Raw genomic sequence first — 261,008 nt, forward strand, 5'->3', positions numbered from 1 at the left:
TCTCTATGGAGTAGTAGGTCAGTGAGTGACTGGGGGGTATTCTAGTTTATTATTTCTATGTGAGGTTCTAGTTTATTATTTCTATGTTGGTTATTTTTTTGATTCCCAATTAGAGGCAGCAGGTAATCATTGTCTCTGGGGTGGCAGGGTAGCCTAGGGGTTAGAGTGTTGGGCTTGTAACCGAAAGGTTGCAAGTTTAAATCCCCGAGCTGACAAAGTACAAATCTGTCATTCTGCCCCTGAACAAGGCCGTTAATCCACTGTTCCTAGGCCGTCAGTGAAAATAAGAATTTGTTCTTAACTGACTTGCCTAAAATAAAGGTAAAAAATTAGGTTGTATTTTTGCCACCTGAGTTTGCGGGATATTATTTTGTGTTTTGTGCATGTGCACCATGTAGTCACGTTTTGTTGTTAGTTTATTGATTTATTGTTTTTGCTAAATTTCACTTTATTAATAAATTACGTGGAACTCAACATCCGCTGCGCCTCCACACATACGTGACAGAATATCCCACCAACAAAGGACCAAGCAGCTTGAAAATGAGGGTAAGGAAGTTTTGGACATGGGAGGACATTCCTTTGCAGGAGTCGCCAATGAGCATGGAAGGACAGCGACGACGCCAGGGACCAAGACCACAGAAACCCCAATACATTTTTTGGGGGGGAGCACATGGAGCTGTATGCGGAGCCGAGGAGTGAACCAGAGCCAGTCTGGGAGAAGAGGGAGAAACTGGAGGAAAGTGAACGGAGAGAGTCAGAGACCGTCAGTGAATGGATGGAGATATTGGAGGAGAAAGAATGGAGAGAGTTGTTGATTTGGTGGAGGATGCAGGACATTTTCTCTAAGGAGCATGTTATCAGTTTAATGCCACCTGAGTCAGCTCTCCGTACTCGTCCTGAGGAGAGTGTTATCAGTCTGGTAAAATCTGTGCCGGCTCCACGCACCAGGTCTCCAGTGCGCCTTCCCAGCCCTGTAGGTCCTGTGCCAGCTCCTTGCACTTCCCGTGCGAAGTGTGTCATCGAACCGGTACAATTGATGCTGGCTATACACACCAGGTCACCAAAACACCTCCACAGTCCAGAACGTCCTGTGCCAGCTCCTCGCACCCGCCTTGAAGTGCGTGTCACCAGTCCGGTGCCACCTCTGCCGGCTCCACGCACTAGGCCTCCAGTGCGTATTCACAGTTCAGAGCCGCCAGCGAGGGTTCCCAGTCCAGAGCTTCCGGCGGCGGTTCACAGTCCAGAGCTTCCGGCAACAGTTCACAGTCCAGAACCTCCTGCGACGGCCCACAGTCCGGAACCTCCTGCGACGGTCCACAGTCCGGAACCTCCTGCAACGGTCCACAGTCCGGAACCTCCTGCGAAGGTCCACAGTCCGGAACCTCCTGCGACGGTCCATAGTCCGGAACATCCTACGACAGTCCACAGTCCGGAACCTCCTACGACGGTCCACAGTCCGGAACCTCCAACAACGGTGCCCAGTCCGGAACCTCCTACGACGGTCCACAGTCCGGAACCTTCTGCACCGGTGCCCAGTCCGGGACCTCCTACGACGGTCCACAGTCCGGAACCTTCTGCACCGGTGCCCAGTCCAGGCACGGTGTCCAGTCCCGCTCCATGCAGGAGTCTTCCTCTGCAAAGATGCCAAGTCCAGACACAGCGTCTAGTCCCGCTCCTAGGCCGGAGCCTTCCACAGCGCCGGTGACCAGTCCAGGCACGGCGACCAGCCCAGCTCCAAGGCCGGAGCCTCCCTCTGACAGCTCCAAGGCCAGTGCCCAATCCGGGCTCAGCGTTCAACCCAGTTCCAGGGCCGGAGCCCTTCTCTGCGCTGATGCCCAGTACGGGCATGTCGTTCAGCCCAGCGCCATGGTCAGATCCGGGGTCTGCACCGGAGCCGCCACCGACACTAATCATCCTCCCCATTTGGTCTCAGGTCTTGCGGCCGGAGTCTGCACCTTTCGGGGGGGTACTGTCACGCCCTGACCATAGAGAGCCTTTGTTTCTCTATGGTATAGTAGGTCAGGGCGTGACTGGAGGGTATTCTAGTTTATTATTTCTATGTGGGGTTCTAGTTTATTATTTCTACCTTGGTGATTTGTATGATTCCCAATTAGAGGCAGCTGGTAATCGTTGTCTCTAATTGGGGATCATATTTAGGTAGCATTTTTCCCACCTGACTTTGTGGGATATTATTTTGTGTTTTGTGCATGTGCACCACGTAGTCATGTTTCATTGTTAATTTATTGATTTATTGTTTTTGCTAAGTTTCACTTTATTAATAAGTTATGTGGAACTCAACATCCGCTGCGCCTTGGTCCGTCTCTCCACACGAACGTGACAGGCAGATTTGTTTTGTTTTGTGAGTGGAATTATACTTTTTAAAACTATGGATTCCTAATCCAACTGACAACTCTTTAACAAACAGGACATGGACAGGTACACACTAAGCATTAAATAATGGATATTTATGAAAGTATCAAGCGGTAGTGGATGCTTGAAGTCATAACTTCCTACTCAGTGGATGACAGTGGACAGTAGATTTTGGGGGTCAGTTTGACAGACTTCACATGAAATGAAATTCCACAAATACAGAATGATGCTGAGACTCAGATTGTTCACTTTAAAATGTACACTACTCGTCAAAAGTTTTAGAACACCTACTGAGTCAAAGGTTTTTCTTTAATTTTTACTATTTTCTACATTGTAGAATAATAGTGAAGACATCAAATCTATGAAATAACACATGGAATCATGTAGAAACCAAAAAAGTGTTAAACAAATCAAAATATATTTTATATGAGATTCTTCAAATTGTCACCCTTTGCCTTGATGACAGCTTTGCACACATTACTCACCCACATGGGATGAGTCATGTGTATAACCTTGGAGGCCCGTTGTCACTCTCATATGTGATACTATGGGAGAGACGGAATGAATCCCCACAGACACATGCGTGCACGGTACACTATAACATAAAACCGATGAGCTTGTTTGGAAACCATATTATGGGGTTGGGTAGCGGTAGAGATTGAACAACAACTCCCCCTTGGATTCCGTCTCTAACCTCTACCCACGTCTGATTGCATCACTTTGTGGGAACACTGTGGCCTATTTTGGCCCCTTTGTTTACTTCACGAATCCCATAGAGAGGCTTCCCCCAGAGTAGCACACACACACATACACACCACACTGCTAACCCAATAATATGATAACTATAGCTGCATTCCAGGATGTGGAGAGAGAGTACTCACTGCGGACAAACCAGGAGAAATATACTGTAAATATGAAAATACTACAAGAATGTGGCTCTTAGTGTGATACTGCTTAATTTAAAGGCAGAGCAAAACAACACGTATGCCAGACTCCAGATAGAGATGAGTTTTTTTTCTGTCACTGTGGTTTGAGAGCAGAATATGAATGTGAGAGACTAGGAGGCAGGCCACACGGGTTTAGGGTTTGGTCTTAGAGAGGGGATACAGTAGGGTTTCCACACACAGTACGTCGAAAACAAAGCTCTGTCTGTAACCATCAAGTTATTCTCCACTACCCTGGTTTATGGTCCTGTCTCCCCAAGGCAGTGCTGTAAGAGTTGGCTTGTGGTGTTACTATTCAATTCAATTCAAGGGGCTTTATTGGCATGGGAAACATGTGTTAACATTGCCAAAGCAAGTGAGGTAAATATACAAAAGTGAAATAAACAATCAAATTTACAGTAAACATTACACATACAGAAGTTTCCAAACAATAAATGTTACTATCCCCAGATTCAAGGTAATATGAAACAGTTTGGGGCTGGTATTCTCCTGACATGGACAGAGATTCCAGGAGATTTGTGGTCCAGTGTGGATTGTGGTCTGCCCTGTGTGGACCATTATAACCATAAACCAAACCAAACGAGCCACACACATCCAAGAGAACCATCTCCTCAGGATCTGGTGAAACAAAAACATTGGGGTGTGTCAGTGAATACAGAGCATGTTGTGTCTCACAAAATGCTATTATTAAGCTGTGTTTTAGTCCATTGTACAAACTATGGCAGAAGAGCACCATGGACAAACTGAGGGTTTCGGCTGTTCCATTGTCTTGCTCTACATATAGAATGACGACAAGCTTTTATTTTACAGAGACCAGAAGGCTCATCTGTTGTTGATCTGTGTTAAACAACATTTTTGTATGATTGTTGGATCTCCACCTACCTCCTGCTGTGCAGCCTCTGTGGTTGGAACTCCACCCTGTCCTGATGTTGTCCAGCCCTGTGCTGTAGTCTTTGGTGGAACACTCCCACCCTGTCCTGATGTTGTCCAGCCCTGTGCTGTCCTCTGTGGTGGAACTCCCACCCTGTCCTGATGTTGTCCAGCCCTGTGCTGTCCTCTGTGGTGGAACTCCACCCTGTCCTGATGTTGTCCAGCCCTGTGCTGTCCTCTGTGGTGGAACTCCACCCTGTCCTGATGTTGTCCAGCCCTGTGCTGTCCTCTGTGGTGGAACTTCACCCTGTCCTGATGTTGTCCAGCCCTGTGCTGTCCTCTGTGGTGGAACTCCACCCTGTCCTGATGTTGTCCAGCACTTTGCTGTCCTCTGTGGTGGAACTCCACCCTGTCCTGATGTTGTCCAGCCCTGTGCTGTCCTCTGTGGTGGAACTCCACCCTGTCCTGATGTTGTCCAGCCCTGTGCTGTCCTCTGTGGTGGAACTCCACCCTGTCCTGATGTTGTCCAGCCCTGTGCTGTCCTCTGTGGTGGAACTCCCACCCTGTCCTGATGTTGTCCAGCCCTGTGCTGTCCTCTGTGGTGGAACTCCCACCCTGTCCGGATGTTGTCCAGCCCTGTGCTGTCCTCTGTGGTGGAACTCCACCCTGTCCTGATGTTGTCCAGCCCTGTGCTGTAGTAAGCTCTCCTCCCCACTGTTAATTTGTTATTTTACAGCCTCACAAGCATCTGTGTCCACTACCCACCACTGTGGTTAGAGTCTGCTAACACGCAGACGTCAACACAATCCATACGTGTTTAGTCTGTGCATTTGTTATACCACACATTATCAGATTCAGACATAACCGATCTGTCTCCAAATTGTAAAAATCAATGGCCCTGAAACTGACACCAGAACCAGCTAGCATCAGGCAGCCAAATGGCCAGTCAGTCATATGCTTTGTTTTTCTACAATGTGGTTACATTTCTCTCTTTAACCTCTAAAAGTCTAGCGGGGGAGGGATTGTTTTAAGATGGTCATACTATGGATCACAAAAGTATCTAATTGTATGATTATAACTAGAGTAGAGCCAATGGACCTGAAGGCTATGGCACAGAGCATATTCAGCAGTTTCAACCCTCTGGAAAGAGAGTTGATAAATGGTTGTCATATAATGTGAAGTGCTAATAGGTTTGCTGGGAAGTAGCGAGGAGGGAGGACCGGGCTGGTTGGGGGGTATTGATTAGAACATGTACACCAGGCTCTCTGAAAGAGAACCCAATTGGAATAGTGGTTATAGAGAAACACAGCTAGGCCTATACAATAACAGTACATCAAGGATAACGGGCAGTTAGCACTAAACCCAATGCCACAATAAATGAAATAAGGACACATCTCAAGGTGGAACGATGGCTCCTTGTGGGTTACAAGAGAATAACACAACTGCTAATGAAGACAGGCTGGGGAGGATCTCTATCTCTCCTGAGTACATTGTTTGCTTTCTTTGTAGAGAAATATTTGAAATACGGCCAAAGACAGCCCTTTAGGGAACAGGGAGGTGAAACCGCTGATACTTCTGGGTTTCATTTGCTTTCATACATAACATTCTGTGACTTTTATTTCAGCTAAATGTTGTGTTAGAGATAACAAAGACGTTAGTGTAACATTGAAAATATATTTAATAAATCACTTCCGTAAGCTACACATTTGCATATTGCATATAATTCTCAACATCAATGCACATGTCAATCATTAGATGTACATCTCAATAATATACACACAAAATAAATAGCTTCCTCCTGTAAAACATTGCATCACAATTAAAAACCTGTACCACACAAAGCAAAATGTGTCAATTTGCAAGATCCAGTGCTTTTAGTCAGTCTCAATGACTTGACTCCCTCCCCGCATAGTAAATGTCCGTTTTCAGTTCTGGAGTAAATGTAATACACTATAATTTGATCACAGTGGCCTTATTTCACTTCCAATTCTCAGTGTTCAAGATATGAACACAACACACATAGCGGACTGGCAACAAAGCAAGAAAGAGAAAAGAAAAACCTGTTCTTAACGGAAGCTTTCTTTGAAAACCCTGTCATGTGCTTAGAAACCCATGTCAATGCTGAGGGTAATGCATTCTGGGAACAGAACAGCAGGAAATATTGGAAGCGGAAGCTTCTTTCAACTCCCTGCCTCCACACCGCTCTGTACTCCCCCTCCCCCCCCCCCCCCCCCCCCCCCCCCAATTCCTGGCCCTCAAATCCATGGAAACATAATAAGCCAACTTTCCTCAAGCCACTCCAACAGGGGCCCCAGCATTAGCCACCATTTGGCTATCAATGAGCTGCCAATAGCCTCTTTAGTGTGTCTCAGCTTGCTATACAGCGTGTGCCTGGCTTTCTAATTCAGAATGGGGAAAATATGCAGCCTGATGCTGCAAGGCTACTGTTTGAAAGATTCCCTTATGACATACATTAGGTCTGGTAATTTCATAACTACATTACTGTTCTACTCTTTCCCTAGGTGGGATAGGGAATACTTCTGTAATATATTGTGCATTTTGGAATGACAGCATTGCCTTGTTTAGTAGTACAAAGTCAATATGCAAAGTCTTTACAGCCACTGACATTCTAATGTCAATATGTAAAACCTGGTTTGGATCATTGCCATGGTTACTGAGTGGATATCCATTACTCCGTAAAATCATGCTCTGTTTGTCTGCGGTTCAAATCAGATGATGAGTGTTTGGCACCTGTCTTCAAAACAAACATCACACTGGACATCTGATGAGCAAACATCATATACTGGGCATCTGATAATGAAATACAAACACGCTTCAGTTATAGATTACCATCAGTGACCAAGTTCATATTATGACAGTGACCAAGCTCATATTATGACAGTGACCAAGCTCATATCATGACAGTGACCAAGTTCATATTATGACAGTGACCAAGTTCATATTATGACAGTGACCAAGTTCATATTATGACAGTGACCAAGTTCATATTATGACAGTGACCAAGCTCCTATTATGACAGTGACCAAGCTCCTATTATGACAGTGACCAAGTTCATATTATGACAGTGACCAAGTTAATATTATGACAGTGACCAAGTTCATATTATGACAGTGACCAAGCTCATATTATGAAAGTGACCAAGTTCATATTATGACAGTGACCAAGTTCATATTATGACAGTGACCAAGTTCATATTATGACAGTGACCAAGTTCATATTATGACAGTGACCAAGTTCATATTATGACAGTGACCAAGCTCCTATTATGACAGTGACCAAGTTCATATTATGACAGTGACCAAGTTCATATTATGACAGTGACCAAGCTCATATTATGAAAGTGACCAAGTTCATATTATGACAGTGACCAAGTTCATATTATGACAGTGACCAAGTTCATATTATGACAGTGACCAAGTTCATATTATGACAGTGACCAAGTTCATATTATGACAGTGACCAAGTTCATATTATGACAGTGACCAAGTTCATATTATGACAGTGACCAAATTCATATTATGACAGTGACCAAATTCATATTATGACAGTGACCAAGTTAATATTATACAGTGACCAAATTCATATTATGACAGTGACCAAGTTCATATTATGACAGTGACCAAATTCATATTATGACAGTGACCAAGTTCATATTATGACAGTGACCAAATTCATATTATGACAGTGACCAAATTCATATTATGACAGTGACCAAATTCATATTATGACAGTGACCAAGTTCATATTATGACAGTGACCAAGTTCATATTATGACAGTGACCAAATTCATATTATGACAGTGACCAAGTTCATATTATGACAGTGACCAAGTTCATATTATGACAGTGACCAAATTCATATTATGACAGTGACCAAGTTCATATTATGACAGTGACCAAATTCATATTATGACAGTGACCAAGTTCATATTATGACAGTGACCAAATTCATATTATGACAGTGACCAAATTCATATTATGACAGTGACCAAGTTCATATTATGACAGTGACCAAGTTCATATTATGACAGTGACCAAGTTCATATTATGACAGTGACCAAATTCATATTATGACAGTGACCAAGTTCATATTATGACAGTGACCAAGTTCATATTATGACAGTGACCAAGTTCATATTATGACAGTGACCAAGTTCATATTATGACAGTGACCAAGTTCATATTATGACAGTGACCAAATTCATATTATGACAGTGACCAAATTCATATTATGACAGTGACCAAGTTCATATGACAGTGACCAAGTTCATATTATGCCAAATCAATATTTGTGTGTTCTACTGATTCTTCTTGAGAACTATTTTTCTCATTCCAGATTCTTCCAGGCCTACATATAGATTATTACAGTGGATCTTCTCTTCACTAAAATACATCACGAAATGTATAGCTCAGTCTGTGATGTGAGTTAAACCATTAGGAAAATATAAAGTATGTATATATGATCGGACATGTTTGATGATCATGGTCTCCTGCATTAAGAATGTGTCTCCTCTGTTTGTGCTGGCTAAGGGAAACACTGGCATGCCATGACTTACTACTAGCCAACCCATCTGTTAAATGAAAGCATTAGGAGTCTTAACAGAAGAGCTTTAGAATACTAAAGGCTACATCACGGAACACCCATCATCTAACTACGGACGGTCTTCTACTTTACCTACTGGCATGCACATTCTATTTTTACCATAGAGAGAGAGAGACAGAGAGAGAGAGAGAGACATGTTGGTCCTGGGACTCTGTTCACAAACACAAACAGAGCCCCAAGACAGCAACACAATTAGACATGAGAAAACAAAAAGATAATTACTTGACACAGTGGAAAGAATTGATAAAAAAACAGAGCAAACTAGAATGCTATTTGGCTCTAAACAGCGAGTACACAGTGGCAGAATCCCTGACCACTATGACTGACCCAAACTTAAGGAAAGCTTTTACTATGTACAGACTCAGTGAGCATAGCCTTGCTATTGAGAAAGGCCGCAGAAGGCAGACCTGGCTCTCAAGAGAAGACAGGCTATGTGCACACTGCCCACAAAATGAGGTGGAAACTGAGCTGCACTTCCTAACATCCTGCCAAATGTATGACCATATTAGAGACACATATTTTCCCTAAGATTACACAGATGGGTGAAATACCACAGCGTACCATCACAGCAGCAGGATTTGTGACCTGTTGCCACAAGGGCAACTAGTGAAGAACGAAGAACATATACCATTGTAAATACAACCCATATTTATGTTTATTTATTTTCCCTTTGGTACTTGAACTATTTGCTTATAATATGACATTTGTAATGTCATTATTCTTTTATTATTTGGATACCATATCCAATTGGTAGTTACAGTCTTGTCTCATCGCTGCAACTCCCGTACGGACTCGAGAGAGACAAAGGTCGAGAGCCGTGCCACACTGCTTCTTGACACAATGCCTGCTTAACCCGGAAGCCAGCCACACCAACGTGTCGGAGGAAACAACGTACACCTGGCGACCGTGTCAGCGTGCATGTACCCAGCCCGCCACAGGAGTCGCTAGAGCGCGATGGGACAAGGACATCCCTGCCGGCCAAACCCTCCCCTAACCCGGACGACGCTAGGTAAATTGTGAGCAACCCCATGGGCCTCCCAGTCGCAGCCGGCTGAGACAGAGTCTGGACTCAAACCAGGATTTCTAGTGTCACGGCTAGCAACTGTGGTGCAGTGTCTAAGACCACTGCGCTACTCGGGAGACCATGTATTTATGATTTTGAAACTTTTGTGAGTGTAATGTTTACTGTACATGTTTATTGTTTATTTAAATTTAGTTGATTATCTACTTCACTTGCTTTGGCAATGTTAACATATGTTTCCCTTGCCAATAAATCCCTTAAATTGAATTGAAATGAGAGAGTGAGAGTGAGAGAGAAAGAGAGAGAAAAGGGGATAGGGACATATTTAAGTGATGCAGTGTGGATGAGACTGTAAGTGGGCAAGCATCCAGCTGGACACCAGTTCTGGCACAGATCCCCCTCTCCATCCCCAGGAACTGGGTTACGGTCATTGTTTCCCCATTGCCATCCTTATTGTACCATGGCCCGTGAGTAGACGTGCACTAAACGTACACGTTGGCACTGAATGTATGTTTCCAGCAAGTCATTGTGCTGGTGGAAAACAGGATGACAAGAGGCGGTGGAGAAGAAAGAAAAAAAGCCACAGTGCAGTTTGAAAGAGGAGGAGGAGAGGGTGTGCGGAGACAGGGAGGGGTGGGTGGAGGGTTGTAATGTAGCTTCGGTCTGGAAGTGAGAACTCATCTCAAACAGATTAAAAATGCTGCTCTGATAGGAGTGCTGAGTGGTACAGAACTGAAGACATGCAGGCAAAGACATCACACAGAGACAGACACCCTAAAACAACAGAACTAAGACAGTCAGCTTGTAACAAGGTAAGGCGTGAGTATACATAATCCAAAACATCACTAAGGGAAATCCTAACGTAATTCAACTGAAAACAGTCCATCATCATCTGATGTGTTACACTAACGTGGTTGAATGCGGCGGCAGGTATCCTAGTGGTTAAGGGCCAACTAGGTGAAAAATCTGTTAATGTGCCCTTAAGCAAGGCACTCAACCCTAATTGCTCCTGTAAGTTGTAAGTTGGGTAATGTAATGAACGCTATGCATATCACATCTGATAACATTCGCAATACATATGCCTTATATAATGGCATGCAGTGCATTGTTCTCCCAGAGTTAATATGACAAATGGTGGAGGTTATAGTGAAGAATAGCCCCTTGGGACTTAGTATCTGACAAAGTACCTGTGCACAGCAAGCCACTCACACACACATGTACTTACACATGTGCTCTCTCTCCCTCTCTCTCACCCTCTCTGTCATCCTGGCAACCCCTGCCTTGGAATGTCCAGGCATTATTAGTTTTCAGTGGTGACAATTCTGTGTGAGAGTGGGTTGTTTATAACTGAATACAAAGGCTCAGAGGGAATATTGCTTTTCTTCTCCCATGATTGTATCAAGTTTTTCACACATTTTTCATGATAATTTTCACCAATAAAGCATTCAGCACATGACATGCAATTTTCACCCACCCAAATAACTAACAAGTTCACACCACTCAACACTGAGTGAAAGATCAGAGATGGTTGGACTCATTAAGACACGGACAGCAGAGGACAGAATCAGTCATTTAAACGATCAGGATTATCAGAACAACAGTGCAGTCATCTTGGGACTGGAGACACAGGCATAATAGTTTAGGATGACACCAATCACATCAACTTCTGTCCAAATGAAACAAAAATAGTGTACAGTTAAAAAAGAGACAACAATAACACTCAGCCAGAGACATTTTTCTACGACAACCACCCACAGAAGTACCCGATGCACAGATTAATTGTATTGCGATTCACTGATTATACAAATTGCATTGAGTGGTTAAGTACTGTAGGTAGTAGGACATCGACAATAGCACACGTGTGCAAACAGTAGGAACATTCTATATGCTCTTAGCATACTATGATGGTACACACACCTACAGTATGTATGAGAACGATTCAGCTATCTATAGTGTGTTACAATCATTTGGGGTTGTGAGGGCAAACTAAGTTCTACAGATGCGAGTGATTGTAACAAATATATTTTTTTCTGTTGGAAAATGTTTCATGTTCTCTGGTACTGTATGTTACAATGCATAGAGGAAAGGAGGATAAACATGTCAAAAACAAACTTGATTCAGAAAAATATCAACACTGTGCTTCATCCCCAATATAATACTGACATCAATGTTTTAGAAAGTTAGTGCAGTCACATTTAGAGTGAATAAAACATAATGTCATGATGCTGTTCACACCTGATATCTTGCACCATGGAAATGGTAGACGTTTGTATAATATGTGCAATCAACCTCTCTCTTAATATTTGACCGGTAGGGTCGTTACATGGGAGGGGGAAAAGTGTCTTTACTCAAACAAATGCTGGGTTGTTTGGATGACCCAACTGCTAGGTTGCAGGCATTGGTTCACTTAGTTGGGTTGTTTTCTTTAAAAAGAGCAAGGTTGAGTTGTTGTTGTTGCTGGGTTATTGATGCTGGGTTATTGAGACCCAGCAGTCAGGTCAGAAGACTGGAAGTGTGACTACAGTAGGTAGGGCCGTGGTTTCATATAGTTATTTTTGGCCACCCGTGAGAGTAAACATCATTCCGGTTTATCTGTTCTGATATCAGAAGGTTACGGTTGTACACTGACACTTTAGTAGATTTAATGAAGCTTACAAAAGTCTAAGAGTTCCTTAAAAGCCTATGCAAAACCCAATGTTGGTATACTTACCACTATGTAACAATACGTACAAAATTATGTTATTAATAATACATTAGAATATGAAATGTGTATTTTCTTTAATGAAAATTGAAATTAGCTCTGTATTTAAGATTATGAACAATAATGACATTTATTTTCACTGGTGGCGAAAAATAACTATCTGAAACCCACACACCTAATAAGCCACGCCTCCTGAAAATAACCTATGGATTACATAATAAAAGAGCTGTTCAACCCAGCATGAAAATGAATATAACCTAATTGATGGTTAAATGAACCCATGTTTGGGTAAGCACAACAACCCAACATGCTAGGTTATTCACACAACCTAACTGGCTGGGTCAAAATAACCCAGCGTGTGTCCTGTCCAACATTTACCCAGCACTTCGTAACCAAATAACCCAAATTGGGTTGATTTTAACCCAGCATTTTTTAGAGGGAAGTGGTGTAATATATGCACCTCATAGAAATGTCACATCGTCCTGCGACTGCACCCATCGCCAGTGGGCATCATACCCCAGGTGCATCTTGCCGTTCATCTGGCAGGCATCTACGTCTATCTTGCCATTCTTATAGGGTTTGAGTTTGGGGCTCTGGCTTTTCCCCAGCTTTTCAGCCAGGCAGACCCGGGCTGAATCAGTAGGTCCTCGTCCTTGCCTGACTGCTTTATCCAGGGCGCCGTTGCTCTTACTGGGCTGCTGGGTTTGGCCGGGGTCCTTGGTATCCTTGGTGATGGTGGTTCCTTTCACTGCCTCTGTGGCCTTAGTCCAAATGGAAGACTCCTTATTTGGGACATCTGGCTTGACTTGGGGAGAGCCAGGATCAACAACTACCTTGCCCCCTGTGCCTTGTCCTACCCCAGCTCCAGGCCCAACCCCTGCCATAGCCACTGACCCTTCTCCAGCTCCAGCAACTCTCCCAGCCCCTGCCCCAGTCCCTCTCCCAGCCCCTGCCCCAGGCACTGCCCCAGCCCCTGTCCCGGTCCGAGTGGGCGTCACAGTCCCCAGTGGAGTAGAACACAGCACAGACTCAGAACTAGAAGGGCCGTACTCGTCCATGTCATCAGCAAGGGTGTCCAGATAACTGCCTATAGAGATGTTATCCAGCTTGTCGTTTAGGGGGTCCTGCAGGCTGCTCCAGCTGCCCCTCCAGGTGTCTCCTCCAGGGCCCTCTCCCAGGCTGTACTGGCTGCTGGTCAGACTGCTGCAGCGGCTGGTCAGGGTGCCGCGCTCCTCCAGGAGCCACTTACATGCCTCGATCCCCTCGTGCACCGCCAGCAGCTGCTGCAGGATCTTCACGTCCATCGAGCGCAGGTGGGCCTATGGAGAAGAATAATACTTTATTGATACAGGAGAGGGGAGAGAAGAGATGGTGGGAGGAAAGAAACTGACTCAGGAGAGAAGAGATGGTGGGAGGAAAGCATCTGAGTCAGGAGAGAAGAGATGGTGGGAGGAAAGAAACTGACTCAGGAGAGAAGAGATGGTGGGTGGAAAGCATCTGAGTCAGGAGAGAAGAGATGGTGGGAGGAAAGAAACTGACTCAGGAGAGAAGAGATGGTGGGAGGAAAGCATCTGAGTCAGGAGAGAAGAGATGGTGGGAGGAAAGCATCTGAGTCAGGAGATAAGAGATGGTGGGAGGAAAGCATCTGAGTCAGGAGAGAAGAGATGGTGGGAGGAAAGCATCTGAGTCAGGAGAGAAGAGATTGTGGGAGGAAAGCATCTGAGTCAGGAGAGAAGAGATTGTGGGAGGAAAGAAACTGACTCAGGAGAGAAGAGATGGTGGGAGGAAAGCATCTGACTCAGGAGAGAAGAGATGGTGGGAGGAAAGCATCTGAGTCAGGAGAGAAGAGATGGTGGGAGGAAAGCATCTGAGTCAGGAGAGAAGAGATGGTGGGAGGAAAGCATCTGAGTCAGGAGAGAAGAGATGGTGGGAGGAAAGCATCTGAGTCAGGAGAGAAGAGATGGTGGGAGGAAAGCATCTGAGTCAGGAGAGAAGAGATGGTGGGAGGAAAGCATCTGAGTCAGGAGAGAAGAGATGGTGGGAGGAAAGCATCTGAGTCAGGAGAGAAGAGATGGTGGGAGGAAAGCATCTGAGTCAGGAGAGAAGAGATGGTGGGAGGAAAGCATCTGAGTCAGGAGAGAAGAGGGAGCTGTGAGAGCGGTGGGAAAGAGAAAGAAGATAGGGAGATGGAGGATGGAGGATGGAGGGGTAAGAGGAAGATAGGAGAGGAGCAAGGTGAGAGAATGAGGTGAGAGAATAGAGGAGGAATAAGAGGAAGGAGAAGTAAGGTAATGGTAAGGGAAGATATGTGGGAACAGATTATTTTTTCAAAGGTGAGGGAAGATGGGAGGTGGAACAGATGAAGCCAGGAGAGTAGATATACGTTTTAAAATAATAATGAATGTGCAACACAGTACGTGGGAAAAAATAAGAAAATATAGGCTGGGAGATGAATGTAGTAGCAGGGTGGTGGGAGATGAATGTTGTAGCAGGGTGGTGGGAGATGAATGTTGTAGCAGGGTGGTGGGAGATGAATGTTGTAGCAGGGTGGTGGGAGATGTATGTTGTAGCAGGGTGGAGGGAGATGAATGTTGTAGCAGGGTGGTGGGAGATGAATGTTGTAGCAGGGTGGTGGGAGATGAATGTTGTAGCAGGGTGGTGGGAGATGAATGTTGTAGCAGGGTGGAGGGAGATGAATGTTGTAGCAGGGTGGTGTGAGATGAATGTTGTAGCAGGGTGGTGGGAGATGAATGTTGTAGCAGGGTGGTGGGAGATGAATGTTGTAGCAGGGTGGTGTGAGATGAATGTAGTAGCAGGGTGGTGGGAGATGAATGTTGTAGCAGGGTGGTGGGAGATGAATGTTGTAGCAGGGTGGTGGGAGATGAATGTTGTAGCAGGGTGGTGGGAGATGAATGTTGTAGCAGGGTGGTGGGAGATGAAAGTTGTAATTAATCTGAAATAATTTGGCACCACTGCTTTTAATGCGTGTAGGAGGGATGTTGAATAAGCCAGGGATAAAGAAGAGGAAAACAACAGTGTTGCGGTGATGGAAAATCCAACAGAATACATTAGCAGAGATGTGCTACAGTCCAGTCAGGAACTAGGGCCAAGAGGTAATATATGGTAATGAGATTTATGGCTTGGCCCAACTGACTGACTGACTGACTCACTCACTCTCTCTCGCTCTCAGTCCCAGGGTTAGCAGAGATAACTGCCAACTGGATACACCACACTGCTAGAATGCAACTCAGTCACTGTGATATGCCTATCGCACTTCCAATTGCCTAGAGTTCCAGGACAGTGGATAAAGCAGAGTCACCTAAATCTTACAGATCTTTGACCTCTGACCTTTTTCAGTCTTTGTGTACCTCTCTCGTTGCCCCCACTGCACCACCCCTCATGACCCTGCAGGTCAAGTCATTAAAAAAGCATCCAAGTGGAACCTATTGATTGATTTCTCTGGCCTACAACCACTTTTCTTTAAAATGTGGTTACTGCAGAATGTACATGCCTGGACCTTTCTGTCTCTGTATCTCCCAGCTGGAGCAATACATAAATCATATGTATATAGATTAGTCATATATCTCTGTCAGGCTGCATCATTATAGCTCATAACTATAATCGCAAAAAGCTCATTTGGTAATACACTGCAGAAGGGGCCAACATGATACATGTGATGGATAGGTATAATATAGGAAACATAGACATACTAGAGATGATCTTCCAATAATACAAATCACACTGGATATTGTTTCATCAATGTGAATGCCCTTTCAGTGAACTACTGTCAATCCAGCGAAACAAAGGAAATGGTGATGGGATAACACTGCGTTAGAGTACCCTTCTTTGGCCCTATACTATCCAGTCCAAAGTGTTTGTGTCCTTGCCAACTCAGCTCCACTCCTCCCAGCCTGGGGCAGAGACCAGGAGACACAGGCCATCCGGAACAGAACAAGAGATGAGGCAGAAAGTAACAGCATTCTCAGTCAGCAGAGCTTGTGTATAGGAGGGGGAGGAGGAAAAAGAGAAAGCGGAGGAGGAGGGAGACGGCACCCATCTCTCTCGTTCTTCCTATCTCTCCCTCTCTCAGTAAATGAGCTGAATGAGCTATAGTTGTTCTGCTGATGCCAAAGCCACGCTGACTGACTGGCTGTATGCTCTGCTGTAGTAATGAGTTAGTCTGACGCTGTGAGCACAAATCACCAGACAAAAGACCAAAACACAGGAAGCGAGAGAGGGAATGCAAAGCTAAAGCCAGGCTGCAAGATGGGAAATAACAACATATACTACATGCCTCTCTCTTTTTAAAGATCTGCATCTATGAATGTATAAGATTAATTATATTGCAATTATTGCACACACCAAAATAACAAAGGGGAGAGGGATAAACAGCAACAGAGATTGGGAAGAGGCAGAAAAATCAATGAGAAAGATCTACAATATAACCACTGTTTGCATGTATTATGCTGAGGTAAAGTATATGTCTAGCATCCTGGGAATTAGACATCAGGGCTGGGGTTTGGGCTGGGTTGGGGTTGTTGAGATTAGGGGGTATAGCTGGCAGAGTCTGAGTGAGAGACTAATGAGCGTAGCTGTAAATATTATTCCCATAGGTCACCACCCTGCTGATGAGGTTCAGGGCTGGCTGTGTACTAAACCTACCAGGGTGTCTGTGTACTGCTCTGCATACTGCATGTCTCTGTACAGTATGTATGTACATGCCTATTGGTGTACCGGGCATCTCATAAAATGCCATGTCTACAGGTATGTGTAACAAACGGTGTATTTATAGTATGCATTGGTCGAAGCTCAATGTTAAATCAAATATCGATGAAAATGCATAAATCAACTTGACTGGAGGTACACAACACACTCCCTGCCTCTTGTCATGAGCCGTCCGACCGTTACCAAGAACCGCATACTGGATTTTTCAGCAAGGTCTTTAGCAATTTAGTTTTCAGAGTATTTTCTATGTCTACCTAGCTCAAATTCTAGACATCACATTAAAACGAGACTATAGCGTCCATAAAGTGAGTGAGTGAGAAAAATGGTTGCAAATACCAGAGCCCATGTGTGTCTGCGAGCAGGAGTGACATAGCGATAGTCTTTAATTTTGCGCAGATGTAGGATATACACTTAAAATGAAAATATCTAGGTATTTTTTCCAATCATGGAACGGTGCTAACCCTATATCAAACACAACGATCTGAGATCGATCTATGTGTGGAAGGGTAGAGATGGGCAGAGGTGTTTGTTTGGAAGGGGTAGGGTGAGTGAGAGTACGTATCTGTTGACAAAAATGTAGAATTCCTACTACCGCCCGTTGTTGTGGGTCACAATCCTTCGTAGAGGTCTTTATATTATTCTGCGTATGAATAGTCAATTGTGGTAACACACACACACCAAACCTTTGACAGGTACTATTTTTTACATTGTAGAATAATAGTGAAGACATCAAAACTATGAAATTACACATATGAATCATGTAGTAACTAAAAATGTTAAACAAATCAAAACATAATTACATTTTTGAGATTCTAGAAATTAGCCACCCTTTGCCTTGATGACATCTTTGCACACTTTTGGCATTCTATCAACCAGCTTCATGAGGTAGTCACCTGGAATGCATTTCATTTAACAGGTTAAAAGTAAAATTTAGGTTAAAAGTACATTTGATGGCCTCCCGGGTGGCGCAGTGGTTAAGGGCGCTGTACTGCAGCGCCAGCTGTGCCATCAGAGTCCCTGGGTTCGCGCCCAGGCTCTGTCGTAACCGGCCGCGACCGGGAGGTCCGTGGGGCGACGCACAATTGGCCTAGCATCGCCCGGGTTAGGGAGGGCTTGGTCGGTAGGGGTGTCCTTGTCTCATCGCGCACCAGCGACTCCTGTGGCGGGCTGGGCGCAGTGTGCGCTAACCAAGGTGGCCAGGTGCATGGTGTTTCCTCCGGCGCATTGGTGCGGCTGGCTTCCGGGTTGGATGCGTGCTGTGTTAAGAAGCAGTGCGGCTTGGTTGGGTTGTGTATTGGAGGACGCATGACTTTCAACCTTCGTCTCTCCCGAGCCCGTACGGGAGTTGTAGCGATGAGACAAGATAGTAGCTACTACAACAATTGGATTGGATACCACGAAATTGGGGAAAAGCCTTGGTTTCATGCATGTTAACATTAGAAGCCTCCCTAAGTTTGTTTTAGTTTGTTTTATTCACTGCTTTAGCACACTCTGCCAACCTGGATGTCCTAGCTGTGTCTGAATCCTGGCTGATGAAGGCCACCAAAAACCCTGAAATTTCCATCCCTAACTATAACATTTTCCGATGCCAAAGGGGGCGGTGTTGCAATCTACTGCAGAGATAGCCTGCAAAGTTCTGTCTTACTATCCAGGTCGGTACCCAAACAATTCGAGCTAGGTGCATGGTGTTTCCTCCGGCGCATTGGTGCGGCTGGCTTCCGGGTTGGATGCGTGCTGTGTTAAGAAGCAGTGCGGCTTGGTTGGGTTGTGTATTGGAGGACGCATGACTTTCAACCTTCGTCTCTCCCGAGCCCGTACGGGAGTTGTAGCGATGAGACAAGATAGTAGCTACTACAACAATTGGATTGGATACCACGAAATTGGGGAGAAAAAGGGGTAAAATTCAAAAAAAAAAACAAGTAAAAGTACATTTGATGAATTTCTTTCCTTCATAATGTATTTGAGCCAATCAATTGTGATGTGACAAGGGTTGATGGCGTCTAGAGCATATTGGCCTGTTAGCCGAATAGATCCATCGGCCAATTTCTTGGGCAACTATACCTATTTTGCCAATTGAACTTGGACCCCTCTGCTACTCGGAACCCTACTAATCCATCACAACTGGTCTGTCAACGTCACCCCACGCGGAGGCTAAAATAGACTTTCCTCCGTCGAGACGTCCTTCTAAGCCCCTTCTGCTAGCCCCGGCCTGCTAGATGTCTGAATCGCCGTGTCTCTAGCCAGCCCAACCACTCACTGGACCCCTATGATCACCCGGCTACGCCTCTCCCGAATATCAATATGCCTTGTCCATTACGCATTACTGTCCTGGCTTGTGATTATTGTCTTATTTCACTGTAGAGCCTCTAGCCCTGCTCAATATACCTTAACCAACCATTTAGTTCCACCTCCCACATATGAGGTGACATCACCTGGTTTAAACATCGCTAGAGACAATTTATCTCTCATCATCACTCAATGCCTAGGTTTACTTCCAATGTACTCACATCCTACCATAACTTTGTCTGAACAATATGCCTTGAACCTATCCTTTCGCGCCTAGAAACCTGCTCCTTTTACTCTCTGTTCCGAACGTACTAGACAACCATTTCTGATAGGCTTTAGCCGTACCCTTATCCTACTCCTCCTCTGTTCCTCTGGTGATGTAGAGGTTAATCCTGGCCCTGCAGTGCCTAGCTCCACTCCTACTCCCCAGGTGCTCTCATTTGTTGACTTCTGTAACTGTAAAAGCCTTGGTTTCATGCATGTTAACATTAGAAGCCTCCTCCCTAAGTTTGTTTTATTCACTGCTTTAGCACACTCTGCCAACCTGGATGTCCTAGCTGTGTCTGAATCCTGGCTGATGAAGGCCACCAAAAACCCTGAAATTTCCATCCCTAACTATAACATTTTCCGATAAGATAGAACTGCCAAAGGGGGCGGTGTTGCAATCTACTGCAGAGATAGCCTGCAAAGTTCTGTCTTACTATCCAGGTCGGTACCCAAACAATTCGAGCTACTTCTTTTAAAAATCCACCTTTTCTCAGAAACAAGTCTCTCACCGTTGCCGCGTGCTATAGACCACCCTCTGCCCCCAGCTGTGCCCTGGACACCATATGAGAATTGATTGCCCTCCATCTATCTTCAGAGCTCGTGCTGCTAGGTGACCTAAACTGGGAAATGCTTAACACCCCGGCCATCCTACAATCTAAGCTTGATGCCCTCAATCTCACTCAAATGATCAATGAACCCACCAGGTACAACCCCAAATCCGTAAACACGGGCACCCTCATAGATAGCATCCTAACCAACTTGCCCTCCAAATACACCTCTGCTGTTTTCAACCAAGATCTCAGCGATCAATGCCTCATTGCCTGGATCCGTAATGGGTCTGCGGTCAAACGACCAGCCCTCATCACTGTCAAACACTCCCTAAAACACTTCAGCGAGCAGGCCTTTCTAATCGACCTGGCCCGGGTATCCTGGAAGGATATTGACCTCATCCAGTCAGTAGAGGATGCCTGGTTATTCTTCAAAAGTAATTTCCTCACTATCTTCAATGAGCATGCCCCATTCAAAAAATGTAGAACCAGGAACAGATATAGCCCTTGATTTTCTCCAGACCTGATTGCCCTTGACCAGAACAAAAACATCCTGTGGCGTTCTGCATTAGCATCGAATAGCCCCCGTGATATGCAACTTTTCAGGGAAGTCAGGAACCAATGTACATAGGCAATTAGGAAAGCTAAGGCAAACTTTTTCAAGCAGAAATGTCCATCCTGTAGCACAAATTCAAAAAAGTTCTGGGACACTGTAAAGTCCATGGAGAATAAGAGCACCTCCACCCAGGTGCCCACTGCATTGAGGCTAGGAAACACTGTCACCACCAATAAATCCACTATAATTGAGAAATTCAATAAGTATTTTTCTACGGCTGGCCATGCTTTTCACCTGGCTACCCCTACCCCGATCAACAACCCTCCAACCCCCACAGCAACTTGCTCAAGCCTCCCAATTTCTCCTTCACCCAAATCCAGATAGCCGATGTTCTGAAAGTGTTGCAAAATCTGGACCCCTACAAATCAGCCGGGCTTTACAATCTGGACCCTCTCTTTCTAAAATGATCTGCCGAAATTGTTGCAACCCTGTTAAGGGAATTTTTATCAATGATGACTAATTATGTATACATTTCAAATCAGGACTGACTAATCAGAATACTATTATGTTACTGTATATGTACTAATCCGAATACTATTATGTTACTGTATATGTACTAATCCGAATACTATTATGTTACTGTATATGTACTAATCAGAATACTATTATGTTACTGTATATGTATGAATTTTCTTTCTTAATCTTAGTACTGAATATAATGTGTGTGAATGAATCAAGGATTAGAACAATGACGGTCTGTTCCTTGGTAGGAATGAATGAACTAAATCTTCAGACTGGCTAGAATGCTTATCTACACCGGAAAACCTTGGCTCAGCCGTAAATTATATTAAATTGGTAGGGAGACGGATGTGGGAAGGCTTGAGATACAGCCTTTGTACTGGAACGGAGATGGCACGGGTTGGTGCTGAAACTAATGACGTCATTTTCAGTTTATAACCTGTGGTAAACTGTATCGTATTCAGTACTCTCGTGAATAAAGGCTGCTATTTGACTTTAAGACCGGGCTCTGTCGATCTCTATAAAATAAGGGTCATACAAATTCTTATGAATTGACAGAGTGTTTAATTTTAATTGGGAATTAAAACAGAGTAATTAAATTCCTGTAACAAACCCCTATTACTAGCCTGTTCAACCTCTCGTTTGTATCGTCTGAGATTCCCAAAGATTGGAAAGCTGCTGCGGTCATCCCCCTCTTCAAAGGGGGAGACACTCTAGACCCAAACTGCTACAGACCTACAGTGGGGCAAAAAAAGTAATTAGTAAGCCACCAATTGTGCAAGTTCTCCCACTTAAAAAGATGAGAGAGGCCTATAATTTTCATCATAGGTACACTTCACCTATGACAGACAAAATTTAAAAAAAAATCCAGAAAATCACATTTTAGGATTTTTAATGAATTTATTTGCAAATTATGGTGGAAAATAAGTATGCTTGTGTTTCTTGGCCCATGCTTTACTGGTGACACTGTCTGTGATTTATTTAGAATTCAAGGCACACTTAATCAGCATGGCTACCACAGCATTCTGCAGCGATATGCCATCCCATTTTGTCCAACAAGACAATGAAGCAACACACCTCCAGGCTGTGTAAGAGCTATTTGACCAAGAAGGAGAGTGATGGGATGAGTTGGACCGCAGAGTTAAGGAAAAGCAGCCAACAAGCACTCAGCATATGTGGGAACTCCTTCAAGACTGTTGGAAAAACATTACAGGTGAAGCTGATTGAGAGAATGCAAACCTGTCATCAAGGTGTCTACTTTGAAGAATCTAGAATATAAAATATAAACTTTATTGGTTACTACATGATTCCATATATGTTATTTCATAGTTTTGATGTCTTCACTATTATTCTACAATGTAGAAAATAAAACAATTAAGAAAAACCCTTGAATGAGTAGGTGTGTCTAAACGTTTGACTGGTACTGTATATATTTACAAATAATATATATATGGGGGGATTGGAAATAATGCAGACAATTGCATTGATAGAAGCAAATCTATCTCCAATACTAAAGCTGATCTAGTTTGTAGGTGCAACAGTTTCTATTGAATTTATAATTTAATCGCTCCCACATTATCATTTCTGGGGGCGAAGGACAGTGTCTGTCTACCCCCCCCCCCCCCCCCTTCATCTAAACCATCACCAGTTGGCATCCAACGTTATTGTGCATTAAAGCCACCTACTGTAATGGAGCGCCCCTGCTTCTCCTAAATTATAAAGAGGCGTTCCTGCAGGTGCAGGAATACCCACATACAGGAACGCCCAGAATTGCGGACTGCAATTGCACCCTTCTCAATGCACATGTAAGTAGCACATCGGCTGTGCATTGCAGTGAGCGTACACATGCTAGCTAGCCAATTAGCTAGATCAACATATGAGACAGACACATCACTGTTCGAGCATCCAGAACAAATTCCAGCCCTAACCTTATGAATAATTAATTAATTACTCCCTCCTCTGTCAATGCGATTTCCTTCATACAATTTTAATCCAAATTTGCACTGACTGTGTCAAGTTACTTTTCAGTTTGTTCCCAGAAACCCAGTATGCAAAATTACATTTAAAATATGTATTTTCCAGACTTTGAAGTTAGGTTAATTTTAGGTTCTGAATTAAAGTTTTCAGGAGGTTTAAAATATATATTTTACGGACGTTGAAATTAAAACCATTCGTAACGTTGAAAATACGCATTTTCCGGGTTCTGAATGAATGTAGGAAAGACTTGCTTCACTTTTTTTTACTGCAATGTACTGCACTTTGCTGTGCTGTACTACAGTAGTTCTCAAACATCTCCCCGGGGACCCCCAGACATTTCACAATTTTGCTGTAGCTCTGAACTAGCTATTCAAGAGCTTGAGGATTAGTTGACAAGTTGAATCAGGTGTGCTAGCTCTGGAATAGATAAATTACATGGAATGGCCTGGGGTCCCCATGGAGAGGTTTGAGAACCATTCCTCTATTGCACAAAACGTTGCTGTCCAAACTTGTGAAGCATAGATGTCGGGACAGGACCAAAAGTCTACCTCCATGGACGAGATCCCCTAAATAAAAACACTTCGATAAAGCTACAACTTTTGTAACAGATTAGGAGAATTAGGTTAAGGATAGGAAAATGATGAAATGCGGACCAGACCGGATACGTCGCGTGTGCGAGTGTCGCAAAATCAATTTTGAAATCCATGTCATTCAATTATTGCACCCACACTGCTCGTGTCTGCGAGGCCATTCCACAAGGGCTAAAATAGAAGTCGTTCCTATTTCTGACGCAGATCGCGCTGAAAGTCATCTCGTCATTGGTTTATAGAAGCAGGTACCCATGTGCCATCTCCTCATTGGTTATACCCACGTGGGTGATTGAAAGACAAACTTTGTTGCCGGTTGTCGTGGTAATACAATGAAAGTTTAGATGCGATCACCATATAAGTTCAAAGATGAAAAAGCCTGGAAGGAGGAGAGATGAAGAGAATCGATTAATTGTCGAAGTAGAGGTCCTTGTGCATTTCAGGTAAAATAACAACTAAATGTTTATATCCCAGGACAAATTAGCTAGTAACAGCAAGCTAGTAAATAGGACAAATTAACGTTAGCTAGCAAGTGCAAGCTAGCTTGCTAAATTGCCATACATGTTTAATGCTTTTCAACCTGTCCCCAAATTAATGTCATTGGTTCAGAGTTTGTTTTGATATTTTAACATGCGTGCCGTGATCGCGTTTGGTGTGGAGGGGCAAAATACATTTATGCACGATAGCGCTCGATGGCGCACGCGCGCAGCCGGTTTGGGTTCCGTGTAAGGGTTTGAAAAAATGCTCTCCTAACCTCCCACGAAAAGTAACTTGTATCAAAGTGGTGTGTTTTTTGTTTTTTCAAAGTGGAGTGCCATCCGTGGAAAGTTGAAATCAAGTCTGGACCTAGACCCGGCGCCAGGATAAAGTGACTTAGGGGCTAGTAACATTTTTGGGGTTTTGCATTGGAATTATATTGAATTCTGCTTACAGTATATAATCACCCTATACTACAATAAAGATAAAGTTAAAATGTCGAGACTCCAAAATCACTGAGTGCTTTTGAAGTCTGTAGCCCATGGGGCGGCAGGGTAGCCTAGTGGTTAGAGCGTTGGACTAGTAACCGAAAGGTGGCAAGTTCAAATCCCCGAGCTGACGAGGTACAAATCTGTCGTTCTGCCCCTGAACAGGCAGTTAACCCACTATTCCTAGGCCGTCATTGAAAATAAGAAGAGTTCTTAACTGACTTGCCTAGTTAAATAAAGGTAAAATAAAATAAAAACCTCTGCTGTGCTGTATCAGCACAATAGAGGGCACACTACAGCTAGTCCATTTTGGTAATAGGCTACAAACAACCATTGTGAATATAGCCATACACAGCTGTCATAACAAAATAATACAAGCCTAGTTATAGTTATTCATGCATGCAAAAAAAATACTGAATAGCAGTTTTGCTTAGAATACTGACAACTGGGAATGCGAACGAACGCAAACAGAAGAAAACAGCAGTACCAAGAGGTAGGCCTAGTAAACAAAATATCAGATCGATTAAGGCATGACACAATCTATATTTAGGATAGTTACATTAACAGTAAACAAACACAGCAAGCAAAAGGCGAATGGAGATCCAAATAACCAAAACATAAGCTACAGCCTACTACAGTGAGATGCAGCCATGTACAGCTGTCTTGCCAAATAAATAGGCCTATAAAGGCATGCTTCTAACATGGAAAATCATGCCGCTGGCTCATGAGTTAAGCAACATGTTGTGATATGGCACAATACAATTATGTGTGTCAAATTCGACCCACGTAATCAATTAAGCAATGCCAACATGTTTCCAATACATACAGTTCCATTTACAGCAACAAAAACCTATAGGCTACCAAGAAAACCATTTTAATATGTAGCCTATCTATTTCTATGATGAAACATCCCGATATGTACTTACAGTGCATTCTGAAAGTATTCAGACTCATTGACTTTTTCCACATTTTGTTACGTTACAGACTTATTTTAAAATGGATTTTATCAATCTACACACAATACCCCGAAATGACAAAGTGAAAACAGGTTTTTAGAAATGTTTGCAAATGTATTACAAATAAAAAACAGAAATACCTTATTTACATAGGTATTCAGACCCTTTGCTATGAGACTCAAAATTGAGCTCAGGTGCATCCCGTTTCCATTGATCATCTTTGAGATGTTTCTACAACTTCATTGCGGTCCACCAGTGGTAAATTCAATTGATTGGACATGATTTGGAAAGGCACACACCTGAAGATATAATGTCCCACAGTTGACAGTGCATGTCAGAGAAAAAACCAAGCCATGAGGTCTTTGGAATTGTCCGTAGAGCTCCGAGGCAGGATTGTGTCCAGGCACAGATCTGGGGATGGACACCAAAACATTTCTGCAGCATTGAAAGTCCCCAAGAACACAGTGGGCTCCATCATTTTTAAATGGAAGAAGTTTGGTACCACAAAGAGTCTTCATAAAGCTGGCCAAACTGAGCAATCGGGGTGTAAGAGCCTTGGTCAGGGAGGTGACCAAGAACCTGATGGTCACCCTGAAGCAGCACCAGAGTTCCTCTGTGCATGTTGGAGAAACTTCCAGAAGAACAACCATCTCTGCAGCACTCCACCAATCAGGCCTTTATGGTAGAGTGGCCAGAAGGAAGCCACTCCTCAGTAGAAGGCACATGATAGCCTACTTGGAGTTTGCCAAAAGGCACCTAAAGGACTCTTAGATCATGAGAAACAAGATTCTCTGGTCTGATGAAACCAAGATTGGACTCTTTGGCCTGAATGTCTGTTGGAAACCTGGCACCATCCCTATGGTGAAGCAAGGTGGTGGCAGCATCATGCTGTGGGGATGTTTTCAGCGGCAGGGACTGAAAGACTAGTCAGGATCAAGGGAAAGATGAGCAAAGCAAAGTACAGAGAGATCCTTGATGAAAACCTGATCCAGAGCGCTCAGGACCTTAGACTAAGCACTTAACCAAGACAATGCAGGAGTGGCTTCAGGACAAGTCTGTGAATGTCCTTAAGTGGCCCAGCCAGAGCCCGGAATTAAACCTGATCGAACATCTGTGCAGCCTACCACAGAGATGAGAAGCGTTTTTCCCGCCTTCTTATGGAAACCCAAAAGGAGTCATTCCTAACAGCCCCAGAGGCTTTCCATAGTCCCCTACATACACCGTGGAGTACCTTGCCCATTGTGCTAACACAGAGCAGCGGAGATATCATTTGTTTTGCCGCCAACCTGTCACTCAATCATTTTAACTTTTTTGCTTTTTGCTATTTTAAATAGGGATATAAAACTAATACTGAGGGGGCTAAACATTTTTTACTTTAGCCCCCTCATGGAGCTGGGGCCGTCTGGACCGCACAAAAAAAAGACAGCCGGTCTGGACTTAGTGGGAAGTAGCCATCAAGTTTCTTTTCTTTTTTCAAATGCTCACTCAGCCAATTTATTCAGTACTTTGAGAGTCACAGGAACCGGTATGTGCTTAATGTAAAGCAGATGTTGATATCCCCCCTCCCCTCTTTAAAGGGAGAATCCATATGGTTTGCATAAATACAAATAGCCATGTCTATGAAGTAATAGCTTGGGCCCGTTTTCTTGCGATGGAACATAAGCTTACAAGTGTTTTATTTTACCCGGTAAGTTGACTGAGAACACACTCTCATTTACAGAAACAACATGGGGAATTTACAGGGGAGAGGAGATGAAAGAGACAATTTGAAGCTGGGGATGATTAGACGGCCATGATGGTATGAGGGCCAGATTGGGAATTTAACCAGAATAGCGGGGTTAACACTCCTACTCTTACTATAAGTGCCATGGGATCTTTAGTGACCACAGTGAGTCAGGACTCCCGTTTAATGTCCCATCCGAAAGACAGCACCCTACACAGGGTAATGTCCCCAATCACTGCCCTGGGGCATTGGGAGATTTTTTTTGACCACAGGAAAGATTTCCTCCTTCTTGCCCTCCAACAGGGGCGGCAGGGTAGCCTAGTGGTTAGAGTGTTCGACTAGTAACCAGAAGGTTGCAAACCCCCGAGCTGACAAGGTACAAATCTGTCGTTCTGCCCCTGAACAGGCAGTTAACCCACTGTTCCTAGGCCGTCATTGGACTTGCCTAGTTAAATAAAGGTTAAAAAAATTTATAATAATAAAAAACACCACTTCCAGCAGCATCTGGTTTCCCATTCAGGGACTGACCAGGACAAACCCAGCTTAGCTTCAGAGGCAAGCCAGCAGTGTGATGAAGGGTGGTATATTGCTGGCACAAAATGATGCAATGTTTCTATAATGGCCAAAGAACTCACATGCATTTACAAAAAAACACCACATAGGGAGAATGTTCAATAGGAGCGATCGAAAGAAAGGCAGCGCTGCTCTCAGATCAGCATTCTCCATTCAAATCTTACCTTAACATTAGATACTGACAACAGATCAGCTCCTAAAAATAAATGATCACCTATGGCTGCAAATAATGAGGCAGCACATCATTGTGCACATGTTAGGCCTACACATCAGACAGTAGTCTACAATTAGCTAAATAGAACTCAATTGATTGAACATTAATTTGCTTTAAATACGTATATAGGCCTTTGTAGCCTACAATATTTATATTTTAATGCTGCCATCCCGCTTTTCATTTGAAGCATATTTTTACATTTTGACTGTTTATAACAATTGCAAAGACATTGGCAACTTTGTATTAGAGTAAACCTTGTTCTGAAGTTATCGGTGGTCACAGAGAGACCGATAAATATCTTGATTCTATGTTTAGCGGAGATCTTTTGTGTATAAAGTGGAAGGGCAAAAAAGCATCTAACGACCCAGTTAGCGGGTCTATGAGGCAGTCGGTAAATAACAAGTGCTTTCTAGTGCAACTTTAGTAATAATGGTTTTGGGAAACAGCTCTGAGATTTAATGATGCACCTGCAAAGTTTATATCGATTAACTTAGCCTTAAGCTGCTTTTGGGAAACCTGGCCCTGGACAATAAATTACGTGAGACAAAACACTTTTATTTTTTTATTTTTTATACATAATTTGAAGTCCAAATTACATTTTCGAAAGACACCCTTTGCATGTGGAAATGTATAATTTAGTCAAATCCCTTTTTGGTGTAAAAACCATAGAAACAAAACAAACAATGTTTTAAGTGAAAAGAAGGCATTGGTCTGAACCAAAAAATAAAGAAAATTCACGAGAACCACATTGCCTACTCCACCCATGCTGTACCAAGGTTTTCCGGCACACAGCTTTGACCTACTACAGTTGGTCTATTGTACTTCAAACAATGTGTATGCAGGTTGCGAAGGATTCAGACAACCTAATTCATACTTTTGAGGAAAAATTGTCTTTACAGTGTCCTGCTATTCAAATGATGTATACTGAACACAAATATAAATGCAACATGTGCAGTTTTGTCACACAACAGATATCACAGATATCTCAAGTTGAAGGAGCGTGCAATTGGCATGCTGACTGCAGGAATGTTGAGGAAATACTGTATTTAAGGAAATACAGGCAGCACCATATTACTACAAGAAAAAAACAGCTCACTCAATCAAGCATTATGGTCTTGTAAGTATAAAAGCAAAGCATGCTCTCATACAATTAAAACAAGCTTTAAAAAGGTAATGGAATGGAATTAGTGTGTGAAGAATACAATACTTTAACTTGTATTTGGTACAAATCACAATATTGTGAGAGCACCTGCTCTACGAGTATGAATTAGGCTGTTTGAGAAAGTTTGAATCCTAAGCAACCTGCATACACATCGTTTGAAGTACAACAGACCAGCGTAGCTACTATAGTAGGTCCAAGCTGTGTGCTGGAAGATCTTGGTAGAGCATGGGGCTTTGTGGTGCCCATTTGAATTTCCTTTATTTTTTGGCTTCAGACCAATGCCTACTTCTCACTTAAAACAGTTTTTTTGTTGTTTTTAATTACATATTGGTACAGACCGTACAGTCGAGAGAAAAAAAGATACACGCCCATCTTTCTGCAAATCTCTGGCTGGTGGCTACATTTCTGCTTGTGTGTCTATCTTTAAAAAAACTTTTTTTTTTAACCTTTATTTATTTAACTATTTAACTAACAAATTCTTATTTTCAATGATGGCCTAGGAACAGTGCCTGTTCAGGGGCAGATCAACAGATTTGTACCATGTCAGCTCAGGGATTTGAACTTGCAACCTTCTGGTTACTAGTCCAACGCTCTAACCACTAGGCTACCCTGCCGCTACATGTTGTCTGCATGCCATTTATTTTATGTGCGAGTCCCAATGCCAGTCTGCCTGTAGGCATTCCCTAAAGTGTGTGTGTGTGTGTGTGGGGGGGAGCCTTGAAGGTGGTAGAGCCATTTTCACAGTCAAAAAAGATTCCAGTTTTCCGGTGGAGGCGCCGGGCCAGACAGCTCCCGGCTAATCCACAGGATTCTGGAGAGCTACATTTCCTTTCTCCGTGTGTGTGTGTGTGTGTGTGTGTGTGTGTGTGTGTGTGTGTGTGTGTGTGTGTGTGTGTGTGTTTGTGTGTGTGCATGTGCGTGTGTGCGCGTGTGTGCGCGTGTAGCATCTTAAGCACTAGTCTCCTCAGCCTTCATCACAAAATGAACAGGCTAGCACTTGATACTACTCATGGGGAAAATATGATTTTCAGGCTTGATGTGCCATTTCACCATGCAGAAACCTATACGCATGCACAGATCCACGCATACACGTGCACACACACAAAGTGTTATGATTAGTGTGAATGTACACATAGCTGATCCTACACACCAGTGAACAAAAGACAGAATCCCACGCTGAGACCAGTCCGACAATATCACACTGGAAACAGGGACAAAACAGACCCCCCCCCCACACACACACACACAGTTGTCTCTCTTGTCTGTTATCTTTCACCTTCCCCATCTATTCTCTGCCTTCTGCAAACAGAGTTAAGTGAACACATCCCTGAGCATCCTCCATCTCCCCATCTCTCTCCCCATCTCTTTCTCCCCATCTAATAAGATCACTTTCAGAGACAGCAGAAGGGTGACCTCTCGCCACAGCCCTCCCACTGTTCCATCTGTTTGCATACTCCCTTCCACTCTTTCTCTCTTTCTCTCCCTCTCTCTTTGTACCAAAGATTCATGGAAAAGTACTAGTCAGTCTCCACAGACTTGCACCCACTCAATATACAGTATACTGACTCTCTTACTTATGACATCTAAACACTCCATACTCTGGCTTCTTCTGTTTGTCTGTCTTCCTGCCATCTCTCTATCTCATTATTTTCATTCTCATTCATTCTTTCACACAACCCTCCTGTCCTGTTCTATCTGCCTGCACATGTCTCTCCCCTGTGAGTTCCATCTGTACAGCACAGCAGCATTCAGGGAGAGGTAGGGGGTGAGTCATGAACTGGGCTCCAACAACACAGTGCGGCATTCACATTCTTAGGACTTTTCCTTTTTATAGGACACACACATAGATACAGGTGGCAGACTGTAGCCTATATGTGGACATAACAGTCTAAAGAAGTGGTTTTATTTTATTACAGTTGAGCTCCAGACTGATAATAGAAGCCAAACAGGCAGCTACAGTGAGGGGGGAAAAGTATTTCATCCCCTGCTGATTTTGTACGTTTGCCCACTGACAAAGAAATTATCAGTCTATAATTGTAATGGCAGGTTTATTTGAACAGTGAGAGACAGAATACCAACAACAAAATCCAGAAAAAAACGCATGTCAAAAATGTTATACATTTATTTGCATTTTAAATGAGGGAAATAAGTATTTGACCCCTCTGCAAAACATGACTTAGTACTTGGTGGCAAAACCCTGGTTGGCAATCACAGAGGTCAGACGTTTCTTGTAGTTGGCCACCAGGTTTGCACACATCTCAGGAGGGATTTTGTCCCACTCCTATTTGCAGATTTTCTCCAAGTCATTAAGATTTCGAGGCTGACGTTTGGCAACTCGAACCTTCAGTTCCCTCTACAGATTTTCTATGGGATTAAGGTCTGGAGACTGGCTAGGCCACTCCAGGACCTTAATGTGCTTCTTCTTGAGCCACTCCTTTGTTGCCTTGGCCGTGTGTTTTGGGTCATTGTCATGCTGGAATACCCATTCACTAACCATTTTCAATGCCCTGGCTGAGGGAAGGAGGTTCTCACCCAAGATTTGACGGTACATGGCCCCGTCCATCATCCCTTTGATGCAATGAAGTTGTCCTGTCCCCTTAGCAGAAAAACACCCCCAAAGCATGTTTCCACCTCCATGTTTGACGGTGGGGATGGGGTTCTTGGTGTCATAGGCAGCATTCCTCCTCCTACAAACACGGCGAGTTGAGTTGATGCCAAAGAGCTCCATTTTGGTCTCATCTGACCACAACACTTTCACCCAGTTTTCCTCTGAATCATTCAGATGTTCATTAGCAAACTTCAGACAAGCATGTACTTCTTGAGCAGGGGGACCTTGCGGGCGCTGCAGGATTTCAGTCCTTCACGGCGTAGTGTGTTACCAATTGTTTTCTTGGTGACTATGGTCCCAGCTGCCTTGAGATCATTGACAAGATCCTCCCGTGTAGTTCTGGGCTGATTCCTCACCATTCTCATGATCATTGCAACTCCACGAGGTGAGATCTTGCATGGAGCCCCAGGCCGAGGAAGATTGACAGTTATTTTATGTTTCTTCCATTTGCAAATAATCGCACCAACTGTTGTCGCCTTCTCACCAAGCTGCTTGGCGATGGTCTTGTAGCCCATTCCAGCCTTGTGTAGATCTACAATATTGTCCCTGACATCCTTGGAGAGCTCTTTGGTCTTAACATTTTTGACATGTGTTTTTATGAATGTTTTTGTTGTTATTCTGTCTCACTGTTCAAATGAACCTACCATTAAAATGATAGACTGATCATTTCTTTGTCAAATGTACAAAATCAGCAGGGGATCAAATACTTTTTTCCCTCACTGTATGTAGATGTCTGAGAAAACAACGAGGCTCGTCTGTTTGTCTTACTCCATGACAGGAAGGTGACAGCCTGTCTTTGCGTCCCTAATTTTTTTTTTTACACCTTTATTTAACTAGGCAAGTCAGTTAAGAACAAATTCTTATTTTCAATGACGGTCTAGGAACAGTGGGTTAACTGCCTGTTCAGGGGCAGAACAACAGATTTTTACCTTGTCAGCTTGGGGATTCGATCTTGCAACCTTAACGATACATGAAATTTGAAACTGGCCAGATGCATGAAGCTTGAAACAGGCCAGATGCATGAAGCTTGAAACAGGCCAGATGCATGAAGCTTGAAACAGGCCAGATGAGAAAAAGCAACAAAGGAGCCCTATGAGTGAGTGAGTGAGTGAGTGAGTGAGTGAGTGAGTGAGTGAAAAGACAATCAGAGGGCAGGAGCAAAGGTGAGAAGTGGCAACAAAGGACACCTCTGCTAGTTAGAAGGTGCCTCAATGCGGTGGGGGCCGTAGAGCTCTGGGGGCCCATGCGCCTGTCATTGATTTTTACATTGACACCCCTCCCCCTTTTGTTTTTACACAGCTGCTACTTGCTGTTTATTATTTATGCATAGTCACTTTACCCCTACCTACATGTACAAATTACCTTGACTAACTTGTACCCCCGCACATTGACTCGGTACTGGTACACCCTGTATATAGCCTCATTATTGTTATTTTATTGTGTTACTTTTTATTTTATTTAGTAAATATTTTCTTAACTCTATTTCTTGAACTGCATTGTTGGTTAAGGGCTTGTCATCAAGCATTTCACGGTAATATAACACCTGTTGTATTTGGCGCATGTGACAGGAATGTGACTGAAAATGCATCTCTGGCCATAAAAAACTCAAAGCAAACTGATTTAAAGAAAGGGGATATCGGTGAATAAATTCCGTGGTCAAGGCTATGACGGAGCCAGTGCAATGAGTGGAATTTACTCAGGTGTTGAAAAGCACATAGACCGAGAGCCTAAAGCTTCTATTCTTCTTTATGAGACATACTTTGGAAACTATCTCTCCCCATAAGCGACAGCTACAGGGATGGTCAAAACAGCCAGACAGCTAGGTCCGGCCAGGGAAAGTGAGGAGAAGGGAGTGTAGCTTCAAATACAGCAGTTCTGTAACTTTAATTAAGCCTCTCATTCTCCTTAGTTGCCGGCCTCAACCCATTACGGAAAGAGATTAACTGTTTAGGAAGCTCAGGGGACAGCCAATATATTGGCAGATGAAAACAGATGCATGTTTGTACCACCACAGTCAGAGACTGGCACTAAGACAGCATTGAACAAACAAGAAACAAACAAGAAAACACTCACCCAGAGGTGGCGCTCCTAGTAGCCGGGGACTTTAATGCAGGGAAACTTAAATCTGTACTACCAAATTTCTATCAGCATGTTAAAAGTGCAACCAGAGGGGGGAAAAAACTCTGAACCACCTTTACTCCACAAACAGAGACTCATACAAAGCTCTCCCTCGCCCTCCATTTGGCAAATCTGACCATAATTCTATCCTCCTAATTCCTGTTTACAAGCAAAAATTAAAGCTGGAAGCACCAGTGACTAGATCTGTAAAAAAAAAGTGGTCAGATGAAGCAGATGCTAAGCTACAGGACTGTTTTGCTAGCACAGACTGGAATATGTTCCGGGATTCCTCCCATGGCATTGAGGAGTACACCACATCAGTCATTGGCTTCATCAATGAGTGCATCGATGACGTCATCCCCGCAGTAACCATACGTACATACCCCAACCAGAAGCCATGGATTACAGGCAACATCCGCATTGAGCTAAAGGCTAGAGCTGCACCTTTCAAGGAACAGGACTCTAACCCAGAAGCTTATAAGAAATCTCGCTATTTCCTCTGAACAATCAAACAGGCAAAGCATCAATATAGGACTAAGATCGAATCGTACTACACCGGCTCTGACGCTCATCGGATGTGGCAGGGCTTGCAAACCATTACAAACTACAAAGGGAAGCACAGCCGAGAGCTGCCCAGTGATACAAGCCTACCAGACAAACTAAACTACTGCTATGCTCGTTTCGATGCAAATAACACTGAAACATGCATTTGAGCACCAGCTGTTCTGGAAGACCATGTGATCACACTCTCCGCAGCCGATGTACGTAAGACCTTCAAACAGGTCAACATTCACAAGGCCGCAGGGCGAGGACGTGTACTGCGAGCATGCGCTGACCAACTGGCAAGTGTCTTCACTGACATTTTCAACCTCTCCCTGTCCGTGTCTAATACCAACACGTTTCAAGCAGACCACCATAGTGCCTGTGCCCAAGAACACTAAGGTAACCTGCCTAAACGACTACCGTCTGTAGCCATGAAGTGCTTCGAAAGGCTGGTCATGGCTCACATCAACACCATTATCCCAGAAACCCTAGACCCACTCAAATTTGCATACCGCCCCAACAGAGCCACAGATGATGCAATCTCTATTGCACTCCACACTGCCCTTTCCCACCTGGACAAAAGAAACACCTATGTGAGAATGCTATTAATTGACTACAGCTCAGCGTTCAACACCATAGTGTCCTCAAAGCTCATCGATAAGCTAAGGACCCTGGGACTAAACACCTCCCTCTGCAAATGGATCCTGGACTTCCTGACGGACCGCCCCCAGGTGGTAAGGGTAGGTAACAACACATCCGCCACTCTGATCCTCAACACAGGGGCCCCTCAGGGGTGCGTGCTCAGTCCCCTCCTGTACTCCCTGTTCAATTATGACTGCACGGCCAGGCACAACTCCAACACCATCATTAAGTTTGCAGACGACACAACAGTGGTAGGCCTGATCACCAACAACGACGAGACAGCCTATAGGGAGGAGGTCAGAGACCTGGCCGTGTGGTGCCAGGACAAAAACCTCTCCCTCAACGTGATCAAGACAAAGGAGATGATTGAGGACTACAGGAAAAAGAGGACAGAGCACTCCCCATTCTCATCGACGGGGCTGCAGTGGAGCAAGTTGAAAGCTTCAAGTTCCTTGGTGTCCACATCACCAACAAACTAACATGGTCCAAGCACACCATGACAGTTGTGAAGAGGCCACGACAAAACCTATTCCCCCTCAGGAGACTGAAAAGATTTGGCATGTATCCTCAGATCCTCAAAAGGTTCTACAGCTGCAACATCGAGAGCATCCTGACTTTCCTCACTGCCTGGTATGGCAACTGCACGGCCTCCGACCGCAAGGCACTACAGAGGATAGTGCGAACGGCCCAGTACATCACTGGGGCCAAGTTTCCTGCCATCCAGGACCTCTATACCAGGCGGTGTCAGAGGAAGGCCCTAAAAATTGTCAAAGACTCCAGCCACCCTAGTCATAGACTGTTCTCTCCACTACCGCATGACAAGCGGTACCGGAGCGCCAAGTCTAGGTTCAAGAGGCTTCAAAACAGCTTCTACCCCCAAGCCATAGGACTTCTGAACACCTAATCAAATGGCTACCCAGACTTTTTTCATTGCACCCCCCTCTTCTTTTACACCGCTGCTACTCTCTGTTGTTATCATCTACGCATAGTCACTTTAATAACTTTACCTACATGTACATATTACCTCAACTAACCGGTGCCCCCGCACATTGATTCTGTACCAGTACCCCCCTGTATATAGTCTCGCTATTGTTATTTTACTGCTGCTCTTTAATTACTTGTTACTCTTGTTTATTATTCTTATCCATATTTTTTTTAACAAAATTGTTGGTTTGGGGCTCAAAAGTAAGCATTTCCCTGTAAGGTCTACACCTACATGCATGTGACTAAAACAATTTGATTTGATCTTTAGTGGACAACAGTTCTTGGAGGGTCTTTCTATGACATAGACTGACCAGGTGAATCCAAGTGAAAGCGATGATCCCTTATTGATGTAGAATACAATCAGTGTAGATGAATGGGAAGAGACAGGTTACAGAATGATTTTTAAGCCATGAGACAATTGAGACATGAATTGTGTATGTGTGTGCCATTCAGAGGGTGAATGGGCAAGACAAACAATTTAAGTGCCCATCGAACGGGGTATGGTGCCAGGCGCATCGGTTTGTGTCAAGATGTACTATGCTGCTGAGTTCACGCTCAACAGTTTCCCATGTGAATCAAGAATGGTCCATCACCGACAATTGTGAGACGCATTGGTCAACATGGGCCAGCATCCCTGTGGATAGCTTTCAACACCGTGTAAAGTCCATGGCCTGACGAATTTAGTCTGTTCTGATGGTAAAGGAGAGGGGGGGATATACTCAGTGCAGATTGCGAGGATTTCTCATGTCATGCAGGTTCAGGTAGGTTATACAGGACAGTTGTATAGTCTAAAAAAATCTATTAGTAGCTGATTAGTATGCGGTTGCATCTACATTTTTTTTAAAACTATCTGCAATGTTTGAATATCCAACTTTAATTACTGAACAAGAGGGTCGACCTTGCGGGGGCCCAGAGAAACTGAGTTACGCCAGTGGTGTGTGTACACGCATGTTTCCTTGTGAGAATGAGTGTGCGTGCTCATGCATATGTGCATGTGTGTAGCCTATTTTGTGAAAGCAGAATTGTGATGAGAGCGCAAAGTTCAGTACCCCTCTGTTCTCCTGCTACCCAGCACCACTCAGAGAGATGAGATATTGGCCCAACACACAGCAGCACTATGTATGCTGTCTGACAGTGGGAAGATCACTCTGACTAAGAGGTAGCTCCTAATCACTGAAGCCTCTGTATGCGTCCCAAATGGTACCCTACTCCCTACATAGTGCACTACTTTTGACAAGGGAGAGAGCCCTGCATCCTCTGGCTCAGCAGTGCTGATGAATGGGGATGGCTGCAAGCAAATCATGGGGTCGTTATGTGACGCTGGCCAGACAAAGATTTATGACCCTCTTGATGTCCCCTAACCTTAAAACATTTGCTGTTTAGTTTGTTCAAACCACTCACTAGTGGTCCACAATATCAGCACTGTAAAACATGGCACTGTAAAACACATCACCCAAATGGCTGGTAGTGGTATTCCCTCTGGGTATAGGCTATCGACTAAATTCTACTGGCAAAGCAAGAAAGTTTGGATTAACATAATATATTGAGTTGTTATGGGCAACATGGACTACATACTGTATCCTACAACACTATATGTAATTTTATGCAGGTTTCTTTGCCAGAGTCTTTGGGGTAGTCTGTGGTTATTGTCTGGCGAGTCAGAGTGCAGATGACAGAACGTCACAGCAGGGAAGTGCAGCAGTGGTAGGCCTACAAACAAAACCTGTGGATCGCTATTTTCAAACCAAACCAATGCGACAAATGAGACTTGTTTCCGTTTCTAGAAGAACACAGGCATCCACCATGTGCTGTTTGTGTACAATCATTCCAATACGACATACATTGCGCCGTCACCAACACTGCCGCCGCGAGCCTGTCTTTGCCATAGGAATGCAAGACATCTGTGCACGAGGGAAAAACAACACACCCGGAGCTTCTCTGCTGAAGTCCTGTTTTTGCACCAAGGGGAGAGAAGTATGATGACGTCTGTTATGATAAACTCGGAATGTCGCCTGAAAGATGGAAAGATGAATGAAAGATGGCTGGCCTGCAGAAGATGGCTGGCCTGCAATAAACTTGGTTTAATAGGATAAATGAACAGTTAGATTGTAAATGAAATAGCCTATCAGTTCTTTCAAATTATATAATACAATAGTAATCCATCCCTAGGCCAATTATTAGTCTCTGAAAACACCAATTATGACCTGTTGACAATAATGAATCTATAGCAACCTCAGCCACCTGCCGCTGTTATCATGGTGAAGATCAGCAGAATTATTGATTGGGTGGATGCCTTATATTCAGGGAGAGGATGTAGGACTAGGATCAATATTAAATACATATCTTGTTCACTGTAGGGCTACTGACCACCAACAACATCATTCTGAGTTGTTAGGGAATCTTTATAACATTAAATGTCAAAAGCAGAGCAAATGTTGTACGACTGCACATAATCTTTCTAACAACAAAATAAAATAAAATGTGGATAACTAATGGCAAGGCCAACAAAAGTCACTGCCCCAAATAAGAGCTTACCATATCAACTTTTAATTTTCGAATCTTCTCATCCAGACCCCTGCCCGTGATGTCTCGGTCTTTGGTCTCCAGTGAATTCAACTTGACATCTCCGCGGTGGCTGGACGCCTCTTCCCGCATGCACTTGAGCAAACCCTCAGGTGTCTTCCATCCGATTTTCACCTCTAAATCTTTTAAATCTGGAATAGACTCGTTGGCAGCTGTGCCCTCATCCATACTGTTCCGTTCTTTGTCAAGTCAAAAGCACACTATGTCCTCTGTGATTCTTGGATATCCTTGTCTGTCAAACTGCAATAACAGCAACCTCTAATTGCAACGTCTGGCATCCTACGCAACTCCTCTCCAATCGATGCGCCAGAGATAATAGGCTAAATAATGCACTAGGTCCTTTTAGTTTTATCAACAGACAGAACATTGAGAAACACTATTATACTATGGTCCTGTTGAGGTCATGTATGTAGAAAATAGCCCAATACCATTGCAAACACCGCCGATGCTGTGAAGTTAGTGCGCTGTTACAATCTATTGAGATGATGCGCTCATCAGCTGAAATAAATACACATTCACTGGTCTGTATTATGTTAAATTCGCACTGAAAGGTTATCGCGATTAAGTCCAATGGCTCGCTGTGAAGGTGCATTCATATAATGTGAATCTTCCTCAGAAAAAAACAGTCACAGAAGCCTATGGAAGAATAGTCTACATTTCCCTCGAGTCCAAACGAGTGGTTTTGCTTCTCAATACGGAATAGTCCTTTCTAGATTAGGCTAGGTTAGGCCTATGCATGAAATACACAACAGGGACCTGGACGTAAACCCTACAAGCCACGCGTCGAAACGCAGATTCCACCTGCACGATGACAGCCGCAGAGGGGAAAACTGAACCGTAGCGCACAACTTGCCTTCCGTAAGTACTGTAATATCCCTTATACGCCTACCGTAATAGTGCTGATGTGAAACGCACCACCCCATTCCAACTGGACACGAATAATAGAACACTTGAACACCGACGTAATAGCCCATTTCGAAGCCTTCTGCTTACTTGGCTGATGTTGATTCATGCTTTCTCACAGAGGAGTCATGTTCCGTAACAGCACCATCAGTGAAAAGCTCTCGCCACAGTCAGTGCTGCCAAGCCGGAGGTGGTAGAAAGGGCGATCGGGGGTCTAATCACAGTAATCTAGTGGGACAGATGTCTATGTCATTTAATACTGGATGAGACAGTCATTCATTTGATTGATCTTTTTCTGCACACCATCTGATATACTATACTGCTGTATCAGACCATCAAAGCACACCTACAACATAATAACAAGAATGCGCCCCCCCCCCACCCTCCCACACACACACACACACACACACACACACACCTGCTGACCAGATTACTTGAAACCACTTGAGCTACATAGCGTCCTACATTACCCTCACCCAACATAGCTCGCCTCACTCTACACATTTTATGGGTGAGCAGTTTGGGCAGGTTAGTGCCTATTCCTCAACAGGGTCGTATGCTTTATGATCTGGACGGGTTCTGAAATTAAATTACAATCATTTATTACTTCCATTAACTCTAGAGTTGAATCAATTCCCTTCACTATGTAAAATAACATTAACTCTATACATTTCTTAGATGTACTTGTAACAAAGAAGGGACCATCTCTGAGTACTACAGTTTACAGAAAACGTACAGATAAAAATACAATATTGACAGTTTATAGTTATCGCCCTCTTCCTGAAAAGAGGTTTACCAATCAAATTCATAGACTGCGTCGCATCTGTGACACAGAGGAAGAATATGACAGACAATCAAATTCTCTCCGTGAGCGTTTTTGCTCGAGAGCATACCCCGATACCTGGCTTGATAAAGTTCAAAACCAACTTAAAAGCTTGAACAGAAGCCAGTTACTTAATACATCCCAACAAAAACAGAAGAAACTGTTTTCTGTAAACGATATACAGTGCCTTGCGAAAGTATTCGGCCCCCTTGAACTTTGCGACCTTTTGCCACATTTCAGGCTTCAAACATAAAGATATAAAACTGTATTTTTTTGTGAAGAATCAACAACAAGTGGGACATAATCATGAAGTGGAACGACATTTATTGGATATTTCAAACTTTTTTAACAAATCAAAAACTGAAAAATTGGGCGTGCAAAATTATTCAGCCCCCTTAAGTTAATACTTTGTAGCGCCACCTTTTGCTGCAATTACAGCTGTAAGTCGCTTGGGGTATGTCTCTATCAGTTTTGCACATCGAGAGACTGAAATTTTTTCCCATTCCTCCTTGCAAAACAGCTCGAGCTCAGTGAGGTTGGATGGAGAGCATTTGTGAACAGCAGTTTTCGGTTCTTTCCACAGATTCTCGATTGGATTCAGGTCTGGACTTTGACTTGGCCATTCTAACACCTGGATATGTTTATTTTTTAACCATTCCATTGTAGATTTTGCTTTATATTTTGGATCATTGTCTTGTTGGAAGACAAATCTCCGTCCCAGTCTCAGGTCTTTTGCAGACTCCATCAGGTTTTCTTCCAGAATGGTCCTGTATTTGGCTCCATCCATCTTCCCATCAATTTTAACCATCTTCCCTGTCCCTGCTGAAGAAAAGCAGGCCCAAACCATGATGCTGCCACCACCATGTTTGACAGTGGGGATGGTGTGTTGAGCTGTGTTGCTTTTACGCCAAACATAACGTTTTGCATTGTTGCCAAAACGTTCAATTTTGGTTTCATCTGACCAGAGCACCTTCTTCCACATGTTTGGTGTGTCTCCCAGGTGGCTTGTGGCAAACTTTAAACAACACTTTTTATGGATATCTTTAAGAAATGGCTTTCTTCTTGCCACTCTTCCATAAAGGCCAGATTTGTGCAATATACGACTGATTGTTGTCCTACGGACAGAGTCTCCCACCTCAGCTGTAGATCTCTGCAGTTCATCCAGAGTGATCATGGGCCTCTTGGCTGCATCTCTGATCAGTCTTCTCCTTGTATGAGCTGAAAGTTTAGAGGGACGGCCAGGTCTTGGTAGATTTGCAGTGGTCTGATACTCCTTCCATTTCAATATTATCGCTTGCACGGTGCTCCTTGGGATGTTTAAAGCTTGGGAAATCTTTTTGTATCCAAATCTGGCTTTAAACTTCTTCACAACAGTATCTCGGACCTGCCTGGTGTGTTCCTTGTTCTTCATGATGCTCTCTGCGCTTTTAACGGACCTCTGAGACTATCACAGTGCAGGTGCATTTATACGGAGACTTGATTACACACAGGTGGATTGTATTTATCATCATTAGTCATTTAGGTCAACATTGGATCATTCAGAGATCCTCACAGAACTTCTGGAGAGAGTTTGCTCTCAGTAGGTATGGTGTTCTTTGGATGCAACTCAGCATTCTTTGTCCTTCAAACACGACGAGTTTAGTTTTTACCAAAAAGTAATATTTTGGTTTCATCTGACCATATGACATTCTCCCAATCTTCTTCTGGATCATCCAAATGCTCTCTAGCAAACTTCAGATGGGCCTGGACATGTACTGGCTTAAGCAGGGGGACACGTCTGGCACTGAAGGATTTGAGTCCCTGGCGACGTAGTGTGTTACTGATGGTAGGCTTTGTTACTTTGGTCCCCGCTCTCTGCAGGTCATTCACTAGGCCCCCCCGTGTGGTTCTGGAATTTTTGCTCACCGTTCTTGTGATCATTTTGACCCCACGGAGTGAGATCTTGCGTGGAGCCCCAGATCGAGGGAGATTATCAGTGGTCTTGTATGTCTTCCATTTCCTAATAATTGCTCCCACAGTTGATTTCTTCAAACCAAGCTGCTTACCTATTGCAGATTCAGTCTTCCCAGCCGGTGCAGGTCTACAATTTTGTTTCTGGTGTCATTTGACAGCTCTTTGGTCTTGGCCATAGTGGAGTTTGGAGTGTGACTGTTTGAGGTTGTGGACAGGTGTCTTTTATACTGATAACAAGTTCAAACAGGTGCCATTAATACAGGTAACGAGTGGAGGACAGAGGAGCCTCTTAAAGAAGAAGTTACAGGTCTATGAGAGCCAGAAATCTTGCTTGTTTGTAGGTGACCAAATACTTATTTTCCACCATAATTTGCAAATAAATTCATTAAAAATCCTACAATGTGATTTTCTGGATTTTTTTTTTCTCATTTTGTCTGTCATAGTTAAAGCGTACCTATGATGAAAATTACAGGCCTCTCACATCTTTGGGAGAACTTGCACAATTGGTGGCTGACTAAATACATTTTTGCCCCACTGTACATTTAATTCTGTATCTCCACACGGTTTAAACAAATAATTACCTTTCACCTCTTTCCTATAAACCACATTTAGACTGTATATCAGATTTGCATTTTGTTTATGAGTTGGACCAAGTGGCGACCCATCATTTAGTCTAGGTAGAGCAAATGTTAAAAGAAATATGTGTCACATATCAGTTTGCAAACAATATAAAAAAATATGTATATCTGTTACGGTGCGTGAATGAGGACCCAAAAGCGAATTAACTTAAACAGAGCTTCTTTAATTACCAAACATAGGTAGGCTCAGACGGACCGGCAGATTCCGACAGGACAAGACAAGGTTACAGCAAACATGACGACAGTCTGGTTCAGGCATGAAACACAACAAACAAGAATCCGACAAGGACAGGAGCAGAAACAGAGAGAGATATAGGGACCTAATCAGAGGGAAAAAGGGAACAGGTGGGAAAAGGGGTGACGAGGTGGTTAGGAGGAGACAAGGCACAGCTGGGGGAAAGAGGGGGAGAAAAGGTAACCTAACAACGACCAGCAGAGGGAGACAGGGTGAAGGGAAAGGACAGAGACAAGACACAACATGACAGTACATGACAGTACCCCCCCACTCACCGAGCGCCTCCTGGCGCACTCGAGGAGGAAACCTGGCGGCAACGGAGGAAATCCTCGATCAGCGCACGGTCCAGCACGTCCCGAGAGGGAACCCAACTCCTCTCCTCAGGACCGTACCCCTCCCAATCTACGAGGTACTGGTGACCACGGCCCCGAGGACGCATGTCCAAAATTCTACGGACCCTGTAGATGGGTGCGCCCTCGACAAGGATGGGGGGGGGGGGGGGGAAGACGAGCGGGGGCGCGAAGGACGGGCTTGATGCAGGAGACATGGAAGACCGGGTGGACGCGACGAAGGTATCGCGGAAGAAGAAGTCGAACTGCGACAGGATTAATGACCCGAGAAATACGGAACGGACCAATGAACCGCGGGGTCAACTTGCGAGAAGCCGTCTTAAGGGGAAGGTTCTGAGTGGAGAGCCAAACTCTCTGACCGCGACAATATCTAGGACTCTTAGTTCTACGCTTATTAGCAGCCCTCACAGTCTGCGTCCTATAACGGCAAAGTGCAGACCTGACCCTCTTCCAGGTGCGCTCGCAACGTTGGACAAAAGCCTGAGCGGAGGGGACGCTGGACTCGGCGAACTGAGATGAGAACAGCGGAGGCTGGTACCCGAGGCTACTCTGAAAAGGAGATAGCCCGGTCGCAGACGAAGGAAGCGAGTTGTGGGCGTATTCTGCCCAGGGGAGCTGTTCTGACCAAGACGCAGGGTTGCGAAAAGAAAGACTGCGTAAGATGCGACCAATAGTCTGATTGGCCCGTTCTGCTTGACCGTTAGACTGGGGGTGAAAGCCGGAAGAGAGACTGACGGAAGCCCCAATCAAACGGCAAAACTCCCTCCAAAATTGAGACGTGAATTGCGGACCTCTGTCCGAAACGACGTCTGACGGAAGGCCATGAATTCTGAAAACATTCTCGATGATGATTTGTGCCGTCTCTTTAGCAGAAGGAAGCTTAGCAAGGGGAATGAAATGAGCCGCCTTAGAGAACCTATCGACAACCGTAAGAATAACAGTCTTCCCCGCTGACGAAGGCAGTCCGGTGACAAAATCTAAGGCGATGTGAGACCACGGTCGAGAGGGAATAGGAAGCGGCCTGAGACGGCCGGCAGGAGGAGAGTTACCGGACTTAGTCTGCGCGCAGACCGAACAAGCAGCCACGAAACGACGCGTGTCATGCTCCCGGGTGGGCCACCAAAAACGCTGGCGAATGGAAGCAAGCGTACCCCGAACGCCAGGGTGGCCGGCTAACTTGGCAGAGTGAGCCCACTGAAGAACGGCCAGACGAGTAGGAACGGGAACGAAAAGAAGGTTCCTAGGACAAGCGCGCGGCGACGGAGTGTGAGTGAGCGCTTGCTTTACCTGCCTCTCAATTCCCCAGACAGTCAACCCGACAACACGCCCCTCAGGGAGAATCCCCTCGGGATCAGTGGAGGCTACTGAAGAACTGAAGAGACGAGACAAAGCATCAGGCTTGGTGTTCTTAGAGCCCGGACGATAAGAAATCACGAACTCGAAACGAGCGAAAAACAGCGCCCAACGCGCCTGACGCGCATTAAGTCGTTTGGCAGAACGGATGTACTCAAGGTTCCTATGGTCAGTCCAAACGACAAAAGGAACGGTCGCCCCCTCCAACCACTGTCGCCATTCGCCTAGGGCTAACCGGATGGCGAGCAGTTCGCGGTTACCCACATCATAGTTACGTTCCGACGGCGACAGGCGATGAGAAAAATACGCGCATGGGTGGACCTTGTCGTCAGAGAGGGAGCGCTGAGAAAGAATGGCTCCCACGCCCACCTCTGACGCGTCAACCTCGACAACGAACTGTCTAGAGACGTCAGGTGTAACAAGGATAGGAGCGGATGTAAAACGATTCTTGAGGAGATCAAAAGCTCCCTGGGCGGAAACGGACCACTTAAAGCACGTCTTGACAGAAGTAAGGGCTGTGAGAGGAGCTGCCACCTGACCGAAATTACGGATGAAACGACGATAGAAGTTCGCGAAGCCGAGAAAGCGCTGCAGCTCGACGCGTGACTTAGGGACGGGCCAATCAATGACAGCTTGGACCTTAGCGGGATCCATCTTAATGCCTTCAGCGGAAATAACAGAACCGAGAAATGTGACGGAGGAGGCATGAAAAGTGCACTTCTCAGCCTTCACAAAAAGACAATTCTCTAAAAGGCGCTGGAGGACACGTCGAACGTGCTGAACATGAATCTGGAGTGACGGTGAAAAAAATCAGGATATCGTCAAGGTAAACGAAAACAAAGATGTTCAGCATGTCTCTCAGGACATCATTGACTAATGCCTGAAAGACAGCTGGAGCGTTAGCGAGGCCGAAAGGAAGAACCCGGTATTCAAAGTGCCCTAACGGAGTGTTAAACGCCGTCTTCCACTCGTCCCCCTCCCTGATGCGCACGAGATGGTAAGCGTTACGAAGGTCCAACTTAGTGAAAAACCTGGCTCCCTGCAGGATCTCGAAGGCTGAAGACATAAGAGGAAGCGGATAACGATTCTTCACTGTTATGTCATTCAGCCCTCGATAATCTATGCAGGGGCGCAGAGACCCGTCCTTCTTCTTGACAAAAAAAAAACCCCGCTCCGGCGGGAGAGGAGGAGGGGACTATGGTACCGGCGTCAAGAGCTACAGACAAATAATCTTCGAGAGCCTTACGTTCGGGAGCCGACAGAGAGTATAGTCTACCCCGGGGGGGGGGTGGTTCCCGGAAGGAGATCAATACTACAATCATACGACCGGTGTGGAGGAAGAGAGGTGGCCCTGGACCGACTGAACACCGTGCGCAGATCGTGATATTCCTCCGGCACCCCTGTCAAATCACCAGGCTCCTCCTGTGAAGAAGAGACAGAGGAAACAGGAGGGATAGCAGACATTAAACATTTCACATGACAAGAGACGTTCCAGGAGAGGATAGAATTACTAGACCAATTAATGGAAGGATTATGACAAACTAGCCAGGGATGGCCCAAAACAACAGGTGTAAAAGGTGAACGAAAAATTAAAAAAGAAATGGTTTCACCATGATTACCAGAAACAGTGAGGGTTAAAGGTAGCGTCTCACGCTGAATCCTGGGGAGAGGACTACCATCCAGGGCGAACAAGGCCGTGGGCTCCTTTAACTGTCTGAGAGGAATGTCATGTTCCCGAGCCCAGGTCTCGTCCATAAAACAGCCCTCCGCCCCAGAGTCTATTAAGGCACTGCAGGAAGCTGACGAACCGGTCCAGCGTAGATGGACCGACAAGGTAGTGCAGGATCTTGAAGGAGAGACAGGAGTAGTAGCGCTCACCAGTAGCCCTCCGCTTACTGATGAGCTCTGGCCTTTTACTGGACATGAAGTGACAAAATGACCAGCGGAACCGCAATAGAGACAGAGGCGGTTGGTGATTCTCCGTTCCCTCTCCTTAGTCGAGATGCGGATACCTCCCAGCTGCATGGGCTCAGCACCCGAGCCGGCAGAGGAAGATGGTAGTGATGCGGAGAGGGGGGCAACGGAGAACGCGAGCTCCTTTCCACGAGCTCGGTGACGAAGATCAACCCGTCGCTCAATGCGAATAGCGAGTTCAATCAAGGAATCCACGCTGGAAGGAACCTCCCGGGAGAGAATCTCATCCTTTACCTCTGCGCGGAGACCCTCCAGAAAACGAGCGAGCAAAGCCGGCTCGTTCCAGCCACTGGAGGCGGCAAGAGTGCGAAACTCAATAGAGTAGTCTGTTATGGATCGATTACCTTGACATAGGGAAGACAGGGCCCTGGAAGCCTCCTCCCCAAAAACAGATCGATCAAAAACCCGTATCATCTCCTCCTTAAAGTCCTGATACTGGTTAGTACACTCAGCCCTTGCCTCCCAGATTGCCGTGCCCCACTCACGAGCCCGTCCAATAAGGAGAGATATGACGTAGGCGACACGAGCAGTGCTCCTGGAGAAAGTGTAGGGCTGGAGAGAAAACACAATATCACACTGGGTGAGGAACGAGCGGCATTCAGTGGGCTCCCCAGAGTAACACGGCGGGTTATTGATTCTGGGCTCCGGAGATTCGAAAGCCCTGGAAGTGGCCGGTGGATCGAGGCGGAGATGGTGAACCTGTTCTGTGAGGTTGGAGACTTGGGTGGCCAGGGTCTCAACGGCATGTCGAGCAGCAGACAATTCCTGCTCGTGTCTGCCTAGCATCGCTCCCTGGATCCCGACGGCTGAGTGGAGAGGATCCGAAGTCGCTGGGTCCATTCTTGGTCGGATTCTTCTGTTACGGTGCGTGAATGAGGACCCAAAAGCGAATTAACTTAAACAGAGCTTCTTTAATTACCAAACATAGGTAGGCTCAGACGGACCGGCAGATTCCGACAGGACAAGACAAGGTTACAGCAAACATGACGACAGTCTGGTTCAGGCATGAAACACAACAAACAAGAATCCGACAAGGACAGGAGCAGAAACAGAGAGAGATATAGGGACCTAATCAGAGGGAAAAAGGGAACAGGTGGGAAAAGGGGTGACGAGGTGGTTAGGAGGAGACAAGGCACAGCTGGGGGAAAGAGGGGGAGAAAAGGTAACCTAACAACGACCAGCAGAGGGAGACAGGGTGAAGGGAAAGGACAGAGACAAGACACAACATGACAGTACATGACAATATCATTGAGTTAATAAAGCCACGTCTCTTTTTTGTTTTCTTGAGTAAAGCAGCTCCAAAATGCAGGTGTTTCAGCCTAGCTCAGTGCTTTATGTGGTGGTGAGGCAAGCCAGCAGAAAATACAGAAGCTTTGCACCATGATTGGCTCAGTGTTCTGTCACTCATGGGGACACTACGTCAACACCAAGTCTAATAAGGGTAGAGCTAGAAAATTCTAGCCCATTGGGTGCTGCAATAGAGTTACATTAGAAGTGCCCATCCAAGAAGGCTCAAGGTCATTGGCCACAGATAAAATGACGTCAAATCACGTCATATGTACAGTAGCTTTGATTGGACTGATCATGTCAACATCATACTTTCAAAATCTTACCAAGCAGGAATCGTCATGAATTAAGTCGACAATCTACTGGCAAATCTTTTTTAATCCTTGTCACATGAAGAGAAGTAATGAAGAGAAATTATAGATAAAATGTATTGGTGCTCATCGACCATTGGACAAACATTACACAACAAGTTGGAAATCGCAAAAATTCAACAATGGGGGGTTTGGAAGTAATCAGTGACAGTGGCTAACTGCAAACATTGCAAAGCAATCACTTGCCTGCTATTCAGTGTAGTGGCTGTGTGGTCCCAAATCTGGGATTAAGGGGCTCTTTTCCAAGTTTAAAATGAAAAACATTCAACATGGGTCTTTCTGTCAATGAAGCATGATTTGTGCCGTGCCTAAAACAACTGTTAACTCAGAACTGTGAAAACTTGGCTTCAGTGAGTTCAAGACAACTGGGAAGTTGGAAATAAACAAGCTTCGACTGGGAAAATATGTTTTGAACGGTCATCCAACTCAGAAGTGTAAATCCTGCATCTTTCTAGAGCTATGACCTGAAAATCAATGAGGTCATCATGACTCAACCCTGTTTTTTTTCCTAGTTCCCAGTCATTTTGAAGCACCATAAATCCAGAGAATGCCAGACTTTGATGACCAAATTTGCCCACGAAGGGCCGCCGCGCCACCTTCCTGTTCAAGTGAGCACAGCACAATATAATATTAAGTGTATGTTGTGTAGTAAGATGTGAGTAGCCCATGTGCCTCACCCTAATAATTGGGCCTATTTACCCCTTTTAATATTGCCTACTGTTCTGACTTGGTGGTGCACATGTAGCCTATAAGCTGTTTTAGAGAAATGTAATCATTGAATATTGTAAGAGCTTTCATTGTCTGCTTATATGCCCCCTTTATTTATCCTACGGTTCTGACTTGGTGTACAGGGAGAACACTGTAAGAACGGCCAATGTTCTGAATTCTGTCGCTGTACAAAAGTGCTAAACAAATAGTTATATTGACTACGTCCGTCCTAGCTTGCTCATTAATGTCTTAATCTAAATTACAGATTGCCTCTTATCCGCTTGTCGTCCCCTTATACCATAGTTTGTACATCTCAATTGTCATTAGAAACCACATTTGGTTGCAAGTCAGCCATATCAGCTGTTTTTTTAAAAGGCAGTAAATTAGTCTAAATGAACTGTTTTGCTGCCAGACAAGGCTCCGCTTGAACCCAATGGTCACTCTGACAGAGCTCTAGAGTTCCTCTGTGGAGATGGGAGAAACTTCCAGAAGGACAACCATCTCTGCAGCACTCCAACAATCAGGCCTTTATAGTAGAGTGGCCAAACGGAAGCCACTCCTCAGTAAAAGGCCCGCTTGGAGCTGTCAAGGCACCTAAAGACTCTCAGACCATGAGAAAGAGGATTCTCTGGTCTGATGAAACAAAGATTGAACTCTTTTTAAAATTTTATTTTGTATCTTATTTCACCTTTATTTAACTAGGTAGGCTAGTTGAGAACAAGTTCTCATTTGCAACTGCGACCTGGCCAAGATAAAGCAAAGCAGTGTGACACAGACAAAAACACAGTTACACATGGAGTCAACAATAAACAAGCCAATAACACAATAAACAAGTCAATGACACAGTAGGAAAAAAAAGTCTATATGCAGTGTGTGCAAAAGGAATGAGGTAGGCAATAAATAGGACATAGGAGCGAATAATTACAATTTAGCAGTTTAACACTGGAGTGATAAATGAGCAGATGATGATGTGCAAGTAGAGATACTGGTGTGCAAAAGAGCAGAAAAGTAAATAAAATAAAAACAGTATGGGGATGAGGTAGGTTGATTGGTTAGGCTATTTACAGATGAACTATGCACAGCTGCAGCGATCGGTTAGCTGCTCAGATAGTTGATGTTTAAAGTTGGTGAGGAAAATAAAAGTCTCCAACTTCAGCGATTTTTGCAATTCGTTCCAGTCACTGGCAGCTGAGAACTGGAAGGAAAGGCCGCCAAATGAGGTGTTGGCTTTGGGGATGACCAGTGAGATATACCTGATGGAACGTGTGCTACGGGTGGGTGTTGTTATCGTGACCAGTGAACTGAGATAAGGCGGAGCATTACCTAGCATAGACTTATAGATGACCTGGAGCCAGTGGGTCTGGCGATGAATATGTAGCGAGGGCCAGCCGACTAGAGCATTCAGGTCGCAGTGGTGGGTGGTATAAGGTGATTTGGTAACAAAATGGATGGCACTGTGATAAGACTGCATCCAGTTTGCTGAGTAGAGTATTGGAAGCTATTTTGTAAGTGGCATCGCAGAAGTCGAGGATCAGTAGGATAGTCAGTTTTACGTATGTTTGGCGGCGTGAGTTAAGGAGGCTTTATTGCGAAATAGAAAGCCGATTCTAGATTTGATTTTCGATTGGAGATGTTTAATATGAGTTTGGAAGGAGAGCTTACAGTCTAGCCAGACACCTAGATATTTATAGTTGTCCTCATATTCTAGGTCGGAACCATCCAGGGTGGTGATGCTAGTCGGGCGGGCGGGTGCGGGCAGCGAACGGTTGAAAAGCCTGCATTTGGTTTTACTAGCATTTAAGAGCAGTTGGAGGCAACGGAAGGAGTGTTGTATGGCATTGAAGCTCGTTTGGAGGTTAGTTAGCACAGTGTCCAAGGAAGGGCCAGAAGTATACAGAATGGTGTAGTCTGCGTAGAGGTGGATCAGGGAATCACCCACAGCAAGAGCGACATCATTGATATATACAGAGAAAAGAGTCGGCCTGAGAATTTAACCCTGTGGTACCTCCATAGAGACTGACAGAGGTCCGGACAACATGCCCTCCGATTTGACACACTGAACTCTGTCTGCAAAGTAGTTGGTGAACCAGCAGAGGCAGTCATTAGAAAAACCAATTGAGTCTGTCGATAAGAATGCTGTGATTGACAGAGTCGAAAAGCCTCGGCCAGGTGGATGAAGACGGCTGCACAGTACTGTCATTTATAGATGGCGGTTATGATATCGTTTAGTATCTTGAGCGTGGCTAAGGTGCACCAGTGACCGGCTCGGAAACCGGATTGCACAGCGGAGAAGGTACGGTGGGATTCGAAATGGTCGGTGATCTGTTTATTAACTTGGCTTTCAAAGACTTTAGGATGGAAATAGGTCTGTAACAGTTTGGGCCTAGTGTGTCACCCCCTTTGAAGAGGGGGATGACCGCAGCAGCTTACCAATCTTTAGGGATCTCGGACGATACGAAAGAGAGGTTGAACAGGCTGGTAATAGGGGTTGCAACAATGGCGGCGGATAGTTTTAGAAAGAGATGGTCCAGATTCTCTAGCCCGGCTGATATGTACGGGTCCGAGTTTTGCAGCTCTTTCAGAACATCTGCTGTCTGGATTTGGGTGAAGGAGAAGCTGGGGAGGCTTGGGCGAGTAGCTGCGGGGGGGAGAGGGAGCTGTTGGCCGGTGTTGGAGTAGCCAGGAGGAAGGCATGGCCAGCCGTTGAGAAATGCTTATTGAAATTTTTGATTATCATGGATTTATGAATCCATGAAACATAATGTTAACTTTCACTGCTATGCGGATGACACACAGCTGTACATTTCAATTAAACATGGTGAAGCCCCAAAATTGCCCTTGCTAGAAGCATGTGTTTCAGACATAAGGAAGTGGATGGCTGCAAACTTTCTACTTTTAAACTCGGACAAAACAGAGATGCTTGTTCTAGGTCCCAAGAAACAAAGAGATCTTCTGTTGAATCTGACAATTAATCTTAATGGTTGTACAGTCGTCTCAAATTAAACTGTGAAGGACCTCGATGTTACTCTGGACCCTGATCTCTCTTTTGAAGAACATATCAAGACCATTTCAAGGACAGCTTTTTTCCATCTACGTAACATTGCAAAAATCAGAAACTTTCTGTCCAAAAATTATGCAGAAAAATGAATCCATGCTTTTGTCACTTCTAGGTTAGACTACTGCAATGCTCTACTTTCCGGCTACCCGGATAAAGCACTAAATAAACTTCAGTTAGTGCTAAATACGGCTGCTAGAATCCTGACTAGAACCCAAAAAATGTATCATATTACTCCAGTGCTAGCCTCTCTACACTGGCTTCCTGTCAAAGCAAGGGCTGATTTCAAGGTTTTACTGCTAACCTTCAAAGCATTACATGGGCTTGCTCCTACCTATCTCTCTGATTTGGTCCTGCCGTACATACCTACACGTACGCTACGGTCACAAGACGCAGGCCTCCTAATTGTCCCTAGAATTTCTAAGCAAACAGCTGGAGGCAGGGCTTTCTCCTATAGAGCTCCATTTTTATGGAACGGTCTGCCTACCCATGTCAGAGACGCAAACTCGGTCTCAACCTTTAAGTCTTTACTGAAGACTCATCTCTTCAGTGGGTCATACGATTGAGTGTAGTCTGGCCCAGGAGTGGGAAGGTGAACGGAAAGGCTCTGGAGCAACGAACCGCCCTTGCTGTCTCTGCCTGGCCGGTTCCCCTCTTTCCACTGGGATTCTCTGCCTCTAGCCCTATTACAGGGGCTGAGTCACTGGCTTACTGGGGCTCTCTCATGTCGTCCCTGGAAGGGGTGCGTCACCTGAGTGGGTTGATTCACTGATGTGGTCGTCCTGTCTGGGTTGTGGCCCCCCCTTGGGTTGTGCCATGGCGGAGATCTTTGTGGGCTATACTCAGCCTTGTCTCAGGATGGTAAGTTGGTGGTTGAAGATATCCCTCTAGTGGTGTGGGGGCTGTGCTTTGGCAAAGTGGGTGGGGTTATATCCTTCCTGTTTGGCCCTGTCCGGGGGTGTCCTCGGATGGGGCCACAGTGTCTCCTGACCCCTCCTGTCTCAGCCTCCAGTATTTATGCTGCAGTAGTTTATGTGTCGGGGGGCTAGGGTCAGTTTGTTATATCTGGAGTACTTCTCCTGTCCTATTCGGTGTCCTGTGTGAATCTAAGTGTGCGTTCTCTAATTCTCTCCTTCTCTATTTCTTTCTCTCTCTCAGAGGACCTGAGCCCTAGGACCATGCCCCAGGACTACCTGACATGATGACTCCTTGCTGTCCCCAGTCCACCTGGCCGTGCTGCTGCTCCAGTTTCAACTGTTCTGCCTTATTATTATTCGACCATGCTGGTCATTTATGAACATTTGAACACCTTGGCCATGTTCTGTTGTAATCTCTACCCGGCACAGCCAGAAGAGGACTGGCCACCCCACATAGCCTGGTTCCTCTCTAGGTTTCTTCCTAGGTTTTGTCCTTTCTAGGGAGTTTTTCCTAGCCACCGTGCTTCTACACCTGCATTGCTTGCTGTTTGGGGTTTTAGGCTGAGTTTCTGTACAGCACTTTGAGATATCAGCTGATGTACGAAGGGCTATATAAATACATTTGATTTGATTTATCAGCGGTGACCGTGTTACCTAGCCTCAGTGCAGTAAGCAGCTGGGAGGAGGTACTCTTGTTCTCCATGGACTTTACAGTGTTCAAAACTTTTTGGAGTTAGTGCTACAGGATGCGAATTTCTGCTTGAAAAGCTAGCCTGCTTGAGAAGCTAGCCTTTGCTTTCCTGACTGACTGCCTGTATTGGTTCCTGACTTCCCTGAACAGTTGCATATCGCGGGGACTATTCGATGCTATTGCAGTCCGCCACAGGATGTTTTTTGCTGGTCAAGGGCAGTCAGGTCTGGAGTGAACCAAGGGCTATATCTGTTCTTAGTTCTGCATTTTTTGAACGGGGCATACTGAGGAAGATGGTGAGGAAATTACTTTTAAAGAATGACCAGGCATCCTCGACTGATGGGATGAGGTCAATATTCTTCCAGGATACCCGGGCCAGGTCGATTAGAAAGGCCTGCTCGCGGAAGTGGTTTAGGGAGCGTTTGACAGTGATGAGGGGTGGTTGTTTGACCACGGACCCATAGCGGATACAGGCAATGAGGCAGTGATCGCTGAGATCCGGATTGAAAACAGCGGAGGTGTATTTGGAGGGCAAGTTGATCAGGATAATGTCTATGATGGTGCCCATGTTTACGGATTTAGGGTTGTACCTGGTGGGTTCCTTGATGATTTGTGTGAGATTGAGGGCATCTAGCTTAGATTGTAGGACTGCCGGGGTGTTAAGCATATCCCAGTTTAGGTCACCTAACAGAACGAACTCTGAAGCTAGATGGGGGCGATCAATTCACAAATGGTGTCCATTTGACCTGAATGCCAAGCTTTATGTCTGGAGGAAACCTGGTACCATCCCTACGGTGAAGCATTATGGTGGCAGCACCATGCTGTGGGGATGTTTTTCAGCAGCAGGGACTGGGAGACTAGTCAGGATCGAAAACCTGCTCCAGAGTGCTCAGGACCTCAGACTGGGGCAAAGGTTCACCTTCCAACAGGACAACGACCCTATTCGGGGCGGTAGTTATTTAGGCAGGTTACCTTCGCTTACCTCTGCCTCAATCTACATGTAGCAGTGTGATGTTGTTCCCCTAGATTATGCACCAAATTGCACCCAAGGACCAATTCAAATAGGCCAGGTCAAGAGGGGATGTTAATAATAATAATAATTCAGTGTATTTTTTAAATTTAATTACATGTTTTTCTTTGGTATACAAACACATTTTCATATCAATATTGTACATACATGTGATTGTAAAAGTTGTGTATATTTTGGTTTGGCCCATCGCGGGTTATCTGTATTTCCGTACCCCGTTATTGTTCTCTTTTGCCTGACCTTCAGCTAGCAAGGTATTGTCCTTGGCTCCGAAATGGTTTAAAATAAGACCGTCATAATGTTACAGAATGTACTGTTATGGTACCATAAGTTGGTTACAATGTGGATAATATAAAGATTTATGTTAACAAGTTTCACAAAGCTCGCTAACTAGGGTATCTATTGTAACTTGTGAGTACTTGGGACAGTGTTTGAGTGAGTGTCCATGTGCTTGCGCAGGTGCCTGAGAGCTAGGACTGCGCCAAGGGTTAACATAATGTGTGTTGTCTCTTCGTGTGCAGGTATGTCTTTTATTTTGTCCGAATTGTGCTCTGTATCATTTTACTTGTATTGTATTGTATGGTGTGATGTTGTGCATTGAATGTGTGCACGCAACACATGTTATTTCCTTTTGACGTTCTCTTTTGCCTGACCTTTGGCTAGCAAGGTGCCTGAGAGCTAGGACTGCGCCAAGGGTTAACGTAATGTGTGTCTCTTTGTGTGCAGGGCAAATAAAAATAATTCAACTAGCAGACCTTTCGTTGTGGCAGCGTCCGAATTAAAAGTACAAAACGCAGAATGAACCATGCTACATACACACAATACCTCATAGTGACAAAGCAAAAACAGGTTTTTAGACATATAAAAATAAAATCCTGAAATATGTCATTTATATAAGTATTCAAATCAAATCACATTTTATTTGTCACGTGCGCCGAATACAACAGGTGTAGACCTTACCGTGAAATGCTTACTGACAAGCCCTTAACCAACAATGCAGTACCAGAAATAGAGTTAAGAAAATATTTACCAAATAAACTAACATAAAAAATAAAATAAAAAGCATACAAACTGAGTCTGTTAGTAGATTGGACCTTTACATATGGGACCTGAACTGCTGAGGGGAGGACAGCTCATAATAATGGCTGGAACGGATCAAAAGGAATGGCAAAAAACACATGTATTTGCATTTGATACCATTCCACCTATTCAGCTCTAGCCATTGGCACAAGTCCGTCCTCCCAATTAAGGTGCCACCAACCTCCTTTGTAACAGACAAACAGCCAGGTGGCACTAGAGAGACCTTTAGAACTCTAATCTAAAGTCAGCCAGTGCCTCAGAGAGACTGGAGAGTTGAGTGGAGCTTTGGCAGTGCACTGACTGTAAGTAGCACTCTTACAAGATGCTAAGCAGGGTCTGATGGCCCACTTTGAGGTACCGTGATTCAAATAAAATATAGTATCATAAAAGTGATGGAGAGGAAGATGGGTAAATCACTCATGTAATCTGGTAAAATCCAGGTTACCGTTCGGCTTCACCACAGCCAGAGATAGATTTTCAGTTCACAGTCACTGTCTGATTGAAACAGTGCTCAGATTGCCTATAAGGATACAAGATCTGTTGGGGAGCAGATAGATGAAAAATGCATTGATCCCACAAAAAAGGTACCATAACTTGAACCAAAACCAACTACTGAAATTCATAAAAGCGAATTGAGGGATCAAACGGTTTGGCTACACAAACATGAAAGCAGCTTGTGGTACAGCACCAGTGAACCCTTCTGTATCAGGATGACTTTGAAGATAAGGAGATACAATAGAAAAGTTAGAATGAGGTGAATGCACTCTATACAGTGCATTTGGAAAGTATTCAGACCACTTAACTTTGTCCACATTTTGTTACATTACAGCCCTATTCTAAAATGGATTTTTTTAAATCCCTCATCAATCTACACACAATACCCGATAATGACGAAGCGGGTTTCTTGAAAATGTTGCACATTTATTAAACATAAAACACGTAACTATTACATTTACATAAGTATTCAGACTCTTTACTCAGTACTTTGTTAAAGCACCTTTGGCAGCGATTACAGCCGAGTCTTCTTGGATATGATGCTACAAGCTTGGCACACCTGTATTTGGGGAGTTTCTCCCATTCTTCCAAGCAGATCCTCTCAAGCTGTCATATTGGAGGGGGTGCGTCGCTGCACAGCTATTTTCAGGTCTCCAGAGATGTTCGATCAGGTTCAAGTCCAGGCTCTGGCTGGGCCACTCAAGGACATTCAGAGACTTGTCCCGAAGCCACTCCTGCGTTCTCTTGGCTGTGTGCTTATGGTTGTTGTCCTGTTGGAAGGTGAACCTTCGCCCCCAGTCTGAGGTCCTGAGCCCTCTGGAGCAGGTTTTCATCAATGATCTCTCTGTACATTGCTTCGTTCATCTTTCCCTCTATCCTGACTAGTCTCCCAGTCCTTGCCACTGAAAAACATCCCCACAGCATGATAATGCCACCACCATGCTTCACCATAGGGTTGGTGCCAGGTTTCCTCCAGACGTGATGCTTGGCATTCAGGCCAAATAATTAAATCTTGGTTTCATCAGACCAGAGAATCTTGTTTCTCATGGTCTAAGTCCTTTAGGTGCCTTTTGGCAAACTCCAAAGGGGCTGTTATGTGCCTTTTACTGAGGAGTGGCTTCTGTCTGACCACTCTATCATAAAGGCCTGGTTAGTGGAGTGCTGCAGAGATGGTTGTTCTTCTGGAAGGTTATCCCACCTCCACAGAGGAACTCTGGAGCTCTTTCAGAGTGACCATTTGGTTTTTGATCACATTGCTAACCAAGGCCCTTCTCCCCCGATTGCTCAGTTTGGCCGGGCGGACAACTCTAGGAAGAGTCTTGGTGGTTCCCAACTTCTTCCATTTAAGAATGATGAAGGCCAGTGTTCTTTGGGACCTTCAATGCTGCAGAATGTTTTCGCATGGAGCAAACATGCCATTATATCTCCTCATCAGGAGGTGTGTGTGTGTGTGTGTGTCAGGACAGACCTCGTTAAGATGATAAATAACTGGGCTAACTGGGGCTTAGTTTCCCAACACCAAAACTTTAACATTTTCAGTATATTGGACACGCATCATAATCCTCTAATACTGGGAACGTCTCTCCAGTTCTCTGCCATTCTGAGTCTTTAGGAGGCTTCTATGGGGCTGATAAAGTAAAGTGGAATGTTAAAAAGAAAAATGTACTTACCACTCAGAAAATATGACGTGCAATTTTCATATTATGTAACTATGCGCGAGGAAGGGTGAATACCGTGGCAACAGTTGTGCGGAGAAATTTGAAAAAATTCACAATTCAACACCACCCCCGCACAAAATCATGTATACAGTACCAGTCAAAAGTTTGGACACACCTACTCATTCCAGGGTTTTTCTTTATTTTGACGATTTTCTACATTGTGGAATAATAGTGAAGACATCAAAACTACGAAATAACACATATGGAATCATGTAGTAACCAAAGAAGTGTTAAACAAATCAAACTATATTTCAGTATTCTTCGAAGTAGCCGCCCTTTGCCTTGATGACAGCTTTGCACACTCTTGGCATTCTCTCAACCAACTTCATGAGGTAATCACCTGGAATGTATTTCAATTAACAGGTGTGCCTTGTTAAACGTTAATTTGTGGATTTTTTTATTTTTTTGCCAATCAGTTGTGTTGTGACACGGTAGGGATGGTATACAGAAGGTAGCCCTAGCCCTATTTGGTAAAATACCCAAGTTCATATTATGGCAAGAACAGCTCAAATAAGCAAAGAGAAATGATAGTCCATCATTACTTGTTTACTTTAATAAACAACAAATATGTTCAACAGACAACATATCAACTACAGAAGATAACTACTGTACCATACACAAATGAAACCCCATGAAACTCTTACTGGAAACAAACGGTATCGTTTCAGTTGAGTGTACTAGAACTTGGCCTGGAAGTTGATGCTGTTGTTATGCAACCTCTTGCTAGCTTGACAGTCAAGCACCCAACTAAACATTTTACGATTTCGGGTGTGTTTGTAAATTCAATCTGGAGTGCCAGAGTGCGCTCTGGGTGTTTGTAAATCCAGAGCATTGTCAGATTGTCCGTTCATAAATTCAGAGTGTTTGGCTCTCGGAGCGCACACTGGATGCTCTGGCCAAGGAGTAGGGTTGAGCGTAGGAGTAGGGTTGAGCGTTCAACGGCAGTCAAGCACCCAAGCTAACTGGCTAATGTTGGCTATCTACTTCCACAAAAACAAATGAGAGAACAACTCACTCTGACCATTTTACTTGCCCTAGAAGAGCTGGTTAGGCTGTTTTCATGTTATCCAGAGCGTTGGTGACTATAACTGTGCTGCTGGCAACATTTAAATTCCGTATTTTTTTGTCCAACGTTTACTGACACTGGCCACATTCAACGGGTGTTGAGCATTCATAAACTCTGCAGTTATGCTGCGCGAGAGTGCTCTGAAATCAGAGTAGATAGCCATTGAATCGCCAGACTGTCACGGATCCCTCTGGAACTTTCATTGCGTACATCTGGCCCCTATTCCCACGGATTGTATTTCTATATATGTGCCCTTTGTTCACCATGGTGCTCGTTGGTGCGTGTGAGTACCTGTGGTGTGTGTTTTGGGCTGTCCTGCCCTTGCGCAGATGACTTCAGCAGCGACAACTGGCCCGTCCGACAACGATGACCAACTTAGGCAGCTGCACCGGGTCCGGCACTTTCATTGCGTAAACCTGGCCCCTATTCCCACTGATTGTAAACTCAGCAACAAAAGAAACGTCCTCTCAAAGTCAACTGTTTATTTTCAGCAAACTTAACATGTGTTTGTATTTGTATGAACACAAGATTCAAGAACTGAGACATAAACTGAACAAGTTCCACAGACATGTGACTAACAGAAATAGAATAATGTGTCCCTGAACAAAGGGGGGGCTCAAAATCAAAAGTAACAGTCAGTATCTGGTGTGGACACCAGCTGCATTAAGTACTGCAGTGCATCTCCTCCTCATGGACTGCACCAGATTTGCCCGTTCTTGCTATGAGATGTTACCCCACTCTTCCACCAAGGCACCTGCAAGTTCCTGGACATTTCTGGGGGGAATGGCCCTAGCTCTCACCCTCCGATCCAACAGGTCCCACACATGCTCAATGGGATTGAAATCCGGGGACTTCGCTGGCCATGGCAGAACACTGACATTTCTGTCTTGCAGAAAATCACACATGGAACAAGCAGTATGGCATTGTCATGCTGGAGGGTCATGTCAGGATGAGCCTGCAGGAAGGGTACCACATAAGGGAGGAGGATGTCTTCCCTGTAATGCACAGCGTTGAGATTGCCTGTTGTGACAACAAGTTCAGTCCGATGATGCTGTGACACACCGCCCCAGACCATGATGGACCCTCCACCTCCAAATCGATCCCACTCCACAGTACAGGCCTCGGTGTAAGGCTCATTCCTTCGATGATAAACACAAATCCCCTGGTGAGACAAAACCGCGACTTGTCAGTGAAGAGCACTTTTTGCCAGTCCTGTCTGATCCAGCGACGGTGGGTTTGTGCCCATAGGCAACGTTGTTGCCGGTGATGTCTGGTGAGGACCTGCCTTACAACAGGCCCTCGGTCCAGCCTCTCTCAGCCTATTACAGACAGTTTGAGCACTGATGGAGGGATTGTGCGTTTCTGGTGTAACTCGGGCAGTTGTTGTTGCCATCCTGTACCTGTCCCACAGGTGTGATGTACGGATCTACCGATCCTGTGCAGGTGTTGTTACACGTGGTCTGCCACTGCGAGGACGATCAGCTGTCCGTCCTGTCTCCCTGTAACACTGTCTTAAGCGTCTCACAGTACGGACATTGCAATTTATTGCCCTGGCCACATCTGCAGTCCTCATGCCTCCTTGCAGCATGCCTCCTTGCAGCATGCCTAAAGCACGTTCACGCAGATGAGCATGGACCCAGTGCATCTTTCTTTTAGTGTTTTTCAGATTCAGTAGAAAGGCCTCTTTAGTGTCCTAAATGTTCATAACTGTATCACTTAATTGCCTACCATCTGTAAGCTGTTAGTGTCTTAACGACCGTTCCACAGGTGCATGTTCATCAATTGTTTATGGTACATTGAACAAGCAATGGAAACAGTGTTTAAACCCTTTACAATGAAGATCTGTGAAGTTATTTGGATTTTTACGAATTATCTTTGAAAGACAGGGTCCTGAAAAAGGGACGTTTGTTTTTTTGCTGACTTTATTTGTATATATGTGCCGTTTGTTCACCATGGTGCTGTCGATTATTGTTACAATGTCTGTTGGTGCGTGTGTGTACCTGTGCTCTGTGTTTTGGGCTTTCGTGCCCTTATGGATTGTGCAGATGATTACGGGTGTCGTCCCGGGTGTTATTTTTTCGAGGTACTCCTCGCTCTTTTGTTTGGGTGTTTTGTTATGTGTTTGTTTGATCTTCGTCCCGTGCCTTTACATTGCATGCCGTAATTTGGGGCTTGTTACGGATACAGTTATCCTGTGTGTGTGTGTGTATCCTGTTAACTGGTAAAGCCCAAGAGGTTTTGTCAGCGCTACCTCTAGAGGACAGTTTGAATTATGAAGTGGTCAAAGCTACTGTTCTTCGTGCCTATGAGCTTGTGCCTGAGGCATACCGACAGAGATTTAGGTCTCATAGAAAGTCTTCTAGTAAGACTTATGTGGAATTTGCTAGAGACAAGGGAAATCTGTTTGATAAATGGCATGCTGCTAGTAAGGTAACTGATTTCAACTCTCTCCGGGAGTTAATCGTGTTGGAAGAGTTTAAAAATTGCTTACCCGAACGCATTGTAGTTTACCTAAACGAACAGAAAGTATCCTCCCTGGCAGAAGCGTCTGTGTTGGCAGACGAGTTTGTGTTGACGCACAAGAGTGTGTTTTCGGCTCAAACTGAGAGTAGAACCACTGAGTTTCCTACCTTTAGCCCTAGTCGGCCAGCAGTAGTATATCAAGCACGCCAGAAGAATGAGCGTTCCTGTTTCTATTGTCATAAAGTGGGACATATGATTAATGATTGCTTCATGCTTAAACGCAAACAAGGGATGCCTCTTCGTGCCAAGCCACCAACAGGTGTTGGTCTAATTCGTACGGTTGTGAGGTCTGCAACAAAACAGGTGCCTCAGGGTAACTGCAGTTTGAAAGTCTAGTCCCCGACCGCAGTTATGAACCATTCATTTCCGAGGGGTTTGTGTCCCTAACGAATGACGGAGCGTCTCAGCGTCCGGTTAAAATCCTTAGAGATACTGGTGCGGCGCAGTCGTTTATATTGTCTGATGTGTTGCCCTTATCTGACGATACATACTGTGGTTCCAGTGTGTTAGTGCAGGGTATTGAAATGGGTTTTGTCCCCGTGCCATTGCACTTTGTGAAAGTACACTCTGAGTTAATCAGTGGAATATTCAGAGTGGGGGTACGTCCTATGTTGCCAGTGAAAGGTGTGACCTTTATAATGGGTAACGATATTGCCGGAGGAAAGGACCATAACCCCTTAGTTTTTCTCCACCGAATGTACAACCAGAACCAGCGCCTTATGCGTTGGGCGCTGATTGTACAAAATTATAATTTGGAGATCCGCCACAAAAAGGGTTCAGATAATGTGTTGGCAGATGCTTTGTCTCGTGTGTAATGATTTTTGTATGTTTTGGTTGACTTTGTTATTGTTATGAGTATTCATGGTAATACTGTGGTCGCAACCACTAGGGTTGCTCTTTTAAGGGTGGGAGTGTTACGGATACAGTTATCCTGTGTGTGTGTGTGTATCCTGTGTGTTTCTTTTCTCTCCTTCTCCCCTCACAGGTGAAAATCATCACTCCCCAATCAGTCAACAATCAATCATCAATCAGAAGACACACCTCCTCCTGTTTCCTACCCTATCACAGTTCCTTCCCCATGGTTTAAAAACCCCATCATTTGTTTGCTCAAGAGCTCAATCTCTTTGTAAATGCCATGTTGGTAGATCTCTGTTCTTCATAGATTTCAGTAGCTCAATCTCTCTCTGTAAATGCCATGTATGTAGACCTCTGTGTTTGACTCGCTCTCTGTGTATTAATTAACCTCTTCTTTTGTTTGAGCACCTCCAAATCACTTTGTCATCTCCTGTGAGTATTGTTTTGGTTATGGTGTTTGTTGCTGGTGGGAAAAGGGGGAAACCAAGACAAGTCGCCCATGGGCATACACTACCCGTAGCTGAACTTTGTTAAAAACACTAGTTAGAACTGGGCGGACCACCCACTGTATTTTTGGTTAGTTAGCTGTTATTAAAGTAGGCTAGTCTAGCTTAGGGGTGTTTTTGCATATTTATTGTTTCTTTCCTTGGGTCCAGCTCAGCCCCTTTGCCTGCTCCCCCCATTACCGTGTGTTTATAAATAAACCCTGAGTTTGACGGTATTATTTCGGTTGTCGTGGTTATTTCGTTCACACTCACTTTGTCACAATTATAATTTACATGAGTTATGTTACGGGTCTCATTACCATCCCCCCTAGACTGTCGGGCCAAAAGGGATTCGTAACAGGGCTTAATAAAAAAAACTATTACGCATTCCTGCGTCTGTTTCCTAAATCTCTTCATACCAACGTGACAACGACTATACCACTTAGCTAAGAATGCTGTAAATAATCAAGTCAATAAATGTTGGGTAGTTAAGTTAGATAGCAGATAGTTAATAATACTGCCTGGCATGTTCAATGTATTAGTAGCCAACTAACGTTAGGTAACTAGCTAACATGCAGGTACATACTGCTGTAATACTATGCGGTTCGTAAGGATAGCATAGCTAACAAATTGTCAGCCAACATAACGATAACGATATTACATTTTATAAAATGTTCTTAACATTTGTCACAACTAGCAATGAATTTGTATGCACTCTCGTCGGACTTCGGTTGCATATTTTCCGCCATTTTCTTCAAATCTGAAAAGTTATGAAGCCACAGCCGTTTTCTGAAGAATTGCATTATGGGCCCTAAAAGCACGGAAATAGTGTCCACTGCATGTGTACTTCGTATTTAGTATGTCATCCGGGAACTTTTGGCATACTAATTATATCCATACTATGACCAATAAGCATACTATATACTCAATTCACATCACAAATTGTACGGTTGGTATGAGTATTCGAACACAGCTCCTGACTCTGTCTGGTTACATGACAGACTGAGTAAGGAACAGACTCCTTCCCCCATACCTTCTTCCCCTTTTCCCTCCTTCCCCAACATCCTCTCTTTCGACACTCACCTTGGTGTTCTCCCTGACTCTTGTCCCGGGTTGATGACATCACCAAGCACCTACAGACAGCACAATGGTGGTTTCCTCCTGTTAAAATCATTTAGGAGGAAAATAGTACAGAAAAGAAGGAACGAAAATAAATACGGAAGTCAAGAGATAGGAAAAAACACATTGGACTAAAATGTTTTTAAGAGCACTGGGTCTATTACCCCAATATTACCCCAATATCCAAAGGAAGTCAAATATGTCTGATCAAGTACTCCACAAGTATGTTTTTCAGTTTAGAGATTGAAGGATAGACATTACCATGCTGACAGATTAGTAGTCTGGCCCAGGAATCAGACGTCATTCTAGACGGATGTTTGATGTCTAGACTGTTGACGACATCCTTAGCCAACTAAAACACAAGCTGTCAAAATGATCAGACACGTAACAAACTTAGGTGAAACTCTATGCTATAGGCTATTCAAGTTAAGGGTAATTGGTTCACTAAACTCACAGCTCATAAAGCAGGTAAAGCACACACAGCCCAAATATATTTTGAACTATTTTGGGATCATTTGTGAAGATGAGATATTACTTTATCCATTATCCATCACCATAGGAATTGCTTGAGCTTTTTTCAAAAAAATCTGTCAACTTTTATTCACTATAATAAATGAAATGTTCGCTCTCCGTCAACAGTGTGGTGTTAGTACACAACACTTTCAATCTCAGTTTGTCATACAATACAATCAATGGATGTCCACCCTCTGGTGATAAGAGGCCAAACACTTCAAGGGCAAAAAAAAAAAATACTGGTGGTACCATAAATAAATACTCCTAGTTTTCACTGGACAGATCATAATGCAACAAATACTTTTTGAAATATTAGTATGAGTTTTGAAAGAGTGATCACCTTTGTTTACAATTAGAGTTTATTTTAGTTCACTGAGATTGAGGATATCTGCATACTTCATCTAAGCACATGAGCCAAGTCAAAGGGCTCTTTGTCCAACTGCATCACACTCTCTCTCTCAAACTGTTCATGCTGAGCCTAATGGATCACGTTCTGTCATTACCATGGAGACAGCAGGCAAGAGAAAAGCTGATGTAAGCACCTTCTAAAATAGTTTTAAAAGGTTGAGTGAAAGTCAACCTACCTACTGTTGTTGTGACACCCGTCTAAAGCAATAACCCACTCTCCTAGTCTGTAAAAAGCCCAAGCTGACATGTGAGCCATAAAAGAAGATCATAGCCCTACTGATTATCAGTCAGATATTCAAATCATAAAGAGAAACACAAAAAAGGGGGTCATAAATGTTCAATCACATTCAAATGTACTATTCAAATGAGAAGAATAGAGAGGGAGGTAGCCAACTAAGCCAGCTAGGCCAGAATGGGAGTACAATACACCACTGCATGAGGTTACTTACTCCTTCCCCTCCCTAGTCCCTAACCTAACCTGTATTACCAGTCTGCCTCTGGAGGAAGAAGAAAACAGACAGTTGACTCTGACAGTCAGCAGTAGTGTATGTGGACATTTGAGTCTCAGGTAGTAATTGTAAAAGATAATGAATTACCTGGATAAACGTGATTAATAAACAGGAGAAAGCCATGAAGGAAGGCAACACAGAGGAGGACATTGAGTCCCTCATTGATGGCATGGCGTACATCCCAGGTCACTTCCACCTGGACCTCAACCTGAACCATGAGCCCAGCGGGCCGGGGGAGCTGCGGAGGAGGGACACCCAGCTGAAAGTGGACTCTCTGGGGGCTGAGCTGGAGGCAGAAGTTGGGTATTGTAACATATTATCTTATGGTTATAAGGATGGAGTTTTGGATGTCTGATATTGTTAATTGAACAACATGGGTGTACATACAGGTAACTGTTAAAATAAAGGCAACACCAAAGTGTTACATGTCTTAATAGGACAAGCGTCTGGAACTGTATTGAAGGGATGCGACACCATTCTTCTATAAGAAATTCCAGAATTTGGTGTTTTGTTGATGGTGGTGGAAAACGCTGTCTCAGGCTCCGCTCCAGAATCTCCCATAAGTTTTCAATTGGATTGAGATCTGGTGACAGATGGCCATGGCATGTGGTTACATCGTTTTCATACTCATTAAACTATTAATTGACCATTGTGCCCTGCAGATTTGTATTCATGACCCTAAGCATTATGGAATGTCAATCGTTTATTTAACTCAGGAACCACACCTGTGTGGAAGCACCTGCTTTCAATATACGTTGTATCCCTAATTTAACTCAAGCGTTTGCATTATTTTGGCAGTTACATTGTTGATCACTAGCTAGGTACCTCAAAGAGTGCTGGAGTAAAGCATGGAACTGGAATCCTAATTTCCCTTTAGCTGGTACAATTAATAATATATGGACTGGACTATTGTTTTCAAAACATTACAGGTACCTCCAGTATGGTGTCCGTAACCTCCTGGGTCTCCTGGCTTTCCATCTGGACCAGCTGGAGCAGGCCGAGGAGACCTTCATGAGCATCTGTAAAGAAGACCCGGGGAACCTGAACGCTTGGGCCAACCTTGGCTACGTGTACGACCGCCTCCAAAGGGAGCTGGACGCAGGGGAGTGTGTGGAGAAGTTGTCCCAGCTCATGGGTCTGGAGGCTGGGCAGGCAGGTCAGGCGGAGTCCAGGCTTTCTGCAGCCCGGTGCCTGGCAGAGCAGGCCTATGCTCATCCTTATGATATAGAGCTTGACAGAGAGGAAGACCGGAGGGAAAGACTGACCGCTTCTCTGACCCTGTACAACAGAGCTCTGGACTATGGGGGAGAGCTGGTGAGATCTCATGTTAGATTACTTAAGAAGAAAATAATTTCACATCTACAGTAATATATTGATGTTGCTTATTTTTTTTAGATACCAACAGAAGAAAAGAGAAGCTGGTATTTCAAAATGGCAACAATCTATATTAGGTAAATTGTGTCTTGAATGTTTCAAATCTTTTCATAGAAAATAAATTAGAAAATAATATCACCAAGCTCATGTGTAAGAACAATGTAAAGCAAATGGATCTATTTTTGTAGACTAGATGATATTGTAAAGAACAAGGAGGACTCGGACTACTCCAGACTGTTTCACTACAACAAGGGACTGAAGCTGCTCACAGAGACCCTGAGGTCAGAGAAAACACATCACCAAGGTATACAAGGAAGAAAGATAGGGGGAAGAATTAATCAATTATTGCTCTCTCTCCATCTGAACCCACAAGATGAGTGCTGTGTCTTACTGTCCTAAATGTATTGATTAATCATTCAGTATGTTTCTCCCTAACCCCCTCACCCACACAGCACTATCCTGGTGCTACATAGGCATCATGTTAGAGAGGAAAGAAGAATTCTCCACTGTGCCCATGTCTGTACATGACTGTGGCTACTCTGATTCTGACCCCCTGTCCTGCTTCGGAACTGTACGTACCTCACTCACAGAAAAGTGGGACTATAAACTAGAATAAGCCGTAAAGCCAAAGCAAAGCCCTAGGGACTTGACTCTTGCTTTTTAATGCTTCTAATGACTGCTTAGTGGCATCATAATCCTCACAGCTGCCAGAGGCATTCAGATGACGTTGTTTCATGAACATTTGCATAATGATTAGCGGATGTCTGCTTCCTCATCACCTACTGTATAAAGGGCTATAAACTTGGCGCCAGCTCAAGAAGTCTACTACCGTGTCTGCCCTCAGTTATTCTGTGGGGTTGAAAACTTCTCATAAGCCCTTATGCAGGGTTATAGGTTGTTATGCACCTGCCAGGTTTTAAAAAGAGAGCATAGCCCTGTCATTCTTCAGGTTATTGTAAAACCAAATGTAATATTGATTGTCCCCTGCAGGCCATAAAACTAGCTGCAGACGATGTGTTAATCCTGAACCAGCTGGCCAAGGTGTTCTATTTGCTGGGAAAACATGAGATGTCCACAGGGATCTGTAACATGGCCCTCAATGTGCTGCCTGACCCTGAACTCAACTGGCAGGCCTACTGCACCCGTGCCAAGGTACACTACAGTAACCCTAACATGTCTAAACACAATGTTCAAATCAGTTTAACACTTGTAATATGAAATGTCACTTCAATAATGTTAATACTTAACCAAATAGTAAATCTAAACTCTACATGACACTCGCAGGGATGGACTTACATGACAATCACAGAATACACACAACATTTACATAAACAGACATGCTTTTATTCTCAGATCAATGTGATGGCATATGTGAGGGATCTTGAGAGGGCTAAACAGGGACAGGGTGGGCTCCCCGACAGACATAGCCTGACTGAGGCCAAGGCAGACCTGGAGAAGGTGCTGAGTGTTCGCCCCTGTCTACGCACACACCTGGAGATGGGACAGGTGAGTGGGGATGTGTGCTGCTTTCTGCTGTTTGACAAGACACTGCAAGCACTTTGACAGCAGTCACATCGGGCACGTAGAAATAAGCCGTGTGAGTGAAAGATCAACAGTAACTTGTCAAGAAAAACAGAATATCTAGTGAGACGTGTCATTTTCTTGCTGTGATAGTAACACCTGCAAAAATGTTTGCCTACGGGTGTATCACCACACAGTATCTTACCAGGTGTATTACTACACAGTATAATACATCTGTGTGTCTTACCAGGTGTATTACTACACAGTATAATACATCTGTGTGTCTCTTACCAGGTGTATTACTACACAGTATAATACATATGTGTGTCTCTTACCAGGTGTATTACTACACAGTATAATACATCTGTGTGTCTTACCAGGTGTATTACTACACAGTATAATACATCTGTGTGTCTTACCAGGTGCATTACTACACAGTATAATACATCTGTGTGTCTCTTATCAGGTGTATTACTACATGGGTGTGGATGCCCTTCAGGAGAGCCTGCTTGTGGATGAGGGGGCATTAAACAGAGCCCTGGTGTCCCTCTCTCAAGCCCTGCAGTGTGACCCGGGGGACAGCCTCCCAGATCTCCACCTCCTCCGGGGGCGCTGTCTGCTGCTGAAGGGCGAGGAACAGAACGCAGCCGACTGCTTCAAGAGGGCCCTGGATCTGGAGCGGCCTGGCAGCAGGGACACCATGGCTCTACGCTGCCTCCTGGAGGCCCTGCTGGGACTATTCACTCAGAGTGGCTCCGACCCCGGCCCTGCCCTCACCCAGCTGGAGGTGTGGGTACGGAGAGCCCAGGAGAGGTACCCAGAGGACGTGGTGCAGGCTGAGCTGAGAAGCCTGTGCAGGGCACACACCGGGGAGGTGACCGAGCTCTCCAGGGCTCTGATCAGCAGGGGCAGGCTAGAGCTGGTTGGGAGGCTTCTGAAGACTGTGCAACCCAACCAGCCAGCCAGGAAGAGACCACTGGCCAAGTCTATGTCCATGTGAGCGGTGTCTAATGTTAGAGAACTAGCCAAGATCAAGCACTGATTGAACAGCCGGGTTCCTTTTCTTTAGTGTTCCCAATATGACAGGAAGTGTTATTTTACTGTTTCTTCATTCCAATAAGGAGTTTGCCTTGTGCCAAAATACTTTGTACTAATCATGCAATGTTCTAAAGTGAAATGGTAAAATACATCTGTGCTTTTTTGGAATCCCTGTTTCTGCCTATTTTGTCTTGCTTGAATCAACTCAAACTGAATGTGCATCAGTCATCCAAGGAGTTTATATAAGACAAATAAACTGCTGATCTGAGACATTCAGGAAGCAATGAGGACACACCTAACATTATAATGATGAACCATACCTTCCCAATAATGGTGATAATTCTAAAGTTAGGTTTCCCAACCTCTGTGCACATTTCATTTTTTGCCCTCGCACTACACAGCGGATACAAATGTAAGTTTGATGATTAGTTGAATACGCTGAGTAGTGCTTGTGCAAAAAAACAACAAAAAAAAACGTGCACCCTTTGGGGTCCCGAGGACCGAGTTTGGGAAACACTGTTCTAAAGCTTATTGGTTTAACCTGTCCCAGGTATTTTCTACAGACCCGAAAATGAAGAGTATTTTCATAAAGCCAGCCAGCTTACTGCGTAATGCTGCTTGGTACTGCGGTGCACTGTAACACACAAGCAGCTGGAAAATGTTCTTACATGACAAGAAAAGCTGGTTTAGTCAGATTGAGTCTTGTCAACTACATGTGTAACATATGGGTTGGCTTGGCTTTCACAATCATAGTATGTTATGTTGTTGACAGTGAAAAGGAAATGACACAAACAAATTCCAATACTTTGTTTTAAGGCCTTTTAGTAAGTGACATGGTGACTTAATTATAACAGATTTTATGACGGGTTCCCGGATTGACACTGATATAGAATTTGATCTATACATACAGTAATGAACACTGCAATCTTGCCAATCACATAGTATGTTGGAGATATCTGGAACAATGTAAAGGCTCCCAAACATAACAATCTCTGCTCTTAAATAGCAAAATCTACACTTTTACATGTACTTTGGGCAGGGAGTGGAGAGGAGTGCAGTCCTTTCCGATTGGTGGGAAAGAGTTCATACCAGTAGTCTGAGATTGACAGGTCTAGGCTGATTAATGAGGAGTGTCATTACAGTCGAATGGTTTTCCTTTCTGATAAGAACTTCTCGCAAAACGGCGACCCATTTACCAGAATGACAAAGCTGGGAGTTCCTGCTTTTACAAAACACCTGTCAAAGAAAGCAGGAATGATCAGCCATGAGAAAGCATTTAGCAAGTCACAGTACACAAGTGAGTTCAAACAAGTGAGAAAAAAATACATTCCGTACCTTTTATGCTGAAGGATTTTAATGAGAGGCGTCTCTGGATTGACTTGATATAAGGACTCTTTTTCGTGGTCTTCAAAGAACAGCTAAGGAGTCAGAATGGCAAAATAGTCAGAACCAACTAAGGAAAACAATTTCAGAGAGAGGATATAACCCCAAAACTGTTCAATGAAACCAATAAAGCAAAGTAAAAACTACTGACCTGGAGGTTTTGGGGAGAGTACTTCCGGTTAGTGTCCCAAGGTGGGAGTTCCTCTCCAAACATGAGAGTCAGGTGATCAAGAAAGCTAAAAAAGCCAATGTTTTGTTTAAGCAATAAGGCACGAGGGGGTGTGGTATATGCCCAATATACCACAGCTAAGGGCTGTTCTTAGGCAAGATTCATCACAGAGTGCCTGGACACAGTTCTTAGTCGTGGTATTTTGGCCATACACCAAAAACACCCGAGGAGCCTTATTGCTATTATAAAAGGGGTTACCAATGTAATTAGAGCAGTAAAAATGTATGTTTTAACATTCCCGTGGTATACGGTCTGATATACCACGGCTGTCAGCCAATCAGCATTCAGGGCTCGAACCACCCAGTTTATAAAATCTGTATTATTTTGAGTGTTATTGGTCATCAGCAATGTAATGATGGTTCTACTTTAGACATCTTGTAGAGTATTGGATTGGATGATTTCTCAGATCTACAAACCAAACTGTCATTTTATGTAGAACCTTCCAACCCCACATTCTGTTGAGAGAGAGAGAGAGGAGAGATAATCATACCTGGAGGATTCGCTGAAGGCTGAGATGAAGTCTGTTTGTTGGTGTTCGGGGTAGAGGAAGAGGACTGGCCAATGCATGACACCCTGTTCATCCAGGAACACCTTGGCCCCTGTGGCCTCCACAGAACACAGACCGTCCAGGTCCAAGCCTGTCATGGCTCTAGAGGGGCCTCTATTATCATCGTCACTGTCAGAGCTGCGCTTAGGACGCTGCTTAGGCTTCAGTAACTTGATGCCACGCCCCTGTAAAGCATGTGTGTCATAAAAACTATGTATTGCCATGCAGCAGTTCCTTTGTCAACCCTCCTTATGAAGGAATCATGTGGTCGGATGCGCGTCTTGTGTGACTATGATCTTGTTCACCTTTATAGCAGCCAGCAGAGCCTCTCTCTCACTGAGCTCCTTCTTTTCTTTAACCTTTGCCTTCCTGGCATCTCTTTCTGCTGCTCTCTAAACCACAAATACAACCATTTCAGCATAGGATCATCTAAAATATGGACTGGACTACACAACAGAAAGGAGTCAAGGCCATATTAAGGCCTGTAATATACCTTGTGTTTATCTGCTGTAGCTCTCAGCTCCAGTAGCTTCTTGTCTGTGGGCTGCAGCTTGAGCCCCTCCTCACACCACAGCAGGGCATCTGTATATTTTTTCAGCTCCATACAACACGAGGCACCTGCACACAGTCATACAGCAGGAGAATGAGAGAGAAGAGTCATGCATACAGCATTTGTCTCATAGCAAATGTTCAGTGTCTAGATGTGTCTTCCAGTAGAATAGTCAAATGTGATGTTTATTCTATGGACAAACCTCTAATTAATGCTTTGAGGTGGTCTGGTTTAAACTTCTTTGCAGCGACAGAATCATTCAGTGCAGAGCGCATGTTACCTGCAAGGCAAGAAGAGAGAGTGGCTGCAACAAACATCCCAGACCAATATGAGATCTACAGATGGGTAGGTTCTAAGAACAGGTCTGTACCCAGGTGGAAGTGTGCTGCCGCTCGGTTAGTGAGCAGGATGGCATTGACATTAGAGTCACTGCAGTTCTTCTTCAGTCCAGCTGTGTAGGACACTATAGCTTTCTTGTAGTTCTTCTCTTTGAAGTAGTCGTTCCCCTCATCTTTCAGGCTCTCTGCTTGCTCTGAGTAGAAATAAGGAAATAACCATTGACTCTGGGTTTGGTTGGGACAGCCAATTCATTCCTCAGGAGTGGAAAAAAAGTACAGCAATGGCTACCATACCCTCTAGTGGTCTGTCATCGTCGTGGATGATGGACTGAATAGCAGCCAGCTCCGGGTGTTTCATGGGGTCAATCTCATCAGGCGCCGTCTTCATGAACATAGGCACCTTATCGAACTCCTGCAGGGCAGTGCAATGAATGAGAGCGGTAGTAAAGCCTGTGGCCTCTGGAAACCATGGGGACAGTTCTGGGCATAGCTGTGTGCACGACTCTTCGCCAGTAACTACCATAACTTCCTAGCTAGCCAATCAATGAGACTGGCAGTATGACAAAATGTAAAGAAAACTGTTTTATATCAAAATGATTTAGCCATTTAAACAAATCTAACAGTATTCTAGCTAGCTAGCTAATATTTTGTCGTTAGCGCCCATCCACAGATGGCTAGATATGATTGGTTAGCTAGCCAACGTTAGCTAGCCAACGTTAGCTAGCCATCACTCCAATGAGAGTAAGGACTGAAAACTGTCAGTGCTATATAAGTCGTGTTTGTAGAGATGTAGCTAGTTACATGTCTTTACTACCTCTTCCCAGTTCTTCTCGGAAAAGGCGTTGCTATATTTCTCTTTCTTGAATTTCTCCATAAAGTCGTCCATGCCATCGTCGCTATCATCGCCCTGTTGTGATAGTGAAGCCATATTAACTTCAAATAATGTGGATGTATTTGAAGATTAAACTAGTTGCTGAATTACGGTTTCTTAGTATTAACTACTGAAGCGACACGTACGAAAATAAATAATGTCTACATAAAGTATGTAGAACAAAATCATACAAGTTGTTTACACGTGAACGTTGCGGTGCAATATCAAAACGCTTCCGTAGGGGGAACAGTTAGAGCTTTGATTCAAGAAGTTCCGCTGCAATGTGTGTCTATGACTCGTCTTTCTGCATCTGACCGAGTCCGGATGAAAAAATATTTTTAATGACAAACATCACAAATGACCAATGAACCAACGTAATTTGAGAATAATTATTGATCCTCTTCCACCGGCCCAATATTGGACTAAAGGAGCCTAATACTTCTTAGTCCAAGGATTTAAAATGTTCTATTTAAAGGGTGAATTGGCTCTGGAAGCCTAAACAGCCAAATACTCCATCTAAAATGTGAATCGATTCTCAATTGCGGTACGGTTCTAGAAACCTAAATCCCTCTACTTTCATATCGCATCAAAAATAATTTAACAAATGCAAAATACACACTTACTGTCTTAACCGGTTAACAGTTGCAGATGACAGTATTTTTAAGTGACAACACGTTTGTGGCGTCCATCTTCCATTTACACACAGGTGTTCGGAGACTCAAGATAGCTAATTAGCACAGGTAGTCCACTCTGTCTTCCATCTGTTTTCTGCAACATGGAAATATGACCATGCGGGAACCCTAACCCTATAAAAAGGTGTGCATCAATTGAACCTTTATTAATGTATTTATTTTTTCCTTGCTGATATGAAAGCGAAGGTCCGTATGCTTCCAAAACCGTACCGCATGCGATCCGTGTTTAATGTTCAGACCGAGCGTCGCGGCTCATAACAAAACTTCCTCGTACAGAAGACGCCTTCGTCCAATTGACTTACAGTTGAAGTCGGAAGTTTACATAGGTTGGAGTTATTAAATCTAGTTTTTCAACCACTCAACAAATGTCTTGTTAACAAATTATAGTTTTGGCAAGTCGGTTAGGACATCTACTTTGTGCATGACAAGTAATTTTTCCAACAATTTTTTACTGACAGATTATTTCACTGTATCACAATTCCAGTGGGTGAGAAGTTTACATACAAGTTGACTGTGCCTTTCAACAGCTTGGAAAATTCCAGAAAATTATGTCATGGCTTTAGAAGCTTCTGATAGGCTAATTGACATAATTTGAGTCAATTGGAAGTGTACCTGTGGATGTAGTTCAAGGTCTACCTTCACTCAGTGCCTCTGCTTGACATCATGGGGAAATCAGCCAAGACCTTAGAAAAAAAATTGTAGACCTCCAAAAGTCTGGTTCATCCTTGGGAACAATTTCCAAACGCCTGAAGGTATCACGTTCATCTGTGCAAGTATAAACACTATGGGACCACACAGCCGGCATACCTCTCAGGAAGGAGATGCGTTCTGTCTCCTAGAGATGAACGTATTTTGATGTGAAAAAAACAAACACCATCCCAACGTGAAGCACAGGGGTGGCAGCATCATGTTGTGGGGGTGCTTTGCTGCAGGAGGGACTGGTGCACTTCACAAAATAGATATCCACATAATTTTCCTACCTCATGATGCTATATTGAAGCAACATCTCAAGACATCAGTCAGGAAGTTAACGCTTGGTCGCAAATGGGTCTTCCAAATGGACAATGACCCCAAGCATACTTCCAAAGTTGTGGCAAAATGGCTTAAGGACAACAAAGTCAAGGTTTTGGAGTGGCCATCGCAAAGCCCTGACCTAAATCCTATAGAAAATTTGTGGTCAGAACTGAAAAAGCATGTGCGAGCAAGAAGGCCTACAAACCTGACTTAGTTACACCAGCTCTGTCAGGAGGAATGGGCCAAAAATTCAACCAACTTATTGTGGGAAGCTTGTGGAAGGCCACCCAAAACATTTGCAAGTTAAACAATTTAAAAAGGCAATGATACCAAATACTAATTGACTGAACTTCTGACCCACTGGGAATGTGATGAAAGAAAAAAGTTGAAATATATCACTCTACTATTATTCTGACATTTCACATTCTTAAAATAAAGTGGTGATCCTAACTGTTCTAAGACAGGGAATTTTCACTAGGATTAAATGTCAGGAATGGTGAAAAACTGAGTTTAAATGTATTTGGCTAAGGTATATGTAAACTTCCAATAACTGTATGTGTAATGTAATGGAACTGAGAGTCATGATCAAGGGCTACTTCCACCCTACCCCACACATACATGTCCATAACAGTGTAAAAATAGCTTTCAGTCCAGCTCAGTTTGCATCAGACTTAGATTGGTCTTAGTAGGTATAGGGCTGTTGAGCAGCAGCCTCTTTACCATGTATCATCCCACCCAACCACAAGCATGCCATTTCAGAGGAGCAATAGAGTTCCACAGAGTTCAATAGTTTAGTCCAGTTCCAGGTCAAGATCAGTCCAACTCAGACTGTCTCCACTCGTTTGAGTAGGTCTACCAGTCCATCCCTACTGAGGAACATAGTCTCACCAGTCTGCTGACAGATCACCTCAAACCTGGGTATCTCCTCTGTAGCCTTCTGCCCCAATGCCACCACGTAGGGATATCCAAGCTGACTGGCATCCTTCAGCCTCTTACCAATGGTCATCTGTGTACGGTCATCCAGAACCACCTCACCTCTTAGGCTGGGCAGAGCCTCCCCCAGAGAAAGAGCCACCTCCTCAGCTAAACCAGCCACCTCATCCACCTTACTGCCCCTTTTAGGGGGCAGAACACAGACCTGGTAAGGGGCAAGTAGCCCAGGCCAGCGGATAGCCTCCTCTGTGGACATCACCTCTATGGCGGCAGCAAGGATCCGGGTCACCCCCAGCCCGAAGCAGCCCATTTCAGTGACAGCAGGCTTGTTCTGGGTGTTATTGAAGGTGGCATTGAATATGTGGGAGTATTTGGTGCCAAGGTAGAATGTATGACCCACCTCTATGCCCTTGGACTCCACCAGTGTGCCTGCCTGGCACTGTGGGCAGTCAGTCCGGCCTGGTTCCATGGTCTCCACATTAGCAGAGAAGGAGCAGCTCCCACAGACAAGTAGTCTGTCCTCTCCGATGTCTGCTGGGAGCTGGAACTCGTGGGAGAGTTTACCTCCGATTTTCCCTGTGTCTGCCTGGACCTGAACAATGCGTAGGCCCAGCCGGGAGAAGAGACGGTTGTAAGCCTGACATACAGACTCATACGTGTGGTAGGCAGCCGCTTCATTCACATCAAATGTGTACATGTCCTTCATGTAGAACTCCCGCCCCCGTAGCAGCCCGAACCGAGGCTTTGGCTCGTCACGGAACTTGCGGGTCATCTGCATAGACAAATGAAACATACATCAGTTTAATACCATTATAATATAAACCCAAGTGTACGATAAGAAGAAAGAAGCCCCACTCTGAATAAACTAATGAATAAGGTTTAATCTGGTGCAATACTGTAGCCTTTACCTGGTAAAGCATTAGAGGCAGCTGTCTGTAAGACAGGGTTCCCTGGGAGGCCAGCAGCTCTGTCACTGCCTCCTCATGGGTGGGGCCCAGGCAGTACTCAGCTCCGTGGCGGTCCCTCAGGCGGAACAGCTCTTTTCCCATCAGGTCCCAGCGCTCGCTGCGTCTCCACAGCTCAGCAGAGCACAGGCTGGGCATGTCCAGCTTCTGCCCACCAATCCTCTGCATCTCCTGGTCGATCAGCCTCACCAGCTTCTCCATGGAGCGCACTGTGGCTGGGAGGTAGTAGTAGCAGCCAGGGTTGGAAGGGTGGATGAGACCTGCCTGCTGCATCAGTCTCTGGCTCTTGCAGGTCATCTCCCCCTGAGCACGACTCTCCTGCCCCACATCACGCAGGTTGGAGGGCTGGAAGAGGCGGGACACTAGGGGAAGGTGTGTGCTAGGTCGGGAGATGGAGCCAATGGGGGTTGGCTTTGGGGAATGTCCAGCAGCACAGCTTGAATGGCTCTTACAAGGAGTGGTGAAGGCTCTTGGCAGGTGGGGTAAGATTCTCTGCTGAAGGTGATGCATTAGGACTTCCATTGTAGTAGACTGGTGTCAATATCCTAGAAATATGAGAAAAATCAAGGACTTGTTTTATATATACTGAACAAAAATATAAAACGCAACTTGTAAAGTGTTGGTTCCATGTTTCATGAGCTGAAATAAAAGATCCCAGAAATGTTCCATATGCACAGAAAGCTTATTTCTCCAATATTGTGCACAAATTTGTTTACATCCCTGTTAGTGAGAATTTCTCTTTTGCCAAGATAATCCATCCACCTGACAGGTGTGGCATATCAAGAACCTGATTAAACAGCATTATCATTACACCGCACCTTGTACTGGAGACAATAAAAGGCCACAAATGTGTAGTTTTGTTACACAACAGAATGCCACAGATGTGTCAAGTTGAGGGAGCATGCAATTGTCATGCTAACTGCAGGAATGTCCACCAAAGCTGTTTCCAGATAATCTAATGTTAATTTCTCTACCATAGACACCTCCAACATCATAGAGAATTTGGCAGTACGACCAACCAGTCACACAACCGCAGGCCACATGCAACCACGCCAGTCCAGGAAGTCCACATCTAGCTTCGTCACATGCGGGACCAGCTACCCGAACAGCTGATGAAACTGATGAGTATTCATGTCTGTAATAAAGCCCCTTTTGTGGGGAAAAAAATAATTGTTTGGCTGGGACTGGCTCCCCAGTGGGTGAGCCCAGGCCCACTCATGGCTGCTCCCCTGTCCAGTCATGTGAAATCCATGGATTAGGGTCTAATTAATTCTTGTCAATTGACTGATTTCCATATATGAACTGTAACTCAATAAAATCTTGCGGTTATATTTTTGTATGGTATAAAAATAGATTGAGGATATAACCCCAAGGTCAGCAAGAAAGGTTTTAAAGCGAGCTAGGTAAACAAACATTGACACTTTTATTTTGTTTGGCAATGCAATAAACCACAAAACGATTACATTATCCAAATGTCAACTATTTGTAACCATTGAAAGTACCAGGTTGCTAGCTAGATGCATTCAACCTTTCAGATGTGGCTAGCCAGGCAAGTATAACTAGCTAGGCAGATGTTAGCCTAGTTAGCAAACAAGTTAGGTAGCTAGTTTGCTCTGAAATGCAATTCGGAAGCAAGCACGAGAGCAACTCACCTTGTGTATGAAACCGAACGAGAGTAACGATGAGCTGGTACTTGATTCATGCGAAGTTTATTAGCTAAAGAACGTTAGCTAAGCTAGCTAGCCGTGCGTACTCTTCTTCGACAGGGATGTCGTCCCCCATGGAGAACTATAACCTGTGTACTGCCACCTACCGTGCTGGAGTAGCTAGCTAAAACGTCTTCATAAAAAAATTATAATCCAAAATGATATTTTCAAAACGGATGCATTTATGTTATGGACAAGCACTGTCCAGAAAAGCAGACAACAGAGTCCCCAAAACGTGGATATATACACTAACTGGGATCGTTCGTACATTTTCCTGACCAATCATAATCTTATTCGTTTTATGGGAGGAGTATGTTGCTATAGTAATAGGAAACAAGAAACTGTGAAGCGTGAAGTTAGTTAGCTAGCTTTCTTGCTGCCTCGAATATATAACGAAGTCAAAAACCGATTAGTAAACACCACTATTGCCTTTGTACTAACGACGACATAAGAACACCAAAAATGTCCACCACCAGAGCAAAACCGAAGAAACCCACTCTGAAAGTTACACCGTAAGTTGCTAGCTAGCTAGTTACCCTAAAAGCTAACTAGTAAGCTAACATGCTAATGGCAATGGCAGGTGATGCTTGCTAGCTACTGTATGTAGACTGTTATCAGCACTTTTACTCCTAGGCTATGCTCTCCAAGGCATTTAACACCATGTCATTTCACCATATCATTTCACCCTATTAAATCACATGTTACTGTGTAATAAATCAGTGTGATCTCATTTCTTTATTCATTTTTTTAACAATTTAAGCTAGAAGATGGGGTCTAACTTGATGTTAGATGCTTTTACTGTCTTTCAGATCTTCACGGGTAATGAATGTCTCAACATCAGGCGTACTCCGGGTCAACCACAGCTCAACATATGCTCGGAGTATCAATGCCTCAGTGAGCCGGAAAAGTTTCAGTTTGGCTGCTGACAGTAAAATCTTGGATAAAAGCTCTGTTCAAACACCAAAACACACAGTTCAGGTACAGCCCTTTATTGACACATCTTCTTTGATACATTGCAGGCTAGCTTCCTCCTGTACTCCCTGTTCACCCATGACTGCATTGCTGTGCATGTCTCCAACTCAATTGTCAAGTTTGCTGATGACACAACCTGATAGGCCTGATTACCAACAATGATGAGATCGCCTACAGGGAGGAGGTGAGAGCCCTGGATTGGTGCCAGCAAAATAACCTCTCCCTCAATGTCAATAAAACTAAGGAGCTGATCGTGGTGCCGCAGTGGAGGTCAGAAGTTCCTCGGCGTGCACATCACTGACAACCTGACATGGTCCCTTCGCACAGAAGGCGTGGATAGATGCACCATTGACAGCATTTGGTCAGGCTGTATCACCGCCTGGTATGGCAATTGCACCGTCCAGTATGGCAATTGCACCGTCCACAACCACAGGGCTCTCCAGAGGTTGGTGCGGTCAGCCCAATGCATCACCAGGGGCACACTGCCTACCCTCCAGGACATTTATTGGAATTTTTATAACCTTTATTTAACTAGGCAAGTCAGTTAAGAACAAATTCCAGCCAAACCCTAACCCGGACGACGCTGGGCCAATTGTGCGCCGCCCAATGGGACTCCGAATCACGTCCGTTTGTGATATAGGCTGGGTTCAAACCAGGGTCTGTGCCTCTGGCACTGAGATGCAGTGCCTTAGACCGCTGTGCCACTCAGGAGCCCCACATCTACAGAACCCGGTGTCACAGGAAGGCCAAGAAGATCATCAAGGACCTCAGCCTCCCGAGCCACGGCCTGTTCACCCCGCTACCATCTAGAAGATCATCAAGGACCTCAGCCTCCCGAGCCACGGCCTGTTCACCCCGCTACCATCTAGAAGATCATCAAGGACCTCAGCCTCCCGAGCCACGGCCTGTTCACCCCGCTACCATCTAGAAGATCATCAAGGACCTCAGCCTCCCGAGCCACGGCCTGTTCACCCCGCTACCATCTAGAAGATCATCAAGGACCTCAGCCTCCCGAGCCACGGCCTGTTCACCCCGCTACCATCTAGAAGATCATCAAGGACCTCAGCCTCCCGAGCCACGGCCTGTTCACCCCGCTACCATCTAGAAGATCATCAAGGACCTCAGCCTCCCGAGCCACGGCCTGTTCACCCCGCTACCATCTAGAAGATCATCAAGGACCTCAGCCTCCCGAGCCACGGCCTGTTCACCCCGCTACCATCTAGAAGATCATCAAGGACCTCAGCCTCCCGAGCCACGGCCTGTTCACCCCGCTACCATCTAGAAGATCATCAAGGACCTCAGCCTCCCGAGCCACGGCCTGTTCACCCCGCTACCATCTAGAAGATCATCAAGGACCTCAGCCTCCCGAGCCACGGCCTGTTCACCCCGCTACCATCTAGAAGATCATCAAGGACCTCAGCCTCCCGAGCCACGGCCTGTTCACCCCGCTACCATCAAGAAGATCATCAAGGACCTCAGCCTCCCGAGCCACGGCCTGTTCACCCCGCTACCATCTAGAAGATCATCAAGGACCTCAGCCTCCCGAGCCACGGCCTGTTCACCCCGCTACCATCTAGAAGATCATCAAGGACCTCAGCCTCCCGAGCCACGGCCTGTTCACCCCGCTACCATCTAGAAGATCATCAAGGACCTCAGCCTCCCGAGCCACGGCCTGTTCACCCCGCTACCATCTAGAAGATCATCAAGGACCTCAGCCTCCCGAGCCACGGCCTGTTCACCCCGCTACCATCTAGAAGATCATCAAGGACCTCAGCCTCCCGAGCCACGGCCTGTTCACCCCGCTACCATCTAGAAGATCATCAAGGACCTCAGCCTCCCGAGCCACGGCCTGTTCACCCCGCTACCATCTAGAAGATCATCAAGGACCTCAGCCTCCCGAGCCACGGCCTGTTCACCCCGCTACCATCTAGAAGATCATCAAGGACCTCAGCCTCCCGAGCCACGGCCTGTTCACCCCGCTACCATCTAGAAGATCATCAAGGACCTCAGCCTCCCGAGCCACGGCCTGTTCACCCCGCTACCATCTAGAAGCCGGAGACAGTATATGTGCATCATCAAATAAAATGTTATTGGTCACATACACATGGTTAGCAGATGTTAATGCGACTGTAGCGAAATGCTTGTGCTTCTAGTTCCGACAGTGCAGCAATATCTAGTAATCAAGTAATAACAAGAAATCTAACAATTCCCCAACAACTTCCTAATACACACAATCTAATGGGGTGAATGAGAATATGTACATATAAGTATATGGATGAGCGATGGCCGAGCGGCATAGGCAAGGTGCAATAGATGGTATAAAATACGGTATATACATGTGATATGAGTAATGTAAGATATGTAAACATTATTAAAGTGGCATTATTTAAAGTGGCATTGTTTAAAGTGACTAGTGATCCATTTATTAAAGTGTCCAGTGATTGGGTCTCAATGTAGGCAGCAGCCTCTCTGAGTTAGTGATTGCTGTTTAACAGTCTGATGGCCTAGACATTAGAAGCTGTTTTTCAATCTCTCGGTCCCAGCTTTGATGCACCTGTAATGACCTCGCCTTCTGGATGATAGCGGTGTGAACAGGCAATGGCCCGGGTGGATGTTGATGATCTTTTTGGGCTTCCTGTAACATCGGGTGCTATAGGTGTCATGGAGGGCAGGTAGTTTGCCCCCGGTGATTTGTTGTGCAGACCGCCCCACCCTCTGGAGAGCCTTGCGGTGGAGGGCGGTGCAGTTGCCGTACCACGCTGTGAAACAGGCCGATAGTATGTTCTCGATTGTGCATCTGTAAAAGTTTGTCAGAGTTTTAGGTGACAAGCCAAATTTCTTCAGCCTCCTGAGGATGAAGAGTCGCTGTTGCGCCTTCTTCACCACACTGTCTGTGTGGGTGGACCATTTCAGTTTGTCTGTGATGTGTACGCCCAGGAACTTAAAATTTCCACCTTCACCACTACTGTCCCGTCGATGTGGATAGGGGGGTACTTCCTCTGTTGTTTCCTGAAGTCCACGATCATCTCCTTTGTTTTGTTGACATTGAGTGAGAGGTTGTTTTCCTGATGCCACACTCCAAGAGCCCTCACCTCCCTGTAGGCTGTCTCGTCGTTGTTGGTGATCAAGCCCACTACTGTTGTGTCGTCTGCAAACTTGATGATTGAGTTGGAGGCGTAAATGGCCACGCAGTCGTGGGTGAACAGGGAGTACAGGAAAGGGCTGAGCACACACCCTTGTGGGGCCCCAGTGTTGAGGGTCAGCGAAGTGGAGATGTTGTTTCATACCTTCACCACCTGGGGGCGGTCCATCAGAAAGTCCAGGACCCAGTTGCACAGGGCGGGGTTGAGACCCAGGGCCTCCAGCTTGATGATGAGCTTGGAGGGTACTATGGTGTTGAATGCTGAGCTGTAGTCAATGAACAGCAGTCTTACATAGGTATTATTTTTGTCCAGATGGGATAAGGCAGTGTGCAGTGTGATGGCAATTGCGTCATCTGTGAACCTGTTGGGGCAGACTAGACTAATCTCTCAAAGCCATTTATGATAATAAAAGTGAGTGCTAAATGACTGTCCCTGTACCGGTAGTCATTTAGTTCCGTTATCTTTGCCTTCTTGGGTACAGGAACAATGGTAGGTAGCCATCTTGAAGCATGTGGGAACAACAGACTAGGGATGCATCTGGGCCAGCAGCCTTGCGAGGGTTAACATGTTTAAATGTTTTACTCACGTCAGCCTTGGAGAAGGAGAGGGGGGGTTTTGCAGTCTTTGTTAGCGAGCAGCGACGGTGGCACTGTATTATCCTCAAAGCAGGCAAAGAAGGTGTTTAGTTTGTCTGGAAGCGTGGCGTAGGTGTCCGTGACGTGGCTGCTTTTGTTTTTGTAGTCTGTGATTTCCTGTAGACCCTGCCACATACGTCTCGTGTCTGAGCCATTGAATTGCGACTCCACCTTGTCCCTCTACCGGCATTTCGCTTGTTTGATTTCCTTGCGGAGGGAATAACTACGCTGTTTTATATTCAGCCATATTTCCAGACTTCTTTCCATGGTTAAATGCGGTGGTTCGCACTTTCAGTTTTGTGCGAATGCCGCCATCCGTCCACGGTTTCTGGTTAGGGTGGGTTTTAATAGTCACAGTGGGCACAACATCTCCAATGCACTTCTTTATAAACACACTCACGAGTCAGCGTATAGGTCAATGTTGTTCTCTGAGGCTGACCGGGAACATGTTCCAGTCCGCGTGATCAAAACAATCTTGAAGCGTGGCTTCCGATTGGTCAGACCAGCGATGAATTGTTCTCGTCACAGGTACATCCGGTTTTATTTTCTGCCTATAAGACGGTCGGATTTGCCGAAGGGAGGGCTTTGTATGCATCGCGGGAGTTAGAGTAGCAGTTGTCGGGAGTATTAGCCCTGTGTGTCGTGCAATCAATATGCTGATAGAATTTAGGTAGCCTTGTTCTCAAATCATAGCTGGGACCGAGAGACTGCTAAACAGCTTCTATCTTCAGGCCATACTGGTTTGCAGTTATCCCTAGCCGGCCTCCACCCAGTACCCTGCCCTGAACCTTAGACACTGTTCTAGCCAGCTACCACCCGGTTCTCTCCCTGCACCTTAGAGACTACTGCACTGTACATAGAGTCATTGAACACTGGTCACTTTATGTTTACATACGGTTTCACCCATTTTCTTCTGGATTATGTGTGTATATATATTTTGTATTGCTAGGTATTACTGCACGTATTACTGCACTGTTGGAGCTAGTCTAAATACAAGCGTTTCACTGCACCTACAAATCTGTGTACGCGACCAATACATTTTGATTTGATTTGACATTGCAATAACAATTACTGTGCGTCAGTTAAAAAGTTACATCCCTCCCACAGGTCTTTGATGAAAATGGCAAGGACGTCACCCCACAGCCTCTCTACCAGCCGGACCCTGCAGCAGTGATGTCGAAACACAGTAAGATCTTTGCCAGTGACACCTCTGGTGGCACCATGTCAGACTTCTACTCTACGGCATACCAGACAACAACCAACGCTAGCTTCGCTGGGCCTTTTACCAGGTAACACACTCTCAGAATATTCACTTTTTAAAAGCAACATTATTTAGAAGACAATGTGCATAACTTTATGGTCATTGAACTATGTACTGCTTTGAGTACCCTAATCTCTCACTCTAGTTCTCTTGTAAACATTTTTAAGTAATATGACTGGTGATTATGACAGAGTAGTGCTGCCTGTCGTATGTCAGGTCAGTGTTTGGAAGCAGCACAGTGTCCAGAGGGAGCCAGTCCACGATGGAGTCGATGAATGAAGAGATTGAGGACCCATCCTCCAAAAGGGACATCTCCATCAGTCTCTCAGGTTGACAATCATTTCACTCTCCTTTCATTTACTGATGATGTTACAGGAGTATGCTGCTGCCATGGCAGCTATATCACTATGATGACAAAACATTCATTGTGTATTCTGACAGCAGTTGTATTGCAACTTGATTGCAAGTATATGTAATCTGAGAATACCGGGATGCAAAGTTACCCCAAAATGTACCATTTTTATAACCTGGATGCTTTTATTTATGTTGTTGATGTATATTTATGTCCTGTCAGATGTCCAGGTGAGGAGGGAAGAGGTGAAAGAGTTGATAAAGGAGGAGATGTTGGACGACGTGGTGGATCGGTACCTCATCGAGTCAGAGACCCTCTGGCTACTGCACATGCCAGCCGTCTCTGTGTCTGTGGACTCTGAGGAAGCTGAATCTGTCAAGTAAGCGATCATCTTTTCCAGATTCAGAATGAAATAGGTCATATGTAGATCCAAATGATGTAGATTCCAGGCTCAAGCCTCAGTACCTTGCTAGCTATGTAGTTTGTATAAATTTGAATGCAACTTGTGTTCTGTCAATCACCCTCTGTCGGAAGAGAGAGAAACAATCTGTACATGGAGCTGTGTAAGAACAGAATGGGGAATGATAAGTACGTGGAGCGTTCCATGCAAACGTTCAACGGAGCGCCCAAGACCAAGGAGGTCCAGAGTGAGGCCATCACCATGGTGGATGCAGGTTAGGATGCACTTCATCCTTGCTAAGAGATATGAGAGCACTCTTGTCTGTTGTTCTTATCTCACCTCTCACACAATGGCTATCACCCAAGCACAGCTTCTTCAGTCAGTCTTTTGTTAGTTTAGCACCCCCCCACTGTGCACTGATGTCAATTCAACTTCAATTCCATGTTGGTTCAACGTAATTTCATTGAAATTACATGGAAACAACATTGATTCAACCAGTGGGCCTTTGGCCTCTATGCCTGTTGTTACAAATAGCAATGGTCTCCTTTGCCCTCTTTATAGCCACCACAGCCACCACCTGGGATATGTATGACTCATTCCGCAGCGCAGGGCTGGGGGAGGCTGCCTTGTCTCCAGACACAGACAAGGCCAGCGTCCCTGAGATTGTCTCCAATCACAGACTGGACCCCACCAGAGCCCCCGAGAGAACCATGTCTGTCATCAGCACCACTAGCATAGGTACAGTAACACTGTCATTAATAGAATCAAACCATATTAGAGGACAAAGGTTATGGTTATGATCCTGCAGCAGTTGTAGAATTTCTTATTTATTTACAGTTTATTTCATGATGATGTGTGATATTAACGGCCGTCTTTCTTTTCCAGCGAGTGCCTCTAGCTCGCGGATCGAGATTGAGCCTTTCGTGGTTCCCTCTGAAGATGAACCGGACCCGGAACTGGTTCTGCAGTCAGAGAAGTTCCAGCAGGATCTGTTCGTGATGGAAAGGATCATTCTGGAGAACATCTACCAGCCGAAGCTGGCTGCATACAGACAGCTCCCCACATTGGAAGGTATGGTTGTTACTGATGCATGCGTCTCTACCCACTGGGCACAGACGTCAGTTCAACCTCTATTTTTTATTTACATTTGGTTGAGTTGTCAACTAACGTGAATTCAACGTGAAATCAACACCATGACATTTGAATTTAAGTTGAGGACTTTATGCAAATCCAATCAGATTTCCACTTTTATTCAACGTCATTACATATCTTATTTTTTTTTATTATATGGAAACAATGTTGATTCAACCAGTTTTTGCCCAGTGGGTCGTGTTTTTTTTGGTGACTTTTGCAGGCAAACAGTACACTGTAATCTATGTCCCCATGTGGTTTATTAGCTGCAACGTTTAAACCCTTAGGTCTTCATCAGGTTCGGATCATATGTTTATCAACTTGAATTGATATTTAGTAATGTTACATATTGAATGCCTTATTACTTATAAACAACCATGTTTGTTGGATGTGCCAGATCCTGACAGTGTGCCCAAGGTTGTGCCCACGGTGGTGAGCAGGAGAGAGGAGAGTTCCCTGGATGAGGAGAGCACTCTGACCCCTGCCCTGGAGCGCCTCTGGTCCTTCAGCTGTGAGCTGACTTCAGGACACAACGTCAGCAGTATGGCCTGGAACAAGAGGAACCCAGTATGATTCTGTCTTTATTCACTTATTTGTCTTTTGATGTGTGTAATATTTTTTTAACAAATAAACTCTCTCTCTCCCATGTTATTTCCTTCTCCAGGACCTTCTTGCAGTGGGGTATGGACAGTTTGATTTCAAAGACCAGAAATCAGGCCTGATCTGCTGCTGGTCTCTGAAGAACCCCACGGTAACTGACACTTCTCGCCTTTCTGTTTTCTTCTGTATTTCAGTTCATACCATTAGTTTCTGAAATTGTGCTGTACATGTAGCCTGGTCCCAGATCTACAGTATGTGCGCTGTATACTCCTATGGACTTTTATCATGCCAAACATTTGGCAAGGCAGCACAAACAGATCTGAAACCAGGCTACTGTACCAGTGCCAGGTTAGAGAATAGTTCTCTAGTGACTAAGCTAGTGAGTTTTGTATCTTGTATCTACAGTGGCCTGAGAGGGTCTTTACCTGTGAGAGTGGAGTGACTACTTTGGACTTTTCGGCAAGCAATGCCAGCCAGCTAGCTGTGGGGATGCATGATGGCAGCATAGCCACCTACAATGTCGAGAGCAGAGAGAAGACACCCGTCATTGACAGCAGGTGGGTCTGTGTCTCCTCAGAGAGAAAGAGAGAGAGAGACAACCTAATCTACATGTCTTATTTCTCATAGACACCAGGTGGCACTGTATACTGGCAGACAAACAGGCGATGTGACAGGGTTCCCCACCAAGTTTTCTGAGCAAAATAAAATAACTAAAATAAATGTTATAATTTTTGTTCTTGGAGATAAAATTCTGTAATATTACCAGGAAATTAGCTTGCACATGATTTTAATTTAGGAAATCTGCTCACAGGTATTTATACACATAAATACAGAGGGATATGTGATCGTATCCCAATGTTATCATGATTTTGTCAAATACCATATCTGTTTGGGATTCTTGCGGTCAATTTGCAGTGTACAAATGATTTATAACTATGTTCTGACTCCCCGACCATCTTCTCAAGGAAAAATCGACCCATGGCTGTATGTAATTGGGGACCACTATATGGTTTACAAAGCATAGCCCACAGTCACAAACATTTCTGCTTTACCCATAGGCTTTACCTTTATATAAGTGGAGTAGGTCTATGTTCTGTTTATAATTGAAAATAATAGCAATTAATAGCAAAACAAGGATAAAAATAATAGCAAAACAAGGATAAGTCTTATTTAAAAAAAATAAAAAAAAATCTTATTTAAAAACTTTTTCATGTTCATTTGGAAATGCACGTATTGCACAGTCGAGCATGTCAAGGACTATGTTTAAAGAATAAAACAACAGGAAACCTACACTGAAAGGGAGATGGTTACCGTGATGCCGAGGAAACAACGGAAGGCCAGCCAGCCAACAAAAACACATAACAAGCCTTTTAACAAGCTGTTCCATCGTTCCTCAGATACTAGCGCAATATATTTGTGTGAATTCAATAGAGTGACGCATTTACACCAAAAATCTACTGTTTTTACAGTATCTCCTGTACATTTCTCCCCGTTACTCAACATCTGTCTGTTGTTGTTATGACTGACTAGCTGGGCTGTGATGTCACAGACTGTCTACTATTTTTAATCCCTGTTGGACACTGGAATATCTACTGATCTCATACAGACATGTAACAAAGCTGGTAGAAATGACATCTGTGAGAGCTACAGGAAAGCTGCGTAGTGACTGCGTCTAGGAAAACTAGGAGAACCTCAACGTGTGTGTGTGTGTGTGTGTGTCTGTGTGTGTCTGTAGTGACTGTGCCCACAAGCACACAAGCCCTGTGTGGCAGGTAAGGTGGATCGACCATGAGAGGGGTGCCTCGGGGGAGGACAAGGGAGAGACACTCATCTCTGTGTCTGCAGACGGCAGGATCAGCAAGTGGTTCCTGCGGAAAGGCCTCGACTGCATAGGTCCAGTTTTACCTCAATCTCTGAAAGTTTTGGGAAACCTTTCTATTAGTATGCCCAGTCCAAGTATCCCAAATATCCACCCTCTAAAATACTTCATATTTTTGTTGACATTTTTTCAGACAAATCTTGCAGACATTTCCACCCATAACTTTCCAGTCAACAGACAACTCTTTCAGACATTTCCCCTCATAACCTTCCAGTCAGCAGACAACTCTTGCAGACATTTCCCCCCATAACCTTCCAGTCAGTAGACAACTCTTGCAGACATCCCCCCCATAACCTTCCAGTCAGCTGACAACACTTGCAGACATTTCCTCCATAACCTTCCAGTCAGCTGACAACACTTGCAGACATTTCCTCCATAACCTTCCAGTCAGCAGACATTTCAATTTTATTATTCACTGCATCACAGTTCCAGTGGGTCAGAAGTTTACATACACTAAGTTAACTGTGCCTTTAAACAACTTGGAAAATTCCAGAAAATGATGTCATGGCTTTAGAAGCTTCTGATAGGCTAATTGACATCATTTGAGTCAATTGGAGTTGGACATGTGGATGTATTTCAAGGCCTACCTTCAAGCTCAGTGCCTCTTTGCTTGAAATCATTAAAAAATCTATAACAAATCAATAAAGACATCAGAATAAAAATTATAGTCTGGTCCATCCTTGGAATTCATTTCCAAACGCCTGAAGGTACCACGTTCATCTGTACAAACAATAGTACGCAAGTATAAACACCATGGGATTACGCAGCTGTCATACTACTCAGGAAAGAGATGCGTTCTGTCTCCTAGAGGTGAAGGTACTTTGGTGATAAAAGTGCAAATCAATCCCAGAACAACAGCAAAGGACCTTGTGAAGATGCTGGAGGAAACAGGTACAAAAGTAACAGTAAAATGAGTCTTATATCGACATAACCTGAAAGGCTGCTCAGTAAGGAAGAAGCCACTGCTTCAAAACCGCCACAAAAAAGCCAGACTACGGTTTGCAACTGCACATGGGGACAAAGATTGTACTTTTTGGAGAAATGTCCTCTGGTCTGATGAAACAAAAATAGAACTGTTTGGCCATAATGACCATCGTTGTGTTTGGAGAAAAAAGGGGGAGGCTTGCAAGCCAAAGAACACCATCCCAACCGTGAAGCACGGGGGTGGCAGCATCATGTTGTGGGGGTGCCTAGCTGCAGGAGGGACTGGTGCACTTCACAAAATCGATGTCATTACGAGGAAGGAAAATTATGTGGATATATTGAAGCAACATCTCAAGACATCAGTCAGGAAGTTAAAGCTAAGTCGCAAATGAGTCTTCCAAATGGACAATGACAAGCATACTTCCAAAGTTGTGGCAAAATGGCTTAAGGACAACAAAGTCAAGGTATTGGAGTGGCCATCACAAAGCCCTGACCTGAATCCTATAGAAAATGTGTCGGCAGAACTGAAAAAGGATCCAACAAACCTGACTCAAGTTACACCAGCTCTGTCAGGAGGAATGGGCCAAAATTCACCCAACTTATTGTGGGAAGCTTGTGGAAGGCTACCCGAAACGTTTGACCCAAGTTGAACAATTCAAATTCAATGTTACCAAATACTAATTGAGTGTACGTAAACTTCTGACCCACTGGGAATGTGATGAAAGAAATTAAAGCTGAAAGAAATATATCTCTACTATTATTCTGACATTTCACATTCTTAAAATAAAGTGGTGATCCTAACTGACCTAAGACAGGGAATTTTTACTATGATTAAATGTTAGGAATTGTGAAAAACTGAGTTTAAATGTATTTGGCTAAGGTATATGTAAACTTCTGACTTCAACTGTATGTGCTCTAACCCATACCTCCACAGACCTGATGAAGCTGAAGAGGACGAGGAATGAGAAAGACAAGAAGCAGGTTGGAGACAAAGAGAAGAAGAGCGAGGCACTCATATCACGGCAGGCACCAGGGCTCTGTTTTGACTTCCATCCCACGGTGTGCGACCAGAGTGTTCTTAAGTTTCCATAAAGGATAGTTACACATGCGTTGTTTTAGTTACTTATTCCTGTGTTTTTAGGACTCCAACATCTACATTGCTGGTACAGAGGAGGGCCACATCCACAAGTGTTCCTGTTCCTATAACGAACAGTTCCTGGAGACCTACATAGCACACAAAGTATGAACAGATCCTTCAGGCCGTACAGATGCTCTCTGCTGGACTGAATAATACAATGCCATTCATTCATTCCCTAACCCTAGCTTCAAGGCTGCATCCCTGTTCAACCCTAACACTAGCCTCTACCACCACCCTAACCCTAGATTTAGATTCATGTCCAAATCCATGTTCAACCTTAACCCTAGCTTCATGTCCACATCCAGGTTCAACCCTAACCCTAGCCTCAATTCTGACCCTAACCCTAGATTTAGATTAATGTCCAAATCCCTGTTAAACCTTAACCCTAGCTTCATGTCCACATCCAGGTTCAACTCTAGCCTCAATTCTGACCCTAACCCTAGCTCTAACCTCTCTTTGCTCTCAGGGCCCTCTGTACCGGATCACATGGTCTCCGTTCTGCTCAGATGTCTTCCTGAGTTGCTCCTCTGATTGGACGATCCAGCTGTGGCGGCAGGACCTGTTCACTCCCGTGCTGGGCTTCACCTCGACCCAGAGTGCCGTCTATGATGTCATGTGGTCCCCCAAGTGGGCCACCGTGTTTGGGGCCGTCAACGAGGGACGCGTGGAGATCTGGGACCTGGGAGCCAGCATGTGAGTAGTCTCTCTTTGTCTGTCTCTTACCTTTTCTATTACTCTCTCTCTTAATAAATTGATTTCACTGTCTCTTTCTCTCTGTTTCTATATATTGTAGTTTCTTCTCTTAATGCATTTCCAGAAATATGAAGCTACAATAATAAAGCTCAACTCTTTACTCTGAATTTGGCCTGTGAATAAACAATAGACAGCATTTCCACCATGCCCTTGTCCCTCTCCCAAGCCTGGACCCCACCATAGTGAGCCTGGCCAGTCCCGGGGTGAAGCTGACCTCCCTGCTGTTTGCTACTGAGACAGACTGTATCCTAGTGGGGGACAGTGACGGGCAGGTCAGCATCTACCAGCTCAAGAACCTCACCGTAGGAGAGGGAACACAGGTGAGGCAGGGGTTTCCAACAGGTTGATTTCAAGCTACCAGTAGTACGCAGCCCACCTATGAGTAGCTCGCCAAGCAATTATGAAAGTACATGCATTTTTTTCGTTTAAAAAGCCAAACGTAACACATCTGCCAATTAATTTCCAGCAATATTGCCCTTGTCTGTTTGCCTGCGACTCAAACTGAATTCTTCCGCTGCTCTATCGTTCGCTACATACTTCAGTCTGAGACTGCCATTGTTGAAGTCTTTATGGTGACATCAAAATTAGGGGTGTTGTTCAAAACAAAGTCATCAATGATTGGATCATCTCTAACCAATCAGAGTATCAAAGCCAATGATGAATTTTCAACACCCCTAATTTTACCAGGTATATTTACAGAAAACGCATCTCTTGCATACCAAGGAGCCGGGGATGAGTCGCAGTGTAGTCTAGAACAAGCTCTCGTGCTAGAAAGGTTTGGAGACCCCTGGATTAGAGTGTGGTAGCTTTCCGGTTTGAATATAAGCCAACTGCCTTGCGTAGAAAGGGTCTGTTGCATACACCTTCTGATCAGAATGCTTAATCGCTGTTCTTACAGTGACTCGTCTTTTTGCAGTATGCACTGTTCTGTTAGACATACTGTATGTCACATCATAACCACTCAGTGCTTTTCCTTACATACAAACTGTTCTCTGTGTAAATTCAGTTTGATTATTACAGACCATTTTAAAGACCATTTCAGCCCAGATTAAGGCATAATCCTCAGTCTGTGGGTGGCTGGTTAACTGTTTTTATCTCCCTGAGCAAACAGACATAGGGTAAAATATCTCATCTCTGTCCCCTTAGGTGGCTGCGTTAGAGGACATCATCGGCTCCACCCTGGCCAGTCAGCTGTGAGCGGGACAGAGCCAGCCGTGGGTGGGGGGACACACCGGGACTATGTATCCCCTAAAGCCTGCCTCATCCACTATGTCATCATCAGCTGTCTGTCGCCATAATGTTTGGTCCCCAGGGACTGCATCTTTGTCTGTTTTTATATTGAGAAAAAGAACATGATCAATTTTTCATTACCATAAATGTCTCGTCTCTGCTTGTCACTCACTGTCTCTCAAAGTTTAGATCAGTATCTAGATCAGTCTGATGTTTCTTTGTCTTGTTTTTATGTTCATCTGGCCCATTGCCCAGTTTCCCCAATTCCAGTCTTGAATAATAGTTGAAATATCTGGAATTGATTTCATCCATTTCAAAGGAGGTTCTCCCTGATTCTACGTAGCTGCTGATCTTGGTGACCCAGTCATAAAGAAATGTGTCTTTGAGCTTGTTTTGATGAAGAGCAATGGAGGATCTCTGACACACAAACAAAACGCATTCCAAGGATACTTTTTGCAGAAAGCTGAAATGCCATGCATCTCTTTTTCATCTTCCCAAACCTGCATCTTTGGCTGTCCTGCCCTCATCGCCACAACAACGTCCCTGTTTTGTACGATAGTCATTGTGTGTGTACTGTATGGAGAGCACTGTGTTTTCGAGCATGCTGTTACTCTGCAGTGCTCTGTGTGTGTGTGTGTGTGTGTGTGTGTGTGTGTGTGTGTGTGTGTGAGAGTTCATGTGTATTAAGAGTGTAGCCTGTCTAAAGAGCTTCTGTGGCATCGAGATCCAGACACACGCACACCCCACTCAGCCTCCCATAACTCTGCTAATGGCTGTCATTATGTAGTCAAGGGCTTTGCCTGACATTTGAAGTAGGTGTTAACCGTCCTTGCTATGTGGGTAAAAAGGCTAAAACGGACTGGAGTCTACTGCTTCAGGAGCAAATGGGCAGAAAAACATAAAAAACAGGTAAAGTAGACATCTGACTGAGTCACATGACAGTAGTATACAGATCATATATACCATTATGACTGCTATCTCCGAGTCTATCTGTTCTCTAGATCTCTACCCTTGTTTCCCATTTAGGGGTCTTCATCAAATCAGAATACTGGTACTTTTATTCTATTTCATCGTTATTTAAATTACACAGGAAGTCCCATTGAGGTGAGAAGACCTGTTTCCCAAGGGAGACCTGGAAAAAGTGACTCAGGCAGGTTGTCTCCAAACTTTGTCCTGAAGAACTACCGGGTCTCTAGGGGTTTGCCCGGTAGGTCAGGATGTAATCAATTAACAAAGCACCTCATTGATTTGCCTGATTGAGTAATTGGTGGATTCTTCTGAGAGAGTGATAGGAACTAGAATTAGCCTAATTAGAACTTGTGAAAGTGTGTAGCCATATCCTTTCATCAAAACAATATAATGAGCGTGTTTTCTGTCAGCTAATGAGGAAACTACCCATGAGGAAACATGTCAATTACCATGATGTAATTTCACATTAGAAAGAACACTAAAATGGGAATGATGCAGTCACTTTACCATTACTTACATGTACAAATTACCTCGACTAACCCGTACCCCCGCACATTGACTCAGTACTGGTACCCCCTGTTTAAAGCCTCTTTATTGTTGAACTTTTTATTAAAATGTTTACTTTATATTATTTAGTAAATATTTTCCTCTATTTTCTTAAAAGTGCATTGTTGGTTAAGGGCTTGTAAGTAAGCATTTCAATGTGTTTCTGTTGTATTCGGCGCATGTGACAAATAAAATTGGATTTGATGGCACTGATGTGTCACACAGATGATGATTTTTATTAGAATTAGATCCAGCTGTGGCGGAAGGACCTGTTCACTCCCGTGCTGGGAGAGAGAGCGAGAGAGAGAGATTGGGTAGATGAGATGGGGACGGAATGGGGAGGGGTATAGGGGAGAGAGTGAGAGAGAGAGAGAGAGAGATGGGGTAGATGAGGGGACGGAATGGGGAGGGGTATAGGGGAGAGAGAGAGAGAGAGAGATGGGGTAGATGAGGGGACGGAATGGGGAGGGGTATAGGGGAGAGAGAGAGAGAGAGAGAGAGAGAGAGAGATATATGGGGTAGATGAGGTGGGGACGGAATGGGGGGTGGTATAGGGGAGAGAGAGAGAGAGAGAGATGGGGTAGATGAGGGGACGGAATGGGGGGGTGGTATAGGGGAGAGAGAGAGAGATGGGGTAGATGAGGGGACGGAATGGGGGGTGGTATAGGGGAGAGAGAGAGAGAGAGAGATGGGGTAGATGAGGGGACGGAATGGGGGGGTGGTATAGGGGAGAGAGAGAGAGATGTGGTAGATGAGGGGACGGAATGGGGGTGGTATAGGGGAGAGAGAGAGAGAGAGAGATGGGGTAGATGAGGGGACGGAATGGGGGGTGGTATAGGGGAGAGAGAGAGAGAGAGATGGGGTAGATGAGGGGACGGAATGGGGGTGGTATAGGGGAGAGACAGAGAGATGGGGTAGATGAGGGGACGGAATGGGGGGTGGTATAGGGGAGAGAGAGAGAGAGAGATGGGGTAGATGAGGGGACGGAATGGGGGGTGGTATAGGGGAGAGAGAGAGAGAGAGATGGGGTAGATGAGGGGACGGAATGGGGGGTGGTATAGGGGAGAGAGAGAGAGAGAGAGATGGGGTAGATGAGGGGACGGAATGGGGGGTGGTATAGGGGAGAGAGAGAGAGAGAGATGGGGTAGATGAGGGGACGGAATGGGGGGTGGTATAGGGGAGAGAGAGAGAGATGGGGTAGATGAGGGGACGGAATGGGGGGTGGTATAGGGGAGAGAGAGAGAGAGAGAGATGGGGTAGATGAGGGGACGGAATGGGGGGTGGTATTGGGGAGAGAGAGAGAGAGAGAGAGAGAGAGAGATGGGGTAGATGAGGGGACGGAATGGGGGGTGGTATAGGGGAGAGAGAGCGAGAGATGGGGTAGATGAGGGGACGGAATGGGGGGTGGTATAGGGGAGGGAGGGAGAGATTGATTGACTCTTCAAAGGGTGAGCTGAAAGGTATATATAGGAGGAAGATGCACGCCTTGAACCAGAGACCAGTTCACTGTGTTACTGCCTCAGCAAGAGGCAGAGCGAGAGAGAAAGAGCAGAAGGGGGAGAGAGAGAGGAACTATTAAGGGATTTTTTTATCAATAATGACTAAATTATGTATACATTTCAATCAGGACTATGACTAAACAGAATACTATTATGTTACTGTATGGATGTATGAATCTTATTATAATCCTAGTACTGAATATAATGTGTGTAATTATAATCAAGAATTAGAACAAAGACTGTCTGTTCCTTGGTAGAAACGAATGAACTTATCGTCAGACTGGCTAGAATGCTTATTTTCCCCGGAGAGAAGAGAGACCTTGTAAAGTAGTAAATTATCTAAACCGGTGGTGGACGATGTGGGAAGGCTTGTGAACTATACTGCCATTGTATCAGAGTGGAGGAGGGACAGTTTAAAACCTATGACGTCATTTTTAGTTTATAACCTGTTGTAAATTGTACCATGTTCAGTACTCTCGAGACTAAACGCTATTGATCTGTCCATTTTATGCAACTAAGTATCATACAAATTCTTAGGAATGGGCAGAGTGATTAATTGAATTGGTTAGTATAGGAATTGGTTAGTATAGGAATTAAATTCCTCTAACAGGAACACAACAAACAGAAAGAAAGAAAGAAAGAAAGAAAGAAAGAAAGAAAGAAAGAAAGAAAGAAAGAAAGAAAGAAAGAAAGAAAGAAAGAAAGAAAGAAAGAAAGAAAGAAAGAAAGAAAGAAAGAAAGAAAGAAAGAAAAAGTAGACCAGAGAAACAGTCTGTGGTGGTCTTTGCAAGCGAGCACCCCAGTTGGGACGAACCCAGATACACACACAGCAACCACCAGAGAGCCAACCAGCCAGCAGTGATGAGTGCGTTGCCAGTACTGCTGCCCCTGCTGATGTGTGTGGTGGTAGGGCTGAGCCAGGTGAGGGCGGCGGTGAAGGCAGTGAAGCCGTGTGGCAGAGTTCCTCAGGGCCGTCATCTACACCTGTGGAGGCTCCCGCTTGAGACAGCTCCTCAACGAGCCAGAACAGCTGGAGGGTGAGTTGAGAATCTCTACCTTCTACTTTAAACCCTCTCTGTTACCCCCAATCTCCATATCCTCCTACTTAAACTTCTTTACACTTATTGAATGTATTCTACCTTGACATTTTACGTCAGGAGTTATTCCACTTGACTAACAAAATGACATAAATTGACCAGACAATGTATTTGAGTCAGTGACGCCTGTCTGCAACAATGTATAGTGATGCTGATCCAGTGTGTGTGCATACAGGCAGGAAGGAAGGCAGGTGGGCAGTCAGAAAGGCAGGAAGGCAGGCAGGCATGCAGTGTCAGGCAGGCAGTTGCTCCTCTGACTGGGTTATGGAGGTCTGTTATGCAGTCCTGTTCTCTGGAACATTATAGCCCAGCAGAACCCACCTCTTATAATCTGATTATGATGCTGATGATATCAGGGCCAGCCTGTTCCCAGTGGGCAGACCACGGCAGGCAGTTAGCATATTAACCATTCTCATTAGAACCAATTAGAGGATATACCAGGCGGTGTCAGAGGAAGGCCCTAAAAATTGTCAAAGACTCCAGCCACCCTAGTAATTGACTGTTCTCTCTGCTACCACAAAGCAAGCTGTACCGGAGCGCCAAGTCTAGGTCCAAGAGGCTTCTAAACAGATTCTACCAAGCCATAAGACTACTGAACATCTAGTCAAATGGCCCCCAGACTCCCAGCGGTCAAAGCGGTTGAAATAATGTCATTACAACCAGTTTTGACCACTGGGCTCGCTCTCTTACTTTGGAAACCTGCCCTGCTGCTTTATTCCTAGAGGCATAAATAGATAAACACAAGTAGAAGGCTGAAGAAAAACAGAATGTGAGGTATCATATCATTAATACTTGCACAGAACAATCCAAAATAGATGTCATGAAATCAGAGCTTTTAGATATAGTGTTTTAGATAGAGCTTGTAGATAGTTTGAGACAAACTTGAACTTGTGTTGATGTGTGTGGATGACATTGAGCAGGGAGGGAGCTGTATTTCTTGGAGATGTTTTTCATGGAGACACGAGAAGAAAGCAGCCTCTGGTATATGTGTCGATGATGAGAGAGTTCAGAACCAAAGCTGAATTCAGGGACTTTCACTTAACTTCTTGAAAATACTTATCTTGATCGTACTGTATATTTTGCTTATGCTTGACATGGGGGGTGTGATGTGTTTTGCTGTTACGTGATGACTTAGTGTGACATTTGAATCCACTGTGGATTACTAAAAAGCTTTGGTCTTTTTGACTCTTAACACTGCAGTCTTTCATTGCATACCCATATAGCTTTAGGTCCATTTCCATCTTTAACTGACACCGCAAGTTGAGGCTATCAGCTACAGGACAAAACACAGACATTACGCCACAGCACCTAAATACAGCGATTACCAATAAAACTAAACAAAACAATAGTGTCTGCAAGTACAAAAAAAGACGACAAAGAGAGTAGGTCAAATGTTGTACTGTGTGTACTGTAGTGTAGGCTATATCTGTCATCTTCTATCCACACAGCACAGTCATCCACTCAGAATACAAAACAAGGGAGACAGTGAATTCCCCACTCAGATGATTGGCAGGTCTTACCTGGAATACTGTGTGTTGCCAAGGTGTTACATCATTTTTCATCCTCTGGGAGAAGACAATCTGAATGCTTGGCCAAAAAAGGAAATATATGCAAAGTGAGGGTTGATGTGATACTAGTGCAGAATAGGAAATGTAGACTTGTTCTAATCCTTCCGAGACCAGTCACGACCACTAAGGTTATTTAAAGGAGATACATCCTTTGTATTCATACTGCATTGGACCAAAATAATTGAATACAAAACAATGGATCAAACATAATTGATACGCCTCCTTTATTTCAGAGAAAACCCACATCATAACATGGTGGTTCATTCTGCATTCTTTCAGAACATTTCATTAGTACGGTACATCACACGAAACAATTTCATATTCAGTATCCTGTGCATTGGATAACACAAACAGATGAAATAACAAATATATCCATATAAATATAAAATGAAACAAACATATATGTACAGTACACATGGTACGTTGAATTAAAGGCTAATCGTACTACAGTTAGATCTCCCTCACAGCACACAATTATAAACAGCTTCTTAATAGCAGACGGAGTGTATTCCTAGTAAGGCTTTAGGACAGTGTTGTTACAGCCAACCTTGATGTGTTGCACTGTACATCAGAACACAAAATTGGTGGAGGAAATACAGAATAAACTGCATTTGAGCAACATGCACAATATTTATGATATTCTATTGAGGCATTTACTTTATGTTGGTATTCGTATCTTGTGTTATTACTTATTGTTGTTGCATTGTGGAGAAGGAACCTGTAGGTAAGCATTTTGTTGGACAGTGTATACCATGTGTATCCTGTACCTACGACTAATAAAACTTCTGCTGTGAGTTGCAAAAAGAGTGCTCCAAAAACTTGTCCAGTTCATAACTTTTATTGGTTTTGGAAAAAAAGCAAACTTAGTTTCTCATCAGATCATCTTAACATTGTCTGTACAAAACACAGCTTGCACATGTGGTTGACAGAGAAACAGTACGGTACCCAAAGCAGTCTGGCTTAGCACGCCACACACAGACACACTTCCTGCTCTGGTCTTCAGTTCTCACAGTTAACATGACAACAGATCAGCGAGTCTATTGGTTGGTGGACCACTTCACTTTAACACTATACCGTAACTGTGTGCAGACACACATTACATTACCCATGCCGTAACACTTAGCTTGAACCCTCCCTACATCCTAAGCACGACCAGAGATCATACATAGTTCATAAACAGTAATAACATTACCAATGTCATTTCTGTTAACTATAGTTAGGTGTGTACAATAATGTTCAAGTAAAGTGTTACTCACTAAACAGCTATACAGAGAGCTACATGACACAATTCATTGATGCCTTACTTAGAAATGCCAACTAAAGGGTCAGACAACATGGACATGTAAGACACTTCTATGGCTGTTCTAAGGCAGGTGTGGAAATGGTGCCATGTAGCTTCATGAAGTACAGATAGTATCCTGACATACTTATGATGCCCACACGAGGAGACCTTTTAAGTTAAATGTCATCACACACATTTAGTTCTCTATGTTGAATATCAGAGCATTCAGGAGGTTTCTAACAATTATCAGCACAGTTTTCTTCACATGAAACAAGATGGGTTTTTTTGTTGTTTAAAAAAATATTCCCCTTATTTCTCTATCTTTTAGAGGACTGTCTGGAGTACACACATAAAATACAAAAAAGCGTTTTGGTCATCTAACCTCCCTCCAAATCCTCGTCACCATGTCATCTCACAGAGACCATTACCATTATGCAAAATAAAGCCATAGATTCAAGCGCTGGTTGGTTTGATCCGAAGGAGAGTTCATGCTGTTTGATGCAGAATAACACATTGAGGTGAATGGAAACAGAGCAGAACATAGTCAAAACCTGACTGATTATCCAAGGTAATAACTATTAGTGTAACTCTAAATAACACTGCTTTCATACTGCCTGACGTACACATCCAGGTGCTATTCATCTTGTTTTTTTATTTTATCCCCCCACGCGCATATATACTGTAGTCAAATCTTCTGATGCACTTGAGTTAAAAAATTATATATCTGAAATAAATTCTAAAATTATACCTTATACATTATACTGTACACAGGTTACCCAACTACACAGATAACAAAAAAAGATATTTAGAATATTTATACCTTCATTCTAAATTGCAATACCATTGAAATTCTATTAATATACAGAATCACATACTTTTTTACATACTTTTTAAATCATTATCATCAATAAATAAAAATAGAATGCTGTAATGTACTCTGAAGTACTACCACTGTTGTGTCAGGGACAACAAAGGCTATTTGACAATACAAGGAAAACACCAAACGCCCTTTCAGATATATATTATTCATTTAAAATAAGACTTTGTACAGGTTTTTTTATTGAGGGAAACATATTATATTTGTTTTATATTGCAACCAAGAATGTATTTATTGTTGCAGCTGCCTAACTACTCAGGACTTTCTGATCATTTCTGAGGAAAATGTTGAGAGTATATGTTTGAAGCCGATGTTAAATCACTGCATTCAAAGAAGAGAGAGGAGTCTGGTAATGGTCCCCATCCAAATGAACAATGTCCTTTAAACCTGCTATGCCAGTGTGTAACGCATTAACTGTTAAAAACCCAACAACATAAAAACTCCAATACCCAGAATTCCATGGTAGCTCTAACCGTGTCCCATCAGAGGCATGTGAGAAGCAAGAATTAGCCCCTCCCTTAAACTGAATGGAGGAGTGTGACATCATGGTGCGTCTATTCATCTTAGTTCACTCAATGGCACAACCCAATGGTCTTTTCATACATCCTCTCCTAATACCTCATATTTGTTGTTGCATCAAAATATACTCAGTGTATTATGTGTTAGGTTCACGGTTGAGAGCGTGATTTTGCGGTTGAGTAGCTAGGTAGCTGTAGCAGTGCTTAAGTTTGAACACCACACGTTAGCGAGTGGGATAGAGAGGCAGAAGCATGTACCTTTAGAGAGGGAAACCCGGGTGGATGTCTAGAGCAGCAGCAATACAGATGTTCTGAAATTAATACATTTTAATACATTTTACAAATACAATAATTACACCCTAAAACGGTCCACGAGACTATATGCAAGCTATACAATACTGCTGGGTACAGTAGGCTGTGTGGCCTTGGCCTGTCTGTCTCGAAGGTTTAGAAAGAACTGTCTGTCTGTAGGGAGGTGGTGGTGTAGGTCTGTCCTCTGTAGTATAGGATTTCATTAGTCCATTGAGATGATGATCTCCAGTGTATTTGTTCAGTAGTAGTATGAAGTATCAGTTGTCTGCCAAGTATTTTCCTGAAAATGACAAACATGCCTTGGGTTTGAATACTTATGTGTAAAAAGGAATCATACATGCAACTATGTACACATAGCAAAACATATTTTACGATAATACTGTATCAACACAGTGTAATAACACCAATTAATATCACAGTGATACACTATTAGTTTATAATCATGTTATTATTACACTATGAGCGCCACACTAATTTGAGTCAATCTTTCCCTTATTCTAATATTTTGTGAAGGATGGGATGCACTCCATAATAGATTTAGGTGACATTACTTCTGTTTAGCAGAGTAAGTGAAGAAAGGCAGTGTCTCACCTGCAGCGAACCTCTTCTTGATGAGTGAAAAGCGGTACCCTGGCCCAGCCAGTTCTATATCACAGCCTGACAGAGTGCTGCCCTCGCTGGTGAACTGGACCGCCAGGGGAGAGGGTTTACTGGGGCCCTCCGACAGCTGGAACCGTGCCAACAATGAGCCAATGCCTGGGGACGTCACAGAGAGGGACAAAGGTTAAATATACTGCACAAACATACACATGCATATACAGTACCAGTCAAATGTTTGGACACACCTACTTAATTAAGGGTTTTTCTTAATTTTTTATATTTTCTACATTGTAGAATAACAGTGAAGACATCAATACTAAGAAATAACACATGGAATCATGTAGAAACTAAGAAAGTGTTAAACAAATTCTTTGAGTTTCTTTAAAGTAGCCACCCTTTGCCTTGATGACAGCTTTGTGCACTCTTGGCATTCTCTCAACCAGCTTCATGAGGTTGTCACCTGGAATGCATTTCAATTAACAGGTGTGCCTTGTTAAAAGTTCATTTGTGGAATTTATTTCCTTCTTGTAGGGGTGGTACATAGAAGATAGCCCTATTTGGTAAAAGACCAAGTCCATATTATGGCAAGAACAGCTCAAATAAGCAAAGAGAAACGACAGTCAATCCTTACTTTAAGACATGAAGGTCAGTCAATACGGAACATTTCAAGAACTTTGAAAGTTTCTTCAAGTGCAGTCGCAAAAACCATTAAGCGCTATGATGAAACTGGCTCTCATGAGGACCGCCACAGGAAAGGAAGACCCAGAGTTACCTCTGTTGCACAAGATAAGTTCATTAGAGTTAACTACACCTCAGATTGTAGCACAAATAAATGCACAGAGTTCAAGTAACAGACACATCTCAACATCAACTGTTCAGAGGAGACTGCCTGAACCAGGCATTCATGGTTGAATTGCTGCAAAGAAACCACTACTAAAGGACACCAATAAGAAGAAGAGACTTGCTTGGGCCAAGAAAAATTAGCAATGGACATTAGACCGATAGAAATCTGACCTTTGGTCTGATGAGTCCAAATTTTAGATTTTTGGTTCCAACTACTGTGTCTCTGTGAGATGCAGAGTAGGCGAATGGATGATCTCCACATGTGTGGTTCCCACCGTGAAGCATGGAGGAGGTGGTGTGATGGTGGTTTACTGGTGACACTGTCAGATTTATTTAGGATTCAAAGCACAGTTAACCAGCATGGCTATCACAGCATTCTGCAGGGATACGCCATCCCTTCTGGTTAGCGCTTAGTGGGACTATCATTTGTTTTTCAACAGGACAATGAGCCAAAACACACCTCCAGGCTGTGTAAGGGCTATTTCTTATTCATTTATTTATTTAACCCTTATTTTATCAGGTAAGTTGACATAGAACACGTTCTTATTTACAGCAATGACCTGGGGAATAGTTACAGGAGAGAGGATGGAATGAGCCAATTGTAAGCTGGGAATGATTAGGTGACCATGATGGTATGAGAGCCAGATTAGGAATTTAGCCAGGACACCGGGGTTAACACCCCTACTCTTACGATAAGTGCCATGGGATCTTTTAGTGACCACAGATAGTCAGGACACCTGTTTAACGTCCCATCCAAAAGACGGCACCCTACACAGGGCAATATATTTGCCCTGGGGAATTGGGGTATTTTTTTAGACAAGAGGAAAGGGTGCCTCCTACCGGCCCTCCAACACCACTTCCAGCAGCATCTGGCTGGTGGAAATCTATTTGACCAATGAGAGTGATGGAGTGCTGCATCAGATAACCTGGCCTCCACAATCACCGACGTCAACCCGATTGAGATGGTTTGGGATGAGTTGGACCGCAGAGTGAAGGGAAAGCAGCCAACAAGTGCTCAGAATATGTGGGAACTCATTCAAGATGGTTGGAAAAGCATTCCTCATGAAGCTGGTTGAGAGAATGCCAAGTGTGCAAAGCTGTTATCAAGGCAAAGGGTGGCTACTTTGAAGAATCAAAAATATAATATATATTTTGATTTGTTTAACACTTTTTGGTTTATTACATGATACCTTGTGTAACCGATGTGAGCTAGTTAGCAGTGGTGCGCGCTAATGGTGTTTCAATCGGTGACGTCACTCGCTCTGAGGCCTTGAAGTAGTTGTTCCCCTTTCTCTGTGTCACGTAGAGTAGGCCAGAAGGCTATACTGGAAAACCTAACCTCTATCAAAATAAAAAGATGGCGGAGCCGCAAATGTTCATCTGTGCTTCAGGGTGTTTATTTACAAAGTGATTCCGGAAAACAAAAACAACAGTACTGCCATAAAACGTATACCTTATGGGACAGCTAAACACAATGCTGCCCCATTCACAGTACTGCCATCAAACATATACCTTATGGGACAGCTAAAAACAATGCTGCCCCATTCACAGTACTGCCATCAAACATATACCTTATGGGACAGCTAAAAACAATGCTGCCCCATTCACAGTACTGCCATCAAACATATACCTTATGGGACAGCTAAAAACAATGCTGCCCCATTCACAGCTCAATCCAAAAATGCCTCCTCATGAACTGAAAGAGAGGCTACTTTTATAGGGCTAGCCCCTCCCCTCAGAACAATTAACACAAATTAATTAAGCAATTACCTAGTCAAACCTACATTTTCCATTAACTAAACATGCTAAAGGATATACATTGCAACACATTTTTTAAACAATATCACCACATAACATTTCCAAAATGACATCACTACGGACAGTGTCTTTTAATATGCACATTTACATTAATGAGCCATTTGGGACAGGCACTACAAAGACAGCCCATTCCCTTTACTCGGGTCCTTATCCAGCATACCTGGAAGTTACAGAGATAGAGAGGAACAGAACAAACAAACAAAGTGCTCATCCACAACATGGATAAGTATAATACATATTGCTTGTATTAAATATGAACATTGACATAAGTGTGAAATGTATGTACTAAGACAGGGAAGTTAACTTGTGTGTCGACCCACATTGTTAACTTATCTGATAATGGAGCAGGGAGGAGTGATGAATGTGTGCGTGCGTTAAAGAACCAAATGCTGCCCGCGACGAAATTCTACGTCACACTCTGCAAGGGCCGCTGATTTTGAGGCGCGATGGGTAACGATGCTTCGTGGGTGTCAGTTGTTGATGTGTGCAGAGGGTCCGTCCCTGGTTCGAGCCCAGGTAGGGGCGAGGTAAAAGTGGCAGTAATAAAGCCTCTCTTGAAAAAGCCAAACCTTGACCCAGCAAATGTTAAAAACTAAAATCGGCCTATATCGAATCTACCATTCCTTTTTTAAAGGCTGTATACAAATTGCTTCAGTCTGGTCTTAGACCCCATCATAGCACTGGGACTGCACTCATGAAGGTGGTAAATGACCTTTTAATGGGGTCAGACAAAGGCTCTGCATCTGTCCTTGTGCTTCTAGACCTTAGTGCTGCTTTTGACACCATCGATCACCACATTCTTTTGGAGAGATTGGAAACCCTAATTGGTCTACATGGACAAGTTCTGGCCTGGTTTTGGTCTTATCTGTTGGAAAGATATCAGTTTGTCTCTGTCGACGGTTTGTCCTCTGATAAATCAATTGTAAGTTTCGGTGTTCCTCAAGGTTCCTTTTTAGGACCACTATTGTTTTCACTATATATTTTACCTCTTGGTGAAGTCTGTCACGGCCGTTAAAAGAAGAGGACCAAGGTGCAGCGTGATGAGCGTACATACTTTTAATAGTACATGTCACCAACAAACCGTGAAGCTTAAGGCTATGTGCCATCAAACAAAGTTAACTTCCCACAAAGACAGGTGAAAAAAAGGGCTACCTAAGTATGGTTCTCAATCAGAGACAACGATAGACAGCCAAAACATAGAAATACAAATAATAGAGTATAGAATACCCACCCAACTCACACCCTGACCAAACCTAAATAGAGACATAAACAGGATCTCTAAGGTCAGGGCGTGACAATGTCATTCGGAAACATAACGTTAACCTTTAATGCTATGCGGGCGATACACAGCTGCACATTTCGATGAAACATGGTGAAGCCCCAAAATTGTACTCCCTGGAAGTGGAAAATTGTGGAAAAACTTGGTCAAAACAGAGATGCTAGTTCTAGGTCCCAAGAAACAAATCTTACGTTGGATCTGACAATTCATCTTGATGGTTGTACAGTCGTCTCAAATAAAACTGTGAAGGACCTCAGCGTTACTCTGGACTCTGATCTCTCTTTTGACGAACATATCAAGAATTTTTCAAGGATCTATTTTTTCCATCTTCGTAACATTGCAAAAATCTGAAACTTTTTGTTCAAAAATGAGGCAGAAAAGCAAATCCATGCTTTTGTCACTTCTAGATTAGACTACTGCAATGCTCTACTTTCCGGCTACCTGGATAAAGTACTAAATACATTTCGGTTAGTGCTAAACACGCCTGCTAGAATCTTGACTAGAACCAAAAAATGTGACCATATTACTGATTTCAAGGTTTTACTGCTAACCAACAAGAGCTTGCTCCTACCTATCTCTCTGATTTGGTCTTGCCGTACATTCCTACACGTCACAAGACGCAGGCCTCCTTATTGTCCCTAGAATTTCTAAGCGAACAGTTGGAGGCAGGGCTTTCTCCTATAGAGCTCAATTTTTATGGAATGATCTGCCTATCCATGTGAGAGACGCAGACTCGGTCTCAACCTTCAAGTCTTTATTGAAGACTCATTTAGTAGGCCCTATGATTGAGTGTAGTCTGGCCCAGGGGTGCGAAGTTGAACGGAAAGGCACTGGAGGGACGAACCGCCCTTGCTGTCTCTGCCTGGCCGGTTCCCCTCTCTCCACTGCGATTCTCTGCCTCTGACCCTATTACGGGGGCTGAGTCACTGGCTTACTAGGGCTCTTCCATGCCATCCCTAGGAGGGGTGTGTCACTTGAGTGGATTGAGTCACTGATCTGATCTTCCTGCCTGGGTTGTTGCCCCCTCGGGTTCATACCGTATGGGAGATCTTCATGGGCTATACTCAGCCTTGCCTCAGGGTAGTAAGTTGGTGGTTTGCGGATATCCATCTAGTGGTGTGGGGGCTGTGCTTTGGCAAAGTGGGTGGGGTCATATCCTGCCTGGTTGGCCCTGTCTGGGGGTATCGTCGGATGAGGCCACAGTGTCTCCTGACCCCTCGTGTCTCAGCCTACAGTATCTATGCTGCAATAGTTTGTGTGTTGGGTGGCTAGGGTCAGTCTGTTATATCTGGTGTAATTCTCCTGTCTTAGCCGGTGTCCTGTGTGAATTTAAGTATGCTCCCTGTAATTCTCTCGCTCTTCCTCTCCCTCCCCTCCCGGAGGACCTGAAACCTGGGACCATGCATCAGGACTACCTAGCCTGATGACTCCTTGCTTTCCTCAGTCCACCTGGTCGTACTGCTGCCCCAGTTTCAACTCTTCTGCCCGCAGCTATGGAAACCTGACCTGTTCACGGGATGTGCTATCTTGTCCCGGACCTGCTGTTTTTGACTCTCTCTCTCTCTACCGCACCTGCTGTCTCGAACTCTGAATGCTCGGCTATGAAAAGCCAACTGACATTTACTCCTGAGGTGTTGACCTGTTGCACCCTCTACAATCACTGTGATTATTATTAGTAGTATTATTTTTGGTTGTCTATGCATGTTTGAACATCTTAGCCATGTACTGTTATAATCTGCACCCGGCACAGCCAGAAGAGGACAGGCCACCCCTCAGAGCCTGGTTCTTCTCTAGGTTTCTTCCTAGGTTCTTGCCTTTCTACTGAGCTTTTCCTAGCCACCGCGCTTCTACCCTGGGTCTTGACCCCGCCCTGTGCAACTGGGTACTGGACTTCCTGACGGGCCGCCCCCAGGTGGTGAGGGTAGGTAAAAACATCTCCACCCCGCTGATCCTCAACACTGGGGCCCCACAAGGGTGAGTTCTGAGCCCTCTCCTGTACTCCCTGTTCACCCACGACTGCATGGCCATGCACGCTTCCAACTCAATCATCAAGTTTGCAGACGACACTACAGTGGTAGGCTTGATTACCAACCACGACGAGACGGCCTACAGGGAGGAGGTGAGGGCCCTCAGAGTGTGGTGTCAGGAAAATAACCTCACACTCAACGTCAACAAAACAAAGGAGATGATCGTGGACTTCAGGAAACAGCAGAGGGAGCAACCCCCTATCCACATCGATGGGACAGTAGTGGAGAGGGTAGTAAGTTTTAAGTTCCTCGGCGTACACATCACAGACAAACTGAATTGGTCCACCCACACAGACAGCATGGTGAAGAAGGCGCAGCAGTGCCTCTTCAACCTCAGGAGGCTGAAGAAATTTGGCTTGTCTCCAAAAGCACTCACAAACTTTTATAGATGCACAATCGAGAGCATCCTGTCGGGCTGTATCACCGCCTGGTACGGCAACAGCTCCGCCCACAACCGTAAGGCTCTCCAGAGTCCCTCCAGGACACCTACACCACCCAATGTCACAGGAAGGCCATAAAGATCATCAAGGACAACAACCACCAGAGCCACTGCCTGTTCACCCCGCTATCATCCAGAAGGTGAGGTCAGTACAGGTGCGTCAAAGCAGGGACCGAGAGACTGAAAAACAGCTTCTATCTCAAGGCCATCAGACTGTTAAACAGCCATCACTAACATTGAGTGGCTGCTGCCAACATACTGACTCAACTCCAGCCACTTTAATAATGGAAAAATTGATGTAAAAAATGTATCACTAGCCACTTTAAACAATGCCACTTAATATAATGTTTACATACCCTACATTACTCATCTCATATGTATATACTGTACTCTATACCATCTACTGCATGTTGCCATCTTTATGTAGTACATGTATCACTAGCCACTTTAAACAATGCCACTTTTATATGTTTACATACCCTACATTACTCATCTCACATTATATACTGTACTCGATACCATCTACTGCATCTTGCCTATGCCGTGCTGTACCATCACTCATTTATATATCTTTATGTACATATTCCTCATCCCTTTACACTTATGTGTATAAGGTAGTTGTTGTGAAATTGTTAAGTTAGATTACTCGTTGGTTATTACTGCATTGTCGGAACTAGAAGCACAAGCATTTCGCTACACTCGCATTAACATCTGCTAACCATGTGTATGTGACAAATAAAATTTGATTTGATCGACTGCTGACATTTTTGCACGATTCTACATGTAAAATTGGTTTGCACTTAGTTCGCAAGTACTCTGCAGAAAAACGTTATTGATGTGTTTCAAGCCCTTAGAGCCCGTTGTCATGACGCGACTTCACCAATTATTTTTGATTAGTACTTTAGTGGAGAAGATGAAAACAAGGCATTACTGATTCCTCCTGGGTATAAACAAGGTTATTTACCTCCATTTTCAGATTTCTGGGAAATATCAGGAATCTTCCACAGGATTCTTTGCTGCTCTGCATTCCTGGAAGAACAGGATGAAATGTGATGTTACTCTCTAAAAGCAAGGAATAGGTTAAATCTGGGTCTGGGAAATGGGCCTTTTCAAACACAAAAAATGAATGTCTTCACCACTGAGCCATAGAGCCACGGGATGTCTCCGAAGCAGCCTTCAACTTTTAATGATCAAATGAAGTGAATTTAATTCAATAGAAATGTATTGTATACAGTTCTGACATGCAGTATACTATTCGGTCTTACCATGCGGCAGGGGGAAGCACAGCCAGTAGCTTGGTGACTCCTCCGTCTACAGGGATCAGGAACTGGACGTTGTTGAGCGCCACGGGCGTTGTCATGGAGCCGCCATTGTACTTGTAGTCTATCCGGAGGTCCGTGCTGGTGGGTTCACACCGCCAACTGGCTGCCAGGTTCAGGGGGGTCGACGTGAGGCCCCGCGCTGATACCTCCACACATAAACAATACAGAGGAAAGAATGCATAATAACATTAAACTGGAATAGTAACTATGGATACAGACTGGACAGGACAGACTTTAAATATCTGGTTTTAAATGGGTCACAGAAAGAAGACATCACTTGATCTCTATGGATCAGCCTATAATCTAGTACCAGTTGCAGACAGAGAGATGGGCTGACCTGGTATTGGTTTCTGTATCTCTATAGTAGAACATAGTTCAGCTCACCTGGTATTTGAGCATGTCCACATTGTAGTATGTGGCCTGGGGTTTCTGCTCGGCCACCTTCTTTAGATGGGTAATCAGGTTTGGCATGTTCACCCAGAAGGTCTTGCAGTCAGGGTTGGGTGTTGTGGCGGTGTCACTATGTGGGCAGGCAATATGTATTTTATCATATTATCTAATGTCATGATTGATCCCTCTAAACTTAAGTCAACACATAGACAACAGAGTACAAGTTATCTTTGTATCTACTACACAGAGGTCAGGACTATTGCAGTGCAGAGATTGCAAACAGATACTGAGTGCTATACAACAACAACAACAGCTCTGATGCATTTTACACATGTGAGTGCAGAATAACCTTGGAATGAGGTGGTTAGTCAGACCACTGGGATGAATTCACAGTGACTCAGAGCCCAGTCAGAACTGGACGGGTGGATTGTTTTGTTACAGTATGATTTTAGGCGTTCAATGGCAGATGTTCTAAATGCTACAGGGCGTGGTGAGTTGTGTGAGGGGTGTTATAGTGGTCTTTACCAGCAGAGTAGCTGGGGGTTAGGCAGCACATGCTCCAGCCAGCTGTAGTGGGTTATGCTGAAGGTTAGCACGGCAGGGGATGGGTTATTGGCAAAGTGCCGTGTGATCCCCGCTGGAAACGACAGCACCATCTCGCCTGTGATCTTCACAACACACCTTTTGACAGGGACACGGGAGGAGGAGGTTAGAGCGTCCGAAGGAGGACAAAGAGGAGAACAGAGTAAAGCAAGGAGAGAGATATCATAGAAATGAAATGGACAGAGGGAAAAAGAGTAAGAGAGAGAGTGGAGAGTGGAGAGAATTGGGAGAAAGATAGAAAGGGACAGAGAGAGAAAGAGAGGGTGCATACAGTGAGAGACATCTCCTAATGTGTTTGAGTGGACTTACTTGTTAGGGTTGGCTCCTTTGAAGAAGGCATTGACTGTTTCAGTAAAAGCTGCCGCCACCGGAAGGGTGTCCTGGGCCCCCATGGTGAGAGGGCTGGGTCCCCTGGAGCAGCCTGTTTCAGACAGCACACACACATTTAATAGCAATACAGAAAGGAGGGAGAGAGAGAGACTCACTCAGACCAAAAAAATGTTGGAGAGAGAGACAGAATGAAAAGCAGAAAGAGAGAAGGAAGACTTTCAGCATTAAACACAACCCATGTCCATAGTCCTCACAAACCACCAGAGCTACTACTGTTCTCTCATCCCTCTCTTGGCTGCTCCACTACATCTCTGTCCTTTAGACTCCTCCCACTTCCTGTACTACACCCTCTATTTTCTGTTCCCTAACTCTCCATCTCTCAACAGCCATGTATGGATGAAGATGGAGAACCAAAGAGTGTGTGAGAGAATCACTGTATTCATATTTTGTATTTATTAAGGATCCCCATTAGCTGCCTACTCTTCCTGTGGTCCAGCACATTTAAGGCAGTTATATACAATTTATAATATTACATTTCGTAACACTTTACTCAATACATTTAGTGTGTTCCCTCAGGCCACTACTCCATTATCACATACTGTATCTATGTAATTGAAATGACAACCAATACATGTGTATGATGTGTGGGTGGGTTTAGCTCCTATGATATCCCATTACCTTGTTAAATGAAATGTTGGATGTACTGTAAATCGATGTGAAGTCCCTCAAGACTGTTGGACATTGTTGTACAATTTCAGGTTTCACTATATTTACAGTAGGAGGGTTAATAAAGCCAGTTACCTGAGGAGGTTTGTTGTGTTTCAGAAACACTGAGAAGACTGACAGAAATAAAGAATGAACAATTGTTTTACAAAGAGAGAGAGAGAGGACATGCGTATTCCAGACATACTGTTGATGCTGAGTCACTGTGACAAAATCAGAGAGAGAGATCAATATCCAAACCCAAAAGACCAAAGAGAGTGAGTCCACACAAAAAAGAAAATGACAAACAGAGATTAGTAAAGTACATGAAGAACGATCAATGATCAGGAGGCTGAATAAATTTGGCTTGTCACCTAAAACCCTCGCAACTTTTACAGATGCACAATTGAGAGCATCCTGTCGGGCAGTATCACCGCCTGGTACGGCAACTGCACCGCCCACAACCGCAGGGCTCTCCAGAGGGCGGTCTGCACAAAGCAACACCGGGGGCAAACTACCTGCCCTCCAGGACACCAACAGCACCCAATGTCACAGGAAGGCCAAAAAGATCATCAAGGACAACAACCACCCGAGCCACTGCCTGTGTACACCGCTATCATCCAGAAGGTGAGGTCAGTACAGGTGCATTAAAGCTGGGACCGAGAGACTAAAAAACAGCTTCTATCTCAAGGCCATCAGACTGTTAAACAGCCATCACTAGCGCAGAGGCTGCTGCCTACATACACACTTGAAATCATTGGCCACTTTAATAAATGGATCACTAGTTACTTTAATAATGCCACTTTAATAATGTTTACATATCATACTCTTCTCATATGTACAGTATATACTGTATTCTATATTATCTATTGCATCGTAGCCTATGCCACTCTGTCATTGCTCCATATATTTATATTTATATGTTCTTATTCCATTCCATTAGGTATTTTTTGTGGAATTGTTAGATATTGCTGCACTGTCGGAACTAGAAGAACAAGCATTTCGCTACACTAGCAATAACATCTGCTAACAATGTGTATGTGACCAATAAAAAGTGATTTGATAATCTTTTAGGAAACGGCAGACTTGTGGACACCGAATGTGAAATGAGAACGAATGACAATGAGAGGAGGAGTGTGAGGAATAAGACAAGAGGGCTGGATGTAGAGGGGCGCAGCAGTTCGTTTGGAGGGAGAGAGATGTGGCCATGACTGAAGGAGTGAGAGGAGTTAGAGGAGGGGGAGGAGATAAAGGAGGGGGGAGGAGTTAGAGGAGAAGCTTGCACAGATGAGGCCTGGGTGACCCCGGGTGAGTGTGTTCACTGCAGTTAGCTGTTGTGCAGACACAACTTACCTTCAAAGGTTAAATAAAACTTCCCTCTGTCAAACCAAACCAGGGAAGGCTGGTCATTCTCTGTGGTGGGGCAGGGAGGAGGGAGAGTGGGTGAGGAGGGTGGGTGAGAGGAGGAGGAAGAGAGAAGGACAGTAGCATGAGTCACATGGCAGGTCCATCACACAACACAGTGAGGTGAGGTGGGGTAAAGAGGGGTGCATGGCACAGCAAGCCAAAACACCAGGACAGGAGAGGAACAAATTGTGCGTGACCCTGTGTGTCTGTGGGTCATTTCACACTATAGTCCAACCCGAACCTTACTGTGCAGGCTCAGATAATATTCTTTCCACATTGTCCTTTCCAGCATGGTTCCAGGAAGCAACTGGACACGCCAGATAAGCTTAGTACAGCTCGGCTTATTAGTGTGAAACGGTCACGTGTGGGTGCGTGGGAGGGGGTTGGAGGTTGGCCCAGGTGAAGTCAGGTATCTGTTCGTGGATAGTGGGTGTTGAGTCTCTTGGAGCATGGAGAGAAAAAGCCAAGCCTGGAGGAGGACTGACTGGGAATGACACCCATCATACAATACTCATCTACACACTGCTATAGAAAACATTCATTACCATTACATGAATCCTTTTAAATCACATCCTCCTGTCCTAATGCTAATATTCTAACAGTTTTTGTGCCATGCTTTGTCTTTCAATACAGATGGAGCCTGGCTGTTGGACTGTCTGTGGACCACAGAAGGAGTAGCTGCTGCTTCTGCAAAAGCTAATGGGGATCCAAATAAATAAACAAATCAACCTGATGACATACACCAGGGGGCAGTGATGAGGGTAAAACCATTGGTGGAGGAGGGGAGTTGGTCGAAGGGATCAGTGTTAAGGTGCGACTGCTTAGGGGGTGATTGGGGCCTTTGGGTGTAGTGAATAGATGGCTGGAGTTGATGGATTGAGTGAAGGATGACTGTGAGTGAAGACACTAGAGAATAGTGGGCAGGTGTTCTGATGGGGGTGGTCAGTGAAGTGGAGCAGAGTGAAGTAGAGAAACATGTTCCCATGGGGTGGAGTGAGAGAGAAGAGGCGATCTGGGACAGAGGGAGGGGGGTAGATGGGGGTCAGGGTGAGAAGTTTGGAAGCTGTCTGTCTGTCTGTCTGTCTGTCTGCCTGTGTGTTGTTCTGAGTGTTTAGGAGAAGGTGGCACAATATTTACCAACTGGCTGGAGACACTTATTTTCCTTCCAGACTTCAAAAGATGATCTGTCTGTATCACAGTGTGTGTGTGTGTGTGTGTGTGTGTGTGTGTGTGTGTGTGTGTGTGTAGCTAAACACCAACTATTTAAAATAGGCTGCTACAATCATGCAGTTTAGCAGACTTAAGGACCATGCGGACGCCTGGGAGCGGGAGCGAAGGATGATTGTATGGCTGGCCGGCTTTATGGAGAGTACATGGACGCAGCTGCAGGGAACAGCATGACCTTTTCTACAAAACAGTGCAGAGGTAAAGATGGCTGTAGTAGATGGCTTTAGATAGGTAACTGCTGTTTGACTTGACATGTAACCAAACTGGAAATGTTATCCCGGTGCTGAGCTAGTAGCAGCTCATTCTTGTAGAATGTTAAGTCCCCTATTGACTGAAGTGAATGAAGCTACAGCAACAAGGTGATAATGGCTGGAGGAAATTTAGCTTGTTTTTGCTGTTCTACAAATTGCATTAGAGAGTTTTTAAATTGTGTAGAAATGCAGCAAATTAGCTTCAATTCCTTGGAGGAATACCCCCCCCCCCCTTTTTACTTTTCCATTCCCTAGGTTTATCTGAAATGACGTCCCTGGAGTGTGTGTTTGTGTGTCTGGATCTCGATGCCACAGAAGCTCTTCAGACAGACTACACTCTTAATACACATGAACACACACTCATACACACACACAGCACTGAAGACTGCAGAGTAACAGCATGCTTGAAAACACAGTGCTCTCCATACAGTACACACACAATGACTATCATACAAAATAGGGACGTTGCTGTGGTGAGGGCAGGACAGCCAAAGATGCCGGTTTTCGGAAGCTGAAAAAGAGATGCATGGCATTTCAGCTTCCTGAAAAAAGTATCCTTGGGATACTTTGATGTGAGAGTATGTGAGTAAGATAGACAGCGAGAGAGGTGTTCCACCATTTATCAAAGGGAAAAAATGAAAACGTAATCTGTGGCGTACTCCAATATCTCAGTTCAACATCTACTCCCCTCACAGGATGGCTGCCATCCATTCTGAGACGGCTTGACAAAATCAAACAAAGCAAGAACATTCTCATGGATGGATGACGTATGACACCATCATGGGTAAATAGGCATCACCGGACCCCTTCCAGGTCCCAGCCCCAGCCCCTTCCTCTCAGATAGCCCCCCTCCCTTCATCCACACTATACTGTACCTGCCAGAGAATCAAAAGGCCTCCCAAATGTAGGCAGTTTGTCTACAAATGCATCATCTTCTGACATCACGTCAAGCGACAGCCCAAAAGGAAAAGGGTCAAAGACAAGAACAAAAACAAAACAAAAAGAACGCATATCAAAACAAAGGAGAAATCTAACTGAACAATAAAACCATGTAAGAAACAATGGTTCATGTTGTGAACTCAAATATTATGGCTGGATGAAAAATGTTGAGGAAAAAAATCAACGGGATGTGAAACACAAGGTATGATCAGCACTTCACTTGTGGGCTCTCCGCTCACTAAGCCTATTTTCTACTGTTCTCCTTATTTATCTAAGGAAAATAAGACGCATGCATATTGCTTTGTGTATCAAACACAGTGAATACCCAGCAAACCTTAACCACATTATGCTTCAATTAAGTGAAGATTTACAATGTCGCTCTGGGTTTAATACCATATGTTCCTTATGAGGGCCTGTATTGTGTTGTAATATACTGTGCTGTCGGTTCCTTTTCCCCTAGCTGAGTGAATGGTTACAGTATAGTTAACCATTACATTATGACTTGTTAGGCATTTCTATTCTTGAAAATCCTATACCACATTCACAGAAATGCAGTGTAATACATTGAGTGAATACTGTACTCGAGAAGATATACACTGAGTGTACAAAACATTAAGAACACCTTCGGGCACCCCCTTTTGACCTCAGAACAGCCTTCATTCATCTGGGTATGGACTCTACAAGGTGTTGAAAGTGTTCCACAGGGATGCTGGACCATGTTGACTCCAATGCTTCCCACAGTTGTGTCAAGTTGGCTGGATGTCTTTTGAGTGGTGGACCATTTTTGATACACACGGGAAACCTGAAAAACCTGCAATGTTGCAGTTCTTGACACACTCAAACCAGTGCGCATGGCACATACTACCATACCCATTTAAATGGATGCGGCCATCTAGGTAGGAGAAATTGACCAAACCACACAGGCAACACGGGCAACACAGCACAGACTACCACAGTAGCACAAATAACCACACTAGCTCAGATAGAGATAGGAGAGGATGGTGTACACACACCTGACACAGAAAGGGTGAGATTTTTACCGACGGTGGGGGTGGTGGCTGCACTCAGGGAGTTGTTGGAGGAGATAGAGGAAGTGCTCTCGGCCCGGGCCAGGGGGGCAATGGAAGGGGGGCTGGACGAGTGACTGCCCGGGGGACTGAAGGGCCGGCTCTGGAGGGACACAGAGAGAGAGAGAGAGAGAGATTACAGGATTTACTAGTGTCACTGTTTTTATGTTCAGACACCCTCACAGTTCAGCATACATTTTTGGGGGGCTAAAAGTGAAACCATAAAAAATTGAAAGTACAGATATCTCAAGATATGGAGGTACCATACAGTATAAACATCTTAAGGGGGAGTGTGCATTTTGAGGCAGGATTAGAGCTGTTGTTGTTTCTGTTTAAGTACAGTGTAAATAGAGATGGACGATATCACATACCATGTCCCCCTTGCTGGGTTTCCCAGGGGGCAATTTGGGTCGTGAGGTGGGGCGTGGAGGGGGAGGGGGAGGGCTGCTGAAAACCGCTGATGGAGCTGATGGTGTAGCAGGACGAGCTGGAGAGGATGCTCCTGTATGGGGACAAGAAGACATCTGGGTTACAACATCATGACATAACTATCCAGAGTTAGAACATCATGACATCACTGTCCAGAGTTAGAACATCATGACATCACTATCCAGAGAGTTAGAACATCATGACATCACTATCCAGAGAGTTAGAACATCATGACATCACTATCCAGAGTTAGAACATCATGACATCACTGTCCAGAGAGTTAGAACATCATGACATCACCGTCCAGAGAGTTAGAACATCATGACATCACCATCCGGAGAATTAGAACATCATGACATTATCGTCCAGAGAGTTAGAACATCATGACATCACTGTCCAGAGAGTTAGAACATCATGACATCACTGTCCAGAGAGTTAGAACATCATGACAATATCCTCCAGAGAGTTAGAACATCATGACATCACCGTCCAGAGAGTTAGAACATCATGACATCACCATCCGGAGAATTAGAACATCATGACATTATCGTCCAGAGAGTTAGAACATCATGACATCACTGTCCAGAGAGTTAGAACATCATGACATCACTGTCCAGAGAGTTAGAACATCATGACAATATCCTCCAGAGAGTTAGAACATCATGACATCACTGTCCAGAGAGTTAGAACATCATGACATCACTGTCCAGAGAGTTAGAACATCATGACATCACCGTCCAGAGAGTTAGAACATCATGACATCACTGTCCAGAGAGTTAGAACATCATGACATCACCGTCCAGAGAGTTAGAACATCATGACATCACCGTCCAGAGAGTTAGAACATCATGACATCACTGTCCAGAGAGTTAGAACATCATGACATCACTGTCCAGAGAGTTAGAACATCATGACATCACTGTCCAGAGAGTTAGAACATCATGACATCACTGTCCAGAGAGTTAGAACATCATGACATCACTGTCCAGAGAGTTAGAACATCATGACATCACTGTCCAGAGAGTTAGAACATCATGACATCACTGTCCAGAGAGTTAGAACATCATGACATCACTGTCCAGAGAGTTAGAACATCATGACATCACTGTCCAGAGAGTTAGAACATCATGACATCACTGTCCAGAGAGTTAGAACATCATGACATCACTGTCCAGAGAGTTAGAACATCATGACATCACTGTCCAGAGTTAGAACATCATGACATCACTGTCCAGAGAGTTAGAACATCATGACATTATCGTCCAGAGAGTTAGAACATCATGACATCACCGTCCAGAGAGTTAGAACATCATGACATCACCGTCCAGAGAGTTAGAACATCATGACATCACAGTCCAGAGAGTTAGAACATCATGACATCACTGTCCAGAGAGTTAGAACATCATGACATCACTGTCCAGAGAGTTAGAACATCATGACATCACTGTCCAGAGAGTTAGAACATCATGACATCACTGTCCAGAGAGTTAGAACATCATGACATCACTGTCCAGAGAGTTAGAACATCATGACATCACTGTCCAGAGAGTTAGAACATCATGACATCACTGTCCAGAGAGTTAGAACATCATGACATCACTGTCCAGAGAGTTAGAACATCATGACATCACTGTCCAGAGAGTTAGAACATCATGGCATCACTGTCCAGAGAGTTAGAACATCATGACATCACTGTCCAGAGAGTTAGAACATCATGACATCACTGTCCAGAGAGTTAGAACATCATGACATCACTGTCCAGAGAGTTAGAACATCATGACATTATCGTCCAGAGAGTTAGAACATCATGACATCACTGTCCAGAGTTAGAACATCATGACATCACCGTCCAGAGAGTTAGAACATCATGACATCACAGTCCAGAGAGTTAGAACATCATGACATCACTGTCCAGAGAGTTAGAACATCATGACATCACTGTCCAGAGAGTTAGAACATCATGACATCACTGTCCAGAGAGTTAGAACATCATGACATCACTGTCCAGAGAGTTAGAACATCATGACATCACTGTCCAGAGAGTTAGAACATCATGACATTATCGTCCAGAGAGTTAGAACATCATGACATCACTGTCCAGAGTTAGAACATCATGACATCACTGTCCAGAGAGTTAGAACATCATGACATCACTGTCCAGAGAGTTAGAATATTACAATCTGAGGAGATCTTTGAACATGAAAACAAAAAGCTGACCAGACGACAGAGTCAAGAACATCTAGTACATTCTGGAATAATGATTGGTTAACCTGGTTTCCTGTTTACAGAACATTATGTTTGATTGAATTGCTACTGAGCTGAATTGGAAAGAATTCCAGTGAAACACAACACACACCAGTCCCATGGTTGCCTGTTCAGTGTGAATTTTGATACAGTGCTATTTGGGTTGAAAACTGGATTTGTCCCACTGTACTTGCCTTTTAATAAAAAAAATTGTAATGTCTTACATTTGACTGCATTGTTAGGATCTAGGAACATATGTATTTCGGTGCACAACTATAACACCTGTTAAACTGTGTACGCAACCAATAAACTTTGATTTGACTTGGGCCAGTCCATTTATTGGGGGACTATTTTCCCAGAGTGGGACAAGACATTCCGGGCCAGAATTTCCACTCATCCTGACGTTCCGATGCTGCGTCAGCAAGATCTGTCCCAGCTGTGTTTTCAGTCCTCAATCCTGGTTTCCCATTCCCTTTGTGTTAAACTAAACAAACAATCCTTGTCCTCATCATGGTCATGTACACTACACGGTCTGGTCTACAGAAGAACAATACTACATAACAGAGTTTGTGATGATTGTAAAGCAAGATTGTGTGTGGTGTAAATCACTGTAGCCCTTTCCTGCAGGCCTCTAGTGGCCTCCTGGCTGGACTGTTATTCATATTTTTAATAATTTCATAATTAATAAACATTATTTAAAAGAAGACGCCAAACATCCAGTGTTTTTCCTCGTCAAACGGTTTAGCTATATTTCAGCAAGACTGGCCCGCTCATGGTGCTGTTGGTGAGGACCAAGATGCACCTCTAACAACAAATATAAAACCTCAGAATTCTGCCCAAAAACAATGATAATTTCTCTCAACCAGTGGCATATAGGCATTTTAGGTGAGCGCTGATGCTGCCCTGTGATAAGCAGTGCCCACTTTGTCAAAGGCAGGGACACAAACTATTTATCTTGTCCATTCCCAGCGTGCCTCTCCAGGGTGCTGTTGGAGAGATGTATCGCTTCAGCACTCCACCAACTTTCTGTCAAAAAAATGACCTAATATAAATCATGTAGCAGATATAGTATATGGTAGAAATAGTACAGTATGTGGCCTTTCTGTAGATTACAGGCTGGAGATAAAATGGATGATAATGTAATGAGAAGGAAACTTTTTACCTCATGCAGGTTCCTCCGATCAAATAACCTAACCTACATTGAGCCGAATCAAATAAAAAAAATGTGCTGACATGCTAACATCCTAAAAACAGGACAGGTCCAGGTAAAACATACATGTCTAGAATATGATGTATTTTCAACTTTCATTCATCATTTAAATTGAACCTAACTTCAACGTCTGGAAAATACATATTTTAGATGTCTTTTCAACAACATTTTGCTTACTGGAACTATTCTAGTTCTGCGGGGAGTGTCACTTTCTTTGTCTCGCCTAGGGTGGCAGATCAGCCTGGACCGCCCCTGTATTTCAGTTTTCGTGTGATATATATAAAGTGTAATATTGGGATGCAAACTCAAAATGTAATACATTTCATCTCTATATCTGCAAGGTACCGTGTCTTCTTCTTTTTTTAAGCCCATAATCATCTGCATGAGGTGTATACTTTTGTTGAAAAGTAGATTTGTTTAAGACCAAGAAACACTCTGTGTGACCCGTATTTAGCCCACTGCCATGAAGGTTAAATAGACAGGGAGAAATGGGTTCATTGGCTGAGAGTTCTCAACCCAATTCTTACTGATAACACACACACACAGCCACACACACACACACACACACACACACACACACACACACACACACACACACACACACACACACACACACACACACACACACACACACACACAAAGACACACAAAGACACACACACACACAGCCACAGCCACAGCCACACACACACACACACACACACACAGCCACACACACAGCCACAGCCACACACACACACATAGCCACACACAGCCCCCCACACACACAGCCTCAATGTGATATACTGTTTTGTAAGACAAGCTGACATCTAAACAAGAGCAGGCAGGGTTTCTGTACAGTACCTCCACAGCTCATATACAGTATGTAATGTTGTTAACTTTGACAATTGTGATATGGGAGTCAGTCATCATTTATCTAGCAACATTAAAGAATGTAATGACGATATCTCCTATTCACAGTAGATTTCAATGAGCCGCTCCAGGCAAAGAGCAAACCACACCAATCTAATCATTGCCTTAAATAGATAGTCAGTTAAGAACCAACTCTTTATTAACAATGACAACCTATCAAGTATGTGCTTACACTAGCTAACAGCATGATACAGCAGAAAATCTCTACAACACAGATAGACTGATTTTGACAGAGGTCAGGTGGGTTTTTCTGTTATGGGTGAGTGTGATGCTTGGGGGTACTCACCACTACCCATGCCCCCTGTCGTGGGTCCTGGCAAGGACACAACTGCCCTGTACGTAGGGGGTGGAGGAGGGGGAGGCGCAGCACGGGACACCTGGCCAACATCTTTGGGCGAGGCGGCGGTTTCAACAAGGCCCTCGTTCGATGGGGCAGGTGGGACAGGCGGAGCTGCCCCTTCAGGACTCTTCTGTTCCTTCTCGACAAAGACAAGGGGTGGGGGGATGGTGCGTGAGGGCTCGTCCACAACGGCAGGGCCAGGGGAGCTGGTGGGGGAGACAGGTGTTCTTGCTTTGGGAGGAGAGGGGACCACAGGAGGGACAGGGGCAACGCTGGGGGGGGAATGGACAGGGAGAACAGGGGCAACGCTGGGGGGTGAATGGACAGGGAGAACAGGGGCAACGCTGTGGGGTGAATGGACAGGGAGAAGAGGGGCAACACTGGGGGGTGAATGGACAGGGAGAACAGGGGCACCACTGGGGGGTGAAGGGACAGGGAGAAGAGGGGCAACACTGGGGGGTGAAGGGACAGGGAGAACAGGGGCACCACTGGGGGGTGAAGGGACAGGGAGAACAGGGGCACCACTGGGGGGTGAAGGGACAGGGAGAACAGGGGCAACACTGGGGGGTGAAGGGACAGGGAGAACAGGGGCAACACTGGGGGGTGAAGGGACAGGGAGAACAGGGGCAACACTGGGGGGTGAAGGGACAGGGAGAACAGGGGCAACACTGGGGGGTGATTCAAGAGGGGGAACAATGGTGGGTGGAGGAGTGGGGGGTGGTGTATAGCCCTTTGGCGGAAGTGGTGTGGGTGGGGGTGTAGGGTCTTCAGGCACGGGTGGGACTGTGGGTAGGCGGAGTGCTGGTTCCTCTGTAGGGGTTGCAGAGGTGAGTAAAGAAGAGACCGGTTCTTCCTGTGGGAGAGGCGAGGTGGGCAGAGGGGGGAGAGAGGGAGAAGGGTCTTCTTGTGGGAGAGGGGAGGTGGGCAGAGGGGGGAGAGAGGGAGAAGGGTCTTCCTGTGGGAGAGGGGAGGTGGGCAGAGGGGGGAAAGAGGGAGAAGGGTCTTCCGAAGGGAGAGGGGAGGTGGGCAGAGGGGGGAGAGAAGGAGAAGGGTCTTCCGAAGGGAGAGGGGAGGTGGGTACAGGAGGGGCGGGGGGATCTTCTGGAGGGGCTGGGGACGTTGGTAGGGGCGGGGCTGGGTCCTTCGGAGGGGGTGGTCGTTCAGAGGCTGCCAATTCCTCGCTGAAGCAGACCCACTTGTCGGCAGACTCTTCGCCAAAAGCAGAGGGCTCCGCTGAGCCGAAAATGTTGTCCAGGTTTGGGATGGAGGTCTTCCTTCCTGAGCCTTCTGTTGATACTGGCAATTCTGACAGACAGTCATGTGCAGGGAGAGAGGATCATAACAGTTTGTATGAGAATGAGAGATAGCCGACAGAGAGAGAGAGAGAGAGAGAGAGAGAGAGAGAGAGAGAGAGAGAGAGAGACAGAGAGAGAGAGAGACAGAGAGAGAGAGAGAGAGAGAGAGAGAGACAGAGAGAGAGAGAGACAGACAGAGAGAGAGACAGACAGAGAGAGAGACAGACAGAGAGAGAGACAGACAGAGAGAGAGACAGACAGAGAGAGAGACAGACAGAGAGACAGACAGAGAGAGAGACAGACAGAGAGAGAGAGAGAGAGAGAGAGAGCAAATGCAAGAAAAAGAAAGCAATACAGAGAAATATTAATCATACACAGAGGGGATGGTTTGGAGATATATGAGGTGGAGGGAAGGGAGGGAGGGAAGGGAGGGAGGAGGGCTGGAGGGAGGGATCGAGGGATGAGGGGTCTTACCGGCAGCATCTGCAGAGGGGGAGCTGGTCGAAGGGGGGGAGGTCGAGACATTCTTGGGCGGAAGCGGAGGCGGAGCTGCAATGACATCAGTGCGGCCATAAACAGCATGGCACTATAAAGGGTGGCACCATCTAGAGGCCCCTGGGGTTAGTGTCTGGCTGCACCACACCAGCACAGAACAGGAAATACTATACAGCCCCATGCCATACACCACCATGCATATGGCCCATAACCCACGGCAGATGCAGGGAGGAAGAGGTGATTGAATCATGATGCTCAACATTTGTAAATCTACCCGGTCTAATCTAAACTCTATGGTATATGGATTTAATTATTTCTCAAACTAATGACGGATGAAATTAGTGCATTAGTACAGGCTGCAGAGGAAGAGAGAGAGTTAATGGCGTGCTCATTCACAGATCGCTCGTTAGTTTCATTCGTGAGGGTGAGTTGGTTTATGAGGTGAGTGGATGGTTCCGTGCAGTCATTCCAGAGTCATTCCAGGAAGTGCAACATAAACAGAAAACATACTTCCTGTGGAGAAGGTTCTGGTGAAAGAGAAGTCTGGGCTCAGTGACTCAGACTCAGGTAGAGGAGCACCCCACACGTCACACACCACCTGCTCAGATATTCCCACTACATTCAGAACAGACAGGGGACATAACATAGAAGAGGTTTCAGTATCATGAGCTAAATAAAAAATACCTCAGGGGGACTTTAAATTGCTAAAAATAAAGTAATGTTAGCATTAGCCTAAACATGTCAGGTCAAAAATAACCAAACCCTGTGCTAAAAAAGAGACACTTCATCTATAACCATTACTTCAAAAGAGATGGATTTATTTTCATTTAGTCCCTCAGAACAAAATGTATTTTCAAAAACTACCTGACTAAGAGGGAACAATGAAGAGATCATAGGAACTCTATCAGTTCCTCAGGACGGTTCCACTCCATTGAGAACGGGAGATACTACATGCAGGGACATTATCCACACTGTTCTATCTCTGAATGGACAGAGTGTTAAAAGGAAAGGTTGCTGTACTGTGTGTGTGTGTGGTGACATTAGCTATGCCTCAGCAGGTAGTTACATAACCAGCTAAGAGCTTCCCATCCCAGAGCCTGCAGAGCTAAATCCATCCACATGACATCACAGCAAACCAACAACGGAGGAATCAAATGTAACCTCATAGTGCCTCTGACCCCTCGTGTGCTTGTGAAATGTTTAGTGTGCAAGACATAGTGGCAGTGTGTGCAGGTGACAGGAAAGAGGGACAGTGTCTTTAGAGGTGGTAGAGAGGCAGTGGAGGTAATTAAAAGCATCCTTGTTGTTGGTGTTATTCTGGTGTAGTGTCTTTAGTGTCACTGCCAGCCTTAGTGGATCACAAGTCACAGAGTTGTTACAGTGCTGAATCACAACCACACATACACGCTCAATCACAACCACACACACACGCTCAATCACAACCACACACACACGCTCAAACACAACCACACACACACGCTCAATCACAACCACACACACACGCTCAATCACAACCACACACACACGCTCAATCACAACCACACACACACGCTCAATCACAACCACACACACACGCTCAATCACAACCACACACACACGCTCAATCACAACCACACACACGCGCTCAATCACAACCACACACACGCTCAAACACAACCACACACACACGCTCAACCACAACCACACACACACGCTCAAACACAACCACACACACACGCTCAAACACAACCACACACACACGCTCAATCACAACCACACACACACGCTCAATCACAACCACACACACACGCTCAATCACAACCACACACACACGCTCAATCACAACCACACACACGCTCAAACACAACCACACACACACGCTCAAACACAACCACACACACACGCTCAATCACAACCACACACACACGCTCAATCACAACCACACACACACGCTCAATCACAACCACACACACACGCTCAATCACAACCACACACACACGCTCAATCACAACCACACACACACGCTCAATCACAACCACACACACACGCTCAATCACAACCACACACACACGCTCAATCACAACCACACACACACGCTCAATCCCAACCACACACGCTCAATCACAACCACACGCTCAATCACAACCACGCACACACACGCTCAATCACAACCACACACACACGCTCAATCACAACCACACACACACGCTCAATCACAACCACACACACCACATATACACACACAGACACTCAATCACAACCCCACACACACGCTCAATCACAACCACACACACACGAACACACACCACATATACACACACACACACACACACACACACACGCTCAGTCACAACCACACACACACGAACACACACCACATATACGCACACACACGCTCAATCACAACCACACACACCACATATACACACACAGACACTCAATCACAACCCCACACACACGAACACACACCACATATACGCACACACGCTCAATCACAACCACGCGCTCAATCACAACCACACACACCACATATACACACACACACGCTCAATCACAACCACACACACCACATATACACACACATGAACACACACCACATATACGCACACACGCTCAATCACAACCACACACACACGAACACACACCACATATACACACACACACGCTCAATCACAACCACACACACCACATATACACACACAGACACTTAATCACAACCACACACACATGAACACACACCACATATACACACACACACGCTCAATCACAACCACGCGCTCAATCACAACCACACACACACAAACACACACCACATATACACACACACGTGCTCAATCATAACCACACACACACACACACCACATATACGCACACACACGCTCAATCACAACCACACACACCACATATACGCACACACACGCTCAATCACAACCACACACACCACATATACACACACAGACACTCAATCACAACCCCACACACACGAACACACACCACATATACGCACACACGCTCAATCACAACCACGCGCTCAATCACAACCACACACACCACATATACACACACACACGCTCAATCACAACCACACACACCACATATACACACACATGAACACACACCACATATACGCACACACGCTCAATCACAACCACACACACACGAACACACACCACATATACACACACACACGCTCAATCACAACCACACACACCACATATACACACACAGACACTTAATCACAACCACACACACATGAACACACACCACATATACACACACACACGCTCAATCACAACCACGCGCTCAATCACAACCACACACACACAAACACACACCACATATACACACACACGTGCTCAATCATAACCACACACACACACACACCACATATACGCACACACACGCTCAATCACAACCACACACACCACATATACGCACACACACACTCAATCACAACCACACACACGAACGCACACACACGCTCAATCACAACCCCACACACACGAACACATATATGCACACACACGCTCAAATCACAACCACACACACCACATATACACACACACACGCTCAATCACAACCACACACACACACACAGAAAGAATGACAGTGACAAAGATAGATGTGGCAGAGTTGTACCTTCAGTTTTCTGCTCTCTGAAGGCTGTCTCCAGGGGAGGTCCAAATAAGGCTGTAGCGTCGGCTGGTACTGGGGCTGGTACTGGGGCTGGTACTGGGGCTGGTTCCTTCTCTGGTAGTGGTACTGCTGGGGATTTCTTACTTCTGGGAGGGAGATAGAGAGCATGACAGACAGACAGGGTTAGTAGGCTGTAGAATCGTCTGGTACAACTGAGGGAGTGGAGGGAGATAAGAAGTGACAGACAGGGTTAGTCAGACCATCACAGAGACTATCACAGACACGCTTCAGTCGGCTCACTCAACACAGGGAGATGGGACAGGGACAGCAGGGTGAGTCAAACCATCACACTAACACAGAGACTTCCACAGACACTTCAGTCACCTCACTCAGAATACTACAACAGGAGATGTATTCATGTCACGAGGGAAGGAAGGGGATGTATCAGTCTTTAACTTAACGTTACTAAATCAGTGATTGTTGAGTAGTCATGAGATTGGAAGTCAGAGGTTAATGAAAGTGCCGAGGTATGATTTACAGTACGAGCCCATTCCCAACAATGCAGTTAAACAGTAAGACAAATATTTGCTAAAAAAAAGGAAATAGTAACACAATAAAAACAATAACAAGGTTATATAGAAGGAGTAACAGTACCGAGCCCTGGAGCGAGTCTGTGACAGGTCAGTGGGGGACAGACAGTGACGTACCTGGGGGTTTGGCATTGGGGAGGGGTGTGGGCTTAGCTGACAGATGAAAAGGGGACAGACAGTGACGTACCTGGGGGTTTGGCATTGGGGAGGGGTGTGGGTGTAGCTGACAGATGAAAAGGGGACAGACAGTGACGTACCTGGGGGTTGGGGCATTGGGGAGGGGTGTGGGCGTAGCTGACAGATGAAAAGGGGACAGACAGTGACGTACCTGGGGGTTGGGGCATTGGGGAGGGGTGTGGGCGTAGCTGACAGATGAAAAGGGGACAGACAGTGACGTACCTGGGGGTTTGGGGCATTGGGGAGGGGTGTGGGTGTAGCTGACAGATGAAAAGGGGACAGACAGTGACGTACCTGGGGGTTGGGGCATTGGGGAGGGGTGTGGGCGTAGCTGACAGATGAAAAGGGGACAGACAGTGACGTACCTGGGGGTTGGGGCATTGGGGAGGGGGTGTGGGCGTAGCTGACAGATGAAAAGGGGACAGACAGTGATGTACCTGGGGGTTTTGGCATTGGGGAGGGGTGTGGGCTTAGCTGACAGATGAAAAGGGGACAGACAGTGACGTACCTGGGGGTTTGGGGCATTGGGGAGGGGTGTGGGTGTAGCTGACAGATGAAAAGGGGACAGACAGTGACGTACCTGGGGGTTTGGGCATTGGGGAGGGGTGTGGGCGTAGCTGACAGATGAAAAGGGGACAGACAGTGACGTACCTGGGGGTTGGGGCATTGGGGAGGGGTGTGGGCGTAGCTGACAGATGAAAAGGGGACAGACAGAGATGTACCTGGGGGTTGGGGCATTGGGGAGGGGGTGTGGGCGTAGCTGACAGATGAAAAGGGGACAGACAGTGATGTACCTGGGGGTTGGGGCATTGGGGAGGGGTGTGGGTGTAGCTGACAGATGAAAAGGGGACAGACAGTGATGTACCTGGGGGTTGGGGCATTGGGGAGGGGTGTGGGCGTAGCTGACAGATGAAAAGGGGACAGACAGAGATGTACCTGGGGGCTTGTAGCACCGGGGCTGCTAACGTGGGGGCTGCAATGGGTGCAGAACGTCTTGGCCGAGCTACCTGTATCTCTTCACCTGAGGAGAGATTCATTCACAGACATTCACCTCAACTGCCTCACACACACTAAAACAGAAACTAGTCAATTACTTGAGTTTTGTTTCTAACCGAAGCATTTAGCGAAAGCGACAACAAAAACAAGATAAGAAATCTTAGATACTTACTACAGTCCTTATTCATCAACCCCTGTAATAAAAACATAAATTTGTAAAAAAAAAACAACATAAAACATATCACACTAGATTTTATACTCAAATGGCTTAAATGGAAATATTAAAGGGGTTTAAAATCCATGAGTAACATCATGTTGAATGTTCACATTACATACAGTAATTCCAGGAGGGAGCCTGTCTACTAGCGAAGGTCAGAAGATGGTCTCTATAACCTTAGAATGAGCTAATCGGATGAGACCATTGGCTGCCCTGTCTCCACGGGGAAGTGGATGACTAATATTAGGCCTATTCACTCAGAAATACTGTGGAACAATCTAGTAGCTATAGGCCTTAGGACTTACGAGCTGACATGTTTTTTTAAATAAATAAAACAATGCACATTTCTGCATGGAAGGGAGTGTAGAATATTGCTTGTTGTTGCTGAAAATGACACAAAATGCAGTTACATTAATTAAATTAATATTTGATAATTGTATAATAGCCATTAGAATCCATTCTACAGCTTTCTAGCATGAGTCTCAATAGGCACAGAACGCTGTCAGAAACAGAAAGAGTAGGTCTTTAAAGCCTCATGTAAGCCCAAGACATTGCACAGCATTTTTTATTTATTTCACCTTTATTTAACCAGGTAGGCTAGTTGAGAACAAGTTCTCATTTGCAACTGCGACCTGGCCAAGATAAAGCAAAGCAGTGTGACACAAACAACACAGAGTTACACATGGAGTAAACAATAAACAAGCCAATAACACAAACAAATCAATGACACAGTAGAATAAAAGAAAGTGCATATACAGTGTGTGCAAAAGGCATGAGGAGGTAGGCAATAAATAGGCCATAGAAGCGAATAGTTACAATTTAGCAGAATAACACTGGAGTGATAAATGAGCAGATGATGATGTGCAGGTAGAGATACTGGTGTGCAAAAGAGCAGAAAAGTAAATAAAATAAAAACAGTATGGGGATGAGGTAGATAGAATGGGTGGGCTATTTACAGATGGACTATGTACAGCTGCAGTGATCGGTTAGCTGCTCAGATAGTTGATGTTTAAAGTTGGTGAGGGAAATAAAAGTCTCCAACTTCAGCGATTTTTGCAATTCGTTCCAGTCACTGGCAGCAGAGAACTGGAAGGAAAGATGGCCAAATGAGGTGTTGGCTTTGGGGATGATCAGTGAGATATACCTGCTGGAACATGTGCTACGGGTGGGTGTTGTTATCGTGACCAGTGAGCTGAGATAAGGCGGAGCTTTACCTAGCATAGACTTATAGATGACCTGGAGCCAGTGGGTCTGGCGACGAATATATAGCGAGGCCCAGCCGACTAGAGCATACAGGTCGCAGTGGTGGGTGGTATAAGGTGATTTGGTAACAAAACGGATGGCACTGTGATAGACTGCATCCAATTTGTTGAGTAGAGTGTTGGAGGCTATTTTGTAGATGACATCGCTGAAGTCGAGGATCGGTAGGATAGTCAGTTTTACGAGGGTATGTTTAGCGGAGTGAGTTAAGGAGGCTTTGTTGCGAAATAGAAAGACGATTCTAGATTATATTTTTTATTGGAGATGTTTAATATGAGTCTGGAAGGAGAGTTTACAGTCTAGTCAGACACCTAGGTATTTATGGTTGTCCACATGTTCTAGGTCGGAACCGTCCAGGGTGGTGATGTTAGTCGGGCGGGCGGATGCGTGTTTAAGAGCAGTTGGAGGCCACAGAAGGAGTGTTGTATGCCATTAAATCTCGCTTGGAGGTTAGTTAGCACAGTGTCCCAGGAAGGGCCAGAAGTATACAGAATGGTGTCGTCTGCGTAGAGGTGGATCAGGGAATCGGCCGCAGCAAGAGCGACATCATTGATATATACGGAGAAAAGAGTTGAGCCCGAGAATTGAACCCTGTGGTTAGCCCCCATAGAGACTGCCAGAGGTCCGGACAACATGCTCTCCGATTTGACACACTGAACTCTGTCTGCAAAGTAGTTGTTGAATCAGGCTAGGCAGTCATTAGAAAAACCAAGGCTATTGAGTCTGCTGATAAGAATACAGTGATTGACAGAGTCGAAAGCCTTGGCCAGGTCGATGAAGACGGCTGCACAGTACTGTCTTTTATCGATGGAGGTTATGATATCGTTTAGTACCTTGAGCGTGGCTGAGGTGCACCCGTGACCAGCTCGGAAGCCGGATTACACAGCGGAGAAGGTACGGTGGGATTCAAAATGGTCAGTGATCTGTTTATTAACTTGGCTTTCGAAGACTTTAGATAGGCAGGGCAGGATGGATATAGGTCTGTAACAGTTTGGGTCAGCATTGAGGACAGACAGATGAGACAGCATAATGACAGAGTGAGAGATGCAGAAACCCAGAGGTAGAGACAGAGAGAAACCCAGAGGTAAAGAGAGACACAGACAGACAGACAGACAGACAGACAGACAGACAGACAGACAGACAGACAGACAGACAGACCCACAAAGAATTAAAAAACAAATCCAATTTTGATTAACTCCCTTATCTATTGGGTGAAATACCACAGTGTGCCACCACAGCAGCAAGATTTGTGACCTGTTGCCACAAGAAAAGGGCAACCAGTGAAGAACAAACACCGTTGTAAATACAACCTATATTTATGTTCATTTATTTTCCTGTTTGTACTTTAAATATTTGCACATCCTTACAACTCTGTATATAGACATAATATTACATTTGAAATGTCTTTATTATGTTTTAACTTTTGTGAGTGTAATGTTTACTGTTAATAAAAATTTAAAAAATCACTTTCGTTTATTATCTATTTCACTTGTTTCGGCAATTTTAAACATGTTTATCATGCGAATAAAGTCCTTAAATTGAGAGGGAGAGAGAGAGAGAGCGAGAGAGAGAGAGAGAGAGAGAGAGGAAAGGAGAGAAAGAGAGAGACCAAGACAGAGAGTGATGCTTGTTAGTCAGGATACAGTGCATGAAATAACTCTCAATGAGAAACGACAAGGAAAAGAGAGGGAGGAGAAAGAAGGAGAGAGGGAGGGAGGGAGGGAGGGAGGGATCAGCTGAGGTGTGTCTGAATTGACAGATCAAAGGGTAAATCTGTCAACATGGAGTGAATCTCAAAAGTCCTTCCTCGATTGCTTGCGTCATCTCCTCCCATCCTCTCCCCAACTCCTCAAAATGTCAAGAGGAAAGTGAAGAGAGAAGGCAAGGAGAGAGGACACAAGGAATCAAAGAAAGACAGATTCACCCAGGGACTTAGAAGACAAAACCTGTATCTTCTTAGACATATTTTCCTGATCTGTCACATCAGCAATCAACCCCACCCCTCTCCACTCCCCCTGCAGGTTACTGGAAGCACAGAGGGACAAAAAGTGTTTGTTATTTACCCCAGCCCAGGGAAACAGAACGGAACGGAGGAACACTTACCGGGCTACGTCTCTGTGACCAGCAAAAAGGAAGAGAGAACAGACACCTGGTCAGAGAGTGACAAATCAGTAAAGGACACTTCTCCAACACAACAGTTACACTCACAACCACAGTGACACTCCCAACACAACAGTGACACTCCCAACCAGAGCATGTGAGTGTAGTTGAGCTGCTGGAAATCCCGCTCAGTGCTCAGCGCTCCATGTCCTTTCCAACCGCTCCATTAAAAACCGCTCCACACTCACTGGAAAAAAACTGCTGCTCTAAATTCGCCCCATTCATTAAAATCACAATTCAGCAGCCATTTTCTTGTGACTACCTGGACCTATCATTTAGTTTTGAAGTATTCAAACTAAACCATATGGATTTGAATGAAAAGTATTTGAATAAACATGAAAAGGTGAACGTACAGTAAGAAGCGCAAATCATTTCAAATTGGCTACATGTCATATTAAACAGCATATAAACTGTAAATAGGTCAGGAGCCAGACAGGGAGCCTAAGAAATAAATAACAAAAATGAATTATTTTGGCTATAGTATTATTATTTCAAGTCTTTAGCCTACAAAGAAAAACGTTGTGAAGCATTTGCGAGTGCGACACAATAGTTGTATTTAATCATTATAGTCTATAAATTGCCCATATAGGCTTGGACTTACTTCGAATTAAATAAACATTAAATGAAAAATGACTTATTAGTTACATTTTTGAATTCATTTTTAGAAACACGAGTTTGGCCAGTCTGTGGCTTCAGGCTCATGCGATGGTGCCTGGAGAGCCGGTCAACAGCGGATAATATCATCTCCTCACTTGGAGAGCCACTGGGGATGTGTAACACCCTTTGGGCCACTCTCGCCAGGCTGGGCAGAGATGCAGAGTTGTTTTAAAATGTTTCTATAGGTAGGCCTAAATATTAAAGCTGAGACTGTGGTTTAATGTTTTCACAGAACATTGAGACCTGATGTGGGCTATCTTATTTCCTGTATGATTCTGGTTGTATAAAATATTGATACCACCTTATTCAAAAGTGTAAAGGTGTAAAAGTGTTTTGATTATTAGGCCAAATAACCCAATCACAACTGAAAAGCTCCTTGAATGTGCCAAAATCAATCAAATCCCCCAAAAATGGTCAGGTGCGTGGTCCCATGGTGTTTATACTTGCGCACTATTGTTTGTACAGATAAACTTGGTACCTTCAGGCATTTGGAAATTGCGCCCAAGGATGAACCAGAGGTCTTTTGGCTGATTTATTTTGATTTGCCCATGAAGTCAAGCAAAGAGGCACTGAGTTTGAAGGTAGGCCTTGAAATACATCCAAAGGTACACCTCCAATTCACTCAAATGATGTCAAGTAGCCTATCAGAAGCTTCTAAAGCCATGGCATCATTTTCTGAAATTTTTCAAGCTGTTTAAAGACAGTCAACTTAGTGTATGTAAACTTCTGACCCACTGGAATTGTGATAAGTGAAACAATCTGTCTGTAAAAAATTGTTGGAAAATGTACTTGTGTCATGCACAAAGTAGATGTCCTAACCGACTTGCCAAAACTATAGTATGTTAACAATAAATTTGTGGAGTGGTTGAAAAACAAGTTTTAATGACTCCAACCTAGTGTATATAAACTTCTGACTTGAACTGTATATACTGACACTTAGTAGTCTACCCAGCTCCTTCCTTTCTTTCAGCATGTGCATGCAGTAAGCACACCATCATGTTTATGATGTTTTTTTTCTTCATTTTTCCCAATGATTCTTCAGTTGTGGACACTACATCACCACACTACATCACCACACTCCCTCTCTTCTTTAGTTGTGGACACTACATCACCACACTCCCTCTCTTCTTTAGTTGAGGACACTACATCACCACACTCCCTCTCTTCTTTAGTTGAGGACACTACATCACCACACTCCCTCTCTTCTTTAGGTGTGGACTCTACATCACCACACTAGATCACCACACTCCCTCTCTTCTTTAGTTGTGGACACTACATCACCACACTCCCTCTCTTCTTTAGTTGAGGACACTACATCACCACACTCCCTCTCTTCTTTAGTTGAGGACACTACATCACCACACTCCCTCTCTTCTTTAGGTGTGGACTCTACATCACCACACTACATCACCACACTCCCTCTCTTCTTTAGTTGTGGACACTACATCACCACACTCCCTCTCTTCTTTAGTTGTGGACACTACATCACCACACTCCCTCTCTTCTTTAGTTGTGGACACTACATCACCACACTCCCTCTCTTCTTTAGTTGTGAACTCTACATCACCACACTACATCACCACACTCCCTCACTTCTTTAGTTGTGGACACTACATCACCACACTACATCACCACACTCCCTCTCTTCTTTAGTTGTGAACTCTACATCACCACACTCCCTCTCTTGCTCTTGGACCTCATCTTTGTTAGTCACCTTGATTTAGCACCTGTGTGTTTTACCAGTGTCTTTATGGGAATATTTAGTGAACTCCATGACAGTAGCTACAGTAAGGAGCTGTAGCAGCACACAAGTAGACTACAAATGCATGCTGGGCCGGGCATGCCCTGAGCTGGTGAAGTTAGCGCTTCCTCCCTCTGCTGCAGCTATGCTCCACTCACATACTCTGCTCCCAACACAATACTGATACACTCCCAACACAACCATGACACTCCCAACAGAACACTGATACACTCCCAACACAACCATGACACTCCCAACACAACACTGATAAAGTCCCAACAGAACACTGATACACTCCCAACACAACCATGACACTCCCAACAGAACACTGCTACACTCCCAACAGAACACTGCTACACTCCCAACAGAACACTGCTACACTCCCAACAGAACACTGCTACACTCCCAACAGAACACTGATACACGCCCAACAGAACACTGCTACACGCCCAACAGAACACTGCTACACTCCCAACAGAACACTGCTAGACTCCCAACACAACAGTTACACTCCCAACAGAACACTGCTACACGCCCAACAGAACACTGCTAGACTCCCAACACAACAGTTACACTCCCAACAGAACACTGCTACACTCCCAACAGAACACTGCTAGACTCCCAACACAACAGTTACACTCCAAACAGAACACTGCTAGACTCCCAACACAACAGTTACACTCCCAACAGAACACTGCTACACGCCCAACAGAACACTGCTACACGCCCAACAGAACACTGCTACACGCCCAACAGAACACTGCTAGACTCCCAACAGAACACTGCTAGACTCCCAACAGAACACTGCTACACGCCCAACAGAACACTGCTAGACTCCCAACAGAACACTGCTAGACTCCCAACACAACAGTTACACACCCAACAGAACACTGCTAGACTCCCAACACAACACTGCTACACGCCCAACAGAACACTGCTAGACTCCCAACAGAACACTGCTACACTCCCAACAAAACACTGCTAGACTCCCAACACAACACTGCTACACGCCCAACAGAACACTGCTAGACTCCCAACAGAACACTGCTACACTCCCAACACAACAGTTACACTCCCAACAGAACACTGCTACACTCCCAACACAACAGTTACACTCCCAACAGAACACTGCTACACTCCCAACAGAACACTGCTAGACTCCCAACACAACAGTTACACTCCCAACAGAACACTGCTAGACTCCCAACACAACAGTTACACTCCCAACAGAACACTGCTACACTCCCAACAGAACACTGCTACACTCCCAACACAACAGTTACACTCCCAACAGAACACTGCTAGACTCCCAACACAACAGTTACACTCCCAACAGAACACTGCTACACTCCCAACAGAACACTGCTAGACTCCCAACACAACAGTTACACTCCCAACAGGAGAGATACAGTATTGTTGTAGTGATGCGTGCATGTGTGTGCCTGCAAGATCATGTGTTGGTCTGTATGTGTATGTTGAGAGAGAAATCACAGTCATCCACAGTCCATAACGATCCTCTCTGCTACTCTGTGGACCTGCTGTGGCTTCATTCAGCTGCATCTTGCAGAGCCATGTCTTTCTCCCGTCTCTTCCTGCTGTTGTCTCCTATCATCTCTCCCTCCCTTCATTTATTCCCCATTCAGTCTCCAAGCAGCCAGATTTCCATCTTAGCGAAGGTCACTGAACAGCAGTGTTAAATCCTACGCCCATCAGTACTCACTCAGAGCAACCTGTTCTCCACAAATCCTGGTTCACCTCTACACCTGAGTGTGTTGTATTACTATTGCATATTTCTCTTACTCTATTACAATGGATCCAATGGACACCCACCTGACATTCAATAACATAGTCCTTTAGAGAGAAAAGTTAGTACGCTGAATCACAAACCTGAAGGGAGAAAACTGACATGGAACAAGAGGGTAATTCATGCTAACAGAGGGACAGAGGGACAGACAGACAGAGGGACAGAGGTACAGACAGACAGAGGGACAGACAGAGGGACAGACAGAGGGACAGACAGAGGGACAGAGGGACAGACAGACAGACAGACAGGAAAGAGCAGAGAGAAAGATCGTACACAAGAAAGAAAGACAGACAATATGACAAGGCTTACCGGACTACTCCTCTACAGAAGATAGCATCATACATAAGACAGAGGAAGAAAAAGAGAGGGTAGAGAAAAAGGGGAAGAAGGGTAGAGAAGGACAAAGGGAGGGGGCAGGACAGAAAGACAGAGGAGGGGAGAGAGGGGGTAGAGGGGATACTATGTCAGTGGAGATAACCTACAATCACATACAAAGCTATGAGCAGAAATTACCAACGGGTAATATGGAGGTGAATATTGACTGAATATTGACTGACTAAACAAACATATATCATGTCAATAGGTATCTTCTCTGCCAAATGAGAACATCCGAGGTGAGAACACAAGTATCCACCATCTACCAATATGTCTATCCATTTCAGTTTCCACACCCATCCGTTCATCTATCTACAGTATATTGACACGCAACTTTGATCTGATGAGTGACTGTATGTTTAATCAATAGTCTAATCAAACTCCATGGCTTCAGGGATAGTTGATGAGCACAAGGAAACTCCAGTGATACATCTACTGTACTGTGGAAAGGCCTATTGGAGGTTAATCTGCTCTCACACATATTGTTTTCCTCCATCTCTCCTTCTGTATTCTCAACAGCCATCACCCTCCAACAACAACACATTCAACTTTAATACAGAGAGATAGAGGTCAAGGGAGAGAAAGAGGGAGGGAGAGAGAGAGGTCAAGGGAGAATGAGAGCGAGAGAATGCAGGAGAGAGAAAGAGAGAGAGAACGAGGGAGCAAGAGAAAGCGAGGGGTAGTGAAAGAAATGTGGAAAGAACCTCTTGTTGTTCGGTTTAGCCTGTTAACCTTTGCGCCCTATCCCAGCTCCCCTCAGCCGATTTCATGGTCAAACTGTTTCCAGGACTACCTGGGTAAGCACACATTTGACATAGAGAGGTGCGATCATGTGACTCGTGTTTAATTCATGACTGAGAAAAAAAGCAGAAGTTTCAGCACTCTGGACAGACTGGTGAGGTTTTAAATAGGGGAGAGGCTAATTGGCATAGACTTAATCTGGAGAGAACAGGACAGAGTTGACACTGCTTTCTACTCAGACGTGGGAGTTGGAATCCTGGCTTGGGGATAAATCTCTACATTAAAGTAACTGCCCAGTGTTTCCAGATTTCTATGACATTATGACCTATAATTAATCACGAGTGAAATCATTTTCCTTGCAAAAAATTGTGATTAATTATGTTCAAAAGCAGCTTTTCTGTGTTGGAATAGTGTGGGCTTACCCCGACAACAGAATGGTATGGGCTTACCCCGACAACAGAATGGTATGGGCTTACCCCGACAACAGAATGGTATGGGCTTACCCCGACAACAGAATGGTATGGGCTTACCCCGACAACAGAATGGTATGGGCTTACCCCGACAACAGAATGGTATGGGCTTACCCCGACAACAGAATGGTATGGGCTTACCCCGACAACAGAATGGTATGGGCTTACCCCGACAACAGAATAGTGTGGGCTTACCCCGACAACAGAATAGTGTGGGCTTACCCCGACAACAGAATAGTGTGGGCTTACCCCGACAACAGAATGGTGTGGGCTTACCCCGACAACAGAATGGTGTGGGCTTACTCCGACAACAGAATGGTATGGGCTTACCCCGACAACAGAATGGTATGGGCTTACCCCGACAACAGAATGGTATGGGCTTACCCCGACAACAGAATGGTATGGGCTTACCCCGACAACAGAATGGTGTGGGCTTACCCCGACAACAGAATTCTTATTCTTACAAATTCTTATTTACAATGACAGCCTACACCGGCCTAATGACAGCCTACACCGGCCTAATGACAGCCTACACTGGCCTAATGACAGCCTACACTGGCCTAATGACAGCCTACACCGGCCTAATGACAGCCTACACCGGCCAAATGACAGCCTACACCGGCCAAATGACAGCCTACACCGGCCAAATGACAGCCTGCACCGGCCAAATGACAGCCTACACCGGCCAAATCTGGACGACGCTGGGCCAATTGTGCGCTGCCCTATGGGACTCCCAATCACGGGCAGTTGTGATACAACCTAGATTTTGCGTATGAGTTAACAGAATATGAACTTCAGGCATCAAACTTAGGTGTTAGTGTTGGCCGGCAGGTAGTCTAGCGGGTAGAGCGTTGGGCCAGTAAGCAAAAGCTCGCTGATTCGAACACCCGAGCCAACAAGGTGAACAATCTGACGGTGTGCCCTTGAGCAAGGCACTTTACCCTAATTTGCTGCAGGGGGCGCTGTACCACTATAGCTGACTCTGTAAAGCAACCCAATTCATTGCACCTATCTGGGGGTATGTGACAATAAAACCACACAGCCATTGTATGCTGATCTCTATTGTCAAATCACACTACACACAGAGAGAGCCAGGTACACCTTAAGACAACCAAACACCTGCTCACTGTTCCTGGTAAGGGAGCTAGCGGCTAGCTACCGGCTCGACAGCCAGCGGATGGATGAATTATTGAGTCGAAAAGGTTCTCGTATGACAGGAGACTGTCCTTGCGTATGTACAGGACAGAACCTCACTGTGAATGCCCACTTTCCAGGCTGAATTATTTACACCAGTGTTGACACTGGAGCTAACTGTGCCAACTAGAAAGTTAGAGGTACAGTAGGGTGGAGGAGGAAGGGGGTGGGCATCCCAAAGAGAAACTCCTTCAACTGCTGTCCCTCCCACTCCCCTCTCATCACTGCTATTTTGAGGTTAAGTGAAGCATTTAATTTGAGTGTTTGAATCTCATGGGTTGTCATTGTTATTGTGGTGTGGGAATCTGACCTTAGATCAGCTAAACTCTCTCTCCAGTTCAAAGTGGCTGAGCAGGACCGGCTCTAGTCTTTTGGGGGAGGTCAGAGACCAGGGACCCTGGGCACGTGCCCTGCATGACCAGTCGGTATTCGGCCATGATTACTACAATTTTAGATAGCTGGCTAGACTAATTTACCAATTTAAAAATTGTTAGCTATCATGGCTGTCAAGTGTCTTGACATAACAATAGAAAAATTGCTGATGCACAACCAAGTTTCAAACTTGCACCATTCTACTATTCTAACGCTCAACAGTAAGTTGAGACCCCAACTGAGTTACTAAAAATACAAAATAAATAAACATATTTTGGGGGAGGGTTTCGGGGCCCCCTACTTATGCCTCGAGCCAGCCCTGTGATGGAGACTCAAACACCCCCCTGTTGGCAATGGGATAACTGTAATTGGTTTCTGAGGGCTGTTCAGAGACATCTGCCTTGTCGTATACTCCACTCAAGTAATTCGTAGTCAGTCCACTGAGGTCACACCAGAAGGCTAAAGACCTGCCAGCCACCACCTCTCCTCAACCTCCCTACCATCAGCAGTTGTGTAGTAGAGGGTAAACTAACACATGTCTCTCTAGCTAATTGTCATTCCTGGGATATGGATCGATTGGCTCTGAGATACTATCATTCACTCCCAGACAGGCATATGCATTTGGTAATGAGGAGAAAAGAAACGTAAACAACATGCAGTGAGACAGAGAACCACAAAAAGACATAAACAGAAAGAAATGTGTTGTGAGCTGTGGAAAGAACTTCCCTAATAAGCAACAAAACAGTCAAACAGATACAACAGTTCAAACACATTCTAGAAAACAGTTCTATAGTTCTACTTCATAACAACACAGTAACATGAAGAGGAAGTGACATCATGACCCCAGTGAGGACAGAGCAGTGAAGGCGGGGGGAGGTACTCACCAGAGGAGAGGGAGACAGAGCTATGTTGCCAATGGAGGCTCTGAGTTCATCTACTGACGGGGCCAAACAGTTGGCACTTTCCGCTGGTAGCGGTTTGATCTTGATCTTAAACTTTTTCCGGTGGTCCTCCTCTCCCTCTGACTCGCTGGAGGAGAAGAAGTGCTCCTTGGGGGGTTTGGGGCCGGGTGGGTCGCCGTTAAGGACAGCAATTGTTTCAATGCTGAAGGTCATAGGTGATAGGAGTAGGGTGAAGTTGCCCCTAGATGCTGATCTGGGGTCAGTTTAGTATTTTCCACACTAATGGTTAAGGTTAGAATTGGGGGAGGGGAAGCTGATCCTAGATCTGTACCTAGGATAAACTTTACCCCAGAGAGTGTTTATATATCTAAATCTCTGTCAAATAGCATATACTACAGCACACAACCAGGAGACTGTACAATCTCCTCACAGAACAGTAGGTTCCATAAATATCAGACTAATCATTACATAGTAATTCCAGGAAGTGTGCCATTAGCTGTTATTGAGTTCAAGTGATGCTCAGATTTTCCCCGGTAGTCTGTCGGTTTGTTATTGAGTTGAAGTGATGCTCAGATTTTTCCCGGTAGTCTGTCGGTTTGTTATTGAGTTGAGATGAGATGAGATGATGCTTGACGGTGGCTGTTCTGCTAGGCTGTTCTGTGATGGCCTGGCTGTCGTGATTCACAGTTAGGTGTTTGCCAGACTAGTTCTGTGGTGGGCTGAATACTAAATGTTTCTGATCTAGTCAGACAGTCATTCACTAATACAGACATACCGACAGAAACAAGTTCAAACTGTAGTGTGATGTAATTCATGTCTAGCTCTATTAGGGTGTATAGTAGATACAAAGGATATCTGATCCTGGCCCCTCCTCCTCATCTGGCCTGAGACTGTAACCTTCATCGTCCACTGTAGGGGTGTTCTGAAACAGACAGAGCAACAGAGACACCATATTTACACCATGCTAATCGGGGTTGGGCTCAATTCCATTCAGTCAATTCCATTCAGTCAATTCAGGAACCTAACTGAAAATCATGTGCTATGTGCTTGTTACAAGGGTAGAATAATGATTTTTGCTTTAATTACATACTGTATTTGTTGGGCTTAATCCATTTAAATTCTGTCAATTCAGTTTCTGAATTGATTGAATTGAGCGCAACCCTGATGCTACATTGACATACCCCCAGAATGTTAAGAAACGACAGTAAAACAGTAACAGATGGGTCAGAAGAATATCTATTCTCTATAACATTTATTGATTGTTTTGTATCATGTGCTATATGAGCTTGTTCAAAGGGTAGAATGCTGGTTCCTTACATATCTGTCCCAGTCGATCTCTCCAGAGAACCCATTGACAGCTGCACCATTGGCCCTCTTCTGGGACTGAAAACAGAACAACATGACATCACAAAGAATCCCACCAATCAGAATCATGTATACGCAACTCATGCACTTCTATACTATTGAGTGATTGGCTAGCGCTACTTGACTAGGTGCATTAAGCTCTAGTGGAGTCTGGTAGTACAGTAACTATCCTACGCTAGAGGGGACTGCATAGTGTTCAATACCGATTCATTCTGCTGGGGATCCTGAATGATGACGGTCAACAACACAGAGAACACAAATACAATAAAAAACATGTAACAGTTAACAAGTTATTCAATAGACTCATTTCATTTGATTCTAGAGTCTAGAGTCTATTAAAGGGGACACTAATGTTACAGTGCCGATTCTCCTAAAGGACTGAGAGTCTTAAAATGACACTATTAAATCAAGCTTGTAAATAGCCAGTTATGTCTTCCTCCTTCCAGCAATGACACACTTCTTTATTGAAAAGGTAACAAACTAAGATATTATGGACTATTTCTCAGCTGAACAAGTTGTATGATTAATCCATTAGATAAAACATGAACGATTGTGGGATACTTACACCCCCATCTCTGTCAGGGGACCCCCTGAGGAAAAAAAGAGCAAGAGAAAGAAAAAAGGAAGGAAGGAGGGATGGAGACAGGGACAAAGAGAAACTAAGGATCTTGAAATCCACTTGCCATATAATAAAATAGTTTATATTCAAACTGAAGTGCACTGCCAATTAGCAAAGCAGCTCACTGGAATATCACAGTCTATAGGGGCTTTCTCAGGGAAAACTTCACCCACACACAAATACATACACCCAGACGGACAGACGGGCAGCAGGCGGGCGCACGTACCCACGCACACACACACACACACCTATCAGTTCTTAAGAGTCATGAATCAAAATGAAAAGTTATCATGTACATACAACCCTATGAGGTGAATCGATACGTCCCAAACAGAATTAGAGAAAAGACCTGGGCAAGTTAGTGATTGATCACAGTGCTGAGCCTCAGCTACAGTTAGTTTCACAGAGTCATGGGCACAGCCTACAGCTGCCAAGGCAACTGTCATCGCATGAGAGGACATTACGTCTCAAACTGTAGAGCTCCTCAGGTGGAGCGTTCATGGTCAATAGAACCTCAACTCCCTTGATAGAACATCCACAGCCAGTGGAATCATATTTGGATGACTGCTGTGTATGTGTATCTGCGTGTGTGTGTGTGTATGTGTGTGTGCAAGTGTAAGTTTGACGGGTATACTTACGTGGAGTCATTGTCCTTGTCTCCCTTCTCTTTCTTCCGTATCCCAAATGCCTTCCTGGTACGTTTTTTCAAACCTGAGGACAAACCAGAGGAGAGAGATGATTAAGTGTGTGAAGAACAGATCAAACACAGTCCCACACACAGACGGCGCACACGCACACACACAGTCAAATTCCGAGCACACAAAATCAACAAGCAGTGTGTGTGTGTGTATCTGTGTGTGTGTCTGTGTTTGTGTGTGTCTGTGTTTATGTGTGTCTGTGTTTGTGTGTGTCTGTGTTTGTGTTTGTGTCCATCTGTGTGTATTCATAGAGTTCCAGACTGGCTATACTATCCAGTGTCAGAACAGAGGCCCAGACCTGTGGTCCTGTGGATCAAGGTTGAGCTTTTCATCTATTATTGAGTAGCAGAATGCTCTTTCAAGGCTAATATTCATTCACATCTCAAATGGTCCTCATGGCCAATGCAGATGGATCCCTTTCTGTTGATCACTGATCTGTCAAGTCCCCTTCCTCTGATACTGGCTCTGCTCTGGCTAAATTAGTACTGGCTAAATTACTCTGTGTAAATTACTCCTCTTTGTAAATTACTCCTCTGTGTAAATTACTCCTCTGTCTAAATGAGTCCCCTGGCTAAATGAGTCCTTTGGCCAAATGAGTCCTCTGACTAAATGAATCCTCTGTCTAAATCAATACACTATCATCAACAGACATACAGTAACTCATATTATAGCCAATGAATAGTGAGGAACCTGGCAACTACCTCTGTCTACACTTCATCCTCACTTATCATGTTACAACGTACAACAGAGAATGGCTGATATCTACCTTTAAAGCAGGGAAAATAGTCCCTTTCTCTCAGGAAACACAAATCAAGAAGATTCTGCGTCATTAGATCTGTAACCTGCCATGATACCAGCCTATTAAAACATGAACTCAGAAAGGAAGCAAACTTAATTGCTCTTCCTCCATATTCAGACCAAAGAGACTGGAGCAGACTGAAATGCTCTTCCTCCATATTCAGACCAAAGAGACTGGAGCAGACTGAAATGCTCTTCCTCCATATTAAGACCAAAGAGACTGGAGCAGACTGAAATGCTCTTCCTCCATATTCAGACCAAAGAGACTGGAGCAGACTGAAATGCTCTTCCTCCATATTCAGACCAAAGAGACTGGAGCAGACTGAAATGACTTGGAGCAGTATACTAAAACAGTACAGCAACTGTTAAAGGCCAAGTGTAGTCAAAAACGTACTTCTGCTGTGTTTTATATATATTTCCACACAATGAGGTTGGAATAATACTGTGAAAATGATGATGCCATTTTAGTGTAAGAGCTGTTTGAAAAGACCGCCTGTAATCTCAGCCTGTTTTGACATCACCAGGCTGAAATGGGTGCGTGCCGGTGGCAGGGAAGTCCGGCGCAGGAACACAAACTTGGTATAAACTGAGTCGTTTAATAAGCGCTCATAAAACTCCAACAACCAAAATATACAAACAAATAACATAAGTGGGTACAAAACCCGTCGCACACCGACACATGCCGTGCACAAACATACAATAAAACAATCTCAGACAAAACATGAGGGGAAACAGAGGGTTAAATACACAATATGAAATTGATAGGATTGGAACCAGGTGTGAAGGAAGACAAGACAAAACCAATGGAAAATGAAAAATGGATCAATGATGGCTAGAAGGTCAGTGACGTCGACCGTCAAACACCGCCCGAACAAGGAGAGGGACCGACTTCGGCGGAAGTCGTGACACAGGCGGTAAATTAATTAGTTAATAGATCAATAAAAAAAGAGGGTTCCAAACTTCTCTGCCAAAAATAACTAGTTGTCAGTTTTTCCGTCCATACTCAGACAGTCCGTGAAAAATGTAGCTTGAGAAATTGCTCTTTGCTAAGAAGCCATTTTTGTTTCTTTTTGACAATTTTTGTAGAAAACAATCACAACAAGGAACTTAATTGTCACCCAAAAATTATTTGATATTGAGACAGAAATGGCTGAATTGGACCTTTAAGATTAAGTACCTCTTACAGAGACTGAAATTGGCATAACTTTCTGGACTATTTGAAACGGAGTAGGACTATCATATATTTACTATACACAATTCTACAATCCATTCTTACCCAAAATAAATGTCCAGTTATCTCCCTGCATTTCTGGTCCCTATATTCCAGCCTCGTCATTCTGCCATGTCTGTCTCTGCCCGTCGTCTCACACCTCCACCTCTCCTAGTACAGTGCAACACGCAGCGGGGGAACCAGAGCCTTAGAGTGTGTCTGCACGAAGTAGCATCGCACGCACGCACGCACACACACACACACACACACACACACACACACACACACAGTACAGTATCTTTATCCCTACCCTCTAGGCCAGTGCTTAAATTCAAGACCAGTGACTCAACTCATGAATAAACAACAAATGCCAGAGTCGACGAATGAATAATCAACCCAGCACAGGGAGGAGGCCAATCTCCATCCAATCTCCCAAGGCACAGTCTAAACATGCCTCATCTGTAGCATGAAGTCCAAGAGATACGTGACAAGAGTTCAAATATGCCTCTATGTCTGTCTGTCTCTTCCTCCTTAGATATCCAGTATCTTAGGTACCTGTTCCTGTCTGTCTACAGGCTCTGTGAAGACCTGTCACTACCTGCCACTGTCCTTCTGGGCCACTGTCAGTACCTGCTCCTTTCTCTGTCACAGCCTATGTCCCCGCTGGTTTTGAGGTTACCTTTCACAGCCTCACCCTGCCTCTATCACATTCCCTGACCTCTTCCTCTGTCCCTGCTACAATCCTAGAAAAAAATGACCTAAAAGGGCCACATTAACTCCCAGCCTATAAGAGAGCAGGAACAGGAGTGCCACCTGACTCAAACGACAGGAACAGGAAGCGGGCAGAAGGCGGCGGGAAGAGGGCGGAGGTAAGAGGATGGAGGGGGTAAAAACTAGTTAACTATGGATGGCATCTGGGCAACTGAGAGGGAGCAAAGAATACACACTGCAAAAAGAAGAGGGAGTCTGCAGTGAAGAATGCAGGCAGTTCTGTCTTTCTACTTTTCAGCATTCCATTTCGGTATGTCTTGGTATCTCTTCATCTAAGGTAGCCTTGTTACTGTTTCTCTCAATCCCCCAACAGGTTTCTTTGAATCTGAAGATCTATTCCAAACCAAACAACAAGTCCTCAAACAAATCAGACCTGTCAAAACAACTTCCAACGGTGATCAGTCCTGAAATAAGACAGTTTGAGGTGATCTACAATGCTACTCTCTACATTAGCTCTGTTATTGCTGTGCTTTACTAGATGTCTGTACCTCAGCTACCCTGTGAGTTCTGTGCTTGTGTCTGGCTTCCTGTGTGTCTAGACTGCATGGTGACAGTGTTGTGTGCTCTTCTGTGTTCTGAGCGATACAGTGTGAATGTCGTGTGCTCTTCTGTGTTCTGAGCAACACAGTGTGAATATTGTGTGCTCTTCTGTGTTCTGAGCAACACAGTGTGAATGTCGTGTGCTCTTCTGTGTTCTGAGCAACACAGTGTGAATATTGTGTGCTGTTCTGTGTTCTGAGCAACACAGTATGAATGTTGTGTGCTCTTCTGTGTTCTGAGCAACACAGTGTGAATGTCGTGTGCTCTTCTGTGTTCTAAGCAACAGTGTGAATATTGTGTGCTCTTCTGTGTTCTGAGCAACACAGTGTGAATATTGTGTGCTCTTCTGTGTTCTGAGCAACACAGTGTGAATGCTGTGTACTCTTCTGTCTTCATGTGTCTCTGTCTGTGTTTAACTGTAGTCTGGAGATGTTGACTGTGATTCAGACCCCAAAGCCTTCATCAGTCTGGACCAGGGAATCCCTGGAGTGCCGAGGATAATTAAGATAGCTATGATCTTAAAGCAAACACACACACACACACACACACACACACACACACACACACACACGGTCCCCCTCTCTCTCTCCCTAGCTGGTGACTGGGCTCATTTAGGGAGATTGCTAACTCTAGGGAGGAGAAGCAGAGACTGTTTCACAAGCTGTTTTAATGGGAAAGAGCTGGAGAGGCTGGAGAGATTCTTTATCCACAGTGAACAAGACTCAGGCTGTCTGCCAGGAGGGCTCTCCACACAGAGAGGCAGCAGGGATGGGGAGACAGGTGTCCTGTGAATACTAAGTAGAAGAGTGTCTGGTAACCTATTCTAGGAAGGTGTGCGGTCATGCTGCAAGGTGCGTGGTCAGTCACTCCGACAGGTGCAGTTATTGTAGGAAGGTGTGAAGTTTTGGAGGTGTGGGTGGTCACTACGGCTGTGATGGTCATGACATTTTGTCAGATGGTTATTGTCATGCAAATGACTGCCGGCCTCATAGCAATTGACCGCCATTAACATAAACATATCTCCAATACGCCATGCTATAGGCTAGTTAATTTAGCAGACAAGTTATGCTCATAAGTCCCGTGACATTATTTTATATGCATTTATTGTACGAATCATATAATAGATCCTTTTCCAGTACACGACACACTGACGTCACGTACGGATGCGTGTGACTCTTGGTGGCAGTAAGAAAGCCATCGCCATCTGCGCACAATCAACATAGTTTGTTTATAAGTAATAAAAACATAAATCTAACTTTTTTTTACACTTACAATGATGTTTTGATTCTTGCTTGAACAGTCGCTACGAATATATTTGGTTGTGATCTATGCAAAATAATTATTTTGAATGTAGCAGTTGTTAGCTAGAATGCTAACACATTGATATTAGAGATCGACCGATTATGATTTTTCAACGCTGATAACAATACCGATTATTGGAAGACCAAAAAAAAGCTGATATCGATTAAATCGGCTGATTTATATATATTTGTAATCATGACAATTACAACAATACTGATTGAACAATGAAGACTTTTATTTTAACTTAATATAATACATGAATAAAATCAATTTAGTCTCAAATAAATAATGAAACATGTTCAATTTGGTTTAAATAATTCAATTTGGTTTAAATAATGCAAAAGCACAGTGTTGGAGATGTCACGTTCTGACCTTTATTTCCTTTGTTTTGGATTTATTTAGTATGGTCAGGGCGTGAGTTGGGTGGGCAGTCTATGTTTGTTTTCTATGATTTTGGGATTTCTATGTTTCGGCCTAGTATGGTTCTCAATCAGAGGCAGGTGTCATGAGTTATCTCTGATTGAGAATCATACTTAGGTAGCCTGGGTTGCACTGTTTGTTTGTGGGTGATTGTCTATGTTAATGGCTTGTGTCAGCACAGGTCTCATTTGTAGCTTCACGGTCGTTATTTGTTTATTGTTTTTGTATGCAGTGTTCAGTACTTTCTTTAATTAAATATTCACTATGAACACATACCACGCCACATTTTGGTCCTCTGATCCTTCTCGCCTCTCCTCTTCAGATGAAGAGGAGGAAGACCGTGACAGGAGAAGAAAGTAAAAGTGCAATATGTGCCATGTAAAAAAGTTCCTTGCTCAGAATGAAAGCTGGTGGTTCTCTTTAACATGAGACTTCAATATTCCCAGTTAAGAAGTTTTAGGTTGTAGTTATTATAGGAATTATTGAACTATTTCTCTTTATACCATTTGTATTTCATATACCTTTGACTATTGGATGTTCTTATAGGCACTTTAGTATTGCCAGCCTAATCTCTGGAGTTGATAGGCTTGAAGTCATAAACAGCGCTGTGCTTCAAGCATTGTGAAGAGCTGCTGGCAAACGCAATGTAGTGCTGTTTGAATGAATGCTTAGGAGCCTGCTGCTGCCTACCATCATTCAGTCAGACTGCTCTATCAAATCATATACTTAATTAGAATATAATAAACACACAGAAATACAAGCCTTTGGTAATTAATATGGTCAAATCTGGAAACTATAATTTCGAAAACAAAACGTGTATTCTTTCAGTGAAATATGGAACCATTACGTATTTTATCAAACGGGTGGCATCCATAAGTCTAAATATTACTGTTACATTGCACAACCTTCAATGTTATGTCATAATTATGTACAATTCTGAAAAATGTATTACGGTCTTTGTTAGGAAGAAATGGTCTCCACACAGTTTGCAACAAGCCAGGCGGCCCAAACTGCTGCATATACCCTGACTCTGCTTGCACTGAACACAAGAGAAGCGACACAATTTCCCTAGTTAATATTGCCTGCTAAGATGAATTTATTTTAACAACATATGCAGGTTTAAAAATATATACAGTACTTGTGTACTGATTTTAAGAAAGGCATTGATGTTTATGGTTAGGTACATTTGTGCAACAATTGTGCTTTTTTCACGAATGCTCTTTTGTTAAATCATCACCTGTTTGGCGAAGTTTAAGTAGGCTGTGATTCAATGATAAATTAACAGGCACCACATTGATTATATGCAACGCAGAACAAGCTAGTTAACCTAGTGATTTCATCAACCATGTGTGGTTAACTAGTGATTATGTGACGATAGATAGCATTAAACTTATCTTAGAAAAAACTATCTAGCAACCTTGGCTCCTTGCAGCCACAAAGTCCTTTTGATGCTGCACTCACGTAACAGGTGGTGAGCCTGCTACGCAGTCTCCTCGTGGATTTCAATGTAATAGTCCATAATCAGCGTCCAAAAAGACCGATTACTGATTGTTATGGAAACTTCAAATCCGATTGCCGATTAATCGGTCGACCTCTGATATAGGCTGTAGCAAAAGCTATCCAAAGAGACATTTTACTGGTTGAAGTTATAACGGCTGGGTATAATGGCTGGGGTTGGCTGGGATGGGCTGGGGTTGGCTGGGTATAATGGCTGGGGTTGGCTGGGATGGGCTGGGTATAATGGCTGGGGATGGCTGGGTATAATGGCTGGGGTTGGTTGGGAAGGGCTGGGTATAATGGCTGGGGTTGGCTGGGTATAATGGCTGGGGTTGGCTGGGATGGGCTGGGTATAATGGCTGGGGTTGGCTGGGTATAATGGCTGGGTATAATGGCTGGGCTGAGCTGGGTATAATGGCTGGGATGGGCTGGGTATAATGGCTGGGGTTGGCTGGGTATTACGGCTGGGTATAATGGCTAGGAAGGGCTGGGTATAATGGCTGAGGTTGGCTGGTATGGGCTGTGCATAATGGCTGGGGTGGGCTGGGTATAATGCCTGGGGTGGGCTGGGTATAATGGCTGGGGTTGGCTAGGATGGGCTGGGTATAATGGCTGGGGTGGGCTGGGTATAATGGCTGGGCAGGGTATAATGGCTGGGCTGGGTATAATGGCTGGGGTGGGCTGGGTATAACGGCTGGGTATAATGGCTGGGCTGGGCTGGGTATAATGGCTGGGGTGGGCTGGGTATAATGGTTGGGTGTAATGGCTGGGGTGGGCTGGGTATAATGGCTGGGGTGGGCTGGGTATAATGGCTGGGGTTGGTTGGGTATAATGGCTGGGTATAATGGCTGGGCTGGGCTGGGTATAATGGCTGGGGTGGGCTGGGAATAATGGTTGGGTATAATGGCTGGCTTGGGCTGGGTATAATGGCTGGCTTGGGTTGGGTATAATGGCTGGGGTTGGATGGGTATAATGGTTGGGTATAATGGCTGGGGTTGGCTGGGTATAATGTCTGGGCTGGGTATAATGGCTAGGGTTGGCTTAGTATAATGGCTGGGCTGGGTATAAGGGCTGGGCTGGGTATAATGGCTGGGTATAATGGCTGGGCTGGGTATAATGGCTGGGCTGGGTATAATGGCTGGGCTGGTTATAATCGCTGGGTATAATGGCTGGGCTGGGTATAATGGCTGTGCTGGATATAATGGCTGGGGTGGGCTGGGTATAATGGCTGGGCTGGGTATAATGGCTGGGCTTGGTATAATGGCTGGGCTGGGTATAATGGCTGGGCAAGGTATAATGGCCGGGGTGGGCTGGGTATAATGGCTGGGTATAATGGCTGGGGTTGGATGGGTATAATGGTTGGGTATAATGGCTGGGGTTGGCTGGGTATAATGGCTGGGCTGGGTATAATGGCTAGGGTTGGCTTAGTATAATGGCTGGGCTGGGTATAATGGCTGGGCTGGGTATAATGGCTGGGTATAATGGCTGGGCTGGGTATAATGGCTTGGCTGGGTATAATGGCTGGGCTGGGTATAATGGCTGGGGTGGGCTGGGTATTATGGCTCGGGTGGGCTGGGTATAATGGCTGGGGTGGGCTGGGTATAATGGCTGGGTGGGCTGGGTATAATGGCTGGGCTGGGCTGGGTATAATGGCTGGGCTGGGCTGGGTATAATGGCTGGGCTGGGTATAATGGCTGGGCTGGGTATAATGGCTGGGCTGGGTATAATGGCTGGTCTGGGTATAATGGCTGGGCTGGGTATAATGCCTGGGCTGGGTATAATGCCTGGGCTGGGTATAATGGCTGGGCTGGGTATAATGGCTGGGTATAATGGCTGGGCTGGGTATAATGGCTGCGTATAATGGCTGGGCTGGGTACAATGGCTGGGCTGGGTATAATGGCTGGGCTGGGAATAATGGCTGGGCTGGGTATAATGGGTGGGGTGGGCTGGGTATAATGGCTGGGTATAATGGCTGGGGTTGGATGGGTATAATGGTTGGGTATAATGGCTGGGGTTGGCTGGGTATAATGGCTAGGGTTGGCTTAGTATAATGGCTGGGCTGGTTATAATGGCTGGGCTGGGTATAATGGTTGGGCTGGGTATAATGGTTGGGCTGGGTATAATGGCTGGAATGGGTATAATGGCTGGGTATAATGGCTGGGCTGCGTATAATGGCTGGCATGGGTATAATGGCTGGCATGGGTATAATGGCTGGGGTGGGTATAATGGCTGGGGTGGGCAGGGTACAATGGCTTGGCTGGGTATAATGCTTGGGCTGGGTATAATGGCTGGGCTGGGTATAATGGCTGGGCTGGGTATAATGGGTGGGGTGGGCTGGGTATAATAGCTGGGTATAATGGCTGGGCTGGGTATAATGGCTGAGCTGGGTATAATGGCTGGGCTGGTTATAATGGCTAGGGTTGGCTTAGTATAATGGCTGGGCTGGGTATAAGGGCTGGGCTGGGTATAATGGCTGGGTATAATGGCTGGGCTGGGTATAATGGCTGGGTACAATGGCTGGGCTGGGTATAATGGCTGGGCTGGGTATAATGGCTGGGCTGGGTATAATGGCTGGGCTGGTTATAATGGCTGGGTATAATGGCTGGGCTGGGTATAATGGCTGGGCTGGGCATAATGGCTGGGGTGGGCTGGGTATAATGGCTGGGCTGGGTATAATGGGTGGGGTGGGTATAATGGCTGGGCTGGGTATAATGGCTGGGCTGGGTATAATGGCTGGGCTGGGTATAATGTCTGGGCTGGGTATAATGGCTGGGCATATTGGCTGGGCTGTGTATAATGGCTAGGGTTGGCTTGGTATAATGGCTGGGCTGGGCTGGGTATAATGGCTGGGGTGGGCTGGGTATAATGGCTGGGCTGGGCTGGGTATAATGGCTGGGCTGGGCTGGGTATAATGGCTGGGGTGGGCTGGGTACAATTGCTGGGGTGGGCTGGGTATAATGGCTGGGCTGGGTATAATGGCTGGGCATAATGGCTGGGCTGGGTATAATGGCTAGGGTTGGCTTGGTATAATGGCTGGGCTGGGCTGGGTATAATGGCTGGGGTGGGCTGGGTATAATGGCTGGGCTGGGCTGGGTATAATGGCTGGGCTGGGCTGGGTATAATGGCTGGGGTGGGCTGGGTACAATTGCTGGGGTGGGCTGGGTATAATGGCTGGGCTGGGTATAATGGCTGGGGAGGGATGGGTATAATGGCTGGGCTGGGTATAATGGCTGGGCTGGGTATAATGGCTGGGGTGGGCTGGGTATAATGGCTGAGCTGGGTATAATGGCTGGGCTGGGTATAATGGCTGGGCTGGGTATAATGGCTGGGGTGGGCTGGGTATAATGGCTGGGCTGGGTATAATGGCTGGGGTGGGCTGGGTATAATGGCTGGGCTGGGTATAATGGGTGGGGTGGGTATAATGGCTGGGCTGGGTATAATGGGTGGGGTGGGTATAATGGCTGGGCTGGGTATAATGGCTGGGCTGGGTATAATGGCTGGGCTCGGTATAATGGCTGGCCTGGGTATAATGGCTGGGCTGGGTATAATGGCTGGGCTGGGTATAATGGCTGGGCTGGGTATAATGGCTGGGTAGGGCTGGGTATAATGGCTGGGGTTGGCTTGGTATAATGGCTAGGCTGGGTATAATGGCTGGGTTGGATGGGTATAATGGCTGGGTATAATGGCTGGGTTGGATGGGAATAATGGTTGGGCTGGGTATAATGGCTGGGGTTGGCTGGGTGAAATGGCTGGGCTAGGTATAATGGCTAGGGTTGGCTTGGTATAATGGCTAGGCTGGGTATAATGGCTGGGCTGGGTTTAATGGCTGGGGTGGGCTGGGTATAATGGCTGGGTATAATGGCTGGGGTTGGATGGGTATAATGGTTGGGTATAATGGCTGGGGTTGGCTGGGTATAATGGCTGGGCTGGGTATAATGGCTAGGGTTGGCTTAGTATAATGGCTGGGCTGGGTATAATGGCTGGGCTGGGTATAATGGCTGGGCTGGGTATAATGGCTGGGCTGGGTATAATGGCTGGGTATAATGGCTGGGCTGGGTATAATGGCTGGGCTGGGTATAATGGCTGGGGTGGGCTGGGTATAATGGCTGGTCTGGGTATAATGGCTGGTCTGGGTATAATGGCTGGGGTGGGCTGGGTATAATGGCTGGGGTGGGCTGGGTATAATGGCTGGGGTGGGCTGGGTACAATGGCTGGGCTGGGTATAATGGGTGGGGTGGGCTGGGTATAATAGCTGGGTATAATGGCTGGGTATAATGGCTGGGGTGGGCTGGGTATAATGGCTGGGCTGGGTATAATGGCTGGGCTGGGTATAATGGCTGAGCTGGGTATAATGGCTGGGCTGGGTATAATGGCTGGGCTGGGTATAATGGCTGGGCTGGGTATAATGTCTGGGCTGGGTATAATGGCTGGGCTGGGTATAATGGCTGGGTTGGGTATAATGGCTGGGTATAATGGCTGGGTATAATGGCTAGGCTGGGTATAATGGCTGGGTACAATGGCTGGGCTGGGTATAATGGCTAGGGTTGGCTTGATATAATGGCTAGGCTGGGTATAATGGCTGGGTTGGATGGGTATAATGGCTGTGCTGGGTATAATGGCTGGGCTTGGTATAATGGCTGGCCTGGGTATAATGGCTGGCCTGGGTATAATGGCTGGCCTGGGTATAATGGCTGGGCTGGGTATAATGTCTGGGCTGGGTATAATGGCTGGGCTGGGTATAATGGCTAGGGTTGGCTTGGTATAATGGCTAGGCTGGGTATAATGGCTGGGTTGGATGGGTATAATGGCTGTGCTGGGTATAATGGCTGAGCTTGGTATAATGGCTGGCCTGGGTATAATGGCTGGGCTGGGTATAATGGCTGAGCTGGGTATAATGGCTGGGGAGGGTAAAATGGCTGGGCTGGGTATAATGGCTGGGGTGGGCTGGGTATAATGGCTGGGGTGGGCTGGGTATAATCGCTGGGGTGGGCTGGGTATAATGGCTGGGCTGGGTATAATGGCTGGGGTGGGCTGGGTATAATGGCTGGGCTGGGTACAATTGCTGGGGTGGGCTGGGTATAATGGCTGGGCTGGGTATAATGGCTGGGCTGGGTATAATGGCTGGGCTGGGTATAATGGCTGGGCTGGGCTGGGTATAATGGCTGGGCTGGGTATAATGGCTGGGCTGGGTATAATGGCTGGGGTGGGTTGGGTATAATGGCTGAGCTGGGTATAATGGCTCGGCTGGGTATAATGGGCGGGCTGGGTATAATGGCTGGGCTGGGTATAATGGCTGGGGTGGGCTGGGTATAATGGCTGGGCTGGGTATAATGGCTGGGCTGGGTATAATGGCTGGGCTGGGTATAATGGCTGGGGTGGGCTGGGTATAATGGCTGGGCTGGGTATAATGGCTGGGGTGGGCTGGGTATAATGGCTGGGCTGGGTATAATGGCTGGGGTGGGCTAGGTATAATGGTTGGGTATAATGGCTGGGGTTGGCTGGGTATAATGGCTGGGCTGGGTATAATGGCTAGGGTTGGCTTAGTATAATGGCTGGGCTGGGTATAATGGCTGGGCTGGGTATAATGGCTGGGTATAATGGCTGGGGTTGGATGGGTATAATGGTTGGGTATAATGGCTGGGGTTGGCTGGGTATAATGCCTGGGCTGGGTATAATGGCTAGGGTTGGCTTAGTATAATGGCTGGGCTGGGTATAATGGCTGGGCTGGGTATAATGGCTGGGTATAATGGCTGGGCTGGGTATAATGGCTGGGCTGGGTATAATGGCTGGGCTGGGTATAATGGCTGGGCTGGGTATAATGGCTGGGGTGGGCTGGGTATAATGGCTGGGGTGGGCTGGGTATAATGGCTGGGGTGGGCTGGGTACAATGGCTGGTCTGGGTATAATGGCTGGGGTGGGCTGGGTATAATGGCTGGGTGGGCTGGGTATAATGGCTGGGCTGGGCTGGGTATAATGGCTGGGCTGGGCTGGGTATAATGGCTGGGCTGGGTATAATGGCTGGGCTGGGTATAATGGCTGGGCTTGGTATATTGGCTGGTCTGGGTATAATGGCTGGGCTGGGTATAATGCCTGGGCTGGGTATAATGCCTGGGCTGGGTATAATGGCTGGGCTGGGTATAATGGCTGGGTATAATGGCTGGGCTGGGTATAATGGCTGGGCTGGGAATAATGGCTGGGCTGGGTATAATGGGTGGGGTGGGCTGGGTATAATGGCTGGGGTTGGATGGGTATAATGGTTGGGTATAATGGCTGGGGTTGGCTGGGTATAATGGCTAGTGTTGGCTTAGTATAATGGCTGGGCTGGTTATAATGGCTGGGCTGGGTATAATGGTTGGGCTGGGTATAATGGTTGGGCTGGGTATAATGGCTGGAATGGGTATAATGGCTGGGTATAATGGCTGGGCTGCGTATAATGGCTGGCATGGGTATAATGACTGGCATGGGTATAATGGCTGGGGTGGGTATAATGGCTGGGGTGGGCAGGGTACAATGGCTTGGCTGGGTATAATGCTTGGGCTGGGTATAATGGCTGGGCTGGGTATAATGGCTGGGCTGGGTATAATGGCTGGGCTGGGTATAATGGGTGGGGTGGGCTGGGTATAATAGCTGGGTATAATGGCTGGGCTGGGTATAATGGCTGAGCTGGGTATAATGGCTGGGCTGGTTATAATGGCTAGGGTTGGCTTAGTATAATGGCTGGGCTGGGAATAAGGGCTGGGCTGGGTATAATGGCTGGGTATAATGGCTGGGATGGGTATAATGGCTGGGTACAATGGCTGGGCTGGGTATAATGGCTGGGCTGGGTATAATGGCTGGGCTGGGTATAATGGCTGGGCTGGTTATAATGGCTGGGTATAATGGCTGGGCTGGGTATAATGGCTGGGCTGGGCATAATGGCTGGGGTGGGCTGGGTATAATGGCTGGGCTGGGTATAATGGGTGGGGTGGGTATAATGGCTGGGCTGGGTATAATGGCTGGGCTGGGTATAATGGCTGGGCTGGGTATAATGTCTGGGCTGGATATAATGGCTGGGCATAATGGCTGGGCTGGGTATAATGGCTAGGGTTGGCTTGGTATAATGGCTGGGCTGGGCTGGGTATAATGGCTGGGGTGGGCTGGGTATAATGGCTGGGCTGGGTATAATGGCTGGGCTGGGCTGGGTATAATGGCTGGGCTGGGTATAATGGCTGGGCTGGGTATAATGGCTGGGCTGGGTATAATGGCTGGGGTGGGCTGGGTATAATGGCTGGGCTGGGTACAATTGCTGGGGTTGGCTGGGTATAATGGCTGGGTATAATGGCTAGGCTGGGTATAATGGCTGGGTACAATGGCTGGGCTGGGTATAATGGCTAGGGTTGGCTTGATATAATGGCTAGGCTGGGTATAATGGCTGGGTTGGATGGGTATAATGGCTGTGCTGGGTATAATGGCTGGGGTTGGTATAATGGCTGGCCTGGGTATAATGGCTGGCCTGGGTATAATGGCTGGCCTGGGTATAATGGCTGGGCTGGGTATAATGTCTGGGCTGGGTATAATGGCTGGGTATAATGGCTGGGCTGGGTATAATGGCTAGGGTTGGCTTGGTATAATGGCTAGGCTGGGTATAATGGCTGGGTTGGATGGGTATAATGGCTGTGCTGGGTATAATGGCTGGGCTTGGTATAATGGCTGGCCTGGGTATAATGGCTGGGCTGGGTATAATGGCTGGGCTGGGTATAATGGCTGGGCTGGGTATAATGTCTGGGCTGGGTATAATGGCTGGGTATAATGGCTGGGCTGGGTATAATGGCTAGGGTTGGCTTGGTATAATGGCTAGGCTGGGTATAATGGCTGGGTTGGATGGGTATAATGGCTGTGCTGGGTATAATGGCTGAGCTTGGTATAATGGCTGGCCTGGGTATAATGGCTGGGCTGGGTATAATGGCTGGGCTGGGTATAATGGCTGGGGAGGGTAAAATGGCTGGGCTGGGTATAATGGCTGGGGTGGGCTGGGTATAATGGCTGGGGTGGGCTGGGTATAATCGCTGGGGTGGGCTGGGTATAATGGCTGGGCTGGGTATAATGGCTGGGGTGGGCTGGGTATAATGGCTGGGCTGGGTACAATTGCTGGGGTGGGCTGGGTATAATGGCTGGGCTGGGTATAATGGCTGGGCTGGGTATAATGGCTGGGCTGGGTATAATGGCTGGGCTGGGCTGGGTATAATGGCTGGGCTGGGTATAATGGCTGGGCTGGGTATAATGGCTGGGGTGGGCTGGGTATAATGGCTGAGCTGGGTATAATGGCTCGGCTGGGTATAATGGGCGGGCTGGGTATAATGGCTGGGCTGGGTATAATGGCTGGGGTGGGCTGGGTATAATGGCTGGGCTGGGTATAATGGCTGGGCTGGGTATAATGGCTGGGCTGGGTATAATGGCTGGGGTGGGCTGGGTATAATGGCTGGGGTGGGCTGGGTATAATGGCTGGGCTGGGTATAATGGCTGGGGTGGGCTAGGTATAATGGTTGGGTATAATGGCTGGGGTTGGCTGGGTATAATGGATGGGCTGGGTATAATGGCTAGGGTTGGCTTAGTATAATGGCTGGGCTGGGTATAATGGCTGGGCTGGGTATAATGGCTGGGTATAATGGCTGGGGTTGGATGGGTATAATGGTTGGGTATAATGGCTGGGGTTGGCTGGGTATAATGGCTGGGCTGGGTATAATGGCTAGGGTTGGCTTAGTATAATGGCTGGGCTGGGTATAATGGCTGGGCTGGGTATAATGGCTGGGTATAATGGCTGGGCTGGGTATAATGGCTGGGCTGGGTATAATGGCTGGGCTGGGTATAATGGCTGGGCTGGGTATAATGGCTGGGGTGGGCTGGGTATAATGGCTGGGGTGGGCTGGGTATAATGGCTGGGGTGGGCTGGGTACAATGGCTGGTCTGGGTATAATGGCTGGGGTGGGCTGGGTATAATGGCTGGGTGGGCTGGGTATAATGGCTGGGCTGGGCTGGGTATAATGGCTGGGCTGGGCTGGGTATAATGGCTGGGCTGGGTATAATGGCTGGGCTGGGTATAATGGCTGGGCTTGGTATAATGGCTGGTCTGGGTATAATGGCTGGGCTGGGTATAATGCCTGGGCTGGGTATAATGCCTGGGCTGGGTATAATGGCTGGGCTGGGTATAATGGCTGGGTATAATGGCTGGGCTGGGTATAATGGCTGGGCTGGGAATAATGGCTGGGCTGGGTATAATGGGTGGGGTGGGCTGGGTATAATGGCTGGGGTTGGATGGGTATAATGGTTGGGTATAATGGCTGGGGTTGGCTGGGTATAATGGCTAGTGTTGGCTTAGTATAATGGCTGGGCTGGTTATAATGGCTGGGCTGGGTATAATGGTTGGGCTGGGTATAATGGTTGGGCTGGGTATAATGGCTGGAATGGGTATAATGGCTGGGTATAATGGCTGGGCTGCGTATAATGGCTGGCATGGGTATAATGACTGGCATGGGTATAATGGCTGGGGTGGGTATAATGGCTGGGGTGGGCAGGGTACAATGGCTTGGCTGGGTATAATGGCTGGGCTGGGTATAATGGCTGGGTATAATGGCTGGGCTGAGTATAATGGCTGGGCTGGGAATAATGGCTGGGCTGGGTATAATGGGTGGGGTGGGCTGGGTATAATGGCTGGGGTTGGATGGGTATAATGGTTGGGTATAATGGCTGGGGTTGGCTGGGTATAATGGCTAGTGTTGGCTTAGTATAATGGCTGGGCTGGTTATAATGGCTGGGCTGGGTATAATGGTTGGGCTGGGTATAATGGTTGGGCTGGGTATAATGGCTGGAATGGGTATAATGGCTGGGTATAATGGCTGGGCTGCGTATAATGGTTGGCATGGGTATAATGACTGGCATGGGTATAATGGCTGGGGTGGGTATAATGGCTGGGGTGGGCAGGGTACAATGGCTTGGCTGGGTATAATGCTTGGGCTGGGTATAATGGCTGGGCTGGGTATAATGGCTGGGCTGGGTATAATGGCTGGGCTGGGTATAATGGGTGGGGTGGGCTGGGTATAATAGCTGGGTATAATGGCTGGGCTGGGTATAATGGCTGAGCTGGGTATAATGGCTGGGCTGGTTATAATGGCTAGGGTTGGCTTAGTATAATGGCTGGGCTGGGAATAAGGGCTGGGCTGGGTATAATGGCTGGGTATAATGGCTGGGCTGGGTATAATGGCTGGGTACAATGGCTGGGCTGGGTATAATGGCTGGGCTGGGTATAATGGCTGGGCTGGGTATAATGGCTGGGCTGGTTATAATGGCTGGGTATAATGGCTGGGCTGGGTATAATGGCTGGGCTGGGCATAATGGCTGGGGTGGGCTGGGTATAATGGCTGGGCTGGGTATAATGGGTGGGGTGGGTATAATGGCTGGGCTGGGTATAATGGCTGGGCTGGGTATAATGGCTGGGCTGGGTATAATGTCTGGGCTGGGTATAATGGCTGGGCATAATGGCTGGGCTGGGTATAATGGCTAGGGTTGGCTTGGTATAATGGCTGGGCTGGGCTGGGTATAATGGCTGGGGTGGGCTGGGTATAATGGCTGGGCTGGGTATAATGGCTGGGCTGGGCTGGGTATAATGGCTGGGCTGGGCTGGGTATAATGGCTGGGGTGGGCTGGGTATAATGGCTGGGCTGGGTATAATGGCTGGGCTGGGTATAATGGCTGGGGTGGGCTGGGTATAATGGCTGGGCTGGGTACAATTGCTGGGGTTGGCTGGGTATAATGGCTGGGTATAATGGCTAGGCTGGGTATAATGGCTGGGTACAATGGCTGGGCTGGGTATAATGGCTAGGGTTGGCTTGATATAATGGCTAGGCTGGGTATAATGGCTGGGTTGGATGGGTATAATGGCTGTGCTGGGTATAATGGCTGGGCTTGGTATAATGGCTGGCCTGGGTATAATGGCTGGCCTGGGTATAATGGCTGGCCTGGGTATAATGGCTGGGCTGGGTATAATGTCTGGGCTGGGTATAATGGCTGGGTATAATGGCTGGGCTGGGTAAAATGGCTAGGGTTGGCTTGGTATAATGGCTAGGCTGGGTATAATGGCTGGGTTGGATGGGTATAATGGCTGTGCTGGGTATAATGGCTGGGCTTGGTATAATGGCTGGCCTGGGTATAATGGCTGGCCTGGGTATAATGGCTGGGCTGGGTATAATGGCTGGGCTGGGTATAATGTCTGGGCTGGGTATAATGGCTGGGTATAATGGCTGGGCTGGGTATAATGGCTAGGGTTGGCTTGGTATAATGGCTAGGCTGGGTATAATGGCTGGGTTGGATGGGTATAATGGCTGTGCTGGGTATAATGGCTGAGCTTGGTATAATGGCTGGCCTGGGTATAATGGCTGGGCTGGGTATAATGGCTGGGCTGGGTATAATGGCTGGGGAGGGTAAAATGGCTGGGCTGGGTATAATGGCTGGGGTGGGCTGGGTATAATGGCTGGGGTGGGCTGGGTATAATCGCTGGGGTGGGCTGGGTATAATGGCTGGGCTGGGTATAATGGCTGGGGTGGGCTGGGTATAATGGCTGGGCTGGGTACAATTGCTGGGGTGGGCTGGGTATAATGGCTGGGCTGGGTATAATGGCTGGGCTGGGTATAATGGCTGGGCTGGGTATAATGGCTGGGCTGGGCTGGGTATAATGGCTGGGCTGGGTATAATGGCTGGGCTGGGTATAATGGCTGGGGTGGGCTGGGTATAATGGCTGGGGTGGGCTGGGTATAATGGCTGAGCTGGGTATAATGGCTCGGCTGGGTATAATGGGCGGGCTGGGTATAATGGCTGGGCTGGGTATAATGGCTGGGGTGGGCTGGGTATAATGGCTGGGCTGGGTATAATGGCTGGGCTGGGTATAATGGCTGGGCTGGGTATAATGGCTGGGGTGGGCTGGGTATAATGGCTGGGCTGGGTATAATGGCTGGGGTGGGCTAGGTATAATGGTTGGGTATAATGGCTGGGGTTGGCTGGGTATAATGGCTGGGCTGGGTATAATGGCTAGGGTTGGCTTAGTATAATGGCTGGGCTGGGTATAATGGCTGGGCTGGGTATAATGGCTGGGTATAATGGCTGGGGTTGGATGGGTATAATGGTTGGGTATAATGGCTGGGGTTGGCTGGGTATAATGGCTGGGCTGGGTATAATGGCTAGGGTTGGCTTAGTATAATGGCTGGGCTGGGTATAATGGCTGGGCTGGGTATAATGGCTGGGTATAATGGCTGGGCTGGGTATAATGGCTGGGCTGGGTATAATGGCTGGGGTGGGCTGGGTATAATGGCTGGGGTGGGCTGGGTATAATGGCTGGGGTGGGCTGGGTACAATGGCTGGTCTGGGTATAATGGCTGGGGTGGGCTGGGTATAATGGCTGGGCTGGGTATAATGGCTGGGCTGGGTATAATGGCTGGGCTTGGTATAATGGCTGGTCTGGGTATAATGGCTGGGCTGGGTATAATGCCTGGGCTGGGTATAATGCCTGGGCTGGGTATAATGGCTGGGTATAATGGCTGGGCTGGGTATAATGGCTGGGCTGGGAATAATGGCTGGGCTGGGTATAATGGGTGGGGTGGGCTGGGTATAATGGCTGGGGTTGGATGGGTATAATGGTTGGGTATAATGGCTGGGGTTGGCTGGGTATAATGGCTAGTGTTGGCTTAGTATAATGGCTGGGCTGGTTATAATGGCTGGGCTGGGTATAATGGTTGGGCTGGGTATAATGGTTGGGCTGGGTATAATGGCTGGAATGGGTATAATGGCTGGGTATAATGGCTGGGCTGCGTATAATGGCTGGCATGGGTATAATGACTGGCATGGGTATAATGGCTGGGGTGGGTATAATGGCTGGGGTGGGCAGGGTACAATGGCTTGGCTGGGTATAATGCTTGGGCTGGGTATAATGGCTGGGCTGGGTATAATGGCTGGGCTGGGTATAATGGCTGGGCTGGGTATAATGGGTGGGGTGGGCTGGGTATAATAGCTGGGTATAATGGCTGGGCTGGGTATAATGGCTGAGCTGGGTATAATGGCTGGGCTGGTTATAATGGCTAGGGTTGGCTTAGTATAATGGCTGGGCTGGGAATAAGGGCTGGGCTGGGTATAATGGCTGGGTATAATGGCTGGGCTGGGTATAATGGCTGGGTACAATGGCTGGGCTGGGTATAATGGCTGGGCTGGGTATAATGGCTGGGCTGGGTATAATGGCTGGGCTGGTTATAATGGCTGGGTATAATGGCTGGGCTGGGTATAATGGCTGGGCTGGGCATAATGGCTGGGGTGGGCTGGGTATAATGGATGGGCTGGGTATAATGGGTGGAGTGGGTATAATGGCTGGGCTGGGTATAATGGCTGGGCTGGGTATAATGGCTGGGCTGGGTATAATGTCTGGGCTGGGTATAATGGCTGGGCATAATGGCTGGGCTGGGTATAATGGCTAGGGTTGGCTTGGTATAATGGTTGGGCTGGGCTGGGTATAATGGCTGGGGTGGGCTGGGTATAATGGCTGGGCTGGGTATAATGGCTGGGCTGGGCTGGGTATAATGGCTGGGCTGGGCTGGGTATAATGGCTGGGGTGGGCTGGGTATAATGGCTGGGCTGGGTATAATGGCTGGGGTGGGCTGGGTATAATGGCTGGGCTGGGTACAATTGCTGGGGTTGGCTGGGTATAATGGCTGGGCTGGGTATAATGGCTGGGGAGGGCTGGGTATAATGGCTGGGCTGGGTATAATGGCTGGGCTGGGTATAATGGCTGGGGTGGGCTGGGTATAATGGCTGAGCTGGGTATAATGGCTGGGCTGGGTATAATGGCTGGGCTGGGTATAATGGCTGGGGTGGGCTGGGTATAATGGCTGGGCTGGGTATAATGGCTGGGCTGGGTATAATGGGTGGGGTGGGTATAATGGCTGGGCTGGGTATAATGGCTGGGCTGGGTATAATGGCTGGGCTGGGTATAATGGCTGGGCTGGGTATAATGGCTGGGCTGGGTATAATGGGTGGGGTGGGTATAATGGCTGGGCTGGGTATAATGGCTGGGCTGGGTATAATGGCTGGGCTGGGTATAATGGCTGGGCTGGGTATAATGGCTGGGCTGGGTATAATGGCTGGCCTGGGTATAATGGCTGGGCTGGGTATAATGGCTGGGCTGGGTATAATGGCTGGGTAGGGCTGGGTATAATGGCTGGGGTTGGCTTGGTATAATGGCTAGGCTGGGTATAATGGCTGGGTTGGATGGGTATAATGGCTGAGTATAAGGGCTGGGTTGGATGGGAATAATGGTTGGGCTGGGTATAATGGCTGGGGTTGGCTGGGTGAAATGGCTGGGCTGGGTATAATGGCTAGGGTTGGCTTGGTATAATGGCTAGGCTGGGTATAATGGCTGGGCTGGGTTTAATGGCTGGGGTGGGCTGGGTATAATGGCTGGGTATAATGGCTGGGGTTGGATGGGTATAATGGTTGGGTATAATGGCTGGGGTTGGCTGGGTATAATGGCTGGGCTGGGTATAATGGCTAGGGTTGGCTTAGTATAATGGCTGGGCTGGGTATAATGGCTGGGCTGGGTATAATGGCTGGGTATAATGGCTGCGTATAATGGCTGGGCTGGGTACAATGGCTGGGCTGGGTATAATGGCTGGGCTGGGTATAATGGCTGGGCTGGGTATAATGGCTGGGTATAATGGCTGGGCTGGGTATAATGGCTGGGCTGGGTATAATGGCTGGGGTGGGCTGGGTATAATGGCTGGTCTGGGTATAATGGCTGGTCTGGGTATAATGGCTGGGGTGGGCTGGGTATAATGGCTGGGGTGGGCTGGGTATAATGGCTGGGCTGGGTACAATGGCTGGGCTGGGTATAATGGGTGGGGTGGGCTGGGTATAATAGCTGGGTATAATGGCTGGGTATAATGGCTGGGGTGGCCTGGGTATAATGGCTGGGCTGGGTATAATGGCTGGGCTGGGTATAATGGCTGGGCTGGGTATAATGGCTGAGCTGGGTATAATGGCTGGGCTGGGTATAATGGCTGGGCTGGGTAGAATGGCTGGGCTGGGTAGAATGGCTGGGCTGGGTATAATGGCTGGGCTGGGCATAATGGCTGGGCTCGGTATAATGGCTGGGATCGGTATAATGGCTGGGCTGGGTATAATGGCTGGGCTGGGTATAATGTCTGGGCTGGGTATAATGGCTGGGCTGGGTATAATGGCTGGGTTGGGTATAATGGCTGGGTATAATGGCTGGGTATAATGGCTAGGCTGGGTATAATGGCTGGGTATAATGGCTGGGCTGGGTATAATGGCTAGGGTTGGCTTGATATAATGGCTAGGCTGGGTATAATGGCTGGGTTGGATGGGTATAATGGCTGTGCTGGGTATAATGGCTGGGTTTGGTATAATGGCTGGCCTGGGTATAATGGCTGGCCTGGGTATAATGGCTGGGCTGGGTATAATGGCTGGGCTGGGTATAATGTCTGGGCTGGGTATAATGGCTGGGTATAATGGCTGGGCTGGGTATAATGGCTAGGGTTGGCTTGGTATAATGGCTAGGCTGGGTATAATGGCTGGGTTGGATGGGTATAATGGCTCTAATGGGTATAATGGCTGGGCTTGGTATAATGGCTGGCCTGGGTATAATGGCTGGCCTGGGTATAATGGCTGGGCTGGGTATAATGGCTGGGGAGGGTATAATGGCTGGGCTGGGTATAATGGCTGGGCTGGGTATAATGGCTGGGGTGGGCTGGGTATAATCGCTGGGGTGGGCTGGGTATAATGGCTGGGCTGGGTATAATGGCTGGGGTGGGCTGGGTATAATGGCTGGGCTGGGTACAATTGCTGGGGTGGGCTGGGTATAATGGCTGGGCTGGGTATAATGGCTGGGCTGGGTATAATGGCTGGGGTGGGCTGGGTATAATGGCTGGGCTGGGTATAATGGCTGGGCTGGGTATAATGGCTGGGCTGGGCTGGGTATAATGGCTGGGCTGGGTATAATGGCTGGGCTGGGTATAATGGCTGGGCTGGGTATAATGGCTGGGCTGGGTATAATGGCTGGGGTGGGCTGGGTATAATGGCTGAGCTGGGTATAATGGCTCGGCTGGGTATAATGGGCGGGCTGGGTATAATGGCTGGGCTGGGTATAATGGCTGGGGTGGGCTGGGTATAATGGCTGGGCTGGGTATAATGGCTGGGGTGGGCTGGGTATAATGGCTGGGCTGGGTATAATGGGTGGGGTGGGTATAATGGCTGGGCTGGGTATAATGGCTGGGCTGGGTATAATGGCTGGGCTGGGTATAATGTCTGGGCTGGGTATAATGGCTGGGCATAATGGCTGGGCTGGGTATAATGGCTAGGGTTGGCTTGGTATAATGGCTGGGCTGGGCTGGGTATAATGGCTGCGGTGGGCTGGGTATAATGGCTGGGCTGGGTATAATGGCTGGGCTGGGTATAATGGCTGGGCTGGGCTGGGTATAATGGCTGGGCTGGGCTGGGTATAATGGCTGGGGTGGGCTGGGTATAATGGCTGGGCTGGGTATAATGGCTGGGCTGGGTATAATGGCTGGGGTGGGCTGGGTATAATGGCTGGGCTGGGTACAATTGCTGGGGTTGGCTGGGTATAATGGCTGGGCTGGGTATAATGGCTGGGGAGGGCTGGGTATAATGGCTGGGCTGGGTAGAATGGCTGGGCTGGGTATAATGGCTGGGCTGGGCATAATGGCTGGGCTCGGTATAATGGCTGGGCTCGGTATAATGGCTGGGCTGGGTATAATGGCTGGGCTGGGTATAATGTCTGGGCTGGGTATAATGGCTGGGCTGGGTATAATGGCTGGGTTGGGTATAATGGCTGGGTATAATGGCTGGGTATAATGGCTAGGCTGGGTATAATGGCTGGGTATAATGGCTGGGCTGGGTATAATGGCTAGGGTTGGCTTGATATAATGGCTAGGCTGGGTATAATGGCTGGGTTGGATGGGTATAATGGCTGTGCTGGGTATAATGGCTGGGCTTGGTATAATGGCTGGCCTGGGTATAATGGCTGGCCTGGGTATAATGGCTGGGCTGGGTATAATGTCTGGGCTGGGTATAATGGCTGGGTATAATGGCTGGGCTGGGTATAATGGCTAGGGTTGGCTTGGTATAATGGCTAGGCTGGGTATAATGGCTGGGTTGGATGGGTATAATGGCTGTGCTGGGTATAATGGCTGGGCTTGGTATAATGGCTGGCCTGGGTATAATGGCTGGCCTGGGTATAATGGCTGGGCTGGGTATAATGGCTGGGCTGGGTATAATGGCTGGGCTGGGTATAATGGCTGGGTATAATGGCTGGGCTGGGTATAATGGCTAGGGTTGGCTTGGTATAATGGCTAGGCTGGGTATAATGGCTGGGTTGGATGGGTATAATGGCTGTGCTGGGTATAATGGCTGAGCTTGGTATAATGGCTGGCCTGGGTATAATGGCTGGCCTGGGTATAATGGCTGGGCTGGGTATAATGGCTGGGCTGGGTATAATGGCTGGGGAGGGTATAATGGCTGGGCTGGGTATAATGGCTGGGGTGGGCTGGGTATAATCGCTGGGGTGGGCTGGGTATAATGGCTGGGCTGGGTATAATGGCTGGGGTGGGCTGGGTATAATGGCTGGGCTGGGTACAATTGCTGGGGTGGGCTGGGTATAATGGCTGGGCTGGGTATAATGGCTGGGCTGGGTATAATGGCTGGGGTGGGCTGGGTATAATGGCTGGGCTGGGTATAATGGCTGGGCTGGGTATAATGGCTGGGCTGGGCTGGGTATAATGGCTGGGCTGGGTATAATGGCTGGGCTGGGTATAATGGCTGGGCTGGGTATAATGGCTGGGCTGGGTATAATGGCTGAGCTGGGTATAATGGCTCGGCTGGGTATAATGAGCGGGCTGGGTATAATGGCTGGGCTGGGTATAATGGCTGGGGTGGGCTGGGTATAATGGCTGGGCTGGGTATAATGGCTGGGCTGGGTATAATGGCTGGGCTGGGTATAATGGCTGGGGTGGGCTGGGTATAATGGCTGGGCTGGGTATAATGGCTGGGGATGGGCTGGGTATAATGGCTGGGCTGGGTATAATGGGTGGGGTGGGTAAAATGGCTGGGCTGGGTATAATGGCTGGGCTGGGTATAATGGCTGGGCTGGGTATAATGGCTTGGCTGGGTATAATGGCTGGGCATAATGGCTGGGCTGGGTATAATGGCTAGGGTTGGCTTGGTATAATGGCTGGGCTGGGCTGGGTATAATGGCTGCGGTGGGCTGGGTATAATGGCTGGGCTGGGTATAATGGCTGGGCTGGGTATAATGGCTGGGCTGGGCTGGGTATAATGGCTGGGCTGGGCTGGGTATAATGGCTGGGGTGGGCTGGGTATAATGGCTGGGCTGGGTATAATGGCTGGGCTGGGTATAATGGCTGGGGTGGGCTGGGTATAATGGCTGGGCTGGGTATAATGGCTGGGGAGGGCTGGGTATAATGGCTGGGCTGGGTATAATGGCTGGGCTGGGTATAACGGCTGGGCTGGGTATAATGGCTGGGGTGGGCTGGGTATAATGGCTGAGCTGGGTATAATGGCTGGGCTGGGTATAATGGGTGGGGTGGGTATAATGGCTGGGCTGGGTATAATGGCTGGGCTGGGTATAATGGCTGGGCTGGGTATAATGGGTGGGGTGGGTATAATGGCTGGGCTGGGTATAATGGCTGGGCTGGGTATAATGGCTGGGCTGGGTATAATGGCTTTGGCTGGGTATAATGGCTGGGGAGGGTATAATGGCTGGGCTGGGTATAATGGCTGGGGTGGGCTGGGTATAATGGCTGGGGTGGGCTGGGTATAATCGCTGGGGTGGGCTGGGTATAATGGCTGGGCTGGGTATAATGGCTGGGGTGGGCTGGGTATAATGGCTGGGCTGGGTACAATTGCTGGGGTGGGCTGGGTATAATGGCTGGGCTGGGTATAATGGCTGGGCTGGGTATAATGGCTGGGGTGGGCTGGGTATAATGGCTGGGCTGGGTATAATGGCTGGGCTGGGTATAATGGCTGGGCTGGGCTGGGTATAATGGCTGGGCTGGGTATAATGGCTGGGCTGGGTATAATGGCTGGGCTGGGCTGGGTATAATGGCTGAGCTGGGTATAATGGCTCGGCTGGGTATAATGGGCGGGCTGGGTATAATGGCTGGGCTGGGTATAATGGCTGGGGTGGGCTGGGTATAATGGCTGGGCTGGGTATAATGGCTGGGGTGGGCTGGGTATAATGGCTGGGTTGGGTATAATGGCTGGGCTGGGTATAATGGTTGGGCTGGGTATAATGTCTGGGCTGGGTATAATGGCTGGGCATAATGGCTGGGCTGGGTATAATGGCTAGGCTTGGCTTGGTATAATGGCTGGGCCGGGCTGGGTATAATGGCTGCGGTGGGCTGGGTATAATGGCTGGACTGGGTATAATGGCTGGGCTGGGTATAATGGCTGGGCTGGGCTGGGTATAATGGCTGGGCTGGGCTGGGTATAATGGCTGGGGTGGGCTGGGTATAATGGCTGGGGTGGGCTGGGTATAATGGCTGGGCTGGGTATAATGGCTGGGGTGGGCTGGGTATAATGGCTGGGCTGGGTATAATGGCTGGGCTGGGTATAATGGGTGGGGTGGGTATAATGGCTGGGCTGGGTATAATGGCTGGGCTGGGTATAATGGCTGGGCTGGGTATAATGGCGTTGGCTGGGTATAATGGCTGAGTATAATGGCTGGGTATAATGGCTGGGCTGGGTATAATGGCTGGGTATAATGGCTGGGCAGGGTATAATGGCTAGGGTTGGCTTGGTATAATGGCTAGGTTGGGTAAAATGGCTGGGTTGGATGGGTATAATGGTTGGGCTGGGTATAATGGCTGGCGTTGGCTGGGTATAATGGCTGGGCTGGGTATAATGGCTAGGGTTGGCTTGGTATAATGGTTAGGCTGGGAATAATGGCTGGGTTGCATGGGAATAATGGTTGGGCTGGGTATAATGGCTGGGGTTGGCTGGATATAATGGCTGGGCTGGGTATAATGGCTAGGGTTGGCTTGGTATAATGGCTAGGCTGGGTATAATGGCTGGGCTGGGTATAATGGCTAGGGTGGGTTGGGTATAATGGCTGAGCTGGGTATAATGGCTGGGCTGGGTATAACGGCTGGGCTGGGTATAATGGCTGGGCTGGGTATAATGGCTGGGCTGGGTATAATGGCTGGGCTGGGTATAATGAGGATGGAGCAGGACAGAGAGATGCAGTAGGTACCCATCCAGTCTGACAGACACGGCTCTATGAACTAACAAATGTGTGTGCGCGCACACACACACACACACACACACACACACACGCGTTCACTCGCTGTAGCTGCTCACAAATAGGTACTCTCACAGACACAGATAGACACACACAAGGCGATTCTCCATTTTGTGACCTGATGCGATGTCTGATGCCCTGCCGTGATTTAAAATGAGATCAGGAAACCTGCTGCTTCACCTCTCTGTCTTTAAAGACAACTAGAGCAGAGCAGGGGCAGTGGAGAAAATGATGAACACAGAGAGACAGGAAGACTGGAGGAAAAGATACATCAGAGAGATAGGAAGACTGGAGGCAGAGGAAAAGATACGTCAGAGAGATAAGAAGACTGCAGGCAGAAGAGAAGATACGTCGGAGAGATAAGAAGACTGGAGGCAGAGGAGAAGATACGTCGGAGAGATAAGAAGACTGGCGGCAGAGGAGAAGATATGTCGGAGAGATAAGAAGACTGGAGGCAGAGGAGAAGATACGTCGGAGAGATAAGAAGACTGGAGGCAGAGGAGAAGATACGTCAGAGAGATAGGAAGACTGGAGGAGGCAGAGGAGAAGATACGTCGGAGAGATAAGAAGACTGGAGGCAGAGGAGAAGATAAGTCAGAGAGATAAGAAGACTGGAGGAGGCAGAGGAGAAGATACGTCAGAGAGATAGGAAGACTGGAGGAGGCATAGGAGAAGATATGTCAGAGAGATAGGAAGACTGGAGGAGGCAGAGGAGAAGATATGTCAGAGATATAGGAAGACTGGAGGAGGCAGAGGAGAAGATACGTCAGAGAGATAGGAAAACTGGAGGAGGCAGAGGAGAAGATATGTCAGAGAGATAGGAAGACTGGAGGAGGCAGAGGAGAAGATATGTCAGAGAGATAGGAAGACTGGAGGAGGCAGAGGAGAAGATACGTCAGAGAGATAGGAAGACTGGAGGAGGCAGAGGAGAAGATACATCAGAGAGATAGGAAGACTGGAGGAGGCAGAGGAGAAGATATGCCGGAGAGATAGGAAGACTGGAGGAGGCAGAGGAGAAGATATGTCGGAGAGATAGGAAGACTGGAGGAGGCAGAGGAGAAGATACGCCGGAGAGATAGGAAGACTGGAGGAGGCAGAGGAGAAGATATGTCGGAGAGATAAGAAGACTGGAGGAGGCAGAGAAGAAGATACGTCGGAGAGATAGGAAGACTGGAGGAGGCAGAGGAGAAGAAGATATGTTAGCGAGGGGACTGAATACTGAAACAGAATACTGAAACCCAAAGAAAGAGAGAAACAGGGAGACCTAGAGACATGGAAACAGAGAGACATAGAAACAGAGAGACATGGAAACAGAGTCCGAGAGACATGGGAACAGAGAAAGAGAGACATGGAAACAGAGAGACATGGAAACAGAGACAGAGAGAGAGCGACAGGGAAACAGAGAGACAGAGAGAAGAGAGACAGAAAAGAGAGACAGTGCAACAGGGAAACAGAGAGACAATGAGACAAAACAGACTCACTAAGGCTGTGTTTACACAGGCAGCCCAATTCTGATCTTTTTTTCACTCATTGGTATTTTGACACATTTTTTAGAGCTGACCCGATTGGTCTAAAGAGGAATGAACGGAAATATATCAGAATTGGGCTGCCTGTGTAAAAGTAGCCTTAGACAGAGGCAGGAAAATGGCCACCGGACTTCGGTCACCACAAGCCCTACTCAGTGTGACAGTGCACTAAGGCTGATCTCTTACTGTATTGTCCAGGTGGCTGCTATGGACTGACACACTTACTGCACACACACACACGCACACGCACACACACACACACACACTGACCTTTCACAGACATTGTGCATAAACAATATCCGGCACATTACACGGCTCTGGAACACAACGACACACAGTACCGGATTTGTCAGTTGCTGAATGGATGCACACATTGACAAGACAGATTCTGTAGCTAATGACGTGTGGATGAACACTAAGGAAAGTGGGTCATCATGGGTAGAACTGGCCGCAGTACACTGACAGCTGGCTAAGTGTGGACAAAAGGTGTTCCGGAATGCCAGGATGGGGGAACCCTCTGTGTCCTTATGTTCTCTTAACAGCTGGCACTCCCCATTAAATGCACCAAAGGCTGACATTTCCACAACTTTCTGTAACATCTGCTTTCCAGACAACAATCAGCAGCCGCTGTTTATCAGATGTATAATATTATTGAGAACAACAATGGCTTGTGTCTGCAGATAAGTCAGTCATCATTTAGAAAAGAGCATATTCTGCATTCCAGAATATGACGATGGGTTAGGCCTATAAATCTGTGACTGTTGGATGGGTCAGCACCAGGACACAGTATGGGTTAGGCCTATAAATCTGTGACTGTTGGATGGGTTAGCACCAGGACACAGTATGGGTTAGGCCTATAAATCTGAGACTGTTGGATGGATCAGCACCAGGACACAGTATGGGTTAGGCCTATAAATCTGTGACTGTTGGATGGGTTAGCACCAGGGCACAGTATGGGTTAGGCCTATAAATCTGTGACTGTTGGATGGGTCAGCACCAGGACACAGTATGGGTTAGGCCTATAAATCTGTGACTGTTGGATGGGTTAGCACCAGGGCACAGTATGGGTTAGGCCTATACATCTGAGACTGTTGGATGGATCAGCACCAGGACACAGTATGGGTTAGGCCTATAAATCTGTGACTGTTGGATGGGTCAGCACCAGGACACAGTATGGGTTAGGCCTATAAATCTGTGACTGTTGGATGGGTAAGCACCAGGGCACAGTATGAGCTAGGCCTATAAAATCTGTGACTGTTGGATGGGTCAGCACCAGGACACAGTATGGGCTAGGCCTATAAATCTGTGACTGTTGGATGGGGCAGCACCAGGGCACAGTATGGGTTGGGCCTATAAATCTGAGACTGTTGGATGGGTCAGCACCAGGGCACAGTATGGGTTAGGCCTATAAATCTGTGACTGTTGGATGGGTTAGCACCAGGGCACAGGATGGGTTAGGTGGATAAATCCAGTCTACAGCATTTTACCTCGAGATTGAATCCCCAACTATTCCAACCACTTCCTCCTCCTTTCACAACAAATCGCCATATAAACCAGAAAGAGCAACTCAAAGGCGGAAACCCTTCCTCATCCACAGCTGCATAAATACCAGTCCATTTAAATTGAAAGTCATCTGCAGCAGCTCTTGGCTGAGCTCAATCACCAGATTCACAGCAGAAAGAAGAGGGCAGAAAAATAAGCACTTCTGTCTAATACATATGAATCTCAGCAAGCTAGCTGGCAGATTTCCTTAACTGGAGAGTCATACTTAACAATCAGTTGATCTAGAAGTGGAGGGGAGAGGAGAAGGAGAGAGGAGAGGAGGAAAGAGGAGAGGAGAGGAGGGAAGAGGAGAGGGGATTGAGGAGAGGAGAGGAGAGGAGAGGAGAGGAGAGGAGAGGAGAGAGGAGAGGAGGGAAGAGGAGTGGAGGGAAGAGGAGAGGGGAGAGAATAGAGAAGAGGAGAGGAGAGAGGGGAGAGGGGAGAGGAGGGAAACAGAGAGGTGAGAGAGAAGAGGAGAGGAGAGGAGAGGAGAGGAGAGGAGAGGAGAGGAGAGGAGAGGAGAGGAGAGGAGAGGAGAGGAGAGGAGAGAAAAGAGAAGATATTTTGGTAGCTGTTGCTGCTTTACGCTCACTGTACGCTGAGTAAACATGTCACCCTGTCCACAATATGACGAATAGCAGTAAACAGACAAACAAGCCAACAAATATGCATGCACATATCCATGAACAATATCCAAATAGATACAAGAATAGAACACACATACTAAACTTGTTCCTGTGTACACCATACACATACTAATAGTAAGCTATGCCAAGTGTCCATTGCCCAGTAACAGTAAGCAGTAAGTGCTGGTACTATAATGAGCATCCAGCAGTCTGATCTCTTTGAAACTAGAAGTCGACCGATTAATCGGAATGGCTGATTAATTACTATTTTTTTAATTAGTATTTTTGGGGGCCGATTTTATTTAACTAGGCAAGTCAGTTAAGAACACATTCTTATTTTCAATGGCGGCCTAGGAATGGTGGGTTAACTGCCTTGTTCAGGGGCAGAACGACAGATTTTCACCTTGTCAGCTCGGGGGATCCAGTCTTGCAACCTTACAGTTAACTAGTCCAACGCTATAACGACCTGCTTCTCTCTCTCTCTCTGCACTCCACAAGGAGACTGCCTGTTACGCGAATGCAGTAAGCCGGGGTAAGTTGCTAGCTAGCATTAAACTTATCTTATAAAAAACAATCAATCAATCATAATCACTAGTTAACTACACATGGTTGATGATATTACTAGATATTATCTAGCGTGTCCTGCGTTGCATATAATCTGACTGAGCATACAAGTATCTAAGTATCTGCCTGAGCGGTGGTAGGCAGAAGCAGGCGCGTAAACATTCATTCAAACAGCACTTTCGTGCGTTTTGCCAGCAGCTCTTCGTTGTGCATCAAGCATTGAGCTGTTTATGACTTCAAGCCTATCAACTCCCGAGATGAGACTGGTGTAACCGAAGTGAAATGGCTAGCTAGTTAGCGCACGCTAATAGCGTTTCAAACGTCACTCGCTCTGAGCCTTCTATTAGTTGTTCCCCTTGCTCATCATGGGTAACGCTGCTTCGATGATGGCTGTTGTCGTTGTGTTGCTGGTTCGAGCCCAGGGAGGAGCGAGGAGAGGGACGGAAGCTATACACTGGCAATGCTAAAGTGCCTATAAGAACATCCAATAGTCAAAGGTTAATGAAATACAAATGGTATAGAGGGAAATAGTCCTATAATTCCTTTAATAACTACAACCTAAAACTTCTTATCTGGGAATATTGAAGACTCATGTTAAAAGGAACCACCAGCTTTCATATGTTCTCATGTTCTGAGCAAGGAACTGAAACATTAGCTTTCTTACATAGTACATATTGCACTTTTACTTTCTTCTCCAACACTTTGTTTTTGCATTATTTAAACCAAATTGAACATGTTTCATTATTTACTTGAGGCTAAATTGATTTTATTGATGTATTACAGTGCCTTGCGAAAGTATTCGGCCCCCTTGAACTTTGCGACCTTTTGACACATTTCAGGCTTCAAACATAAAGATATAAAACTGTATTGTTTTGTGAAGAATCAACAACAAGTGGGACACAATCATGAAGTGGAACAACATTTCTTGGATATTTCAAACTTTTTTAACAAATCAAAAACTGAAAGATTGGGCGTGCAAAATTATTCAGCCCCTTTACTTTCAGTGCAGCAAACTCTCTCCAGAAGTTCAGTGAGGATCTCTGAATGATCCAATGTTGACCTAAATGACTAATGATGATAAATACAATCCACCTGTGTGTAATCAAGTCTCCGTATAAATGCACCTGCACTGTGATAGTCTCAGAGGTCCGTTAAAAGCGCAGAGAGCATCATGAAGAACAAGGAACACACCAGGCAGGTCCGAGATACTGTTGTGAAGAAGTTTAAAGCCGGATTTGGATACAAAAAGATTTCCCAAGCTTTAAACATCCCAAGGAGCACTGTGCAAGCGATAATATTGAAATGGAAGGAGTATCAGACCACTGCAAATCTACCAAGACCTGGCCGTCCCTCTAAACTTTCAGCTCATACAAGGAGAAGACTGATCAGAGATGCAGCCAAGAGGCCCATGATCACTCTGGATGAACTGCAGAGATCTACAGCTGAGTTGGGAGACTCTGTCCATAGGACAACAATCAGTCGTATATTGCACAAATCTGGCCTTTATGGAAGAGTGGCAAGAAGAAAGCCATTTCTTAAAGATATCCATAAAAAGTGTCGTTTAAAGTTTGCCACAAGCCACCTGGGAGACACACCAAACATGTGGAAGAAGGTGCTCTGGTCAGATGAAACCAAAATTGAACTTTTTGGCAACAATGCAAGACGTTATGTTTGGCGTAAAAGCAACACAGCTCATCACCCTGAACACACCATCCCCACTGTCAAACATGGTGGTGGCAGCATCATGGTTTGGGCCTGCTTTTCTTCAGCATGGACAGGGAAGATGGTTAAAATTGATGGGAAGATGGATGGAGCCAAATACAGGACCATTCTGGAAGAAAACCTGATGGAGTCTGCAAAAGATCTGAGACTGGGACGGAGATTTGTCTTCCAACAAGACAATGATCCAAAACATAAAGCAAAATCTACAATGGAATGGTTCAAAAATAAACATATCCAGGTGTTAGAATGGCCAAGTCAAAGTCCAGACCTGAATCCAATCGAGAATCTGTGGAAAGAACTGAAAACTGCTGTTCACAAATGCTCTCCATCCAACCTCACTGAGCTCGAGCTGTTTTGCAAGGAGGAATGGGAAAAAATGTCAGTCTCTCGATGTGCAAAACTGATAGAGACATACCCCAAGCGACTTACAGCTGTAATCGCAGCAAAAGGTGGCACTACAAAGTATTAACTTAAGGGGGCTGAATAATTTTGCACGCCCAATTTTTCAGTTTTTGATTTGTTAAAAAAGTTTGAAATATCCAATAAATGTCATTCCACTTCATGATTGTGACCCACTTGTTGTTGATTCTTCACAAAAAATACAGTTTTATATCTTTATGTTTGAAGCCTGAATTGTGGCAAAAGGTCGCAAAGTTCAAGGGGGCCGAAAATATACAGTGCCTTGCGAAAGTTAAGTTAAAATAAGTGTTCATTCAGTATTGTTGTAATTGTCATTATTACAAATACATTTTAAAAAATTGGCAGATTAATTGGTATCGGCTTTTATGTTCCTCCAATAATCGGTATCGGCGTTGAAAAATCATAATCGGTTGACCTCTATTTATACTCTTTATGAGGTATGCTATAATTTACAAGGTACTGTAGATAATAACAAACACTGGTACAACACACTGATAGACACACAGTGACCATACAGTGAGACACCCCCTAGTTGATCCCCAGAGGATGAGTTGTCAATTCTGGATTCCCTCTAGCCAGTCTGTCCCTCTCACCTGATCCTATATAGCCTTAGATAGAGTAGACAGAGGTTCATCCTTACTGATCCTATAGAGCCCTCAGCCTTGGACAGAGTAGACAGAGGTTCATCCTTACTGATCCTATAGAGCCATCAGGCTTGGATAGAGTAGACAGAGGTTCAAGGAAGTGACATCGGTAGTTCACAATCAACCTTTCATGGAATAGACCAATCATCAGAAAGTGTTTCACACAGATTGCCCTGCTCGTGCACCAGTAATAAAATCTCTCCACCTGAGTAGAACATGTCTGAACATTGCATACACTCCCATCTGTACTGGTATTTACGTGAAAATAAAGTGAAACACGTCTCCACATAAGGTATTAAATGGGCACTGCAGAGACCAGAATAAACGATTACGTCACCCGAGGGACCTTCCACAACATTGCAGTAACATAGACAAATGTTAAGAGAACATTACCTGCTAGATGGGAATCCTCACGAGGGTCCTTCACACTACTCATAGAAAAGGAATTGTGAAAGCATTTCCCCACAAATCATTCTTAGGAAGCATATCGGCAAAACATACAGCATGTACATCTGAGAAGAGAGGTGAGTGGACCGATTCATCTGGGATGACGGGAGCAACTAGTGTTTGACGCCGTCAGTAAGACAGAGGGTCAGTCAGTCGGTCCGTCCAAGGCTATTTCTTCTACCAGGGGGAGGATGGGGTGAGAGGGAGGCATGTGAGGGCCTGCTGTGGTCTGGGGCTGAGCGGAACGGAGCAATTAACACACTCACAAAACAACACCTTACTCACACACACCAAATCATAACTGACCCGTACTTGACCGGAGTTGAATACGGTAATGTGATGCAAAAAGATGTGTGTTAAATCTGTATGTCCGTTAAGGTTTGGTGCCTGGGCCATTCCAGAGTCCTCTGTGTGAGTGAATAGAATAGTAATTCCTGAGTCCTCTGTGTGAGTGAATAGAATAGTAATTCCAGAGTCCTCTGTGTAAATGAATAGAATAGTAATTCCAGAGTCCTCTGTGTGAATGAATAGAATAGTAATTCCTGAGTCCTCTGTGTGAGTGAAAAGAAGCCATTCCAGAGTCCTCTGTGTGAGTGAATAGAATAGCCATTCCATAGTCCTCTGTGTGAGTGAATAGAAGCCATTCCAGAGTCCTCTGTGTGAGTGAATATAAGCAATTCCTGAGTCCTCTGTGTGAGTGAATAGAATAGTAATTCCTGAGTCCTCTGTGTGAGTGAATAGAATAGTAATTCCTGAGTCCTCTGTGTGAGTGAATAGAAGCCATTCCATAGTCCTCTGTGTGAGTGAATAGAAGCCATTCCAAAGTCCTCTGTGTGAGTGAATAGAATAGTAATTCCTGAGTCCTCTGTGTGAGTGAATAGAATAGTAATTCCTGAGTCCTCTGTGTGAGTGAATAGAAGCCATTCCAGAGTCCTCTGTGTGAGTGAATAGAAGCCATTCCAGAGTCCTCTGTGTGAGTGAATAGAAGCCATTCCAGAGTCCTCTGTGTGAGTGAATAGAAGCCATTCCAGAGTCCTCTGTGTGAGTGAATAGAATAGCCATTCCTGAGTCCCCTGTGTGAGTGAATAAAATAGTAATTTCTGAGTCCCCTGTGTGAGTGAATAAAATAGTCATTCCTGAGAACCCCTGTGTGAGTGAATAAAATAGTTAGCTGCCTTCATCTTATTGTCAAATCCACTTTCAATTCCAGCTAAAAGAGCTCAGACCAATCACGCTAAACAGGCTGAATAAAATGAATAGTTACATTATGGCTAATATACATCAGTGATTTGATATTCCTGCTAAAAGCCTCACACACAATAATACTAATCAACTCCATTCAGGTCCAGCTCTAAAGTTAATGTTGTGAAAAATCCTTTCAATGCAGAAAAGCTGATGAGATATTCTACTCCTCTTGTGGACAACATTGTAGCCATGTCCTCATGTCTGCATGATGATTATAAAACTCTGAAAACCACATTTAGTTAAAAGCTTTATCAGAAGGGTGGCAGACCCCGAACCCGGGTCTGTAGAGGCGTCACTACAGAGCCGGGTTCGATCCCGGGCTGTATCACAACCGGCCGTGATCGGTAGTTCCATAGGGCGGCACACAGTTGGCCCAGCTTCGTCCGAGTTAGGGGAGGGTTTGGCCGGGGGGGCTTTACTTGGTTCATCATGCTCTAGAGACTCCTTGTGGCGGGTCGGGCGCCTGCAGGCTGACCTCGTCGTCAGTTGAACAGTGTTTCCTCCCACACATTGGTGCAGCTGGCTTCCAGGATAAGCGGGCAGGTGTTAAAACCTGTTAAATCTACCCCCACCTTTTTTGAAAATTCTGTTAAAAATCGCGCAACTTTTCAGCGTCCTGCTACTCATGCCAGGAATATAGTATATGCATATGATTAGTATGTGTGGATAGAAAACACTCTGAAGTTTATAAAACTGGTTAAATCACGGCTGTGACTATAACAGAGCGTGTGTTTCATTGAAAAACGCAAGAAAAACTGCTCTCTGAAAGCAAAAAATAATTTCCATAAGTCACTTCCACCAGTTGTTAAAGGAGAACAGAATTTAATGGAAATTTGCCTGCACTTCATACAAATTCCGCACGATGGCGCCATTGTACTAATTTTCAATCGAATTAATTGTTGGAAAATCCATCTGTCTGACCCCAAGTTTTCCAGTCTTCACCCGGATGCAGTTCAAGGAGAGATCAGATTGCATTGTTTTTGAAGTGAGGACCTATTGAAGAGACATCGCCCTGTAATCGTTTTGATAGATTATAAACGTTTACTAATACCTAAAGTTGGATTACAAAAGGATTTCGAAGTGTTTTGTGAAAGTTTATCGTCGACTTTTTTAATTTTAAAAAATTACGCAGCGTTTAAAAACGATGAATTTTTCTGAATGACACTACTTCTATACAAAGCTATTTTGGGTATATATGGACCGATTTAAACGAAAAAAAGACCCAATAGTGATGTTTATGGGGCATATAGGAGTGCCAAGAAAGAAGCTCGTCTAAGGTAATGAATGTTTTATATTTTATTTCTGCGTTTTGGGTAGCGCCGTCTATCGCAAAATCTGTTGTTTACGTGTCGAGCTGGCATTTTGGGGGGTGCATGCTATCAGATAATAGCTTCTGATGCTTTCGCCGAAAAGCATTTTAAAAATCTGACTTGCTGGCTAGGTTCACAACGAGTGTAGCTTTAATTTAATACCCTGCTTGTGAATTTTGATCAAGGTTTGAGTTTTAACGAGTACATTTAGCATTTAGCGTAGCGCATTTGCATTTCCAGGTGCCTACTTGGGACATGTGCGTCTCAAGTAGATTCAAGAAGTTAAGAAGCATGACTTGATCTTTGCCTCCCGAGCCCTTTGGGGAGTTGCAGCGATGAGACACGATCGAGTGGAAAGATAGCAGCTCGACGAGCAGGTGTCCACATACTTTTGGTCATGTAGTGCATCTGTGAGATGTGTTCTTCCCTGATAGCCAAATCCTCTCAGTGCCTGCCAAAGCACCAACCAACCAATCACTTAAATGGCTGCACCCCCATGTCCTCTTTACCATGACACAGCACATTAATCATAACTGAGGTTAGAGGACTGATGATCCATATAACCCTGCTATTGTTCTAGGCAGTGTGGACATACCATTTACTCGCTTTAGTGGACGGAACATTTCTCATAGCCTAGTCTTATTAGTATGAGGAGGATTTGGTTGGCACTGAGCTTTTCAAAGGAGACGGTATCTCCGTTTCTCTCTATCCCACTACCACCATCCCTCGCTTGTTCTGTGTCTGTCCGTCTTCACGTACAAGTGTTCACCTGAGCGGAGCTGAGTGGAAGTAATATTGTGGGTGTTCGTGATGTGTGTGTTCCTTGATATAGTATCTGACTCTGTAAGCCCTCTCCAGCCCCTCCAGAATAGTATAATTAATAAATTGCCCTCCCATAGACTGGCTCTGCTGCTGAGATGAGCCCATACATCGCTCTTGTCATGACGTGGCCCTCTTTGGGTACAGCGAGCACCATCCCCCTCTCTCTCTCTCACCACCTCTCTCTCTTCCCCCTACACCCAGGCTCTGTTAGGCAGGTCATAAATTCCTAGAGGAGTATAGAGAGAGTGAGTTTCACAGGATAACAAAGGAACCTCTTTCACATCACAGAACTTGAGAACTGAACAATATCCATGTTTTGGAGAATGTGTACACGGTCGGGGGAGAATCCAGCTACAACCGGTCCATTTCGTTTAATGTTTGTGAAACTCATGGGAGACAATACAGCCACATTACCATAACTCTGTTGATACAAGAGTCTCAGTTGTGAGGCTTGCATCTAATTGTTGTATAAAATTCATGAACTATTTGAACGATTTAAAATAAACTATTTCTGAAATTACGTAATGTGATTTTAAATTGTTTAATGAAAGAGAATCCAATTCCCTTTAAAGTTTAACTAAATCATTGGCCCGCCCCATGAGCACAGACTCTTACACATGCAATGTGAGCCAATTACACACAAATCCAGAACAGTTTCTGGCGCCCCTTTCTACTGTTACGAATATAACCCCCACCTGGAGGAATTCCCTTCAGACCAGCTTACCTCAATTACCACGAGAGGGCTAAGGTTTGAGACCAGACCAGTACCTCATCACAGAGGGAGCTAAGGTTTGAGACCAGACCAGTACCTCATCACAGAGGGAGCTAAGGTTTGAGGAGATTGCTGAATCTTTTAACCATACCACGTGGTTAAACTCTGAGACTATCGATCCCACAGAATAAGAGCAAATCTTTGATCCTAATTACTAGTCTGCAGCTAGGAATTCTATACCATTGAATGCGAAGGCCGACAACTGCTGAAACATCTATTCTATAAAAACATTTCTGAATGGGACTCTGAACTATCCATTCTAACCACGGAAGAGAGAGAGAGTACGGACAAACTCTCCAACAGAAACAAACTTTCCAACAGAGATCACGACGACACACTGAGCGTAAATATATATATTGATTGCAATTATTCCCGAAAGAGTGAGCGTTCATGTGCAAAGGATTAGCATTTCAATTGTTAGAATTGAGTGGACAGAGGAGCCTCTTAAAGAAGAAGTTACAGGTCTGTGAGAGCCAGAAATCTTGCTTGTTTGTAGGTGACCAAATACTTACTTTGCACCATAATTTGCAAATAAATTCATTAAAAATCCTACAATGTGATTTTCTGGATTTTTTTTTCTCATTTTGTCTGTCATAGTTGAAGTGTACCTATGATTAAAATTACAGGCCTCTCTCATCTTTTTAAGTGGGAGAACTTGCACAATTGGTGGCTGACTAAATACTTTTTTGCCCCACTGTATCAACTGTGTAGTGTCTTTAATCTTTCACGCCCTTCTCAGTCCCTTTGTCTACCAAGCAGCCATACCGGTTTAGCCAACTACTGTAACGGTTTTCTGTATGAGAAGGAGAGTCGGACCAAAATGCGGCGTGTCTATTGCAATCCATGTTTAATGAAGTAACACACTAAACACAAACACTATCAAAACAATAAACTTAACGAAAACCAAAACAGCCTATACTTGTGTAACCTAACACAGACCAATGACATCAGGACACTAAGGACAGGAACAATCACCCACAAACACACAGTGAAACCCAGGCTACCTAAATATGGTTCCCAATCAGAGACAATGACTAACACCTGCCTCTGATTGAGAACCATATCAGGCCAGACATAGAAATAGACAAACAAGACATCCAACATAGAATGCCCACCCAGTTCACGTCCTGACCAACACTAAAACAAGGAAAACACACACAAACGATGGTCAGAACGTGACAGTACCCCCCCTCCAAGGTGCGGACTCCGGACGCACAACTTAAACCTATGGGGGAGGGTGTGGGTGGGCATCTGTCCGCGGTGGCGGCTCTGGCGCTGGACGTGGACCCCACTCCATAACAGTTTTAGTCCACCTCCTTAGCGTCCCTAGATAGGTTACCCTCCTTAAAGACCGCTCGGGACAGAGGGGCAGCTCGGGACAGAGGTAGCTCGGGACTGATGGGTAGCTCAGCACTGAGAGGAAGCTCAGCACTGAGAGGAAGCTCAGCACTGAGAGGAAGCTCAGGCAGGTGGTTGGATCCGGCAGATCCTGGCTGGCTGGCGGTTCTGGAAGAGTCTGGTCGACTGGCGGATCCGGAAGAGTCTGGTCGACTGGCGGATCCGGAAGAGTCTGGTCGACTGGCGGATCCGGAAGAGTCTGGTCGACTGGCGGATCTGGAAGAGTCTGGTCGACTGGCGGATCTGGAAGAGTCTGGTCGACTGGCGGATCTGGAAGAGTCTGGTCGACTGGCGGATCTGGAAGAGTCTGGTCGACTGGCGGATCTGGAAGAGTCTGGTCGACTGGCGGATCTGGAAGAGTCTGGTCGACTGGCGGATCTGGAAGAGTCTGGTCGACTGGCGGATCTGGAAGAGTCTGGTCGACAGGCGGATCTGGAAGAGTCTGGTCGACAGGCGGATCTGGAAGAGTCTGGTCGACAGGCGGATCTGGAAGAGTCTGGTCGACAGGCGGATCTGGAAGAGTCTGGTCGACAGGCGGATCTGGAAGAGTCTGGTCGACTGGCAGATCTGGAAGAGTCTGGTCGACTGGCTGCTCTGGCTGCTCCATGCTGACTGGCTGCTCCATGATGACTGGCAGCTCTGGCTGCTCCATGCTGACTGGCTGCTCCATGCTGACTGGCAGCTCTGGCTGCTCCATGCTGACTGGCTGCTCTGGCTGCTCCATGCTGACTGGCTGCTCCATGCTGACTGGCGGCCCTGGCTGCTCCATGCTGACTGGCGGCCCTGGCTGCTCCATGCTGACTGGCGGCCCTGGCTGCTCCATGCTGACTGGCGGCCCTGGCTGCTCCATGCTAACTGGCGGCTCTGGCGGCTCCTTGCAGACTGGCAGCTCTGGCGGCTCCTTGCAGACTGGCAGCTCTGGCGGCTCCTTGCAGACTGGCAGCTCTGGCGGCTCCTTGCAGACTGGCAGCTTTGGCGGCATCCTGCAGAAAGGCAGCTCTGGCGGCTCCTTGCAGACTGGCAGCTCCTTGCAGACTGGCAGCTCTATGCAGACTGGCAGCTCCTTGCAGACTGGCAGCTCCTTGCAGACTGGCAGCTCCTTGCAGACTGGCAGCTCCTTGCAGACTGGCAGCTCCTTGCAGACTGGCAGCTCTATGCAGACTGGCAGCTCTATGCAGACTGGCAGCTCTATGCAGACTGGCAGCTCTATGCAGACTGGCAGTTCTGAACAGGCGGGAGACTCCGACAGCGCTGGAGAGGAGGAAGGCTCTGGCAGCGCTGGACAGGCGAGGCGCACTGTAGGCCTGATGCGTGGTGCTGGCACTGGTGGTACTGGGCCGAGGACACGCACAGGAAGCCTGGTGCGGGGAGCTGCTACCGGAGGGCTGGGGTGTGGAGGTGGTACTGGAAAAACCGGACCGTGCAGGTGCACTGGAGCTCTTGAGCACCGAGCCTGCCCAACCTTACCTGGTTGAATGCTCACGGTCGCCCTGCCAGTGCGGCGAGGTGGAATAGCCCGCACTGGGCTATGCAGGCGAACCGGAGACACCGAGCGCAAGGCTGGTGCCATGTAAGCCGGCCCAAGGAGACGCACTGGGGACCAGCTGCGTAGAGCCGGCTTCATGGCATTAGGCTCGACGCTCAATCTAGCCCGGCCGACACGCGGAGCTGGAATATACCGCACCGGGCTATGCACCCGCACTGGAGACACCGTGCGCACCACTGCATAACACGGTGCCTGTCCGGTCTCTCTAGCCCCCCGGTAAGCACAGGGAGTCTGCCCAGGTCTCCTACCTGGCGTAGCCATACTCCCTGTTAGCCCCCCCCCAAGAAATTTTTGGGGCTGCCTCTCAGGCTTCCATCCGCTACGTCGTGCTGCCTCCTCATATCTGCGCCTCTCCGCTTTCGCCGCCTCCAGTTCTTCTTTGGGGCGGCGATATTCTCCTGGCTGAGCCCAGGGTCCTCTTCCTTCTAATTCGTCCTCCCATGTCCATACCTCCTCTTTGGGCTGCTCCTGTTGCCTCTTCTCCTGCTGCACCTTTGGGCGGCTACACTCCCCTGGTTTAGCCCAGGGTCCTCTCCCGTCGAGGATTTCCTCCCATGTCCAGAAATCCTTATTGCGCGTCTCCTCGCGCTGCTCCTGCCTGTTGACACGCTGCTTGGTCCTCTTGTGGTGGGTGATTCTGTAACGGTTTTCTGTATGAGAAGGAGAGTCGGACCAAAATGCGGCGTGTCTATTGCAATCCATGTTTAATGAAGTAACACACTAAACACAAACACTATCAAAACAATAAACTTAACGAAAACCAAAACAGCCTATACTTGTGTAACCTAACACAGACCAATGACATCAGGACACTAAGGACAGGAACAATCACCCACAAACACACAGTGAAACCCAGGCTACCTAAATATGGTTCCCAATCAGAGACAATGACTAACACCTGCCTCTGATTGAGAACCATATCAGGCCAGACATAGAAATAGACAAACAAGACATCCAACATAGAATGCCCACCCAGTTCACGTCCTGACCAACACTAAAACAAGGAAAACACACACAAACGATGGTCAGAACGTGACAACTACGGCACATCCCCTACCGTTTCCTTGTAACCACTTCTACTTTGTTTGTTTGTGGGTGCATTTCTGTGATTATTTAGTTAGTTAATAAATAAATGATTGAGACAATATGAGATTCATAGTGAAGACTGAGTTCGTGCAGATAACCAACAATTTACGACGTTTGGAATGAAACTAATGTGAGGTAAAGAATAACTCATTAATTAGAAGACTAATTGATCAGATATTAAAATATCTGAAAGTTATATTAGAAAAATTATAACTTTGTAATCTGAATATTTTCCTTGGTGCCCCGACTTCCTAGTTAATTACATTTACCTAATAAGTTAATTCCGTAATAATAATTACAGAGAATTGATTTGATAAACTAACAGTCTTCAGGTTAATGATGCCAAAGACACGACACTCTCCTCTCCCAATAGATCAGCACTGCATCCATTCCCATTCACATTATACTATGGAAGAGAGGCTGAGAAAGCATTGTTCTCAACACTAACATGAGCAGCCTTTATAGAAACACATGGTCAGACCTCACAGCCTTGACCGGTTGGAGAGAGACCACCTTAGACTTGAATCAGACAAGGAGACATTTAGTGGATGAAGGGCTAACGAGTGAGTGAGTGAGTGAGTGAGTGAGTGAGTGAGTGAGAGAGAGAGAAAGAAAGATAGAGAAAGAGAGAGAGAGACCTGTCTAGCAAACCAACAAGCTGTGTGGGTGAGCTGTGCGGTCCTGGACATGTACCTCTGGCCAGTGAGAGTAGGAGGGAGAAGGAGACAGGAGAAGAGAAGGAAAAGAGTGAGAGAGATGGCAGATACAGGAAGAGAGAGTGGCCCAAGCTTTCACACCAGTCATCAGTCTCCACACACAGTTGCCCTCTGCCTAAGCACAACTCGACCAATCACATCACTTGCAGCTGCCTTGCGGGATAATTTATTGGTCAGAATAGAACGCTCAGAGAGATAGACTTCATGAGAGTAGTATGCTGAGGCACATTGTGCCTCTATAGCTCTTGTTCAGATGGAATATTACGGAGGAGCAGCTAATGTGAATCAGTAGCTGAGATGAATCAGGATCATGTTCCCTTCTCAGCTCCCTGGGGGGACAGGAAATGTGTCACTAAGCTGAGGAGTCACAGAGATGTGACAGCATACGGCAGTGATTTTAAATGGACGACTCAGCAAGGAAACAACTCCATCTTTAAAAGGTCTCTCTCTCCCTCACGGGGATTCTTTGGCATGGGAAATGTGTTAACATTGCCAAAGCAAGTGAAATAAACAAAAGTGAGAAGATCATCAATTATGTACAGTGTTTTAGCAATGTGCAAATAGTTGTAGTAGGAATAGTAGGGGGAAATAAATAAACATAAATATAGGTGGTATTTACAATGTTGTTTGTGTTCCATTTGTAGCCCTTTTCTCATGGCAACGGGCCACACAACTTGCTGCTTTGATTGCCCACTTGCCCACTTTGATTGCCACTCAGGTATTTCTAACAGATATGAGAGTTGATCAATGTTTGATTTGTTTTCAAACTCTTTGTGATCTGTGGGAAATATGTATCTCTAATGTGGTCATACTGTATATTGGGCAGGACGTTAGGAAGTGCAGCTCAGTTTCATTTTTTGGGCAGTGTGCACATAACCTGTCTTTTCTTGAGCACCAGGTCTGCCTATGGTGGCTTCTCTCAATAGGAAGCCTATGCTCACTGAGTTTTCTTAATGTTGTACTCTCTGTTTAGGGCCAGATAACAAAAAAACTCAGCAAATTGGAAAGCTAATTCTTTCCATCTTTTTGTTTTCTGGTGATTTGGTTTTGTCTAATTGTGTTGCTGTCCTGGGGCTCTGTGAGGTCTGTGTGTTTGTGAGGGGACTCTTCTCTAGGTTCATATCTCTGTAGGTGAAGGCTTTGTGGTGGAATGTGTGTGCATTGCTTCCTTTTAGGTGGTTGTAGAATTGAACATCTCTTTTCTGAATTTTGATAACTAGTGGGTATTGTCCTAATTCTGCTCTGCATGGATTGGTTAGGGTTTTGCGTTGTACACAAAGTATATTTTTGCCGAATTCTGCATGAGTCTCAATCGGGTGTTTGGCCCATTTTGTGAATTCTTGGTTGGGGAGTGGATCCTAGACCTCACAACCATAGAGGGCAATGGGTTCTATAACTGATTTAAGTATTTTTTGTCAGATCTTAAATTGGGATCTCTCCCTCCCTCCAGACCGATAGGGTGATCTGACTGCTAAAGCTGTTAGGAATAACTTTGGATTTCTCTTCCCTCCATCCCTCTCTCTAAATCAGTGTGTCCAAGGCAATCCTGATCTCCTGCCCCCTCCATATAGGGATTACAGGTTGATCAGCGAGGGGAATGTACTGTCAGGCCCTTCTAACCAGAGGGTCTATTTAGAAAAAACTTATTCTCATCAACCACCATCCCATCCACAAGCCACTAAGGAGGTCTGTTTACAAAGGGAAGGAAGGAAGAATGAAAGAATGAAAGAGAGAGAGAAACCACAAGAAATCTCTATGTCTAGAACCACTTGAAGAAACACACACCACCACCCAGCCCTGTGGTAACCATAGGCTGCTGCTCTGATCCCGTCATAAAAAACGCATCCCAGGTAAAGTGTCTGCTTGGCCATCACCTATCAAACACCAGATAAAGAACATATCAAAAGCACTGGTTCATTTCAACTTCAAAACAGGCGCAAAATGGAGTGAGAATCTTAGCAGCCCTACATCAAACAGTCGTCTTATTAGAAGAAACTGGTTGTGGGCTGGGGACACGTACGCTCTGAGCCCCACTGACATGACTTTCAAAGGGCGAGACACACCGAGCACAGCTGTACACCAGGGCAGCACCAAGGTGCTGAGACAGCATGGGGCTTCGACTCGACAATCTAACCTACCCTTCTCCCTTCCCCATCTCTGTGTTGAAGAAGTAACTTCCTCAGTAGTACCTTAAGATCAAATGTTTCATTGAACACTTTTAAAAGTCTATATACATAATATGGACTTGAATTTCAAAGAAATCTAATTAAAATGGATTTGCTTATTCTAAGACATTAATACAAATGTCCTCTGTATTCATTTTGGTTACACAGAAAGAGGCAACGTTGTCACAACGATGGCTGCCATTTCAACAGTATGCTATGTGAAACTATATAGTCCTTGTACGTGTCCACAATCGACATAGATGATAAGATGAGATGTGGCTGCTTGTCTTCCTCCATAGTTAACAGCCAGTGGGATTTTCTTTTGAAAAAATAAGTCTTCAAAGACGTCAGGCTCTGCGGTGCGGTGAGGTTGTCTTCAAGGCTCATATAAACCTCAAACACAACAACATCAAACACTCCTTCCTCTGGCTGTAAAACCGAGATTCACTGAGAATAACTGGTATTCTGCCAGGCAGTCAGATGCTGCAGGGAGGGAGCGAAGAGCATCCAGGAATAGCTATGTCTGTATGTCCATTGTCCAAGGAGACTAGGTCTGACGTCATCGGAACCTATCCGGAAACATTATCAAATGAGCTATCGTTCATTTTTTTGTAAAAAGACTCTGACCTCGTTTGTCAGCATGTCACATAAAGCATGTCAAGACCAACACATCAAGACTCCAGACCCAGGCCAGAACACATCACACAATCTCTGATATCTCACAAAAAAACCATTGCTAGCAATAATAGATTAAAGAAATGAGGCCACGGCTCCGTGGAAGAAGTTAGAGGGTGCAATACAATACAATCATGACAATGGAATATTATTCATCTACAATATACTCTTGAAGCACAACAGGGCCTGGGAGGTTCTTTGCCATGCCAAATTAGTATCCTAAACATATAAGTAAAGTGCAGCTACAAACCACTGACTCAAATGCATTACAGCTATTAATTTATATCTAATGGACAGCATCATGTATAACGAAATATCATTTGTGTGTGTAATTATCAAATCAAGTACCAGTGACGTAGGTCCAGCAGGGACCAAGCTGCCTAGGAAATCCTAATTGGACATAACCATACTAAATAACTGTCTCACAAAAGGTCAAAGCTGTCCAAAAACTGAATTTCTCTCTCCTCTCCTTTGCTTTGGAAGAGGACCAAACTTCCCTGGAGAGATAACTAGGGGAAAGAGATGAGGTCCAGAGCATCAACAGTGTCTCAGACTGTGGACTGATCAACCAGCATGGTTAAAAGGACTCCTCTAAGCTAGAGTTCTTCCCTCAGGCCTTCACACGCAGGCACACATGTGCAAACACACACATGCATGTAGACACACACACCGCCTACTACCCTGCAAAATATTACACATTCAGCTACTGCTCAGTCACAGCTGTGATATACTATATTCCTTGTCTCATACACACACGTACACACACATACACTACATGTACACACACATACACTATGTGTACACACACACATACACTACGTGTACACACACACATACACAACATGTACACACACATACACTATGTGTACATACACAAACACTACGTGTACACACACATACACTACGTGTACACACACATACACTACGTGTACACACAAATACACTACATGTACACACAAATACACTACATGTACACACACATACATACACTACATGTACACACACATATACTACATGTACACACACATACACTACGTGTACACAGACATACACTACGTGTACACAGACATATACTATACGTGTACACACACATATACTATACGTGTACACACACACATATACTATACGTGTACACACACATATACTATACGTGTACACACATACACTACACGCACACACACATTTTTTTTATTTAACCAGGTAAGCTAGTTGAGAACAAGTTCTCATTTGCAACTGCGACCTGGCCAAGATAAAGCGTAGCAATTCGACACATACAACAACACAGAGTTACACATGGAATAAACAAAACATACAGTCAATAATACAGTAGAACAAAAGAAAACAAAAAGTCTATATACAGTGAGAGCAAATGAGGTAAGTTAAGGAAATAAATAGGCCATGGTGGCGAAGTAATTACAAAATAGCAATTAAACACTGGAATGGTAGATTGGCAGAAGATGAATGTGCAGGTAGAGATAAAATATATAAATAAATACCAGTATGGGGATGAGGTAGGTAGATAGATGGGATGTTTACAGATGGGCTATGTACAGGTGCAGTGATCTGTAAGCTGCTCTGACAGCTGGTGCATAAAGCTAGTGAGGGAGATGTGAGTCTCCAGCTTCAGAGATTTTTGCAATTCGTTCCAGTCATGGGCAGCAGAGAACTGGAAGGAAAGACGACCAAAGGAGGAATTGGCTTTGGGGGTGACCAGTGAGATTTATCTGCTGGTGCGCATGCTACGAGTGGGTGCTGCTATGGTGACCAGTGAGCTGAGATAAGGCGGGGCTTTACCTAGCAGAGACTTGGAGATAACCTGTAGCCAGTGGATTTGGCGACGAGTATGAAGCGAGGGCCAACCAACGAGAGCGTACAGGTCGCAATGGTGGGTAGTGTATGGGGCTTTGGTGACAAAACGGATGGCACTGTGATAGACTGCATCCAGTTTGTTGAGTAGAGTGTTGGAGGCTATTTTATAGATGACATCACCGAAGTCGAGGATCGGTAGGATGGTCAGTTTTATGAGGGTATGTTTGGCAGCATGAGTGAAGGATGCTTTGTTGCTATATAGGAAGCCGATTCTAGATTTAATTTTGGATTGGAGATGCTTAATGTGAGTCTGGAAGGAGAGTTTACAGTCTAACCAGGCACCCAGGTATTTGTAGTTGTCCACGTATTCTAAGTCAGAGCCGTCCAGAGTAGTGATGCTGGACGGGCGGGTAGGTGCGGGCAGTGAACGATTGAATAGCATGCATTTAGTTTTATTTGCGTTTAAGAGCAGTTGGAGGCCACGGAAGGAGAGTTGTATGGCATTGAAGCTCGTCTGGAGGTTAGTTAACACAGTGTCCAAGGAGGGGCCGGAAGTATACAGAATGGTGTTGTCTGCGTAGAGGTGAATCAGAGACTTACCAGCAGCAAGAGCAACATCATTGATGTATACAGAAAAGAGAGTCGGCCCGAGAATTGAACCCTGTGGCACACCCATAGAGACTGTCAGAGGACTGGACAACAGTCCCTCCGATTTGACACACCGAACTCTATCAGAGAAGTAGTTGGTAAACCAGGCGAGGCAATCATTTGAGAAACCATGGCTTTCGAGTCTGCCAATAAGAATGTTGTGATTGACAGAGTCGAAAGCCTTGGCCAGGTCGATGAATACGGCTGCACAGTAATGTCTCTTATCGATGGCGGTTATGATGTCGTTTAGAACCTTGAGCGTGGCTGAGGTGCACCCATGACCAGCTCTGAAACCAGATTGCATAGCGGAGAAGGTATGGTGGGATTCGAAATGGTCAGTAATTTGTTGGTTAACTTGGCTTTCGAAGACCTTAGAAAGTCAGGGTAGGATAGATATAGGTCTGTAGCAGTTTGGGTCTAGAGTGTCACCCCCTTTGAAGAGGGGGATGACCGTGGCAGCTTTCCAATCTTTGGGAATATCAGACGATATGAAATAGAGGTTGAACAGGCTAGTAATAGGGGTTGCAACAATTTCGGCAGATATTTTTAGAAAGAGAGGGTCCAGATTGTCTAGCCCGGCTGATTTGTAGGGGTTCAGATTTTGCAGCTCTTTCAGAACATCAGCTATCTGGATTTGGGTAAAGGAGAAATGGTGGGGGCTTTGGCGGGTTGCTGTGGAGGGTGCCGGGCAGTTAACCGGGGTAGGGTAGCCAAGTGGAAAGCATGGCCAGCCGTAGAGAAATGCTTATTGAAATTCTCAATAATAGTGGATTTATTGGTGGTGACAGTGTTTCCTAGCCTCAGAGCAGTGTGCAGCTGGGATGGGGTGCTCTTATTCTCCATGGACTTTACAGTGTCCCAGAATTTTATTGAGTTAGTACTACAGGATGCAAATTTCTGTTTGAAAAAGCTTGCCTTAGCTTTTCTAACTGCCTGTGTATATTTGTTCCTAACTTCCCTGAAAAGTTGCATATCACGGGGGCTATTCGATGCTAATGCAGAACGCCACAGGATGTTTTTGTGCTGGTCAAGGGCAGACAGGTCTGGAGTGAACCAAGGACTATATCTATTCCTAGTTCAACATTTTTTGAGAGGGGCATGCTTATTTAAGATGGTGAGGAAAGCACTTTTAAAGAATAGCCAGGCATCATCTACTGACGGGATGAGGTCAATGTCATTCCAGGATACCCCGGCCAGGTCGATTAGAAAGACCTGCTCGCAGAAATGTTTCAGGGAGCGTTTGACAGTGATGAGCGGTGGTCGTTTGGTCGCAGACCCATTACGGATGCAGGCAATGAGGCAGTGATCGCTGAGATCTTGATTGAAAACAGCAGAGGTGTATTTGGAGGGCGAATTAGTTAGGATGACATCTATGAGGGTGCCCGTGTTTACTGATTTGGGGTTGAACCTGGTAGGTTCATTGATAATTTGTGTGAGATTGAGGGCATCAAGCTTAATTTGTAGGATGGCCGGGGTGTTAAGCATGTCCCAGTTTAGGTCACCTAGTAGCACGAGCTCAGAAGATAGATGGGGGGCAATCAATTCACATATGGTATTGAGGGCACAGCTGGGGGCAGAGGGAGGTCTATAATAGAAAGCAGCAACAGTGAGAGACTTGTTCCTGGAAAGGTTAATTTTTAGAAGTAGAAGCTCAAATTGTTTGGGTACAGACTTAGATAGTGATACAGAACTCTGCAGACTATCTCTGCAGTAGATTGCAACACCGCCCCCTTTGGCAGTTCTATCTTGGCGGAAAACATTATAGTTAGGAATGGAAATTTCAAGGTTTTTGGTGGTTTTCCTAAGCCAGGATTCAGACACGGCTAAGACATCTGGGTTGGCAGAGTGTGCTAAAGCAGTGAGTAAAACAAACTTAGGGAGTAGGCTTCTAATGTTAACATGCATGAAACCAAGGCTTTTACGTTTACAGAAGTCAACAAATGAGAGCACCTGTGGGGTGGGAGTGTAGCTAGGCACTGCAGGACCTGTATTAACCTCCACATCACCAGAGGAACAGAGGAGAAGTAGGATAAGGGTACGGCTAAAGACTATACGAACTGGCCGTCTAGCACGTTCAGAACAGAGAGTAAAAGGAGCAGGTTTCTGGGCACAATAGCATAGATTCAAGGCATAGAGTACAGACAAAGGTAAGGTAGGATGTGAGTACATTGGAGGTAAACCACGGGCATTGAGTAATGAAGAGAGAGATATAGTCTCTAGAGCTGTTTAAACCAGGTGATGTCATCGCATATGTAGGAGGTGGAACAACATGGTTGGTTAAGGTATATTGAGCAGGGCTAGAGGCTCTACAGTAAAATAAGACAGTAATCACTAACCAGGACAGTAATGGACAAGGCATATTGATATTAGAGAGAGGCATGCGTAGCCAAGTGAACATATGGGTCCAGTGAGTGGTTGGGCTGGCTGGGGACACAGCGATTCAGACAGTTAGCAGGCCAATGCTAACAAGCTAACAGTTAGCAGGCCGGGGCCGGAAACTAGCAGTTAGTAGACCGGGGCAAGCTAGCAGTTAGCGGGCCGGGTTAGCAAGCAGTTAGCAGGGCCTAGCAGTTAGCAGACTGGGTTAGCAAGCAAGCAGTTAACAAGGGCTAGCAGTTAGCAGACCGGGCAGGCAAGCTAGCAGTTAGCCGACCGGGTTAGCAAGCAAGCAGATAGCAGGGGCTAGAAAGTTAGCCTTTGGGGGACGTTGCGATGGGGGTAAGTCTGTTTATGCCTCTTTGTGCGGTGACGTCGATAGACCAGTCGTGGAATTAGTAGGGTTCCAAGTAGCTCTAGGTAGGTAGCAGGCCTAGTTGGTTAGCATAATGGGCCTTCAGCAGGCGTCGCGCCTGAGGGGCCTGTTGGGAGTCCTTGGGCAGATTATGTAGGTATTCCAGTCGTAGGGGATCTGCGGGGTTCCATGCCCCGTACCGGCTGTAGAAGGGGTCCGGATATTTTAGACCAGGAGTATACTTCGGTGGTAGCCCAGGAGTATACTTCGGTGGTAGCACAGGAGCCCTGGCCGGGCTAGTTTCAAGCTAATTTGTGCTTCCTCTGGGATGGAAACGCTAGCCAGGAGTAGTCATCTGGGATTGCGGTTAGCTAGTTGTGAAGATCCAGATGAAAATGTTCAGTTTGCGGTAGGAATCCGGGGATAAAAATAACAGGTCCGTTATGCTCTGGTTAGAGTCACGTTGTTCGAACTGACGAGAGCTTTCCGAGCTGAAGGTTAGCTGATGACCGCTGGCAATGGTTTACTGACTGATAGCTGGTAGTTAGCAGGCTAGCTTCAGTTGAGGGATTCCAGATCCGAAGTAAATATAAATACTTTAGGGGGGAAAAAAAGCAGATCCACGCCACATTGGGTGAGGCGGGTTGCAGGAGAGTATTTAGATGTTGAGGTTTAACAAAATATTTTAAAGGATATGCGACGAAAAAGATGTAAAACAATATATACAAGGGACACGACAGGACAAAGACGTCTGACTGCTACGCCATCTTGGATTACATACACTATGTGTACACACATATACACACGCATACACTACATGTACACACACATACACTACATGTACACCCACATACACTACATGCACACACATACACACACATACACTACATGTACACACTCATACACTACGTGTACACACAAATACACTACATGTACACACACATACACTACATGTACACCCACATACACTACATGTACACCCACATACACTACATGCACACACATACACACACATACACTACATGTACACACTCATACACTACGTGTACACACAAATACACTACATGTACACACACGTACACTACACGTACACACAGTACAGGTACACACACACATATACTACACACACACACCACATGTACACACACAGACAATGCAAACACACCCACATACGCATTCCACACACAAATACATCTCACACACTCACCCATACATGTCAAACAGAGCTGACCTCCATCCCCCTCTATCCATCCTCATAGTTTCCATCTAAAACCTCATCTCTACTCTTCCTGTTGCCGTGGTGCTGCATCACTGTGACTGTGTCTAGACTTGACAGTTCATGCAGCTTTAGTATTCTGATCATAGAGTTCTGATCATGGAATTCTGAACACGTCATGCATCCACACCTCCATTTAAATTTGTCTACCGGGTCCACTGTGTACGGATGCCATTTCACAAATGGTGGACTAGTCAAAATATGATTACACAACAACAACTGATGGCAGTAGCTAACTACTGCAGCCAACTAGCTAGCTAACCTCTGTAGCTAGCCAGAAAGCTAGCAAGTAATGCTAAAGAGATTGAAAATGGGTTAGCATAACTCTAGCTTATTTTCTAAATATTAGCTAGCTGGCTAGCATTTATGAGGCAAGCAAACATTCCTCACACGCTAGGAACGCATTTCCTCCAACGTTATAATGAAAAGGTGCCTCTCGGTCCCAAAACACGTTTTCTGGAGACTTGTGGGAGGAGTGATGATGACTTCGCCCACTGTATGCGCTTTCGGTAGCCTGATTGTATCCAGACAGACAAGAAATCTGCACACAATGCATCCCTGACCACCTTCTGAAGTGGTCAGCCAGATCTGAACACAATCAGACCACAAAGCTACTTTTGTGCATCTAAACCCGTGTTTTCAATGCGATCTTCGTATTCTGATAGCAGAAGTCGCATGTAAATGTCAAGTGTAGACAAGACCTGTGTCACTGCCTCCACCCATACTAGTCTCCATCCCAGGGAAAATGGGATATGCAAAAAAACACATTTCACACCACATACTTGTACATGTGTAAAACAGGACAAATAGGGGGGAGAAATTGCCCTCTTTGACAGCTTTTGTTTTTACTGCTTTGGCACTGATACCAGCATCACAGTGAAACCTAATGGATACGTCCATACTGTTAATGCAACACAAACACTGTTCTATAGATCAAAATGGATGCCACCACTACAGAGTTGAAACTATACATTACCTGTACTATACTGGAGATGAGTCCCTCCAAAATCCTCTTTAACCAGCGGTTGAATTCCCTACACTGCACAAAACTGGCAAAGTGGCAAAGTGAGATCAGATTGCCCACTGAGATTACAACTAACAGTGGACTGTGTATTATGTCTGTGTTTGTATCCAGTCAGAGACATTGTGGGGCTGAGAGAGGGCCAGAGACAGACACAGCCTTAGTTAATAGGCAACGTGGGAGCAGCTGATTTAGTTATGGAGGGAAGAGATGAATAAAACATGACCAAAATAAGTCACTCCAACTTCCCTCAAGGCATCCCCCTCTTCTTTACCCCTCCCTCCCCTTCTTTACCCCATCCCTACAGCTCTCCCTCCTCAAAACCGGAAGTAGGGAAGGAGCGGAGCAGATGTCCATATCAACAGGAAATGGAGGACACTCAGGGGAAAGGAGGAGGAGAGGAGAGAGACAGAACATTGTAGTAAGAGTCAAAACAGATATTCTCAGATGGAATAGGCTGGCACAAGCTGGTTGCCTCTGGACTCTGGCATGGCAGTGACAGGATGGCAGAGCTGCGGGCAGAATCACGGCTGGCATTGTTTGGGTTCTAATCGAGGCTAAAAGTCTGTATACTGGTAGAGATTGTAATGAGTTATTTGGGCTCTACATATTTCTGAGATCCTGTCTAGACTTTCTGAGTTCGAGCAAATAGGAGTCCCAGAGGCCAGTGATGTAACACGCAGGACAGTGACTCAACAAAATAGAGGCCTGAGCTGGCTGCCATCCTGGGTCACTGGGATCACAGGCTAAGCTCTCCCTTCTCGCTCCCTCTCTCCCATTCTCTCTCTGTTTCTCTCTCTCCCTGCCGCTCTCCCTCACCTCCTCTCACACTATCCGTCCCGTCTCCCTCTTTTATGCTCATACTCTGTTTATCTCTAAGCTTTCTGACTGATTACCTATGTCCCGTCATCTCTCTTCCTCTGTTTACCCATCTTTTCCTGACACGCCATTTCTTGCTCTGTGTTGTCTCTCTCCCTCCAATCCTACAGCTATCCCCTGTATATAGCCTCGTCATTGTTATGTCATTTTCTTGTGTTACTTATATATTTTTTTAAAGTACCTTAGTTTATTATGTAAATATTTTCTTAACTCTATTTCTTGAACTGCGTTGTTGGTTAAGGGCTTATAAGTAATCATTTCACGGTAAGGTGTACACCTGTTGTATTCGGTGTATGTGATAAATAACATTTCATTTGATATTTCTCTCTCTTTTTCACTCGGCTCTGTTCTTGGTGGTTTTGGTATTCTCTCACTGCTGTCAGAGACAGTATAATCATCAGGAGTTTCTGCGGTGTATATGTGTGCGTGTGTTTGTGTGTATTGTGTGCGAGTGCATGCTTGCGCGCGTGTGTGTGTCTGAGAAGAGAGAAAGAGAGACCTAATCCAGGTCACATGTTCAAGAAGGCTCTAACACACACACAGACAGATGAACAGACTAGAGAGAGAGACAGCGATACAAAATATAAGGAGACTGACAGACAAACAGCTAAAAAGACAGAGAAAGAAAGTCTGGAAGGCAAACAGACTGACATACTGTAAATAACCAGCCTGACAATCCATACGGAAGCCTGCGTCACAGGCACATGTCAACTTAATGGGCTTTTAAATAATTATCTTCCTGTCACGTGACTAATAAGGCATTTACTTTTCCTGTTTGTCTGTGAGAGGAACCCCTACTACCGTTAACACCCTAGCAGGCAGACAGGCTAGCCCGTCAGTCTGGAGAAGCTCTGCCTCTAAGTAGCTCAACACAGTGACCAGGGCCTGTCCAGTAACACATAGGTCTGTGACAACACCAGTATCGCTATATTTTTTCCACGGCAAAAATAAAAACATGAAGCAGACCAAACTCTTTGGTCCTTTAAAAACTTTCTGCATGTAAAATATAGTGTGCTATAGGTTAGAAAATAAATACATTTGACTCTGGAAGACAACATAATGATGCTTGTTTCCAACATTAGAGCCATTTTCCTAAAGAAGTTAAATCAGCTTAGTTTTTTGTTTACTTACCACGATACTAACGAGCATCGCGATACTGGTATCGTCCCGGACCTAGAGACAGGGGGATAGTAAATCTCTCACAACGCAATGCTCATTAAGAACCAAGGATGAATTAAAAGACTACTTTGTTGTTTTTAACTACAATGTCATGTTTATGGTGTGATTTATAGATGTGTAATGGATGCTTTATGTATAGTTCATGTAAATTGTTACCTTTGGTTTTAGTCATGTATTGTTGTATGGTTCAGGATGAAAGTGTGCAGGGTTGGTGCTGCAGCTGAGGTTAGTGCCAACCGAACAGACTAGGGAGGGAGAACCCTGTTAACCACGGTAACAGGGGCGGGTCCTGTAGAGTAATGCTAGGATGGGACCTAGCATAGACCTACAACTAGTCACAGGAAACAACACAACTATTTAAACATCTATTTAAAGCATCCTTCCTAAATCCTAGTCTTGTCCTGATGCCAACCCTGGTGTTAGCCTAAGGTGATAGCCCTGGTGTTAGCCTAAGGTATTAGCCCTGGTGTTTTAGACCTAGCTGAAGCCTTTTTGGGACCACCTGGGCCTCTCCCATTCAGTCACAGCTTCAACTATATTAAAACTTTTAAAGCCATACTATTGACCTCTTCTTGGAAACATAGCATTAGGAGGTTACCCAGGGCTAAAGCTCCCAAGAATGGGCCTCCCTCTGGGCTCTTATTCCTAGAGCTACCATATCCTGTGGGCATTTCAAGATCTGCCTGTACGGTTAACTGTGTAGTCCCTGTCTATCAACCTTAACAGGACTTAATAATACCATAATAAGCACTGTGATTATGATTATGTGATAAGTCTTGTTCCTCCATAACAATACCAGGAACCTACAGTGCAGCCACCTATTCCAGTGTTTCCCAACCCTTTCCTTGATAACCTCCAACCACTTCCACGTATTTGATCTAGTCCAGTACTAGAACGCCTGATTCAACATAGTCAACTGATCAGGGAGTTTTTCCTAGCCACCGTGCTTCTACACCTGCATTGCTTGCTGTTTGGGGTTTTAGGCTGGGTTTCTGTACAGCACTTTGAGATATCAGCTGATGTAAGAAGGGCAATATAAATTAATTTGATTTGATCTGATCAAGCTCTTGGGGCTAGTATCAGGTGTCCTGCTAGTACTGGAATATATTCAATGTAAGACTGTCAGTGGCTGGGGTCTCAGGAGTTTTAAAAGGTCCAATGCAGATGTTTCTATCTCGATACCAAATATTTTGCTGGGTAATAATTTTAAGTACCTTACTGTGATTGTTGTCAATTTAAAATGATCCAAAATAGTTTCTTAGCAAAGAGCAATTTCTCAAGCAAGAATTTTTCTAGAACTGTCTGGGAGTGGAAAGCTGAAAACTAGCTGTTATTGGCGGAGAGGTATGGAAGTCTTTCTTACAGGTCTATTAACCAATTTACCACCTGGTGATGTCACCAGGCATGCCAAAACTCCATCCCACCAAAACTGGCTGAAATATCAGGCGGTCTTTTCAAACAGCTCTTATACTAAAAAGGGCATTATCATCATTTTCACAATTTCACAGTATTATTCCAACCTCATAGTGTGGAAGTATATATAAAAACACAGGCAAATCATGTTTTTGACTGCACTGGGCCTTTAAGGAGAGGTCTGGGGATCACTTCCTATTCAAGATTAGGACCATACCTCCACATCTATCCCTGACAGCTAAACTGGGTGTTTCCTCTGTAGAGATAAAACTGTTGATGGTTTCCAGTATAGTACCATTACCATACCTGGTCCTCCTAGAAATGGGATTTTAAACAGCACTGCTAGTGCAGGGATTAGCATCCACTTTTACACCTGACAGTCAGTAATCCAGCATCACAGAGCCACGCTAAAGAGGCGCTATCATGGAGGGCTATTTAAAGACACACGGCACACTGTGACTGTCGCTTTCCTCCCTATGCAACCTCCAACCCCAACCCATACCTAACATTGCCTAACACCTCTCCCTTGACACGTGCTGGTAGATGCCTCTGCCGGAGCTGAACTCTAGCTAGCTAGCGTAGCATAGCCTCAGCTCTGACGAATAGACATACATAACTAAATAGCATGACATGAACTTTGGAGTGAATACATAGCCTCACACTCTGTTGTTCAGATGCAATACATTTAATAATAACCAACATTTTGACAGCAAAAGGCCTTCATCAGATGTCAGTTTTTTTTGGCGTATGTACAGGATACACCAACAAAATGCTTACTTGAGGTTCCTTCTCCACAATGCAACAACAATAAGAAATAATAAAAGATAAGAATACCAACATAAAGCAAATGCCTTAATAGAATATAATAAATATTTTAGCATAGGTATAATACAGAAAGGCACAATTTATAGTCCAAAATGTACACATGTTTTGGGGAAGAAAGGATTGGGGGGCAAGCATTTAAATTGGTGGATGGCATGCACCCAGTTGAGAAGAGGAAGGAAACAAGGAAGGAAGGAAGGGACGGGTGGGACGGATGGATCACATAGTCACTGGTGGCTGTAGGACATGTCTGATAACCTATAGCTTTTGTGCGTATTTAACATCTCATCAGCCACTGTCAATGGACTGAGGAAGTGAGGAGCTTTGACTGGGTTGTTGATGACCATTCAGAAAGCGTCACATCATGTGACCCGTCCAGAGGTTATGATGAGGGACCAAGAGTAACACCATTATGACACACTGATTGAGACAGACACAAAGCACATGATGGATGTACATGCATTATCTCACAAAACACACACACAAAAACACACTAAATCGCTATCTATAGGGTTGTCAGAACTCAGTATGAGAGTCAGAATTGCCTGGGCAATCATAACCTGGTCAGTGATTGTGTTGTATTGAATGTCAGCATCAGAGAATCAGGGGTCCTATCCATGTTCAAACATCATGGGGTTTTTACTGATGGGTGTTCCACCCGACTCAATGCTGCCGTCATGAGACAATGCTGTCCCTGCCCCCTCCAGTCCTTTGATGTGGACTCCGGAGCAGGTGCCAAAGAAATTACAAGAACAGGAACATTTCCTCAGAACACGGAACATTGACTTGATTGGGAATAACCATTCTAGTACTTCTATTTCTATGGCAGAAGTCAAGCCAACAACCTTAACAGCCGGGACTGGCGACCAGAGATAACTGGGGGCGACCGGGGATGACTGACGGCACAGACACACAGGAAGGATCAGAGCCAGAGCCAACCGATGGTTAACGACATGTTTCTAGGATAAAAAAGAAAATAGTGTAGCTGCATAAACTATCACCAACACAATACATTTATTAATCACCTTTTCAACAGCAAGCGGCCTTCACAGGGTACTGACGGTCTGGGTGTTCATATTACTGTACTACTACAGAGGGGAACGTCAGGGTACTGACGGTCTGGGTGTTCATATTACTGTACTACTACAGAGGGGAACGTCAGGGTACTGACGGTCTGGGTGTTCATATTACTGTACTACTACAGAGGGGAACGTCAGGGTACTGACGGTCTGGGTGTTCATATTACTGTACTACTACAGAGGGGAACGTCAGGGTACTGACGGTCAGGGTGTTCATATTACTGTACTACTACAGAGGGGAATGTCAGGGTACTGACGGTCTGGGTGTTCATATTACTGTACTACTACAGAGGGGAACGTCAGGGTACTGACGGTCTGGGTGTTCATATTACTGTACTACTACAGAGGGGAACGTCAGGGTACTGACGGTCTGGGTGTTCATATTACTGTACTACTACAGACGGGAACATCAGGGTACTGACGGTCTGGGTGTTCATATTACTGTACTACTACAGAGGGGAATGTCAGGGTACTGACGGTCTGGGTGTTCATATTACTGTACTACTACAGACAGGAACGTCAGGGTACTGACGGTCTGGGTGTTCATATTACTGTACTACTACAGAGGGGAACGTCAGGGTACTGACGGTCTGGGTGTTCATATTACTGTACTACTACAGAGGGGAACGTCAGGGTACTGACGGTCTGGGTGTTCATATTACTGTACTACTACAGAGGGGAGCGTCAGGGTACTGACGGTCCTGGGTGTTCATATTACTGTACTACTACAGAGGGGAACGTCAGGGTACTGACGGTCTGGGTGTTCATATTACTGTACTACTACAGACGGGAACGTCAGGGTACTGACGGTCTGGGTGTTCATATTACTGTACTACTACAGACGGGAACGTCAGGGTACTGACGGTCTGGGTGTTCATATTACTGTACTACTACAGAGGGGAATGTCAGGGTACTGACGGTCTGGGTGTTCATATTACTGTACTACTACAGACAGGAACGTCAGGGTACTGACGGTCTGGGTGTTCATATTACTGTACTACTACAGAGGGGAACGTCAGGGTACTGACGGTCTGGGTGTTCATATTACTGTACTACTACAGAGGGGAACGTCAGGGTACTGACGGTCTGGGTGTTCATATTACTGTACTACTACAGAGGGGAACGTCAGGGTACTGACGGTCTGGGTGTTCATATTACTGTACTACTACAGAGGGGAACGTCAGGGTACTGACGGTCTGGGTGTTCATATTACTGTACTACTACAGAGGGGAACGTCAGGGTACTGACGGTCTGGGTGTTCATATTACTGTACTACTACAGACGGGAACGTCAGGGTACTGACGGTCTGGGTGTTCATATTACTGTACTACTACAGACGGGAACGTCAGGGTACTGACGGTCTGGGTGTTCATATTACTGTACTACTACAGAGGGGAACGTCAGGGTACTGACGGTCTGGGTGTTCATATTACTGTACTACTACAGAGGGGAACGTCAGGGTACTGACGGTCTGGGTGTTCATATTACTGTACTACTACAGACGGGAACGTCAGGGTACTGACGGTCTGGGTGTTCATATTACTGTACTACTACAGAGGGGAACGTCAGGGTACTGACGGTCTGGGTGTTCATATTACTGTACTACTACAGACGGGAACGTCAGGGTACTGACGGTCTGGGTGTTCATATTACTGTACTACTACAGACGGGAACGTCAGGGTACTGACGGTCAGGGTGTTCATATTACTGTACTACTACAGAGGGGAACGTCAGGGTACTGACGGTCTGGGTGTTCATATTACTGTACTACTACAGAGGGGAACATCAGGGTACTGACGGTCTGGGTGTTCATATTACTGTACTACTACAGAGGGGAACGTCAGGGTACTGACGGTCTGGGTGTTCATATTACTGTACTAATACAGAGGGGAACGTCAGGGTACTGACGGTCTGGGTGTTCATATTACTGTACTACTACAGAGGGGAACGTCAGGGTACTGACGGTCTGGGTGTTCATATTACTGTACTACTACAGAGGGGAACGTCAGGGTACTGACGGTCTGGGTGTTCATATTACTGTACTAATACAGAGGGGAACGTCAGGGTACTGACGGTCTGGGTGTTCATATTACTGTACTACTACAGACGGGAACGTCAGGGTACTGACGGTCTGGGTGTTCATATTACTGTACTACTACAGACGGGAACGTCAGGGTACTGACGGTCTGGGTGTTCATATTACTGTACTACTACAGACAGGAACGTCAGGGTACTGACGGTCTGGGTGTTCATATTACTGTACTACTACAGACGGGAACGTCAGGGTACTGACGGTCTGGGTGTTCATATTACTGTACTACTACAGACGGGAACGTCAGGGTTCTGACGGTCTGGGTGTTCATATTATTGTACTACTACAGAGGGGAACGTCAGGGTTCTGACGGTCTGGGTGTTCATATACCCAACACACTGGGCTAACTAGGTCTGAATGATGCCATTATCATGCTTAAATAAAGATAAATGAGCAGTAATATTGTCAAAATCAATATAAATATAAATATAAGATAAGTCCATAGAATCAGAATGGCTTAAGAGACTAGATAATATTTCTACAGATAAGTCACTGTTACAAATAGAGGATGAATTTTTATAATAGATAATGGATTATATGAACAAATCGGAGCAGGTAGAATAAATGTATTAAATGAATCTTGTGTTTACAGAATGCATAAATAACACTTCTCTCTCTCCATCACTGCAGACTGATTATGTCATCAACATAAAGGGCCATACATGCGTTTAAGAACAGACAGAATGTAATGTGTGTTTTCTACACAAGGTGACTGTGACAGATCAATCTGTCCACAGCATGTACACATGAACTAACGCAGCTATACCTAAAGTTGAAAATGGCCTTCAAACACAACGCGAGCGACTGGCCGCGCATATACATGCTACAGCAGAAAACACTGTGTTAACCGTGTGTGTGTGTATGCGTGCGTGTGTCGCTCCATACAAATAGAATTTATACAAGCTAGCCAGCTGGACCATAAGCCCTTCTGCACAATAAAACCAAATAATCTTTATGACGGGAAGGGAAGAGGGGGAGAGAGAAAAAACACACCGTGTTCAATTTGCTGGGCCATTGTGTTGGCATGGTAGGGAGAGACATTCTCAACGGTGGCTGTGCCCTTCCCACTGAATGACATGCAAGATCACTGGAATGCATGCACTCAAAATAGCAGGGCAGCTTATGACATTTGAAACTGCCAAACCAACACACGCACACGCACGCGCACACGCACACACACACACACACTGCTAGCAGATGAGACACCGTTGAGGAGGCAGATAAATAAATAGAGAATCAATGAAAATGTGTCCTACCTTCCATCATGATTGCAGATTTGCATTCCTCTATCTCCAAGGAGCCTGAAAAGAAAGCAGGAGGGGGAGAGAAGCCCCTGGTTAGCAAATGATAAACTAGAACACAAAGCCTAGTGCCACGGATAACACCCAGCCTCAAACACCCCCACACGTCGTCTGTCAACTGGCCCAGGGTCCATGCACCGTGGCTGGGCAGAGAGGTGGGGCTGGCTGGGCACTGTGCCGATCGGTAGCCCGAGAGAGGCAGGGGCTGGGGCTTAGGCCATAGATGCTGCTACTAACCTACACAATCAGCTGAGGATGCTGAGGAAGAAAAAAAGCTAAAAAGATTAAAAAGATTAGAAAAAGAGGGGGTAAAGAGGGAGGGACGGGGGTGGAGAGGCAGAGCGAGAGAGAAAGAGGGAGCGATGCTTGCTGAGGTCACAGCTGCTCTCAGCCAATCCCTAAGGTTCTCTGCAGAGTCACATGGCATTTAGCTTGCATCTTCTGACAGCCTGGCCCTACTAGTAACCTCTCTCTTTCCCTCCCTCACACACATTCTCACACACCCACTCACACTCAAACGTAAGCATGTTAACGCATAGAAAACACACACCCCTCCCCTGCCTACCCCGTGACGCTGAAGTATCTGGACTCTGCTGGGCGAATGAGATTAATGATTTGCTCGTTGCCAGAATAACGAGCAGGTTGCAGTAAATTGACAGCCCATGTTAAGGACACACTCCCCAACACACTAACCCCCTGATTTTGGTTACAGAATATATGCATTTCCTCTCCTAGCTGGTATATACATTTTTTCTGTAGGTTAACAGTATTTTAAAATCTCTATTTTCACAGTGTTCTGCCTTCTCTCTGCTACTCCCTCCCACTGTTTTTGCTCTGCCTGCTGGCTCAGTATGACTGCTCTCCCTCTCTGCCTCTCTCTATCCTTCCATTCCTCCCAACCACCCTCTCTCTGACCCTCCCTTACTCTCTCCCTCTCCACTGCCACTGGGGATAATAATAAATCATTGTGACTTCAGGGAGGCTGACGCTGTGTACAGCTGCCCCTCAGACTCAGCCCAACAGTTGAAGGAGCTACCGCTGCTACCACTACAACCGTTATGCTACTACTTCTACCACTGCTGAAACCGTTCAGCTACTACTACTACTACTACTGTTCTGCAACTACTACTACTACCACTACTAATACCACCGCTACTGTTCTGCTGCTACTACTACTCCTACCACTACTGTTCTCCTACTAGTAGCACTGCTACCGTTCTGCTACTTCTACTACTACAACTACTACCGCTGCTACCGTTCTGCTGCTGCTACTACCACTGCTACCATTCTTCTGCTGCTACTTCTACTACCGTTCAACTACTACTGCTGCTCCCGCTGCTACCGTTCTGCTGCTACCGTTCTGCTGCTGCTACTACTACTGCTACCATTCTGCTGCTGCTACTTCTACTACCGCTCAACTACTACTACTACTGCTGCTACCGTTCTGCTGCTACTGCTGCTACCGCTGCTAACGTTCTGCTACTACTACAGCTGCTACCGTTCTGCTGCTGCTACTACTAACACTGCTACCGTTCTGCTGCTGCTACTACTAACACTGCTACCGTTCTGCAGCTAGTACTACTACAGCTGCTACCGTTCTGCTGCAGCTGCTACTGCCACTGCTACCGTTATGCTGCTGCTACTACTGCTGCTACCGTTCTGCTGCTGCTACTACTACTACTACTACTACTACTACTACTACTACTACTACTACTACTACCGTTCTGCTGCTTCTACTACCACTGCTACCGTTCTGCTGCTGCTACTATCATTCTGCTACCGTTCTGCTCTACTACTACCACTGCTACCATTCTGCTGCTGCTACTACTACTACCACCGTTCTACCACTGCTACCGTTCTGCTGCTACTACTGCTACCGTTCTGCTGCAGCTTCTACTACTACCACCGTTCTGTTGCTGCTACTACCACTGCTACAATTCAGCTGCTACTAATACCACTGCTACCGTTCTGCTGCTACTACTGCTGCTTCTACTACTACTACTACTACTACTACTACCACCGTTCTGCTGCTACTGCTACCACCATTCTGCTGCTACTACTGCTGCTACCGTTCTGCTGCTACTACTGCTGCTACCATTCTGCTGCTGCTACTATCGCTGCTACCGTTCTGCTGCTACTTCTGCTACTGCTGCTACTGTTCTGCTGCTACTATCGCTGCTACTGTTCTGCTGCTACTGCCGCTGCTACCGTTCTGCTGCTACTATCGCTGCTACTGTTCTGCTGCTACTACTGCTGCTACCATTCTGCTGCTGCTACTACTACTACTACTACTACCGTTCTGCTGCTATGACTACTACTACTACCGTTCTGCTGCTGCTACTACCACTGCAACCATTCTGCTACTACTACCACTGCTACCGTTCTGCTGCTGCAACCACTGCTACTGTTCTGCTGCTTCTACTACCACTTCTACCGTTCTGCTGCTACTACCACTGCAACCATTCTGCTACTACTACCACTGCTACCGTTCTGCTGCTGCAACCACTGCTACTGTTCTGCTGCTTCTACTACCACTTCTACCGTTCTGCTGCTACTACCACTGCTACCATTCTGCTGCTGCTACTTCTACTACCGCTCAACTACTACTACTACTACTGCTGCTACCGTTCTGCTGCTACTGCTGCTACCGCTGCTAACGTTCTGCTGCTACTACAGCTGCTACCGTTCTGCAGCTGCTACTACAAACACTGCTACTGTTCTGATGATGCTACCACTACCACTGCTACCATTCTGCTGCTGCTACCGCTGCTACTGTTCTGCTGCTGCTACCACCACTGCTACCGTTCTGCTGCTAGTACTACTGTTCTGCTGCTGCTACTACTACTGCTGCTACCGTTCTGCTGCAGCTACTACTACTGCTGCTACCGTTCTGCTGCTGCTACTACTACTGCTACCGTTCTACTGCTGCTACTACCACTGCTACCGTTCTGCTGCTGCTACTACTACCACTGCTACCGTTCTGCTGCTGCTACTACTACCGCTGCTACCGTTCTGCTGCTACTACTACCGCTTCTACTGCTACTACTACCGCTTCTACTGCTACTACTACCGCTGCTACGGTTTTGCTGCTGCTACTATTACCACTGCTACTGCTACTACTACCACTGCTACCGTTCTGCTGCTACTACTACCACTTATACAAATATTCTGCTGCTACTACTACTACCGTCCTGCTGCTACTACTACTGCTGCTACCGTTCTACTGCTGCTACTACTAAATCAAATCAAATTTTATTTGTCACATACACATGGTTAGCAGATGTTAATGCGAGTGTAGGGAAATGCTTGTGCTTCTAGTTCCGACAATGCAGTAATAACCAACGAGTAATCTAGCTAACAATTCCAAAACTACTACCTTATACACACAAGTGTAAAGGGATAAAGAATATGTACATAAAGATATATGAATGAGTGATGGTACAGAGCGGCATAGGCAAGATACAGTAGATGGTATCGAGTACAGTATATACATATGAGATGCGTATGTAAACAAAGTGGCATAGTTTAAAGTGGCTAGTGATACATGTATTACATAAAGATGCAGTAGATGATATAGAGTACAGTATATACGTATACATATGAGATAAATAATGTAGGATATGTAAACATTATATTAAGTAGCATTGTTTAAAGTGGCTAGTGATATATTTTACATCAATTCCCATCAATTCCCATTATTAAAGTGGCTGGAGTTGAGTCAGTGTGTTGGCAGCAGCCACTCAATGTTAGTGGTGGCTGTTTAACAGTCTGATGGCCTTGAGATAGAAGCTGTTTTTCAGTCTCTCGGTCCCAGCTTTGATGCACCTGTACTGACCTCGCCTTCTGGATGATAGCGGGGTGAACAGGCAGTGGCTCGGGTGGTTGTTGTCCTTGATGATCTTTATGGCCTTTGTGACGACCCTCCCACTCTGTCTGCCGTATTCTGTCTTTGTTCTTGTTTCCTTAGTAGGATGCCGGTGGGCGGAGTTGGGAGGGTCGTCAGCTTCATGGGAAACACCCGGGCCAGGTTTCTCTCAGGATAAATAGACCTCTTCCACATTCATGGAAGAGACTCTCTCCATGCAGACACTTTGATTGTTTTTTGTTGTGTTTCTTGGTGGCCTTTTGTTTGGTTGCTTTGGCACCTTTCAACACCCTGCATTATCACATTCATGCATGCAAAACACTCACTTACACTACTGATTACACACACCATTGTATATTTTCCTTAGTTGCTTTAGTTAATAAATATATATTTTGTTACTCCTTATCTCCACGTTGTCTCCCTTTGTTACGGGCTTTGAGCCGGTTCGTGACACCTTCCTGTGACATCGGGTGGTGTAGGTGTCCTGGAGGGCAGGTAGTTTGCCCCCGGTAATGCGTTGTGCAGACCTCACTACCCTCTGGAGAGCCTTACGGTTGTGGGCGGAGCAGTTGCCGTACCAGGCTGTGATACAGCCCGACAGGATGCTCTCGATTGTGCATCTGTAGAAGTTTGTGAGTGCTTTTGGTGACAAGCCAAATTTCTTCAGCCTCCTGAGGTTGAAGAGGCCCTCACCTCCTCCCTGTAGGCCGTCTCGTCGTTGTTGGTAATCAAGCCTACCACTGTTGTGTCGTCCGCAAACTTGATAATTGAGTTGGAGGTGTGCGTGGCCACGCAGTCGTGGGTGAACAGGGAGTTTTCTTTTTGAAATCCGTGATTGACTGTAGATCCTACCACATACCTCGTGTCTGCGCCGTTGAATTGCGATTCTACTTTGTCTCCCTGATGTCCCTCTGGAATGCTACCCTTTCTCGGATTTCATCAACCTTGTCTAGAGACTGGACATTGGCGGGTAACCTGTTTTCCCCATTTTGGTTGTGGGTGTTTGTTTTCTGTTTTGTGTCTGCACCAGACAGAACTGTTTCGGTTTCATTTCGGTCCCTTGTTGTTTTTGTCATTCAGTGTTCTGTTCTATTAAATAATCATGAACACTTACCACGCTGCGCTTTGGTCCGATCCTTCCTGTGGGGGCGAGCTTTAGTTAATAAATATATATTTTGTTACTCCTTATCTCCACGTTGTCTCCCTTTGTTACGGGCTTTGAGTCGGTTCGTGGCACCTTCCTGTGACATCGGGTGGTTTAGGTGTCCTGAAGAGCCGCCCGTCTGTCCTGGGAGGAGATACTGGACGGCAAGGGACCCTGGGCACCAGGCTGTCTCTCCGTCTCCTCCCTCCAGGTTCTCTCTCCAGGCCAGAGCCGCCCGTCAGTCCGGAGCTGCCAGAGCCGCCCGTCTGTCCTGAGCTGCCAGAGCCGCCCGTCTGTCCTGAGCTGCCAGAGCCGCCCGTCTGTCCTGAGCTGCCAGAGCCGCCCGTCTGTCCTGAGCTGCCAGAGCCGCCCGTCTGTCCTGAGCTGCCAGAGCCGCCCGTCTGTCCTGAGCTGCCAGAGCCGCCCGTCTGTCCTGAGCTGCCAGAGCCGCCCGTCTGTCCTGAGCAGCCAGAGCCGCCCGTCTGTCCTGAGCAGCCAGAGCCGCCCGTCTGTCCTGAGCTGCCAGAGCCGCCCGTCTGTCCTGAGCTGACAGAGCCGCCCGTCTGTCCTGAGCTGACAGAGCCGCCCGTCTGTCCTGAGCTGACAGAGCCGCCCGTCTGTCCTGAGCTGCCAGAGCCGCCCGTCTGTCCTGAGCTGCCAGAGCCGCCCGTCTGTCCTGAGCTGCCAGAGCCGCCCATCTGTCCTGAGCAGCCAGAGCCGCCCGTCTGTCCTGAGCTGACAGAGCCACCCGTCTGTCCTGAGCTGACAGAGCCGCCCGTCTGTCCTGAGCTGCCAGAGCCGCCCGTCTGTCCTGAGCTGCCAGAGCCGCCCGTCTGTCCTGAGCTGACAGAGCCGCCCGTCTGTCCTGAGCTGCCAGAGCCGCCCGTCTGTCCTGAGCTGCCAGAGCCGCCCGTCTGTCCTGAGCTGCCAGAGCCGCCCGTCTGTCCTGAGCTGCCAGAGCCGCCCGTCTGTCCTGAGCGACAGAGCCGCCCGTCTGTCCTGAGCTGACAGAGCCGCCCGTCTGTCCTGAGCTGACAGAGCCGCCCGTATGTCCTGAGCTGACAGAGCCGCCCGTCTGTCCTGAGCTGCCAGAGCCGTACGTCTGTCCTGAGCTGACGGAGCCGCCCGTCTGTCCTGAGCTGCCGGAGCCGACCGTCAGTCAGGAGCTGCCGGAGCCGACCGTCAGTCAGGAGCTGCCGGAGTCGCCCTTCACTACGGCGCTGCCGGAGTCTCCCATCTATTCGGGGCCCGCTGCAAGGATCCTCAGTCCGAGGTCGGCGGCGAAGGTCACCGCTCCAAAGGCACCACTTAAGCGGGCAAAGACTATGGTGGAGTGGGGTCCACGTCCTGCGCCAGAGCCACCACCACAGAGCCCTCCCCTATAGGTTCAGGTTTTGCGGCCAGAGTCCGCACCTTTGGGGGGGGTACTGTCACATTCTGACCTTAGTTCCTTTTTTATGTCTTTGTGTTAGGTTGGTCAGGGCGTGAGTTGGGGTGGGTAGTCTATGCCCTTTTTCTATGTTGGTATATTTCTATGTGTTTGGCCTAGTATGGTTCTCAATCAGAGGCAGGTGTTGTTCATTGTCTCTGATTGAGAATCATACTTAGGTAGCCTGTTTTCCCCATTTTGGTTGTGGGTGTTTGTTTTCTGTTTTGTGTCTGCACCAGACAGAACTGTTTCGGTTTCATTTCGGTCTCTTGTTGTTTTTGTCATTCAGTGTTCTGTTCTATTAAATAATCATGAACACTCACCACGCTGCGCTTTGGTCCTCACCTTCTTCCACCAAAGAAAACCGTTACAGCTAGCTATGGTTTGGGTCAAATAGTAGCTTCTTGATTTCATAAATCTTTTTAAAATAACCAGTGGTGTCTAGTGGAGGCCATTTGCAACCAAAATAAATGTTATGTCTCATTATTTCAATACACAAGATAGAATGAACGTGCAATCGTCAACCATCGAGAATTTAACCTCAGCGATTATTGAGCTTGGATGCTGCAATTGGACGTGACGTAACGCGAGCGCAGCAAGGGCAGTATAGCAGCTTCATTGATTTCAAAGTAAGCATTCCCTCAATTGTTGATGGCTGACGGCAATGTCGGACGCCCGATGGCTATAGTGTAGCAGGGCCGTAATGGAGCAAAAACAAAGAGTGAAAGAGAGCGATGGGGGAGAAAGAGAGAGAGATGGGGGAGAAAGAGAGAGATGGGGAGAAAGAGAGAGCGAGAGGATGTTTATGTTTCTGGCTGTGGAGCAGAGACTGAGCTGCAGGACAGATTGACAATTAGCCTAGCACTGCTGAGGTCTCCATAACAACAGAGCTACTGTAGTAATACAAATAGTATTACACAACAAATGATTAACTCACTTGCAGCTGCAGAATATAGTAAATCTATAAATGATAGGATTTAATTACAGATGTAAGCTAGGTTTATTGAAACAGGAAAACATAATGAGAGACACATGCTGTCACACTTTAAAATTAGCCAGTCCTGTGCTTCCTTATGCACAATGCATTCTCCCCAGTCATGCTCAGGTCCATGTGAAATGCTCTCTCTCTCCCTCCCTTTTCCTCCCTTGCCAAATTCATTGCTTGCACCTCTCCCCCTCATTAAGCCATTGCATGCTCCCTCCCCCTGTACAATTAACAGCCAGCAAATGATTCCTGAGAGGAGTCCCCTACTATATCTGTCCCTCCCTCCCCCCTAGCTCTGCCAGACAAGGTCGCTTCTCTCCTCCACTGCCCCCCAGTGCTCAGGAGATTAAGCCGCCAGCCAGTGAAAAGTGAGGAGAAGGGGGGAGAGAGTGAAGGGAGAATTGTCTAAATAACACCTGAAGCTCTAAGCCATGTTATGATTGTGGATGTATAGTGGCATGGAGAGAAGAGATTAAATGCCGAAGTTCACTCTGAGAAGACTGGACACTTCCAATCAGCAATAAGGGGGCTAGGAAACTGGCACCTTAACCACCAGGGACTACTACAACATGATACAACGAAACACGCAAGACAACCGAGAGAGGGAAGAAGAGACAAGAAGAAAAGTTTTTAAAAAAGGAGATGATCATGGGGTTAAACAATAGAGGATAGGAAAGAACAGATGATGAGGGCATTAGAGGAAAAGGGTGAGTGGAGAAGAGATGAGATGGGAGGAGAGAACAGGAAAGCAGAGGGAGTGCCATAGATATCTCCATAGAGATTTAGAGCAGAAGCCTACCATTCCCTGAGCTCTACTCCAGTGTTCCAGCCATAGAAATACAATTACTAGAATGGACAAAGCCCCTCAGAACATGGCAGTCCCTGTGTCTGTTGACAGGGCTGTGAAGGAGATTTACACTGGTTAACAGAGAGGCCTGTGGAATCACTGTTGCAATAACAGCCTACACCAAGCATGCGTATTGACGCATGCTTACTCCGGCCCAGGAGAGCTACAGGCCAGGGTATGCAGGCATTTGTTCTAGCCCAGCTCTAAAACACCTGATTCAACCAATGATGGCCTAAATTGAAGAAGTAATTAATTGATTAGTTGAGTCAGGTGTTTTTTTATGTTATTTTTTAAATGTAAGTATGTATTCAGGGGAGCCCAATTGAGACCAGGGTCAAATTCACAATTATGCCCTGAGTACAAAACATTCCAAATAAAACCAAAATAATAATATATATTGATTGATTACAATCAATCAAAACAACTGCAATCCTCAATAAATTCATTAAACACCAGAGTCCTAAAATGCCCTAGCGGCAACAGGGAGTCAAGATCCAATGGTTTTGCAGGTTATACCAACAATGGGGGCACTAAAACTAAAGAAGGATTTACTTAAATTGGTAGAGAGAGACCAGAGCCACCTCAATAGTTAAGCAACCCTTTCGAACAGGTTTGGTAGCTTATTCTTTTATACCTTAGTTAGGGCTGGGCTGGTACAAAAGCCTGCATGTGCTGTTCCTCTCCGGGATGGGAGTCTGGGCCCAAGCAATAGACAGATAATGGTTCAGAGGGTTACCAGCACTCTGCTCAACTACAGTACAGTCCAATAGCCAGTAAGAGGAGCTCTGAACATAGCCAGGCCAGAAAACACACAGACAGGGAGCGAATGATAACAGGAGAGAGAGAGAAATTACTTAGAAAAGGAAGTAAGAGAGAGATATGAAGAGACAAAGCAGAGAGGAAAGAATAGGAGAGAGAAGAAAACTGGGTGATATTTGTTTTCTCACCTCATCTATCCATTGTCTAGCCCTTTCTAGTGCAGCCCTACCCTCTCTGGGACCTGGCTGTGTGACAGTGACAAACTTTATTAGCTCCTGACCCGTTTCTACTGCAGCTAGACTAGAGGATCCTTTAAGGACAGGAGCAGATCCCAGGGACACTGTTCTGTTACCTCTCTACCTCTAGCGGTAGGCCAGTAACCAAAAAGTTGCGGGTTCGAATCATATGTGAAAAATGTCAATGTGCACTTGAGCAAGGCACTTAACCCTAATTGCTTGTGTAATTCACTCTGGATAAGAGTGACTAAATGACTAAAATGTAAATGTAGAAATGTACACTGAACAAAAATATAAAACGCAACATGCAACAATTTCAAAGATTTGACTGAGTTTACAGTTCATATAAGGTTCAGTTAATTAATAAATCAGTTAATTGAAATAAATTAATTAGGCCCTAATCTATGGATTTCACATGACTGGGAATACAGAAATGCCTCTGTTGGTCACAGATACCTTTGAAAAAAAAGTTAGTGGCGTGGATCAGAAAACCAGTCAGTATCTGGTGTGACCACCATTTGCCTCATGCAGCGCGACACATCTCCTTCGCATAGAGTTGATCAGGCTGTTGATTGATCAGCCTGTAGAATGTTGTCCCACCCCTCTTCAATTGGTGTGTGAAGTTGATGGATATTGGTGGGAACTGGAACACGATGTCCTACACATCGATCCAGAGCATCCCAAACATCCTCAATGGGTGACGTGTCTGGTGAGCATGCAGGCCATGGAAGAACTGGGGTATTTTCAGCTTCCAGGAATTGTGTACAGATCCTTGCGACATGGGGCCATTCATTATCATGTTGAAACATGAGGTGATGGCGGCGGATGAATGGCACAACAATGGGCCTCAGGATCTTATCACATTCAAATTGCCATCAATAAAATGCAACTGTGTTTGTTGTCCATAGCTTATGCCTGCCAATACCATAGTCCCACCACCACAATGGGGGACTCTGTTCACAACGTTCACATCAGCAAACCGCTCGCCCACATGCACACTGTTTGCCATCTGCCCGGTACAGTTGTAACCGGGATTCATCTGTGAAGAGCACATTTCTCCATCATGCCAGTGGCCATCGAAGGTGAGCATGTGCCCACTGAAGTTGGTTACGATGCCTAACTGCAGTTAGGTTAAGATCCTGGTGAAGACAACGAGCACGCAGATGAGCTTCCCTGAGACGTTTTAGACAGTTTGTGCAGAAATTCTTCAGTTGTGCAAACCCACAGTTTCATCAGCTGTCCAGGTGGCTGGTCTCCGACAATCCCGCAGGTGAAGAAGCCGGATGTGGAGGTCCTGGGCAGGTGTGGTTGCATGTGGTCTGTGGTTGTGAGGCCGGTTGGACGTACTGCCAAATTCTCTAAAACTATGTGAGAGGCGGCTTGTGGTAGGGAACATTAAATTCTCTGGCAACAGCTCTGGTGGACATTCCTGCAGTCAGAATTCCAATTGCACACTCCCTCAAAACTTGAGACATCTGTGGCATTGTGTTGTGTGACACAACTGCACATTTTAGAGTGGCCTTTTAATATCCCCAGCACAAGGTGCACCTGTGTAATGATCATGCTGTTTAACAAGCACGTTGATATGAGAAAAACTTAATAACAAATTTGTGCACGTAATTTTGGAGAAATAAGCTTTTTGTGTATATGGAAAATGTATGGGATCTTTATTTTTTTAATTTAATCTTTATTTAACCAGGTAGGCCAGTTGAGAACAAGTTCTCATTTACAACTGTGACCTGGCCAAGATAATGCCAAGCAGTGTGACACAAACAACAACACAGAGTTACACATGGGATAAACAAATGTGCAGTCAATAACACAATAGAAAAGTATATGTACAGTGTGTGCAAATGAGTTAAGATTAGGGAGGTAAAGGCAATAAATAGGCCATAGTGGCGAAGTAATTACAATTTAGCAATTTACACTGGAGTAATATACAGTTGAAGTCGGAAGTTTACATACACTTAGGTTGGAGTCATTAAAACTCCTTTTTCAACCACTCCACACATTTCTTGTTAACAAACTATAGTTTTGGCAAGTCGGTTAGGACATCTACTTTGTGCATGACACAAATAATTTTTCCAACAATTGTTTACAGACAGATTATTTCACTTATAATTCACTGTATCACAATTCCAGTGGGTCAGAAGTTTACATACACTAAGTTGACTGTGCCTTTAAACAACTTGGAAAATTACAGAAAATGATGTCATGGCTTTAGAAGCTTCTGATAGGCTAATTGACATCATTTGAGTCAATTGGAGGTGTACCTGTGGATATATTTCAAGGCCTACCTTCAAACGCAGTGCCTCTTTGCTTGACATCATGGGAAAATCAAAAGAAATCAGCCAAGACCTGAGAAAAACATTGTAGACCTCCACAAGTCTGGTTCATTCTTGGGAGCAATTTCTAAACGCCTGAAGATACCACGTTCATCTGTACAACAATAGTACACAAGTATAAACACCATGGGACCACGTAGCCGTCATACCGCTCAGGAAGGAGCCGCGTTCTGTCTCCTAGAGATGAACGTACTTTGGTGCGAAAAGTGCCAATCAATCCCAGAACAACAGCAAAGGACCTTGCGAAGATGCTGGAGGAAACTGGTACAAAAGTATCTATATCCACAGTAAAACAGGTCCTATATCAACATAACCTGAAAGGCCGCTCTGCAAGGAAGAAGCCACTGCTCCAAAACCGCCATAAAAAAGCCAGACTACGGTTTGCAACTGCACATGGGGACAAAGATCGTACTTTTTGGAGAAATGTCCTCTGGTTTGGTGAAACAAAAATATAACTGTTTGGCCATAATGACCATTGGTATGTTTGGTGGAAAAAGGGAGATGCTTGCAAGCCGAAGAACACCATCCCAACCATGAAGCTAGCGGGCTGGGGCGAGAAGATGGTTCTTCGGCGACATCGTAACAGAAAAGCCTGTTGAGACCACATCGAGCGATCACGTCGGTAGTCCAGTCATGATGGATCGGCGGGGCTCCGTGTCGACAATGAAGGGTCCAGGCCAATTGGAAAAATAGGTATTGTAGCCCTAGAATTAGCTGGTATATGTGCCTAGCTCAAGGCTAGCTGGTGCTTGCTTCGGCACAGAAGCATTACCTAACAGTAGCCACTCGTTTGCAGCTAGCTAGCTGCGATGATCCAGAGTAATGATCCGGTGTAATGATCCAGAGCGGCAGGATTCCGGTCAATGATGTGTTTACATGGTGCGTTTATATTTTTGTTCAGTGTAATACCTCTCTGTGAGGCTTCTGCATCAAACACCACACACTCAACTCACAGAGTAACGGGTACATGTGGAAGGGTATATATACACACACACACACACACACACACACACACACACTCAACTCACAGAGTAATGGGTACACGTGGAGGGGTATGTATACACACACAACTCACAGAGTAACGGGTACATGTGGAGGGGTATGTATACACACACAACTCACAGAGTAATGGGTACATGTGGAGGGGTATGTATACACACACAACTCACAACTAACAGAGTAAAGGGTACACGTGGAGGGGTATGTATACACACACAACTCACAGAGTAACGGGTACATGTGGAGGGGTATGTATACACACACAACTCACAACTAACAGAGTAACGGGTACACGTGGAGGGGTATGTATACACACACACACAACTAACAGAGTAATGTGTACATGTGGAGGGGTATGTATACACACACAACTCACAGAGTAACGGGTACATGTGGAGGGGTATGTATACACACACACACACTCACAGAGTAATGGGTACATGTGGAGGGGTATGTATACACACACAACTCACAACTAACAGAGTAACGTGTACATGTGGAGGGGTATGTATACACACACACACACACACACACTCACAGAGTAATGGGTACATGTGGAGGGGTATGTATACACACACAACTCACAACTAACAGAGTAACGTGTACATGTGGAGGGGTATGTATACACACACACACACACTCAACTCACAGAGTAACGGGTACACGTGGAGGGGTATGTATACACACACACACACACACACACACAACTAACAGAGTAACGTGTACATGTGGAGGGGTATGTATACACACACACACACACGCTCAACTCACAGAGTAACGGGTACACGTGGAGGGGTATGTATACATGTATTCAGGGTCTGAGGTTGAAAATTATCCAGCTGGCAAAAACCGGCACTTTTACTGAAACGTTGAATAATATGCACTGTCCCCGTAAAAATATAAATAAACTCAAACATACATAAACGAACGCACACAACTGAACTATAGAACATAAATACTTGAAAGCACCACATCGCACACAGTGCAGTACTGGAATACCCACAGACACATTTATACAGAGGAAGTTGACAGATAGGTGAGGAAAGAGAGAGGTAGTCGTACCTGCAACAATGCGAAACCAGCCAGTACACAGCTCTTCAGCCATCTACAGCAATCTCCATGGAGCAGGTCGCATATCTGTAGGTCCACAGGCGGATGGAAGGACGAATGGATTAAAAGAGAACTGTAGGGAGAAGAGAGATGTCAAGGAGTCTGTGAGGAGAGAAAGAAAGAGAGGGACCAGTCGTATTAGAGGAGTGATGACGACGGTGAGTACCCTGGCTGAGAGGACACACACACACATAAACACTGAAGGACCTGTGGAGAATGGTAATGTAATGTTCTGTAGAAGTGCTGTCTGGGCCACTCTGTCAGTCAGTGGAGGTACCCCTTCCACTCCCACCCACTGCCCCCCCCCCCATACACAAACAACCTGAGTGTACCTGACCTGTATACAACACACCAACTTCTCTGTGCACTGCAAACTGGTCCAATGACACTAACCCCTTTCACCCTGGAAGAAAGAGGGAAAATTAGAAGGAGAGGAAGGAGAGACGAAGAAGAGATACAGGAGAGAGGAAGAGGAGCAACAGGAAAGAAGAAGAGCGATAAAAGGTGAGAACAGGGGAAATGTGAAGTGAAGAAATGACCTGAAATAGGATAAAAGAGCAACTGAACGTAATAAGCAACTTCTCCTTTTGAAATGTGACTATGAGGCATCGATATGAGTCAGAAACATTTCTTCTAGTGTCATAATTGACTATATAATGTAAATAGAATATTTTTTGTCATAAAGTCAATCCCGTCCAAAACACAAATTCACAAGATAATTAAGGGAAAGAAATATGTAAGGGAATAAAATGTCACCGTAATAGTTTTCCTTGGGTTGGGTGTATTTAAATCCAGCCCACATTACCGAAGTAATCATAAATTCAGAGAGCAGCTGCACATGACTGGATCATAACGCCCATAGTTAATTTAGTTTGATATTGGATATCCCTATGGGCAAGTTAGACCATCAGTAAATTACAAAATGTAATAGCTCCACATTTCAATGACTTAAAACCTCAAACCAACTATAAATTGTAAAAATGTATAATAAATATTGAAAGCATTTAATGAGACAACTAAAAGGTGTGCAACATGTAAATATTGTCCCATTTACATTATGTAATTTATTTAGAGTCCCTAACTAGCCCCATAGATCACTCCGGCCTGCTGAAGCTAATTGGCTATATAAATTGGCTAGCTTGCTAGCTAGTCTCGGCTACTTTCCAGACACAAGACCTGGTTAGACTGTTCCAAGTTATCTAAAAGGGTGAGTGACTAACTTTGTAATGTTTTGGCTGAGTGAAAGTACAAACGCTTCCCACATTCGAACACGCACGCACACACAAACACACACACACACACACATTAAAGGACACCTCAAAAACACAAATCTCATTATGTCACATTTCCTAATAAGGACAATTGAAACCAAGGCTAAATCAGGAAGTTCAGCCCTCTTTAACAGTCTTTCATATATGCAGAAAATAAAACTGTACCATAAAAAGGATGTAAAGATAAACTTTCTGCTGCAGAGACATTGGTGCCTTATGCTGCCCTCTGCTGGTTGTATTGTAACAGTGCATCTCTCACCCTCCCTCTCATAACACTGGCCTTGTAAACTCATCACTCTGATTATAACACTTGGCAGAAGTGTTGAGATGTATTTTAAATGCCACTGTTATGCAACGGTCAACCACCCTTAGATGTCAGGGGTCAATTAATGTTAAATAGAGGTCTAAAACAGGTCAAATTACCTACCACATCAAAATGCAATTTAATCCTAATGGCAGAAACAAATAATATAATAGATTGTACAATATCAGCGGCTAATACATTTTATTTTTCTGACGTCTTAGACTGCATGACTGTAACGACAGACAGACAAATTAAAATGCATCAAGAAATGAAAAACCAAATAGGACACAGTTGTTCTAAGCCTAGAATATCCAGTTGAAGTGGGACACTGCCCGTCTCAGCAGGCCTGATCTGATAGAGTCTCCATCAAACCAGTATAGCTGTGATTGGATTATGAGTCCTGATGGCCCTACATCTATTACACACTTATAATTCATATATAAAACATGACAGCTGGCTGGGTCAACTGACTCTCAAAATGCTGAATGACCTATCCTTACAGTCATGCATCGCCCACTCAGCTCTCGAGCAGTGAGAATGATGTCATTGATATCAGTATATCAGAGCGGAGCCTGCTTCTGCACTGTCATCTCATCTCAATGAATCTCCCTTTCCTCCACCACTTTCAGCCGAGCTCGACAGCTTGCCCTCGATATTTACATCTGAAGTAGGTTTAACTCATGAGAAAGTAGTTCTTAATTGGCAGCTATTTCTTCCACAGGATTGACACTGGAACATGGTGGGGGGATTTTCCATTTCAAATGCAGGAGAATTGGAAAAAAAATAGGCTTCCAAGGCATATCCCTCATCCTCTCCCTCTCTCACTCCCTTTGTCTCTTTCTCTCTTTGACCTACTTTTACCCCCTTTTTCTATCAATCTGCAGCAGCAGAGTGCAGTCTTGCACTTGGCATGTCTTTCCTCCATCAATCCCCTCTGGATCCCTTCAAATCCCTTGTTGACAACAACAGCAGCAGTGTTTACCATAGCTGCGGGAAGTGGGGTTGCTGCAGCATTTAAAAAAAATAACGTTTGGGGTCACTTAGAAATGTCCTTGTTTTTGAAAGAAAAAAACATTTTTTTGTCCATTAAAATGATATCAAATTGATCAGAAATACAGTGTAGACATTGTTAATGTTGTAAATTACTATTGTAGCTGGAAACAGCTGATTTTGAATGGAATATCTACATAGGAATACAGAGGCCCATTATCAGCAACCACTCCTGTGTTCCAATGGCACATTGTGTTAGCTAATCCAAGTTTATCATTAGAAAACCTTTACAATCATTAGAAAACTTTTGCAATTATGTTAGCACAGATGAAAACTGTCGTTCTGATTAAAGAAGCAATAAAACTGGCCTTCTTTAGACTAGTTGAGTATCTGGAGCATCAGCATTTGTGGGTTTGATTACAGGCTCAAAATGGCCAGAAACAAAGATCTTTCTTCTGAAACTCGTCAGTCTATTCTTATTCTGAGAAATGATGGCTATTCCATGCGAGAAATTGCCAAGAAACTGAGGATCTCGTACAACTCTGTGCACTTCTCCCTTCACAGAACAGCGCAAACAGGCTCTAACCAGAATAGAAAGAGGAGTGGGAGCCCCGGTGCACAACTGAGCAATAGGACAAGTACATTAGAGTGTCTAGTTTGAGAAACAGATGCCTCACAAGTCCTCAGCTGGCAGTTTCATTAAATAGTATCTGCAAAACACCAGTCTCAATGCCAACAGTGAAGAGGCACCTCTGGGATGCTGGCCTTCTAGGCAGAGTTGCAAAGAAAAAGTCATATCTCAGACTGGCCAATAAAAATAAAAGATTCAGATGGGCAAAGGAACACAGATACTTGACAGAGGAACCCTGCCTAGAAGGCCAGCATTCCGGAATCACCTCTTCACTGTTGACTTGAGACTCGTGTTTGCGGGTAATTTTTAATGAAGCTGCTAGTTGAGGAAAAAAAAGAAAATGGTGCCGTCTGGTGTGTTTAATATAAGGAATTTGAAATGATGTATACTTATACTTTCAATACTAAAGTATATTTTATCAATTACATTTACTTTTGATACTTAAGTATATTTAAAACCAAATACCTTTACTCAAGTAGGATTTTACTGGTGACTTTCACTTTTACTTGAGTCATTTTCTATTAAGGTATGACATTTGGGTACTTTTTCCTCCACTGCGTATTGTATTCAGCCAATCAGGTTGCAGCAGTCTGTTGTTTCCACTTGGCTGAATGTGGGGCACAACACCAGGATTGGAATTCACATAGGACTTGCAGTATGTTGCCTGACAAAAACAACAACAAAAAAGAACTGGGCAATGTTTATATGGCTCCATTTCAAACAGCCACATTTTTCCCCCCAATGTAAGCTCCATTTGCATGTTATATTGCCATTGCTTGCCGCAACCAAGCAAGAACATTCAACTTTGACCTTTTTGTTGCAATCGTTGTCATGGTAACCTGATGCGAGAGCAAGTTCTAAAGCCGACAGAAATGCACTGCTTTCATGACAACGATTGTAAGTTAGCAGGTCGCCATACTTGTAAATAATTTGTTAGTAATGACCTTGTAATGTGTTCATTTTCCTATTACGGTGAATAAAAAGTTGTCTACAGTTAAACTGAACGTTGTCAGATATGTTCTGATAATTATATTAGGTGGCTAGCCAGTTAGCTAGCTAACAAGCTAACGTTTGCAACAAATCAAAACATTGTCTAGAGAGAGTTGTTTTTAACGTAAACTCACCCCATTCCGTACAAATGTGCGCAACCGCAACATTCAAACGAGGCTACAAAGAAAACTACGTTTTTCACGTTCTGACCATCGTTCGTGTGTGTTTTCCTTGTTTTAGTGTTGGTCAGGACGTGAGCTGGGTGGGCATTCTATGTTGTGTGTCTGGTTTGTCTATTTCTATGTTTGGCCTGATATGGTTCTCAATCAGAGGCAGGTGTTAGTCATTGTCTCTGATTGGGAACCATATTTAGGTAGCCTGTTTGGTGTTGGGTTTTTGTGGGTGATTGTTCGTGTCTCTGTGTTTGCACCAGATAGGGCTGTTTTAGGTTTTCACGTTTCTTGTTTTGTAGATTCTTGTACTTTCATCTTTATTAAAGATGCACAAAACTAACCACGCTGCATTTTGGTCCGCCTCTCTTTCCCCAGAAGAAAACCGTTACACTCAATCTGTAAACTTGATCCAATTATTGACAATGGCATTCTGAGAGGGGGAGGAAGATTAAGCAAAGCTGCTATGCCTACGGAACTAAAGAATCCTATGATCCTGCCCAAAGACTCCTACATCTCCAGACTGATCTTACTCCACATCCATGAGCAGGTTGGCCTCTCACATGCTTTCTAGACTTCGCCAGCAATATTGGATACCGTGTGCCAACTCCTTAGCAAGGAAGATCCTTAAGAGCTGTGTCTTCTGCAGGCGGATGCAAGCTAGAGCTGGAGAACAGAAGATGGCCGCCCTTCCGCAAGATCGGGTGTCACCTGATTTTCCACCTTTCACCCAAGTGGGAATAGATTACTTCGGCCCCATAGAGCTAAAAGCGAGGCCGCGTTCATGTGAAGCGGTATGGTGTGATCTTTATTTGCCTTCTGAGTCGAGCTGTCCATCTAGAAGTTAGTTAGTTATCTAGATACTGATTCCTGCATCAATGCCCTGTGCAGGTTCATCTGTCGAAGGGGCCCAGTAACAAGTATCAGAACAGACAATGGCACCAACTTTGTTGGAACACACAGAGAGCTAGGAGAAGCTCAAAGAGCTGGATCACAACAACATTCAAAATGAATTACTGAAGGAAGGAGTGACATGGTCATTCAAACCTCCCTCTGGAGCCCACCATGGGGGGATATGGGAGGTGGGTGATCTGACTGGTGAAAAATATCCTCTATTCAGTCCTTAAAGAACAAGTACTGGATGATGAGGCTTTGCAGACTGCCTTGTGTGAAGTTGAGGCGATTATGAACGTCAGACCAATCACAACTGTAACAAATGACCATAATGATCTAGATCCCCTGACTCCGAACCATCTGCTTCATCTCAAAGCAAAGCCAGTCCTGCCACCAGGACTATTCCAGAGAAGTGACCTATACTCGCAAAGGAGATGTGAGCAAGTACAATATTTCACTGACCTCTTCTGGAAGAGATGGATCAGGGAGTATCTTCCACTTATGCAGGAGCGGAACAAGTGGAAAAAAACGAAGAGAAACTTCAGTCCTGGTGACCTTGGTCATCGTCGATGACACCGCCCCAAGGAACTCTTGAACTCTTGGCTAATGGGGCGTATGGTGGAGTCGTTGCCAGGGGCCAAAGGTCTTGTCCGGAGAGTCATGGTTAAGACTAAGACCAATATTTTACAGAGACCTATCAATAAACTCTGTCTGCTCCTTGAGGCGACGGAGTGACACAAACACACACACACAGTGCTCCATCTTAGAATCACTTGCACCTCTGATTCGTTGATGTCGTACTCTTACATTCTTTGTCATAGTCATACATTTTTGGACGTCAAACTCTTGACATTTTTGGAAGTTGAACACCTTTACACTTCAACTCAGACTGAGATCTATGGACTATTTTCCTATATGGCACCTTGTATATTTGTATATAGCTATGAACTGTAATAGTGCTCTGGTATAGAATGTTTTGTGTATTGGCTCTACGTTTGAATATTAAGTAATTGTTGTGCATTCAGTGCAGTCAATTAGGGGCCTGTACGTTAGAGCCGATTTGGACATATTTGTATAAAAGACTGAACATACCGAGCTCCATGTACATTTGTGTAAATATATGAAATATTAATGTACATGATGAAATATTAGGTACGTACCTTTGATTTATATTTACCTGATTGAGATATATTCATTTGTTAGTGTAACTCAGTTTTTGCCCCCCCCCCCCCCCCCCCTTGCCCATTCATTGTACTGTGTTTAAGTGTGTTAGGATAAAGGCAGGACAGACATACAGACATACAAACAGGTCATATTATGTATTTTCCATATCAAGTAATCTATGCTTTAAGTTGATTGGAGAATCATGTTTGTGTTAGATATAAGAAGAATAAAACATTTTTGTTGCACCATATTCCTGGATCTCATTGAATATTTGGCCGTTGGGAAACCTTGAGTGTGGACTGTATGCGTACGAAACAACCCCGCTTCAGGCTTGGGCAGTGGCTATGTTAAAAAGGAAAGGAAGCCACTACAACTCCTGAACAGCTAATCAAATGGCTACCCGGTGTCAAGGTGTGCATACTGGTAGCAACATCAGGTGCAGGAGAGCAGAGAGTTGTGAACAGGTGCACACTTTCTTTACGCAGGAGCAAACAGCAGATGAACGCAGCTGCGTCAAACCTCCAGCACAAATAGGCAAAAGTGCAAAGTGCAAAACAGTCACAAATGCTAAATGTTTACAAAGAAACATACTACATGGAATAGCCACGGTACAATGAAAACCAGCCTGGCGCGTCACATAAAACACGAAACACGAAACAATTTCACACAAAGACATGGAGAGGAACAGAGGAATAAATACATGCAGTGTGATTAGGGAATGTAAACCAGGTGTGCAGTGAACAAGACAAAACAAATGGAACAATAGAAAACGGAGCGACGATGGCTAGAAAGCAGGTGACGTCGACCACCAAACGCTGCCCAAACAAGGAGAGGAGCCGAAGTCATGACACCCGGACTATGCATTGTGTCATGACGTTGGCCTGGGGGGTAGATTTATGACAGTCATAAATACCTCTTCCCCCCTTTTTCCTCTCTCTACCCTACTGAGGTTACATTTGCAAAACCCTTGGTTAACATAGAGATTCTGGGAACATCAGAAGGTGGTGGGAAATCAACTATATTCTGGCAATCCGATCAATTGAACATATGCGTTGGTACTTAATGAATATGACGTCAGTTCGGTTGTCATCTGAGACATTCTCATCAATGATAAGATGACATAAACTCTACAGTGGAAAGTCTACACATCAGAGTTATCGGATTCACATGGAATTGTTGTTCAATTTAAATGTTTGAATATGAAATTATTTGTGATGGGATGAAATGTGATTTTAGAGATTTGGGTTTTCATAAGATAGGGCTGCTCAATCAGTGGCCCGCCCCTGTGAAGGGACATGGGCTATAAAACTTTTCAAACACGCTCTCCTCTCCCTTCCTATATAATCCCTTGATGACAATATAACTTCCTGTTCCGAGGACTTGAGGACAACGGTCCTATGTCAGAATGGTTCAGATAATAACTACAGAAGGAAGCCAACATCAGTGTGAGCTTTGGTTGCGAATGGTATGAACTTTGAACTCTTATTCACTACAGAAGTGATACCTCCTAGCCTTTGAGTTAGCAACAGCAGATGCAAACGAGGGTTAGGAAGGAACAGACAGGGTATCCCGTCTATCAACCAACGACGTTACTACAACGTATCCAATTGACAACCAGAGACATTCTTCAAAGGACTCGGTTGGGCAACACGGCCTTCCATCTACCACCAACCTACCGAAGCGCAGCTCAGAGTAAATATTTATTGCATTTTCCTTTTCCAAATGGGCGGTAATTTAGAATGCATAAGATACTGTATTTACGATGGCACAGCTTCTTCCCTTTGTTCCTCAGTCTTCCCGCTCTTTCACTCAAACCCAGCCCCTTTTCTTTTGTGTATCAAGCTGTCATATCTGTTCCACCCGCTAGGGACGTTTTCCTTTATGACGTAATTTGTAATCAAGTTATGATTTAATTATGTATATGTGTAATTCTGTGTGATTAGTTATGTATTTAGTAAATAAATAATTAAACCCAATTTTGTATTACTGATTCAAATTGTTAGCCAGGGTTCGTGCAGATAACCAAGAATTTACAACTTTCAGATGAGACTGAATTAAGATGACGATTAATATTGACTGATATTGATGTAAAATATTACTAGGTCTTTAAGTGTTTATTCAGAAGATAACAGCTCTATAAATATTATTTTGTGGTGCCCGACTCTAGTTAATTACATTTACATGATTAGCTCAATCAGGTAATATTAATTACGGAGAAATTATTTTATAGAATAGCATGTCATATCACTTAATCCGGCATAGCCAAAGACACAACAATTGTGTACATATAGCCTGACTAACCGGTGCACCCGCACATTGACTCTGTACCGATACCACCTGTATATAGCCACGCTACTGTTATTTTTGACAATTTATGTTTTATTTCTTTACTTATCTATTGTTTACCTAATACCTATTTTTTACTTAAAAACTGCACTGTTGGTTAAGGGCTTGTGACCCACAGTTTAACACACACACACACAAACACACAGACACACAGAAACACAGAAACAGACACACACCGAGTGGAAAAGATGAGTTCATCACCAGTGTGTGTGATGCCCCGCTGGTCTGGTCTGGACTAAAGCCTGAACTAACGAGGTGGTCAACAACAACCCAATGTGTTCCTCTTACTCAGAAGCAATTAGCATGTCCACAGGAGCTAGGGCTGTATAAACACACAGCAATACTCAGTCCACTATCACACCCCATCTATAAACATGATTATACAACACACTAACTGCTCTGATGTGCCAGTTCCCCCAATCCCCTAGGACTAGGCTGACTGGGATTTCAAAATGGAGTCAGAGTGTAGACCATCTCTTAGAGACTTTCAAAGGAGTTTAGAAAGTTCCAAAAATATGGATGTAATGTCTCTTTGTGGTGCTAGAGAGAGTGTGATGTTTTTCAACCTTAGCAGGCCATCACCACCAGGCTAAAAGTAGAAAGCTACAACAGCTCTAAGCATAATGAAATCATAAAGGACATGGTGTTCCAGGAAAGATCCATCAACGATCCTTACTTTCATACCCATATTAATCTCTTCCTCTCCTCTATCAGTCTCTCGTTCTGACTGGCCACCCACGAGGATGCTAATATGGGTTATGCGTATGCAGTGACGTATTCAGCAGCCTAGAAACCTAATGTAGGCCGTGGGCTCTTCCTCCTCCCAACCCGGGACTATTTTGTCCTGGTTCCCTTCTAGGCTCTGTTGTCTGGTCTCCATGGGGATACGGAGTCCTAGAATGCCTAGGTTAACTGGTTTCTATACTGGTTCTATAATAGCTGGGTACAATGTTGTGGGATTTGGTGTACGGTACTCTGCAACATTGTTTTCTGCTGTGTTGCAAGGTGCAGTTGTGCTTATGTTGTTCTGTGATGTTGTTATGTGGTTCTATGCTATGCTGCTGTTATTTTGTTCTGTGCTGTTTTGTTGTTATGTGGTTCTATGTTGTTGTTTTGTTGTTCTGTTTTATGTTGTTGTTCTATGTTGTTGTTATGTGGTTCTGTGCTGTTTTGTTGTTATGTTGTTCTGTGCTGTTTTGTTGCTATGTTGTTCTGTGCTGTTTTGTTGTTATGTGGTTCTATGTTGTTGCTATGTGGTTCTGTGCTGTTGTTATGTGGTTCTATGTTGTTGTTATGTGGTTCTGTGCTGTTTTGTTGTTATGTTGTTCTGTGCTGTTTTGATGTTATGTGGTTCTATGTTGTTGCTATGTGGTTATATGTTGTTGCTATGTGGTTCTATGTTGTTGTTATGTGGTTCTATGTTGTTGTTATGTGGTTCTGTGCTGTTTTGTTGTTATGTTGTTCTGTGCTGTTTTGTTGTTATGTGGTTCTATGTTGTTGTTATGTGGTTCTGTGCTGTTTTGTTGTTATGTTGTTCTGTGATGTTTTGTTGTTATGTGGTTCTATGTTGTTGTTATGTGGTTCTGTGCTGTTTTGTTGTTATGTTGTTCTGTGCTGTTTTGTTGCTATGTTGTTCTGTGCTGTTTTGTTGTTATGTGGTTCTATGTTGTTGCTATGTGGTTATATGTTGTTGCTATGTGGTTATATGTTGTTGTTATGTGGTTCTATGTTGTTGTTATGTGGTTCTGTGCTGTTTTGTTGTTATGTTGTTCTGTGCTGTTTTGATGTTATGTGGTTCTATGTTGTTGTTATGTGGTTATATGTTGTTGCTATGTGGTTCTATGTTGTTGTTATGTGGTTCTATGTTGTTGTTATGTGGTTCTGTGCTGTTTTGTTGTTATGTTGTTCTGTGCTGTTTTGTTGTTATGTGGTTCTATGTTGTTGTTATGTGGTTCTATGTTGTTGTTATGTGGTTCTATGCTGTTGTTATGTGGTTCTATGTTGTTGCTATGTGGTTCTATGTTGTTGTTATGTGGTTCTATGTTGTTGTTATGTGGTTCTGTGCTGTTTTGTTGTTATGTTGTTCTGTGATGTTTTGTTGTTATGTGGTTCTATGTTGTTGTTATGTGGTTCTGTGCTGTTTTGTTGTTATGTTGTTCTGTGATGTTTTGTTGTTATGTGGTTCTATGTTGTTGTTATGTGGTTCTGTGCTGTTTTGTTGTTATGTTGTTCTGTGCTTGTTTTGTTGTTATGTTGTTCTGTGATGTTTTGTTGTTATGTGGTTCTATGTTGTTGTTATGTGGTTCTGTGCTGTTTTGTTGTTATGTTGTTCTGTGATGTTTTGTTGTTATGTGGTTCTATGTTGTTGTTATGTGGTTCTGTGCTGTTTTGTTGTTATGTTGTTCTGTGCTGTTTTGTTGTTATGTGGTTCTATGTTGTTGTTATGTGGTTCTGTGCTGTTTTGTTGTTATGTGGTTCTATGTTGTTGTTATGTGGTTCTGTGCTGTTTTGTTGTTATGTTGTTCTGTGCTTGTTTTGTTGTTATGTTGTTCTGTGCTGTTTTGTTGTTATGTGGTTCTATGTTGTTGTTATGTGGTTCTGTGCTGTTTTGTTGTTATGTTGTTCTGTGCTGTTTTGTTGTTATGTGGTTCTATGTTGTTGTTATGTGGTTCTGTGCTGTTTTGTTGTTATGTTGTTCTGTGCTGTTTTGATGTTATGTTGTTCTGTGCTGTTTTGTTGTTATGTGGTTCTATGTTGTTGTTATGTTGTTCTGTGCTGTTTTGTTGTTATGTTGTTCTGTGCTGTTTTGTTGTTATGTGGTTCTGTGCTGTTTTGATGTTATGTTGTTCTGTGCTGTTTTGTTGTTATGTGGTTCTATGTTGTTGTTATGTTGTTCTGTGCTGTTTTGTTGTTATGTTGTTCTGTGCTGTTTTGTTGTTATGTGGTTCTATGTTGTTGCTATGTGGTTATATGTTGTTGCTATGTGGTTATATGTTGTTGTTATGTGGTTCTATGTTGTTGTTATGTGGTTCTGTGCTGTTTTGTTGTTATGTTGTTCTGTGCTGTTTTGATGTTATGTGGTTCTATGTTGTTGCTATGTGGTTATATGTTGTTGCTATGTGGTTCTATGTTGTTGTTATGTGGTTCTATGTTGTTGTTATGTGGTTCTGTGCTGTTTTGTTGTTATGTTGTTCTGTGCTGTTTTGTTGTTATGTGGTTCTATGTTGTTGTTATGTGGTTCTGTGCTGTTTTGTTGTTATGTTGTTCTGTGATGTTTTGTTGTTATGTGGTTCTATGTTGTTGTTATGTGGTTCTGTGCTGTTTTGTTGTTATGTTGTTCTGTGCTGTTTTGTTGCTATGTTGTTCTGTGCTGTTTTGTTGTTATGTGGTTCTATGTTGTTGCTATGTGGTTATATGTTGTTGCTATGTGGTTATATGTTGTTGTTATGTGGTTCTATGTTGTTGTTATGTGGTTCTGTGCTGTTTTGTTGTTATGTTGTTCTGTGCTGTTTTGATGTTATGTGGTTCTATGTTGTTGCTATGTGGTTATATGTTGTTGCTATGTGGTTCTATGTTGTTGTTATGTGGTTCTATGTTGTTGTTATGTGGTTCTGTGCTGTTTTGTTGTTATGTTGTTCTGTGCTGTTTTGTTGTTATGTGGTTCTATGTTGTTGTTATGTGGTTCTATGCTGTTGTTATGTGGTTCTATGTTGTTGCTATGTGGTTCTATGTTGTTGTTATGTGGTTCTATGTTGTTGTTATGTGGTTCTGTGCTGTTTTGTTGTTATGTTGTTCTGTGATGTTTTGTTGTTATGTGGTTCTATGTTGTTGTTATGTGGTTCTGTGCTGTTTTGTTGTTATGTTGTTCTGTGATGTTTTGTTGTTATGTGGTTCTATGTTGTTGTTATGTGGTTCTGTGCTGTTTTGTTGTTATGTTGTTCTGTGCTTGTTTTGTTGTTATGTTGTTCTGTGATGTTTTGTTGTTATGTGGTTCTATGTTGTTGTTATGTGGTTCTGTGCTGTTTTGTTGTTATGTTGTTCTGTGATGTTTTGTTGTTATGTGGTTCTATGTTGTTGTTATGTGGTTCTGTGCTGTTTTGTTGTTATGTTGTTCTGTGCTGTTTTGTTGTTATGTGGTTCTATGTTGTTGTTATGTGGTTCTGTGCTGTTTTGTTGTTATGTGGTTCTATGTTGTTGTTATGTGGTTCTGTGCTGTTTTGTTGTTATGTTGTTCTGTGCTGTTTTGTTGTTATGTGGTTCTATGTTGTTGTTATGTGGTTCTGTGCTGTTTTGTTGTTATGTTGTTCTGTGCTGTTTTGTTGTTATGTGGTTCTATGTTGTTGTTATGTGGTTCTGTGCTGTTTTGTTGTTATGTTGTTCTGTGCTGTTTTGATGTTATGTTGTTCTGTGCTGTTTTGTTGTTATGTGGTTCTATGTTGTTGTTATGTTGTTCTGTGCTGTTTTGTTGTTATGTTGTTCTGTGCTGTTTTGTTGTTATGTGGTTCTGTGCTGTTTTGATGTTATGTTGTTCTGTGCTGTTTTGTTGTTATGTGGTTCTATGTTGTTGTTATGTTGTTCTGTGCTGTTTTGTTGTTATGTTGTTCTGTGCTGTTTTGTTGTTATGTTGTTCTGTGCTGTTTTGTTGTTATGTGGTTCTATGTTGTTGTTATGTTGTTCTGTGCTGTTTTGTTGTTATGTGGTTCTGTGCTGTTTTGTTGTTATGTGGTTCTATGTTGTTGTATGCTGTTGTTATATGGTTCTGTTGTTTTTGTTATTTGGTTCTATGTTGTTTTTGTTATTTGGTTCTATGTTGTTGTTATTATGTGGTTCTATGTTGTTGTTGTGTTGTTCTGTGTTGTTGTTATGTGGTTCTGTTGTTGTTGTTATGTGGTTCCATGTTGTTATGTGGTTCCATGTTGTTGTTTTGTTGTTCTGTTTTATGTTGTTGTTCTGTGTTGTTGTTATGTGGTACTATGCTGTGCTGTTGTTATGTTGATCTGTGCTATGCTGTACCATGCACAGTTGTGTGGTGAGGTTCCTTGTGGAGCCACTGGGGAGAGTGAATATGGGGCACTCCTACACATAGTGCACAGCACACATCAAAGGCCAGAACATTGTGTCGGAGCTCCCCTCTGGCGAAGAACAGCAGAATATAACAGAGGGATACATACACCCCCTCCCCGACAGCCCCTGCTCCTTCCCGACAGCCCCTGCTCCTTCCCGACAGCCCCTGCTCCTTCCCGACAGCCCCTGCTCCTTCCCGATAGCGCCTGCTCCTTCCCGACAGCCCCTGCTCCTCTCTGACAGCCCCTGCTCCTTCCCGACAGCCCCTGCTCCTTCCCGACAGCCCCTGCTCCTCTCTGACAGCCCCTGCTCCTTCCCGACAGCCCCTGCTCCTTCCCGACAGCCCCTGCTCCTTCCCGACAGCCCCTGCTCCTTCCCGACAGCCCCTGCTCCTTCCCGATAGCCCCTGCTCCTCCCTGACAGCCCCTGCGCCGCCTAGTCTTACTTATCAGTGAGTTATTTCACACCAGCTGAGATGTGTCATGTAATAAAGCATATGTTCTCCCTCCCTGACTCAGCTCCCCTACGCACTGCTATAACAGCTCAGCGCCATCCTTTAAACCGCTCTACATGCCCGGGGAAAGCACTCAGCTATGACATTTACAGACTCACACCATGAGTCTGAAGCTAACTTTAAATGTTAGGGTTAGGGGTTAGAAGAGGGAGACTGACAGCCTTTGTACAGGAAAGCCTATAGAATAAAGACATGACCTACGCAGTGCGCACACATCAGCCTGAGTGCTGCCTGGCACTCCGTTCCTCTTCCAGAATCGACTGTCTCTTCCTGCTACCAACCATAGATTGATTATTCATAGGTATGACTCCCTTCCCCTTGCGGAGGAGCCAGTGTGTGTGTGTGTGTGTGTGTGTGTGTGTGTGTGTGTGTGTGTGTGTGTGTGTGTGTGTGTGTGTGTGTGTGTGTGTGTGTGTGTGTGTGTGTGTGTGTGTGTGTGTGTGAGTGTGTGTGTGTGTGAGTGTGTGTGTGCGTGCGTGTGTGTGTGCGTGCGTGTGTATGTGTGAGCGTACTGAACATTAGTTGGGAGGATCAACAGCTTCCTGACCTAGGCCAACATCCCCAACGTAGAATCCCACATCATCCGACACCAACTCTGGCAGACAGGACACTGTGTCCGCATGCCTGACTCAAGGCTGCTTTAACTGGAAGTAGGGAACAGAATGCAAGGGGGGCAAAAGAAAAGGTACAAAGACGCCCTTAAAATTAACCTCAGAAAATGCAACATACACACAACTGGGAACTCCTTGCCACACAGCATGCACACTAACTCCATCAGACTAAGAGGACATCTGCACCACTCTGGCCATTTCAAAACAACAGAAGTGCAAAGATCAACCCACCAAGAAATTCACTGCCCTCCAACCTCGCTGTGTTTGTAGCTCCAGGATCAGCCTTCTCAGATAACAAGCAATTCTGCATGCAGAGACTCACACTCTCTCTCTCCCTCCAGCTAAACATTAGGACCTGCACAACCCCTGTGACCGATCACCATGCATATTCAAGTGGGCCAGTGTGTTACAGAGAGGAATGAGAAGTATGGAGCGACACACACACACACACCTCAGAGTTAGGAAAGATATAAACGAACCTGCTATGACATTTCAATTCAACACTGTGAAGCAGGCCCTGACTCAACAGATATTATGTAATCCACTCAGCCTAATCAATCAGGCTGTCTGTAGCTTAGCTAACTATAGCTCATTTCAAAATGGAAATTATTATTTCTCAATTGTATCAGACAGACGTCTCAAATTGACCACCTCAGGCCTCAATCAGCCTCAGTAAACGACCACTTTGCCCTTTCATAAAAACTGGTCTCTCCTTTCTCTCTATTTCCCTCCCAGTTCTCTCCCTCCGTCTCTGTTCTAACGGAGGTGTGCGATTCCAGAAGGCTCTTTCATGTGGTTGATATCAGTTGCGTAATAAACTTTGACCAGCTGCTAGATTTTCTCAAGTGTGTGTGTGTGTAGTGGGTGTGTACTGTGTGTATGTAGTGAGCCTGGCCAGTGGAGGGTTGTGATGCCTGCCAGGGGGCCAGAGCGGAGCCAGGCCTTGCTAAGTCAGGGGCCTCAGCTCTGGCCCACCACACAACCCATAGTAGATGCGTCAGATCCTGTGGTTGTCACGTGGGGGGACGTCCGTCTGACTATGTCTGTCCTGGGCTGGCATCAGGGTCTACTTCATTTCTGGGTGGAAACTTCATGAAAAGTAATGTAGGAAGTTCCTCTATATGTCATACAACAGCTGATAACTGTACTCTAGTTCACATCAAAACTAGTTAGGCTTCCATGACGACCAAGGAGGAGTTGCGTCATTTCAGAAAATTATCCCTGGAAAGCATATGATTGAAATGTGACCAACAAGCTAACTCCTTCAAATAAAATGACCCGTGTGCTGCCTATTGAGGAACCCTGCCCTAGACTTCATTATTACCATTATGGAAATCATATGTTGTACTCCATTCCACTGAAACTACTGACAAATCACCTGGACAGCCAGAGAGTATCTATAGCTTGATGTATTTTTACTTAGTTGACAATGGAAGTTATATGTCTACTTCTACCTTGGCCTAGGCTCTCTCTTTTATTGGGTCGGGCCCTAAACTGCCAGCTTGGGAACTTGCAACATTTTAGCAACTAACCTATTCCAGCCCTCACATCAGTGAGCTCTGGACAGACACAACTGTTTTTACACAAAGGGAAATGTATTCAGGTAAACTATTTTATGACGTTTCCCCTGGATATATGGGATCCTCAAAGCATGATATTTTGCTCTTTCACACCGAGGCCTGGTCATTATCTTGTAGGATATTGTGGGAAAGATTTGTCAAATACTGTTAGGAAATATTACCATTCAAATTTGGATTAAAAAAAAAAAGAAAATGACTGAGAAGCCCAGTTTATTAGTGGCCAGTTAAGACAATCAGAAATCCGACATCAGACATGCGTGCTGAGGCGCGCGCACTCAGTCAACATTAAGACCACAGAGAAACCAGACACATGCTCATTGCTCACATGCGCCAAACTAAATAGAATAAAAAAAATAACAAAGCTCAGAAATTATGGTATGAAATATTAGGTTGTGAACTCTGCAAACAACGTTTCCACTCCGACTTTACAGTAAACTTCACAGTAAATGACTGTGGGCCTAATCCGTCCAATCATGAACAGAGTGCAATGTAAACAAATGACAATGAACGCGCAAGAATTGAACATTTCAAGAACATTTCAAACGATACTCAAGACACATAATCTTAACATGTTTTAGATGATTTTCACTGACAGCCTCATCTCAATAATCAGCTAGGCTGAAACAATCGACAGCTTTAAAAGTAGCTAATGATCCTGTGGTTGTCACGCTCTCTGTTGAAGTATTCTGAATTATGTTATTTATTCTGTGTAGACAGGAGTAGTTATATCATTTTGGCAAATGGATTGAAATGTACTTTAGGTTACAGTGACTACTGTAACCAAATCTACTACTATTATACCCCCCTCAGCACCCCTTACTCAAAACATCTTCCTGCAGCTATGCCTGGATGTTATGTCTCCTAAATGCCAGTTACCCACTTTTCAAGAACGCCATACTATACACAAAATATTATAGGCCTACTAATAATAGATTACAAAAGATACAGCGAGTTTTTCTTCCCTTTAAATGGATGGGGATATGCGAAATAAATATATATATATTCATATTGAAAATTGCACTGTAGTATCAGTCAGTTAAAATATAAATTAATCTAATCTGGTGTAGTTACATCTGCATCGTGTCCAAAAACGACGTTTATAAATCGAAGATCATGTTCATGAATAATATTCTCTAGCAGAAGTAGCCTATAGGGGAAAGTGTGTCACTTTTTTTCTGGAGGTTCAGGTTGCAATGTGATGAAGTTATCTGTTGACTTTATAACGTGAGGTCATGCTGCTCCCAAAAGCTCCCTCCCTCCATCTCCTCTCGAGAAATTCAAAGTCATGATGGCTCTGCCATAAAATGTTCCTCGACCGTGGAGAAGAAACACAAACATTTTCACACCCAATCGTACCCCGATGATGCAATAGTTTATAAACAAGGAAGCGCGTTCAAAATCACTCTTACTCGACCTCCTTAAACTAGTTTAAACTGTAAAATATCATATTCACCTGTACGTGCACCAGTCTTCTCTTTGCAGTAAATACGTGTGTATTCGACAGAATTAGCATCTAGTCATGTTCAAGGACGCTGTCTCTGCCTCATTTAGGCATGTCGCAGTGCTTGTCACAAGTGGAGCAGCGCATGGGCCATGTGTTGTGTCCAGCAGAACTACAGTCATTGAATTCTCTGGGCTTTAAAAGCAACGTTTCTGTAACGACGTAAGGATGGCAAAAATGAATTATGCATTCCATTATGATACAAACAAACAGATTAATGAGATCAGATTAATGTGTATATATTTTTTGCATTAGAACAAGTTACTAAATGTTTATAAAATAATATATTACAATGCCCTATGTGACACCTCTGATAGTGCAGAAAGTCTGTAAGATTAGTTAACAATAAGATGACTTCAATTGGTAGTTTGCTAATCACGCCTTTTGCTTTTGAAACATCTTGGCACTCAGGTGATGTGAATCTGCATTGAATCTGACTGTAACACACACCACATCTTAGCCACTAATATCTTCTGTAACCATTGACCTGAAGTCTAACCGGGAAGAAACTGTATAGGTATCATGCTGTTGTGCCTTATAATGGTTAATTTCGAACGAGGGGAAATCTATTCCATCTTTCAATTATTGTTATGTCTGATTCAATCGTCACACACAGCATACACTGTTCAATAATATCCATACTTGCATAACTCAACATCTACTAATGCTATTTTTAAAACATAACTGTATGATACAGTGATACAGACAGAGAGGGAGTGAGAGAGGGAGAGACAGAGAGGGTGAGACAGAGAGTGAGACAGACAGAGTGAGACAGACAGAGAGGGAGAGGGCGAGACAGAGAGGGAAAGACAGAGAGGAGAGATAGACAGAGAGGGAGAGAGCGTGAGGGAGAGGGAGAGACAGAGAGAGAGAGACAGAGAGGGAGAGAGTGTGAGGCAGTGAGTTTTGAGAATGAAAAAAGTTTTGAGAATGACACAAATATTAATTTTCACAAACTCTGCTGCCTCAGTTTGCATGATGGCAATTTGCATATACTCCAGAATGTTATGAAGAGTGATCAGAGTGATTGCAATTAATTTCAAAGTCCCTCTTTGCCATGCAAATGACCTGAATCTCCAAAAAACATTTCCACTGCATTTCAGCCCTGCCACAAAAGGACCAGCTGACATCATGTCAGTGATTCTCTCGTTAACACAGGTGTGAGTGTTGACGAGGACAATGCTGGAGATAACGCTGTCATGCTGATTGAGTTCGAATAACAGACTGGAAGCTTCAAAAGGAGGGTGGTGCTTGGAATCATTGTTCTTCCTCTGTCAAACATGGTTACCTGCAAGGAAACATGTGCCGTCATCATTGCTTTGCACAAAAAGGGCTTCACAGGCAAGGATATTGCTGCCAGTAACATTGCACCTAAATCAACCATTTATCAGATCATCAAGAACTTCAAGGAGAGCGGTTCAATTGTTGTGAAGAAGGCTTCAGGGCGCCCAAGAAAGTCCAGCAAGCGCCAGGACCGTATCCTAAAGTTGATTCAGCTGCGGGATCGGGGAACCACCAGTACAGAGCTTGCTCAGGATTGGCAGCAGGCAGGTGTGAGTGCATTTGCACGCACAGTGAGGCGAAGACTTTTGGAGGATGGCCTGGTGTCAAGAAGGGCAGCAAAGAAGCCACTTCTCTCCAGGAAAAACATAAGGGACAGACTGACATTCTGGAAAAGGTACAGGGATTGGACTGCTGAGTCATTTTCTCTGATGAATCCCCTGTCGTGTCTTTACTATCATTAAATTGAAGACTTCGTTTTTATCAAAGATTCTCTGTAATTAGTATTATGCGATCAAACTGATTAATCACGTAACCGTAATTAACTAGGAAGTCGAGGCACCAAGGAAAATATTCAGATTACGAAGTTATAATTTCCCAATATAACCTTTCAGATATTTTCATATCTGATCAATAGTCTTCTGATTAATAAATTATTTATTTCACCTCACGTTAGTCTCATTCCAAACGTCGTAAATTGTTGGTTATCTGCACGAACCCAGTCTTCACTATGAGTCATCCATACATCAATTGTCTTAAATCATTTATTTATTACTAACTAAGTAATTCACAGATATGCATAAACAAAACAACAAAGTAAATATGGTTACAAGAAATGATAGGAGAATGTGCCCTAGTGGGCTAAACCGGCGGCTTGGTGGACAAAAGGGGAAGTCAGCTGAGAAGTCACTACAGAGTTGATAATTATAACAATTTAAATACTAATCCTTTGCACATGAATGCTCAGTAATTCGGGAACAATTGCAATCAATATATACAGTATATTTACGCTCAGTGTGTCGTCTTGATTGCTGTTGAAAAGTTAGTTTCTGTTGGAGAGTTTCCGTCCTCTCTCTCTCGCTCTCAATTCAAGGGCTTTATTGGCATGGGAAACATGTGTTAACATTGCCAAAGCAAGTGAGGTAGATAATATATAAAGTGAATATATAAAGTGAAAAACAATAAAAATGAACAGTAAACATTACACATACAGAAGTTTCAAAACAATAAAGACATTACAAATGTCATATTATATATATACAGTGTTTTAACAATGTACAAATGGTTAAAGGACACAAGATAAAATAAATAAGCATAAATATGGGTTGTATTTACAATGGTGTTTGTTCTTCACTGGTTGCCCTTTTCTCGTGGCAACGGGTCACAAATCCTGCTGCTGTGATGGCACACTGTGGAATTTCACCCAGTAGATATGGGAGTTTTTCAAAATTGGATTTGTTTTTGAATTCTTTGTGGATCTGTGGAATCTGAGGGAAATATGTGTCTCTAATATGGTCATACATTGGGCAGGAGGTTAGGAAGTGCAGCTCAGTTTCCATCTCATTTTGTGGGCAGTGAGCACATAGCCTGTCTTCTCTTGAGAGCCATGTCTGCCTACGGCGGCCTTTCTCAATAGCAAGGCTATGCTCACTGAGTCTGTACATAGTCAAAGCTTTCCTTAATTTTGGGTCAGTCACAGTGGTCAGGTATTCCGCCGCTGTGTATTCTCTGTGTAGGGCCAAATAGCATTCTAGTTTGCTCTGTTTTTTTGTTAATTCTTTCCAATGTGTCAAGTAATTATCTTTTTGTTTTCTCATGATTTGGTTGGGTCTAATTGTGCTGTTGTCCTGGGGCTCTGTAGGGTGTGTTTGTGTTTGTGAACAGAGCCCCAGGACCAGCTTGCTTAGGGGACTCTTCTCCAGGTTCATCTCTCTGTAGGTGATGGCTTTGTTATGGAAGGTTTGGGAATCACTTCCTTTTAGGTGGTTATAGAATTTAACGTCTCTTTTCTGGATTTTGATAATTAGTGGGTATCGGCCTAATTCTGCTCTGCATGCATTATTTGGTGTTCTGCGTTGTACACAGAGGATATTTTTGCAGAATTCTGCGTGCAGAGTCTCAATTTGGTGTTTGTCCCATTTTGTGAAGTCTTGGTTGGTGAGCTGACCCCAGACCTCACAACCATAAAGGGCAATGGGCTCTATGACTGATTCAAGTATTTTTAGCCAAATCCTAATTGGTATGTTGAGATTTATGTTCCTTTTGATGGCATAGAATGCCCTTCTTGCCTTGTCTCTCAGATCGTTCACAGCTTTGTGGAAGTTACCTGTGGCGCTGATGTTTAGGCCAAGGTATGTATAGTTTTTTGTGTGCTCTAGGGCAACAGTGTCTAGATGGAATTTGTATTTGTGGTCCTGGTGACTGGACCTTTTTTGGAACACCATTATTTTGGTCTTACTGAGATTTACTGTCAGGGCCCAGGTCTGACAGAATCTGTGCATAAGATCTAGGTGCTGCTGTAGGCCCTCCTTGGTTGGTGACAGAAGCACCAGATCATCAGCAAACAGCAGACATTTGACTTCGGATTCTAGCAGGGGGATTCTCTCTCTCTCTCTCTCTCTCTCTCTCTCTCTCTCTCTCTCTCTCTCTCTCTCTCTCTCGTGGTTAGAGGGGATAGTTCAGAGCGACATTCATTCATGTTGCTGTAGAATGTATGTTTCGGCGGTTGTCGTTCTTCACGTTCAATGATACCGAATTCCTAGCTGCAGACTAGTAATTAATATCAAAGACTGGTTCTTATTCTGTCGGTATCGATAGTCTAAGAGTTTAACCACGTGTGTATGGTTAAACGATTCAGCAATGGTCTGCAACCTTTGTCCTCCCGTGATTTAGAGAAACATGGTCTAGTTGAGAATTTCTCAAGGTTGGGTTTTATTCGGAATTGCAGAAAATTCATGTCGTTGTCAAGAAAAGCCTTTGACACTTATGAAATGCCTGTCATTATACTTCAGTATTCCATAGTAACATCTGACAAAAAATATCTAAAGACACTGAAGCAGAAAACTTTGTGGAAATTAATATTTTTGTAATTCTCAAAACTTTTGGCCACGACTGAACAGTTTGATTGTGCTAATGTTGTCTCCCCTCTTCTCCTTTCCTCTCTGCTTTCTCCTGCCTCCCCTTGCTTTCTCCTGCCTCCCCCTGCTTTCTCCTGCCTCCCCCTGCTTTCTCCTGCCTCCCCTTGCTTTCTCCTGCCTCCCCCTGCATTCTCCTGCCTCCCCCTGCATTCTCCTGCCTCCCCCTGCTTTCTCCTGCCTCCCCTTGCTTTCTCCTGCCTCCCCTTGCTTTCTCCTGCCTCCCCATGCTTTATCCTGCCTCTCCCTGCATTCTCCTGCCTCCCCTTGCTTTCTCCTGCCTCCCCTTGCTTTCTCCTGCCTCTCCCTGCATTCTCCTGCCTCCCCTTGCTTTCTCCTGCCTCCCCTTGCTTTCTCCTGCCTCTCCCTGCATTCTCCTGCCTCCCCCTGCTTTCTCCTGCCTCTCCCTGCATTCTCCTGCCTCCCCTTGCTTTCTCCTGCCTCTCCCTGCTTTCTCCTGCCTCTCCCTGCAGGAGTTATGTTCCGAATTCCAATTTGTTGTGGCTAACGTTAGCTAGGTGGCTAACGCTAATGTTAACAAGCTCTATGGGTTAGGGGTTAAGGTTAGGGTTAAGGTTAGCGTTAAGGTTAGGAGTTGGGTTAAAGGGTTAGGGGAAGGGTTAGCTAAAAGGGTTAAGGTTAGGATTAGAGGAAGGGTTAGCTAGCATGCTAAGTAGTTGCAAAGTAGCTAATTATCTAAAATGCTGAAGTTAATATTTTATTTGTAATTTTTTTAAACCTTTATTTAACTAGTTGTCCTTAATGAGATTCGAATACTCAACAATTGGGTTGCTAGACATTTGCGTTATATGCCTCCCCATCCACCCCAACCAACCACACTCCTTTTGTTTTTGCCATAAGTAACTTTCTGTCTTATGTAACCATACCAAATGTAACATATCATACTAACTTGAGTGTCTCAGATTTACGTTTACTGTGTTACATCTAGTCTTTGAGACCAGTTTGCTCCCCTGCTATCTCCTGCCTCCCTTTGTCTCCCCCTCTTTCTCCTGCTTCCCCCGCTTTCTCCTGCTTCCCCCGCTTTCTCCTGCCTTCCCTGATTTCTCCTGCCTCCCCTGCTTTCTCCTGCCACCTTCTGCCTCCTCTTGCTTTCTCCTGCCTCTCCCCTGTATCCCCCTGCTCCCCCTGCCTCTAACAGCTGCATAGAGCTGTGCTCCAACAGTTCCTCCCCCTGCCTCTAACAGCTGCATAGAGCTGTGCTCCAACAGTTCCTCCCCCTGCCTCTAACAGCTGCATAGAGCTGTGCTCCAACAGTTCCTCCCCCTGCCTCTAACAGCTGCATAGAGCTGTGCTCCAACAGTTCCTCCCCCTGCCTCTAACAGCTGCATAGAGCTGTGCTCCAACAGTTCCTCCCCCTGCCTCTAACAGCTGCATAGAGCTGTGCTCCAACAGTTCCTCCCCCTGCCTCTAACAGCTGCATAGAGCTGTGCTCCAACAGTTCCTCCCCCTGCCTCTAACAGCTGTATAGAGCTGTGCTCCAACAGTTCCTCCCCCTGTCTCTAACAGCTGCATAGAGCTGTGCTCCAACAGTTCCTCCCCTGCCTCTAACAGCTGCATAGAGCTGTGCTCCAACAGTTCCTCCCCTGCCTCTAACAGCTGCATAGAGCTGTGCTCCAACATTTCCTCCCCTGCCTCTAACAGCTGCATAGAGCTGTGCTCCAACAGTTCCTCCCCCTGTCTCTATGGATGTTATCTTAAACGCTATCTGATTTTATTTCCCAGGAGCACTCAACTGCCTGAGGTGTAGACCCAGCCCCTCTAAACAGCAGATGCTCAGGAGGTGGAGAATGGGAGGTCTTACAGTTCTTCAGCAGCACTGTGCCGTGCATCATTCACATAAAGGGAGGCATTTAGACCCTGTGAAAACACAACATAATGTCATCTCAACGACCTGAAACACAGCAGCAGCGACATGTGTGTGTGTGTGTCTATGTTTGCAAGCTCAAAGAATAGAGCTACAGTGCTATGAAAAAGTTGATCATTTTCTCTTCTTTTGCATATTTTTGATACTGAATGTTATCAGATCTTCAACCAAAATCTAATATTAGATGAAGGGAACCTGAGTGAACAAATAACACAACAATTACATCCTTAATTCATTTAATAAGCAAAGTTATGCAACACACAATAACCCTGAGTGAAAAAGTAATTGCCCCCTTATACTCAATAACTGGTTGTGCCACCTTTAGCTGAAAGTATCCAACCAAATGCTTAGATCAGTCTCTCACATCGCTGTGGAGGAATTTTGGCCCCCTCTTGGCCCATGCAGAACTGTTTTAACTCAGCGACATTTGTGGGTTTTCAAACATAAACTGCTTGTTTCAAGTCCCGCCACAACCTCTCAATTGGGATTAGGTCTGGACTTTGACTAGGCCATTCCAAAACTTTAGATTTATTGCTTTTTAGACATTTTCATGAAGACTTGATTGTGTGTTTTGGATCATTGTCTTGCTGCATGACTCAGAAGCGCTTCAACTTCAGCTCACAGACGGATGGCCTGACATTGTTCTGTAGAATTCTCTGATACAGAGCAGAATTCATGGTTACTTCTATTAAGGCAAGTCGTCCAGGTCCTGAGGCAGCAAAGCATCCCAAATCATCACACTATCACATCACACCATGCTTGACCGTTGGTATAAGGCTTTTACTGTGGAATGCAGTGTTTGGTTTTCACCAGGTATAATGGGACCCATGTGGTCCAAATAGTTATACTTTTGACTCATCTGTCCATAGAACATTCTTCCAAGAGTCTTGATGATCATCCATGTGCTTCCAGGTGCTTTTTGACAAACTTGAGTCAACGTTTTGGATGAGATGGGTCCCATTGTGTGGTATTAAGGAGGAGGAAGATGAGGATGAGAAAGAGAAGGCAGAAGAAAAGGAGCAGAGGGAGGAAGAGAAGGAGGAGGGGGAAGAGGAAGAGAAGGAGGAGGAGGTAGGAGAGGACAAGAAGGAGGAGGAGGAAGAGAAGGAGGAGTAGTGGGAAGAGAAGGAGGAAGAGAATGAGGAGGAAGAGGAGGAAGAGGAGGAGGAAGAGAAGGAGGAGGAGGAAGAGGAAGAGAAGGAGGAGGAGGTAGGAGAGGACAAGAAGGAGGAGGAGGAAGAGAAGGAGGAGTAGTGGGAAGAGAAGGAGGAAGAGAATGAGGAGGAAGAGGAGGAAGAGGAGGAGGAAGAGAAGGAGGAGGAGGTAGGAGAGGACAAGAAGGAGGAGGAAGAGAAGGAGGAGTAGTGGGAAGAGAAGGAGGAAGAGAATGAGGAGGAAGAGGAGGAAGAGGAGGAGGAAGAGAAGGAGGAGGAGGAAGAGGAAGCGAAGGAGGAGGAGGTAGGAGAGGACAAGAAGGAGGAGGAGGAAGAGAAGGAGGAGTAGTGGGAAGAGAAGGAGGAAGAGAATGAGGAGGAAGAGGAGGAAGAGGAGGAGGAAGAGAAGGAGGAGGAGGAAGAGGAAGAGAAGGAGGAGGAGGTAGGAGAGGACAAGAAGGAGGAGGAGGAAGAGAATGAGGAGTAGTGGGAAGAGAAGGAGGAAGAGAATGAGGAGGAAGAGGAGGAAGAGGAGGAGGAGGAAGAGAAGGAGGAGGAGGAAGAGAAGGAGGAGGAGGAAGAGAAGGAGGAGGAGGAGGAGGAAGAGAAGGATGAGTAGTGGGAAGAGAAGGAGGAAGAGAATGAGGAGGAAGAGGAGGAAGAGGAGGAAGAGAAGGAGGAGGAGGAAGAGAAGGAGGAGGAGGAAGAGGAAGAAGAGAAGGAGGAGGAGGAGGAGGAGGAAGAGGAAGAAGAGAAGGAAGAGAAGGAGAAGGAGGAGGACAAGGAGGAGAGAGAATGAGGAAGAGGAGCAAGAGGAGGACGAGAAGGAGGAGTCGGAGGAAGATGAGGAAGAGGAACAAAGGAGGAGAAAGAGGAGGAGCAGGAAGAGAAGGAGGAAGATGAGGAAGAGGAGGAAAGGGATTGGGGAGGAGGAAGAGGGCATCACATTGCCCTCTACCAGGAAAATGTGCGAATGCAGCATTTGATCCTGCTGGCCTCCAGCCTCAATAGTGTATTTTAAACATGGCTGAGAACCATAAACCTATGATGATGCACTGGGGCCTTACAAGAGGTCATGGGGATAATCTCAATTGCATGTTCCTCTCGCCCTCTCCCCTTTCTCCTCGCCTTCTTCTCAAAACCCATTGGAGGCGACCGCCAGAGGTCCCTCAACTTTGACCTTCTCTTCCACTGGGTTTTGAGAAGGAGGCGAGGAGAGAGAAACATGTAATTTAGATTCTCCCACAGAGAGAGGAGGAAGGGGGTTAGAGGTAGATGGGGGGGTAGAGATTAACCTCCTAACCTGCTGCTTGGGGCAAGTGTCCCCTAACACTTCAGCTGCGGGACCTCACCTGTCACCCACCTGTTTCGGATTTTGCACATGACCAATTACGATGACCGCGTTTCATTTGGGCTTCTCAGGGCCACATTGACGTCAAAGACCCTGCAGAAGCACAAGCATAGTTTAGGCAACTATGTTCTGACTACAAACATACACCCTCTCTGCAGATGTCCAGCTGGACCTGAGTCATACACCACATCTGGACCTGAGACATACACCACATCTGGACCTGAGACATACACCACATCTGGACCTGAGACATACACCACATCTGGACCTGAGTCATACACCACATCTGGACCTGAGACATACACCACATCTGGACCTGAGACATACACCACATCTGGACCTGAGACATACACCACATCTGGAGGAGATCAAAACTAAACCAACCATGATCAGTTGATGCACATAAAACTAAAAATACAAGTGGACATGTGTGTAAGAAAATGCATAAGTTTAGGCAATAAGTTATAAATAATCAAAGGAATGTACAGTACTGTACTCTATTGACAAATATATATATACTGTATAAGCTAGCTATATATGCTAGCTCAATAAGATCTGTTCATCCTGTTTTTCATTACTTAAAGTAAATGATCAACAAAAAAATCCCTCCCCCCCCTAAAGTCACTGAGACACACCCCCCCAAAGACTCCCACTGAGACACACACCCCCAAAGACTCCCACTGAGACACACACCCCCAAAGACTCCCACTGAGACACACATCCCCAAAGACTCCCACTGAGACACACACCCCCAAAGACTCCCACTGAGACACACACCCCCAAAGACTCCCACTGAGACACACACCCCCAAAGACTCCCACTGAGACACACACCCCCAAAGACTCCCACTGAGACACACACCCCCAAAGACTCCCACTGAGACACCCCCCCCCCCAAAAGACTCCCACTGAGACACACATCCCCAAAGACTCCCACTGAGACACACACCCCCAAAGACTCCCACTGAGACACACACCCCCAAAGACTCCCACTGAGACACACACCCCCAAAGACTCCCACTGAGACACACACCCCCAAAGACTCCCACTGAGGCACACACCCCCAAAGACTCCCACTGAGACACACACCCCCAAAGACTCCCACTGAGACACACACCCCCAAAGACTCCCACTGAGACACACACCCCCAAAGACTCCCACTGAGACACACACCCCCAAAGACTCCCACTGAGACACACACCCCCAAAGACTCCCACTGAGACACACACCCCCAAAGACTCCCACTGAGACACACACCCCCAAAGACTCCCACTGAGACACACACCCCCAAAGACTCCCACTGAGACACACACCCCCAAAGACTCCCACTGAGACACCCCCCCCCCAAAAGACTCCCACTGAGGCACACATCCCCAAAGACTCCCACTGAGACACACACCCCCAAAGACTCCCACTGAGACACACACCCCCAAAAGGCTCCACTGAGACACACACCCCCCAAAACTCCCACTGAGAGTAGAGAAATCTAAGCATGATCCTCATCACCATTTCCTGTTCTTGCTAAAAATAAAGATGCAAGATGTTCTTCCCTGGCCACTGGGGAAAGGGTGATGGTCTGCTGCTGGGAACCATTCTGGGTATTTTTGTCTTGTTAAGTTTTGTAAACATCTTCTCTCTCTGTGTGAAGGGAGACATCTGACATTTTGTATCAGTATTTCCTTCATCCGTATGCGTAGCTCAATTTATAAAAAGAGATATCAGTATCTTCATCTCTTTTTTATTTGGGGTAGGGTAGGGGGGTAGACAAGACCATGGGGTATGGGGCCAGACAAGGCCATGGGGTAGGGTAGGGGGACAGACAAGACCATGGGGTAGGGGGCCAGACAAGGCCATGGGGTAGGGTAGGGGGACAGACAAGGTCATGGGGTACGGTAGGGGGACAGACAAGGCCATAGGGCAGGGTAGGGGGACAGACAAGGTCATTGGGCAGGGTAGGGGAACATACAAGGTCATTGGGCAGGGTAGAGGAACAGACAAGGTCATTGGTCAGGGTAGGGGGACAGACAAGGTCATTGGGCAGGGTAGGGTGGCAGACAAGGTCATGGAGCTGGGTAGGGGGACAGACAAGGTCATTGGGCAGGGTAGGGGGACAGACAAGGTCATTGGGCAGGGTAGGGGAACAGACAAGGTCATTGGTCAGGGTAGGGGGACAGACAAGGTCATTGGGCAGGGTAGGGTGGCAGACAAGGTCATGGAGCAGGGTAGGGGGACAGACAAGGTCATGGAGCAGGGTAGGGGGACAGACAAGGTCATTGGGCAGGGTAGGGGGACAGACAAGGTCATTGGGCAAGGTAGGGAGACAGACAAGGTCATTGTGCAGGGTAGGGGGGCAGACAAGGTCATTGGGCAGGGTAGGGGGGCAGACAAGGTCATGGGAAATTGTTGTCAACACAGACCATTGATATGATTATCCTCTTTGAAGATTCATCCAAAGAGCGAGGTCAGGGGAGGTTGCAAGGGTGTGTGTGTGTGTGTGTGTGTGTGTACACTGAAGTGCTCGAGGAAAGGCTGAGGCTTTCAAGAGCTGAGACAGCCTCTACCAATAAAACTCTACACATCTTTGGACCATGGCGAATGAAGAGAAGTGCCTGGTTTCCTACAGCTAGTGTGTCACTGTGGGCCTTATGTCATGTTAGGACCAGACTGTCTGTTAGGGGGGATGTCACAGTGAGTGCTTGTCTCGCCACATTAAAACATATCCAGTGTGATGGTTGAGCAGCTGCTAGCACTGTGAAATAAGGACACAGAGACAGAGATATTCATGCTTTGTTTTTTAATCACTTCATAGAAAAAGTATTTTCTGATATTTTAACACAATATACAATATTATACCATACATTGTGTGAAACACATGTCCGCTGCGACTGTAACACGTTAGGTAGGTTTTCAAAAGACAGGTCAAATAAAAAAACATCTCTCATGCAGATAGTGCCAAGCGTGGCTAACCACGACTCGGACCAAAATGTTTAACATAGATTAACAATGTTATACTGGTGACAAATTTGAATTTCAAAACTGCTAACAAGTTTTGGTCAAATCAAAATAGTTCACAATAGCACAATCAATTACAAGAAGATCACATGTTTGTAACGATTCATCACGTTCAGCTCAGAGATATTGTAGCATGCCACCAATAATCCCCCTGAACTACTTTACATGGAAGGACATGTAAAGGAGCAGACACTCTGTCTGTCTTTCTGTTGTTATTCCTTACTTCTGTCGAACCAGTAGATCTGAACCCCAAATCAGCAATCTGCATTGAAAATGTTGCACAGAGGAGCATGGATTAGTCACTACTACAAGCTGCTAAGAGGAGAACGTCTCGGTGTGGACTAGTGATAGACTACAGTATCAAAGCTACTCCACAGCTTATCATAGCTATACCCAGGCCTCTGTTGTTTAACATGTCCTCTATGCGTTGTAAACCTACAGGTTGTGAATATGTCTCTTTAGCTGCTGCTCAGGGCACTCAAACATTTGTGCGAATATATATTGACTTATTATATAATATAAAAAAACAAATAGAGGATATAAAAAGCCTCCGACGCAGAGCCCTGTACATGTTAGACACTCCCCTTCCAGGTAATGCAAGTGCATATAAATTAAAATAGATTTACACTGACTGAAACAGTATTCTTATGTACAGTACAACTGAATGTAATGAATACACTGTTATAAACAGCAAAGGACCAGCTTGAGCTCTAGTGACAGACAATAAGAGGAGTCATGTTGAGCCTAGGTGACAAAGACTAACATGTATACACACACGTACTCTCACATTTTATGACATGCACACACACACACACGCACACGCATCGACGCACATGATTACCATGTAAGCCTGCTGGAGTGAGTGAGGTTATAGACAATAAGGTAGTTGAAGTACCTTTGAGTATGTCAGTAAACCTAAGTGAATAATGGAGAATAGGTCATAGATGCTGAATAGGCCATCATGAAAACCAGCCATGGAGGCCTGTAAAGGACAATCTGCCTTGCAGACTGCCTGGAGTTGACGGTCTTAATGCTGACCCACAGTGACAGTGAATTACACTGTCCGGGGCCTTTTGGTTTGGTGTCTCTGTCACATCATCTCTAGATAACCTACTACTGTGGGTCATCATCCTCTTGTTCTCAGCAATAAGTATTTTTCTCCTCGGGTTTGGGTTTTGCAGCAGAGGATTACATTTAACTGACTAAATCCTGATAAACTTCCCGTCCGGTCAGGAAATGTGATACAGTTAGTGGGAAGGGAAGATTAAGGTCAATGGGTAGAAGCAGAACCTCGTTCCCGTTTATTAGGTGGATGAATAAATAGCTGAACTGTATGAACCATGTGAATAATTATAGTGCAGCTGACTTCTAGACATGCAGCCGCCCGGCCACCTTTCATCATCTGGACCGGTCCTGATTCTACAGGGATAGGGGGTCCTTCCTTGGTTAGATTGTTACATTATCAGAACCAGTTAGGTTTTGGAATCTTTGGTCCAGTAGGATTAATAGACGACAGCAGGATACCTCGAGAGGAAGCTGGAAAAAGCCTTCCAACTGCATGTGATAAGAAACTTTGCTTTGGCTGCCAAGTGCTATTTCTGTCTATGACGTTGACATTTGTTTGGAGTCTGAACGATATCAGGATTTGATCCATGAGGGAGATTGTGGGGAAACAGGTTAGATGTCAGAATGTTGTGTAACTGTTTTGTGGAGCTAAAGTGAACATCTATCTATTTGTCTACAGTGAGGTCTGACAATCTAGACATGCAACACGAATGTGTACATTGTGTACATTTAATTTCCATATAGAAACATATTTTGTACATGGATTAAGATGACAGAATGTGTACATTGTGTACATTTCATTTCCATATAGAAACATGGATTTTGTACATGGATTAAGATGACAGAATGTGTACATTGTGTACATTTAATTTCCATATAGAAACATGTATTTTGTACATGGATTAAGATGACAGAATGTGTATTTCTTATTATGGGAAAACATGTTTTTAGCATTTGATGGGTATGTCCAGAAATTGTTTGTCTAAGTTAGTTTGGATTTCTTCTATTGCCCAATAGTAGTAGGAAGACTGTTCTCTTTGTCTGAGATATAAAAGGATTTTGCTCTTGAGCTTTCGAAAAAAACAAAAAAACAACAACATTCATACTAAAGTGTGTTCAATAAATTAAAAAACAATTCAAAAGATAATAGTAAAAAGGCACACAAAAGTCCTCTGACAAATGATACAAGAAAAAAGTGAACATATTTTTTTCTCTCTATATAAACTCATGTCCATCAATCAGTAGTTCATAAGCTACCTCATGACATCCCATTTCAGTAAAAAAGTCACAAGGTACAAAACTTCTCTCAGTAGTAGTGTCGACATTTCAGATGCCAGTCGAATGGAAAAACAACCATTTCCCAGATTGGCCCAAGTCCTTCATTTCATTTCCTCAGAGGCCTTTCCGTCAATCCTTCAGGCCCAAAATGTTTGCAGCATTTTTCCTGAGAACTCCGTAGCCGCCCCACTGAAACTGTCCCTCTGTTGCCGGCTCCTAACGGTGCAAGGATGGGGGGGTTGAAACTGACGCCCCATGCGAGCTCAAACTAAGACCCCCGTGGGCTTGTTAAAAAGCACAGCTGCAGGATTTCTCCTGTTTAAAATATTAAACCAACCACCATTGCGGTGCAGCCGAGCCCATTAAGTGTCTGTGGGTGATGCATCGTGGGTAATTATCGCTATGGATGACGTGGGCTCCATGGATTCCTCGGGGTCCTGACAGTCAAAGTAGTCAACCGGAGACCGAGACGACTCCCCCAAAACATCCTCTTCCTCCTCCTCATCCTCCTGGCTCTGTTCATCTTTCTCTGTACCCTCAGAGTCCTCCTCCTCCAGGGTGAGTTCAAACTGGAACTTGTCTCCCACCTGGCCCCCTTCACCTCCACCCTGCTCACGCTGCTCCGTGGCCCAGGGAGGAGAGGGGCTATGGGGAATCATGCTCTGGTACCAGTTCCTGTTGTCCTCCAGAGTGTCCAGGATGTCCTGAGCATCAGGGTGCACCAGGTCAGCCCACGTCTCCCACAGAGGGTGGACGATGTAGTCTATGAAACCCACCTGGAGAGAGGGAGGGAAAGGGAACAGTAGTGAGTCAGGAGTCGGAGTGTGTATGTGTGTGTGTGTGTATATGTGTGTCTCTGTATGTCCAGTATCATACCTGGCTTTTCTCTACTGAGGCAGTGTGTTTGTCACACATGGGGCTGATCTCCATGCCTCTCTCCCTCTCCCTGTCTCCCTGGTGGAAGAACTCCTCCATGATGCGGTCGGTCCACTGACGGTACAGCTCCAGGGACTTGGTCGGGTTACTCAGGTCAGCACAGTGAACCATGTTCCTCAGCACCTGATGGAGAGACGGAGGGAGAGAAGAAGGTGAGAGTGATATGGAGTGGTAGGAGAGAAAGCGAGAAGAAGAAAGATGGCTAGAGAATGAATGAACAAGGTTGAGGAAGAGAGCAGGAGGAGACAGGTGAAAATGGAGTGAAGGAGCAGTCTAAACCATGTTACTAAATCTAGATGATGATGATGATGATGAAGATAAGCCCACCTGTATTCTGTCGGTGTAGTTGTCCAGCAGCAGGACCCCAGAGCTGGTCACCTTCTTGGTCTCCACCATGGTCTTCAGGTCAGCTAACAGACTCATGTGCTTGGACATGTCAGTGGCCAGAACCATTTCGATGACCATCTTCCTCAGGCTCTGCCTCTGCTTCTTGGTCAGGCTCTGGAAGATGTCACAGTTGTCCTCCTGCAGCAGCTTGAAGCCCACAGCTAGATGGTGGTTCTCTAACACGGACTCATCGTTGTACATCAGGGCCAGCTCAGAGTCTGAGGGAGACAACAGACAATGAATCAGTCACTTGTTCAACACAGTTGATGAATATGGATATCTATACAGTATCTATAGATACTTCTCATATATTTATTCTATACATTATTCACATAACAGTAACAGGTGTAAGAGAAAGACTCACTGGTATTGATGAGGAACTGGTTGGACACCCCCGGGTGGTCCACATCATGGATTGCTGCAGCAAAGATGGCCGCCAAAATCTCTAGATCGCTGAAGACCGCCTATGTGAGAGAGAGGGTCCAGGGTTAAGAATTTCTCAAGAGAAACAGTCAAAGAACAGAACAGCTACAGGGAACAGCTAATCCCAGTGCAGCCCACTCCCATTGATTCCCATGGCTAGGGTTGCTATCGCTAACAGCCAACATAGTGTAAACACAAGTCAGAGCCAGATGAGTGCTGGCCTACATTAGCGAAATGACTATCTTATGCTAACCATGTCTCTGTCTCTCTATAGGCACCCATACATAGCGGTTTGACACTGGCTGTAAGAGCAGGGCTGTACACATGATGGAGGGAAGGAGGGACGGATGGGGTGACTGTAAAACAGGAGGAGAGCGGCTGGTGACATGCTGAGGGCTAGGTCACGCTGTTAACTACGTCATGGATGAGTTTCCACTGTATATATATATAGAACCACAGAGAATGGAGCTGTGAGAACAAACAGAATGGGGTGAGGGAGGGGGCAAGGAGAGAGAGAGGAATAGGGGATAACTTTTGGTTTACGTCTAAAGACTGAGGGAAGATGACTTAGGGAGACTTACAGAACCATAAGATTCAAGGGTTGGGGTGAGAGTAAGGACAGAGCACTAATGTGGAATTCTATTAGCTCAGATGGGTGTGGGATAAGGGTGAGGTAATGGTAGGGTGTGAGGTAAGGGTGAGGTAATGGTAGGGTGTGGGATAAGGGTGAGGTAATGGTAGGGTATGGGATAAGGGTGAGGTAATGGTAGGGTGTGGGATAAGGGTGAGGTAATGGTAGGGTGTGGGATAAGGGTGAGGTAATGGTAGGGTATGGGATAAGGGTGAGGTATTGGTAGGGTGTGGGATAAGGGTGAGGTAATGCTGATGTGGGATAAGGGTGAGGTAATGGCAGGGTGTGGGATAAGGGTGAGGTAATGCTGATGTGGGATAAGGGTGAGGTAATGGTAGGGTGTGGGATAAGGGTGAGGTAATGGTAGGGTGTGTGATAAGGGTAAGGTAATGCTGATGTGGGATAAGGGTGAGGTAATGGTTGGGTGTGGGGTAAGGGCGAGGTAATGGTAGGGTATGGGATAAGGGTGAGGTAAGGCTAGGGTGTGGGATGAGGGTGAGGAAATGGTTAGGTGTGGGATAAGGGTGAGGTAATGGTAGGGTGTGGGATGAGGGTACCTAGGTGTCAGGCTAGACTGCAAACTCTCCTTCCAGACTCATATCAAACATCTCCAATCGAAAATCAAATCAAGAGTCGGCTTTCTATTCCGCAACAAAGCATCCTTCACTCACGCCGCCAAGCTTACCCTAGTAAAACTGACTATCCTACCGATCCTCGACTTCGGCGATGTCATCTACAAAATGGCTTCCAACACTCTACTCAGCAAACTGGATGCAGTCTATCACAGTGCCATCCGTTTTGTCACTAAAGCACCTTATACCACCCACCACCACTGGCCCTCGCTACATATTCGTCGCCAGACCCACTGGCTCCAAGTCATCTACAAGTCCATGCTAGGTAAAGCTCCGCCTTATCTCAGCTCACTGGTCACGATGGCAACACCCATCCGTAGCACGCGCTCCAGCAGGTGTATCTCACTGATCATCCCTAAAGCCAACACCTCATTTGGCCGCCTTTCGTTCCAGTACTCTGCTGCCTGTGACTGGAACGAATTGCAAAAATCGCTGAAGTTGGAGACTTTTATCTCCCTCACCAACTTCAAACATCAGCTATCTGAGCAGCTAACCGATCGCTGCAGCTGTACATAGTCTATTGGTAAATAGCCCACCCATTTTCACCTACCTCATCCCCATACTGTTTTTATTTATTTACTTTTCTGCTCTTTTCCACACCAATATCTCTACCTGTACATGACCATCTGATCATTTATCACTCCAGTGTTAATCTGCAAAATTGTATTTATTCGCCTACCTCCTCATGCCTTTTGCACACATTGTATATAGACTCCCCCTTTGTTTTCTACTGTGTTATTGACTTGTTAATTGTTTACTCCATGTGTAACTCTGTGTTGTTGTCTGTTCACACTGCTATGCTTTATCTTGGCCAGGTCGCAGTTGCAAATGAGAACTTGTTCTCAACTAGCCTACCTGGTTAAATAAAGGTTAAATAAAAAAATAAATAATAAAAGGGTGAGGTAATGGCAGGGTGTGGGATGAAGGTGAGGTAAGGGTGAGGGATGAGGGTGAGGTAATGGTTGGGTGTGGGATAAGGGTGAGGTAATGGTTGGATGTGGGATAAGGGTCAGGTAATGGTAGGGTGTGGGATAAGGGTGAGGTAATGGTTGGGTGTGGGATAAGGGTGAGGTAATGGTTGGATGTGGGATAAGGGTCAGGTAATGGTAGGGTGTGGGATAATGGTGAGGTAATGGTAGGGTGTGGGATAAGGGTGAGGTAATGGTTGGGTGTGGGATAAGGGTGAGGTAATGGTAGGGTGTGGGATAAGGGTGGGGTAATGGTAGGGTGTGGTATGAGGGTGAGGTAATGGTTGTGTGTGGGATAAGGATAAGGTATGGTAGGGTGTAGTATAAGGGTGAGGAAATGGTAGGGTGTGGTATAAGGGTGAGGTAATGGTAGGGTGTAGTATAAGGGTGAGGTAATGGTAGGGTTTGGTATAAGGGTGAGGTAATGGTTGGATGTGGGATAAGGGTCAGGTAATGGTAGGGTATGGGATAAGGGTGAGGTAATGGTTGGGTGTGGGATAAGGGTGAGGTAATGGTTGGATGTGGGATAAGGGTCAGGTAATGGTAGGGTATGGGATAAGGGTGAGGTAATGGTAGGGTGTGGGATAAGGGTGAGGTAATGGTTGTGTGTGGGATAAGGGTGAGGTAATGGTAGGGTGTGGGATAAGGGTGAGGTAATGGTTGTGTGTGGGATAAGGGTGAGGTAATGGTAGGGTGTGGGATAAGGGTGGGGTAATGGTAGGGTGTGGTATAAGGGTGAGGTAATGGTAGGGTGTGGTATAAGGGTGAGGTAATGGTTGTGTGTGGGATAAGGATCAGGTAATGGTTGTGTGTGGGATAAGGATCAGGTAATGGTTGGGTGTGGGATAAGGGTGAGGTAATGGTTGGGTGTAGTATAAGGGTGAGGTAATGGTAGGGTGTGGTATAAGGGTGAGGTAATGGTAGGTTGTGGGGGATGTGTGAAGAAAAGAAAAGTCTAGTGTCAGCCACTTAGGTCGAGGGCTGGTGTGGGGGTTAGGGGTTAGGTAACTTACATCGAGGGCTGGTGTAGAGAGCAGGATGTGTGTGGACTGGGGTTAGGGGTTTGGTAACTTAGGTCGAGGGCTGGTGTGGGGGTTAGGGGTTAGGTAACTTACATCGAGGGCTGGTGTAGAGAGCAGGATGTGTGTGGACTGGGGTTAGGGGTTTGGTAACTTAGGTCGAGGGCTGGTGTGGGGGTTAGGGGTTAGGTAACTTACATTGAGGGCTGGTGTAGAGAGTAGGATGTGTGGACTGGGGTTAGGGGTTTGGTAACTTAGGTTGAGTGCTGGTGTGGGGGTTAGGGGTTAGGTAACTTACATCGAGGGCTGGTGTAGAGAGTAGGATGTGTGGACTGGGGTTAGGGGTTTGGTAACTTAGGTCGAGGGCTGGTGTGGGGGTTAGGGGTTAGGTAATTTACATCGAGGGCTGGTGTAGAGAGTAGGATGTGTGGACTGGGGTTAGGGGTTAGGTAACTTACATCGAGGGCTGGTATAGAGAGCAGGATGTGTGTGGACTGGGGTTAGGGGTTTGGTAACTTAGGTCGAGGGCTGGTGTGGGGGTTAGGGGTTAGGTAACTTACATCGAGGGCTGGTGTAGAGAGTAGGATGTGTGTGGACTGGGCCACGTCTGCCGCGTGGAGGCTGTTGTGGTAGGCCACGTCTCCATGGTAATGGTCCTCCAGGGTCATCATGTACGCCACAAACGTCTCTGTCGGGATCTTAAAGGTCTTCAGCAGGTCTCTCTCCTGCAGGGGACACAAGGATATGACTTAGTACCTATGAGCTGTACCATAAGGATATGAGCTGTACCATATTGTCTGTGTGTGTCTGCATTGCATGCATACATGTGCGTGCAGGCGTGCATGTGTGTGTGTAGGAGTGTATAGCCAGTTATAACCTACCTGGAAGATGGCGTACATGATACAGGTGAGAGGTCTATGTTCGGAGTACTCTGACACGGTAAAGATGTTCAACCCCCACTTATTCAGATCCTCCAGTTCCTTGGACAGCATGTCCTCCTTGTCCGTCTTGACCCCGAACCGTGAGATGGAGGAGTTGGAGAGGGAGGGTCCATAAGAGACCTTCTTCACTCCAGTGATCTGAGTCATCAGCTGTTGCTGCTTCTTCCTCTCCCGACCAGCCTTCTCCTTGGGCGTCACAGATGGCATGTCCATGTCGTTCTGTTTGTCTGCGGGGGGAGAGGACATCTCTTTGGGTTAGGACACTCCATGCCATTGTGTTTGTCAGACCACAGAGAGAAGAGAGGATGAAGGTTCGATGGCCCATTCAGTTTAGTAATGTAATTACAATGAACTCTAACTGTGCTGCCTCTCATAGCTGAACTAACATGTCTCTTTCCTCTGAGGGTTATTCAATTACCACTGTCACTCTACCCCTCTCTCTCTCTCCTCCCTCTCTCTCTCTCCCTCTGTCCCTCGATCCCTCTCTCTCCTCTCCCTCTCCCTCTCTCTCTCCCCCTCTCTCTCTCCTCCCTCTCTCTCTCTCTCTGTCCCTCTCTCTCCCCCTCTCTCTCCTCTCCCTCTCTCTCTCTCCATCTCTCTCTCTCCCTCTCTCTCTCTCCCTCTCGCTCTCTCCGTCTCCTCCTTCAGTCATAATAGAAAATGGGTGATTAAGCATGCTATAACATGTGATGCATGGGGACAGGGGAAGAGCAATAAACTGGCACAGTAATTCATTATCACCATCATTATCACCATTATCACCTCTGAGACAATGTCTACTAGCTTCTCAGACATGCCACTAAATCCACTCTCCCATTCCCTTACACACACAATGGACCAGAACTCTATGAATGGAAGGGGCAGTTGGTTTGGCCATTGAAATAGAATGCATTTTTTTATGGGTTTTATAAGGATCCTCACATAATATAAAAAGGTAACCTGGTTTTATAAGCACACAGCAGACACTTCCTCCATAAATGTTAGTGTGTGTTTATTAGAGTGTGTGTTTATTAGAGTGTGTGTTTATTAGAGTGTGTGTTTATTAGAGTGTGTGTTTATTAGAGTGTGTTTTTATTAGAGTGTGTGTTTATTAGAGTGTGTGTTTATTAGAGTGTCTGTTTATTAGAGTGTGTTTTTATTAGTGTGTGTTTATTGGAGTGTGTGTTTATTAGTGTGTGTGTTTATTAGAGTGTGTGTTTATTAGAGTGTGTGTTTATTAGAGTGTGTGTTTATTAGAGTGTGTTGCTGATGAAGCTGTATTGTTTGACATGTGGCCGTCTGTCTGTCTGTCTGTCTGTCTGTCTGTCTGTCTGTCTGTCTGTCTGTCTGTCTGTCTGTCAGGAAGTGGTTTTACCAATTCAAAATGTTATATGCAGGTGGAGTGTTAATGTGACCTTGATTCCCTGAGGCCCAGACTAGACTGTCATGTCTCTCTCCTCTCCATGGGTTGGGTTAACTGTAGAAGACGCATTTCAGTTGAATGCATTCAGTTGTACAACTGACTAGGTATCCTCTCTTCTCTTCCCTTCCCTCCTCTTTCCCTTCCCCCTCTCTCTCTCTCCATTTCTCTCACATTTATTCTGCTGAAATTCTGAATTATCTCCAGCCTGCTCTATATGCTCTCAGTAAAACCCAAATGCCAGAAAGAGAAAGAGAGAGAGAGAAAGAGAGAGAGAGAAAGAGAGAGAGAGAGAAAGAGAGAAAGAGAGAGAGTGTGTGGGTGGATTTGGGATTTTAAAATTCCCTTAATGGGTTATGCCTGGCTGTTACCGTGGTAGCAAGCCGGAAAGAGCCAGCTCAGCCAGGGTGTTATGGGATGAGTGGAATGAACAGCTGTGGAGGAGAGGAGCCCTTGCACGTGAATGGCCCTCACACACACACCATCATCCCCAACCCACAGTCCCATAGGGATGAGCTGCCCAATATGATGCACGCACATATGAAGGGTTCAACTCTCTCTCTAACAAGGCATCCTAGGATGACCTTACATTACAAAAACAATGTGGGTGGAAAATGTAGAGAGGGAAACTTGAAAATGGCAGCCATAAATGTCAACAATGTTATTGTTATCCCCTTGCCTTGTTTTTCTAAAGAAACAATGAGCTCGATATTGCTGTAACATAATTATAAATCTAATTCCAATCAATGGTCAGTGGTCAGCTCAGGACAAACTATCAGTTGTCTGTTTCCTAATGCTTTCTCTGCATCTCTTTTCCATATTAATGAGTAGCCAACCAGCTGCAGCAAACCACTCCTACTGCTCGGTCCCACAGGGAACTATGGAGCGGTAGAGTGAC

General features: G+C 45.4%; 7 protein-coding genes and 1 long non-coding RNA gene across 19 annotated transcripts in view; 3 read left to right on the forward strand and 5 right to left on the reverse strand.

The window, feature by feature from the left end:
• Positions 1 to 3,018: 3,018 nt before the first annotated feature.
• LOC118964733 (filaggrin-2-like) lies at positions 3,019 to 11,126 on the reverse strand. The gene is made up of 3 exons (XM_036979076.1): positions 11,082 to 11,126; positions 4,197 to 4,898; positions 3,019 to 3,932 (listed from the first exon to the last, which is right to left on the reverse strand). Exons 1-3 carry the CDS (start codon positions 11,124 to 11,126, stop codon positions 3,720 to 3,722), a joined length of 960 nt encoding a protein of 319 aa, XP_036834971.1. The 3' UTR covers positions 3,019 to 3,719.
• Positions 11,127 to 11,385: 259 nt separating this feature from the next.
• Positions 11,386 to 40,312, reverse strand: lurap1 (leucine rich adaptor protein 1). Its single transcript, XM_036978603.1, has 2 exons — positions 39,018 to 40,312; positions 11,386 to 13,848 (listed from the first exon to the last, which is right to left on the reverse strand). The coding sequence occupies exons 1-2, from the start codon at positions 39,231 to 39,233 to the stop codon at positions 12,991 to 12,993; spliced, it is 1,074 nt and encodes a 357-aa protein (XP_036834498.1). The 5' UTR covers positions 39,234 to 40,312; the 3' UTR covers positions 11,386 to 12,990.
• Positions 40,313 to 66,092: 25,780 nt separating this feature from the next.
• On the forward strand, positions 66,093 to 70,222 carry ttc22 (tetratricopeptide repeat domain 22). Its single transcript, XM_021604596.2, has 8 exons — positions 66,093 to 66,424; positions 67,051 to 67,435; positions 67,517 to 67,572; positions 67,684 to 67,799; positions 67,948 to 68,066; positions 68,486 to 68,647; positions 68,849 to 69,001; positions 69,483 to 70,222. The coding sequence occupies exons 1-8, from the start codon at positions 66,243 to 66,245 to the stop codon at positions 70,014 to 70,016; spliced, it is 1,707 nt and encodes a 568-aa protein (XP_021460271.2). The 5' UTR covers positions 66,093 to 66,242; the 3' UTR covers positions 70,017 to 70,222.
• Positions 70,223 to 70,856: 634 nt separating this feature from the next.
• On the reverse strand, positions 70,857 to 79,367 carry LOC110524719 (tetratricopeptide repeat protein 4). Its single transcript, XM_021604598.2, has 13 exons — positions 79,229 to 79,367; positions 77,520 to 78,121; positions 77,012 to 77,383; positions 73,916 to 74,008; positions 73,396 to 73,513; positions 73,134 to 73,295; positions 72,966 to 73,043; positions 72,707 to 72,831; positions 72,519 to 72,605; positions 72,157 to 72,398; positions 71,589 to 71,673; positions 71,390 to 71,472; positions 70,857 to 71,290 (listed from the first exon to the last, which is right to left on the reverse strand). The coding sequence occupies exons 2-13, from the start codon at positions 78,096 to 78,098 to the stop codon at positions 71,191 to 71,193; spliced, it is 2,124 nt and encodes a 707-aa protein (XP_021460273.2). The 5' UTR covers positions 78,099 to 78,121; positions 79,229 to 79,367; the 3' UTR covers positions 70,857 to 71,190.
• Positions 79,368 to 79,532: 165 nt separating this feature from the next.
• dnai4 (dynein axonemal intermediate chain 4) lies at positions 79,533 to 93,840 on the forward strand. 8 transcript variants are annotated; one of them, XM_036978605.1, is made up of 17 exons: positions 79,533 to 79,794; positions 80,072 to 80,260; positions 85,140 to 85,321; positions 85,510 to 85,622; positions 85,868 to 86,024; positions 86,180 to 86,319; positions 86,607 to 86,783; positions 86,931 to 87,116; positions 87,574 to 87,743; positions 87,841 to 87,927; positions 88,182 to 88,333; positions 89,512 to 89,669; positions 91,514 to 91,638; positions 91,721 to 91,819; positions 92,184 to 92,410; positions 92,601 to 92,790; positions 93,617 to 93,840. In XM_036978605.1, the coding sequence occupies exons 2-17, from the start codon at positions 80,072 to 80,074 to the stop codon at positions 93,665 to 93,667; spliced, it is 2,403 nt and encodes an 800-aa protein (XP_036834500.1). In that variant the 5' UTR covers positions 79,533 to 79,794; the 3' UTR covers positions 93,668 to 93,840. The 8 variants fall into 8 exon arrangements, with proteins under 8 accessions (XP_036834500.1, XP_036834499.1, XP_036834501.1 ...); XM_036978604.1 differs by having other exon boundaries at positions 80,092 to 80,260; XM_036978606.1 differs by having other exon boundaries at positions 80,092 to 80,260; positions 92,637 to 92,790.
• Positions 93,841 to 99,579: 5,739 nt separating this feature from the next.
• sgip1a (SH3GL interacting endocytic adaptor 1a) lies at positions 99,580 to 220,687 on the reverse strand. The gene is made up of 24 exons (XM_036978612.1): positions 220,538 to 220,687; positions 206,822 to 206,866; positions 144,431 to 144,503; positions 143,739 to 143,763; positions 143,126 to 143,191; positions 142,664 to 142,730; positions 141,791 to 141,975; positions 138,064 to 138,075; positions 133,496 to 133,507; positions 130,088 to 130,109; positions 129,856 to 129,940; positions 128,156 to 128,298; positions 125,048 to 125,152; positions 124,517 to 124,591; positions 117,984 to 118,114; positions 117,586 to 117,715; positions 114,075 to 114,134; positions 111,999 to 112,110; positions 111,612 to 111,767; positions 111,081 to 111,216; positions 110,640 to 110,842; positions 110,339 to 110,403; positions 102,960 to 103,124; positions 99,580 to 102,648 (listed from the first exon to the last, which is right to left on the reverse strand). Exons 1-24 carry the CDS (start codon positions 220,578 to 220,580, stop codon positions 102,626 to 102,628), a joined length of 2,139 nt encoding a protein of 712 aa, XP_036834507.1. The 5' UTR covers positions 220,581 to 220,687; the 3' UTR covers positions 99,580 to 102,625.
• Positions 220,688 to 224,619: 3,932 nt separating this feature from the next.
• Positions 224,620 to 226,798, forward strand: LOC118964678. The gene is made up of 2 exons (XR_005051882.1): positions 224,620 to 224,678; positions 225,320 to 226,798. It is a non-coding gene; the product is annotated as an uncharacterized LOC118964678 (long non-coding RNA).
• A 23,400-nt stretch (positions 226,799 to 250,198) lies between these two features.
• pde4ba (phosphodiesterase 4B, cAMP-specific a) overlaps positions 250,199 to 261,008 on the reverse strand; it is a 348,841-nt gene continuing 338,031 nt past the window's right edge. For all 5 annotated transcript variants that reach the window (XM_021604604.2, XM_036978613.1, XM_036978614.1 and 2 more), the window contains 6 exons: positions 258,652 to 258,938; positions 258,331 to 258,495; positions 254,462 to 254,561; positions 254,038 to 254,315; positions 253,651 to 253,833; positions 250,199 to 253,550 (listed from right to left, as the gene is read on the reverse strand). In XM_021604604.2, coding sequence (XP_021460279.2) covers positions 253,137 to 253,550; positions 253,651 to 253,833; positions 254,038 to 254,315; positions 254,462 to 254,561; positions 258,331 to 258,495; positions 258,652 to 258,938 — 1,427 coding nt within the window. In that variant the 3' untranslated portion in view covers positions 250,199 to 253,136. The remainder of the gene's footprint in view (positions 253,551 to 253,650; positions 253,834 to 254,037; positions 254,316 to 254,461; positions 254,562 to 258,330; positions 258,496 to 258,651; positions 258,939 to 261,008) is intronic.

This window comes from Oncorhynchus mykiss, chromosome 5, assembly GCF_013265735.2.
Source record: "Oncorhynchus mykiss isolate Arlee chromosome 5, USDA_OmykA_1.1, whole genome shotgun sequence".
Taxonomy (NCBI): domain Eukaryota; kingdom Metazoa; phylum Chordata; class Actinopteri; order Salmoniformes; family Salmonidae; genus Oncorhynchus; species Oncorhynchus mykiss.

Bases quoted from the DNA above. Each gene is read 5' to 3' on its own strand.
- LOC118964733 (XM_036979076.1), bottom strand. From the start codon at position 11,126: ATGCCTGGACATTCCAAGGCAGGGGTTGCCAGGATGACAGAGAGG. The intron at 4,899-11,081 runs GTGAGAGAGAGG...ACAAATTAACAG, and splicing joins TTGCCAGGATGACAGAGAGG to TGGGGAGGAGAGCTTACTAC. The intron at 3,933-4,196 runs GTAGGTGGAGAT...TTGTTTCACCAG, and splicing joins CAGAGGCTGCACAGCAGGAG to ATCCTGAGGAGATGGTTCTC.
- lurap1 (XM_036978603.1), bottom strand. From the start codon at position 39,233: ATGGATGAGGGCACAGCTGCCAACGAGTCTATTCCAGATTTAAAAGAT. The intron at 13,849-39,017 runs GTAAGCTCTTAT...TCTTCTCCATAG, and splicing joins GAAAATTAAAAGTTGATATG to GCCCACCTGCGCTCGATGGA.
- ttc22 (XM_021604596.2), top strand. From the start codon at position 66,243: ATGAAGGAAGGCAACACAGAGGAGGACATTGAGTCCCTCATTGATGGC. The intron at 68,067-68,485 runs GTACGTACCTCA...TGTCCCCTGCAG, and splicing joins CCCTGTCCTGCTTCGGAACT to GCCATAAAACTAGCTGCAGA. The intron at 69,002-69,482 runs GTGAGTGGGGAT...GTCTCTTATCAG, and splicing joins CACACCTGGAGATGGGACAG to GTGTATTACTACATGGGTGT.
- LOC110524719 (XM_021604598.2), bottom strand. From the start codon at position 78,098: ATGGAAGTCCTAATGCATCACCTTCAGCAGAGAATCTTACCCCACCTG. The intron at 74,009-77,011 runs GTGGGTCATACA...CTATCACAACAG, and splicing joins TGGAGTCCAAGGGCATAGAG to GGCGATGATAGCGACGATGG. The intron at 73,514-73,915 runs GTAGTAAAGACA...ACTGCCCTGCAG, and splicing joins CCGAGAAGAACTGGGAAGAG to GAGTTCGATAAGGTGCCTAT.
- dnai4 (XM_036978604.1), top strand. From the start codon at position 79,745: ATGTCCACCACCAGAGCAAAACCGAAGAAACCCACTCTGAAAGTTACA. The intron at 79,795-80,091 runs GTAAGTTGCTAG...ACTGTCTTTCAG, and splicing joins CCCACTCTGAAAGTTACACC to ATCTTCACGGGTAATGAATG. The intron at 86,320-86,606 runs GTTAGGATGCAC...CCCTCTTTATAG, and splicing joins CATCACCATGGTGGATGCAG to CCACCACAGCCACCACCTGG.
- sgip1a (XM_036978612.1), bottom strand. From the start codon at position 220,580: ATGGCTGAAGAGCTGTGTACTGGCTGGTTTCGCATTGTTGCAG. The intron at 206,867-220,537 runs GTACGACTACCT...CTTTCTTTTCAG, and splicing joins CTGGTTTCGCATTGTTGCAG to GCTCCTTGGAGATAGAGGAA. The intron at 128,299-129,855 runs GTACATCTCTGT...TCTCCCTCCCAG, and splicing joins CCGGTGCTACAAGCCCCCAG to AAGTAAGAAATCCCCAGCAG.